The 253,153-nt window shown below is 50.0% G+C and overlaps 9 protein-coding genes and 2 non-coding genes across 22 annotated transcripts; 7 read left to right on the forward strand and 4 right to left on the reverse strand.

The window, feature by feature from the left end:
- Positions 1–19,711: 19,711 nt before the first annotated feature.
- PRPSAP1 (phosphoribosyl pyrophosphate synthetase associated protein 1) lies at positions 19,712–44,037 on the forward strand. Of its 2 annotated transcripts, none has more exons than XM_043905444.1 (10): positions 19,712–20,147; positions 23,159–23,211; positions 26,099–26,165; positions 34,026–34,198; positions 35,743–35,858; positions 36,335–36,390; positions 37,093–37,238; positions 40,872–40,942; positions 41,719–41,865; positions 42,752–44,037. In XM_043905444.1, the coding sequence occupies exons 1-10, from the start codon at positions 19,978–19,980 to the stop codon at positions 42,908–42,910; spliced, it is 1,158 nt and encodes a 385-aa protein (XP_043761379.1). In that variant the 5' UTR covers positions 19,712–19,977; the 3' UTR covers positions 42,911–44,037. The 2 variants fall into 2 exon arrangements, with proteins under 2 accessions (XP_043761379.1, XP_043761380.1); XM_043905445.1 differs by lacking the exon at positions 19,712–20,147 and adding an exon at positions 26,624–26,771 and having other exon boundaries at positions 23,166–23,211.
- A 2,270-nt stretch (positions 44,038–46,307) lies between these two features.
- Positions 46,308–71,240, forward strand: QRICH2 (glutamine rich 2). The gene is made up of 21 exons (XM_043900807.1): positions 46,308–46,817; positions 46,984–47,073; positions 48,634–48,693; positions 49,114–49,224; positions 52,270–53,730; positions 53,908–55,378; positions 56,697–56,782; positions 57,857–57,954; positions 58,460–58,574; positions 63,152–63,412; positions 64,140–64,262; positions 64,340–64,414; positions 64,604–64,768; positions 64,864–64,985; positions 65,629–65,694; positions 65,922–66,023; positions 66,648–66,851; positions 67,985–68,132; positions 68,453–68,540; positions 69,476–69,601; positions 71,038–71,240. Exons 1-21 carry the CDS (start codon positions 46,308–46,310, stop codon positions 71,220–71,222), a joined length of 5,667 nt encoding a protein of 1,888 aa, XP_043756742.1. The 3' UTR covers positions 71,223–71,240.
- Positions 71,241–73,690: 2,450 nt separating this feature from the next.
- On the reverse strand, positions 73,691–79,602 carry UBALD2 (UBA like domain containing 2). Of its 3 annotated transcripts, XM_043905446.1 has the most exons (4): positions 79,168–79,602; positions 78,718–78,780; positions 77,905–78,012; positions 73,691–74,731 (listed from the first exon to the last, which is right to left on the reverse strand). In XM_043905446.1, the coding sequence occupies exons 1-4, from the start codon at positions 79,285–79,287 to the stop codon at positions 74,414–74,416; spliced, it is 609 nt and encodes a 202-aa protein (XP_043761381.1). In that variant the 5' UTR covers positions 79,288–79,602; the 3' UTR covers positions 73,691–74,413. The 3 variants fall into 3 exon arrangements, with proteins under 3 accessions (XP_043761381.1, XP_043761383.1, XP_043761382.1); XM_043905448.1 differs by lacking the exon at positions 77,905–78,012; XM_043905447.1 differs by lacking the exon at positions 77,905–78,012 and having other exon boundaries at positions 73,691–74,734.
- A 16,058-nt stretch (positions 79,603–95,660) lies between these two features.
- Positions 95,661–171,011, forward strand: RNF157 (ring finger protein 157). Of its 5 annotated transcripts, XM_043905450.1 has the most exons (21): positions 95,661–95,941; positions 97,979–98,138; positions 109,991–110,149; positions 115,044–115,162; positions 143,081–143,169; positions 145,496–145,642; positions 146,718–146,958; positions 147,414–147,480; positions 147,766–147,809; positions 148,232–148,279; positions 150,756–150,827; positions 151,705–151,864; positions 151,987–152,099; positions 154,188–154,426; positions 155,387–155,495; positions 156,862–156,973; positions 157,578–157,765; positions 158,049–158,114; positions 158,947–158,995; positions 161,493–161,603; positions 167,992–171,011. In XM_043905450.1, exons 4-21 carry the CDS (start codon positions 115,070–115,072, stop codon positions 168,111–168,113), a joined length of 2,070 nt encoding a protein of 689 aa, XP_043761385.1. In that variant the 5' UTR covers positions 95,661–95,941; positions 97,979–98,138; positions 109,991–110,149; positions 115,044–115,069; the 3' UTR covers positions 168,114–171,011. The 5 variants fall into 5 exon arrangements, with proteins under 5 accessions (XP_043761385.1, XP_043761386.1, XP_043761384.1 ...); XM_043905451.1 differs by lacking the exon at positions 109,991–110,149; XM_043905452.1 differs by lacking the exon at positions 97,979–98,138 and having other exon boundaries at positions 95,830–95,941.
- TRNAE-UUC lies at positions 164,598–164,669 on the forward strand. Its single transcript has one exon. It is a non-coding gene; the product is annotated as a tRNA-Glu (tRNA).
- Positions 171,012–172,139: 1,128 nt separating the features above from the next.
- On the forward strand, positions 172,140–177,008 carry FOXJ1 (forkhead box J1). The gene is made up of 3 exons (XM_043905454.1): positions 172,140–172,346; positions 172,900–173,566; positions 175,237–177,008. The coding sequence occupies exons 2-3, from the start codon at positions 173,069–173,071 to the stop codon at positions 176,002–176,004; spliced, it is 1,266 nt and encodes a 421-aa protein (XP_043761389.1). The 5' UTR covers positions 172,140–172,346; positions 172,900–173,068; the 3' UTR covers positions 176,005–177,008.
- Positions 177,009–190,057: 13,049 nt separating this feature from the next.
- On the forward strand, positions 190,058–210,734 carry EXOC7 (exocyst complex component 7). Of its 5 annotated transcripts, XR_006341396.1 has the most exons (21): positions 190,097–190,233; positions 190,437–190,502; positions 191,646–191,830; positions 192,021–192,126; positions 194,501–194,723; positions 197,235–197,402; positions 200,244–200,336; positions 201,256–201,324; positions 202,305–202,450; positions 202,700–202,852; positions 203,077–203,175; positions 203,562–203,624; positions 203,877–203,943; positions 205,444–205,509; positions 205,804–205,924; positions 206,123–206,218; positions 207,002–207,065; positions 207,285–207,326; positions 207,434–207,567; positions 207,815–207,976; positions 208,824–210,734. XR_006341396.1 is itself a non-coding variant. In XM_043905455.1 (20 exons), exons 1-20 carry the CDS (start codon positions 190,174–190,176, stop codon positions 207,915–207,917), a joined length of 2,124 nt encoding a protein of 707 aa, XP_043761390.1. In that variant the 5' UTR covers positions 190,058–190,173; the 3' UTR covers positions 207,918–207,994. The 5 variants fall into 5 exon arrangements, 4 of the variants coding, with proteins under 4 accessions (XP_043761390.1, XP_043761391.1, XP_043761393.1 ...); XM_043905455.1 differs by lacking the exon at positions 208,824–210,734 and having other exon boundaries at positions 190,058–190,233; positions 207,815–207,994; XM_043905456.1 differs by lacking the exons at positions 201,256–201,324; positions 208,824–210,734 and having other exon boundaries at positions 207,815–207,994.
- LOC122695778 lies at positions 192,756–192,862 on the reverse strand. The gene has a single exon (XR_006341532.1). It is a non-coding gene; the product is annotated as a U6 spliceosomal RNA (small nuclear RNA).
- Positions 207,990–212,398, reverse strand: ZACN (zinc activated ion channel). Its single transcript, XM_043905460.1, has 9 exons — positions 212,305–212,398; positions 212,102–212,226; positions 211,913–211,957; positions 211,663–211,769; positions 211,249–211,418; positions 210,342–210,466; positions 210,022–210,229; positions 209,756–209,920; positions 207,990–209,136 (listed from the first exon to the last, which is right to left on the reverse strand). The coding sequence occupies exons 1-9, from the start codon at positions 212,396–212,398 to the stop codon at positions 208,946–208,948; spliced, it is 1,230 nt and encodes a 409-aa protein (XP_043761395.1). The 3' UTR covers positions 207,990–208,945.
- Positions 212,399–213,610: 1,212 nt separating this feature from the next.
- Positions 213,611–216,277, reverse strand: GALR2 (galanin receptor 2). Its single transcript, XM_043900977.1, is given in 3 exon segments — positions 213,611–213,792; positions 213,795–214,474; positions 215,811–216,277. Coding segments are annotated over 3 exon segments (1,152 nt in total). The 5' UTR covers positions 216,179–216,277; the 3' UTR covers positions 213,611–213,688.
- A 6,081-nt stretch (positions 216,278–222,358) lies between these two features.
- Positions 222,359–246,425, forward strand: SRP68 (signal recognition particle 68). Its single transcript, XM_043905465.1, has 16 exons — positions 222,359–222,563; positions 224,131–224,197; positions 226,402–226,515; positions 229,461–229,656; positions 230,252–230,334; positions 230,580–230,689; positions 231,030–231,112; positions 231,416–231,556; positions 237,993–238,091; positions 239,025–239,089; positions 241,323–241,479; positions 242,356–242,450; positions 242,921–243,050; positions 244,645–244,720; positions 245,158–245,210; positions 245,629–246,425. The coding sequence occupies exons 1-16, from the start codon at positions 222,389–222,391 to the stop codon at positions 245,854–245,856; spliced, it is 1,872 nt and encodes a 623-aa protein (XP_043761400.1). The 5' UTR covers positions 222,359–222,388; the 3' UTR covers positions 245,857–246,425.
- The last annotated feature ends 6,728 nt before the right edge of the window (positions 246,426–253,153 follow it).

Consider the following 253,153-nt stretch of genomic DNA (forward strand, 5'->3'; position numbering starts at 1 on the left):
GTGGCTTTATTTGGAGGGACTTACCTTGTCTCAAAAGTTGTGTCACCTTGTGGAGGCCCTAAGGGCCAATCCTTGGTTTTCACTGGTTCTTTTTTTTTTTTTTCCATTTCTCTGTATTTCCCCACATAGTTATGCAGTATGTGTGGGGTTTTTATTTATTTTAGTTTTTAGGGTTTTTTGGACCCCTGCCATGCAGCATATGAAATTCTTAGTTCCCTGACTAGGGATCAAACTTGTGCCCCCTGCAGTGGAAGCATGGAGTCTTAACTACTGTACCAACGGGGAAACCCCTGGGTTTTTTTCCTAAAGAATGTACATATCTGTATAACTGAATCGCTTGGCTATGTGGGATTTTTATTGAGGTATAAATATGTACAGAAAGCACATATTATAAACTATGAATTTATGAGCCAACACACCTGCATCACATCCTAGAACACATCCTAGAAAAAAGAACACATCCTAGAAACCCCTGGTGCTCCCTCCCAGCTCCTCCCCACCCCCCAACCACGATAACTACTCATGCTGTGTACTTTTATATTGGGGAAAAAAATACTTAAAATTTAAACAAAGCACAAATACATTAGAGATGGAAAAATTTTAAAACCATCACTTAAAAAAAAAAAAAAAACCAGCACTTCTTATTTGTGAGTGAAGTTGCTCAGTGGTGTCTGACTCTTTGTGACCCCATTGACTGTAGCCTACCAGGCTCCTCCGTCCATGGGGCTTTCCAGGCAAGAATAGTGGAGTGGGTTGCTATTTCCATCTTCCCGACCCAGGGATGGAACCTGGGTCTCCCGGATTGTAGGCAGATGCTTTACCGTCTGAGCCACCAGGGAAGTTTATTTGTGAAGGATCTTCCAAATGGCTTAGACATGGTAAGGACTGAGAGCTGTGAGTTTCAGGCTGCTCCCAAGGGAAAGCAGAAGGAGGCAGCTGGTAGTAGCCACGGGATCAACTGACGGCCCCATCGCCTTCCGGGGTCAACTGGGCAGCACTTTGGCACCCCCCACAGGGGGTCTTCAGCACTACAGATGCCCGGGCTCCATCCGCAGAGATGGTTTCACTGGTCTGGACTTCAGAATTTTTCAAAGCTATTTAGTGATTCTAATACGCAGACAAATTTGGGAACCACTGACTTAGCTTACAAGGAGGATCTGAAGCCTGCCTTCCAAGCAGGTGGGCAGACTCAAAAGCCTCCCAGAGATTCTGTAACTACCACAAAAAGCCATCTTCTTCAAGAGCATCATGAATTGTCATGGTCCCCGTGACTATTTCACTTCTGGAAATGAGTCAGCCGTAGTATACAAGTGACACATACTCTTACGGCCTCTCCCCACATCCTCCCCGACGCCGGCGTGGGAATGTGGGAACAGTGACAAAGCTGGCTGCCACCCAGCCTCCAGGAATGTGGGGCGTGGGGGCTGGGGAGGGGGGTCGGCGGTGGGGAGGGGAGGCTCTGCTGTTAATACAGTCACTTCCACTAGGTGGCGTCGGAGCAGATGCTCTTGTGAATATCTTAAAAAAAAAAAACAAACTCAATTAAACCTTATTTCCCTGTGCTCCTTCTTAGTATCGTACTGGTATTTAATTACTGGTGGGATTCTATTTTCCCTGAAAGGAAGATAAAGTTGCCTTACTCTCCCCAACTCCTCCAACCCCCCACCCCCTGAGGACTCTCACTGTGGGGGTTAACCTCTGATGTTTCTGCTCCTCCCACCTAGACACACTGTACCTTCATGATATGGGTGAGATTTCTAAGAATCTGACCGTGTTTCTATAGTGGTTGTTTGGAATAGTGGTTTAAAATTTATGGAAGAATGGGAAAGGCTTGACAGCAGGAAGAAGTGGGCAGGAGGGGGAGAACAAGGGGTGGGGGGCTGGAATGCTTTCAGGTCACCCACCGTATGAGCTGATGCAGTGCCTGAGCCAGAACTTGGGACTGGAAGAGTGTTTGGCGTGTATCTTTCCACCGGCCTGGATATGCCACTTATGCAAACCCTTCCTGGACAGTCACTAGAAAGACAATTAATTTTTCATCCAAGAAAGCACCATATGTTTCTGAGAGTACTTGACTCCCTAGGGAAGTGTTCTAATTACCTGTTTCCGAGTGATAAATCACCCTAAAATGTAGTGGCTTGAAGCAAAAATTTACTGGGCCCTGTGCGGGATGACTGGACTCAGCCAGATGGTTCTCACTTAGGGACTCATGTGGTTGCAATGTCAATGGTCTGAACATCTGAGATGGGTCCCACGGGAGGGACTGCCCCCTTGAGGGGGGCTGTCAGCTAGCTCAGCTGGGGCTGGCAGCCAGAGCTCTTGGGTGGCACCTCCAGGTGACATGGAGCCTGGGTTCCCAGAGCGACGGTTTCTCAGGCATCATTCCAAGACGCCCAGCGGAAGCTGTGCGGCGTCTCATGCCCAGGCTTTGGAAGTCCCAGGCCGTCACTTGCGTCACATTCTGCAGCTCAAGCAAGTCACTAAGGCCAGGGCCGACTCCAGGGAAGGGAGCCAGGGCCCCTCCCCCTTGGTGGGGGAGGAGGGGGCTGTGGAGGCCATATTTAGGGACTCAGTTACTTATCTCAGGAAGTGGGAACTGGGACACATTTAGGGAACTGCTTCATCCTGAAGGAAACTGTTTTTCAGTTTAAGAACAGAGACCTTCAAATGTATTTTCAGGAAACCCCAGTGCCTGGTTGATCAAAGTCCCAGTTTCCTTGGGTGTCCGTGCTTTAACTGGAACCAGCTACCCAGCCAGACAGCATTCATCCTTAAGCCCTCTCTCTCCATTGGAAGCTGCTGATTTTCCACTTCCTTCTTAATACAAGTGCTAACATTCATCACGCTCTTACTTTGTGCCAGACACTGTGCTGAGCAATGCATGCACTTAGCCCGTTGCATTAAGAAGACATGTCTGTTAGGAAAAGGTTGCTTGCTTGCTTGTTTCCAATAACTACCACCAGCTGTGCTCTGTCCAAACCCCCTTGGTCACTTGAGTGTAAGGCTCCCCATTAAGGCACCTCAATCTGATTCCACTTTTCCAGTCATTTTGTTTTTGTTGTTGTTATTAAGGCAGCCCCACTTGGGAGTTTAAGGCTTGTCCGTTTAAAAAGTCAAACTTGGGACTCAGATGTAGAGAACAAACTTATGGATACCAAGAAGGGGGAGAGGGGTGGGATGAACTGGGAGCTTGGGATCGACATGCGTCTACACTAGTTATAAAACAGATAACTACGGAGAACCTACTGCATAGCACAGGGAATGCTACTTAATGCACGATGGTGACCTGAATCGGAAAGAAATCTTAAAAAAGAGGGAATATATGCGTATGTATGAGCTTCCCAGGGCTTCTCAGATGGTGCTAGTGGTAAAGAACCCACCTGCCAATGCAGGAGACATAAGACACGCGGGCTCAATCCCTGGGTAGGGAAGATCCCCTGGAGGAGGATGGCAGCCCACTGCAATATTCTCGCCTGGAGAATCCCATGGACAGAGGAGCCTGGTGAGCTACAGTCCATATGGTCGCAAACAGTCAGACGTGACCGAAGAGACTTGCACACACGGGCTTCCCAGGTGGTTCATTGGTTAAGAATCTGCCCGCCAACGCAGGAGACAAAGGAGATGTGGTTCGACCGCTGGGTCGGGAAGATCCCCTGACGTAGGAAATGGCAACTTACTCCAGTATTCTTGCCTAGAGAATCCCATGGACAGAGGAGCCTGGAAGGGTACAGTCCTCAGAGTTGCAAAGAGTGGGACACGACTAAATGAGCACACACATACATATACTTAGAGCTGATTCATTTTGCTCTACAGCAGAAGCTAACACAACATTGTAAAGCAACCATACTCCAATAAAAATTAACGAACAAAAATAAATAAAAGAGTCAAACTCGGGAATTCCCTGGTGGTCCAGTGGTTTGGACTCTTCACTTTCACTTCCGGGGCCACAGTTTCCATCCCTGGTCAGGGAATTAAGATCCCAAAAGCCATGTGGTATGGCCCTAAAAATAAAACAATAAAGTCAAACTTGTCTCAGATTACCCCTACCCTTGCCGAAGCACAGGCTGAGGTTCCAGCACTGAAGCAGGGGACCAAGCATACCTCTCCCACCACCCCTCCTCCCTGCTTATGAGGCCCTGGGGAGAGAAATGGAAAACAGAGGTGTTTCCTGGGGTCACTGGCTGGGGTCAATGACCTGGCTGTCCTGTGTCCTGGGTCTTTACTGCTGACCCAACTCATTCTCTGGAGCAGGGTTTCTCATCCTCAGCACTATTGATGTTTCGGGCTGGGTTATCCTTTGTTGTGGGGCCCTGGCCTATGCATTGTTTGGCAATATCCCTGGCCTCCCCTACTGGACACCAGTTGTTCAGTCCTAAGTCGTTTAGCACTCCCCAAGTTATGCAACCAAAAATGTGTCAGCCAATACCAATATGCCCTGGTTGAGAACCAGTGCTTCTTAGACTTGGTGTGGACAAGGGGGTGCCCCATGGGCCTACTGACCGAGACTCTCTCCCACGGGGCTCCCCTAGTTACATATTCTTGTGGACCCTTGATCTCATGCCATATTGCTCTGAGGTGTTCCCCTGCCCCCAAACCCCAGAATCCAATTCTAGCCTTCCCTGGTGGTCCAGGGGTAAGGAATCTGACTGCCAATGCAGGGGACGTGGGTTCGATCCCTGGTTTGAGATCCCATATGCCACAGAGCAACTAAGCCTGTGAACCGCAAGTACTGGGCATGTGCTCTGGAGCCCGAGTGCCACAACTACTGAGCCCGCATGCCTGGAGCCCAGGCTCTGCCACAAGAGAAGCCACCGCAAGGGGAAGGCCAAGCCTGAGCGCCAGAGTAAACCGTAGCCCCTGATGACTACAGCCAGAGACAGCCTGCATGCAGCAATGAAGACCCAGTGCCACCAAAAGTAAATTACTAAAAAAGCCTCAAAAAAACACAAAGACTCTGCAACTCCATCCGTACTCTGGATCCAGCTCTGGGGCTGTCGGGGAGGTGGGGTGGGGATGGCCTCAGTCCTTTGCCTCCTGGCTGACTGCCCACCACGCCAGCTGCCCTGGACACTCTCCAAACTTCAAGGAGTCCCAGGGCAGAGCCACCAGCCCACGGCCAAGTGGACAGCCAAGTGGGAGACGAGGTGTTCCTACCTGCTGTCCCACCCACTGCACAGTGACTCCACTGTGTCCCCGACCCCCTCCACTCCCACCTGTTTCCCAGAAAAGCCAGTCAAGTCTTCATGAAGAAGCAGCCTCTCACCCCTCCTCCCTCCCTTTTCCTTTGGAGGCACCAACTACCCAGGCTGGGCCAGACTTCACAGGTTAAGGGCTCCGTGCTCTGAAAGACTGTCTTCCCTCGGACACCAGCCGCCAAGTCTGGGGGGTGTCCAGGCCACACTCATGTTTTATCAGTTTGCTACAAACCTGGGGGTTTCCCCTACTCCCTCAGGTTTAATAATTCGCTAGAGTGACTCACAGGAAAGTGCCGTACTTGCCATTACAGTTTAATGAGAGCGAAAGGATACAAATCTGAACCAGTCTCGAGCCAGGTCTGGTGGGGGGGGGTGGTGGTGGTCCCAAACTTGATGCTTCTGATATCCTCAGGGACATGTTACCCTCTTGGCACATCAGTATGTGACAATATGCCCAGAACTGCCAACCAAGGAAGCTCACCAAGCTTAAGTGTCTAGAATTTCTATTGCTGCTGCTGTTACTGTCATTCAGTCGCTGTCATGTATGACTCTGAAACGCCATGGACTGCAGCACGCCAGGCTCCCCTGTCCTTCACTATCTCCCGGAGTTGGCTCAAATTCATATCCATTGAGTTGGTGATGCTATCCAACCATCTCCTCCTTTAGGCTACTTCCTTCTCCTTTTGCCTTCAATCTTTCCCAGCGTTTTTACTGTGGTTTCATTATATGTCTACACCATTGACTGAATTCAATCTCCAGTTCCCCTCCCTTCCCCAGAGACTGAGCTAATAACACAAGGTTTATCCTAAACCAACAGGTCGAGTTGGAGGAGTCCAGTGTGAATAACTGACACTCCCATCACTTAGAAAATTCCAAGGATTTAGAGGTGGCCTCCCAGGAACCAGACAAAGACCATCCAAATGCCGGGTTACATACAGGATTCATAGAGTCAGTGCTATGTGGCATCCCCCAACCAGCCCCTGGCTGCTAGTTCTCTGAACTTACAAAGTGGGGTGCGTTTTATTCTTGGCAGTAGGCTCTGGCAATTCTTGGAGAGCAGGAAAGACCCTGCAGGGTGCCTGCCTCCACCTTGTCGCATATACGTCATGTCATTTGGTCGAACCGGTCTCCCACCCCCTGCCCCCAGGCAGGTGTTATTGTGATCACCCTTCCACAGATGAAGAAACGCAGGTGTAGGCTAAGAGACTCCTCAGGTGAACCAGTAGAACAGGACCGAGTCCAGGTCTGCCTGACTCCAGAGCTGCCCACTCATGAGGAACGGAGTTCTGGTTGCCCCCAACCCCCCTATCCCCTGCCCCCACTGGTGTAGTCATGCCAGCTCCCCTCACGGCCTCCAACACACCTCCCTTCCTCCTGCAAAGCTGTGTCCTAACCCTCTGCTACGGGGCTCACCCTTCCCCTGTGGTCGCCCACTCCTCCTCTGGAACGTCTCTGGCCTCTGCTCTCAGTCTTCCTGGCTCCGAGTTCTGCGAACGTGTAGAACATTAGGTTCTGGGAGCTGGACGCCTGCCATAATCTCTCTCCGATCTAGAGTGTTTTCCATCCGCGTCCGACCTCAGCCTTGCCTCCCTCGCGGCCGCCCCCGGACCACCAAGCCCTCCTCCAGGGCTGGAGTCCACGTGCCAGGGCGTCCTGCTCTCTCCCTCCGGCGGCCGCGCTGTCATCCAGGCCTGCCTTTAACCCTTGAGCACCTCCTCTCACTCCTCCAGTCCGCCGTCCTGGGGCTGTGGGCAGGGAGAGGAGGGGCAGCGTTTAAAGCAGGGGCCACACGCGGCTCCGTGACGCTGCCGGGACTCTGCGAACCCCTGTTTCTCCTCCGCCACGGTCCCTTCCAGCCTCTGCCGCCAGGGGCGCTAGCGGGGCCCACAGGGCCGGCGGAGCGGGGAGGGCTGTGGCTTCCAGTCGGCTCGCTGGTCGGGCTCCCGAGCATCACCCTGATGTTTGGCTCCAGGCTCCAAGGTCCCTGTGCTCCCAGAACCAGTCTCTGTGCCCCACAGAGATACCGCACCAGCTGGGCAGTGGCCCCTCGTCAGAGATCCGAGTCCAAGCTCCCTGGGACCCCCTCTTCCCGGCTTCTAAGGATCCCATAACCCCGACCTGTCCTCTCGGTTCCCCAGCCAAGGGGGTGGGGTAGCTGCTTCCTGTGGTTCCCCCAGAGTCGGCTTTCTGCCACTTCTGTCTTGCAATACCCATTTAACCAATTCTCTGTTCTAAATTCTTTGTTAAAATAATGAATGTGCTTGTTTTCCTGGTTGCCCGTGACTAACAAATATGTATAAACATTTCCCCTCTCCCTTCCCTGGGGGCTCAGAATCCACCAGTGCAGGAGACCCGGTTTCGATCCCTGGGTTGGGACGATCCCCTGGAGGAGGGCATGGCAGCCCACTCCAGTATTCTTGCCTGGAGAATCCCATGGACAGAGGAGCCTGGTGGGCTGCAGTCCATGGGGTTGCAAAGAGTCAGACACGACTGAGCCACTAACACTTTTCACCTAATTACCTCCAACATGCCAGACCCTGTTCTGCTTGACATGTATGGGCTCACTTAACTCTGACAAAACCCTTCTAAACAGCAATTACTATTATCCGCATTTCAACAGGGGAGAAAACTGAAGGGCAAAGGAAGACAGAATTATTTGCTCAGGGTCACGCGCTGGTGAGAGTTGGCCCGGAGACAGCACACATGTACGCACCCTCTCAGGGTGTCCCTGGGGCATTAAGTGAACACATAGTTTCCCAGTTGATGGATGGACTAGAGCTATTTTTGGATGTTTACATCATGTAGAGCTTTTAGCTATTAGAGATCCTGAATCACCTTGAACCTGACAAATTTAGTTTGCTTGAGCCAGGACTCTTGCAACTTTCTGAATTATTTGGTTCATGATTTGTTACAACCTGCCTCCTTAATGTTTGTTTGTTTTTAATAGGGTTGTTTTTGTTTATTTATTTGGTTGTGCCAGGTCTTAGTCCTGGAACATGGGATCTTCAATCTTCATTGCGACATGTGAGATCTAGTTCCCTGACCAGGAGTTGAACCCAGGTCCCCTGCACTGGGAGCTCTGAGTCTTAGCCATTGACCACCAGGAGAGTCCCCTGTCTCCTTAATGTTTATCTTCTATCTTATCAGCCCCTACTGACCTTTTTCCTCCCTTCATGTCTTTCCCTATGAGCTCCCCCACCCCCTTGCCAGGGCTGCTATCAATCTGGAGATATGGGCAAGGAAACGTCTCCTGTTTGGCAGAACTCTAGAAGGCACTATGGTCTCACCTTGAAGCAAAGTCTTCAGCAAGTATGGGTATTGGTGATACCCTGAAATGTCTCTGACTTCCCAGGTGGAGCTAGTGGTAAAGAACCCACCTACCAATGCAGGAGACATAAGAGACACTTATGTCTTCACAGGTTTGATCCCTGGGTGGGGAAGAGAGCTTGGAGGAGGAAATGGCAGCCCACTCCAGTATCCTTGCCTGGAAAATCCCATGGACAGAGGAGCCTGGTGGGCTACAGTCCACGAGGTCGCAGAGAGTCGGACATGACTGAAGCTACCTAGCATATAGCACCTATCTCCAAAGGCCTTCACCAAGAGTTCCCAAAAACCTCACAACAGAGAGGTTCTGTCCTACTGAGACTCTACGCTGGATTCCATTTCAGACTTCCCCGTGGCCATCAGGGCAGCTGCTCTCTATCACTGCCCTTGCTCGAGTTGGGAAGGGTCACTCCCAGCGCGCTTGGCTCTGTCTACCCAGTATTTTGCCCTCGTCCCCAGCATGGTTTCTGGTGTCCTATGGAGAGAATCAGCTTAGAGATCCAAATCGGTATTATTTTTAGAACTAAAGATCATTTGGTCTCAGCTTGCTTAGTCCTGTTCAGGGAATGAAAACAGGGAAAAGTCTCATATTTTTTCAAAGTTCAAGTCGGAGTAGTGAGACTTGGAGGCAACACTTCTGAATCACCGCCTAAAACGTTTTCCTTTGTTGCAGAGACTGACCTTGTCTTCCAAACGATTCATTCCCCGGGGACAAGGCTGCGTCTTTTGAGACACACCCCTCTTTGTCTTTGACTGCTTTCTCTTGGACAATTCGTGTCAAATCTGAACCTGTGCTTTCTCTTCCAGTTTTTAGAACAGATGAGATTATGTTTCCATAATTTATGCTGAACCTGCAGCCCAGTTAACAACAGGTTGTTTTTTTTTTTAACTTGAAAACTGAAATTGAGTTGAATGTGGAAAATGTCATCTTGCACCAAGCAGAGAGAGCTGTTTTTGTTTTTGGTGTTTTTTTTTGCAGGAAATGTCCTGCAGATCTGGAAGATCAGCCTGTTCTTATAGAGAAACCTTAAAAAAAAAAAAAAGAAGAAGAAGAAGAACTGGGCAAGAAAAGTCTCATTTCAAACTGAAAAAAAAAAAAATCTTTACAAAATGAGCACAGGTATTTTTTCCCTCGGTTCAGACCCTGTATTGGTCAGGGTTCTCCAGAGAAGAAACAGAATTGATATGATTATCTATCTATCTAGAAAGCAAAAAAATTTTTAATATTTATTTGGCTACGCCGAGTCTTAGTTTCGGCATATGGGCTGTACTATAGTTTCCTGATCGGGGATCAAACCCGGGCCCCCTGCATTGGGAGAGCAGAGTCCTAGCCTCTAGACCACCAGGGAAGTCCCTAGAAAGCAAATACTAAAGAACTAAAAGGAAATATAAAAAACTCCACAATCAGAGAACAAGCAGATGAAAAATAATTAAGGTAATAAAGAATTTGAATACAACTAACAAACTTGATCTAACCAACAGATATAGGACATGCACCTCCAAACTGCAGAACACATATTCTTTTCAGGTGTAGGCAGGACATTTACCCACATAGATCATGTGCCGGGCCACCAAGAGTGTCTCAACACATAGCAGAGGACTGAGTTCCTTAGAGTATGTTTTCTTACCAAGTGGAATTAAATTAGAAATCACGTCATAAGTCTCTATAAATTTCTCAGTTTAAAAATCAAGCAACACACTGCTAACAATTCACAAGACAAAGACGAAATCATAGTGAACATTCCAAAGATTCTCAGACATAAAAAACCACGTCATTTTCAGCAAATGGCAAAGAGTTGAGAAAGCCACAGGCCCAGGGCATGGCCTATGGGGTGGGGGGGAGGGGAAAGCAGGAGATGGGGAGGGAGGCTCAGACCATGTCAGGCTAGGGAGTTTGGCCTTGTAGGCAGTGGACAGCCCTGAAGGATTTTTACCAGGAAATCTGCTCTGTGTGTGGAGGGTGGGCTAGAGACATTGGAGGGAAGGAAGGACAGAATGTGAAAGAATGAGGCCAGCTGCGAGACCTCTGCCCAACATCAGAGATCAATAGCTATCTGCTGTTTCACATGTCGGGTCCACAAATACAGGCAGAGCCCTTACTCTGTGCCAGGGACACGAAAGGCACTACTAATACCTTCTCCCAAGTACAGCGTGTGAACCACCTTGGCGCCACGTAGATTATTATACACAGATCACTAACTGGGAACACTTCCAACAGTGTAACCGAAATGTTCATTTTTTATGAAGCGTCACATTAAAACAGAGCATGTAGTTCTTGATGCCAGGCTAAGATTAAATGCCTAGCTTGATGGCACTTCCAAAGACATTCTGTACATAAAGCCCAGCCTCCTCACTCCACGCCTGAGGCAGTCTGGGAGGGCAGCTGCTTCTCATCAGTATCCCCCCACATAGTTATTACAAATTTATCTCTCTTTTTGAAGGCTGTTTTTGGTGTGGACCATTTTTAAAGTCTTTACTGAATTTGTCACAACATTGCTTCTGCTCCATGTCTTGGTTTTTCGGCCATGAGGCATGTAGGACCCCAGCTCCCCAACTAGGGATCAAACCCCAACCCCCTGCACTAGAAGATGAAGTCTTAACTGCTGGACCACCAGGGAAGCCTCCCTAATTCATTTTTTATGGCCTTCCTCCCTATCACTGGAGAAATAAGAGAAGTTTGTAGGAATTTATACATTGAGGCTTTGTCAAGGTGAGGACTTCTGATCTCAAATTTTGTATATTTTTTCATCAGAGACTTCTGAACATGAGATGGGCTGGCTGTCTGGTCCAGAGACACAAGGATGAAAGAACACAGACTCATCCATGCCTTTTGGAGCTAACAGTCTGGTGGAGAGATAAATAATCACCTGAAAATGGGGACCAGTTGGGGACAGGCAAAAAGGCTCTAAGAGAAAGCTCCCAGCATACCATGCTTTAAATCAGATAGACACTGATCTCCTGTCCTCTGTGACCAAGCCAAGGTGGGTGGTCCAGGACTGGCGGGGCAGGTCTGCTTCCTGAGGTCAGCCAGCAACTCAGGTGATAAGCTGACTCTGCTGTCCTCAACACATGGCCTCCAGCTCCAGGTCCACAGGGGTTGCTCCAGTGGTTGTCATTTCCCAGCAGTGAAGTGACAGACTGGGGCCACCAGATGCCTGCACATTGCACACACTGCTTCCTTTCTCATTCTCTTGGCCAAATGTGTTCATGTGGCCACCCTAGCTGCAAGGGAGGCTGGGACCTGACACTAGCTGGGCGGGTTCTAATACTGAAAGGAAGAAGGGAGATTGGGTACAGTCTCATGATTGGTGGTCCTCACAATATACACATTTGCAAGTGTGAGTTCAGTTCAGTTCAGTTCAGTCACTCAGTCATGTCTGACTCTTTGTGACCCCGTGAACCACAGCATGCCAGGCCTCCCTGTCCATCAACTCCTGGAGTGTACCCAAACTCATGTCCATCAAGTCAGTGATGCCATCCAACCATCTCATCCTCTGTCATCCCCTTCTCCTCCCACCATCAATCTTTCCCAGCATCAGGGTCTTTTCAAATGAGTCAGCTCTTCACATCAGGTGGCCAAAGTACTGTAGTTTCAGCTTCAACATCAGTCCTTCCAATGAACACCCAGGACTGATCTCCTTTAGGATAGACTGGTTGGATCTCCGTGCAGTCCAAGGGACTCTCAAGAGTCTTCTCCAACACCACAGTTCAAAAGCATCAATTCCTCGGCACTCAGCTTTCTTTATAGTCCAACTCTCACATCCATACATGACTACAGGAAAAACCATAGCTTTGACTAGACAGACCTTTGTTGACAAAGGAATGTCTCTGCTTTTCAATATGCTGTCTAGTTTGATCATAACTTTCCTTCCAAGGAGTAAGCGTCTTTTAATTTCATGGCTGCAATCACCATCTGCAGTGATTTTGGAGCCCCCCAAAATAAAGTCAGCCACTGTTTCCACTGTTCCCCATCTGTTTGCCATGAAGTGATGGGACTGGATGCCATGATCTTAGTTTTCTGCATGTTGAGCTTTTAAGCCAACTTTTTCACTCTCCTCTTTTACTTTCATCAAGAGGCTCTTTAGTTCTTCTTCACGTTCTGCCATAAGTGTGGTGTTATCTGCATATCTGAGGTTATTGATATTTCTCCCAACAATCTTGATTCCAGCTTGTGCTTCCTCCAGCCCAGCGTTTCTCATGATGTGCTCTGCATATAAGTTAAATACACAGGGTGACAATATACAGCCTTGACATACTCCTTTTCCTATTTGGAACCAGTCTGTTTTTCCATGCCCAGTTCTAACTGTTGCTTCCTTACCTGCATACAGATTTCTCAAGAGGCAGGTCAGGTGGTCTGGTATTCCCATCTCTTTCAGAATTTTCCACAGTTTATTGTGATCCACACAGTCAAAGACTTTGACATAGTCAATAAAGCAGAAAGAATGAAGGGACAGAACCAAAGCAAAAACAACACCCAGTTGTGGGTGTGACTGGTGATAGAAGCAAGGTCCCATGCTGTAAAGAGCAATATTGCATAGGAACCTGGAATGTTAGGTCCATGAATCAAGGCAAATTGGAAGTGGTCAAACAGTGAACGTCGACATTCTAGGAATCAGCGAATAAGATGGACTGGAATGGGTGAATTTAACTCAGATGACCATTATATCTACTACTGTGGGCAGGAATCCCTTAGAAGAAATGGAGTAGCCAACAGAAGAGTCCAAAATGCAGTACTTGGTTGCAATCTCAAAAACGACAGAATGATTGCTGTTCGTTTCCAAGGCAAACCATTCAATATAACGGTAATCCAAGTCTATGTCCCAACCAGCAATGCTGAAGAAGCTGAAGTTGAACGGTTCTATGAAGACCTACAAGACCTTTTAGAACTAACATCCAAAAAAGATGTCCTTTTCATTATAGGGGACTGGAATGCAAAAGTAGGAAGTCAAGAAACACCTGGAGTAACAGGCAAATTTGGCCTTGGAGTACGGAATGAAGCAGGGCAAAGGTTAATAGAGTTTTGCCAAGAGAACGCACTGGTCATAGCAAACACCCTCTTCCAACAACACAAGAGAAGACTCTACACATGGACAACACCAAAATCAGATTGATTATATTTTTTGCAGCCAAAGGTGGAGAAGCTCTATACAGTCAGCAAAAACAAGACCAGGAGCTGACTGTGGCTCAGATCATGAACTCCTTATTGCCAAATTCAGACTTAAATTGAAGAAAGTGGGGAAAACCACTAGACCATTCAGATATGACCAAAATCAAATCCCTTATGATTATATAGTGGAAGTGAGAAATAGATTTAAGGGACTAGATCCAATAGACAGAGTGCCTGATGAACTATGGATGGAGGTTCGTGACACTGTACAAGAGACAGGGATCAAGACCATCCCCAAGAAAAAGAAATGCAAAAAAGCAAAATGGCTGTCTGAGGAGGCCTTACAAATAGCTGTGAAAAGAAGAGAAGTGAAAAGCAAAGGAGAAAAGGAAAGATACACCCATTTGAATGCAGAGTTCCAAAGAACAGAAAGGAGAGATAAGAATGCCTTCCTCAGTGATCAATGCAAAGAAATAGAGTAACACAATAGAATGGGAAAAACTAGAGATCTCTTCAAGAAAATTAGAGATACCACGGGAACATTTCATGCAAAGATGGGCTCAATAAAGGACAGAAATGGTATGGACTTAACAGAAGCAGAAGATATTAAGAAGAGGTGGCAAGAATACACAGAAGAACTGTACAAAAATGATCTTCATGATCCAGATAATCACGATGGTGCTTTCACTCACACTCACCTAGAGCCAGACATCCTGGAATGTGAAGTCAAGTGGGCCTTAGGAAGCATCACTATGAACAAAGCTAGTGGAGGTGATGGAATTCCAGTTGAACTATTTCAAATCCTAAAAGACGATGCTAAGCAAGTGCTGCACTCAATAGGCCAGCAAATTTGGAAAACTCAGCAGTGGCCACAGGACTGGAAAAGGTCAGTTTTCATTCCAATCCCAAAGAAAGGCAATGCCAAAGAATGCTCAAACTACCACACAATTGCACTCATCTCACATGCTAGTAAATTAGTGCTCAAAATTCTCCAAGCCAGGATTCAGCAATATGTGAACCATGAACTTCCAGATGTTCAAGCTGGTTTTAGAAAAAGCAGAGGAACCAGAGATCAAATTGCCAACATTCGCTGGATCATTGAAAAAGCAAGAGAGTTCCAGAGAAACATCTATTTCTGCTTTATTGACTATGCCAAAGCCTTTGACTGTGTGGATCACAATAAACTGTGAGTGTGAAGTGAAGTGTTAGTTGCTCAGTCATGTCTGACTCTTTGTGACCCCAGGAACTGTAACCCGCCAGACTTCTCTGTCCATGGGATTCTCCTGGCAAGAATACTGGAATGGCTCGCCATTCCTTTCTCCAGAAGATCTTCCCGACCCAGGGATTGAACCCGGGTCTCCTGCATTGCAAGCAGATTCTTTACTGTTTGAGCTATGAGAATGTGACCAAGGTATATTGCTGGTAGAGCCAATGGGAGGAGCCTTTGACCTTCTCAGAGAGGTCAGAGAAGACTCTCCAGGGCTGAAAAGGAATGAGAGCTGACTGGGTGATGAGAAGGGGGCAGAGCTTCCCAGTAGAAGGAACAGCACATATAAAAATCCTGTGGCAGCAGGCTACAGGGCCAGAGCAGGGCTGGAAGGAAGCCAATCAGGTTGATGCCAAGGGAAGAATATAAGGCATGAAACTGAAGACATAGGCAGGGATCAGACCTTAAGCTTTGGCTTTATTCTAAAAGTGACAGGGAACCTCTGATACCTTTTGGGAGGAGTCACTATCAGATCTGTATATGTAAATCCCAGGCTGGCTTATGTGGAGAACAGGTGAACATAAAGAAGAGGTCATAATGAATGGAACCCGGTAGAGAGGATCTGGCTACCCTAGTGAGACACCTATCAACAGGGCTAAGAAGGTGGGAGGGCTTCCATAAGTTTTGGTAAGTAGAAAACACAAAAAACTTGGTTGGTACCCAACCCCAGAACCCTCTTCTGTGATAGCAAGGATAACAGTCCTCCAAAGATCATGACATCCAGATCCCCTTGTCAATGAAAATAATCAATAAATAATCTAAGGGACTTCCTTACTGGTCCAGTGTTTAAGACTCTGAACTTCCACAGTGGAGGGCAATGGTTTGATCCCTGGTCAGGGAAGTTCCATATGCCTCGGAACAAAGCAAAACGGAAGACAACAACCAAAAAACTATAATAGGAAAAGAAAATAGTATTATTTGAGCCAAACTATAGGCTGGAAGACAGCCTTCCAGATAACTCTGAGGAACTGCTCCAGAGAAGCATGATTTTCAGCAGTTTTATGTCTTATTAGGACAAAGAACATCAAACAAGTCAGCAAGACACTCTTTCAAAATTAAAAAAAAAAAAACAGCAGATCAGCAGGTACACAGTGACTCATGGCCTTGTGCCTGGGAAGGGAGTCTTATCATTCAAAGAGGAACCAACATCGGCACCCAGAGGGGAGGTGTTCAATCTTTATTTTATTTTATTTTCAATCTTTATTTTTAAATTTTTTTTTTTTTTTTTTTTTTTTTTTTTTTTAGTTCTACCACTTTATTGCTACCAACCCATCTCCCTCCACCCTCGGGCACACATGCTCAGTCATGTAACCCCATGGACTGCAGCCCGCCAGGCTCCTCTGTCCATGGACTTTTCCAGGCAAGAATACTGGAGTGGGTTGCCATTTCCTTCTCCACAATCTTTATTTTTAACATGTACATTCTTTACGGTGCCCCGATAAAGAACCTGCCTGCAATGTGGGAGACTTGGGTTCAATCCCTGGTTTAGGAAGATCCCCTGGAGAAGGAAATGGCAACCCACTCCAGTATTCTTGCCTGGAGAACCCTGTGGACAGAGGAGCCTGGCTGGCTACAGTCTATGGGGTCGAAAAAAGTTGGACATGACTGAGCGACTTTTACTTTCATTCTTTACTTCTGGTCAGTGTGCCCTTTTCCTTAATAATTAAAACAGATGTACACTGTAATTTTCAGAGGCCACTAACAGACTGTTATAGTTAGTATAAAATTCAAGTTAACTCGTGTATAAGCCAGAATGACTTCCCATACCTCAATATGTGAAAATTTCTTTCATAGTACCAAACCAGCGAGTTGATTACTTTACACGGTAAAAGTGACTTCACAGATAAGGTCAGGACCTTGAGATGGGGAGATTTTACTGGATTCTCCAGTTGGATGAAATGTCATCACAAAAGTCCATAAGGGGGAAGGGATGTCAGAGTGGGTAAAGATACATGAATGGAAGCAAAGATGAGAGAGAGAGATTTGAAGATGCCAGGTTGTTGGGTTTTTTTTTTTTTTTTTTTTTTTTTTTGGTTGTTGGTTTTGAAGATGGAGGTTGGGAACCACTAGCCAAGGAGAGAAGTGGTCTCCAGAGAGTGGAAAAGGCAAGGAAATGCATTCTCTTCCAGAACCTTCAGAAGGAAATCAGCCTGCCAACACCTCCATTGTAGGACCTTTGACCTCCAGAGCTGTAAGATGGTATAAGTTTGTGTCATTTTAAGCCACTTCGTGGCTCAGATGGTAAAGAATCCACCTGCAATTCAGGAGACCAGGGTTTGATCCCTGGGTTGAGAAGATCCCCTGGAGAAGGGAATGGCAACCCACTCCAGTATTCTTGCCTGGCAAATCCCATGAACAGAGGAGCCTGGCGGGCTAGAGTCCATGGGATAGCAGAGTCACAACTGAGTGACTGACACCTTACTTTTTTTTTTTTTTTTTTTTTGCCCGTTTTTGTTTTTACTGGAGGCTCAGGTGGCACATGACAGTTCATAAAATGGCTTCAGAGGTAGGGGGAGCAGGGAAACAAAAAATAAACTGGGGTGGGAAAGAAAAACAACCAGGAGGAGGGAAGAGCTGGCTGGTTCCTTCTCAGCCTGATTTAGGGGAGGGAGTTGATGCCTCTGAACAATAAGGATGGATCCCTTCCTTCAACCCTTGGTAAGGGAGAGAGGAAAAAAAAAAGCAAAAGGCTGTTGCTTTGGCCCTCCTGAGTCTCAAGGAATGGGGGGAAAAGCCGGTGTTTTGATGTCATGAATTATGGGAAAGAGGGGAGGGAGGTGCTGGGTAAGATACAGGTCAGTTGGAAAAACTGGCAGATACCAGATGGTGGCTCTGGGTGTCCTTTGAGTTGGAATCACTCCAGTATGGTGGTTGGGGGGTCCCCACTGTTGATGGGGGCTGAGGTCTCTGGGGCTGTGGACTGCCTGGGTCCCGGGGGCTGCTGCCGTCTCCGCTGGAAGTAGGGACGGTTTCGTGGGCGCTGGGGCTCAGGTCGGGAGCCGTCAGTGGGGCCTTGGCTGGGCTTGGTCTCGCCATCCCCACCTTCTGTGGTGGGCTGCTGGGGTGGCCTGGGGCGGAAAGGCCTTCGGTACCTGGGCCGGAATCTGGGTGGGGGTATCCGCTCATCCCCCTTACTTTTTTACTTTTAAGCCCCTTTGTGGTAATTTGTTACCGCTGCAATAGGAAATAAATACAACTTCTAACATACTATATAACTTACTCAGTTATTATGTTTATTTTTCAATCTCTGTCCCCCTAATAGATGTTCCTCTCCAGGGTAGGAATTTTTGTCTTTTTTTTTTTCTCTAAAGTATCCCAAATTACTTAAAATGGTCCTGGCAAACAGCAGATGCTCAGTCACTGTTATTATATGGATAATTGGATAGATATAGAAAGTGAAGAAAAGGAAAGTGCCAAGGCTTCTCTTGCGCTTTATTGACTGGGAACCTCATGTTATGTTTACTCACAGAAGGAACAGAGGAGCCGGACAGTTAGGAGAGAATCAAGAAAATAAAGATGGGTTTAGTTTGAGGTTTGAGAGGTTCTGTAGGAGATATAACTAGATAGACATAACGTGAGGGACTTCCCTTTTGGTCCAGTGGCTAAGACTCCACACTCCCAATACAGGGGGCCTGGGTTCACTCCCTAGGCAAAGAACTAGATCCCACATGCCTCAACTAAGAGTTGGCATGCCGCAACTAAAGATCCCAAGTTCCACAACTGAGACTCAGCGCAGCCAAAGTAAATAAATATTTACAAATATATATTGCTTTAAAAAAAAGAAGAGAAAAATGTGTCAGTAATTCTGCAAAGGCAGCTGGAATATGGGTCAGGCTGCTAACAGGCCCTGGGGCTGTTCAGTTTCCAAATCCTGAAGCCTGAGGCTTGGAAGGCTTCACAACACAAGAGTCAGAATCAAGTGCTCCCTCTGGTTTAATGTCACAACAGGCAGGGTCCTCAGAATAAGAAACAGATCAGCCTCCCTCCCCAATCCTGGGGCAACTGATAAACTCACAAGTTTCCTCGTCCTTTAACTTTCTTCTTGGATCTTAATTGACGGGAATTGATTGTGTGCCTCCGGAACTCCGCCCCAGACACCGGGAAAGACAAAGCACTAAGTGTTACACGATCTTGCCCTAAGAGGACTTACATTCTAGTTGGAAAGTCAGACGTTCACAAAACTAAATTAAAATAGAAGCAACCATACACGGTGCCGTGCATGGTACTGTCCAGCGGGCGAGGGTGGCTTACTATGACTGAAGCATCTAGAAAGACCCAGTGGAGCAGATGTCACGTGAATGGGTCTTCGAGGGGCAGGGGCACAGAGAAAGGCTTTCCTGACCTACAGCAAAGACTGCCAAGAATGCTTTGACTCGTTCAGAGAGCCTTGCCTAACGTGCAGATTCCAGATTGGAGTCTGTTTGGGGAATAAACACTTGGTTTAGGAATACACCACCTTTTAGGCATTTTAGTATCCCAGGCAACCTCCCAGCCCAGCGCATGCGCCTCGCAGGGCTCTCGCGCAGTGTTACCATAGAGGCTCAAGGCTAGATCGTCAACCAGCGCAGAGGCAGACATTTTGGATCCTGGCAGGAAAAAGTTGGACAGGCTGACACCACTAAAAAGTCAGGCTGAACCGCCAAAGAACGTGAGAGCAAAAGAACCCCCGTGGGGGCGACAAGATCAAAGTGGCGAAACGAATCTTTAATGCCTTCCTAGAAAAAAATAAGCTTGGGGAAAGTTGCCCAGCGCCCTGCCCTCATCTAAGATGGCGACCGTGCGGGCGCTCTAGCTGCGCCTTTCGGATTCCCAGAGGGGGCGGTGCCCTCGTAGCTATCTTTGAGGTGATCAACGGCGCAGGTTGCTTTGCTCTCTCGTCGCGCCTGATTCCTCAGCGAGTGGCCTTTGGTACAAAGGAGGTTGGGGGTCTCGAGACTCTCCCCCGCCCCCCCCCCGCCTCCCCCGCCTCCCGTGTCGGTTTTCTCGGCGCCTTCGCTGCGCTGGCCTCGCGGCCGCCTCCGTCAGAACCGCTCCCGGGTGCAGCCCCTCGCGGGCCGGCTGTAACCGCGCCCCCGGGCCGGACGATGCCCAGGAAGCTGCTGCTGCTGCCCCCGCTCTCCGTGTCCTCCGCTTTCCGCGCCCCGCGAGCCTGCCCCGCCGCCCGCCCGGCCATGAACGCCGCCCGCACCGGCTACCGAGTCTTCTCTGCCAACTCCACGGCCGCCTGCACCGAGCTGGCCAAGCGCATCACCGAGTAAGGGGCGGGGGACGGGGATGTCCTAGGGGGCCCTTCCTTTCAGGGAGACCGTCCTTGCTCCTCTTCGCCTCCACATCCCCCGTCCGGGGCGAGGGGTGATGTGGCCCCTTCATCCTGCCGCCCCCACCCCAACTTTGCAGCTGAAAACGCGTTGGGCTGGCCGACTTAACTGGCTTTTCCCCCAGCCCACCCTTCGGGTCCTTGGAGCGCCCGCCCTGCTTTCGGCTCCCCACTCCCACCTCCCAGGCGGTGGAACCCCACCCCCACCCCCAGGTTAGAGCTTTGTGGGAGCAGGGGCGGCTCTGGGTTTGGCTCCTTTTCCCACGGTTGGAGTTGACCTCTGGATCTGATCGCCGCGGTTCCCAAGTCTCCCCGCCCTGGGAGACGGAGGCCGGCACGTAGTTACAATATCTGGTGCAGTAGATGGGGGCGGCAGGGGGCGGCCTTGCAAGTGAAAGACCCCCGAGGCCCAAGATGCACGGACTGAAGCAGACGTGTAGGGGAGGGCTGTGAGAACAAGGCAACCCCAGGGAGCAGATTTATCGCAGCTGATGATTGAAACGACAGGTCTAACCGTAGTCTGTAAGTCAGTTAGGTTCGATCAGTCTTAAGTCTGCTATTTTCACCTAAGGAAGCCTCCAGCCTCGAGTGGCCTTTGGGGTCTTAGGACCTTGCCCGTCTTGCCCCTGGGCAAGAGACTTGTTTTTCCTGAACTTCATTGGTAAAATCGAGACAGTTCCTTCTACTGGACCCAGAACATTGTGAACATGAACCAAATAATGGTTCATGCGTTCAAGCGTCTAGCAGAGCAGAGGTTCATAGTGGCCCTCTGAAAAATACATGCTTACTAAATGGCCTCTTTTCTAGTTGGCTCTTGTAGAGAGTTCCAGAGTCCTATTGTAGAGAAAGAACCTTCTGAGCCCTTTGCAAATAAAGTTGTTAAAAAAATAAATAAGCTTGTTTTTTAACTTTTAAATTCATTCTCACGTTTTAAACAACTTATTAGAGTTCTGTGGGGTTTTCAGAGTTTATAAGTAATGGCATGAATATATTTTAAAATTCTAGATGAAAAATGTAGAAGAAAGGGGAAACTTTAGTGATATTATCTCAGTATTGGCTGTGTTCTTTTCAGTTAGTTTTAAATGAGATTAGAAGAGTGTAAAAAAACACACAGTCCTTTTGCAATCTACTACCTAGTTTCCATTTCTGACCACTGATTATTTGTCTTTCTTTTTGAGGCCAACTAAAACACTTAATTTTAAATATAAAGCTTGTGTTTGTTTATTTTGGGTCAGATTTACCACAGTGACCTTGCTGAGAGAAACCAGAGAGGGGAGGGCAGAATTAAATAGTCAGTGGTTTTGCCTTGGTCTTATATTTGGTTCTTGAAAAAATTGTTCCAGAAAAGTTTTCAGTTTTAACCTTTTTTTTTTTTTTTTTTTTTTTTTTAGTTTTAACCATTTTTAAGTGTGCAATTCACTGGCATTAAGTACATTCACAGTGTTGTGTGATTATTGGCACTGTTCGTTTCTGGATCTTTTCCATCATTTCAAACAGGAACTCTGTGCACTTTTAAGTACTAACTCCCCTTTATCCACCCCTCCCAGTCCCTGGTAACCTCTGTTCTATTTTCTGTGACTGTGAATGTTCCCATTCTAAGGTCCTCCTATACATGGACTCATACAATATTTGTATTTCTGTGTCTGACTTTTTTACTTCGAATCTTTTTTTTTTTTTCAATCAAGGTTTATCAATAATGTGGGCTTCCCTGGTGGCTCAGATGGTAAAGAATCTGCCCACATCCCTGGGTGGGGAAGATCCCCTGGAGGAGGGCATGGCAACCTACTCCAGTATTCTTGCCTGGAGAATCCCTGCGGACAGAGGAGCCTGGCCGGGCTACCGTCCGTGGGGTCGCAGAGTCAGACACAGCACAGCCTCCATGCTGTAGCGTGGACCAGAATCTCACCTCTTGTTAAGACTGAGTAATGTTCTGTTGTGTACTTGGCTGGAGTGTTTTTAAACAGATTGCAGAACGTAAACAACAACCATTATCAACAACCCTTATTTCACTCATAAAAATGGTAATACTGACCAATAAGAACTGAAAACAAACAAAAACCCACCATTAATTCCTTTATGTCTACTCTCTTGTCTAGGCCTAATGTCTAGTTCTTGTGCATATTTCACTGTGTGTGTTAGTCACTCAGTCATGTCTTTGCGGCCCCACAGACAGTAGCCCACCAGGCTCCTCTGTCCATGGAGGCAAGAATACTGGAGTGGGCTGCCATTTCCTTTTCCAGGGGACCTTCCTGACCCAGGGCCTGAACCTGGGTCTCCTGCATTATAGGCAGGTTCTTTACCATCTGAGCCACGAGGGAAGCATGTTTCCTAGGTTGTCTCAAAAACGAGTTTTCCACTTGGTTTGTTCTAATCGGGATCCAAACAAGATTCATACTGCGTTTGGTTAATGACACGGAAGTCTGATGCTTTTGACAGTTGAGGCATTTGCCTTTGGCTTGTGTTTTTTGAACTATTGCTGCTAACCACATGTTTATTTGGCATCAATTTTGCAAGACAATTATTATTCGAGAAATGATGGGAGTAGATGTTAAACTTTGGTTGTGGGCTCTTCCCAGTAAAGCAGTGTGTTACAGAATGGTGAGCGCTGGAAGCTGCTCATGGAATGACAGGATTTTTAGTTCTTAATAATGAGTTAAATTTTCTAAATTTTTTTTTTTTGGTAAGAGAATGCTGGTGTAGTTATTGTAGTCTTTTTGTTAAACACATGCCTGTGAACTGGAGTTTTTCTGAAAAGAGCCTTCCTTCTTCTTTTTCAATTAATTTGTTTATTTTTTGGCTGAGTTATGCAGCATGTGGGATCTTAGTTCCCTGACCGGGAGTTGAACTCCAGTCCCCTTCATTGGAAGCATGACTTCTCTGATGGTCCAATGGTTAAGAGTGGTTAAATGCTCCTAAAAGAGCTTTAATTGCTTTTTTTCTCCCTTTAGGCGTCTTGGTGCTGAATTGGGGAAGTCTGTGGTTTATCAAGAGACCAACGGAGGTAAGTTAAACTTCTTAAACGTTCTTTGTCCTTCAAGCTCCGTTTAATTGACTGGCATGTTTTTAAAAGGCGAGTGTTACTCATATTTAACACAAAAAATCCGTTGCTCTTTAACAGTAGGGGTGGAAAGCTTTCAGTACTTCTAAACCTTGACTTCTTATTTTCTCCTTAAGTCTTCTTTCCTGTTATTCCAAGGTAATGCAAATATCTTGTCATTTTAGAATGAAAAAAGTGATGGAGGAGATTTTTCTTCCTTATTTTGTTGTATTTGATATATACTTTCTATGTTTATCTGTCTTTCTAAGTCATCAAATGGTGTTAGGAGCCATCTGTACTAGATAGGTAATGACTTACTTTAAAAACCTCTTTGAATTAGTTTTATCTCTCATTTTTTCTCTCAAGTCTTGTCAAAGCTTACCCTGGGTTAGTCACCACTTTTTGTTGCCACCTGAGTTTTTTGTTCCGAACCAGGTGGAGGATGTGGGACTCTTCATTCCCAGCCTAGGGATGGAACCCGCACCTCCTGCAGTGGAAGCATGGAGGGCCATTGGACCGCCAGGGAAATCCCCTGCTGGGTTTCCAGGGAGAGCTGGAACATGAAATAATACTGCTTGAAGGCACTTTGTTGATAGCCGTGTTCCAGGAATAAACCCCCAGCTGGGAATTATTTTTGCAAAGTTGAAAGCCTTGGATTCATGTTTCTGTGTTTGCCTAGGAGATAATTAAGATGGAACTTATGTTTGGGGATCTAAAAAAGCAAAGTATCGGACAGTAATGTAAAGCGTACGTTCTGGAGTGTGTGCAAGTTACATCTGTGTTATAATTAACCCCCAGAAACCCTTAATCCAGTTTCCACACTCAACAGCTGCTAACTTGGTGACTTCAGAAGCTCTCCTGCCAGGGCAAGTCAGGAGATGCTTATTTTTGTTGTTGTTGTTAAACACATGCGTGTGAACTGGGGTTTTTCTAAAAAGAGCCTTCATTCTTCTTTTTCAATTAATTTGTTTATTTTTTGGCTGAGTTGCGCGTCATGTGGGAATCTTAGTTCCCCAACTGGGAATTGAACCCCAGTCCCCTTCATTGGAAGTGTGACTTCCAATGAAGGTGAGTGCATATAGGTGAGATAGCCTATTTAACAGTAACAGATTTGGTTCATTGTGATGGCATTTGGGGATCTCATTAATGAAGCATTCGAGGGAAGGAGGGAGGTTTAGGGAGGACCTTTTTCTCCAACTTCCCATCACTGTTCTAGGCCTCCTCTCTCTCTCTTGCTGTCAAAGTAGCTTCTTAACAGGTCGTCTTACTTACATTTTTAGCCTTTAGTTTGTTCTGCTCCCCTCCAATGGGTTATTTCCACAATGCAAACATTTTTTACTTATCTCTGCTTCACATTTTATAGGCCAGAGTTCAGTCTCCTTAGCAATCATGTTGGGGCCCTTTGGGACCTAGGTTCTGCCCATCTCACCTGCTTCATCTTTCATCATGCGCATCAGCATGTCTTGTGTGCTCCGATTCAGGAATCCATTTGAAATCTACCTGCTTCTCTCTCTGCCTCCACTGCTGCTGCTCTGGTCCAGCGCACTGTCTGTCACTTGCCTGGACTCCTTAAAAAACAACCTAGATGGGGAACACATGTTAATCCATGGCTGATTCATGTCAGTGTATGGCAAAAACCACTACAATACTGTAAAGTAATTAGCCTCCAACTAATAAAAATAATTGGGGGAAAAAAAAAAAACCAACCTGGAGTGGCCTTCCCCAAGTAGCCTCTCCTGCTTTGCCACCATTCTCTTTACACTGTAGCCAGTGATCACACGGATCCCCCAGTGGTTCTCCTGTCTACTTTGGAATAAAATCCAGACTCTTGGGACGTCTGGTCTCAGTTGGCTCCCTGCCCTCCTCTCTTATCTCCTTCTCCTCTTTCAGTCTGTTTCCAGATGCACAGTGACACCCCCTCTGCTTGGTACCCCCTGCCCCCGCTGTCCCACACTTTCGTTCCCACTACGTGGTCCAGCCTGCGGTGAGGCCATCGTTCCCAGGCCTGTTTCTCCTTTCTCGTGGCTGGGCTTTGTCCTATACATTGTCCTGGAGTGTTTGCCAGTCTCTGGCATTGCGTTGTTTCTCCTAGGTCAGTCTTCCCCTTGGTCCGTGTCCTCCTCTTTGGGACCCCAGCTCAGGGCCTGACACAGAGGAGACCACGGCTTTGTTAAAAAGAATAATAAGGATATTAACCTTTGGCCTCTTTAATTGCTGAATACTTTTCCCTGAGCATCTTGTGTTTATCTAGTGATGGATTTTCTTTTCTGGACCCTGAGATTTTACATAGACCTGATTATTGCTTTTGCCTTCTAGTCTATTTTTGGCTTATTTTCCCCTGAGCTTGACTTTTTTTTTTAACATCAGTACATGTCATTCCCAGATCTACTAAGAATTTATTTTGGTGCACTAAGTGAAGTGTCAATTTCAGTTCAGTTCAGTCGCTCAGTCGTGCCTGACTCTTTGCGACCCCATGGGCTGCAGCACGCCAGGCTTTCCTGTCCATCACTAACTCCCAGAGCTTGCTCAGTCTCATGTCCACCCAGTTGGTGATGCCATCCAACCATCTCATCCTCTGTCGTCCCCTTCTCCTCCCGCCTTCAGTCTTGCCCAGCATCAGGGTCTTTTCCAAATGAGTTGTTGTTTAAATTCCCCTTTACTCCCTCCAAGTGTTGGTTTAGATTCCCCTTTACTCCCTCCAAGTGTTGGTTTAGATTCCCCTTTACTCCCTCCGATTGCTGCCCAATTCTTACAGCATTCTTTTTTTTTTTTTCTTCTTACAGCATTCTTACACCATTCTTACAGCATGAAGTACTTTTCCTTAAAACTATAGAACATTTTTATTTTTCAGAAACAAGAGTTGAAATAAAAGAATCTGTTCGTGGCCAAGATATTTTCATTATACAGACAATACCCAGGTAAGAGCATGACTTTATCCCTTTTCCTCTAAAAATCTTAGTGATGTAACTTGCTGTCTCTTCATGTGAACTTCAGTATTTTCTAAATTGTAAATGTGTTTGCATGTTAACTGCTTTCTAAAACATGATGTATATGTATGCATTCGCATGTATACAGACACACACGTTTGGTCTTTTGGAATTCTTCCCATGATTGTCACACTGTACTTAACTGCTGTGTGTTTACTTGATCATCTTTTCCAAGCTTGAAAATCCTCAAGGACAAAATATCCTCCCTCCGTTTGCCAGGGTCTGTCTGTTCAGCTCTACTGAAAGCCTTTGTTGTTGTTAAATGCAGTGCATAGCCTCTCTGGTTCGTGTCCGCTGAGGCCGGTTTTTGCACTGCGTTTAATTTTGCACAGTGGCCGGTTCCCCCCACATCGTCTCTATCGCAGATACCATCTACTCCTTCTCTCCAGGCAGGACAGGCCCTGGGAGAATCCTGGCATACCTGAGCGTGAACTTCCCTGTGGGGTCATCTCCTCTCAGCCCCTCACTGGGAATGGGGTTGGTGTCTTTGAAAAATCCAGACCTTCACGTCTCGATCAGATTAGTTCCTGAGACTGTGTGAGTAATAAGCAGGGCGCTGGGTGCCAGCAGCGTGCGGGCGCTTTACATGTGTCCCTTTTAATCCTTGGGTGTCAGTTCCACATGGCCACTCTTGTTTGGCCTCTGTGATTCTGAGATTTATAATAAGAAATATGGATTTGGTCTTCCTGTCCTGGCGCAGAGCTCCTAAAACTATTGGAACTTCCTCCTTGAGAATTAGCAATCAAAGTATCTCCATTATTCAGAACACGCCCCTTTCAGTTACCCCTGAATTATGTTAACGCAGGGAGTTTTGGAAATCCCCTGGATAAACCCAGGGTGGGGGCTGGTTCCTAGGGGTACCAACCTTGTGATGAGAGGGTGGGTGCCTTCAGCCTGGCCCCCGTGACCTCTGTAGAGGAGTTGAATCCATCTCCAGTGGCCAGTGATTTGACAACTTGTGCTGGTATCATGCTGCTGCTGCTGCTGAGTCGCTTCAGTTGTGTCCAACTCTGTGTGACCCCACAGACGGCAGCCCACCAGGCTCCCCAGTCCCTGGGATGCTCCAGGCAAGAATACTGGAGTGGGTTGCCATTTCCTTCTCCAGCTGGTATCATGAAGCCTCCATAAAACCCCCAGAAGGCCTGGGTGTGGAGAGCCTCTGGGTTGGTAAAGATGGGGGTGCTTGGAGGTGGGTGCACGCAGCAAGGGTGGGGACGCTCTGCACCCTTCTCCCATACAGCATGCAGGATCTTCGTTCCCCACCCGACCAGGGATCAAACCCGTGCCCCCCTGCGGTGGAAGCACCAAGGCCTAACCATTGGGCCTCCAGGGAATTCCCTGAGTTCTTTTATTATTATTATTAATTTGCTCTAGCAAACTAATCGGAGCTGAGGAGTGGATCCTAGGAACCTCTCAATTTATAGCAGGTTGGTTAGACAGGTGACAGTCTGGACTTGCCCGTATCTGAAGTGAGGAAGGGCGGTCTCATGGGACTGGGCCCTTAAGCTGTGGGATCTGTTGTTATGTCCAGAGAGAGACAGTCAGAATTGAACTGAATTGTGTGTACTTGTTTTGAGATTATTTTAGAAGCCACCGTTGTCTTCCCTGTGGTTCAGTTTGGTGGTATCAAAGCAAAAACACCTTCCCTGGACAGTTGCTGTATCTTTCAGGATGATGGGGATGGGAGAGGAAATTTGGAGAAAAGACAAAGAGAATGTGTGTGGGTGTGGATCCCATGTAGAGTTATTGGGTTTGTCCCAATAAACAGTATAAAACAACATTCTGTTGCCTGACTTCAGAATATTTGAATGACAACTAAATTTAGTTAATTTAGTGGGGAATTTAGTTTTTTAGTCCTATTTGCCATACATGGTTATATAGATTGCCGATTGGTGCAAAATGCATAGCCTAAAAGTTGCAAGTTAGGTTTCATTTGAGGACCTTACTGAGGACTATAGCCTTGGAGCCTGTCTAACAGGTGGAGCTAAGGAACCACTCGATGAGGTAAGAGAGGAACCAGGATTTGTGTGAGGTGTTTTCCAGGTGGGGGCGGAGTGGGGGAAGTGAAGCATCAGAAGATTATTGCTGATCACCAAGCAGAGACATCCCAGTGATTTTAGTGCTTTTCTGTACTTGGGAAGACAAGGATTTCTGGTCATTGAAATTAGCCCTTAGGTATGCATCTGTTTATCTAGGGCCTGTTACCCAAAGCCTAGAGAGCTGCTAGTTTTTCTCCATCCTGAATTCCCCTCAGGGCTTGACTCCGGTGGAAGTCAAGATGTGTCCTGGGCAAGGTATGCAGGGAGGGGTCCGGAGCTTTCAGCTGCTGTCCCCCCAGCTCTCCAATCCGGAAGTTCTCTGAACCCCCTCCTTTTTGGGTTTTTACAGAGGCTTCATTACAAAGGTATGACCTATTAAATCATTAGCCTTTGGTGGTTGATTGAATCCACGGGGTAGGGCTCAGTCACGGGGTAGGACTGAAAGTTCAACTTCTCTAACAGTCGTGTGTCTCCCAGGCAACCAGTCTCCTCCTTCAGGTGCAGTCCGAAAGTCACCTCATTAACATAACGAAGGACACCTTTACTGTCTCAAAGCTTAGGAAATTCCAAGGGTTTCCAGAAAGCCTGAAATGGCGGCCAAATAGGCGTTCCTTACAGTCAGTCACACTGCCACAGGGGGTCCTCGGGAGCTCCCAGGTGCCCTGAACACCGGAGCCGGTGAACTAGGTGGGGAGCTTTACCAGCTGTTGTTCGTAGGACAGAGTGTTTTATGTCACACCTTCTAGTTTGCTGATGTAACTGTTGGTGTTTAGTCGCTAAGTCATCTTAAGTGATCTCTTAAGTCCATCTCTGTGCAGCCCCATGGACTGTAGCCTGCCAGGCTCCTCTGTCCATGGAGTTTCCCAGGCAAGAATACTGGAATGGGTTGCCATCTCCTTCTCCAGGGGATCTTCCCCACTCAGGGATTGAACCCACGTCTCCTGCATTGGCAGGCAGATTCTCTACCACTGGGCTGCATAAGACGACTCATTAAAAGAACATGACAGCTTACTCGCTGCAAATGATGAATTGTTGGAGGTGGAGGTGGCACGTGTCCTGCTCCCTGACCCTGTTCTCAGAACTTCCATCTGTGGTGCTGGTCTGTCTTTGCAGTTTTAACTGATATGTATAGACTATGTCCTTACCTCACACTCATTTTTTGCCCATTGAAAATGAGAGAGCAGTAAAAGCCAAGGTTAATGTAAGATGTGATAGTCTTAGGGAAGAGAAAAAGAGTTGGTAGACAATTAAGATTGTTCTACTTAGAGATTACAGGCACTAGCCAGAATATCGGAGAAGGCAATGGCAACCCGCTCCAGTGTTCTTGCCTGGAAAATCCCATGGATGGAGGAGCCTGGTGGGCTGCAGTTCATGGGGTCTCTACGAGTCGGACACGACTGAGTGACTTCCCTTTCACTTTTCGCCTTCATGCATTGGAGAAGGAAATGGCAACCTGCTCTAGTATTCTTGCCTGGAGAATCCCAGGGACGGGGGAGCCTGGTGGGCTGCCGTCTGTGGGGTTGCACAGAGTCAGACACGACTGAAGTGACTTAGCAGCAGCAGCCAGAATGTGCTGGGAACAGATAAAGCAGAAACTGCCAGCCAGTTTCTCTTGGCCCTGCTAGCCCACACAGTAACTGCCTGGTATCCAGTTTGTCCGGCGTCCCTCAGAGAATGGGTAAAGCCACTGTGACAAAGGCCCTTTTGTCCCCTTCCTGACCAAAAGGGGGTGGGGCATGGGAGGCTTTCCTTAGCCTTGATCTAAAGAATGTTGAATCCCCTGGTGCATAGGTCATTAGGAAACGGAAAAAGTAAAAACAAAAAATAAAAACCTCATGGGAGAGATTAGTAATTAGTGGAAAGAAAATTACTCTGAAATCAAGGCTTCTCCAAAACTTTTGTTCCTCTTGTTACACTCAATGGCTTACCATCTGGCCCTCCCTTGCGTGGTGTCTAAACCTTGTGGCCTATGGTTATGTATTGTAAATGCTGTCACAAAGACAGCTGAAAACCCATGACCCAGACAGATATCCTTCTAGGGTCTGTTTAATTAACTTCAACTCTCAACGTATTGTTGGCATTGGGATCTGGTATAAGAAACCACCACGTCCAGTGAAGCTTTTTTTAATGCCACACACTGCACCACACCAGTGGAAGATTAAGAAAGCTTATCTAGCGTCAACAAGCAGTCTGTATGTGAAAGAGGCTTTTGATAGAGGGTATATGATGCCTGATGTTTAGAGACGGACTCCTGAGTTACCTACATTCTGTACCGAGTGCCGTGCCGGCTTCATCTCAATCCCCAGAGCCCACAGGCATCCCTTGAGGTGATCTGTTGTGGGCGGGGAGCTCTCCTCTGGGCTGAAGGATCAGAAGGGGAAGGGGACATTCTTAGGTGAGTTAACGTGCTCCTCCTAGGGACAAATGATCCCAAGGGTGATGGTGGGGGAGAGCCAAAGGATCCCCCCCCCAACAAGATGAGGTCAGCCTCATTTACCAAGTTATCTCCCCACCGACACAGTACGTGATGCAAGGTGCTCAGTAAGTATTTGGTAAATGGATGATGCAGGATGAAAATTGTTGAAGAGTGTGGAAAACTGACCAAGTATTATGAATTCCTAAGTGTTAGGTTGATACAAATGTAATTGCGATTTCAGACCATGAATTTTAAATCATTATAACTGGGCTCAAACACATTTCTATTATAAAATAGGAACCATTAAAATCAACACATTTTTGCCAGAGGAATAAGTTGCCAGGAATAAGTTGGTATATTCCAGTAGTGTAAAAATCTGTGCTTCGGGATTCTACAAACTCTTGGAAAGCATTTTCTTCTGCCTTCTGCTGGTTGTGGAAACATTTTCCCTGCAAAAAGTTGTCAAGATGATTGAAGAAGTGGTAGTCGGTTGGTGAGAGGTCAGGTGAATATGGCGGATGAAGCAAAACTTTGTAGCCCAATTCATTCAACTTCTGAAGCTTTGGTTGTACAACGTATGGTTAGGTGTTGTCATAGAGAAGAATTGGGTCCTTTCTGCAGCCCTGGCTGCAGGCGTTGCAGTTTTTGATGCATCTCATCGATCTGCTGAGCATACTTCTCACATGTAATGTTTTGCCAGGATTCAGAAAGCTATAGTGGATCAGACTGGCAGCAGACCACCAAACAGTGACCTTGACATTTTTTTGGTGCAAGTTTGGCTTTGGGAAGTGCTTTGGAGCTTCTTCTCGGTCCAGGCACTGAGCTGGTTGTCGCCGGTTGCCATATAAAACATACTTCTCATTGCATGTCACGATCAATCCAGTCGAGACATGGTTCATTGTTGCTGCAGGGAGTAAGAGAAGACAGCATCTCACAATGACGGCGTTCTGATTTTTTGGTCGCCTCGCGAGGCCTGCGCTCAGAGCACTCTCACCGCTTCAGTTTGCCTCAAAGGCTGTGTGATCTCAGAGTGGCCGTTGTGGAGTTCTTTGGCGACGTCTTGTGTGGTTGTGAGGATCAGCTTCGGTGATGCTCTCGGTGGTTTGTTGTCAGCTTCCGATGGCCAGCCACTGCGCTCCTCGTCCGCGAGGCTCTCGTCTCCTTTGCAGGACTCCTGAACCACCGCCGCCCTGTACGTTGTTAGCCAGTTCCTGGGGCCAGTGCATTGTTGATGCTGCTAGTTGTCCCCGCTGCTTTATAACGCGTTTTGAACTTGAATAAGAAAATCACAGGAACTTGCTTTTTGTCTAACGTCATTTCCCTAGTTTAAAATAAATATAAAATACACAGTAATAAGTTATTAGCAAAAAAACATAAAGTGAGAAACGTGCATTAAAATGATGTATAATATAACCACATTTATTTAAGGAAGTATTCCAAAACAGCGAAGTTCAACAGTGCAAAACTGAAGTTACTTTTGCACCAACCTAATAACCTTGAAAGTGGTTGATAAATGTCGTGTCATGATTATACCAAAAGGTTGTGTGTCTTCTGACCTTTTGATGCCAGACATGGGATGTTGGAAATATGAGGGAGAAGAAGATTCCAGTTTATTTCAGAGGAAGGAAATGATAATTGGAAAATATGTAACCTGTTAGCAGTCCAAAAGGAATATCTTAGTCGACAGTTGCATCTTGAAGTTGAGCCCAGAATCAACTCTGCCTACCCTGTGGAAGGAGTAAACAGAGAAGCTTATGACTGAACCTTGAAATAGTCATGAAGAGTCCAGACTGCAGAGGGGAGGTAGGGAGTCCCCCCAGTGAACATGGGTGCGGAAACGGTGTCAGAGGGAAAGGGCGTCTTTGCATCGCTCCCTCCCAGGTGCATAGATGTGAATAGAAACTGGAAGAGACGAGGGGGAAGCGGCCTGACAGTCCTTCAAGCTAAAAAGCATTTCATGATGAGTATTTCATTCGACCACTTATTCAACAGTCATTTGTTAAGTTTCTGCTGTGTTGATGGCAGGCCTTTCCATTTTGATCAGGTGATTCAAGAACTGAATAAATAATCCAGGGATTTCCCTGGTGGTCCAGTGGTTAAGACTCTGCCTTCCAAATCAGGGGTGCAGGTTCAGTCCCTGGTCAGGTAACTGAGATCCCACATACCACAGGGTATGGCCAAAAATTAACATAAATAAGTAAAACTTTTCCTTTTTTTTTTTTTTTTGTAAAGTATAATCTGAAGAGCCTGTTCCTCACTTGGGTGGGAACTTGGACATGGGAAATGATCTTCTTTATCTTGGGAAGGCAAGGGAAATACACTCCTAATGCCAAAGGGTGTTTGAGGACACTTGGACAATCCCAAGAAGAGTTGGGAGGAGGCTAGAGAGAGAGGATTGAACTTTGGAAGGTCATCCTGAAGGATTTCAAGGCCCTTTAAGAGCAGAGCCCTACCTGCTACTTGATCAGTCTTGGCAAAGGGTGGCACTCAGCATTCATTAAAATTTGGAAATAGCCTTTCCTTTGAATACCTTCCAGATTCACATTTCCTTCTTTGTCTGTCTGGGTTATCTTTGTATCCCAGGTGACTCAGTGGTAAAGAATCCGCCTGCCAATGCAGGATCCACAGGAGATAATTCCTGGGTCAGGAAGATTCCTGTGGAGAAGGAAATGGCAGCTCACTCCAGGATTCTTGCCTGGGGAATCCCATGGACAGAGTAGCCTCGTAGGCTATGTCTATACCCTTTTGCCTGGTAGGCAAAGGGTCTGATACAACTGAGTGACTAAGCACGCACGTGAATCTAGGTATCTCAGGGAAAGAAGGGATGGGGGAGATTTTTGGAAATTAACTTCCAAGACCTTCCTGCCCTGCTTACCCTTCTCTCCACCCAAAAAAAAAAAAAGACCAAATTCTTTCAGCTAAGTGGAAGGGCTTGTGGATTTCCCATGGTGTTCCCAGGAAAAGGAGGTGCCAGCACCCTGGCCTGAGTTCAGATCCTGGGGATGGTACCAGCAGGTGTGGGTTAACTGGTCATCCGCAATCAACATCTGCTTCACCTGCCACTCCCATGACAGTGTCATTGACAAGATCCAGGCAGAGATGAGTGTGGATGATGGTGCTGTGAATGTCAGTAACCTCAGATGCAAACTAGAGTTCACTCAGCTCAAAAGAAAAGTGAACCAGCTTCCTCCTCTATTCAAGAGGTGCCATCCTAAGCTACTGAGAAGATTCACATTAACACCCATCTTGGCAACCAAGGTCAGGTTGCTGGGATTGAGATCCTTGCCAGGGGTTAATAAATGACATTAATCCCAAAGGACAAACCACCTGTTTCAGAGACGTGAACACGGCTGTGATGGAGTTGCTGATCATGGCGTATGCGCTGAAGACCGCCTGTGCCAGGAACATCATTGGCGTCATCCCCTACTTCCCCTACAGCAAGCAGAGCAAGATGCGGAAGAGGGGCTCCATTGTGTGCAAGCTCCTGGCATCCATGCTGGCAAAAGCAGGTGAGTGCGGCCCGCGCCTGGGGCCCCACACCGGCAGTTAGGACCCTCCCCGGGCCAGAGTAGTCCATACCCCACCAGCCATAGGTGGTTGGTGGTTACCTGTTTCTCTGAGCGTTGTTGGGTAGTTTCTTTGTCTTGCTTGTTTTTGCATAATTCTGGTTAGGGATCTGTGAGCTTAGGTGTACATTTTTTTCCTCTTTGTCCCACTTCGGAGTGACCTTGTCTGCTTCAGGATTCTTTTCTCTTAACTTGGACTTTTTCCACATTCTATGTCCTAGTCATCTTATCATCATTGAAATTTTAGCTGACCATCTTGGCATTCGGCTGTGATCTTTTGAGCTTCAGTCTAGATTTGTTTAAACCTTAGCTACCAGGGAGCTCAGTGATAAAGAATTCCCCCCTGCCAATGCAGGAGACACAGGAGACGTGGGTTTGATCTGATCCCTGGGTTGGGAAAGTCCATTAGAGGAGGAAATGGCAACCCACTCCAGTATTCTTGCTGGAATAATCCTGTGGACAGAGGAGCCTAGCGGGCTACAGTCCAAGGGGTCACAAAGAGTCAAACGCAATTGAGCACAAAATTCAGTGTATGTACATAGTAGTAAAACTGGGTTTTTCTTTTACCATTTCTTCAGCTTACATACTCTCTTCTCCCTCCCTGATTGTCCCTCTGTATAGCAGATCATTTCATCATATGTTTTTGTAGTGACATACTTTCTGTTCAGTGTAATAACCTTTCAATTGTTGGGATTTTATTTGCTTCATGTTTATTTAAAAACTCAAATATAGATCTGAGTCCTCAGAAACATTTGAATTCCATTCTTTAAAAATGTGTAATGTTTTTGGAAAGAACAAGTAATTCTGGTTCTTTCCAAAGAACCAGAAATTTTGCTCTGGAAATTTTTCAGTGAGCTTGGCCACTTGCCACGAATGTACATTGTCTTTTGTTTAGCACTGTTGGTTATAAGAGTATGTTTTCACTGTTTTTCTATAGGCGTACTTCCTAACCCGTTCTCTTAGGACATAACACAGATTTTTCCAGACTCTTCAGTGTCTTATCCTTGTGTTTTGTGGTTTCTTTCTTTCTAGTATATATATATTACTTTGCTTTTGCTTTCTTGTTCCTTCTTCATTTATCTACAACCCTTCAACATTTCTTCCTAGATTCTTTAATCAAGGCCTTACTTGTTTTTTACATCTATTTTTGCTCCAGTATTTAATGCCCTATTCATATTTTTGCTTCTGCCTGATTTTTCTTTCTCTAGTTTTCAGGCCCAGGCTAATGGTTAGAGTAGAAGAAAGCGCTGTTTTTTCTAGGTTTAGTTTTCTAATCCGTGTGGAAGTTTATAGGCTTCTTTACATCAGGCTTAGCATTGTCTTTACTAAGTTTTGTTAAGATTGCAAATAAGGTACAGAACCAGCGCACTTGTTCACAGTACCCCCTGCCTTCTGTTAGGAAGCAGGCATTGGGCGGCTAGTTTGTGTCCACTGTAGCCGTCAATTTGTAGGGGTGAACTTTGTAATTTTGTGTTTTAAAATTTCAGGTTTAACTCACATTATCACTATGGATCTTCATCAAAAGGAAATACAAGGCTTTTTCAGCTTTCCCGTGGACAACCTTAGAGCCTCACCTTTCCTGCTTCAGTATATCCAGGAAGAAGTGAGGAGCACCAGCAAATACCCCCTTGTCCTCAAAAGAGACCCCATGTAGTTCTTCTCTGGTACCAGGTTTCCATATTGAAAGGCACAAAGGGTGATCACATGATCTCTTGCTGAAGTCTTAATGCCTGAGGCAGCCAGCCAGGGTCAGCATTGAGGCACAAAGGATCTTTTATTTTTTAAAGACATTAAAAACAGAGTTCCTTCTAAGTATCTTTAGCCATTTGCTTATATTTTTTAAAATGAAGGTTTTAAGAATTGTTTTTTATCTTCTTGATGTAGCCTACTTTGGCCATGATGCTAATTGATAGGGATTAAAAAATGGTAACTGTGTGAATTGAGATTCTAGCATACTTATTTGCTAATATGGATCATTTTTATAAGAGGAAAAAAGATGTAATGCCAGCACCCAAGTATTTTTGTTTATTTATTTTTTGATATCTTTTCAGTATTTTCTTATTTTTCCTCCAAATCTAGATTCCAAATTACAGAAATGCAGTCATTGTAGCTAAATCGCCTGATGCTGCAAAAAGGTAAATAAGCTAGACACACTCATCGCTTTCGGGTGCTTCTGAAGTCAAAATGGGCTGTTAGGATCCGGGGTCTGTCCGTATACAGCCTGTGAAAGCTCACGAGTCCAGCTTTCCCCCAAGTCACTGTCATACTCCAAACCACAGCTTTGCCTCTGGTCTCCAAATAACATGCGTGGTTCTTGGAATTACTCAGTTTTCCCTTGGGAGAAAACGAAGTCCTTCAAGTTCTCAGCAAAAGGAAAACAGGAATGCCACAAGCACCTTTCAGGCAGTGGTTTTTGAGACCTTTTTGAACAGAATTCTGAAGATGAGTGACTTCCCTGGCAGTCCAGTGGTTGAGACACTGAGTTTCTACTGCGGGGGTCTCAGCTTCCCTCCCTGGCTGGAGAACTAATATCCTGGTGTGACAGGCAGCCAAAAAGTAGAGAAAAAAACAAAACCAAAAAGCAACTAAAGGTGAATGTGAGGCTGTTGGGCAAAGAGTAGAACCAAAATGACCAGAGTCAGATGCCAGCCCACTTCCCACCTTGGGGTCCTCTTGAGACATTTGCATTCTGGCCCAAGCCTCATATTGTGACTTGCAGAAACAGTTACTTTGCATGTCCCTAAGAGGTGGAATGGTATTTTCATTCTGTGGTTAATGAAGCCACGCTTGGGTCTTCCTTCCCATGCATCTCACCTCTCCCATTGGCTTCCTCTCAGGGCCCAGTCGTATGCAGAGAGGCTGCGTCTGGGCCTGGCTGTCATCCATGGGGAGGCCCAGTGTGCGGAGATGGACATGGACGATGGCCGCCATTCCCCGCCGATGGTCAAGAACGCGACTGTCCACCCAGGGCTGGAATTGCCGTGTAAGATCAGCCGTGTCTTTATTCTGTTTGTAAATCGAAGACAGTTTTGAATAGTACGAATGGCTAGGAGTTCATTCCTACATGGATGTATTCTGGTATTTTTTTTTTTACAAGTTTGAAATTTTATTTCTTTTTTTAGTATTATTACAGGTTTTAGATTTTATTTCTTTTTTTAATATTAATATGATTTAAAAATTACTTTATATTGGAGTATAGTTGATTTACAGTACCGTGTTAATTTTGAGTGTATAGCAAAGTGGTTTAGTTATTTGTGGTTGTTGCTGTTTAGTTGCTAAGTTGTGTGTCTGACTCTTTTGTGACCCCGTGGACTGTAGCCCACCAGACTCCTCTGTCCATGGGATTTCCCAGGCAAGAATGCTGGAGTGGGTTGCCATTTCCTTCTCCAGGGGATCTTCCTGATCCAGGGATTGAACCTGCATCTCCTGAATTGGCAGGTGGATTCTTAACCACTGAGCTACCAGGGAAGCCTAGTTTAGTTATTATATCTATTACACATATTACACACACACATATCTATTCTTTTTCAGATTCTTTTCCCTTATGCGTTATTACAGAGTATTGAGTAGAGTCCCCTGTGGTATACAGTAGGTCCTTGCTGACTGTTTTACATACACTAGTGTATATATTAACATATCTGTTAGTCCCCAACTCCTAACTAATTTATCTCCCTTCACACCTCTCCCCTTTGGTAACCATAAATCTGTTTCCTAAGTCTGTGAGTTTGTTTTGTAAATAAGTTCATCTGTGTGCTTTTTTAGATTCTGTTTATAAGTGACATGCTATCTTGGTATTTTAAAATAATTGAATGGTATTACAGTGGTTTCGCCTTTCGTGAAATATTTTGTTACACACATTTGTAGGCATCGAGGACAGTAGAGCTAATATGGGTAGCACTTGGTTTTCCAAGACTGTGAAATAATTTTGCCTTTAGTAAAAAGTTGTATGTATAGTGGCATGAATATTTTGGTAAGATGGGTGATGGCGCTTTCCAGGTGGTGCTAGTGGTATAGAACCTGCCTGCCGATGCAGGAGACTTAAGAGAAACGGGTTGGATCCCTGGGTCAGGAAGATTGCCTGGAGGCGGGCATGGCAACCCACTCCAGTATTCTTGCCTGGAGAATCCTGTGGACAGAAGAGCCTCGTGGGCTACAGTCTATAGGGTCACAGAGCGTCAGACATGACTGAAGCGACTTAGTACACTTGCACACAAGATGGATGTTGGCAAGCATTGGTCAAATATCAGGCTTTGGTGATCAGGTAACTAGCATTTATTTTAGTGATGTAGCTCTTTTGACCTGATACCTAACTTTTTTGTTTTTAGTAATTTACTTGTTGATTTATTTTTGGCTGTGCTGGGCCTTTGTTGCTGCATGGGCTTTTCTCTACTTGTGACGAGCAGGGGCTACTCTCTAGTTTGGGTGCTAGAACTTCTCCTTGCGGTGGCTTCTCTTGTTGCAGAGCACGGGCTTAGCTGCTCTGCAGCATGTGGAATCTTCCCAGATCAGGAATCAAACCCATGTCCCCGGCATTGGCAGGCGGATTCTTAACCCACTGTGCCACCAGGGAGGTCCTGTGGAGGCCTATTCTCTGGATGCTGTAATGAAGTCTGTCTCTTTTAATCGCCACCAAATTACGTGTTGAGTTTGTGCTGCTCCCAAAGCCACTTATGAGCAGGGACTGAGCGTACCAGGAGTGAAGCTTTTGTTGTCTTAGTCTTTTTTTTTTTTGGCCTCAACCCTAGCCATGCCTATTTTTCATTTCAAACTGATAGAATTTTGGGAGGGAAAGGGAAGCTTACCAAAGAGTCAACAGGAGCATCAAACTAGAGCTGAGTTTCTGTTGTGGTCTGACAGGAGAGACTAGCTTGCAGTCTTTTTCTTTTTTTACGGAGAAAAATGGTCACGAAAGGGACCACATCTCTTTAAGAATTGGGGAGGCCAGCATAACCACCTACCCACATGGTTTAATTTACAGACAGGATTTGAGGAAGGTTTTTCTGATGTTGGTGGTTTACTTCCTCCTCTTTTAGGTGATGCTTATATGCAGAGCCTTTGTGACTGCCCAAATTCAGGAAATTGCTCTTGTTTCCGGGATGGGTAATCAGGAAATGTCTATTGAAGTTTGCCAGTAATGTAGTGTTGGATTTCAGCCTGGCTGATTTGCTGGTACACGCGGAGGGACACCTGTTCTTCAGGTTTATAGCACCTGTCAAGAGGAGTCAGCTCTGGTGGATGGCCTGCCGATAATCACTAAACTGTAGAATGACCCTGAATTTAGCCTCTTCCCTTTCCCTCACTACTCCTACAGTAGATATTTCAGATTTAAAAGAAGCTTTCCAAGACTTCCCCTGTGGTCCAGTGGTTAAGTCTCCACACTTCCAGTGCAGGGGGGCACAGATCGGGGAAGTAAGATCTTGCATGCCACGCAGAGTGGCTGAAAAAAATTAAAAAGCTTTCCCCAAAAAGCAGGATGTCTGTTCTGAAATACTTCTGCCCCCTCAGTTTACTGGGGCCTCCCTTGTGGCTGAGCAGTGAAGAATCTGCCTGCAGGGCAGGAGCCTCAGGAGACGCGGGTTCATCTCTGGGTTAGGAGAGTCCCCGGGAGCAGGCCACGGCGACCCCTCCGGTATTCTTGCCTGGAGAATGTCCCCGTGAATAGAGGAGCCTGGCGGGCTGTAGTCGATGGGGTCGCGGAGTCAGTCAGGCCGCACGCCCAGTTTACTAACCCCCTTTTCAAAGTGAATTCCTCTGTCCCTTCTGCATCCTGTAGTTTGCTTTGTATTCGGGGTGGGCCTTTTTCACATGTAAATTTTGTAGTAGATAAGAAGCCTCAACTTTAAGGACCAGTTAAATCAGGAAAAGATGATGGACTTGTGATTATTGTCTTCAGCTTCCTAATTTTCAGGAAACTGATTATGTCAGTGGTGTAGCTATTTGATAGTGAGGTTACATTCTTTGTCCCAGGAAGGTCACTGTGGAAGAAAATGAAGTCAAGCCAGCTCTTTGACAGCATTTCCCTGTTTACTTTCTAAGCGGCATTTATTTACATACATACAGAGTGTGTCTGTTCTGAGTGGCATTGTGGTATGGCTGCTTCTCTGTACCAGTGAGCTCTTTCTTGCTCTGCTCCTCCACCCTCCATCTGGAGGCCCCCGTGCACCCAGCGTGGTCTGGGTCTTGGGCGCACAGGGCCCCTGAGCCCTTGAAATGCAGTTGGTCCCAACTGAGAATCACCACATGTGGAGAAGGCATACCAAATAAGAAGACAGTGATGAGAAAAAAAAAAGTCTCTAATAAAGGTGCATATCGATTATGTGTCAAAATCATAATATGTTAGGTATACTGAGTACAGGAAAAATCTGTGAATTTCATCTGTTTCTTTTTGCTTTGTGATGTGGGTATGGAAAGTTTAAACTCGGCTTCCTTGCTGGTGGACGGTGCTCCTCTAGATAACCCACCTCTGAGAGGCCTCAGGTTGACTAAGGGGAATCCACACATTTTTAAATTGTCTGTCCGGGCTCTGCCACCCGTTTCAGGGAATGTGATGTGATGACTTCATTCACCTAGTGACCCTTGGCTGACTGGGATCTTGTGATTTGTTTTGCTTTCCTAGTGATGATGGCCAAGGAGAAGCCGCCCATAACGGTAGTTGGAGATGTGGGAGGACGCATCGCGATCATAGTGGTAGGTCACTGTCTCCCGTCCTGGGCAGACCTTGTAGCAGGTGTCCATCTTGGGATGGGTGTCCGGTGATGATCGTACATTTAAATGGATCCGTCTGGCCTTGAACCCCTTAGGACAAGTAGCAGAAACTTTTAAACCAGATGAACAGGGATCGTTATTACAACTTACACATGTAAAATGAGCACAGTAGTGGCACCTGTAAGTAAATTCAGTTCCACAAATAACCTTGTCTTCAGGGCCCTGGGTTCTATCAAACCAGCTGACCCCGCTCCTCACCTGTAAGTCTATGGGTCGTGAAGTGAGCTCGACGGCCCTTCCACTTTCACCAATGAGAACATGTGTCTCCTTTGTTGCTTTAACACAGTACCTGTGCTCCCAGCTCTAAACTGCCTCTGCTGGGCCACAGGATCAGACCTTTACTATGGCTTACTTCATTGCTCTGTTCCCATCAATTAGCTTTCTCTTGGGCAAACAGTAAATGAGACACTGGCTATGTGGTTTTCATCAGAAGTTTGAAATAGATAGGGGAAGGAATCTTGGGAGATCTCCTGAGCTGAAGCAGAATGTCACGCTGTAAGGCTTTGCCGCGCTCTCCTCTGAAGTTCAGTCCGCGCGGCTCTGTTGCCGCTGCCGAGGGCTGCTCAGTCCTGTCTTTGACCCGGGCGGATGGCTCCGTTCTTCCCTTGGACACCCTCGGAAGCAAAGTGCAGAGAGGCACACGTTTACAGACGGGGGTGGAGGGACCTCCTCGAGCCCGAGCGTGGGTCTGTCCGCAGGATGACATCATCGACGACGTGGAGAGCTTCGTGGCCGCTGCGGAGATTCTGAAGGAGAGAGGCGCTTACAGGATCTACGTCATGGCCACACACGGCATCCTGTCCGCAGAGGCCCCCCGTCTGATCGAGGAGTCCTCCATCGACGAGGTCTGTCTGCTCTTTTTGAGGTTTTAAATCTTTATTTTATACGGAAAGAGCTAACATTATTTCCATGTAAGGTAGACGTCCTGGGTGAGCCATTCAGGGAAGTGCACTTAGCCTAACTTAGAGGTCTGTCTGCTCCTGAGTCATGATTTGCTGCTCTGTCTTCTGTGGATAGTTCAGTGGCTCAGTCAGTATCACTTCCTCCCTCTCCAAAGGACTGAAATCATGCTTTGGGTGGCTAGCCATCTGGGCAGATGTCAGATTTACAGTTAGAAATATGGGCTTCCCTGGTAGCTCGGCGGTAAAGAATACACCTGTGGTGCAGGAGACACAGGTTCGATCCCTAGGTCAGGAAGATCCCCTGGAGCAGGGCATGGCAACCACTCCAGTATTCTTGCCTGGAGACTCTCATGGACAGAGGAGCCTGGTGGGCTGCAGTCTATAGGGTTGCAAAGAGTCGAACATGATTAAAGTGACTTAGCACACATGCGTGCGCAGTTAGGAATATGTCTATTTTCATAAAGACTTGCTCTCTGTACTTCAGTATAATTTGTATTTCAGTATAATTTCATTCTAAAGTAGCATTTCTCTCAAGACCTAAATTCTTCCCTAATAGGAAGGTTTCTTGCAGAGCTAGGTCTCACCCTATCATTTCTGCATACATAGACCAAGACCTCCATAAGCTTCTCTTTTGAATCCTTTCCCTTGAATGTAAACCTTCCCTTGTGTAGTATTGGTTTAGTTTGTAAAAACATACCCTGTGAAGTTAGGTTTTGTAGTTTGAAACTTGGTCTGTGGGTACCAAATGTTAGATACACGTTTCCAAGTGACCACCTCAGGCCACACAACATCAGTGACAGTGTTTATTTTCCATTACTGCGTCAACCAGGTGGTGGTGACGAATACTGTCCCTCACGAGGTGCAGAAGCTGCAGTGTCCCAAGATAAAGACTGTGGACATCAGTCTGATTCTTTCTGAAGCAATCCGGAGAATCCACAACGGGGAGTCCATGGCGTACCTCTTCCGGAACATCACAGTGGACGACTAGCTCTCGCGGTTGCCTGGGCCCTAGAACTCCTAAGGAAAACATGTGAAGAGCAGTGCCATCAATTATGTACACGGTGTTTCCTTTCAAGGGAGGCACATGGTTTCTCTTGCCACGTTCGGTGGGTAGGAGGCATTAAGATAGTCCAGGGGACAACAGGGATCGTGGGGGAGTGGCCTCAGCTGTCTGCTGTCACCATCCTGTCTCTTAAAAAAAGTTAGATGCCTTCCTGAATAGAATCTGAAAATCTTGCTGGTGTTGAAAGGGAGTGAAAGGCAGATGAAACCCTGACCCTCTTAACGTTCATTCAGTTGTTTCCACCGCAGGGCACATCCGTGTTAATGTTGAACCCGGTTAGGGAAGCTGAGGACCGTTCCTGTTCCACTTGTCGTCTCGCCGGTCAGCTTTCTCCAAGTCTTTTCTAGAGAATCCCATTTTTCTTTAAGAACCCGCTTGCCAATAGCCAGTGAACAACGTTGCATTGGTGGTGGTGCTCCTAGCGAGGACTTCACATTAGCGAGTCACGCTTATCTCTGGGTCCCTGCGTTGCTCTTAAATTGCAAATAAAAGAATTTGCTGTGTTAGTGTCTTCACTGCAGAGCTGCCCACTCCTGCCTTCTGTCCAGACGCTGCAGAAGCCAGTGCCTTGAATGCGGGACGGCCCAGGTCCATGGCTGGCCCCAGCCCTGGACAGACGTGCCCCTCTGCACATTCCATCCCCTTCCCCTCATGTTCCCTGAAGTTAAATTCTTGTTGAATAAGTGAATGTTTGAATATTGATATCTGAATATTTGAATGTTCAATATTTGAAACCTAGGTGGTAGTTGTTATTTTAATAGACCTAAACTGTACTTTTCCCCTGTGTGCTAGGTGACATTTAGGTTGGTTGCGTTATTTAGGACTGCACTTCATTTTTCTGCCAACATTTAAAATGACACAATCCTGATTCTGTTATAGTTGACATCTTATTTGTCAGGCAGGCCTTGCTACAAGTGCCACATAGACTTTTTCTAGTCTGATCCAAGTCAGAACTGAATGAAACGGGAGGAAACAGTGTCTGCCCGGAAATGAACTGCAGTTGCTCATTTGTTCTGTTGGTTCCTGAGATTAAATAAACACCGATTCACTTACTTGTACCATTGCATTTCTCTGTGGGGAAGTTTCCTGGACATTCTTCTCCCTTTCCTAACAGCTAGGAAAGTTCCCCAGCCCACCGTGGAGACTTGAGCACATTCCCTTTCTCAAGCACACAAAAAAGTTGCCTTCTGTTAAGAGTCCAAGTAGGAGGATCTTGAGAAAAGAACTTAATTGTGAAATGATTCCCGTGGTTGTAGAGGAAGTGTCGTGGACTGCCGTTACTCAGCAGACTGGTTTTGTCCTGGAGGTTGGGCCAATGACCCTTCCCGGGTCTCTCTCATCAGCTGTCAAAGGGGAGGTTTGGAATCGAAAGCCAAGGTCCTTTTCAACCCAAATTCCATTTATACCTCCAGTGAGTGTTTTCTGTGTCTCCAGGAGATTTTAAAGGTACTTATTCAACAGAAGCATTTAGGTGTACATTTCCTGGGGTTAGAATTGGAGTATGTTAGAATAAGCCCTTTGCATTGGCATTTAGTGAGTCCTAGTGTGTGCCCAGGGGCGGGGGAGCCTGGTGGGCTTCCGTCTATGGGGTCGCACAGAGTCAGACACAACTGCAGCGACTTAGCAGCAGCAGCAGCAGTGTGTGGGCCTAGCACGATAGCAAGTCTCGGGGACGTGAAAATGGAAACATGAGGGCCCAGAGAGTTGATGTTCTGGCCTTAGCTAGTATAGTAGCAGTCATATTCTTCTGGAAGGTCCCTGAACTTAGAATCGATTAAGCCCACACATTTCACCCTCCGATACAGCTGACGCTGAATCCAAAAGCTTCAGGTATGACTCTCTGACCTGCCTTTATGTTTTCTAATGTAGGAGTGTATGTGCACGAAAGACTGCAAAGAATTTTTTTCTCCCTATTTTTTGGCCACTCCTCGCGGCATGTGAGATCTTAGTTCCCCAACCAGGGATGGAACCCCTGCCCTCAGCAGTGGACACGCAGAGTCCTAACCACTAGACCACCAGGGAGGTCTGAATAATTTCTTCTGATCTCAACAACCCCTCTGAAGGCCTGCTGTGTGCCAGGCTCTGGGAATATCATAGTGAACAAAAATCCTTGGGTTGTTAACCCTCATGGAGGTTACAGACTCGTTAACTCCATTTCCAAGAAACACCGCTTTTATTTTGGAGGGGCGTAGGGAGTGAACATAGAGGCTATCAATTTTACCGGTTCAAACTAAAAATTTTACTTTGAAAAGTAGTGAAAATAATATCTAGTATAAGTGCTGGTACAGGTTTTCTTCATCTGGAAGGTAAACACTGAAAGCAGTACCCATTCCCTGGGAGAATCTGGCATGGGAGAACAAGCCTCAGTTGCTGAGAGCATCACTTTCCCCCTGCTCCTATCTCATCAGCCCTGCCTTGTAACCAGGGGAGATGCTGGCACATGACCACGTGAATCTGTTCTGAGATAAGCGAGGCCAGGGCAGCACAGAAAGTTCTGTCAGCTTGCGGCTAACTGGAACCACCTGGGTAGTGTGACTGGTATTTAAGTTACCTTCCCTCTGATTGAGCAAAGATATGGGAACTGTGCCCAAGGGGCCAAGGTCTCACAACTGTGTCTCTTAGATTGCCATTGCCCTGTGAAGGGAACACAAAAAACCCAGTGGCCATGAGGCCTCTTTAATCTTTGCATTATTGTGACCCGCCCCCCACTCCCCGAGTGAACCAGCTGGAATCTAGGTGAGCCTTAGGGGGCCTCCACCCTTCTATCCCCAAATTGATGTGTTCCCTGGGTGGGGGTGGGGGTGGGGGGCGTTTACTGAGAACCAAAATTGGTGGCGCTTTGGGGTGTGCCCAGGGCTTCCCAACCCACTAGAACAGGCTCTCCTTGCATCTGGGGTGGCTTCAAGGACCAGCAGGTCTCCCCTCCGAGGCTAACTCTGCTGGGCGCGTTCTTCCGTGGAATCCTCCGAATGCGCGTGGGGCCCCCCACAACCGGGCAGCGAACGGGGCCACGAACTTCGTTCCAAACGTCCGCCGGCCGCTTGGACACTGCACTTCCGAGTTCGAGCTCGGTGATCGGATGGCGGCGGGCTGACGGCAGAGGCTCTGCGGTCCCGGGACCCGGATTTCCCGGGAGCGAAGAGTGGGAAGCCCGGTGGCCGGGCGCTTCCTCTCCGTCCTCCAGACAGGCTCCAGACCGAGACTGGTGCCCAGCGCGGCTGAACCCAGGGGCAGGGGCGCCCCGGGGCCTCTCAGGGGCCCAGAAAGGCCCCGGAGGCGGGGCAAGCAGTAAGGCAGGCAGGGCCGCCCGAGAAGGCGCACGATGCCGCCCGCGACGGCGACCCCCTCGGTCTCCCTCCGGGAGCTGGCCGACCTCGCCATCGGCACCCCGGAGGTGGGCGCCGTCAACTTCACGGCCCTGCACACGCTCCTTGTGGCCATGCTCAAGAGCCTCAACCTGCAGGATACGCGGATCGACTTCCAGTCTCCGATGCTCGACCAGAGTCGCTCCTTTGAGTCCGCGCGGGTGTCGACCAGCACCCCGCAGCTGCCTGGGCCCAAAGAGAGGCGAAGGAGCAGCGTGGCCAGGGCGCAGACGCTGGAGACCCAGGTGAAGGACCTGGGTGGCCAGGTCCAGGACCTCGGCCGGCAGCTCAAGACCATGGGGAGCCAGGTGCAGGCCATCGTGGCGCACGTGCAGCACTTCCCCACCCAGACTGGCGGGCTGGAAGACCGCGACTGGCTGGAAACGAAGGATTTGGCCTTGCTGACGCAGGAGAAGGGGCAGACAGGGCCAACGAAAGGCAGGAGGGACAGCAAGCCGGTCTTCCAGGTGGGTGTGCGGGCGGTCCGCCCCCTCCAGGCCGCTCTCCAGCGCCCCGCCCCCAGGGAGCTGAGCTTCTGAGACGCGCTCCTGGGAGGAGTCCCGGAGGCCAGAGGGAGGCGTGGGAAGGCCGGGTCCAGGCCGGGAGCCCCGGGGCTCGTTTTCTACCTCTTAGGGCCCCGAGCTGCTCCAGGACCTCATGGAAGACATGAAGATTTTGAAGGAAGCCCATCAAAAGAAGGAGCAGCCTGAGTTGCAGCCCGAGGTGAGGGCGGCTGGGGACCCCACCTTGGGGAGCTGAGTGACCCCCTTCCTGGGCAGCCTTCTTCCTCCCCTCTGCTTACCCGGGGCTCACCCACCACTTGTCAGACACCCATGCGTCCTGAACAGACCCAGAGAGGGTCCAAGAACTTCTCAGAATGTTCTTTAAGTGACTTTCCTTTAAACTAGAATAAAGGAGCAAGGTGGTGGATGTTGAGGGATAAAGTTTGGTCCAAGAGAAGGGAGCTAGAACGAGAGGGTCATGGGTCACCACCCGCAGCCCCCCAGGCAACACCTCTCTCGTTAGGATCTTTGTTTCCTTGGAGGGAGAAGCTGGAAGCCCTGAGTGTAAGCATTTCCCAATGAACAGCAGAGCCCTGGCGCGGGTCAGTTCCAGGAGATACCAGGCCCGGCTCCTGTTTCAGGCCTGTATGAGGCTGAGTCCGGGATTAGAGCTGGAATAAGGAGGAGCAATTAGGATGAAGCCCAGGGAGAGAAGAGAGACTTGAGGGAGAAAAAAAGCTCAAAGGAGGAGGCCACCGAGACCCTAGAGGAGACTCGCCACCAGGCCCACGTGCCCATTTCATCTCAGACCTCCAGCCAGACTCATTTTTGCTCTGGGAAGCTTTTCTTTTTAAAGTTGTGGTGGTTTTAGGTTTGTGGCTTCCCCAGTGGCTCAGCAGTAAAGGTTTGATCCCTGGGTCAGGAAGATCCCCTGGAGGAGGGCATGACAGCCCACTCCAGTATTCTTGCCAGGAAAACCCCAGGGACACAGGAGCCTGGTAGGCTACGGTCCATGGGGTCGCAAAGAGTCAGACACAAGTGACTAAGCACATTTTTAGGTTTGGGGTTTGTCTTTGGTCTTTAGACTAAAGGTTGTTTTACCTTTAGATTCGTAGATTCTGAAGTTTTGCCGAAGTTCTAAGGAACCACATGTTGTTGTTGTTTTCTAAGTTGTGTCCAACATTTTACAATGCCATGGACTGTAGTCCACCAGGCTCCTCTGTCCAAGGAATTTCCCAGCTGAGAATACTGGAGTGGGTTGCCATTTCCTCTTCCAGGGAATCTTCCTGACCCCGGGATTGAACCCGCATCTCCTGCATTGGCAGGCGGATTCTTTACCACTGAGCCACCTGGGAAGCCCTAAGGAGCCACTTAAGTGGTAACGATTTGCTTTGATCCTTCAGAGGCACTTTTCTCTTTAAACAGTGCAGACTTTCAGACACCCAATCATCTTTGTTCTTGAGAGGCGAGGTCAGTCTGATTCCAAAGTCCCACTAGTGGGTTGTATGAAATGCATCCTGGGACCAAAGAAAGGGTCCTATCCCCGCACCATTTTTGTCCGAGGCACGCAGCCCCCAGATACCACCCACCACGCCTCGTGTCCCTTCCTCTTGTTGCCTGGGAAGAGAATGGGGAGCCTGGCTTGGCAAGCTTCTCTGTACCTTGGGCTCCTCTAAGACCCAGGGACCTCCTTTGCTCTTCTGCCTTGTGTGTGTGAGTGTATGTATAGGGGCCACTGGAGGGGCTGTTTTGATCCTCAATCTCTGAACTCTTCTTCCAGAAACTCCTTCAACGAATTGAAGAACTGGAGAGGATAATTAGAGAAAGGGGCGAATTCCTGGTAATATCAGCCAGTTCTGCGGGAAAGGGTGGTGAGAGAGGATGGTTAGGGGTAGGATGGTTGCCCAGAGCCTGGCCCCTCTCCCGGGGCTCACCCAGATTCCCACCCCAGGGGTCTGCATGCCTCCATTCTAGGATGATATATGTCCCCTGCCTCTTGGGGTGCCGTCCCTGGCATGTGGGAACATTCTTTCCCTGCTCATTGGTCCATCTGGGGCCCACACGGGACACAAAACCAGCTGCCCAAGATGCACTGGTTTCTTGAAGGACAGTACTTCTCCTTGGGGCTTCGGAAAGACCCACCCTATCCTGTGCTGTTCTGTTCTGTTCCTAAAGCTTCCTGGGATTAAACTAGGGGTGTGTGTGCTGTGTGTGTTCGGTGTGTCTGTGCTTGTCTGTGTGTGTGGTCTTTCACTGTCAGGAATTATTAAACCGGAAGCTGAGTGGGATGCCGTCTGCAGAAGAGGCCACCATGGTCACCTGGGAAGAGCTGGAGCAGGCGATTACTGATGGCTGGAAGGGCTCACAAACGGTAAATAAGGGTGGGGGGTCCTGGGGGTGGGCAGTGGTCTTGGAAGGGGCCCCTGAACCCCACAGTGTTCTGTTATGTGGATGTTTATAATTTCCTTCATGAGTTTTCTATTAATATTATGGATAGTTTTAATGTTTTTCCCCAAGCTTATAAGGAACCCTGCTCTAATGTGACATTCACACAAGTGAAGGTATTCATAGGGTAAATTCCTAGAAACAGAATACATGTTTATAGTTTGGCTAGCTTTGGCCAAAATTGCCTTTTGTTGTTGTGGTTCCGGTTTGGAATTCCACAAACAACGGAGGAGAGGACTTGTTTCTCAATACTGGATTTTGTTTGTTTTGTTTTTTTGTTTTATTTTTTAAAAATATTTATTTGCTGCATCGGATCCTGGTTGCAGCATGTGAGATATTTTTAGTTGCAGCACGTGGGATCTAGTTCCCTGACCAGGGATCAAATCCAGGCCCCCTGCATTGGGAGCATGAGTTTCAGCCACTGAACCAGCAGGGAAGTCCCCGAAGCATGGTTTTGATTTGCTTTCCTAGCTTTTCAAAGTCCTTTAGAGTCCGTCCTAAAACGCATGAATCCCTTCACTATTAGTGCCCAAAGGTGACCAACCAAGGAAATAAAACCCGTTCAGGGAGCCTTTTGCTGATGGGGACTTGTACACATGGGTGGCATCTGCCTCGAGGCAGTGCATAGGATAACCAAACCAAGCTTTCTTCGTCTGAACAAAGTGGGTATTTTCAAATGACCCTCAAGGACAAAGATCAGGTGCCCTTTTGGTCTTGACATTCCTCTTCCCCTGACTTTGAATATCTGGATTCCTCAGAAAGGGTCACACGGATGGACAGACAAGCAGGGGAAAGAGAGTGAGCCCTTTGGCGCCACCCAGTGGCCGTCTGGGGTGCGCCAAATACCATCTGGGTACAAAAACACCTTGTTTTCTGAGCTCAGGGCCCTCTTGGAGGAAAGCAGCATCAAGAGCCTGCAAACCAAGTGACCAGCCTATAAAAAGGTGGCCTCTGCTTTCACTGTCATTTTTTTTAAGCCAAAGCTTTTTTGCATTTACTCACATATCACTATTCTGTTTTTCAAGTGAGCAGCACATTTTTCAGGGTACCAGCAGAAGACACCTGCAAGACCTAAAAATAAGCCTCGACAGAAGTGCCTCTAGACTTTTTACTTTTCCAGAAGTAAGAAAGTGTCAGGGTTCTGACAGTTGCTCAGAATCACGAACAGCCCCAGAAGCGGATGAGAATAAATATAAATATTAATTTTTGAGAAGCAAGAGTCAGTAATGACCGTAATGAAAGCAGTGGAGAGTTTCACTCTCTCAAGCTGAGGAAATACAACATGCTTGAGCCTAATGTTTTGGCTAATGTTTTTTTCTTTTGCCTCGTTGGCCGTAACTCTAAGGTGATTGTGAGGTACACTGTCCGCCTGCATCATGAGTAGATAGGCAGGATTGAAGCTTGGAAGTGAGTACAGAGGGTGGGGGTGTGTGATGAGTACAGAGGAGTAGATTCCAGGCTTGGAGACACAGACATGAGGAAGGACACTGTCCATGAAGCAACTACAGTTCAAGGAGCTCAGAATTCACATGGAAGATGCTCATCCCAGGACTTGAGTATGAAAAGACACTGACCGCTTGTTCCCAAGGGTGTGTTCTGCTGGCTGACAGGGCACATCTTTGCAGCTTTGTTCACATACCCAGCGGTGCTGGTGGGGCTTCTCTCCCACCTTCTTTTTCTCTCCTTCCTCCTCCTCCTCATGGTACCTCTTCAAGCAATCCTTGTATCAGTACCATCCCTAGAGGAGAAGTGTTGAAGAATCTTCTGTAAAACAGAGTTGACTACCTCCCGCGGTTCATCTTTTTAGAATTTTGTTTATCCTTGACTGCACTGGGTCTCTTGCTGTGTGCAGACTTCCTTTCGTTTCGATGAGTGAGGGCTGTTCTCTAGTTGCGCGGGCTTCTCACTGTGGTGGCTTCTCATGTGGCAGAGCCAGGCTCTAGACTGCGGGCCCAGTAGCTGTGGCACATGAGTGTAGTTGTTCCACGGCATGTGGAATCTTGCTGGACCAGGGATCAAACCAGTGTTCCCTGCATTGGCAGGCAGATTCTTTAGCACTGGACCACCAAGGAGTCCAGAAGCATGGAGTCTTAACCACGAGGCCACCAGAGAGGCCTCTTGGTCCCCTATGGATAACCTGTTTCATAAACAATGCCTCAGACTCTGTCTTTGTACATGTATCTTGGCCTGTTCTTTTGTGAGAGTCAATACAGACAATTCCTATCTATGGAGTTTCTGAGTTTGTTCTTTACGTTTTAAATACATGGTTTACTTTCCCTACTGTGTACGCTTCTACTGCCAGCAATGGGTCAATGGTGGAGTAGACTTTATATTGTAAACTCAATAAATTACTCATGTCCTTTATTTGTAGACTCAATAAAAGCTGGAGTTGATCACGTGATTTAGCAGGTTCCCCACCACCACCTTTTTTTTTTAATTTATTTTTTGGCTGTGCTGAGTCTTCATCGCTACGTGTGGCCTTTCTCTAGTTGCGGCGAGCAGGGAAGATTCTCTGGCTGCAGTGCCTGGATTTCTCATTGTGGTGCCTTCTCTTATCATGGAGCAGGAGCTATCTATGCCCACAGGCTTCAGTAGTAGTGGTGTGCAGGTTTAGCTGCCTCACAACATGTGAATCTTTCCCAGACCGGGGATCAAACCCATGTCCCCTGCACAGGCATATGGATTCTTAACCACTGGACCACCAGGGAGCTCCCCCCTCCTGTCTTTTATGAGGAAAATTACATATAAGGATACCATTTACAAATGTACAGACTCAAAAATCTGGAGAACTGTCTTTCAAGGATGTCAAAGTCAGTCTTTGCATCCAGTTTAGTTTTGTAAGGGTGCTTGTTTTTTCCCCCAAGGGCTCTAAATCATCTTCATCGGATACCCCAGACTTCCTACCCTCTGACTCTTTATCATGAGTACTTTTTCCTTAGAGTCACTGATTTCTTTCTTCCTCTTTCACCAGATCTCAGAGTCATCAACAGGACTTCAGCGGCGCAAAAGACAGGGTTCCATAACATCAAATGACCTCACTGCAAGTGGAGTCTCCACCGCGCATCCAAGTGTTGACCAGGCTATAGACTCTGCTGGTTTTATCACAGACAAGACATTTTCAGGAACCAGCGGCATAGGATACCCCTTTGATGGGCCTCCTGGCAGGGAACGAAGCAGAGTTTCCTCTGCTACTGGGTTTCCGGGTAGAGAACAGCACTCAAGAGCCCGTGATGAAGCTGGCCTGGCCAGACCCCATCCGCCATCTATGTCCCAGTTGAGGGCAGAGTCAGACCGCCGCCGGTCTAGAGAGCAGCACAACTTAGGTCATCTACGCAGAGATGAACGGGATGCACACCTTGGCCCAGTGTTTCAGGATGTGTCCTTGCCCAGAGATCGACACCCTCAGGTGTCCCCAGATCAGCACAGGGGAGTGTTCACTAGCCCAGGCCACCTCTATGCAAGGCCCGATCAATATGGACTTGGATCATTTGACTCGGATCAGTTTGAATTGCTGTATCCCAGCACTTCTGGGCCTGGCATGGTACCCTTCAGTGTGGACCAGGTTGGAGTGATGCTGCCTGGGATGGATGAGCAGGAACTGGTACTTGCTGGCCTGGCTCAGGGTGCTGCGGTGCCACCATTGGCACCTGGCAGAGATCAGCCAGGGTCCGAACAGCCTAGTACAGATCAGCCTGGTATGGTTCCACTTAGCACATATCAGCTTCCTGGAATGGATGAGAGTGGTATGGGACCACTTGGCACATATCAGTCTGGACTGGTACCTCTTGGTGTAGATCAGCATGGATTTGTAATATATCCCATGGATCAGCAAGTTTTTGTACAGCCCAGTTTGGGAACATCTGGCTTCATACAACCTGGCATAGAGCAGCATGAGATGATCCAGCCCGGCGCAGGTCAGGCTGGTGTGGTCCAGCCCGGCGCGGGTCAGCCTGGTGTGGTGCAGCCCGGCGCGGGTCAGCCTGGTGTGGTGCAGCCCGGCGCGGGTCAGCCTGGTGTGGGGCAGCCCGGCGCGGGTCAGCCTGGTGTGGGGCAGCCCGGCGCGGGTCAGCCTGGTGTGGGGCAGCCCGGCGCGGGTCAGCCTGGTGTGGTCCAGCCCGGCGCGGGTCAGCCTGGAGTGGTCCAGCCCGGCGCGGGTCAGCCTGGTGTGGTCCAGCCCGGCGCGGGTCAGCCTGGTGTGGTGCAGCCCGGCGCGGGTCAGCCTGGTGTGGGGCAGCCCGGCGCGGGTCAGCCTGGTGTGGTCCAGCCCGGCGCGGGTCAGCCTGGTGTGGTCCAGCCCGGCGCGGGTCAGCCTGGTGTGGTGCAGCCCGGCGCGGGTCAGCCTGGTGTGGTGCAGCCCGGCGCGGGTCAGGCTGGAGTGGTCCAGCCCGGCGCGGGTCAGGCTGGTGTGGTCCAGCCCGGCGCGGGTCAGCCTGTTGTAATGCAGCCTAGAATGTATCCACGAGGTTTGGTGCAACCTGGGATGTATCCACGAGGTTTGGTGCAACCTGAAATGTATCCACGAGGTTTGGTCCAACCTGGTATAGGTCACCCTGGTTTCATGCAGCCTAGAACGTATCCACGAGGTTTGGTACAACCTGGAATGTATCAGCGAGGTTTAGTGCCACCTAGAATGTATCAGCGAGGTTTGGTGCAGCCTGGTGCGGGTCAGCCTGGTATGGTGCAACCTGATATAGGTCAGCCTGATTTGGTGCAGTCTGGTGCAGGCCAAGCTGGTGTGATCCAAGCTGGTGCAGGCCAAGCTGGTGTGATCGAACCTGGTGCAGGCCAGGCTGGTGTGATCCAGCCCGGTGCAGGCCAGGTTGGTGTGATCCAGCCCGGTGCAGGCCAGGTTGGTGTGATCCAGCCTGATGCAGGTCAGGTTGGTGTGATCCAGCCTGATGCAGGTCAGCCTGGTGTGGTGCAGCCTGGTGCAGGTCAAGCTGGTGTGATCCAAGCCGGTGTAGGCCAAGCTGGTGTGATCCAGCCCGGTGCAGGTCAGGTTGGTGTGATCCAGCCCGGTGCAGGCCAGGCTGGTGTGATCCAGCCCGGTGCAGGCCAGGCTGGTGTGATCCAGCCTGGTGCAGGCCAGGCTGGTGTGGTGCAGCCTGGTGCAGGCCAGCCTGGGTTGGTGCAACCTCAAGTGGATCAGTATGGTTTAGTACAGTCTGATAGAGGTCGACATGGCTTTTTCCAACCTAATATATCTATGCCTGGCTTGGTCCCACCTGGGGTATATCCTCCTGGTCTGGTCCAGACTGGTGCCTATCCACGTGGCTTCGTGCAGCCTGGTGCTGATCAGCAGGGTTTGGTTCAGCCTGTAATAGATCCGCGTTGGGGGAGGCAGCCTGGCACAGGTCGAAGCATAATACCGCCAGGCACAGAGCTTCTCGGGTTTCCAACACACCGTGCCGATTCTCGAAGTTTGACATCACCACGCCCATACCAGCAAGGTGTGGCACCTCCTGGCAGGGATCAGTATGGTCGGGTGTCATCACTCCTAGCCAGTCAAGGTCTGACGCCATCAGGTATAGACCGAGAAGTTTTGTTACGAGAAATGTATCGACAAGGTTTGCTGCAGCGTGGCCCAGCACCATTAAGCACAGCTGTAGGATCTGCACCCCAGGATCAACAGCATTTGGAAACACCTGAACCAGAGCAGCGTGACCAGGCTGTTCCCAACTCTATCGCAGACTCCCAGGGCCTAATGTATGGTGGCCCAGGGTATCAAGGTGTAGATCAGCAAGTCCAGGTAGGTGTGGGTCCAAAAGAACTATATAACTTACGCCAACCCGGAGTTTCTGTTCAGACTTCCCCAAGCCAAGAGGCCCTCTTTCCCAGGAGCACACACTCCCTTGACTATCTGAACCGAGGCTCATCCGAAAGGAGTGATACTCAGAGTGAGAGACATGAATCACTGGATAAATTGACTCCTAGCTTCCCCATAGCAGTGGAAACATTTCGTATGATGGGAGAGATTATCGCCCTCTACACGGAGCTTAAGGAGAACATAAAGGACCTGGATGAGGAACAGGCTGGCCAAACGGACTTGGAGAAGATCCAGTATCTGCTGGCACTGATGGGTGGGTGCTGCATGCACAGAGGAGAGGCCACTGTCCTCCTCCTCAGCTGATTTCATCCTTTTCTCCTCCTGCGCCTCTGCCTGAGACCCCAAAAAGGGCATTTCCATTCTCAGCTATTCTGGGTTCTCCCATAGCCTTCAAGGGTCCAAGTTGTTGGTGTTTAGTTGCTAACTTATGTCTGACTCTTTGCAGTCCCACAGACTGTAGCCCACCAGGTTCCTCTGTCCATGGGGTTTCCCAGGCAAGAATACTGGAGTGGGGACTTCCCTGGTGGTCCAGTGGTTAAGAATCCACCTTCCAGTGCAGGGGGACACGGGTTTGATCCCTGGTCAGGGAACTAGATCCCACATGCTGCAGGGCAACTAAGCCTGCACACCAAAACTAGAGAGAAGCCCTTGAGCCACACGACAAAGACCCTGGGTGCTACAACTAAGACCTGATGCAGCCAAATAAATAAATATTGAAGGAAAGAAAGAAAAAGAATACTGGAGTGGGTTGCCGTTCCAGGGGCTTTTCCAGCCCCTCTTCCAGGGGCTTTTCTGACCGAGGGATCAAACACACATCTCCTGCTTAGCAGGTGGATTCCTTACCATTGAGCCACCTGGGAAGCCCTCAGGGTCCAAGGGATGAGATTAAACCAGTAGGAGTGAAGGGGCCTCAAGAGAGGAGGGAGGCAGTTTCCTGTGCCTCCGCTGGACTCCCTGGAAAGCAACCAGGAAGATGCTGAGCAAGAAGAAAACGACTGTGTTGGGTTGGACGGGGAGAGAGAATGTTGAAAATTTAAACTTAACCTTTGCACATTCACAGCTCTAGCCCCAGAGAATTAAGATTTGAGTGGCAATTTTGAGTTAAGCGGGTAATATCCTTTAGGAAATTAAGCATCAGGTAGACTTTTAAGGCTAAGGATTTTGTTGTCCTTGTTTAGTTGCTAAGATGTGTCCGACTCCTTTGTAATTGTTGTTTAGTTGCTAAGTGATGTCCAATTCTTATGTAATCCCATGGACTGTAGCCCACCAGGCTCCTCTGTCCATGGAATTCTCCAGACAAGAATACTAGAGTGAGTTGCCATTTCCTCCTCCAGGGGATCTTCCTGACCCAGGGATCGAACCCATGTCTCCTGGATTGTAGGTGGATTCTTTACCACTGAGCCACCAGAGGAGCCCTAAAAAGACACTCCTTTCTTCCCATCCCCTCTCCCACCCCCCAGCCCCCAGGAAAAGCCAGATAAATGATCCATGTTGTTCTTCATTGTGAGGCTGGGATTGGGAGCCCCTTAGAAATCTCATTTTTCTGACTCTAAGATCTCTGTTCTCCATAGTCAAGAAGTCCATACCCCCTGACCTGCAGGAACAGCTGAAGACCTTAAAGGCCTTGACCAAAGAAATTCGACAAGAAAAAGCAAAAGTAAGTAAGGGAGGGTCCACCTGCGTTGCCTTCCAGTGCCGCCAATCCCACTTTCCATTTGCATTTTCATGGACTACACAGTCTTTTCACCTCCGTTACTGTCACGTGATCTTTACAGTCCCCTCCGGTGGGAAATACACCCCAGGTTTCAGCGTGTTTCTTTCCTAGATCTAAAACCTGTCATTCAAAGCTATTAGGATTCCACTGAGCCAGCAAGGTGGTTGTTTCCAGGAATACCGACTGTCCCTGGAGCAGCTTTGGAGTTTGTGGGACTGTCCGGGACCAGCAGTCACGGCGAGGGGCTGTTAGGTCTTCAGTCCTTCTCTCTGTCTCTTTTTAAAGTTTTTATTTTGATGGGGACGATATTTAAAGTCATTATTGAATTTGTTACAATATTGCTTCTGTTTTTTTATGTTTTGGTTTTCTGGCCCTGAGGCAAGTGGGAATCTTAGCTCCCCTGCCAGGGACTGAACCCACTTGCATCGGAAGGTGAAGTCTTAATCACTGGACCACCAGGGAAGTCCCCAGTCATTCTCTTAATGCCAGCTCTCTACATCCATGGGCTTCTCTGGTAGCTCAGGTGGTGAAGAATCCAGCTGTGATGCAGGAGACCCTGGTTCAATTCCTGGGTTGGGAAGATCCCCTGGGAGGGCATGGCAACCTACTCCAGTATTCTTGCTTTCATAGACAGAGGAGCCTGGCGGGCTACAGTCCATGGGGTCGCAAAGAGTCGGACACAACTGAGCGACTAAGCAACAGCACCTTCATCCACGGGATAGACGGACTGAATGTCAGGAAGGGACCTCAGACTTTGCTAGAGGATTGGATTAGGATTAGGGGGTGGGGTGACTTGCCTGGAGGTCCAGTGGTTAGGACTCTGTGCTTTTCCTGCCAGCAGCCTAGGTTTGATCCCTGGTTGGGAAACTAAGATCCCACAAGCCTCATGGTATGGAAAAAAAAAAAAAAATAGAATGGATTAGGGAATGGGGGAGGAGCTTGCTGGGCCTGCAGAGGTACATTCAGAAAGCAGAGATCTCAAGCCTGCCTGACACTCCTCTTCCATTGGATTTGTAGATGGAGAAGATGAGCAAGATCCTGGAGGGTCATGGGGAGAAAGAAATAGGAAAGGAGGAGAAAGGTAGCCCGCTGAACCTGCAGCTGGGTATCCTCAGGTAAAATCCCCCAGCCGAGTGCAGCTTGTGTCCTGGCATCACGTGTTCTCAGCCAGGGAGGCGGTAGCAGCCTCTGGTCCCCTCATTCCTGAACTGACTGCTCTCTTTGACCCAGATCATGTCTGCTCCTCAGGTTCAGGTTGCCTGTGGGGGTTTCCCAGGTTCTTAAAACAGTTCAGCACCAGGGCTTGGAAGAGCACTCCTCTCCCTGGACCAAAAGCTCCCAAGATTCTGTCCACAGTTGGAGGCTTCAAAGCATCTGATGGAGCCCCTCAGAGCAGCCTCTGTGCAGGGCCAGACCTCACCCCTTTGAAGCATCTCAGCCGGGCACACTGGGCACCCACCTCCATGGCAGGCAGGGCCTTGGACGCTTTAGCCAGAGCCCGGAGAGGGGATATGAAAGAGGGCCGGTCTGCCTCCTCCATCCCTGATGGCCGGGGCTCGGCCATGGCGGGCCCAGGCCCCTGGGCGGGTAGTGGGGCTGGACCATCTCTTGCGCACACAGAGTCACCATGGCCGACATCGAGAAGGAGCTGGGCGAGCTGAGGGAGAGGCAGGAGAAGGGCAAGGTCAGCATGGAACAGTCAGTCTCCGAAGCCTCCGTTTACCTGCAGGATCAGGTGAGGCCCTTCAGCCACAGGGACGAGCTGGCTCATTCTCAGAGCTGGCTGAGCGCGGTGGGATCTTAAACACTCATCCGATATACGTTTTGCAAGTATTTTCTCCCATTCTGGGGATTGTCTTTTCTTTATTTTTTTTATTTTTTTTTGGGGGGTGGGGATTGTCTTTTCACTCTCCTGGGAGTGTCTGCCTTTACATCGTGAGTGTTGGTCACCCCAGAATGTTCCCAGTGAGGACTGTCTGGACTCAGACCAGCTCTCTGAGTGCCCACAGAAGGATCAGATGGGCAAAGTCACGGGCCCAGGGGGTTCACGACAGGAACCCCTTTATGCTAGAGGCCCCATTTGGGACCCATTCCAAGTTTGCCAGGATGGTGGTGTGCACCATTTCACAACCCAGGACTGACTGTCTTGGATAGGATGGCAGTAGATGGTGTGTTTGAGAGTCACGTGTTATCCCAAGGCTCAGGCCTAAGCTTAGTTAGCCACCTCTGGGGCTCCCTGGGGCCACACCTGGAGGGCACACACCCGCCGCTGGGCAGGCCCAGCTCCCGACTCTTCTGGTGGCAAGAATCATGCTGAGCTCAGGCCAGCAGGAGCCTGGTTGAAAATACATATGTGTTGAGTAAATTGGGAAGGGCAAACTTCCAGGCCAAGGGGCCAGTCTGGCCCAGGCCACTCCCTGTCTGTCCTTGTGTGTCTTTTTTGAAACAGATTGATTTATTTCTTTTTTGGCATGGCTGGGTCGTCTTGGCTGTGTGCGAGGGCTTTCTCTAGTTGCGTCGAGCAGGGGCTACTCTTGAATGCAGTGCGAGGGCTTCTCCCTACGGTGTCTTCTCTTGTCACAGAGCATGGGCTCAAGGTGCGCGGGCTTCGGTAGTCGGCTCTAGAACACCGGCTCAGTCCCGTGGAGCACCAGGTTAGCTGCTCCTCGGCATGTGGGCTCTTGCCGGACCAGGGATGGAACCAGTGTCCCTTGCTTTGCAAGGCAGACTCTCAACCACTGGACCGCCAGGGAGGCCCTCAGCGTCTTTTGTATCTGTCTTTGCCTCCGCGTCCCTTTCTTTATCCATCTTTCTCAAACACCGCCGTATCTCTCTTCCCTTCTCTATTCCGTCGGCTTTTTTTTTTTTCTAATCTTTTTCATTTATTTTATAATTGGAGGATAATTGCTTTACAATGTGGTGTTGACTTCTGCTGTGCAACAACACAAATCAGTCATAATTATGTATATATATATATCCCCTCCCTCTTGAGCCTTGCTCCCCGCTCCCATTCCACACCTCTGGGTCATCCCGGAACGCTAGGCTGGGTTCCCTGTGTCAGTCAGCTTTCTTATCTCTCACACATGGTCCAAAAGGGCTGCCCCAGGCCTTGCAATGTCACCTGCTTCCAAGAAGGGGGGCCCTAGGTTGGCTCAGCCCCTCCCCCCAAGGCAGGCAACACGTCACAGATCTTTGGCCCGTCTGGTGTCTACCCAGGACCAGTCCTTTATGGGGACAAACTGGGACCCTGGGATCCAGAAGAGAGCAGGAGGGCCAGTGGAAGGAGTCTGTTCCCACCCAGGCCGTGAGAGACCCCTGCAGTGGTGGCACTGGTCACATTCTCTCTCTCTTTTTTAACTGAAGTAGAGTTGATCTACAATATTACATCAGTTTCAAATGCACAGCATAGTGATTCAGTATTTTTACAAATTATACTCCACTGAGGGCTTCCCAGGTGGCTCAGTGGTAAAGAATCTGCCTGCCAAGCTGGAGACACGGGTTCGATCCCTGGGACAGGAAGATCTCCTGGATAAGGAAATGGCAATCCTAAATGACTAAACAGCAACATACTCCATTGAAAGTTATTATAAAAGAATGGCTCTCTTTCCCTGTGCTATACAATATAGCTTTGCTGCTTATTTATACATAGTAGTCTGTACCTTTTAATTCCCTCCCCCATCTTGTCCCTCCCCGGGCTCTCCCCCAGCTGTAACCACTAGTTTCTTCTCTAGATCGGTGATTCTGCTTCTGTTTCGTTACATTCACTAGTTTGTTTTATTTTTTAGATTCTACATATAAGTGACAACATACAGCATTTGTCTTTCTGACTAATTTCACTGAGGATAATACTCTAGGTCCATCCATGAAAGTGAAGTGAAAGTGTTAGTTGCTCACTCGTGTCTGACTCTCTGCAACCCCATGGACTCTAGGCCTGCAGGCTCCTCTGTCCATGGAATTCTCCAAACAAGAATACTGGAGTGGTTAGCCATTCTTTTCTCTAGAGGTCCATCCATGTTGTTTGGCAAATGGCAAAATTTCAGTTTTTGTGACTGAGTAGTATTCCACTTTAATATATAAAGCACATCTTCTTAATCTATTGATAGAAACTTAGGTTGCTCCCATATCTTGGCTATTGTAACTAGTGCTGCTCTGGACATTGTGGTGCATGTATCTTTTTGAATTTGTGTTTTCATTTTCTTCAGATACATAACCAGGAGTGGAATTGCTGGATTCTATGCTATTTCTATTTTTAGTGTCTTTAGAAATCTCTGTATTGTTTTCCATGGTGACTGCACCAATTGACGTTCCCAGTAGACTTTTTGATGCTAGCCATCCTGAGAGGTGTGCAGTGATATCTTGTTGTGGTTTTTTTTTTGACTTGCATTTCTCAAATAAGTAGCAATGTTGAGCATCTTTTCATGTCCCTGCTGGCCATCTGTATATCTTCTTTGGAAAAAATGTCTATTTAGGTCTTCTCAGTTCAGTCACTCAGTCATGTCCGACTCTTTGCAACCCCATGGACTGCAGCACACCAGGCTTCCCTGTCCATCACCAACTCCTGGAGCTTGCTCAAACTCATGTCCATTGATGCCACCCAACCATCTCATCCTCTGTCATCCCCTTCTCCTCCTGCCTTCAATCTTTCCCAGCATCAGGGTCTTTTCCAATGAGTCAGCTCTTCACATCAAGTGGCCAAAGTATTGGAGTTTCAGCTTCAGCATCAGTCCTTCCAATGAACGTTCAGGACTGATCTCCTTTAGGATGGACTGGTTGGATCTCCTTGCAGTCCAAGGGACTCTCAAGAGTCTTCTCCAACACCACAGTTCAAAAGCATCAATTCTTCAGTGCTCAGCTTTCTTTATAGTCCAACTCTCACATCCATGCATGACTACTGGAAAAACCATAGCTTTGACTAGATGGACCTTTGTTGGTAAAGTAATGTCTCTGCTTTTTAATGTGCTGTCTAGGTTGGTCATAGCTTTTCTTCCAAGGAGCAAGTGTCTTTTCATTTCATGGTTGCACTCATCACCTGCAGTGATTTTGGAGCCCAAGAAAATAAAGTCTGTCACTGTTTCCATTGTTTCCCCATCTATTTGCCATGAAGTGATGGGACCAGATGCCATGATCTTAGTTTTTTGAGTGTTGAGCTTTAAGCCAGCTTTTTCACTCTCCTCTTTCAATTTCATCAAGAGGTCCTTTAGTTCTTCACTTTCTGTCATAAGGGTAGGATCCATCCATTTTAAAATCGGGTTGTTTTTGAATGTTGAGTTGTATGAGCTGTTTATATATTTTGGATATTAACCCCTTATCAGTCAGATCATTTGGAAATATTTTCTTCCATTCCATAGGTTATCTTTTTGTTGGTGATTTCCTTTGCCATGCAAAAGCTTTTCAGTTTAATTAGGCCTCATTTGTTTATTTTTGCTTTTATTTCCTTTGACTTAGGGGGCAGATAGAAAAATATTGCTACAATTTCTTTTATTTTTTATAATTTATTTATTTATTTTTGGTTGCGCTGGGTCTTCGTTGCTGCTCACGGGCTTTCTCTAATTGCGGTGAGCAGAGGCTATGCTTCGTTGCAGGGCATAGGCTCTAGGCACATGGGCTTCAGAGTTGCCGCCCATGGGCTCAGAAGTTGTGGCAGGCGGGGTAGTTGCTCTACGGCATCTGGGATCTTCCTGGACTAGGGATCGAACCTATGTCCCTTGCACTGGCAGGCAGATTCTTCCAACAGACCACCAGGGAAGTCCTATTGCTACAATGTATGTCAAAAAAATGTCCTGCCTGTTTTCTTCTAGGAGTTTTACGGTCTTGGTTTTACATGTAGGTCTTTAATCCATTTTGAGTTGACTTTTTTTGTAGGTGGCATTAGAAAATCATGTTCTTGTATTGTTATTTACATACTAAATGGGGAGAGAGCACGTGTGAGTCCACCGCTCCTCTGCCCAGGGCCCGAAGCGGGGCCTGTGTGTCGCCAGGGTCCTCAGAGTGTTTGTGGGCTGACTGACGGACATCAGCACTCTGGGATTTAGCTAGAGGAGATACGTTCTCACATTGCAGCAATGGACTGGCTGGAGAAAGGTCCAGAAGCCTCCTTCCTGCAAGGGCTTAATCAGCACCTGCCCTCCCCTCCCTGGGACCACTGTTCAGTTTAGTGGACAGACACCGAGCACTTCCCATGAGCTGCATACCCTGCAAGGCACCGAGGCTCCAGCAACTGCCTGGATCACAGCAGGTCAGGGCAGAAAGGCTGGTGGTGACCGTGTGGTGACTCGCTCACTGCCCTGCACCCGCCCTCTCTCCCACACCCAGTTAGACAAGCTCAGGACGATCATTGAGAACATGCTGGCCTCGTCCTCCACGCTGCTGTCCATGAGCTTGAACATGACCCCGCACAAGACCCTGACCACCCTGGCCCCCAGCCAGATCGACCCCGCGGCCACCTGCCCGGCCTGCAGCCTGGACCTGAGCCACCAGGTCAGCATGCTGGTGCAGCGCTACGAGCAGCTCCAGAACATGGTCAACAACCTGGCTGCCTCCCGGCCCTCCAGGAAGGCCAAACTGCAGAGCCAGGTGACGGGCCTGCCTCCCTCCTGTGTGGCTGCAAACAACCCGCCTGCCAGAAGCTGCCTGGGGAGTCCCCGGGGGAGGGATGTTGGGTCACTTTTGCATGATGGAGCCCTTTAGCAACTGCCCGAAAGTGCCTGGTCTTTCTGTAGGGTCACAGCAAGGGCAGCCATCAAGCTGGCCCTGGGCACAGGGGACTGAGGGGCAGAGCTGGGTCCACAGGTGGGGATGGGGACAGCATAGCTGGTGGACGGGTGGAGCAGAGCCATTCTCGTGCCTCGGGGACGCTGACACAGCTTTAGGGTTTGTTGCCCCCCAACCCCCGCTCCTTCACACTGGTCTTCTGGTCCGTTTCTCTCTTCCCCTGTAAAGGGCAGGCCTGCTAGGGGTGGGGAGGGCAGGGAGGACAAGTCCCTGAGGCCTGTCTCTTGGACTCCAGAATTCACACTTAGCTCAGGGCAGGAGGGGAGACTTGTAGACCACACCCCAACTCTCAGGGGCCCCAGGGCAGCTCACCACCTCTACCGATCACCTGCGCTAGTGGACCGGGTCCCTGGAGGCTAGTCCATGGGGAGGTGGTGGGTTATGATGGCAATCCAGGAGACCTAGAGTGGGGCCTGATATCAGCCTGTCTGCTGGGTGATGTTCTAAGGGCTCCCCTGTTTGGGGGTGGCAGTACCCCAAGTGGGGGTGGGGGAGGCCGCCCCAGGGAGCCTGCCTTTGTCTTGCGCAGGATGAAGAGCTGCTGGGCCACGTCCAGAGCGCCATCCTGCAGGTGCAGGGCGACTGCGAGAAACTCAACATCACTACCAGCAACCTCATCGAAGACCACCGGCAGAAGCAGAAGGACATTGACGTGAGGGCCGGCGGGGGGCGGGGCTGGGGCGCGACCTGGTTCCCTGCTCCTTATTCTCTGCTCCCTCGGCCTCCCAGGTGTTGTACCAGGGTCTGGAGAAGCTGGAGAGGGAGAAGGCCAACAGGGAACACCTGGAGATGGAAATTGACGTGGTAAGGCCAGGCCTGAATAAAAGCCACCCAGAGAGGTCCCATTGCTCCCACTCTTGAAAAGGCAGAAAGAGGAGAGGAGCCCAAGGTGGGATGTGGACTCAGCATCACAGTTGAGCTAGTGGAGCGGGGCCCCGCCGTGACTCTCTCCCATCTTGGTGGGGGCGCATCTTGTCCCCCGTCTCTGGGCAGAAAGCCGACAAGAGTGCCCTGGCAGCCAAAGTGAGCCGCGTCCAGTTTGACGCCACCACGGAGCAGCTGAACCACATGATGCAGGAGCTGGTGGCCAAGATGACGGGGCAGGAGCAGGACTGGCAGAAGATGCTGGACAAGCTCCTGGTGGAGATGGACAACAAGGTGACCGGGGCAGCGCCACCTCCGCCGGGCACTGCAGACCCCCACCTGCTTTCTCAGAGCTCACCTGGTGCCCGCCCCCCGCTCCCTCCCCCAAGCTGGACCGCCTGGAGCTGGACCCGGTGAAGCAGTCACTGGAGGATCGGTGGAAATCCTTGCGACAGCAGCTCAAAGAGCGCTCTCCACTCTACCAGGCGGACGAGGCAGCTGCCATGCGGAGGTGAGGCCCGGCAGGGGCGAGGGTGGGCCGGCTGGAGGGTCCCCACATGTGTTTGGAGGGACTGGCGGATCCTGTCTGGGACTGTCCAGCAGTAGGAAGGGACAGAACTTGAAAAGCTTTTGTAGCTCAGGCTGATTCATATTATAGCAGAGAGAGGGAGGGGAGGGAGGCGTAAGGCTCTCTGGGCACAGGTGGGAGGGGGTCCACAGCCCCCACAGCTCAGCACCCAGGGTGACAGGCCCCAGGCCACCAGAGGCAGAGCCTGGGGGTATGGGGGGGTGAGTCCTCCTGGCCCGGGGTGGGATCGGGGGTGCCTGGCTCATGGCAGCTTGAGTCCCAGCATTCCCATTCCTGGCCACCAGAGGGCACCCAAAGCTTACGCAGGGCACCCACCTCTGGGGGCCCTTGAGAGCCCTGCCGGCTTTGGGTTAGGGGATGTGCTAGATGTGTGTCCAGAAGTGGGCATCTCTAGTAGCTGATGCGTGCAGGGAGCGGGGCCCAGACCTGCCTCCGGTGGCCTGAGGCCCCGTCCCCCTGGGCACTGAGCATCCAGCCTAACAGCCAAACCCTCTTGAGTTCGTCCCTCCCGTTGGGATCCTCTGGGCAGGGTCCTCACCCTCTGCGTGTGTCCCATCCCTCACAGGCAGCTCTTGGCACACTTCCACTGCCTCTCATGTGACCGTCCCCTGGAGACACCTGTGACTGGACAGTGAGTGCCCCCAGTGGGTGGCCGTGACGGGGGGTGCCGTCTGTACTCCCTGCCTGCCTCCAGCTCTCCTCTCTCGGGTCCGCTCTATGCCCTGGGCTGCTCTTACCCCGCGGCCTTCAATCCCCGGGGTGGGAAGGCTCCTCGGGCAGGTGGAGCGTGAGGAGTAGGTGATGGGTTTGGATGCTGGGGTTTCTCACTCCGACCCTCCCTTCCCTGTGCCTGCCCAGAGTCATCCCCGTGACTCCCGTGGGCCCCTGCCTGCCCGGGCACCGCTCCGTCCGCCCCTACACGGTCTTTGAACTGGAGCAGGTTCGGCAGCAGAGCCGCAAGTACGGGCAGTGCCGCGGGGTCCTGTGAGGGCTTTGCAGGGGGTCTGGAGGGCGAGAGTGGGGGCTGGGGTGGGGTGATGCTAGGGCGCTTTTTGAAGCGCCCAGCTCTTCCTGGGGCAGAAGCATCGGCTCCCAGGTGCAGACCTAGTAACCACCTGCCTTTGCACCCCTGCTGGGCGTCCTGGTGGGACGTTGCCTCTGAGACTCCTCCCCACCCCCTGCCTTTTCCCTGCTCACACTGGGCCTGGGAGGAAGGCAGGGGGCAGCTCCATGAGTGTGAGATGAGTGGTGGGGGGTGTGTTTCATGCCCTCCGGGGCTCCTGCCCTCCTCCCCACAGCCTTGCCACCTCCTGAGGCCGGGGGTTCAGTGGAACAGCTGGTTTTCAAAGCTGCCCTTGGAGCCCACGGGGGCCAGGGGTGCGGGGCCAGGGCAAGGGGGCCTGATGGATTGGGCTGCTCTCCCCTCTGGCTCTCCCGCACGCTCTCGGCTCAGGAAACCCTCCCCGGCAAGCCCGGCCCTGGTCCCTGGGGTTTGGTGGAGGGGGCTCGCACCCCACAGGGCCCTGCTTCCTGGGGATGGTGCCGGCGCACGGCTCACCCCTCCGCTGGGCCCGCACCCCACAGCCTGAAGCTGGGCAGCAGCGGCTTCCCGCGGGGGGACCTGGGGCCGGTGGAGCGGAGCGTGGGGCGCCTGCGTACCATGCACTCCAAGATGCTCCTGGACATCGAGAAGGTGCAGATCCACTTCGGGGGCTCCGTCAAGGCCAGCAGCCAGATGATCCACGAGCTGCTGCAGGCCCAGTGCCTCAGCTCCCCCTGCTATAGACGGTGGGCTGCCGGCCGGACCTGAGAGCCTGGCAGAGTGTGTGTGTGTGTGTGTGTGTGTGTGTGTGTGTGTGTAGTGCCGGAGTGTGTGTGTGTGTGTGTGTGTGTGTGGAGTGCCGGACCTGAGAGCCTGGCAGAGTGTGTGTGTGTGTGTGTGTGTGTGTGTGTGTGTGTAGTGCCGGACCTGAGAGCCTGGCAGAGTGTGAGTGTGTATGTGTGTGTGTGGAGTGCGGCCTGGCAGAGTGTGTGTGTGTGTGTGTGTGTGTGTGTGTGTGTGTGGAGTGCCGGACCTGAGAGCCTGGCAGAGTGTGAGTGTGTGTGTGTGTGTGTGTGTGTGTGTGTGTGTGTGTGTGTGTGTGGAGTGCAGCCTGGCAGAGTGTGTGTGTGCCGGGCCTGAGAGCCTGGCAGAGTGTGTGTGTGTGTGTGTATAGTGCGGCCTGGCAGAGAGAGTGTGTGTGTGTGTGTGGAGTGCGGCCTGGCAGAGTGTGTGTGTGTGTGTGTATGTGTGTGTGGAGTGCGGCCTCCATGTAGGAGACAGTATGTGATTGTGTATGTCTGTGAGAATGTAAACATGCGTATAAGTGTGTATGAAAATGTAGGCGTGATTATATTGTGTGAACGTTTATGTGTGTGTTTTTGAAAGAATGCAAGAGAATGTGTATGTGTGAATGTGTGTGAACATATGTACGAATGTGTTTGAGAATCTATGTGAACACATGTATGTGAACGTGTATGTGTGAGTGTGAATGCGTGTGAACAAGTGTGAGAGAGCATTGTTAAATGTATACTATAGGAGCAGATGAATGTGTGTGTATGTGTGACTGTGCGTATGAATGTGGGAACGCGTATGTGTGCGTTCTGAGTGTCTGAGAGTGTGTATGTCTGCAAACGTATGTGTGAACGTGTGTGAGGATCTGTGAATACACGTGTGTGAATGTGTGTATGTGGGAGAGGGAGTGTGTGTGTGTATGTGTCCCTCAGGAGGCCACCCTGCTCGCTCACCCCCCGCCCTGTCCTAGCTCAAGCTGTGGCCCCGGGAGCCCCCTGTCGGCACCACCCCACCTGCAGCCCCCCACCCCCACCGAGGCGTGTCCCGGGACACACCCGCTCCCTGTGACTCGCCATCTCCACCGCAGGCTGCCAGACATGGCTGATTACAGCTACTCCTCGGCGACCCGGCCCTGCGGGGGCAGCCACACCCTCACCTACCCCTACCGGCGAATCCGCCTGCAGCACCTTTCCCAGGGCATGTACCCCACCGAGGAGATCCAGATCGCCATGAAGGTGGGGACATTCCTGGCAGCCTCCAGGGAGGGCCCCCCAGGGGCCCCCAGACTCCCAGGTCCCTCCGGAAAAGCCGCCAGCAGTCCCCTGCCCGGCCCTCGGCCTCGGGGGCAGTTTCTTAATCAGACCCAGTCAAAGCCTCAGGTTCTTTTCCTTTCCTGGGAAGAAGACAGCCATCCCGGCCACCCGGCCACCTGGCCCTGTCCCCTTCACCCTGTCCCTCGGCCCCTTTGAGGGCTCTGAGCACTGTTTGGCTCAGAGAGAGGGCAGGAAGGAAGCTCAGGCAGCAGGTGGCCATGGGTACCCACCTGTCTCCACAGCACGACGAGGTGGACATCTTGGGCCTGGACGGACATATTTACAAGGGCCGGATGGAAACACGGCTGCCAGACCTCCTGAACAAAGACAGTGAGTGTCCAGATGACCCAGACGTCCTCAGGCTCCTTGCTTGGGTCCTGCAGGACCTGTCCAGCTCCTGGAGGCCCCAGCACTTCTTGGGGCCACCAGACCCCAACTGCCTTCCTCCTCCACCTCCCTGACTCCAAACGCCCCCAGGTCAGTGTTTGCAGAAGGGGGACAACTATCTAGTCTTAGCCAATTAGCAGGAATGTCGTAGCCGCATCTTTTCTGGCCAGCCTTCATCCGCAGGCTGTCACCCCAGTTTTCCCACCTAAGCCTCTGTTAGTATCACCAATTCTTCAAAACTCTTCCTGAGCCCTCTACCCCTTGTGAATCTCTCGTGTTCTGGAATGTCCCCTTCCAGTTGGCCATCCTGGATGTGCTTTATCACTCCTCTCTGGGTCTGACAGGCGTGTATGCATCTTTCAAGTCACTTCCCCTCCCAAACTGTAGACCCAGGGTCAGAACTCACCCAGCACCTGGCATGGGGCTGCTGTCTGTGGGTAGATATCAGAGTGAGTGGATAGACAGATGGCCAGACAGACGTACAGGGGGATGAAGTGCTTGCTGTTGCTCAGTCGCTAAGTTATGTCTGACTCTTTGCGACCCCAGGGAGTGAGTGCAGCATGCCAGGCTCCCCTGTCCTCCACTATCTCATGGAGCTGGCTCAGATTCATGTCCACTGAGTTGGTGATGCTATACAACCATCTCATCCTCTGCCACCTTCTTCTCCTTTTGCCTTCAATCCTTCCCAGCATCAGGGTCTTTTCCAATGAATGAAGTGCTTTCTTATAAAGGGCATTTCCACGAATTCAGACTGAGAAGGGCGCCCGCTGAGGCAGGCAGAGACCAGCAGCCCGCCGCCCTCTCCCCATCCCCACGGCCCCCTCAGAGCTCCCAGCCGGGGTCTCAGAGCTGACCCTCCCCACTCCGTCTCCCATCAGATGCGGGGATGAAGAACAAGACCAAGCAGCCCCGGCCCCACGGGCATCGGCAGCAGTCCCTCAGCGACGGCGGCCAGCTGCCCTCGCGGCCTCAGAGTGCCCAGACGCTGGCTGCCAACGACTCAGGTAGCTCCTCCCTGGACGGAGGGTCCTTCTGGGTGGCACTGCCCGCCGACCCTCCTCCTTGCCCCGCCAGGCCCCTCTGCTGCCCGTGGCTGGTATATACCCTTATTCCCCTGGAGAGAAGAGGGGCCCGGGAGCCAAGGGCTAGGATGCAAGGGAGGAGAGAGAAAACCCTTCCCTCCCAGGCGCCTACTTTGTGCCAGGTCTGTGGGCAGATACTGTCACTGCCTCCATATCACAGAAGAGGAAACAGGTGCGGGCTTGTGGCCCGAGCTCTGCCTCCAGGCCCACGTCCTTCCCCGCTGCTCACATGTACCGACTCTCCTGGGCCTGGGAGATCCCCAGAGGGGCCAAATCTGGCCTGAAAGCCAGAGGGCTAAGCCTTCCCCCAGGGTTTGGCTATCCATGGAGGCCAGAGAGGGATGCTGGCCTGGAGCCGGGGGGCTAGACCACTTCCAGGTGACTCTGAGCACGTCTCCCCCTCCTCCTGGCCAGTTTCCTCATCTGTCAATAAAAGGGTGCTGGATTCTGGCTGCTAAGTTAGGAGCTGCCCCCCCGCCCCCCGCCCAGCAGAGTCTAAGAAAGCTGCTGAGTTTCTTCTCATGAAACCTTATGTACCCACAATGCTTTGCAGCTACTTGCTGGAGGCCCAGGGAGCCCCACCGCACCCCCGCCCAGGTCTAGAGCCCCAGCCCAAGGTCCTCTGCACCAAGCCTTCCAGTTCCAGCCCCCAGTGCCTGCAGGAGGCAGAAACCAGTGCAGTGGTGGGATGTGCAGCCTCGCCTCTGCCAAGGGTTCCTCACTGCTGAAGAGCTTTACACGTGTGAATCAATAATTTTAATCCTCACGTGTTAAAAGATAGGGACCACTGCTGGTCCCACCTACAGCTGACAAAGCCAAGGCACAGAGACGTTAAAGTACATGCCCAAGGTCACACAGCTAGAAAGCCGCAGAGCCGGAGCTCAAAGCCAAGCCGTCTGGCCCTGGAGCCAGCACTGGTGACGAAGGCAAATAGCCTGGGGTGGAGGATTCAGCACGGGACAGACAGCTTCGGCCTGTGGCTCTGGCTCCCAGGACTGTTCTTGGGGGAACTTAGCTTCCTTCTCCCTGACACACCAGTGTCCACTCCAAAGGCACATTACAGAAGCCGGGGCGGGGGGATGTCTTAAAGAGAAATTCCTGCCCTGATTTAAGTCAGTGTGGCCCTAACAGTCCCTGTATTAATAGAGGGAATGTTAACAAAGAGGCAGGCTCTTGGCCCCTGACTTATTTTTAACTCAGAGCATAAAGGAGTGTGGCTTAGGGGCTCGTAGGAGAGCGTGACCCTCCAGCATGATGTCCTGGCTCAGGCTGGTTAGTGGGGCTTTGGGCAAGCCAGGGTGGGCCCCGGTGGGCGTGGGAGTCAGCCTGAGCCATCTGGGGCCCCTCCTGTCCCGCAGCTCCTTCCCGTCATCGCAAAGACAGACCTGTCTCCACCGAGGGCCGCCTCTCCCAGCCGAACCCAGCCCACCTGCCCGGCGAGACGGCGAACCTGCCAGGGGGGCTGGACGTGCACAGGGATATGCCCCCTGGGGAGGGGCTCGAGGAGCCCACCCGGGGGCCACGGTCCACCTCCGCTCACTGACCAGGGCTATAAATAAACACTCAGGAGAAAGCTCTTGGCCACGAGGCTCCTCGGTCCCGGTTCAGGTGGGACAGCGGACTTCTTGCAGCCTGACGGACGCGGCTCCCCCAGACAGGGCCAGCTGTTCTCTCTGAGGGCACCAGGGCTTCAAGAGGGCTGAGTATGGCACCCAGGGCGAGGAGGCGGCAGCACAGGCCCGACTCCAGGCCCTGGGGACTCGCAGGCCTGCAGGGGGCCCCTCTCCTGACCGTGGCTGGACCCGGTGCTAAGGCCTTCTCTGGCACAGGCACCGCCTTCCCTCTGGGTAAGTGCCCAGGGCATTCTGGAGGGTTTAGATGCTTCATGTCCATGCTCAGGCTGTACCCTGGGGCGAAGGTTTAAGGGCGGCAGGCTCCTGGCAAGGTTCCTGGTTGCCATCGCCTCCGGCTTGCAAAACGAGGGGCTTACCCAGGCGGTGCTAGTGGTAAAGAATCTGCCTGCCAATGCAGGCGATGCGAGAGATGCGGGTTTGATCCCCGAGTTTGGAAGGTCCCCTGGAGAAGGAAATGGCACCCCACTCCAGTATTCTTGCCTGGAGAATCCCATGGACCGAGGAGCCTAGCGGGCTACGGTCCGTGGGGTCACCCTTGAATGGCTGCCACAGACGCAAGAGGGGCTGCTGGGGCCAGGCCGTGTCCCTGCTCCCCTCACTCCCCAGGGAGATAGAGAACCGTGTCTGATGGCCCTCATCCTGCTCCAGGTCACCCTGAACAGAGGAGGGGGCTCACTGCTGTCCACCCAAGTCAACTGTAAGGGACAAGCCCTTGTCCCCAGAGTCCCAGGACAAGGTAATAATAGTTGCCTCCCACCCAGATAGTCATGGAAGCAGTTCTCTGCCTTCAGATCTATTCTCATCAGCCCCCTCCTCAAAGGTGGGTTTCCCTCCCCCACCCCCAGGCCCCTCTGTCAGTGAGAGGCCTGCTTTAGGCGTGTGAGGGGAGGGGTGACATAGAGAAAGGGCGTGGCAGGAAATAGCCCAGAAAAGGGTTTCTCCCTTGTCCCCCTGTGGGCACCGGAGGGTGGGGCTCGCTGGGGGTGTCATGGGTGGAGCAGGCACTCCCTGTGGGAAGGGGCACCCCCCCCATCTGCTGAGATCTGATTCATCATAGAAGCCCGGAGCCCCAGCAGGCACCCGGCACCCTTTGCTCTGCGAGCGGGAGGCAGGCCCGGCCCAGGCCCTCCTCTGCTGTGTCCTGGCCTGGAATCCAAACTCACCAGCTTGGCGGGGAGGAGGGAGGAGCAGCCAGCCCCCCCGACCCCCGACGCCCCTGAAAGGACGAGGAGGCCCCCCACTCCGCCTCCCCGCACCTGGGCCGCCTGCCCGCCCTCAGCCAGCACTGGCCGCCCACATGCCCACGAGGGGCTTCCCCTTCCAGCCTGGGAAAGCACAGGTGGGCAGAGTGAAGGGTGCAGGTGGGAGGAGTCCCACGGATCCCCGACCAGGAAACAAAACTGAAAGGATAAACCCAGCCTCGAGCACACGGTCACGTGCAGGGCGGGCGGCCGAGGGCAGCTGTGTCCCCGGTCCCGCTCCACACCCACGGGGGGCTGCCCCGCAGCAACCCCATGAAGACACGAGGGCCAGGAGTAGGGTGGGCCAGCCAGCCCGGCGGGGCGCTTCCCAGGTGTCCCTGCACTTTGGGTCTGAACGTCCAGACCTGCAGGCCTGATTGACAGCAAGGCCCAGGCTGCCGAGAGGGAGGGAACGCGCCCGCTCACATGTGCTGGAGGGGTGTGGAGGTTGGGGGGGAGGGGAGGGGCTCAAGCAGGAACCCCAAGCCTGAGGCCTGCCTCCCAACTCCTGCATTCAGGCAGACGGGCTCCGCACCCACCTGGCCACCTGCGTGGGAGAGCCTGAGGAAGGGCCCCACCAGGCCAGCAACTGCCATCACCGCTTCATCCTAGCGCCAGGAGGCCAAGAGGAAGGCGGGAAGGGAAAGCAGCCAGTCCCCTTGGGGGCCCACTCGGGCCTCTGGCTCCGAGAGCTGCGACTGACCTCTGGGACGGGGCCACACGACACGCACGTGGGGACAGGATGCCCCAAAGGAGCTTGGGGGCAGGAAGAGCAGAGACGGCGGAAAGATGCCTTGGGGGGGCGGGGAGGGCCCAGGCTGAATCGTGGGGCCACCATTGGGACCCCCGAGGCAGGCAGGCCGCTCCCCCCGACCCCACCAACTGCAAAGACAGGGGCTCCAGGGCTAAGGCTCAGCCTCTGGTGGCCAAGGGCCAGGAGAGGGTCACCGTGACCTAGCCAGGACCTGTTCTCCTCCCACCCGATCCGACCTATCAGCCCCCTTGTCAGAACACCCGACCCCGCCGCATGGCCATGGGGCTGGTCCCCCGACTGCAGCACAGCCAAGGGCCCGCCACCCCTCTGCCCAAAGAGCGCGCTCTCCGTACCAAGGCAAATAAAGGCACCGCAAACCAGGGAAGTTAGAAAAGTCTCTTTTACGTTTTAAATTAAAATTTCACCCTGGTGAGATGATTTGATTTGGGAACTCCATCCAAAGGCCAGCCCTCCACTCTGCCGTCTGCGGCCGGGCACAGTGGAAGAGGCAGGGCGGCCCCAGGGCTGGGGGCCAGCTCGCAAGTCCTCCACGAGCCCTGCACAGCTGGCCGGGGGCGGGGAGCGGCCCCCACACCTTCAGCCACCCAGCACCACCGGGAGTCCCTCCCACAGGGTGGGAAGGCAGAGGTCCTTCGCCGGATTCCAGAAGGTGTGACCTTTGAAAGGAGGCAGGGAGCAGACACCACGTGACTGCAGAGTCACACCACCTGGCTCCCAAGCACCTGCCCTGGGACAGGGGTGGAGGAAGGGGTGCTGGCCCCCTGGGTGGCTTCTCTGGCCCTTCCCCACTGACCTAACACCCCGTCGGCCAGCCCCGTTCTCACATACATTAGTTATTTTTATATATTCGTATATATATTATAGTTATATATTAAAAAGAGGAAAAACAAAAAAACAAAAAAACTTGCCTGAAGAAACTCCTGAAGGATCCAAGTGGCTCAGAAGTTTACTGTCCCCCCACCCACAAAAATTCTCTCATATAAAATCTTCCAGTGCGATCTTCAGGAAACCCCCGCACGCCCAGCTTCCCCCCCGCCCCTGGACCGCCCCCCAGCTTCAGCCCAGCGCCCGGCGGCATCCAGTCTCATCTCTGGCCGTCCATCGCCGCCATGGCTTTCTGCTGCGTGCTCCCCTGCTGTGCTCCGGGGGGCCACGTGGGCTGTGGGTGGTGGAGGTGGTGGAAGCTGTGGGCCGTGGGGGAGGAGGGTGGGATCCAGGCGGCCTGGTGGCTGGGCGGGGACGAGGCCCAGAAGGGGCTGAAGTTTGCAGGGGGTGAGCAGGCCACGGCGGTCATGGGGCTGTTGCTGCTCTGCAGGCCCTCGGAGGCACGAAGCTTTGAGAACATGGCCAGCGCGTCGGGGAAGTTGGGCGGTGTGGCAGGTGTGTTGCTGGGGGTACACATCTGCTGGGAGAGAACACAGGGGTCTCAAGGGCTGCCCACATGGGCCCCCTCCCTGATCCCCAAGCCACAGTCCGAGGTCCTACAGAGCCTGCCTTCCTGTGGGGCTCAACCAGGCCTGACTCTTTTATTTTCCATTGTTCAGTCCAAAAGAGGTTTCAACAGCACAAAAGCATCCCTTGTACCGAACCAATAAAAACCAAAAACATAGGGACGGGCTCCTGCAATTTTTGTCAAAACCAGAGTGTTTCTTTTTATTTGGCTGTGCTGGGTCTTAGTTGCAGCAGGTGGGATCTAGTTCCTTGACCAGGGATCGAACCTAAGCCCCCTGCATTGGGAACACAGAGTCTTAGCTACTGGACCACCCAGGGAAGTCCCTAGAGAGTGTTTCTTGATGCTTGGGAATGACATCCCAGTGTCAGAAGCAAATGGTTAATTCCAGCCAGGAGCTAGGGTGTCAGATTAAAGCCGGGACAAGGAAGGAAACCCAGGACACCACAGCTGAGTGCCTCAGCCTGGGTGAAAACTCGGCTGGCTCCTCAATAACCTGCCCACAGCTGTCCCGGGGTCGTCAAGTCAAGGGAAGACAGCCAGATCCGGGGTCTCCCTCCAAGGCCAGCTCAGGAGAAGCTGCGCCTGCTCGGCACTCCAGTCCGTTCCCCGGCAGCAGCGCTGGTCGGCGGGCCTCTGCCTCATCACCTCACTTCTCATGGGGGTGACAGGTCTTTCTGATTATTCTCTCTCTGTTAGAGGTGAGGAAACCGAGCCCCAAAGCTCAAATCACTTCACCAAAAACACAGCACTGCAGGGACTTCCCTGGTGGGCCAGTGGTTAAGAATCCGCCTTCCAATACGGGGGACACAGGTTCAATCCCTAGTCGGGGAACTAAGATTGCACAAGCCACAGGGCAACTAAACCCGCCTGCCTCAACTAAGACTCGATGCAGCCAAATACTTAAAGCACACCACTGCAGGGCGCAAGCTGAGAAGCCGGAACCTGGGGGACTCCCAGGTCTGCAGACCCAAGCTCTTAACCTCTACCCAGGCCCTACTCATCTGCAATCAGTGAATCTAGCGCGACTTCACGCCCGGGCTCCCAGAGGACAAAAACCAGGGATGTCGGTTTCCGGCGTCCCCGTGACTTGCTGCCAGCGTCTCGGCGAGTCCACTCAGCCCCTCTCAGCCCTCTTCTCGGGGGTAGCTGCAAACATGCCAACCTCTGCTGTCTTCTGCCACAACCCTGAGCAGGGACTCCAGCCAGGAAGGGCAGGGGCCGGGCTGGTGTGCCGTAACTGCCAGCCTCCTTGCAAACATCAGGGAAGGCAGCCCCCACACCCTGCCCCTGCCATGCGGGGAGCACAGAGGTGCCATCCAGGAGCACCTCGCGGGGGCCCAGGGAGGAGGCAGCAGAGAACACGGCCCGCACAGAGCCTGTTGTGACCCCATGGCCGCTTCTCCCTTTCCCAGGAAGCCATGGGAGCCCTTCTTTGAATTTCTCCTAATTTTAGCAACACCAGCCCCTCCCCCAGACACAGGGCGCAGGGAGCAAGATTTGCGGACTCTTCACCTTGCAGACGGAGCTTACACAGCTCTGCAGTTAAAAACTCCAGTCCCCAAATGGGGACAGGCCCACGGCGGGGTGGGCAACCCTCTCTGATTAACTGGGCTGAGTCCCCCATCAGCAGCTGGGGCTCCAACCCGTGTCCTCTCCAGGGAGGCCACAGGACCCAGGGCAGCAGGCCTGGCCCCACCCAGACCACTTCCCTCCTCCCTTCACTATTCCTCCACCACCACCCCCCTCTTCCAGGGCTGACTTCTCGGCAGCAGGAAACAATGAATGGGGGGTGGGGGCAGAAGCCAATTGCATCACAACATCGTGACCGACTTCCCCAGTTCACCAAGCCAGCTATCTGGAGCAGGCCTGTGCCCGTCTGCCTGTGTGAGCTCAAGCGATTTCCTTAACCTCTCTGGAGTTGCTCTCTGCTTCTATAAAACCAGGGGTTTGGACCAAGTCCTGTGAAAGTTCAGCTCTGCTTCTAATAGCTACCGAGAGCGCTTCCCAGCTCCCAAGCACACCCGGCGTCCACTGCACCCTCTGAATGTCCCACTGTTTCCTAGCCAGTGTTTTTCTCCTCTTCCTGGCCCTTCCCAATCTAACCCGGGAGCCCATCCCCCTCTTATCTGGGAAGATGCCTCCAACTGTTTATGTCCAGTAATCTACAGGACAACTATTTATCAGTTACTCATGGCCTGGGGCACTTCTGGTATTTTTATGTAACATTTTCCTTTGATTTATTATCTCTTAAAAAAATGACCAGCTCTAAGAGGGCAGGGATGGTGTTCTCTCAGGTGCTGGTTAGGTATTCAATACATGGTACACTCGTGGGGGACAACAATCCTACTATCTGTTACAAAACCGGCAACAGCCCTCAAGGGAAGCTTCAAAAGGATTACAAACCCTGGGGATTTGCAGGGAAAGAGCAACAGAATCTAAAAGGATCACCAGTCCCGGCTCTTGCAGGCGAGCCTCTCTGTTGAAGGCAGCACAGAGCCGCTGAGCCGGAAGCCTGGGCCTTTTGAAACGACCAGTTGATGGAACAAACCTCTAGGGCCCCATTAAGAGGACACGGAGGCAGGACATCCCCAGGCTCACACGGCAGCTTCCCCTCAGTCAGCTGCGGGTGGAGGCCCCCCTGGAGATGAACCCCTCTTGGTTTTACCAACAGCTTGGCCTCAACTGCCACAGTCCTGCAGCCAGCGTAATTCTCCTCATATTCCAATGAGGTTTTGTTTTTTGATTTATACACAACACGGGCCATTCCAAGAGAAAAGCTGGTTAAAGGGGTCAAAACAGACCCCCCGCCACCACTGGTCCTTTTTAAGTATATGAAATACACGGCATCAACAAGACACAGCAGAGGAACCCACGGCAGCTTCTCCAGGCAAAGCGGAAAACTCTCCCACTCTGAGAAGGGAGCCGGGGGCCAGGACACTGAGGGTGAGAAATGGCAAAAAATACACTTCAGAAGCCGCAACAGATCTGAAGGAGTGTGTTTTACGATCCCTATCGTGGGGCCCTCCTCCCCCAGCAGGGCAAACCGGTAACTAGAGGGGGACAAGGAGGCATTCAAACCTCTAAAGCGAAGGGATGTCCTGTGCCCAGTGGAGAGAGGATACCTTATGGCCAGGAGGGCAAAGGCCCAGGCCTGGGGCCAGCTTGGACAAGAGAAGAAAGCAAATCCAGGCCTGAACCGCTTCTGTTTCCTGCGCTTTATATGTCTTCACCTACAGAGATTAAACGCATTCTTGGCTTATCTAGCCAAAAACCTGTAAGTCTTCCAGGCGGCTCAGGGTTACGTCTTTTTCCATTAACAGGAAAAGAGTGGACATAACTACCTGGGAAGAGCCCAGCTCCCAGGCCGGGGTGGATTTATCCCTTTCCTGTTCCCCATAGAGCTGGGCTGTTTGGATGGGGCTGAGGCGGGGGGGGGGGGGGGGGGGGGGGGCGGCTGCCACTGAACAGCAATAAGTAGCGCTCCATAAACAGACACCCTCAGGTCCCAGTCCTCTGGGGGGGGCCTTCACTCCCGCCCTCCGTTTCCCCCTCCCCCGATGTCTAGTTATCCTCCGAGCCCCCTCCCCATAACCTGCCTCCTGGCTACTCCTCCGGCCGCCCTCCTAGCCCCTGGCCTAGGAAGATCGCCAGGGCACAAGGCCTCAGGTCGAGCCACAGTGGCCCCGGAGGCCTGACCGCAAAGTTGGGCGAGCCGGCCGGCCCCGGGAGCCGCTCTTTCCTGGAAGACATTTTGGCTCTTTGTTTACAACGCGGCGCGGCGCTCCCCGGCAACATGGCTGTCACCGCCGGCGCCTGACAGCGGCCCCCGGCCCGCGCGCTCTGCCGCCCCGGTGCGCTGCATCCCCGGCCGCCCCGGCTGCGCCGCGGCCGCGGCGAGGCCGGCCCTCCTGCCCGCCGCGCCCGGCCACACTTACCATCTGGTGGTGGTGGTGGCCGTTGGGAATGTTGGTTTCTTGGAAAAACGTGCTCAGGGCGGTCTGCGGACAAACACAGCGGCAGGGTGGCGGTTAACGGGGGCCGAAGGCAGGAAGCCCACCGGCCGGCCCGGCCTCACCGGCCCCACCGGCCGGGACCCTCCGCGGTGTCCGTGGCGCTGCGCTCCCGGGCCTCCGGGTCCGACCCTTCGGCCCGCCAGCACGCGTCGCTAGGAGGGGGCGTCCCCCAGGCCACACGAGGGTCCCAGGCGGTGGGGCCCCGCGTCCCACCCGGGCGCGGATCGCCGGACCGGGCGATATAAATAGAGCTTCCCTGCCCCCTCCCCCTCCGCGGCGCGAGGCTGGGAGCTCCGGCCTGCACCCCGACCCCAGGGCCGGCGGCCAGCGAGCGGGGCCGCCCGGGAGCGCTGGCTCTCGGCCCGCACCCACCTCAAACTGCCAGTGGGCCGCCTGCAGCAGCTGCTTCGCCTGGTCGGCCGCGCAGCCCGCTGCCAGCACGAACTGGTTGATCATGACCTGGTGCCGCAGCTCATCCATGTTCACCGACATGGCTCCGGCCGGCGCGCACTCCCGGGCTCGGCGGCCGCGGGAGGCCGGCTGCCCTCCGCTCGCGCTCGCCGCCGCCGCCCGCGGCCTCCGGACCCTCGGCCGCCGCGCCGCCCGCCTGGCGAGTGTTGTTGTCCGGCTCGCGCTGCCGGCCGACACCACAAACAACAGCGCGGGGCGGGGCCGCGTGTCCCAACGTTCGGGGGCCGAGAGCCGCCGCCGCTGATTGGCCCGCTCCGCTCGGCCGGCGCCCGGTTCCCGTGCGGACGTTCGATTCGAATCCTGCGGCCTGCGGGCCCGCACTGTTTCTCTTTTTGCCTGGCCGCGCCCATTGGCGGACGTCGGCGCTGTGGGGCTCCCGGGCATTGGCCAGACGCTGTGTTTTGGCTCGTCCGGGCTCCTGATTGGCCCCGACCCGGCGTTTGGGGCGGAGCCGCGCCATCTGATTGGTCTCCCGTGAGTCTGTTTGAACTCAACTTGAAAACCTTGAGTGCCAGCTGATTGGCTGAGGCTCCTCTATTTGCTGTTGTAGTTTTGGGGGGTGGTGCGGCCAAGTTCATTCATTACTTCATTGAAACTGAACATGCTCAGCTGGAAAAGCAAGACAGAGTGGCTTTGACTCACTTCCTCTGAAAGATGTGGTCATCTCGAGAAACACAGTGATCAAAATAGGAAACAGAGTCTTTGCAGCTACTCAAGTCTCAAAATTGTTTATTTTTTTTAAACTTTCAAGCCGCTCTGCTTTTTTTTTTTTTTGGCTTTTTATTGAAGTGTAATGTAATCTCTTCACGCCTCCTTCCAGTCCAACCCACCCCAAAAGCCCAACAGCCTTTCCCTACGTTTTTAGGCCAAAAAAATTGGCTTTCTGAAGATGTAAAATAATGTTCAGTTCAGTTCAGTTGCTCAGTCGTGTCCGACTCTTTACGACCCCATGAATCACAGCACGCCAGGCCTCCCTGTCCATCACCAACTCCTGGAGTTTACTCAAACTCATGTCCATCGAGTTGATGATGCCATCCAGCCATCTCATCCTTTGTTATCCCCTTCTCCTCCTGCCCCCAATCCCTCCCAGCATCAGGGCCTTTTCCAATGGGTCAACTCTTGGCATGAGGTGGCCAAAGTATTGGAGTTTCAGCTTCAGCATCAGTCCTTCCAATGTTAATGTACATTAAATATAATCTCAAGGAGAAAATGAGACTTTCTCAGACACTAATATGAAAACTAAAAACAACAAAAAAATGTTCTTCCATAAATTGATTGACCTAACTGAAACTTTAATTTGTTTCTATACAGGTACTGGCTCTCCACTCTAGACATTTAAAAACAAAGTTTATTTATATACACTGAGCTTCCATCTTCTGAATTGGATTTAACCTTCAAGTTTTGTGCTTGGGAATCATCAGGATGGGAAGAGAACTAGGAGTTTAAGCAGACTGAAGACGGGCTAGAGAGTTTAGAAAGGTAAACATTGCTAGGAATTCACTGTGAGAATTTCTGTTTCTGAAAAACTTTGTAAGTTCTGGATCTAAAATACCAATCAAAGAGTACATTATGATTAATGAAGAGTCTTCAGAACAGGAGGCTAAAAGAAAGGAAGCCATGATTCTATTTTGACTTTGCCTGAAGTGGATTTAACTCTCCATCTAAGAAAACCTAACCATATTTTTTTAAAAAAATATATAAATAAGGAAAAAGTTACACCCAGTGTTTATGTACTGATCAAAAACAGCTTCAGGCACTATAATGAGTTTGTCCCATTTAGTTAGTCCCTTTGTTTGTTTGTTTTGAAGGAGTAGGAGTCAGCTTTTTGCCTGCCCAGACCCATTTCTGTTGCCGTAATTGTACTTCGCTACCTCCAGGTTTGCATGGGCTGAGACCTGGAGTGTGGCTGAAGAGTCAAGTACAGCTTGCAGCCCTTCCCTTCCAGTAATTGCAAGGTGAAAACAAAAGTGAGCAGCCAGAAGTTGCCATTTGCCAAGGAGCCTGGGCCACAAGCAGCCTCAGAACAAGGAAGTACTGTCATTGCGGGGCTCCAGTTTTCACAAGTACATACAGGTGTCCAGCATGCCAGGGCCATGAGTAGTAGGATCGAACTGGGCAGAGGCATTTCAGACTGCAGGAACCCTTACGTCTGTTTGTTTGTTTTGACTACGCCTTGCAGCATGTGGAACCTTAGTTCCCCAACCAGGGATCAAACCTGTGCCCCTTGTAGTGGAAACACGGAGTCTTACCCACTGAACCACCAGGGAAGTTCCAGGAGCCCTTTTGTTTTGTTTTGTTTTGTTTAGTAGCTAAGTTGTGTCTGACTCTTTGTGACCCCATGGACTGGAGCCCTGTAGGTTCTTCTGTCCATGGGATTTTCCAGGCTAGAATACTGGAGTGGGTTGCCATTTCCATGAAGAAAAAGGGTCCTGAAAACACCAAAATTGCCAAAGCAATTTTTTTTGGGTATCAGTGTGGTCTGTTCTGAAGCTTTCTTTGATGTTTACCATTTGCAGGGCACAGCTATAGACACCCAGCAGAGGCATGGAAGACCAGGCCCCCAAGCCATTCTGGTTATCTGCTGTGGGCATAAAGTCAACTTGGGCAGAGAAAGCAACAGAATTCTGCCTCGGATTTGTAGCTGTGAGTAGTGGAAATGCTTAATCAATACTTTGACTTTTGAGAATCTGTTTGGCAATGAATAGGAGTAAGGCTTCCCCTTCTCAGGCTGGGAAACAGGAGTGCCCCCCTCCTGGGAGCACAGGGAAAATGAATGAGGTCATATTTGTAGAGGGCTTTGAGCTGTTGGGATGAAAGCAGCTCCCCAAGTGCAAGGTGTTATTAAGTGAAGGTATTATTTTCATCTGAGAGGACAATGTGCAGCAGGCAAAACAGAGCAATAAAAGCATGCCCATTAATAACGAATAAAGCACAGTAGTAGTCTTGGAAGGAACAAAATCCTTGTTACATCAATGGTCTAGGTTACAGAAAGAGCCATGCTACAATAACTGAGAAAAACAGTCTTAGCCAGTATTTCCTCGGGGGCCGTGGAGGTGGGGCAGGGGGTCCAGATAACAAGGATGTTGGGAATGCAAGTCATTGAGTTGGTGGAGAGACAGGCAACAATAAATATCTGGATCATCACAACAGCTGCAATTAACCAAGCATTTCTGGTGAGCCAGGCATCTTTTGAAAAGTTTATTGTTGTTTAAGTCGCTCAGTGGTGTCCGACTCTTTGTGACCCAGTGGACTAGCCCACCATATTCCTCGATCCATGGGATTTCCTAGACAAGAATAGTGGGGTAAGTTGCCATTTCCTTCTCCAGGAGATCTTCCTGACCCAGGGATCAAACCCAAGTCTCCTGAGTTGGCAGGCAGATTCTTTACCGCTGAGCCACCAAGGAAGTCTTTCGAAGAGTTTACTGTCTGTTAACTCATTTCAATCCACGACAATCCAGAATTCCATTTCACAAGCAAGGCAATTAAGGCACAGAAGAGGGGAGGAGCTTACCCAAGGTCACAGTAGTAAGTACTGGAGTGAAGCATTGGCCTGTGTAGTTCCAGAACCTGTGGTTAACCATTACACCACACTGCCTTCCTTATGCTATAGTGTCACCTCAGTGGGGCTCACCAAGAGCCATCAAGGCACTGGGACTGGCACAGGGGTTGCTTGGAAAGGAATGAGCCCCAGATGAGGAAAAGGAGGCATCTGCTCTCTTGGGCAGTCATGGGGGAGGGGTGGAGAACTGACATTCCCAGTCCATCTCTGATGTACATTCCATTCCTGTTTCTTCCTTCTTCCTTTCTACTTCTTGTTCTCTGACCCAAACAGATCCTACAAAACTGAGAGAAGGACTTCCTTGGTGGTCCAATGTTTAAAACTCTACACTTCCAGTGCAGTGGGGTGCGGGTTTGACCCCTGGTCAGAGAACTGAGATCCCACATGCTGTGTGGAACAGCCAAAAAATTAAAAAACAAAACAACCGAGAGGGGGAACTTGAGGACTCTTGGTATGCAAGACCCACCATATGCAGTCTCCTTGCTGAAATTTTGTACAACTCTGAACATCTTCTCTGGTTTGAAACTTCCAATAGGCTTTGAGGCTCAAAGAGGGTGAGGAACTTATTCAAAATCACTGCTTGATTTATGGCAGCACTAGGATTAGATCTCTCCTTTTCTTCCATTCCCTCCATCTTTCCTTCCTTCTCTCCCTCCTCAAATTCTTATTTCTTGTTTCCCTACTGTTGCTTCCAGATACCAAGACAAGAGGACGAGGTGGCTGGGAGAAGCAGAAAGATGTTGAGAGGAGAGGAATCATGGGAGAGGACGTAGTGTCAGGTAAGGAGGTCGAATGCAGATAAAGTTCAAGGGGCAGCTGGGTTAGGCTGGAGGTTAGGCATGCCTCTCCTTTTATGGATTTCTAATGCAATTGCCAACTCTTGCTTGTTTAATACAACCTATTTTTTTTTTTTCTGTTGTGGTGGGTTTCAGTTGCAGTGTTCGGGCTTCTCTCTAGCTGCAGCCCGTGGGCTCTGGGACACTCAGTAGTTGGAACACAGGGGCTCAGTAGCCCTGTGGCATGTGGGGTCTTATTTCTCTGACCAGGGATCGAACCTGAGTCCCCTGCATTGCAAGGCTATTTCTACTATATGATGGTTAAGGTAAACTTGGCCACTTTTTTCCCTAGTCTTTTTCCTTAAAGAAAGGGCTTCCCTAATGGCTCAGACGGCAAAGAATCTGCCTGCAATGCAGGAGACCCAGGTTTGATCCCTGGGTCAGGAAGAGCTCCTGGAGAAGGAAATGGCAACCCACTCCAGTATTCTTGCCTGGAGAATTCCATGGACAGAGGAGTCCATGGAGTCGCAAAGAGTTGGACACAACTGAGCGACTAACTTTCCTTAAAGGAGATGCGGGCTTGGTGCAGTAGCGCGTCTACTCCAGGCAAATCCCAGTCCTCCTCTGTGATCATTGAGATTTATGTCTGTCGAGAATGTTCTCTGAACTCAGCTCTGTGCTATTCTTTATTTGGATTACCTTTTTTAATACAACAACCCGGTGAGGTGAGGACTGTGCTTATCCCCAGTTAACAAAGAAGAAAAGCGGGGTCAGAGAGGTAATAAGTGACCAAGTCACCAGTTAGCTCAGGGTGGAGCTGAGGTCTGAACCCAGGTCCACGTGTTTGCTCCCAGAGCTCATGCTCTTCAATATCACAGGCTCCTTTCTAGCTCTGTCCACCCGCTGGAATCCACCTTCAGTGACACAAAAACTGCTCTGTATTGTTGGAAGCAGTGGGAAGGTCAAAGCCAGACCTCAGGGATGAGTTCATACTGGTTTATACCAGATTACGTTTTCACTAGATGTCACCTGTCCACAAGGGACAAAGGTCGTACCACTCCCAGCAGAGTTAATGGCATTTCCCAAAAGCAGCCCTGGTGGCCTGTAATCTGTGTCCTGTACCTGCCAGCCCCGTGATAAGCCGGCCCCACCTCTCGTTGCCAGGTGTGTCTTATGGTAGGTAGGTCTCTGGCAACCCTTTCGAAGGGACAACAACAGAGGTGGGCCTTGGCCAGAGGGCAGGAGACAGCCTTCTTAGGAAGGTCTTCCTTCTCTAGGGTCCTCAATTGTCCTCTTGGATTCAGGCGCCAGCCTCTTTCTATGGGACAGAAATTGATGAGCCTGGCACTGGGCCTCTCTAGCCCCACCCATGCTTCCAAAACACAGGAGGAGGCTGGTTGTTATGACCGACACTGACCTTAAGATTTGAGACAGCCTTCCAACCTGGCACACCTTTTTTTTTTTTTTTTTGAGAACTATATCATGCACTAAGTTTGTGTATAACCTATGCACAGTTTGAAGCATAATGAACAATAACCCAAGTACCCAGCGCAGAACTCAAGACTACTACCTCTGAAAGCCATTACTCTCCTCAAATGCATATTCCTTTCCTCCCCAGACACATAATCCTCAAATTTGCATTAAGCATTCCCTTGTTTGCTTATTTTTTGTCATTTAATCCTATGTGTATGTATTTCCAGACAAAGGTGATTATGAGTCTAAGAGATTGATTCCGGTGCACCGATGACTCACCTTTCCCCAAGCCCAGTCCCTCTCTCCCCTAACCCTGTTGGGTGAGCTCAGCGGAGCCCCCGAGCAATATGAATCCCTGGCTGATCCAAACTAGCAATCATAGGAAACAGTCCAAGAAAGTTCCTTGGAGGAGGGAAATCTAAGATGGGAAGGATTTGGGTAGATAGAAAGGAGAATGAAGGGAATTTTTTTTTTGGCTGCACTGGGTCTTGGTTGCTGTGCGAGGGCTTTCTCTAGTTGCGGTGAATAGCGGGGCTACTCCCTAGTTGCAGGACTGTAGGCATGAGGGTTTCAGTAGTTGTAGCCCACCGGCCCAGTTGCCCCTTGGCATGTGAAATCTTCCCAGACCAGGGATCGAACCCCATGTCCACCACACCAGCAGTGGATTCTTAACCACTGGACCACCAGGGAAGTCCAGAAAGGGACTTGAAGAGTTACCCTGAAAGCAAGTTCATAGCAAGACCCATTGGAGCTTCTGTTGGGAAGCCCCAGCTTCTGCTGGGAAGTGGAGGGGGGAATGTTAAGCTTGGAGAGGCAAGGGTTGGAGTGGACCTGTGCTGGGCAGCGGGGGAGAAGGGCGCTAAAGTATCACTTCCTTTATTCATGAAAAATGGTACATCCTTCCTCAAGTTGCTGCCAAGACTCTTCAAATTAGGTTAGGCTAAGCTATGCTGGGGTAACTACAATCCTTACTTGTTACCCATGTGAAGTTCGCTGTGGTTTGGTGACTTTCAAGAAAAACTGACCTCTGGGCAGTGATGTAACGATCCAGCCTATGGGAGCTTCCACTGTCTTATAAACTACAGCCCTCAGGCTGCCTCCTGTTTTTGTAAATAAAGTTTTATTGGGACACAGCTACACTTATTTGCTTGTGATTCATCTATGAGTACTTTTGAACTATAGCAGTTGCCGTATGAACAACAAAGCCTACAACATTTCCTGTCTGGCCCTGTGCGCCAGCCAGAACTTGGCCATGAGAGCGCTGGAGGGTTGAGCACTGGCAAGTAAGCACTTTAGCACAGAAGTAATACACCTCTGCTCATGGTTCATTGTCTGGAAAAATCACATGGCTACTCCTAACTTCCAGGGAGCAGCAAAGTCGACCCACCACACACCCAGAAGTAGAGAAGGAAGGACTGGTGAACATCAACAGTATCTAAATGACCTCTGTGAGGCCCTTCCACAGGTCAGGCAGTGAGGATGGACTTATTCTCCCTTGCTTATCTGTGAATCTCAGAGTCATAGAGGGAATATAAATGGACCAGGGCTCAGCAAAATGGAGAGAAATATTGGAGAGATCTGGAGCTTCCAGTGAGATGCTACTTGAGGTTGCAGAAATTTTCAGAAACACAGGAAGCCAGGGTACATTGAGGGAGGAGAAAAAAAAGGGAAAGCAAGTCCTGGAGGGGAAGTGTTTGTTTAAAATAAAGTCCTTGGTTGGTTTTGTTTTGTTTTTTCTCAAGTTTGGTGGTAACAGGTACCTTCCTCCTTTGGGAACACAGGGCACCTTGGGCAGATGATGGACATTCGCTATTTCCTGACCCCAAGAGCCCACGCCACATAGATCACTCTCTGGACCAAGCAGGGTGCTGTTAATGAACACAGGGCAGCTTTCCACATAAAGAGGAAGGAAGTTTCTACTGAGAACGAGAACTCTGGGTTGTACACAACAGAGTTGGGAAACTACCAGAACTCGCCTTTGTCACCAGCAATACCCATGTCCATCAAGCCCTGGACCTTGAGAGCAGCCAGAGGAAATCCTATGACCTGTCCTTGGGGAGCTGCCAGACCAGAGCCGTCCTACTGACCAGGCTGTGCTCAGAGCCCAGTCATCAAACAGGATTGTGCAAGGAGTCAGGATTTCTGTCCAGACCTGAACGCCCTTAAAGAGCACAGGCTTCACCAAAGTGTCTATAGGAGAGAAGTTTAGGCCAAGAAAGACCTTCCATAGGAGGGGTATCAAAGGGCTTGCTGAAAATGGTCCTAATTCAGATAAGGAGAAGAGGTAGAAGGAAGTGGGATGAGGAAGGCAGGTTAAACTTAGAGGGACTTCCCTGGTGGTCCAGTGGCTAAGCCTCTGTGCTCCCAATGCAGGCGGAACTGGTTCAGTCCCTGGTCAGGGAACTAGATCCGACATGCTGTGACTAAAGATCCCACATGCCGCACCTATGACCCGGCACAGCCAAATCAATCAATAAATCTTAAAAAAAAACCTTGGAGAGGCAAAGTGAAGGTGAGGTGGAGAGCAGTTCCCATGTGTTGCCCCTTTTCACTGGTGGCCCTACAGAGAGAACGACTCTGCTGGCTCAGGGACCAGCAGGCCTGGCAAAGGGACAGGTTTGCCTCGTGGCGGCTGGCAGGACCAGTAATCTGCGGGGAAGACCTGGGGCTTTAGGCTCAGGTGAACCTCAGACAGGTTCCTGCTCCCTACACCTGGTTGAGTGAGTTTCAGGTTCCTCATCTGGGAAATGGGAACAATAACCATACTTACCGCTTCAGGGTTGTTTTGAAGATTAAATGAGATAATGCACTCAAAAGTGCTCAGATGGAGTCATTGTGCAAAATCGATTATTCCTTGTAAGTATTTAGCAAGTCATTTATTGAATGATTCACATACAGGAAACGGGCTTCCCAGGTGGCTTAGTAGTATAAAATCTGCCTGCCAATGTAGGAGAAGCAAGAGATTCAGGTTCAATCCTTGAGTCTGGAAGATACCTTTGAGTAGGAAATGGCAACCCACTCCAGTATTCTTGCCTAGAAAATTCCACGGATAGAGGAGCCTGGCGGGCTACAGTTCATGGGGTTGCAGAGTCAGACACAACTGAGCATGGACGCACATATGGGAAACAATGCGCCCGGTCCTTCTGAGGGAGTCAAAGAAATCTAAGACTGGGGGTGTGCTGGCAAACTGGCCCTGGGGTGTGGGGGAAGCCCTGGTTTGCAGTTTTTGGTGGTTTCTGTGGTTTAAATAGTTCCATCATGGCCAATTTCAAGCTACTGACAGTTTAGCAACTGGCTGGCAAAATTCCAAATAATCTGCTCTAGAGAGCAGGCTCCCAACCCAATGGGCTTTCTCTGTAGTTAGCAGATGACACACCAGTGAAAAGTTAACAGTAGTGGCTGACAGATACACAGCCCAGTCCATAGATGGCCAATCTAGAAGGCCTTTGAGGGCCCTGTTTTCAGGGTACAAGCAGGGTTTACTGAGATGCAGAGGGAGAAAAGGGCTCAGGGGTAAAATATCCATCTTGTGTAAGGTAATAGGGAGCCACTGAAGGTACACGGGCAAGAGTATATGCTGATGATGGCTGCATATCAGTAAAGTTAAGCTGGGAGTGATTTTTTGAATGGATGAGAAGAGAGAGGATTGAGAGGCAGGAAAACCAGAGGGGAAGCTAATGAAATCGCTAGATCTCTTTTCATGCACAGATTGCATCTTGGACTAGGAAAGATAACAGTACACAACGAAGCAAATATAATAAACATACACTTCGTGGAGCATAATAGCGATCTGAGGCTTCCAGCAGTTTACCCTGAGAACCACAGTGGTGAGTAGCATCTCTGTTTATTGCTCTGTCAGGCTCAACACACAATCTTTGAAGAACCCCTGATGAAATAGTAGGTGTCGCTTAAATGAATAAGCTATTAGCTCAGGAGTAAATGTGTCTTGTAAATGAAGTCATGCTTCCCAGGTGGCTCGGTGGTAAAGAAGCCACCTGCCAATGAAGGAGATGTGAGTTCAATCCTAAGTTGAGAAGATCCCCTGGAGAAGGAAATGGCAACCCACTCCAGTGTTCTTACCTGGGAAACTCCATGGACAGAAGAGCCTGGTGGGCTACAATTCAGGGCGCTGCAAAGAGTCAGACACGACTGAGCATACACACACACACAAAGTCACGGAACTGGTTGGTGATCAAACTTTAGCGAAGAGCTGACTCATTGGAAAAGACCCTGATGCTGGGAAAGATTGAGGGCCCAAGGAGAAGGGGGTGACAGAGGATGAGATGGTTGGATGGTATCACCGATTCAATGGACATGAGTTTGAGCAAACTCCAGGAGATAGTGAAGAACAGGGAAGCCTGGTGTGCTGCAGTTCAGGAGGTCGCAAGGAGTCAGACATGACTTAGCAACTGAATAGGAGCAACAGATTTTAGCAGGGAAGCACCTTGAATGTGTAAGTGACACTTTTAACCTATTTGCTTAGAATGTGATCTAGCCCTCAGGGGTGATCCTCAACCCTCTTTTCTCATCTGCCCTTTGGTTTCCATGCCTGGGAGGAGATGAATGACCCATCTGACCTCAGCTCCAATTTCAGGAGGATAGAGGCAGGGTGTAGGACGACTATAGCTCCCTGCTTGAGCTTGAGCTCAGTACTGGGTAACTTCTGTGGGAGGGTGGTATACCGTGTGTTAGGACTGGCATCCCAACAGGTGAACATGTATTCACACTGATTTGTCCTCTTCTACTGGCACTAGAAGTCAACCTACCCTGTAAATAAAGACACCAAACCAGCAATTCGGGTTTCCCACAGTGAGGCCTGGAGCACAGAGCCTGGGATCCCTGGGTTCTGAGCCAGGCAGCCACTGGTCTGACCTTGGGCAAGTCCCTCAGCTTCCCCAGGCTAGAGCTACGTCCAACCTGTCAGGTGAGGGGCCCTGGATTACATATTCTTCCGGCTTCTTCTAGACCTGATGCTCCAGCCAGCACTCGGTATTGTCAAGAAACCCCAGGAGAAGGAAGAGAATTTGTTCTCAGTTTCTCCCTTTGATTTTTTAAGTAACCACAGTTGAGCATAGAGGTGTGGAGGCTGTCAGCACGCTGCCTCTTCCACATTCTGGTTTCTCTGGCTAGCAGGAGACAGATGCTGGGCTTTTTGCCTGCCTGGAGTGTTTCCCCCAGAGAAGGCAGAGCGGGCAGAGGATCCAAAGTGGGCTGAAACATTAGTGGCACCTCCTTTAGCACAGATTTCATCACGTAGCATGTGCAGCCCCAGATGGGGCTGAGCTCAAAACCAAAAGAAGGACAGGGAAGTGAAGGCAGAAGCGAATATACCGAAACGAGATTAAGGGCTCTGGTGTTTGACAGAAACAATCTGGGACTAAACTAAAGCAAAATAGAAGGAACTCTCCTGATTTCTTTAACTGAGTGCTTGAATGGGATTAATGTCCCAGGTCTCTCCTTTTTCCAAATGCCAGAGGCCCCGGGGAAGCAGGGCTGGAGGCAGGGTGAGGCGCCTTGCAGGACACTGAGTGCCAACTTCAAGGTCACACCCCAGGCACCTCACTCTCCCCACCCAAGCCACACCGGGCAAGTGTAAACATTGTCTTTCATTTCAATCTTAACTTGAAAAGTAGATTAAGAAGCTACAAACCCAACTGGAGTCTAAACAGTTGCCCTTTGTTAGAGGCACGCAGCTGAGCAGGAAATTAACAATGAGGAATTCACACTTGGCAAGACGCAAGAATATGAAAGGCCGATGGCTGATTTCCTAGTGGGAAAGGTTATTTTCCTCAACAGAGAGCTTTCGGTTGTCGGAGGAACAGTTTGCTGGGTCCCAAAACATTTAGGATCAGGCCCCTGTGTCCGCATCAGCCTGGCGTGCCCACCTGGAGCAGGATGTGAAATTCTCTGCTTGTGGTTTTAGCTTGAATTCACTGAAGCCAAGGGCCAAGGACTGAGAGAGAGAGATGAGGGGTTATGCGTTGTGATTGGGCCCCTTGTTTGTTGGTTTGGTTTTGAATCTGGCTGCTCTAGAACTTCGTTTCAGCACACAGGATCTTCGATCTTCATTGTGGCACAGGTTGGGAGGGGTGGTCTTTGCTTTAGTTGTTGCATGAGAACTCTTTAGTTGTGGCATGTGAAGTCTTAGCTCCCTGACCATGGAACCCGAGCCCCCTGCATTGGGAGCATGGACTCTTAGCCACTGGACCACCAGGGAAGTCCCTGGGGCCCATGTTTTGGATACTCAGGATAGCCAGAGTTCTAACTTTGCTGTCGCGCAGCCCAGGCAGAAGGGTAAGGCAAACAGGCAAGAAGGAGCCTGTCGTATCTCCTTCAGGTCCCTGAGGCATGCCCCCCACCACCCCAGCTCTGTTGCCTTGGGAACTCTGTGCTACCATTAGGATAGCATCTATCAGCTCTTCACCTGCAAGTTCTCTCTCTCCCTCCTGATACGGGCATCTGTGTGAATCTTTGAAATGAGTAGATGTGTCACAAAAGGTGGAAAATGCACGACGGAGCTGAAACCAGGACAGCCAAAATGAACAAAATTAAAGGCTCAAGGGGACTAGCTGACCTAGAAATTACTCATCCCTCTGTTCCCCTCGCCGCAGGCTTCTCCTTTGTCCCTTAGACCCGAGGTGGAGAAGGGCTAGGACCTGATAAAAATACATGGGCTTAAAAAAAAAAATGCATGGGCTTGTTACCTCCCTGCCTTCCTTGGATGATTAGAGGAAACCCCTGAGACCCTTAAGCGCTGGCTTCTCTCCTAGGGTTCTCCCAAGGGCGGCATCCACCTTGGCTTGGAAATGGTTAGAATGCCTTGAGGCTATTTACACAAAGGATGTGTGGTATTTGCATGTAATTTCCCTATGCGATCTGCACCATCTCTCCCCAGACCATTTGTTCAAGTTAAAAGTATTTTTATGACTCTCTTGATGGCTCTCACTTCTGGATTTTTCCTCTTGTCTGTGCCATCTTTTCCCTCAGGGCCTCTCCTTGGCCCACATCTCTGGCAAGGGGAGTCTGGAGGCACCAAGGAAGGACCTGGGAGGAATGCGGTGACGGCTCTTTCAAGGGTTTGCTTATCTCGTCTGCACCCCTGAGCACCGGGGGAGGTTCTTTTTTCCAAAACGGTAACACTGTGTGATTGCATTGTAGACCGTGGGACTCTAACCCAATTCACAGAAAATCTCTTTGATCTGGAATTTTTTCTGAACTACCTGCATCCCTTTCTCTTCTGCCTCCTGACCCTAGTCAGCCTGTTACCATTATCACTTCTTCTTTTTTTTTTTTTTTTAAGTCTTAACTCTTATTTTTTTTTTTCCGGTTCTGTTGGGTCTTGGTTGCTTCAAGCGCGCTTTCTCTGATTGTGGTGAGCAGGGGCTACTCTCTAGTTGAGATGCTTGGGTTTCTCATTGCAGTGGCTTCTCTTATTGTGGAACACAGGTTCTAGGTGTACAGGTTTCAGTAGCTGTGGCATATAGGCTCAGTAGTTGTGGCATGGGGGTGGACTTAGTTGCTCTGGGATCTGCCCAGACTAGGGATCAAACCCACGTCCCCTGCATTGGCAGGTGGATTCTTATTCACTGTACCACCAGGGAAGTCCCGATCACTTCTTTTTTTAAATTGAGTCTTGATTCACTAATGGCTTCTTTGTAATAGCCAGTAAGGATTGGAGGAAGAACAAAGTTATAGGCTTGGGGAGTGTTATCCAAGATAGGGAACAGGGCTTTCCTGGTGGCTCAGTGGTTAAAAAAAAAAAAAAAAAAATCTGCCTGCCAATGCAGGAGACACGGTTTCCATCCCTGATCCAGGAAGATCCCACATGCCTCAGCATCTAAGCCCATGTACCAATTATTCAGCCTGTGCTCTAGAGCCGGGGATCTGCAACTCCTGAGCCCACGCGCTCTAATGAAGTCCACGTGCCCTAAAGCCTGTGCTCCACCGCAAGAGAAGCCTCTGCACCCTGAGAGCCCATGCACTGCAACGAGAGAGTAGCCCCTGCTTGCCGCAACTGGAAAAAAGCCCTATGCAGCAACGAAGACCCAGCACAGCCAAAAATAAATATATTAAATAAAATTATATTTATATATAAAAAGATAGGGAACAAACCCACTTCCCAAGATCAGAGGTTGAGATGGGAGAAGAACAGATCGTTGCAAAGAACAGGAACAGAGCTGCCTGATTGAGCTACATCCTGCCTGATTCTGGTGGCAGATGAGGGTAAATCCGCTCAGGGATGGTGCCCCCTTTACCAATGGCCAAGGGCAGGAAGGACAAAGGTTTCTTTGATAATAAGATTATAAAGCATTTTACTCTGTGATGTGCTAAAGGCCTTCTGCTTTGAGGTCATTCTGATTCTTCGTGACTTGTATTTTATCTTCACCCAGTAATTACAAGGTAGGCCCTGTATGTGAAAAGGGTAGCTGGTAGTCATTGGTTCCCTTCCAAAGATATGTCTAAAAGCCTTCCAGTGGTGAGGGTCAAGGATTGGAGGGAGGGCTCTGAACTCTGCCACGGAGCCCTGGTGCTTGGGAGAAGCTTCCATCTGCTGGCCTGGGCCAGGGGCTTGCCTGCTCCTCAGCATCAGTCAAAAAAAAAAAAAAGACAAGTATGTGTTCCTGTCATCCTAGGGACCTTGAAGACAACCAAGGCAACTGGGTGACGGTATCTTTGTCACCAGGTCTGCAGCTGAGAAGAGGACAATTAAAAGTACAAAAGAGGAAACTTCCTGGCAGTTCAGTGGTTGGGAATCCGCCTTCCAGTGTTGGGGGACGCCGGGTTCGATCCCTCATCAGAGAACTAGGATCCCACGTGCCCACCAGTCAATTAAGCCCCCTCTAGGCAACTGCTGAGCTCATGCACAGCACAGACTCCAGGCAGCCAAGTAAATAAATAAGTGAGTAAAAAACTAGTACAAAAGGTAATCAGGAAAGAGACTTTATGAAACGGCTTTTACAGATCTAATCAAGGGAACCCAAGGGCCCAAACAGTATACTGAACGTTGTTGAAACATTGCTGACATCATGTTCTAGCTGTTGAAGTTTTTGCTAATCAGTCTACCCTCTCACCAAAACCACAGGAAAAAGAAAAGGTCTAAAACACACATGTCTGTAATTAAGCTCTGGAGTGGCATCTTCTGTCTGTCCCAGTGACCCACTGTAGGTGTGTGTTCTCATTCAGAGAAGCCCTTCTCCACCTGTCATCCCGCTTTGACTCTCCTTGCTCGCAGGTCTCTCCAAAGTTTCCAAAAGGCATGATCCGAGCTCGACTGTCTCGACCTACTCTGAGTTGAGGGTCTCCTAACTTCAGGGCTACATGAGCTGCAGAAGGGACTGATAAACAGAGAATGTGTATAGAATCCTGCTCTTTGAAAGGAACTAAATGAGAGGGTTAGAAGTGGAAGCGGTGTCAGATTTTGTTTTCTTGGGCTCCAAAATCACTGCAGATGGTGACTGCAGCCATGAAATTAAAAGATGCTTGCTCCTTGGAAGGAAAGCTATGACTAACCCAGACAGTGTCTTAAAAAGCAGAGACATCACTTGGCAGACAAAGGTCTGTCTAGACAAAGCTATGGTTTTTCCAGTAGTCAGGTATGGATGTGATAGTTGGGCCATAAAGAAGGCTGAGTGCAGAAGAATTGATACTTTTGCACTGTGATGTTGGAGAAGACATTTGAGAGTCCCTTGGACTGCCAGGAGATCAAACCAGTCAATCCCAAAGGATATCAACCCTGAATATTCATCGGAAGGACTGTTGCTAAAGCTGAAGCTCCAATACTTTGGCCATCTGATGCAAAGAGCCTATTCATCAGAAAAGACCCTGGTCCTGAGAAAGATTGAAGGCAAAAGGAAGTGAGGGCGATAGAGAATGGGATGGTTGGATGGCATCACCAACTCAATGGACATGAGTCTGAGCAAACTCTAGGAGATAGTGGAGCTGGGAGATATAGGAGCCGGACGTGCTGCAGTCCATGAGGTCGGACACGACTTAGAGTGAGACAGATGTCGGTGGCGACGTCTTCCGAGCGGGTCACCAGCACTGATCAATCACCCTGACCCCGGGGAGTCCCTTTGAGGCTAAGGCGCTGGGGGTGGGGGAACCCACCCGAAGTTCCTCGGCTGGGGGGCGGGGGCTAGGGGCGCCCCTCTGCAGGGTTTCTGACCATTGGCTTTGGGATGTTGAGGGGTGGGGCTGGAGAAGGCATCCTCCCGGCCGGGAAGCCGCGTCCGCTCTTCGGATGCTGGGGACAATGGTGAGAGAACTCTTGGGCCTCGACCAGGCGCGCGGCGAGAAGGCGGCTCCCGCGCGGTCACCTGAGCGGGGTCAGCTGGCTCCGCTGGAGCGACGGGTCCCCGGCCCCTCCAGCCCGCGCTGGGCCGCGAGCGCCGGGCCGCGAGCCCCGAGCCCCGAGCCGGCCGGGCGCGCCGGGCCGCGGCTCCGCCGAGTGCCGCCGCCCATTGGCTGGCACGGCGCGGCCCGCTCCCGCCCCGTCCCGCCATTGGCCGCGGCCGCCGCGGGCCCCGCGCGCTAGCCGCCGCTGACATCACGAGGCCTGAGGCGGCGGCGGCGCCCCCGGCCCAGCCCGCAGCCCCCCTCGGCACAGGCGCCGCCGCGGGGCCCGGCGGAGGATGGTGCGCGGCGCGCCCGGGGCTCCCCGCCGCCGAAGCCGCAGCGCCAAGGCAGGAGCGGGCCGCGGCGCGCAGCCGACCCCCGCACCGGACGAGGGGCGAGCGGCCGCCGCGGTGAGGCGCCCAGGGCGGCGCGGGCGCAGCGGCCATGGGGGCCCTGACCAGCCGGCAGCACGCGGGCGTGGAGGAGGTGGACATCCCGTCCAATTCCGTGTACCGCTACCCGCCCAAGTCCGGTGAGCGCGAGCCGGGGCTGCAAGGAGGTCGCGATGCCCCCGCGCGGGGGGTCCCCCGGGGGTCCGAGGGACCCAGAGGCCGAGGGCGCTGCAGAGCCATCTCGCAGGGTGGGAGGTGTTGGATCAGGTCTGGAGGGGCTGCTTTAGGGCCCTTGGCGGGGGTCGCCGGGATGGGCAGCCCCTCCGCCGGGGGCTGGGAGCGGCCTGCGCGCCATCGGGTCCTGTGACGGAGACGTGCGCTCGGGGGACTGCGGCTCGGAGGGGCGGGGTGGCCACGGCGCAGGCCGGGTCCCTTCCTTCCCGCCGGGTGCTCGGGCCCCCTCGGGAGCTGAGGGTGAGGTGAAACGGGCTGGCATCGGAAGCAGGCACCTGTGCTAGGTGCTGGCCCTGGTGGCCTCCGGAGAGGGAGGCACAGGTTTGAATTAGGTTCTCCGGGTGGGGCGGGGGGGTGAGGGGGAGCTGCTCGAGGATGGCGGCCGAAAATGCGTTCGCTGTTGCGGGTGCTTTTTCAAGACGCTGTCAGAAGAAGGAGTTTAACAGAAATGTATCAGAGTCATTCGGGTTGTCGCTTTGCCAGAGTAGTGGCAAGCCTGGCATTTGGAATGAGAATAGCCCTGGGATAGGGCACAGGTATTGACAATGCCTGGAAGTATTATGTTTGTTTTCAGAATCATTAAAACGATAAATGTCTCCAGCCTCTGGCTTGTAGCATAAATATTGGAAGTGGAGGAGAATTTTGACAGCACAGGGAGGCTTACAAGTGGATTGAGCACCAGCCAATTCGAAACTGCTGGCCGGGGACCTAACTCCTGGCTCTTTGTTTTTCAATACTTTGCTCAAGACTTCTGGGGACCCATGGCTACCATCTTCCCTTCGGCTTTAGACCTGAAGAGGATTTTCATGATCTTGGAGAGATGTCAGAATTACAGCAGTAGAATAAAGACATGCTAATGAGATGAGCTGGTTTCTCAGCAGTCAGTCCAGTTTGTGCCAGGTGAAAGCTGGGACCAGACAATGAACCTGCACCCTGCAGTGTGTCTGCCAGGGCCATGTTGCACACTGCTTTTGTGCCAAAGAATGAATCGTTGCAGACATGAATATGCTTTTGAGCTGCTTTAGTACAGTCTGAGATCAAGGGAGGCATCATTAGTGTTTTAATAAGGCTCTGACTAATTACGACTGTATGAACCCAGTGCTAAAGGAGGCATGCATTTTGCTTTTTAGTCGACAAAAATATACACAATTATTTGTGGACTTTTCTGAAATCACTTAACTTTTATTGATTAGCATATGGAGCGTGTTTTGCTGAACTTGGAGTTTGCAGTGGCGTTCACTGCCTCAGAAGAGTATTCATCCATCCTTCACTTATGGGAATAAGCATAGGTCGATCAGAGTCCCCAAAGGATATTGATGTGGATCTTGGATGATGATAATAGAAGGGTAATGGACCAAACCAAAACTTTCCCTAACCATCACCCTCCATACTTATAGTCTTAAATCATCATCTCTGCTCTACCAATCTTTTTTTAAAAGTTTCACCTATTGGTAACTCATTTTTTAATCAGAGCTTTTGCACGAGAGAAGTCTTTGTAGCAAGTGGACCAAATTTTGTATGTTGAAGGTAAAACACAGAAAATAGGAATCAGAACGTTCATGTCCCAGTCGGCAGACCTCTGTGTACTTGAAAATTTGTGTACTTGGCGTACACATGCTGGTCTAGAGGCATCTGCTATCTTTCACGTGATCTTTATCATTATTATTGTTTTATTTATTTGACTGTGTTGTCTCTTTTCGGCACACGGGGATCTTTCTCTGCAGAGAACGGACTCTCTCTAGGACTCTGTCTAGTTGTGGCTCGAGGGTTCAGTAGTTACAGCATAGAGGCTCAGTTATTCCATGGTATGTGGGATCTTGGTTCCCTGACCAGGGATCGCATCTGCGTCTCCTGCACTGCAAGGCAAATGCAAGTTCCTCGTGTGATCTTTAAATTTACCTGACTATTGGATTATAATATTTTTTGTTTTTTTGGCCGGGCAGTGCAGCATACAGAATCCCTACCAGAAATCGGACTGATGCCCCCTGCATTGGAAGCTTGGCGTCTTAACTGCTGGACCATCAGGGCAGTCCCTGGATTATAGTATTTGAGCCCCAAAGGAACCTTGCAGAGAATCTGGCCCCTGATCCATTCATTTGGCGGGTAAGAAAATGGAGACTCAGAGAAGTGAGTTGGTAAAGGCCAAGGTTACCCAGCAAGTTAGTGCTTTTCTTACTAAACCATCAGCCTCTGCTTTTCTTAAGGAATTGGGTTTTGAACTCATCCTTGATGATTTGTGGAATGGAGGCTATTCTGCATCAATATTGGTACCAAACTCAGAGGCCTGTCTCCCTGTTGAAGGATTAGACTGGGTTGATCTTGAGGTCTCCCTGTCTTTGGTACTGAACAAAGCAGACAGCAGAATTAGCTTTCTCCAGGTGACCGACCTGGCCGAGCTGGGACCGCCCTCTGGCTCCCTAGGAGGTCTCCAAACTCCACAGCAGGCACAAGGTCATCTGTCCCTGTAATGATGGTCACAGTGCCCAGCAGAAATTGGTTTTTCTGCTTTTTGTATTTTTAAAGGAACCCCTTAATTTTGTACACACCACCTGGAAACATTTAAAAGATATTGAGAACAGCTGATTTCATGTTGGAACTTGGGTTTATAGCTTTTTTTTTTTTTCTTTACTAGAGATAGGCGAAAATAAAATAGCCTAAAATTGTTTAGAATTATTATTTTTTTAATTAGTCACATAGTCACATAGTTCTAAGTTGAAAAGAATGAAAAGGCATACAGTGAGAGTCATTCTCACGGTGCCTGTTCATCCACCCGGTTACTCCCTGTATGCCGCCCATACCTACGGAACCACTTTCTGGAATTCTTCCAGAGTTTCTTGTGTAAATACAAGTGTAACATGCTACTTGGACTGCTCTGCACTGTTGTGTTTTGTTTTGTTTACTTTCAAAGATATTGGAGATCTTTTTCTGTTACCTCCATATTAGGGTTTTTTGTTGTTGCTGTTATTGTTGTTCTTTTAAAAAATAAAACAACTATATCCCATTCCTTGGTGTGTACATGCTATCCGTTTTTCACACAGTCTCCTACTGGTGAACATGTGGACGTGTCTTTCCCCCAACCTTTTACTATTGCCAACAATGCAGCAATGATTAATGTTATACATATGTTCTCAGGCAATTTTTAGCTTTGTTAATAAATACACAAATATTAATCATTTAAATAACAGAAGGTATGATGGAGTTTGTTGCTGTAGAGTATTTCTACATTAGCATAGAAAGCTGTTTTTAGCACTGTTCTGCACAGTGCTAAAAGGCACAGGGTTGTGCCTTTGTAATTTTTGAGTTAGAAGCCATTCTGTGCTTTTAAATCCTCCTCTGAGACCTTTGTTTCTTTCAAAGCCCACCATCATTTGTTCAGCAAAGGTATGGTTTTGCTGAGGTGTTGTTTTTACGCGTGCAGGCCCAACTTTTGAAAGGTGTCCCCAATACTGATAAGAGTCATTGGTTCTGTTTTTCTCTGTCCAGGAAGAAATAGCATACCATAAACACATTCATTTTAATTCAGTACCTGATAAATCTAGTTCATTTCCCTCTTACATATTTGAGCAAATTGGAAAATAGGAATAATTCGTTTTGCTCAGGTGTTAAGAGGGAAACCTATCATAAAAATTTAGAATGGGGAAGGGATAGTTGGGGGTTGGGATGGACATGTATGCAGGCTGTATTTAAAATGGATAACCAACAGGGACCTACTCTGTAGCACATGGAATTCTGCTCGATGTTACTTGGCAGAGTGAATGGAAGGGGAGTTTGGGGGAGAATGGTTACATGTATATGTATGGCTGAGTCCCTTCATTGTTCACCTGAAACTATTCACAACATTGCTAATTGGCTATACTTCAGTACAAAATAAAAAGTTAAAAACATAAAAGAAAAAAATTTCAAAATGGTGAGACTTCCCTAGTGGTCTAGTGGTTAAGAATATGCCTTGCAATGCAGGGGATTAGATCCCTGGTCGGGAAACTAAGATCCCACTTGCCCCAGGGCAACTAAGCCCGCACCCTCACACCCCAACTACTGAGCGCCACAGCTAGAGATCCCACATGAGGGGACAAAGATCCCGCGTGCTGCGGGATCTAAGATCTAAGGCTTGATGCAGCCAAATAAATAATTTTTTAAAAAGCAAATAAAATTCAGAATGGTAATCAGAGTCCTGGATAGCTAACATCATCATTCTTCAAATTTTTTGTTGTATTGGAGTACATATATGCTTGTCAAGAGGGTCTGTCCTAGGGCAAGAGCAGTTTCTAAAGCTCGGGTACTAAGTCTTTGCTGGTTGTACAGTTGTAAAAGTTTCTCTCAGCTTTGTTGTTGTTTAGTTGAGAAGTCATGTCTGACTCTTTTGCAACCCCGTGGACTATAGCTGGCCAGACTCCTCTGTCCATGGGATCTCCAAGGCAAGAATACTGGAGTGGGTTGCCATTTCCTTCCCCAGGGGTCTTCCCAACCCAGGGATCGAACCCTCGTCTCCTGCATTGGCAGGTGAATTCTTTACCACTGAGCCACCAGGGAAACTTACTGCAGAATAAAGAATTATTTGGTTTTGGCAAATTTTGATTGATGCATTAACTAAAATTAAGTAGGTCTCTTGGGACTTCCCTGAAAGTCCAAAGTTTAAGACTTAGCCTTCTAATGCAGGGGGTGCAGGTTCAATCCATGGTCAGGGAGCTGGGATCCCACGTGCCTTGAGGTCAAAATAACCAAAACATAAAACAGAAACAATGTTGTAACAAATTCAATAAATACTTTAAAAATAGTCCACACATTAAAAAATATTTTAAAAAAATAAAAATAAATGAAGTAGGTTTCTAAAATTTTTATTAATTGCATTTAATACCATAATAAGGCTAATGATTGTTCTATTTAATGACGGAGTCATAAAGATCAAGAGTTCAAATGCTGGTATTATTTTTGAACACTTAAAAGGTGGTAATTCTACTTTCGAAACCTCCAGTATTTTTGCTTTATTTGTACCTTACTTCATTGAGAGCAGACTGATTTCTTTCACTTCTCGATTTTGTCTTATGATTGAGGGCCTTTGATTTCCTTATATGATAGTGGTTGTGTTCTTTTGTTCCTTAGCAACTCTTTTCTCATTCTTTTATTACTGTCGGTGCACGTTATCGGGCACTGATGTATTGTGCTGTGTGCTAGTGTATAGATTCTGATCCTGGGATTTTGATGCCTATGGCAAGCATCCGGATAGAAGCCCTCAAATCAACTTTGTAGTTCATGATGTGGGTCACAGAAGGGAGGATCGACAATACAGGCTCTATGGTATCACCAGGGTTCTCCAGAGAAAGAGAACCAATAGGAGATGTCCACATAAAATTGGCCTCCGTTATTGTGAGGCTGGCAAGTCTGAAAGTTGTAGGGCTGGCCAGCAAGCTGGATTCTCAGGAACTGATGTTGTATTCGTCAGTCTGAAATCTGTAGGACAGGCTGCCAGATGAGAAACTCAGGCAGGATTTCTGTGTTAGTTTTTTTTTCCCCGAAACTTTGAACTTTTTATCTTGCATTGGGGTATAACCAGTTAACAATGTTGTGGTAGTTTCAGGTGAACGGCAAAGGGTCTCAGCCATACATGTGTATGTAAGTCTTACAGCAGAATTCCTTTTCCTCTGGGAAACCTCAGTTTTGGCTTTTAAAGCCTTCAACTGATTGGATGAAGCCCACCCACATTATCCAGGTTAATCTCTTTTATTTAAAGTCAACTAGTTATAAAGGTTAATTACATCTACAAAATACCTTCACAGCAACATCTAGATTAGTGTTTAGACGAACAACTGACCACCATAGCCCTAGCCAAGTTGATATAAAAATTAACAATCATAGTGATACTTTTTTTTTGGCTGTGCTGCAGGACTTTTGAGGATCTTAATTCCCCAACCATGGATCAAACCTGTGGTAGTGAAAGTACGGCGTCCCAACCACTGGATCACCAGGAAATTCCCAGTAGCTTCTTATTTTATCAAATTATTTGTGCTAGATAGGCACAAAACTTTGGCTCATGTTTTTAGTTTCTGAAAGAGTGCCTGTGCTGGGAAATCATATTTTTAAATGTCTAAAAATTACAGTCTTTAAAAATCATTATTTAAGAATTACACTTCTTCCAAAATTTCAGTGCTTATCATCTAGTATCAAATGTAGAATGCAGTCATAAAGAGATAAATAAGAATATAAAATATACCATGATCAGGTGGAATTTATGCCAGGAATGCAAAGTTGCTTTGATATCTGAAAAATCAATCGATGTTAATATACCATATTGGTAGAATAAAGAATAAAAACTACATGATCATTTCAATAGATGATCCAGTACCTTGGACCAATACTGCTTAACATATCCAATACCTTTTCAAGATAAAAAACATTCACAAACTTGGAACAGAAAGGTGCTTCTTCAATCTGAGGGACTTCCCTGGTGGCTCAGAGGGTAAAGCGTCTGCCTTCAATGCAGGAGACCTGGGTTCGATCCCTGGGTCGGGAAGATCCCCTGGAGAAGGAAATGGCAACCTACTCCAGTATTCTTGCCTGGGAAACCCCATGGACTGAGGAGCCTGGTGGGCTACAGTCCATGGAGTCACAAAGAGTCGGACACGACTGAGTGACTTCACTTCACTTTCTTCAATCTGATGCAGGGTATCTATGAGATATTCATAGCTACCAGTATAATTAATGGTGAGATACAGATTTCTTTCTTGCTAAGATCAGGATCAAGACAAGAATGTCTGTTTTTGCCATTCAGTATTGACTGAAGATTCTAACTGGAGATTCTAACCGGATTGGAGATTCGAACAATAAGGTCAAACAAAGAAACACATTAAAAAGAAATTTTAAGGCAGCCAGATTGTAAAGAAAAAAGTGAAACTGTATTCACAGACATGATCCTATGTATAGAAAATACCCAGGATTCCACAAAAAAAGCCTACTAGAAGTAATAAATGAGTCAGGTTGTAGATAAAAGATCATATAAACACGAAAAAATCAATTGTGCTTCTATATACAAGTAATTATCTGAAGGGCTTCCCCGGTGGCTCAGTGGTAAAGAGTCCGCCTGCAGTGCAGAGGATTTAGAGACATGGGTTCAATCCCTGGGTCAGGAAGATCCCCTGGAGGAGGGAATGGCAACCCATTCCAGTAATCTTGCCTGGAAAATCCCATGGACAGAGGAGCCTGGTGGGCTACAGTCCATAGGGTCGCAAAAGAGTTGGACACTACTGAGTGACTAAACAACAAGTAATCTGAAAATGAAATTAAGAAAACAGTCCCATTCCCAATAGCATCAAAAAGAATATAGTGATTCTCAGGGATAAATTTAATGTAAGTGTGTGATTTGTACACTGAAAATTCTAAAATGTTATCAAGATTAATGCTCTAACTAGAGATTAAAGAGGTCTATATGAATAGACATTTCATGTATATGAATTGGAAAACTCAATATTGTTGAGATGCCAGTGATCTCCCCATTGATCTGAAAATTGACTACATTCTCTGTCACAATCCCAACAGACTTTTTTTTAAGAAACTGGCCAGCCAGTTCTAAAATACATGTGGACATGCAAAGGATCTAGAATATTCTTAACAATTTTGAGAAGGAAGAACAAACTTGGAAGGTTTTCATTACCCAATTTCAAAAATTACATCAAGACACGGTGTGGTGTTGGTACAACTAGAAGGATATAGATCAGTAGAATTGCAAGACAGAAATAAATCCTTATATTTATGGTCGGTTGTTTTTAACAGAAGTGCCAAGACAATTAATTCAACAGGGAGAGGATATGCTTTTCAACAGAAGGTGCTAGGACAATTGGATATTGACAAGCAGAAAAATGATCTTAGACCGTTTATTCACATCACCAAAAATTAACTCACAGTGGAGCATAGAATGAAAATATTGACCATGGAATGGAAGAAAATGTTGGCAAATCCTCTATATGGTAAGGGATTTGTACCTAGATTATATAAAGAATTGTGTGCAATTCAAAAACAAAAGGACAACCTGAAAAGGAGCAAAGTTCTTCAGCAGACATTTCTCCAACAAAGATAAACAAGTGAACAATTAGCATGTCAGTAATGAAAAGATGCTTAATATTGTTGGCCTTCAGGGGAATGCAGATCAAAACTACAGTTAGATTACCACTTCACAGCCACTAGGATGGCAGTAATTTTTAAAAACAAATAGTAAGTGTTGGTGAGAATGTGGAGAAACTGAAATCCTGGTCCACCACTGAAGGGAATGTAAAAAGGTACAGCTGCTATGGAAAACAGTTTGACAGCTCCTCAAATGCTTTGTTACTTTATAACTCAGCAATTACAGTCCTGGGGGGTGTGTGTGTGTGTGTGTGTATGCCCAAGAAAAATGAAAAAAAAAAATTCAACACCAAAACATGTACATGAACGTTCATAGCAGCATTAGTCATAGTAGCTAAGATGTGGGAATAACCCAAATGTTCAACAACTGGTGACTGGAACAACTGATAAAATGTGGTAAATCTGAGCAGTGGAGTGTTATTCGTCAATAAAGAGGAATGATGTATTGATATGTGCTACAGCTTAGCTGAAACCTGAAAGACACTAACATGAAGTGAAAGAAGCCGGAGGCAAAAGGCCATATATTGTATAATCCCGTTTATATGACATGTCCAGAAGAGGCAAATCCAAAGAGACAGAAAGGAGATTAGTGACTGCCAGTGGCTGGGGGAGGGGGAGATGAGAAGTGATTGCTAACAGGGTTTCTTTCTGGGATTATGAAAATGTTCTAAAATTAGATAATGATGAATAGTTGCATAACTCGGTGAATATACTAAAAAACCATTGAATTGTATGTTTTAAATAGATGAATTGTATGGTATGTGAATTATCTCTCAATAAAGCTGTTTTTGAAAGGGACCTAGGGCTTCCCCAGGGCTTCCTTGGTGGCTCAGATGTAAAGAATCTGCCTGCCAGTGCAGGAGACTCAGGTTCTATCCTTGGGTCAGGAAGATCCCCTGGAGAAGGAAACGCAACCCTTTCCTGTGTTCTCATCTGGGAAATTCTATGGACAGAGAAGCCTGGTGAGCTACAGTCCATGGGGTCACAAAAAAAGTCGGACACGTCTCAGTGACTAAAATGACAACAAAGAGGACTTCTCTGGTGGTCCAGTGGTTAAGACTCTACCTTCCAATGCAGGGGGCAAGAGTTCAAACCCTGGTTGGTTCAAACCCAACGCTCCGCGATGGGGCCAAAAATTAAAAAAAAAAAAAAATGGACTTAGATTTAAGAGTTAGAACTATAAAACCCCTATAAGAAGATATAGAAGAAGCTATGTATTTGTTTCAGATTGGGCAGAGTTCTTTGATACAAAGCCAAAAGCAAAATCCATAAGGGAAAAAACTGATAAATTGGATTTCTTCCAAATTAAAAATGTTTCTACTTCAAACAACATTAAGGAGATGAAAAGACAAGCCACCTTCTGAATGAAAATATTTGCAAAACACATAGAGGATTTACATCCAGAATATTTTGACAACTCTTACAACTCAATATTAAGATGACAACTCAATTTAAAAATGGACAAAAGAGTTGAATAGACATTTCACCGAAGAAGATACAGGAGTAGCCAATAAACACACTGAAAGATGCTCAGCATCAGTAGTTATTAGGGAAATACAATTAAAACCACAATGAGATAGCATTTCAAAACTGCTAGGAAAGCAACAGTAAAAGAGACAACATCAGGTGTTGGTGAGAATGCAGAGAAATTGGGATCCTCGTATGTTATGGATAGGAATGCAAAATGGTAATGGCCAATTTGGAAAAGAGTTTGAGAGTGTCTTAAAAAGTTAAATTTACCTTATGATGTAGCAGTTGCACTCCTATTGTTGTTCAGTCGCTCAGTCGTGTCCAACTCTTTGCGACCCCATGAACTGCACACACCAGGGCTTCCCTGTCCTTCACCATCTCCTGGAGCTTGCTCAAACTCATGTCCATTGAGATGATAATGGCGTCCAACCATCTCGTCCTCTGTCATCCCCTTCTCCTCCTGCCTTCATTCTTTCCCAGCATCAAGGTCTTTTCCAACAAGTAAATCTATTCAAAAGAAATGAAGACATAGATACACACAAAGACATGTGTTCGATTGTTCATAACAGCATTGCTCATAATGATAAAAAACTGAAAGTAATCCAAATGTCCATCAACTGGTGAATGGATTAACAAAATAAGATATATTCATACATTATAATACTATTCAGCAAATTTAAAGAAAACAGCTTTTGGTATATGCTGCACAATGCAGATTAACCCCAAAAACATTGTGGTAAGTGAAAGTAGCCAGATACAAGATGATGTATTATTGTATGTGTCCATTTGTATGGACTAGAAACAGCAAATACAAAGAAATAGAAAGCAGAGCAGGGTTTGCTTAAGGCTGGGGATGGGAGTGGGAATTAGTTGTAAATGGACATGAGTGAGCATTTGCGATGGTGATATTTTCAACTGGATTGTGGTGATAGTTGCCAAAATCATTGAATTGTAGCGTGGATGAATTTTATGCTGTGTATATTATACCTCAATAAAGACTGTTTTTAAAAATAACAGTAAAGAGACTTCCCTGGTGGTCCAGTGGTTAAGACTCTGAGCTCTCAACGCAGGGGGCTTGGGTTTGATCCCTGGTCAGGGAACTAGATCCTACACAGCAGCAAAGATGGAAGATCCCGAATGCTGCATCTAATTCCCGGCACAGCCAAATACATAAATAAATATTAAAAAAGGCAATACCCAGTATTTTATGCCAGTTGAATAAAATAAAGAGGAGAGCTTGAGGATTTCCCTAGTGGTCCAGTGATTAAGAATCCATTGGCTAGTGTGGGGGGCATGAGTTTGATCCCTGGTCGGGAGGATTCCACATGCCTCAGGGCAACTAAGCCCACACACCACAACTACTGAGCTTGTGCTTTAGAACCAGCAAGCTGCGACCACTGAGCCCAAGCGCTGAGGCTTCTGAAGCCCTTAAGCTCTAGAGCCCGTGCACCACAGATAGGGAGTCCAGCACGGGGAAAAGCCCATTCACCACGAGAAGGTAGCTCCTGCTCACCACAACTAAGGCCCAGAGCAGTCAAATAAAGAAAGAAGTACTAAAAAAGAAAGAAGTTAGCATTGAAGCATTCATAAGGTGAATGAAGTGTGAGAAAAGACAGTTGGCCTGGTTGGTGTTCCGGAGAAGAGTTTCAGTGCAGTGGTAGACACTGCTGTAAAGATTTGGAGGAGTTGTGGCATGTGGGGGTGGGAGCAGACAGAGGATGGAGGAATGGATGGATGGATGGGTTGGTGAGTGGATGAGTGGGTGGGTAGATGGGCTGGTGGGTGGATGAGTGGGTGGATGGATGGATGGGTAAGTGGTTGGGTCTTAAGGAATTTGTTTTTGTATTTGTTTTTTAAGTCAGGGAGAGAATATGTTTGTAGAGGCCAACAAAAAGCCAGTGGAGAACGAGGAATAGAAATCTTGAGTAAGAAAGATGGTTGCTGATGAGGTCTGGAGGAGGTAGAGTTAGTTGGGAATGAGAACCTAGGTGAAAAAATTAAGCTTGCGATGGGGAAAATAGGAGTATCTTCTTGAGACGGGAAGAAAGTATGAATAAAATATAGGGAGGTTGAAGGTACTGAAACTTTGGTAACTGAAAAGGGTTTTTAAGGAGCGCCACAAAGTAGAAGGAAAACAGGTAGAGGGATCAGGTTGGGGACTTGAGAACGTGGGAAAGGTTTGGGTCCATTGACGTGTGCCTTGCTGTAATACTCTGAAGCTACAGTTGTTAAAACCTGTTGTGGGACTTCCCTGGTGGTCTAGTGGCTAAGACAACCACACTTCCAATGCAGGGGCTCCGGGTTTGATCCCAGGTCAGGGAGCTAGATCCCACATGCTGCAACTAAGGGTTCGTACGGCACAGCTGAAAGATCCTGCACCCCACAGCTGAGACCCCGGGGCATGCCCCCGCCCCCAAAAAAACCCCACTATGTTGTACTTGTTCAGAATAGAATAGGATCCAGATCTAGATATATATAGCATGATAAAAATCAAATTTCAGTTAGTGCAGGAGGCCATGGGCTGCAACGTTTGAGCCTGTGCTCCAGAGCTCAGGATCCACAGTTACTGAAGCCCAGACATCCTGGAGCCGAACTGAGCAGCAAGAGAAGCCACTGCAATGAGAGGCCCAGGCACCGCAAGTAGAGAGGAAGCCCCACTTGCCGCAACTGGAGAAAGCCCAGCAGCAATGAAGACCCAGCACAACCATAAATAAATAAATAAGAAAGTAAAATAATTAGTGGGGGAAATGGAATAGTCAAGAAATTATGTTAGCGATGTTTCCTATTTGGAAAAAAAAAAAATTAAACCCTTATCTCACACAGTTCACAAGGACGATTCCAGATGTAAAAACAATAAAATTTAAAAAAAACCAGACAAGCAACATAAACTAGAAAGAGTAGGGAGTGTTTATCAGGAGGGAAACAGTTAATTCAATCTGGACACTCAATGGGATTACAGTATAATGGTTAAGAGCACACACAGGCTTTGGAATAAAAATAGCTGGATTTGGGGCATGGCACTGCCTCTTCTTAACTGTGTGACCTTGGACAAAGTCCTTAACCTCTCTGGGCATTCAATTCCTCTTTGGTAAAATAATAATAAAAAAAAGTTAACACCCACCTTACAGGGTCATAAGGAATAACCTATGTAATATTTGTTAGTATAACACTGGTATATAGAGTAAGCCTTCAAAAAGAGGTTGTTATTATATAGTCATTAAGAACAATGAGGTTGGGAATTCCCTGGTGGTTCAGTGGTTAGGACCTGGCCAGGTCTGGGTTCAATACCCTAGTCAAGGAACTAAGATTTTGTAAGCCAATTGAAGTGGGGGCCAGAAAAAAAAAAAAAACAAAAAAACAATGAAGTCAATCCATAAGTCCATAAGTCCAGACATGGAAAGTTGCCAATATTACATTAGAGAAAAAAAAGCTACGTGCAGATCAATATGAGTAATATTTTAATTAGGTTAAAAAACAAAGCAAAACCGAAAACTTGAATGTGCTTATACATGTATAGGAAAACCTAGAAGGCTGCGAACTGTTTTTTGTTGTTTGTTTGGGGGGAGAATCATTATCTTTTTTAAGTTAATTAATTTTGTTTTTGGCTGCGCTGGGTCTTCACTGCTGTGCACTAGCTTCCTCTAGTTGCTGCCAGCAGGGGCTACTCTTGGTGAGGGGGCACAGGCTTCTCACTGCAGTGACTTGTTACAGAGCTCCGGTTCCAGGCACGTGGACTCAGTAGTTGCCACGAGGTGTGTGGAGTCTTCCCAGACCAGGGATTGAACCTGTGTCCCCTGCATGGGCAGGCAGATCTTAACCACTGGACTGCCAGGGAAGTCCCCCCAAATTAAGAGTTTTTGTTTGTTAACATTTGGGGTATCCATTAAATACAGAGTTGAAGAAAAGTGAGAAGTGTCAACTGCCCTTTATTGTGTGATGTAATAGTTCATAGTGGTTTGGTGGCAAATGTTAGAATATCTCATTGGGGCAGACATAAATTCTAGAATCCACTGAGCAACATTTACTTTCATTATGATGTTAGGAATATACCCCAGTAGTGTAGTTCACTGGGTAAACTATTTAAGATGGTTAATTCCAAGATATTTCTTTTTCACAAGCTGAGTAACAAATAGCTGTATTCTTCTTAACAGATAGTTGAAAAAAGAATGTGACTGGCACCTTAAAATATTTTTATATTGATTACATGTTGAAGTAGTATTTTAGATTTATTGGGTTATTAGAATATCCAACGTTGGGTTAAATAAAATATATTCAAATTAATTTTGATTGTTTTTACTTCAAAAATATGGCTCTTAGATAATTTTAAATTACATATGTGGCTTGCTTTTTCTTTTTTTTGGTCATGCCTCAAGACGTGTGAGATCTTAGTTCCCTGACCAGGGATCAAACTCTTGACTCTACACTGGAAAACAAGAGTCAACCACTGCACCTCCAGGGAAGTCCTGTCCTGGTATATTATTACTGAACAGTGCTAATCTGGAAGAAGAGTACTAGTGTAATTTTCTTCCCTTGTAAGTAATTTTTTTAAATCTGGATGCCTTTTTTTCTCTAATACTTAAAAAAAATACTGAATTGTACTAGTACTGATCATTCTGGGCCATACCTTATGGGGTTTTCCCCCTTGATATTTTATTTTTATTGTGGTTAAAAATGCATAACATTAAACTTACCGCCTTAACCATTTTCAGGTGTTAACAGTTCATTAGTGTGAAGATCTCTAGAACTTCTTCTTGCGAAGCTGAAACTATACCCATTAATCACGAATTCCCCCTTTTCCCTCCCACACACATCTTGTTTTAAATACAATTTAGGGGGTGAGTGATAAATTAGGAGTTTAGGATTAAAATGTCTATACTACTATATGTGAAATAGATACCAACAAGGACCTACTATATAGCACAAGCAGCTATACTCTATTTACTCAGTATCTTGTAATAACTTGTAATGGAAAAGTATTTCTATAACCGAATCACTTTGCTATACTCCTGAAACTAACACACCATTGTAAGTCAACTACATTTCAATAAAAATTTTTCTTAAAAGTATATAATTTTTGAGTATGATGTGGCTTCTTTTTTCCAGTTCTATTGAGATATAATTGACAAATAACATTCTGTAAGTTTAAGGGGTACAACATGATAATTTGATCTATGTGTATCTTGCAAAATGATTACAAGATATGTCTGTTTTAAAATAAGGTTTAGATTTTTTTTTTTTCTTTAGGTTTAGATTTTTTTAATTGAATTTATTTTTGGCTGCACTGGGTCTTCATTGCTTTGCGAGGGCTTTTCTCTAGTTGTGGTACACTGATTTCTCTTGTTGCGAAACACGGGCTCTGGGCACTTGAGCTCAGTAGTTGTGGCTCTTGGGCTTAGTTGTTCCTTGGCTTGTGGAATCTTCCCTGACCAGCAATTAAACCAACATCCTCTACACTGGCAGGTGGATTCTTAACCCTTGAACCAGGGATGTCCCAAAATGTATTTTCTTAAAGCCTACAAAGAATTCCAATTATGATTTGGTTAATAAATTAGAGCCAACTATGGGACTTCCCTGGAGGTCCAGTGATTAGGATTCCATACTTTCTATGTGAGGACTGCAGGTTTGATCCCTGGTCGGGGAACTAAGATCCCACATGCTACATAGGGGGCCTACAAAGTAAAATAAAAACCATAGCTAATTAATAATGAAAAGCTTGCAGGTAATCTACTAGTCATGTATGTTGTTTCCTATCCACAAATAGGCAAAGAAATGTTTTAGTGTAGTTCTTTTTTCCATACCATTTCTGATCTTAGTGCACAGTTCTCACGAAGAAGCAAAAATGTGCACAAAGTGTCCACAAGGCCTTTTTTTTTTCAGAGCATGTTGGTGCATTTGGTGTTCCCATCTGGTGATGTGGCCGCACCATCCAGGTCACTGCGCCCTGATCCCCACCTCTGGGCAGCCTGGGCAAACAACGCCTTACCCAGGCTGCAGGTGGCAAGTTCGCTCTCTCCGCAGTCTAGTTTCAAAGAGAGGAAAAAAGCAAAATGTGGGTTGTCTTAAGTTTAGTTTTTCTTTTATCTCATGAGGCGTTCATATTTTAAGTGTGCCAAGGGAGATCAGTGTGGCCTTGGCACTTCTCTCGAAATGAAAAAAATCTCCTTTTCAAGGTGGATTATTGACCTTACTTTTAGGTCTTTGTATATGTGTGCTCTTGATTTTTAATGCCAAGCGAGGCTGGATTTCCCTGGGACTCTAGTGGTTATGACTCTGAGTTTCCAATGCAGAGGATGTGGGTTCAATCCCTGGTTGGGGAACTGAGATCCCACATGCTGTGCAGTGCAGCCAAAAATATTTTTTTTTTCTTTTAAATAGTCATAAGAGAAAATAGAGACTTCCCTGGTGGTCCAGTGGCCTAGACAGCAAGCTTCTATTCCAGGGGGCCCAAGTATGATCCCTGACCAGGAAACTAGATCCCATATTCGACAACTAAGAGTTCACATGCCTCAACCAAGACCCTGTGCAGCCGAATAGATTTATTTAAAAATAAAAAATTAAGTTAAAAGTTAAAAAATAAAATAAAATGCGAGACAAGGTTACAGTTAGCTCTACACACTGCTTTCTGGGTAATTTCGTTTATTATCGTGGCTGTCCCCAAAAGGGCGTTTCCAGTAGAACCCTGCCATCTTTAATGCTTTAACCCCGAAGCCTTTAACCCTGAAGCCATTAGTGCTGTTTTCTTGCTAGGATCAATCTCTACCATGTGTAAGCTGATTATCCGTTGATTTCATTGTCCCCGCGTCCCTCACCTGATGGCTCCCAGGTCCTGGAAACTCAGCGTGTCCCAGATTGAACTTAGCCTGTACCACTCCAGACACCGAACCTGCTTCTCCCCATTCTTTATTCATGATCTGGGCAAGCCACCCATTAATGTAAACATCTTTCCTAATTTCACCTAATGTATAGTAAATGTATATTGTCTAATGTGTAGAAAATATATTTTCCTAATGTCTGACAGTAAATGACAAATTCTTTGAGATGGCTGCTTCTGTTTGTGACAGCTAGGCACCTCCTTCTGTATAAATTATGCACGTGGAAAATAGGGCTAGCAAGTGCTAGACATAAATAATTTATAACTAAGCTCCTAAATGATGAATTGCGCTGTGTATCTCTGTGGATGGCTGCCCCTGTGTGTTTTCATGTTGATGGGTAACTTTCAAGGGTTCCTCCTAGATTGCTTTGGTTTTGGCTGCTTTTACCCTCCAGGGGCTTTCCAGGTGGCTCAGTGGTAAAAGAATCCACCTGCTAATGCAGAAGACACGGGTTCAATCCCTGGGTCAGGAAGATTCCCTGGAGAAGGAAATAGCAACCCACTCCAGTATTCTTGCCTGAAAAATCCAATGGACAGAGAAGCCTGGCAGGCTACGGTCCCCGGGGTCCCAAAGAGTCAGACACGACTTAGGAATTAAAATAACAGCAACGACTCTCAAATAATGTTTTCCTGCTTGCTGGTTAATTAAAGAATTGCCTCACTTTGTGGCAAGGGATTTTATCCATGTTGTTTTGTTTAATGTGTTTCTAGACCAAAGCAACTCCATGTGTAGAAAATCCAAAAAAATGAATGTTTGATTCCATTTTCCTGTTAGAACTTTCTGCCTTTGTTGCTGTGGCTTCTTCACAGGCTAAAAGTGCTGAATCTCATTTTTTTAGAGTTTTCTGTAAACCTAAAAAATTGAAACATTTATCCTAGCCATATAACACATGAAGAAGACTTGCTGATTCGTAAGTTCTTTGTATTAATCCAAGAACTGGGGTATATGAGAGCATTGATAGAATATGTTATGGCTGAGTCACTCACTTTTGAACAGTTTACCTTTATGGGAGAATTAGGTTATAGAAATGTGGGCTAAGAAGCATTTGGGGTTTGTTGTTGTTACTATTTTGTTTTTATTGACATATAGTTGATTTACACTGTGTTAATTTCTGCTGTCCAGCTAAATGGTTCTGTTTGTATATGTACATTCTTTCTGTACTCATTTCCATTGTGGTTTATCACAGAATATTGAGCACAGTTCCCTGTGCTATGCAGTAGGACCTGTTGTTGATCAGTCTGTGAGAAGCATGAGTTTAATCAGATCTGGAAAGTGTTCCCAGATGGAATGGGCCGTGTTACCTAAGCCTCGGTTACTTATTGCCATCGTGTCCTGGCTTGGTTCCTCCAGCTGTCTGGATAAGGCAGTTGGAGATCCTGACCCTGGCTGCAGACTGCCTCTGGTTAGTGTAGAGTTGAAAATATTCCTGCTTCCTGGCTGGTCAAGGTGGGCCCTGACTGATGTCCCTGTAATCTTGGCCATGAAGACTGCTAATGAATTTGGGACTAGGGTGTATATGCGTGTCTGTGTCTTTCAAAATCACTAAACTTGTCCAGTTAAGCAATATAATCTGTGTGGTATGTGAGTGCCCAGTTGCTTAGTTGTGTCTGACTCTTTGAGACCCAGTGGACTGCAGCCCGCCAGGCTCCTCTGTCCATGGAATTTTCCAGGCAAGAATCTGTGTAGTAGTTGATTGGTAAAGCCTGGGGCAGTATTACTTAATTTGTATTTTCCTATTAAACCATCATTTTAAAGCAAATATGGAACATAAGGAGCCTTCATTGTGGAGGGTGTTGGAGGTATACATGGAATTGGCAGGGAAATCCTGAGACTACTGTGTTTGGGTATGAGCTGGTGTAAGAAAAATCTAGGCAAAGGAACATATGTGTGTGTGTGCATGCTGATACCTGCAGTTAAGATTCATGAGTACATGCAGAGTAAGGAATAACCACTTCAAGTGTGAGGGAAAAAATTCAGGAACAAAATACATATATATATATATATATATATATATATATATATATATATATATTCATTAATGTGCATTGTGGGGCCTTCTGGTCTTTTGCTTCTTGGTATGATAGGCAGATCATGGTAAAGATTCAATTAAGAATGTCAAAAGGGACTTCCCCGGTGATCCGGTGGTTAAGAAGCCGACTGCCAATGCGGGGGACGGGGGGATTTGATCCCTGGTCTGGGCAGATCCCACATGCCACAGGGCAACTAAGCCCGTGTGCTGCGACCTCTGAGCCAGCACGCCACCACAAGAGAAGTCCTCAGTCGCTGCAACTAGAGACACCCCACATGAAGTATAGCCAAAAAAATAGAATGTCAAAAGGAACACAGTGATCTATTTTATATTTGATATCTTGGGTTCTCACTGCTAGGATTTTGCGTATTTTGTGCCTTTATCCCCAATCAAGAGAAGAAAATTTTCCTAGGGTTAGAAATGGCTCTAATTGTTTGTTGAAGGGTTAACATTTTTTTTTTTTTCCCCCTGAATCGGCTTGTTCACTTGGCTTAGTTTGACTGGTTTCTGTCTCTCGCCCTCTAGGAAGCTATTTTGCCAGCCACTTCATTATGGGAGGAGAGAAGTTTGATTCAACTCACCCTGAAGGCTACTTGTTCGGAGAAAACAGTGATCTGAACTTTCTGGGGAACAGACCAGTGGCGGTATGGTTATTATCTGTTTACTTTCACTCGGGGCTAAGTGGCCGAGTCAAATGGTCTTGTCAAAATAAGTTTGTAATTGCTGGTTCAGCAGTGTCTGCGGCTTGGTCTGAGTTGAGAGGAGCCAGACTGCAGCCTCTTTGGTGGAGCAGGGTCTCCTGGCACCAGAGGCTGCCCCGTGGAAAAGTACCCGGTCTGCCTGAGGGTGAGGACAGCTCACAAAACGCAGCTCTCCTTGGATCTGCCCCTCTGAAGCTCTGCCTAAACGCCACCTCTGCAGACTTCCCTTGCCCGGTCCCTAGCTTGTCCGCACCTTGCTTTTCATTCCTCTTCATAGCAACTAATACCACGTTGTTGTTTTTCAGTCAATAAATCATGTCTAACTCTTTGCAACCCCATGGACTGCAGCATGCCAGGCTTCCCTGTCCTTCACTATCTTCTAGAGTTTGCTCAGATTTCATGTTTATTGAGTCAGTGATGCTATCTAACCATCTCATCCTCTGCTACCCCCTTCTCCTCCTGCCTTCTTTCTTTCCCAGCATCAGGGGTCTTTTTCAATGAGTCAGCTCTTTGCATCAGGTGGCCAAAATATTGGAGCTTCAGCATCAGTCCTTCCAATGAATATTTAGGGTTGATTTCCTTTAGGATTGACTGGTTTGATCTCCTTACAGTCCAAGGGACTCTCAAGAGTCTTCTCCAGCACCACAATTCGAAAACACCAATTCTCCCTAATACCACATAAGCTTCTGTTGCCTTGTCACCTCTATTATCTGCCTTTTGCATCAGAATGTACATTTCCCAGGGCAAGGGGGCTGTGCCACTGTCGAAACCCAGCACCCAGAACAAAGCCTGGGACATTGTGATAAGCCTTTCATAAAGATCTGTTGAATGAATGACTGACAAATTTCCCCTCAATATCTGAGTTGATATCAGACTGTCTCTCTCTCCATTCATTCAACTCATTCCATAAACGTTTATGGGGCATTTTCTCTGCACCCAGCATGAAGCTTTGCAAAAATAGCTGCCATGTGGCTACTGAGTGGCCATTTTGTGCTAAGGAAGGCCCTAGAGACTTTTCAGACATTATTTCTTATCTTCATCAAGACCCACTTTAGGACTTCCCTGGTGATCCAGTGGTTAAGATTCCACACTTCCAATGCAGGGGCCAGGGTTCAATCCCTAATCCGGGTACTAAGATCCCACATGACATGTAGCAAGGCCAAAAAATAAATAAATAAAAACAAAACTATATTTTAAAAAACCCTACCTGTCAGAGAATTTATTATCAATATTATTTTGTAAGCAAGAGAACTTGAGGTTCCAAGAGCTGAACAGTGGTAATAGCCTTTGTTGTTGTTTAGTCGCTAAGTCGTGTCCAACTCTTTTGTGACCCCATGGACTGTTGCCCGCCAGGTGCCTCTGTCCATGGGATTTTCCAGGCCAGAATACTAGAGTGGGTTTCCATTTCCTTGTCCAGAGGATCTTGCTAACCCAGGGATTGAACCCATATCTCCTGTAGTGCAGGCGAATTCTTTACCGCTGAACCACCAGGGAAGCCCAGTAGCCTTTGTGAAGTGCACACTGTGTTCCAGGCCCTGTTCAAAATGCTTTCAGAAAATTTTCCCCAAAGCCACATAACTAGATCTGCCTAGCCACCGATCAATAACCTTTCCACTGCTTCTCTTTGCTCCAAAATATCCTGCTGTTCTCTAGAAACTCCTATTTTAGTGGGGCAGGCCAAACACAGGAACAAGAGATATTTCAATAGCAATCAAGGTCTGAAAGGGCTGGGATTCTGTAGGTATAGAGAGTGGGGGAGGGGACTCGCAAGGGCCGATGCTTTGGTGCCGGTTTTGAGAAGGAGGCCTTGGAGGATGGCTGGGTTTTCGTGAGGTGGGTGGGCGTGGGGCTTCCCAAGGGGGAGGCACAGAGCCCAGGCGTGAAAGCATTCACGTTTCTGTCGAATCAGCAACCATTTACTGAGAAACTACTGTGTGCCAAGTACTGTGGTCGGCGCTGGGGATACAAAGCTGAAATGAGCATGGTTTGTCCCTCCCCTGGAACAAATAAGGAAGCCAGTCTGGCATGAGTGGACCTTTCCTGGTGGAGAAGCAAGATTGGAAAAGTAGGTGGGGGCTCCGTTCCCTCAAGACGTGTTCCACTCTCTCCCATAGGCTCTGGGGAAATACGTTTTTTAGGCTGATGAGCACCCCAGAGAAATCATTTATTTTTTGGTCTTTAGGAAGGTTAATCTGATGACGATTTTCCATCTGGAGCTTTAATTAAAAAGCATTTTGGTTGTTGATGGTTTTTATTGTTTTCTTCCTTTCTATCTGGGCTTTGCTGATGGCTCAGAAGATAAAGAATCTGTCTGCGATGCAGGAGACCCAAGTTCGATCTCCTGGAGACGGGAATGGCAACCCAGTCCAGTATCCTTGCCTGGAAAATTCCATGGACAGAAAAGCCTGGGGGGTCTATAGTACATGGAGTCACAAAGAGTCAGAAACAACTGAGCGACTAACAACACCTTTCTTTCTGGAGTGACAATACCCCCACCACACCCCGGTGCTGTGTGCTCAGTCGTGTCCAACTCTTTGAGATTCCATGAACTGTAGCCACCCCTCACCCCCCCAGGAATTTTCTAGGCAAGAATGCTGGGAGTGGGAAGCCATTTCCTTCTCCAGGGGATCTTCCCCACTCAGGGATCAAACCTGCATCTCCTGCATTAGTAGATGGATTCTTCACTGTGCCACCTCAGAAACCAATTCTTAGTTGAACAGTACTTTCAAAATACCAAGTACTTTCTGCTTCACAGTTAATTATGACAACTCATACTTATCAAATGTCTACTGTCTGATTTTTCTACTGTTACCTTAGCCTTTAGAGTGGAATGATCTTTTTTTCTGCTTGAGTCAGATAAGAACTCCCTTACTTCCTGGGAGTGGGCTCATGCTTGAAAAATACCCTTTTTTTTCACAGGGACTTGGACATTTGCATCCACTTCTTCCTCCCTTTTTTCTTTCCTCTGGTGTCAGAATAGTTTATATACTTTTTTTTTTTTAATATACTTTATTAAAGTGTAGGTTTAAAAAAAATCTTTTTCAGGCCATAAAGGTGAGTTTAAAACAAGGGAACACTTCTTTAGGCTCATTTTGAGGTTGATGCTGGCCGACAAACCTCCCCAAAGTATAACCGTCTTGTTTACACTTCTGTGAGCCCGTGAATGACCGAGCTCTTCCAGGAGCCCCGGAGAGCAGCATTGACCTTCACTTGCAGGCTTTCTCCCAAGGAAGCATCAACATTGGCCTTTTTGTTGTTGTTTTTGTGGACCAGTCATTAAACATGCTTCATGTTGCACAGAGCAAATGTTTTCAGAGGACATCATCGTTTCACGTTAAGAAAGCAAATCGGAGTAACTTCAAAGAGGGAGGTGGAAGTAGAGAATGCAACACGTTTCCCTTTGCTTTTTCCCTTTCTTGGTTAATAATAGCTAACATTTAGTGAACCCTTACCATTTGCCAGGCCCGGTTGTTCCAAGTTCTCTGTATGTGTTAACTCTTTGTGTCCTTGTTAATGCAAGTTCAAAGGTGATGCACAGTGGGGCCAAACTGAAACGTCAGAGTTTGGAGCAGAGAAAGGTTTATAGCAGGACCATGCAAGGAGATGGGTGGCTCATGCTGTGAAAAGCTTCAACTCTCCAAAGAGTTTCGGCACAGCGCTTTGGAATGGCCGGGGAGGCAGGGGTGGGCGGTGTTGTGAGGTATGTGATCGCCTTGTGCAGTTCTCTGACTGGCTGATAAGGAGGGAGCAGGGGTTGTCACAGGGGTTCCCTTTAACAGTCCTCAGGCTCCAGGAGGCCTGGGGCTGTGTGCTTCTGATCATCAAGTAGTTCTTCCATTTGGTGGGAGTTTTTTCAGATCTGCAAAACAACTCAGGAAATTTGCATCAAATACTATTATCAAGGTGCTTCAGAGAGGAGCTGAAGCAGAGGATATGGGGGAAGGCCTGTCCAGGGAAGGCCCCATAGGGTCCTGCTCGGTTACAGCCTCACACCCTAACGAGGAAGGTCCTGATTGGAAAGCCTGGAAGTGACTGACGCAGGATTTGAACCCAGCAGTCCAGCTCCAGAGCCTGGGGTCCCCTGCCCTTTGCTGCTGGTCAGGCTGGGAGTACTCAGCACCCTGCCCACATCCTGTCTGTGAGTCTGAGTAGATCCTTGAGGGCAGTTTGTGAAACGTGGGGAGAGTAGCCAGCGTGGCCGTGACACGTTTTCACAAGTATCTCTTGAGAGAGTTTGTATTTGGTGTGTAATTCCACCGGCTGGCCTGACCTTGGCCGCCTGCTGTTACCGCACGTCAGCTTGTTTAGGGGAAGGCCCAGCGACTGAAGGCTGACTGGTCACTTGAGTTCTCCAGAGCTGACCTCTACTCTCTACTAACATATCCCAGTGTCGGTAGATGGGCATCGGGTTGCAGAGGAAAGAGAACAGCCTTATAAAGCCATCCAGGAGACCGGGGCAGGAACGGCTCCTCTTTCCAAAGAGATGGGGACATAATATGTTGAAATACATGGTTAGATTAGATTATAAAGGCCATAGACTTCCTGGCTTCTGGGACTTGTTGTATTTCCTGTCATCTTCTGAATGATCAGACGTAGATGAGTACCATTCAGCAGTGGCTCGGCCTGTAGTTTTTACTGAAGCTCATCTCCCGCTTAGGATAATCCATTCGTCAAAGTCAGATGTATTATCAAGTCTTCAGGTCAGATTTAAAGAACCAGAGTGTGTGTGTATATGGAAGGACAGTTGGAGAGAGGTCAGACTCAAGATTGCAAATTTTACATACATCTTACTGTTGCAACCCTGGCAATGAAGATTGCAACCCAGACTCTGCATCCCTGGCAAGGGTCCATCACTCAGGCTCTCAAATTACCCACTTGTAATGGGGAGGCTGTTCTGACTTTGTAGGAATGTCATGCTTGAAAAATGCGTTGGAATTGCTGGAGGAAGAGATGTATGCGACAATGTTAGCTATACTCGCTAGCCTTTCAGGTTGGTTCTTTCTGCACTTACAGTTCTGGGTGGAACACATACTCACTTTTTTTTTTTAAGTTAATTTTGAGTTAATTTTTCTCATTTTATGTCATTTTTTTATTTTCTTGGCCAAGCCACGTGGCAGGTGGGATCTTAGTTCCCAAACTAGGGATTGAACTCATGCCCCTTCCAGAGTCTTAACCACTGGACCACCAGACAAATCCCCTCACCGGTTGTTAAGTAACTATCTCAAGCAGTGAACAGGGCTTCTACAGGTCCTTCTGCTCTGGTCTCTGTATAGAGGAGATGAGATGGTGGTGTTTGTACATCACAGTTGAGGCCACCTTCCCCTTCCCTAGATGGCAGAAGAGCTGATGCTAGGTTTTTGGTCCTTTATTGCATTAGATCTTTTTTTTCTTTAAGAGTTTTTTCCTTTTCTTTTTTTATGGCTGCACTGGATCCTCGTTTGCTTTGCTCGGGCTTTCTCTAATTTCGACAAGCAGGGGGCTGCTCTTCCTTGCGGTGCATGGGTTTCGCATTGTGGAGGCTTCTCTTAGGGTGGAGATCCAGGCACACAAGCTCTGTAATTGTGGCTCCCAAGGCTTTAGAGCTCGGGCTTCAATAGTTGTGGCACACAGGCTTAGTATGCTCCATGGCATGTGGAATCCTTCTTGACTAGGGATTGAACCCATGTCCACTGCATTGGCAGGCGGATTCCTATCCACTGCAGCACCAGGGAAGTCCTAGATCTTATTTTATTGAGGTAAATTACTGCTAAAACTCTAAATCATTGGGAGGTTTAGTGACCTTAGGATTGTCAGTTTTCGAGAGATATCTTGACTCCAGAGGCATTTAAAAAAATATCCACGTTTCTGGAATATTTTAAGAATTCGAACAGTGACAACTATAGTGCTTTGATTTCCATTTTAGAAAGTTAATTCTTTAAATAAGCTCAGAGTATAGAGTGAATCAGAAAGAGAGGAAGAGACCAGTTAGGAGGTCGTAGTTCATCTTACTTTTTAGATAAAAAGTGCATTTATCTAGAGAGAAACACACTCCATAGACAAAGTATGGGCCATCTCAGAAGGCGAAAATGGCCCAGAAGTCATAGTTTATGTTAGTTAAGAATGAAAAGTACCTGAACTAGGATATTGGCATTAAAAAAAAAAAAAGGATCCAAGAGTTCTGGGCAGTTGGAGTTGAGGAAAAGGGAGAAGTCAGGCAGAGGACATGGAGGAGCAGAGCCCCTGGGGGCAGCTGCCACGTAAGCAGGGCGCTTTGTGGGTGTTTTGTCTGAAGGTTGGTTTGTGCCCAGGCCCAGCGTAACCAGGCAGGTTGGTCACAGGTGCAGTGATATCTACAGCCTTAGAGCCTCTGTTCGTCTGCGCAGGCTGCTGTAACAAAATACCATAGGCTGGGTGGCTTAAACAACAGATACTCATTTTTCATGGTTCTGGAGGCTGAGAAGTCCAGGATCAAGGTGCCAGTTGGAAGTGAAGGCCCTCTTCCTTACTGGCGATGACTGCCTTCTACTGTGTCTACACACGGCAGAGAGAGCCTGGGAGTTCCCTAGTGGTTAGGATTCTGAGCTTTCACTGCCAAGGGTCGGGTTTCCGTCCCCGGTTGGGGAATTGAGATTCTGCAAGCCTGTCTCAGTGCAGCCACAAAGGAAAAAGAGAGAGAATGTTCGCTCGCTTTCTGTTCCCATCTTGAGGGGCCCACCCTTGTGACTTTATCTAACTGTATGTTGTTGTTTAGTCACTAAGTTGTGTCCAACTTTTTGCAACCCCATGGACCGTAGCCCCCCAGGCTCCTCTGTCCATGGGATTTCCCAGGCAAGAATACTGGAGTGGGTTGCCATTTCCTCCTCCAGGGAATCTTCCCAATCCAGGGATCGAACCCGAGTCTCCCGCATTGGCAGGCGGATTCTTTACTGCTGAGCCACCAAGGAAGCCCTGCTGCTGCTGCTAAGTCACTTCAGTCTTGTCCGACTCTGTGCGACCCCATAGACGGCAGCCCACCAGGCTCCCCCGTCCCTGGGATCCTCTAGGCATGAACACTGGAGTGGGTTGCCATTTCCTTCTCCAATGCATGAAAGTGCAAAGTGAAAGTGAAGTCGCTCAGTTGTGTCCGACTCTTAGCCACCCCATGTACTGCAGCCCACCAGGCTCCTCCGCCCATGGGATTTTCCAGGCAAGAGTACTGGAGTGGGTTGCCATTGCCTTCTCCAAAGTACCTAATCTAATTACCTTTCAAAAGCCCCATCTCCAAATATAGTCACTTTGGAAGTTGGGCTTCAATGTATGAATGGGGGAGGGGGTATAATTGAGTCCATTGTTGTTGTTCAGTCGCTAAGTCCTGTCTGACTCTTTGTGACCCCATGAATTGAGCATGTCAAGCCTCCCTGTTCTTCACTGTCTCCTGGAGTTTGCTCAAACTCATGTCCACTGAGTCAGTGATGCCATGAGTTCATGGCACAATGTAAAGTCCATGGAGGGAGTGTGTGGGTGTGTTTGTGTGAAATTGGATTTTTTGCCTTTTGTCTATCTTCTTTCCCTCTTCCTTTATAATGGTACTATAGCTGTTTTTCATTTTTTTGGATGTTCAGTTTGCAATACGTATTTAATTTTCATCTATGGCCCAGCTATTTCTCGTCTCCAAATGTCCATGGAGAGGACGAACATGCTTCTGTGTGTCTCCTCTGCTCTCAGTATTCTCCTGCAGTGCTGATTCACTCTGACACCAGATACGTGTGGGTTTTCCACACATTAGGCAGGAATCATCAGATAAATTATAGCGTGTCTATACTATGAACTAGTAGTCAGCCAAAAATAAGGTGGCGCTGCATTTACTGAGATGAAAATATATCCATGACCACGTCATTTACCAAGAAAAGCAAGTTGCTATCCATAATGTAGAGTCTGGTTTCACTTCTGATAAAAGTATTAGTAACAGTGTATAAAATATTTGTGCATACGTCTATGTTGATATTGACAGGTGCATAAAAATACATGAGCACACAGCATTTGAACCTGTGACGGGGTAGCTCTTGGGGCTCCATCAGTGACGGGAGGGCCCTCTTTCGTATCCTTCTGTGCTGTTTGAATTTTCCCCAGTGGACATGTTTTTATTTTTTAATTGAAAGCATTTACATTTCCTTTAAAAATAGAAAAAGGATTACCGCTGCGCACAGGAAGGAAATAGGCCTAGGAGAATATATAAAAGTAGGAAAATGAAGGAAGTTCATAGAATAAAAGTTTTTTTTTAGTGAACTGCAGGAAGGGTGTGGTCTGCTGAGTGGGGTTGCATGCTGAATCAATCAGTTGTGTCTGACTTTTTGTGACCCCGTGGACTGTAGTCCACCAGGCTCCTCTGTCTATGGGATTTCCCCGGCAAGAATACTAGAGTGGGTTGCCATATTCTCCTCCAGGGGATTTTCCCAACCCAGGGCTCAAACCTGCATCTCCCAGGTCTCCTGCTCGAACCACCAGGTCGGGATGTACTAATAAGTGGTTGTGGGCTTGCGGAGAAAGACACAGACATCAGAATCAGCATGGGGAGGAGAGGAGCTGGGAGCTTCAGCCTCTGGGTGTCAAGGTGCAATGATTCACCTTTAAAATGTCAGATTCAGTGTGACTGGGTCCTGTTTTTAACAACCTGAGAGTCCAAGAAAATCCAGACCATAAAAAAGCTAAACTATGAATATTTATACTTTTAGAATGCGAATAGGGCTTTACAGACCTTTATGTAAGGGTTTTTTAAAAACAGCACTTTTATAATACCTGTCTCCCTACTCCTGGACTCTCCCCAGAGGTGACTACCATACTCAGTTCAATATGTTATCTTCTCAATCTTACTTTCATTTTTTAAAACTGTGACAAAATATGCATAACATAAAAGGTATCATCTTAGCAATTTTAAGTATACCAATGTCAGTACATTCACATTGCTTTATACCCAAGCTCCAGAACTCTTTTCATCTTGCAGAACTGAAACTCTGTCCCCATTAAATACTAACTCACCCTTATCCTCTGCTTTCAGCCCCTGGCAACCATTCTAAGAATTTGACTTCTCAGGATCTGTATCATGGAGTCTTACAGTATTTGTCTTTTTGTGACTTGTTTCTTTCATTGAGCATAATGTTTTCAAGGTTCATCCGTGTTGTAGCCTATATCAGAATTTCCTTCTTTTTAAAAAAAAAAAAAAAGTGTTCAATGGCTGTGTCAGATGTTAGTTGTGGCATTAAGGAGGTTTTAGTTGAGACATATGGGAGTCTTGTCTTGCAAACTCTTAGTTGCAGCATGTGAGATCTAGTTCCCTGACTAGGGATCGAACCCAGGCCCCATTCTTTGGGAGGTTGGAGTCTTAGCCACCGGGCTACCAGAATTCTGGCAGTCCCAGAATCTCCTTCCTTTTTAAGGCTGAGCAACATTCCAGTATATAGATAGACCATGTTCTGTTTTTCCTTTCATCTGTCAATGGACACTTGGGTTGCTTCCTCCTCTTGGCCGTTGTGAATAATACTGCTAAGAACATGAGTGTTACATTCCATTTTCAAGGCACACATGCTAGTATTGGCCTAGGGAAGAAGTGACCATTTACTTTTAGAAATTATGTAAATAAAATTATTGTACATCTTCAGTTTTGAAATTTAACTTGTTTTTCGTCATTACCCCTTGACTTTGGGTTAAGATGTATGTTAGCTGCTCAGTCGTGGACTCTTTGCAATGCCATGAACTGTATAGCCTGCCAGTCTCTGTCCACGGGATTTCCCAGGCAAGAATACTGGAGTGGGTAGCCATTCCTTTCTCCAGGGGATTTTCCCAACCTAGGGATTGAACCCAGGTCTCCTGCATTGCAGGCAGAGTCTTTACCATCTGAGCGACCTATTCTATTTACGTTACCTTGTAATTCTTAATAAAGATGAAGAAATCATTTCAAATGCATTCTTCTAGGGAAAGTTGCTTCCTGACACTTAGTGAATAAATATTGAATATGTAAACATATCTCCAGTGTGCAGATACTATCCTATCATATTTCCAAATACTGAAGGACTATAACCAAATTGTAGATTTTATTCAAGCGTTAGCTTCAACTGTCTCTTGATTCCAGAGATAACATTAAAAGCTGGTTACTTTTATTTAAAAATTTTTAAAATCTGTATTTATTTATTTGATGGTGTTGGGTCTCAGTTGGGACACGCAGGATCTTATTTATGTCCTTCGGGATCTTTCATTGCTGTGCATAGACTCTAGTTGTGACACTCAGGCTCAGTAGCTGTGTCCTGTGGGCTTAGTTGCTCCACTGCATGTGGGGTCTTAGTTCCCCACTCAGTGATCAAACCTGTGCCCCCTGCTTTGGAAGGTGAATTCTTAACCCCTGGACCCCCAGGGAAGTCCCAAGCTGGTTACTTTTACATGCAGTGTAGGTTAGATTATGTTTTAGGTAAATAAAAGCCTAAAGTAAAGAGACTTAACAGTACGTGTAATGTTAGCTCCACCTTTAGAAAATAAATTATAACATAAAAAAGACAGCTTTGAAAGCAAGTTGGTTGAGTCCAAGCATTTGATACAGCACTTGGCACTAAGAAGGGATTTTTAATGTGACTTCTGTCCTGGTTTTCCACCCTGAGACCTCTGTTTTATGGAGATGAGTTTCTGTAGGTGACAGATCATGGGATGGAAAAGGGTTCCACTGGTGTGACGGGGCAGGAGAGTGACGGAGGACCCTGAGCCACACCGTCAGGTTCACTCTGAGGTCCCAGCGATGAGGAGGGGTGTCCCAAAGATGTCAGGTCAGCTGATAATGACTTTTCCTGCCACCTGCTCCTTTTTTTTTTTTTTTAAGCTTTCATTTCTGGAAACAAAAACCATCTGCTTTTAATTTACTTTCTATCTTTTTTTCTTTTAACTTTTGTATTGGGAGTTGTGAAATATTTATATGGAAGTAGATAAACCACACATCTACAGTTAAAGAAGCTACAAACAAACACCCCTGGACTAGCCACCCAGATCAAGAAATGAAGCATTGCCAGCACCTTTGCAGTCCGCCCTGTGCCGGACCCTGGTCACAGCTTTATCGAGATATAACTTGCCATGGATTTCTCCACAGGAGCATTACTGTCTTTCCCATGGTAGTTAATAAGTATCTCGGGGAAGCTAGTTGGAAACTGCTGCCTAGATGTCTTCTTTTTTTAATGCAAAAACCATTCACTAAGTTTACTCCTTTCTTCACATAAAAGTGCTGCCCCGGCCGAGGTTAGTGAAATAGGACATTGCATATATTAGATCTACCGCATTGCTGAGAGATTCAAGACAGAGACCATGATTCTATCTCTCTGGTGTGTCTGGTTCAAGGTATAGTCTTATGGAATTAAAGCTGTAGAAAGGAGTGGCAAGGTAACCTGAAATTATGAAAGAAAGGGAAAAAAAAATTCCCTAGAGAAGAAACTTTGCTGGAGATGAACAAGGAATAGGAACAGTGTTTAGGGACTTCCCTGATGGGCCAGTGGCTAAGACTCCGCACTCCCAGTGCAGAGGGCCTGAGCTGGATCCCTGATCAGGGAACTAGATCCCACATGCCACAACTAAGAGTTAGCACGCTGCAACTAAGACCTGGTGCAGCCAAATAAATAAGTAAATATTTAAAAAAAAAAGAAGAAGAAGAAGGGGCTTTCCTGGTGGCTTAGTGTAAGGAATCTGCCTGCCAATGCAGGAGACACAGGTTTGATCCCTGATCTGGGAAGATCCCACATGCCGTGAAGCAACTCAGCCCCTGCACCCCAACTATTGAGCTTGTGGTCTGGAGCCCGAGAGCCACAACTACTGAGCCCTCATGTGGCAGTTACTAAAGCCCTTGCACCCTAGAGCCCGCGCTCCACTACAAGAGAAGCTACTGCAATGAGAGGTCCATGCACCACAACTAGAGAGTGGCCCCCTCGCCGCAACTAGAGAAAAAGCCCAAGCTGCAGTGAAGACCCAGAATGGCCAAAACTAAAATAAATCTTTTAAAAAAAAAGAAGAAGAAGAGGGCCTGATCTGTGAGGCAGAATCAGTGTAGTGTCTAGGCTTTGGTACTCAGACTATGTGTCCCCGGCCCTCCCAAAGGACACAGCCAGCTCATGGCTTTCCCTGCTGTATGTGGCAGACCCTTTCTAGTGTGCCAGCTCTTCTGAGTCCCATGCTGGTTACTTTTACATGCAGTGTAGGTTAGATTATGTTTTAGGTAAATAAAAGCCTAAAATAAAGAGACTTAACAGTACATGTAATGTTAGCTCCACCTTTGGAAAATAAATTATAACATAAAAAAGACAGCTTTGAAAGCTAGTTGGTTGAGTCCAAGCATTTGATACAGTACTTGGCACTAAGAAGGGATTTTTAGTGTGACTTCTGTCCTGGTTTTCCACCCTGAGACCTCTGTTTTATGGAGATGAGCTTCTGTAGGTGACGGATCATGGGATGGAAAAGGGTTCCGCTGGTGTGACGGGGCAGGAGAGTGACGGAGGACCCTGAGTCACACCGTCAGGTTCACTCTGAGGTCCCAGTGACCTCAGGGACTTTTTTCCCAAAGATTGCTGTTCCAGTTCTGGACTCATTTAGTGTGGTCCATTGTTCTTCCGGGCTTCCCTAGTCACTCAGAGAGTAAAGAACCTGCCTGCAACGCAGGATACCTGGGTTTGATTCCTGGGCTGGAAAGATCCCCTGGAGAAGGGAAAGGCTACCCACTTCAGTATCTTGGCCTGGAGAATTCCATGGACAGGGGAGCCTGGCGGGCTACAGTCCATGGGATTGCAAAGAGTCGGCCACGACTGAGTGACCAAGCACACACATCCCCGTCTCAAGCCTTAGAGTTCATGCCTTTCCATCAGGGCCTTGACTTTGACATGATAGACTTGCCTGGACTGAGTTCACCCTCCTTCTTAGTTTTTTTTTTTTTTTGGCTGTGCTGGGTCTACGTTGCTGTGCAGGCTTTCTCTAGTTGCAGGGAGTGGGGGCTACTCTCTAGTTGCAGGGAGCGGGGGCTACTCTCTAGTTGCAGGGAGCGGGGGCTACTCTCTGCTTGCAGGGCACTGGGGCTACTCTCTAGTTGCGGTGCTTGGCCTTCTCCCTGCAGCGGCTTCTCTTGTGGAGCTTAGGCTCAGTAGTTGTGGAGCACTGGCTAATGCTCCAGGGCAACTTCCTGGACCAGGGATTGAACCCGTGTCCCCTGCATTGGCAGGCAGACTCTTACTCACTGGACCACCAGGGAAGTCCTTCTTCTTAGTTCTGCCACTCCTTAATTTCAGGTTCTGTGCCTGCAGGGGGTGAGTGCTTTTAGGCCGAATGTCATACTTGGCTTCACATCATCATAGCTGAGATTGTCTTTTTCCATTTTCATTGGACGGACGATTTTTAATAACAGCCACCCAGTCCCACGGTCCTTCTTGTGGCCGTTTCTTCTGCACTTCCTGTACCAGAGACGTGAAACGGGTCAGTGTGCACCCCCACTCCGCCACAGGGCATAACACCCCAGGGACCTTCACCCCACTGATGGGTCCACGTTGCCAAATGGCTGGTGAACGACCCACCACCCCCAGAATTCCACCTGCCGAGTCCACTTCCGTAGGCAACTTCTGCTGCCACCTGTTCTAAGGCAGACTCTCTGGAAGCAAACCTGCTTGGAGATCTTTATGAAAACTGTTTATTGAAGGAATGCTCTTTGGAGAAGAGGTAAAACGGAAGCCAGGTGGTGCAGGGGAGCAAAATTAGCAACAGTGTGGTCTTGGCAGAGACTTGCTCCAGCCTGGTCCCTCGGAAAAGCTCTGGAGTGCAGCTTGCACCATAGAACCCCCCCATCTTGAGGACAGGGAGCTGGCCTTTTGTAACCCCTGCCCTGCTGCTGTGAACCTTCTATTGTATGAATTTGGTTCAGCGTGAAAGTGAAACTGTTAGTTGCTCAGTCGTGTCGACTCTTTGCTACCCCATGAACTGTAGCCCACCAGGCTCCTCTGTCCCTGGGATTCTCCAGGCAAGAATACTAGAGTAGGTGGCCATTCCCTTCTCCAGGTGATCTTCCCAACCTAGGGATTGAACTCAGGTCTCCTGCACTGCAGGCAGATTCTTTACCATCTGAGTCCCCAGGGAAGCCTTTGTTCAGCATATGTATTCATATTTGTTAGATGTATGCTCATGGTTGGCATTGCTGGGGCACCCAGCATGCTGTAGAAGATTCTGCCGGACAGTTTTCCAAAGCAACTCTGCCAGTTTTACTCCTCCCAGGAGTGTTTGGGGTCCCTGGCACCTAGTTATTTTCCATCTTTTTCATCTTAGCTATTCTGGTGGGAATGCACAATTAATTTCCATTTTCTGGATGACACAAGAGGTTGAGTACCTTTTTTTTTCCTTAGATTTTTTTTTTGAAGTGGACCATTTTTAAAGTCATTTCTTGAATTTTTTACAATATTGCTTTATTTTTATTTTTTTTGGCCATGAAGCATGTGGGACCTTAGACGCCCGACCAGGGATCCAGCCCACAGCCCCAGCATTGGGAGGCGAAGTCTTAACCGGTGAACCGCCAGGGAAGTCCCAGTGAGGCTGAGCACCTTTACATATGTTTAGTGGCCATTTGGGTCCATCCTTGGAAAAGTGTCAGTTCGAATCTTTTCTCTTAGCTCAACTGCTTTTTCTTTCTTAGTAAGGAGATAATAGGGCGGCATGAGTCTTTGCTCAGATAAATACATTGCAAATGTCTTTTCCTAGTCTCTGCTTGCTTTTCACTCTCTCTTTTAAAAAATTATTTATGAGAATTTCCTGGTAGCCCAGTGGTTAGGATTTGGTGCTTTCACTGCTGTGACCCAGATTCAATCTCAGGGAACCGAGATCTCACAAGCCATGCTGCCAAAAATAAAATAAACAAATATACTTTATTGAGACATAATTGACAGGTAATTATTGTGTTAGTGTGAGGTGTACAACCTGTTGACTTGACACATTTATATATTACAATATGATTACCACCAAACGTAGTTGCTAATACCTACCTCAGGGCATGCCGTTATTATTTCTTTTTTGTGGTGAGAAAACGTTTAAGACTTAGTCTCTTAGCAGCTTTGAAGTTCAATGCCTTTTTCATTCTTTTCATGGTATCTTTAGTTGAACAGAAGTTCTAAATGTTAATATAGTCCAGTTTATCTATTTTTTTTTCTTATATGGTGGCACTTTTTTTTGTATCCTATTTAAGAAATGTTTCAAATACCAAAATCATGAAGATATTTCGGTTTTCTTCTAACAACTTTGTTTTACCTTTCACATTTAGGCTTGTCATCCACCTGGAATTGACCTGGGGGTGTGCTGTGAAGTCGGGGCCAGGGTTCTTTTTTTGTTTTTTTCATACTTATTTATTTGGCAACTCTGGTCTTAGTTGTGGCAAGCGGGATCTTAGTTGCAGCATACTTACCTGACCGGGGATCAAACCCGGGCCCCCTGCACTGGGAGCTTGGGAGCTCAGCGTCAGCCACTGGACCACCAGGGAAGTCCCAGGGCCAAGCTTCTTTTCCTTTTCTTTTTGTTTTTTTGTTTAAATTGACCCAACTAGGAGCTAGGATCCTCTGGTGGAAAAGGCTATCCATCCCTGTCTCGTGGCACTGCAAATCAGGTGACCATATCCAGTTTCTGCAATAAAGAATCCACTCACGTCCAGCCTGAGGGCCGCAGCGGTGGAGAGGGGATCAAGCCTGGTGGCCGGTTTCTGGGGAAGGGGCTGAATGGTCTCAGCAAGCTTCCTTTCGGAGACTTTTGATTTAGCTGTCAGTTTTCAAAGAGCTCCCTCGCTTCAGCCACACCCCATGTCCCTGGGTCCCTGGGACTGTCAGATTCTCTGATGTATTCTCTGAGAAATCTGACTTTAAGAAAAAACAGGAATGTCTTAAAAAGGAGGAGTTGACAGACGTACCAGTGCTGTCTGCAGCCTGGCCTCCACATGGTCCAGGGAGCCCGTGTTTGTGGACGTGTAACAAGGAGAGGTGGTCAGCGTGTCCCCCAGACACGTGCTGGTGGGAGCGGGGACAGGTCAGCTCTGCTGCTCCATCAGCAGCCCTCAGCCAGGGGGTCGGTCCCAGCTCCCCGCCAGCGGGTGCCCAGGTATCCCTGCAGAACAGAAGCGGGTCGTCTCAGACCTGAGCGTTGTTTCTTCACTGGTTCGTGGTTGCTTTGAATCTAGTGCAGAGGTCACGCTTGTGCGCTGGACCACCAGGGTCTCAGCAGACAGGAGGCAAGCTTGCTCAGCTCTCGCTTTACCTTAGACGGCGCCTCCCATGTCCTTCTAATCACAAACTGAGGATCTCAGAGAGCCTTCCAGTCACTGTGATAAGAATTTTTATGCCTCCGCAGGGAGGGTGGGTGCTGTTCCCAGGAGGTTCAATTCCAATAGAATATGTGGCAGATTTGCAGTCATTCTCCCAGGTAAAAGTGAGATGTGTCCTAAATTGTATTTACTCCAAGTGTTTTGGGATTCATGGATAAGAGATACTTATCTAACTGCTGATAATTTGTGCGTTCTTTTTCCCAAGAATTCAAAATGGCATTACAGATAGAATTTTTTTTTAAAAGAAAATAATATTGTCACAAATAATCATCACTAATGATCACTATTGATAACCTATATTTTCATAGCATGGTGTGATTTTTAGAACATTTTCTATTTGGTCTTAATCCAGTGTTCTGGCCTGGAGAATTCCATGGACTGTATAGTCCATGGGGTCGCAAATAGTCGGGCACCACTGATTGACTTTCATTATCCTCTTACTACTTACCCTACCTGATAGACAAAGCTGTAAATCCCACTTTACAGATAAGGAAACTGATGCCACAGATGTTAAATTACTCACCCGAGAAGAGCAGCAAGAACTTGGATGTTCCCTCCTGGTGTCTCATCAAATCGTTTCACTTGTATTCTTTCATTTCATGCTTGCACACAGCTCACTGGCAGGACCAGAGGATCCTAGCTCCTAGTTGAACTTAAAAAATATTGTTCCATAAAGCCTATATTAAAAAGCACACGGCAGGAACTTCCCTGGCAATCTAATGGTTAAGATTCTATACTTTCGATGCAGGGGACCTGGGTTTGATCCTTGGTTGGGAAACTAAGATTCCACATGCCACGTGGTGCAGGCAAAACAAAAAAGCAGAAAACACATGGCAAGGAGTTCCCTCATTGCCTGGTGGTTAGGACTGGGCGCTTTTATTGCTCTGCCCTGGGTTCAGTCCCTGCTTCAGGAACGGAGATCCTTCAAGCCAAGCAGTGCTGCCAGAAAGAAAAAAAGAAAAGAAAAGAGTAATAAAAAAAAAAAAAAAGGATGTGGTGGGAGGGGGGTTCAGGATGGGGAACACATGTACACCCATGGCTGATTCATGTGAATGTATGGCAAAAACCACCACAATATTGTAAAGTAATTAGTTTCCAATTAAAAAAAAAAAAAGAATGTGTATATGGGTAAAACTGAATCACTTTGCTATACATCAGAGACTGGCTTAACATTGTAAATCAACTATACTTCAATTAAGAGTCAATAAAATAAAAAACACATGGCAGTCTGTTTTTTAGGTATTCTGTGAGTATTAATTGTGCCAACCTGCTTTTAGGGCAAATATTCAAAATCCAGGTGGTCACCATGGCCACGCACTGTGCTCCTCTGAAGAATTTATTCATATCTTCATTCTACAGATTCCCATTTTAGTCATTTCTGTGTGCTGGTCTAATCACTCTGGGTGATACAAAAATGTCTCTAGCATAGACTTTGCCCTCAAGTGTATCATCTCGCAGGAAGCTCAGACACATACACACAAAAGGGGAAGTAGTGCTAAGTGTAGGCTGAGCTTCCAGAAGCTCTGAGAAACTTTACTTTGTGACATAAGTTTTGCTGACTTGGAAAGTGCTGCTAAATGTGTGAACTTTTGGTTTGTTGTTGAAGGCTGTGTCTCTTAACAAACCAGGGCACAGAGAACTGCTGCGGTTTTCAACAGTGAAACTAAAGCATCTGTGTTGTAGGAATTTCCTCGAAATTTCTTTGAAACATACTGAAACTAAGTGCACACTCTCACCTCTTGTTTCCTGTTGTCAGGGTCCACCCCAGCTTACGGGAAACTATACATATCTGTGCTGCATTTCAAAGAAAAATTTGGTTAATTTTTTTACGCTTTTAAAGAGATGCAGAATGACCTTACATTGTAAGAAAAGTGGGTTTTTTTGTTTTTTTTTGTTTTTAACAAAAGTCTATAAAAGTCGAAGACTTCTGGGTCAAATAATGTGGTTATATGTAGATAGCATCCCTGAATGGCACACGTATTTCACTCAACTAAAATAGTAGCTCTGATTATTACAGAAATGAATCAGACGTGTGCTTTATCTTTAGAAGACAGCTCTGACAAAGCGGGCTTTGCGGTAAAGGTTGCTATAATTATAGAATAGAATGTAGTCCCATAGTTTCCATTTATTAAAAATGTAAATGCTTTTAATACCAAAGGTGCATGTCCTCTGTTAACCCAGACTGTTAGATGATTTCTTAAAGAAAGAGAGGGAGATGACTTCCCTGTCGGTCCAGTGGTTAAGACTCTGAGCTTCTACCGCAGGGAGCAGGGGGTTCCTCCCCTGATCAGGAACTGAGATCCCACAGGCCACGTGATACAGCCAAAAAAAAAGAGTTAGCCCAGGCACTTAACAGAAGTGATGATAATAGTGAGTACCAGTGGGTGCCATTTACAGTCTACACAGATGTTTCACAGTTAACAGCTCAGCTGTTTTCTCCCTGCCCCGAACCACCCTCCACGGTGGGCAGGGGTAATATTGGGGCACTCTTCTGCCAGGTTTCTCCACTTGCAGGCTCTGCCAAGAGAGGATGCTAGAGTCTGCAGGCCTGGAGGAGGAGGAAGGGTGGTACCCAGAGGTGCCATCTTCTGGGAGCCTCTAAGATCCGATAGCCCCCACCTCTCCCCCTGGTCCCCTCTGCACTGGGGACGGTGGCGGCTTCCCCAAGGTGACTGCGTCAGCTCAGTGTCCCTTTTTTGTATTTGGGTTCTCCAGTGCCTGTTTAACCAGTTCCTTCTATTAAATTCTCTGTTAAAATACCTGGTGTGGTTTGTTTTCCTGACTGGACTTTGATTAATATAACCTTTACTCTCTCAAATTATAAGGCAAATATCATCAGGCATATTTTACTGGTGAGGAAGTGGAGACTTAGGATATAAAGGTTTGTGTAAAATTGCACAGCCGCTAGTACAAGAGTCAAGACAGGTCCATCTTCCATTTTGAGATCCTCCGTTTTCCATTCCTTCTTGTCCTTTCTCTTGCTTAACTTCCTCCCTTCCTTTTTTTTTTTTTTTAAAATAATTTTATACCAAAAGAAAAAGGACTTCTCTGGCAGTCCAGTGGTTAAGACTTTGCACTTCCACTGTAGACGATACAGGTTCAATCCCTGGTCGGGGGACTAAGATCCCCCGTGCCCCTTGGCACAGCCCAAATAGTAATAATAATAATTTTATCCTTAACAGAAGAACTGCAAACGTAGTAGGAAATTCCAGTATACCCTTCACCCAGCTTTCTCTAATGTTTTCTTTCTCTAATCTTATACAACCATGAAGCATTTACCCAAACTAAAAATTAGCATAGGAACATTACTATTTTTCAAAGCTACAGATTTTATTAGGACTACACTAGTGTTTCCATTAATGTCTTTTCTTTAGTCCCAGATCACCTTTGGTTGTTATGTCTTCTTTATCTCGTCCATTCTTTAACAGTTTCTGTTTTTCCTTGTTTTTCATGACCGTGACCATTCTGAGATGTACTAGTTAGACATTTTGTAGATCTCCCATCAGTTTAGGTTTTCTGATGTTTTCTTGTGATTAGATTAGAATTATGGTTTTGGAGGAAGAACACCACAGAGGTAAGTGCCCTTCTTACTGCATCAGATCAGAGGCACGTAATAGTTCATGCTACTCCCAGTGATGGCAACCTTGATCACTTAGTCAGGGTGATTGTCTGTCAGCTTTACCCACTGTAAATCTTTCCTTTTCCATAATTTATTTGTTTAGAAGCTAGTTACTAAATCCTCTTGCTGAACTTTTGACTTCCCACTTAGTCCTTGGCTTCTGCTTTCTTGGCAGATTATTAACTAGTGCTTAAAGAATCTTTGTATTAATTGACTGGGCTGAGAATTATAAACCTAGGAGCCAGACTAACCATGCTAAGATTTATGGCTCTGTATTGCTTCTTGGAAAATTATTAGCTGTTGCACCATTTTTGCCTTGCACTATGTTTAAACATGGAACTTGGCTATTTTTAGTCTCAGAAAGCTTATGGTTAATGCTAGGACACCTTCTTTTACTTGATGAACTGGAATCACCTCTGACAAGCCCAGAAAGATGATCAGAAGCCCAGGGTCTTACTAGCATGCAGGAAATCAGTAAAAAGCGTAAGAGACAGAGAAAAGTGGTTGCTGATAAAATTGGAAGGAAAATTGGAGGGGCTGAAGGATGCGGCTGAAGGAGTGGAAATTTACAAGGATGAATGAGAGGTGACAGGTAACAGATGGAGGGACACAGAGATCTCAGGTAGGAGGTCAAAGAAAGGTTAAGGATGGAACACAGGATGAGAGAGAAGCCTGTGACAACCTTGGGGCTGGACTCTGGACTTGATGTATTATAAATATTTGTAGTTTGTCCTGAGATTCACCATCTAGGATATAAGATTTATACTTCTAGCTCTAGATTTCATTATGGACAGACTTTAAGTGACCTTAGGCCTCAATATAATATATTTAATACATAAACCAGAGCAAGTAGTTCAGTTGGTTTATATAGCCTTGGCTAATCACTATTATTAAGGAGTGACTGAAGAATGATCAGAGCTCTCAAACTTTTGGAGGCTTAGCAAGACAAAATGAAGCAGATGGTGCCTTGTTAAATTAGCTACAAATTACAGATCTTAATATTAACAATTTAGAAATGAAAACTGTCAGACATGAGTTATAGGCTTTTATTTTATGCTATTTTGTTCTAATTATATGGGATTTCCATATCTCGTGATTGACTAAACAAAATAAAATCTCATTAGAGTTTTGGAGTCACTAATGGCCTTCTTCTTAAGCCTGAGGCTGTATCTGCAAATATGTAGCTTAGCCAAGATAACAGACCTCACCTGGGCTTAGAATTCTGTATTTGATTGGCTTGGTGGTGATTTAGTCACTAAGTCGCGTCTGCCTCTTGAGACCTCATGGACTGTAGCCTGCCAGGCTCCTCTCTCCATGGGATTCTCCAGGCAAGAATACTGGAATGGGTTGTCATTTCCTTCTCCAGAGGATCTTCCTGACCCAGGGATCAAACCCAGACTCCTGCATTGCAGGCAGAATCTTTACCGACTGAGCTACCAGGGCTTAGAAATCTGTATAAACGTTAACTGTTTCTATATTTCATACTATTATTCTTTTTCTGAAGCCAAGATTCTTATTTTTTTTCTCAAGATTTTTTAAAATGTGGACCATTCTTTTTAAAGTCTTTTGAATTGATTGCAATATTGCTTCTGTTTCATGTTTTGGTTTTTTGGCCAGGAGGCATGTGGGATCTTAGCTTCCTGACCAGGGATCAAACCCCCACCTCCTGCATTGGAAGGCCAAGTCTTAACCGCTGGACCACCAGGGAAGTCCCTGAAAAGCTGAGATTTCTAACACAGCAGACTTCAGATGTGATCAGGTGCATTCAGGGTGGTATGGCTGTACACAATAGCAGACCTCAGAGCATATTTCCCTTCTAGCAATTTGAGAGATGGAGACTTGAAATTCTTGTAATTGATCTTGAATCTTACATAGGTAGCTTACAGTCAGTATACTTCAGGAGGGCCACAGGTAGGCAGCTTGGGGTTTTTCAACTTGAAAATCAACTTAGTTTTTAGTTTAGCTCTTTTAATATTTATTTGTTTGTCTGCACCAGGTCTTAGTTGCAGCACATGGGATCTTCTATCTTCATTGCAGCGAGTGGGATGTAGTTCCCTGACCAGGGATTGAACCCAGGCCCCCTGCATTGGGAGTGCAGAGTCTTAGCCATCGGACCACCAGGGAAGTCCCAGTTTTTAGTTTTTGAAATAAGACTGGGGAAGACTTTAGTCCACTTGGCCTTCTTAATAGTTGGCCTGTTGAAAATGCCGCTGTGTTTAAAAAAAAAAAAGACTGGAAAACTAACACTTGGTGGCATTAGAACATTCATATGCTTCTTTGGGAAAAAAATATGTTGTGTATTTTTAAATGCCTATTTTGGCTGATGCGGCTGCTTAGCCTTCTGGGCACATTCTTTACATACAGGACTAGGCATCTCGAAATCTCTTACTTAAAAGTGAATTCTTATTTGTGGGTTAGGTTACCAGTCTCCTGACCAGATGAAATCTGGAAGTCAGACATCTAGAATAGAGTGCTTGTCTGAAGCGAGTCATTTCTCTGACGATTAGTCATTATTTACCAACTTAACTGGAGGGAAAAGATGACGGTGTCTGCTTTCCTAAAAGCCCCTTTTTTCCCTTTTAATGCTCCTTAAAATTAGCTGGTGTTAGGCAGAACCCTCTGTATCTAAAAGCAGCTCATGTGCAGGAAGGAACTTTTATTGTAGAAGCACAGGATAAACTGGGTAGTGTTTTATCCCTGTGGGAGGGGCTTTCAGTCAGGAACCGGAAGTCAAGTAGGTTTCACTTGTGATCAAAGCCACACATTTGATGCATTTGATGTCAGAGTGTATGGAACCCATTGCCTGGTCTGAGTACTCCTGAGCAATGTGAGTCAAGACCCACATCATAATAGAGGAAGAAAATGGGTCTATGATGGTTGTTAACAGAGACCCGGGCGATTTTGTGATGGGTGTTTTTCTCCGCAGTGGATCCCTCATGCTCTGTCATCACCTGTTAAGAGAGAACTGGGTTATTGGGCATACCCATAGTAGGGCTTAAGTATTTTGGAAAGGTCAACCTTAGAGGCGATATCAGGTAGCCAGGACATTGGTCCTGTGTGCCCCTTGCCAGGGGGCCTGGCGGAGGAGTTAACAGATTATAAATAGACTGCCATCTTGGATGGATTCCTTTGGTAACCAGACCTGAACACAGAGCATCTTTGAGTAAAGGTCATCTTGTGACCCCCTCTTGGTGTCTCCCTCACATCTTCAATTTGAGTGGAAAGGATGTCTTTTCACATCTTGTCAGCTTTGTGGTTACCAGTCTTTCTACACAAGTGATTGATTCCCCACGAGGATTGGATGGAAAATTAATGTAAAGGGGTTTTACTGCTATAAATATAGCTCATTGACGTTTTGGTGGACAGCAGGCACAATACAGCCTGTCCCAGGGCTACAGCTGGTTAAATAGGGAAATTTGTATTCATTTCACAGCTTTCAACCAGAGTAAACTGTTCTCCCCAACACGGATCTTAAGAAAATGTTCTGAAGTATCACTAGTCTAAAAATATCCACTGGTAAAGTTTTGGATACACTGTGTAACTGAGAAGAGGGGAAGTAGAGAAGGCTGAGAAAATAACCAAGCATCAAATAAAAAGGAACTGAAATTTAAATAGAAAAGCCCTAAAATCTATAAAAGCAAGCGCTTATGTAAAAGAGTGCTGTAAATGAGCTATTCATATGACCCCAGATGTTGATTTCCATATTAACTATTATTTGTTTCTCTGACACAAGTGTTACTATCTGCTATGTATTAAATCAGTACTTTTCTATTTTCATCATAGTTTGTCTAAAAATAATTTCCTTTCTCTTCAGAAGCAGATTTTTGGCATTCGGGGCTTTTTGCTTTGTAAATAAAAAAACTGCGTTAGGTTGTAGTCATTTGTTTTTCTTTTATGTCCCTCTCCCTTTTTTCCTATTAAGTCTCCATTCAGGGAATGTGTATTGTGTGAGTGTTTGTAAGAGTGAAAACTGGAGATAGAGTAGGTGTTCCATCAATAAAAGATTAGTGAATACATGATGGTCTGAGATAGACTTCTCTAGAAAGGAACCAGGGCTCCTTGGAGACATGATGGGTTCGAGGAAGGGGACAGAAAAACAGAAGGTGAACCTGGAGTATCTTTCTGTACCAGAAAGTAAGCAAGTGCTTCAACAAGTGATTGGGATGGGGGGGTACCCCCCCTGGTGGTCCTGTGGTTAAGAATCCGCTTGCCAATGGAGGGGATTCAGGTTCGATCCCTGGTCTGGGAACTAAGATCCCACATGCCACAGGGCAACTAAGCCCATGCACCAAAACTCCTAGGGGCTGCAACGAAGACCCAGTGCAGCCAAAAATAAATTAATAGGCAGTTTTTAAAAAGTGATGGGGACAAGTCTAAAGGACCCAGGAGCCATTGAGTGAGCTCTGACAGGCCATATCCAGGCTGCTCTGTGGGTATGTGGTCAGGCCCGAATTTAATAGCAAATGTTAGCAAATTATGTACCTTTAAAAAACCTTTTTATTGAAATTAATTATTCATTTTTATGACTGGATTATAGTCCCTTTTACAGACTACTACTGGGAATCGCCCAATAATTTACAACTGAAGTAAGATGTTCTGTAATCTCGTATGCACTGGGACCATATTTTTTACAACAAAAATGTGCAAAAGTAGGGGGTAGTTTAACAAAATATTTGAAATTAGGATGGCTAGAAAATCTAGGATACATGGTTGATATACACATACACATGTGTGTATAAATATATACATATGTGTTTTGTTGTTCAGTTGCTTAGTCATGTCTGAGTCTCTGTGACCCCATGAACTGCAGCACACCAGGCTTCCGTGTCCTTCACTATCTCCCCGAGGTTGTCAAACTCATGTCTATTGAGTCAGTGATGCCATCCAACCATCTCATCCCCTGTCACCCCCCTTCTCCTCCTGCCCTGTCTTTCCCAGCATCAGGATCTTTTCCAAAGAGTCAGCTCTTCGCATCAGGTGGCCACAGTGTTGGAGTCTCAGCTTCAGCATCAGTCCTTCCAATGAATATCCAGGTGTACACATATTCATATCCATATCAGGTCTCTGTAAACTGGCAATTCCACATTCGGTCACCAGGTGGCGCCTGGCTGGTGTAAGAAAAATGTACAAGGAAACTGATGAACACCAGGATAAGAGGCCAATGAGGAACTTGCTTTGTATTCACACAAAGCCTTGATCAGCAACCCCTGGGAACGCATTGAAAGAGTTCCTCTGGCTGAGTGCTATACCACCTCCTGCATGAGGCCTTCCAGATTACCTCAGCCAGAAACAATCACTTCCTTATAGTTGCCCTTTTGTTTGGCTTTTCTCTGCTTAATATTACAGTTATTTGTGTAGCAATATCATCTTCCTTATAATGCTGCTTCCTGAAAGAGCAGGACGTCGTCTTTTCCTCTTGAAGTCTCTTTACACGCAGCACTGAGGGTTGTAGATAAGACTCTGGGTTAATGAAAGGCTGCTAAGGCAGAAGCTTTGGTAGGTAGGAGCCTGCAAACCGGGTTAGTTTCTCTTAAAGAGATTTTCAATGGTTTTCTTTTGTGGTGGGGGAGAGAGGCAAAGAGCTAAAATGTAAGCATGGATTTATTATACTATAAAGGCTGTATGCGTGTGCGCTTAGTCACTCAGTCATGTCCAACTCCTTGCGACCCCATGGACTGTAGCCTGACAGGCTCCTCTGTCCATGGGATTCTTCAGGCAAGAATGTTGGAGTGGATAGCCATTCCCTTCTCTAGGGAATCTTCCCGACTCAGGGATTGAACCTGAGTCTCCTGCCTCGGCAAGCAGGTTCTTTACCACTGAGCTACCAGGGAATCCCACTACAAAGGATAGTTTGTATATATAAACGATTGATCCCAGGGATGTCTTTCCTTGAGCGCTGAATAATTTGTGTTCCATTGCCAGTTATCATCAGATGTAATATTCTAAGTGGGAGATGAGGAACACTAGCTTTCCCCCGACCCTTTTCTTTTGTTTTTCTTCTTTGGGGGGAGGATGTGGAGAAGGGGCAAAGGGTGAAGGGAGAACCTCTAATTTTTTGTTTTTTGGTTTTTTTTTTGAACTCAGGTAGGAGTTATGGATAACTCTCAAGTACCCGTGCAAATAAATATGATTAACTTCGCTACTCCAGAAAAAAATTTTAATCCCAAAGTCATTTATTTTGGCTTTAGAATAGACAAGCATTTGTGTCGGGATTTCCTGCCTAATTACTTTTTGCTTAAGCTTATTTAAAAATTGTTTTAAATTCCTTTAGTGTGACAGCCCAGCAGAATGGTCGGGGGTGGGGTGGAGAAACAGGCCACAGATGGGGTCTGAACCAGGATTTCAGCTTTCCTATATAAAAGCCTCCTGATACGCTGCATGCAGGAGAGCAAGGTTGAAATTAGCTTTCTGGAGAACAATTTGGCAACATAGTTTTAAGAGTCTTAAAAATATGCTTACTCTTTGATCCAGTAATTCCACTTCTAGGAATTTGTCCTAAGGAAATAATCAAGCAGGCACGCAGAAATGTAGGGACAAGGCATTCACCATGACATTTATATCAGGGAAAAAAAAAAGTAAAACCCCAACTGAAAACACTGAATAACATGGAATTGATTAAAGTTGGCCCCGTCTTCATTGTGGCATGCTGGATCTTTAGTTGCGGCTTGTGGGATCTAGTTCCCTGATCAGGGATCGAACCCGGAACCCCTGCGTTGGGAGCATGGAGTCTTAGCCACTAGACCACCAGAAAGTGTTAGTTGCTCAGTCATGTCCAACTCTTTGCAACCCCATGGACTGGGGCCCGCCAGGCTCCTCTGTCCATGGGATTCTTCAGGCAAGAATACTGGAGTGGGTAGCAATTCCCTTCTCCAGGAGATCTTCCTGACCCAGGGATCGAACCAGGGTCTCCTGGATAGTAGGCAGATTCTTTCCGTCTGAGCCACCAGGGAAGTCCCTCAATGTATTCTCTTAAGGGTCACATTCATACACGTGAAGTATCAGCGATCACACTGAATACACAGAATCAGATGTATAATACCATAGGTTCAATTATACTTCCCAAGTAAAACAGTTATGGTCAGCAAAAGTCCATGAAAGCACAGGGTTTCGTGTGGATGTTCTGTTTTCTAAAAGCAGCACAAGGGAGCAGACTCTTCAGAGCTAGGAGGACCACGTTTTTACAAAGCTTCAAACACTAGTAGGTTTTCAGGGAACCGTATGTAAAAAATGTTTACTGCCCAAGTGACATTATAAGAATACCGGGAGCATTGTAGATCACCCTGATTAATCTTCTCCAAGCAATTCCCCATTAAATATTTTACTGTGTCCCCCTTTCTTTATATCCTCATTGTCATCACCTCACAACCCAAACCCAGATGTCTAAACGGGGAGAGAGAGTGAGAGTGTAAGGTAAACGATGGACAATCGAAAACCTTTGATGACCCTAGAAGAGCTCTTGGCTCATGGTTTTTTTGTTTGTTTGTTTTCTAAAAACCCTCTGCTTTATATGATCAGCTGCAGAGGAAATTTGTTTTTCACTGTTTGCGGGCATTCACTGTACACACGTTGGGGTTCTCTTGTGTTTGCAGTTCCTAAATTCTTCAGACACCATGCAGCTTCGCCGAAGGAAAATCCTTGCAGGTCCGGCTCCCCGTGGTGTAAGGTCAGGCGGAAAAGCCTTTTGTGATTAACTCGGCCACCGTGTGTCGCATGGTATTTGGAACTGCAGTGGGAGCTTTTATTAGTTGTCCACATTTTGAATGCTGACTCACATAAGCTTCATCTAATGGGAAAGGCAGATAACTGTAGCATTTTGGATGCTGAGCGCTCCCACCCTGCCCTCCCAGCAGCTGTGACCTTGAGCAGGTTCACTTACTATGGTGATGGGTCTTTCTAAACACACTGTCTTCTCCCACTTTGTTTCCGACAGTTTCCTTATGCAGCGCCCCCTCCCCAAGAACCAGTGAAGACTCTGAGAAGCCTGATCAACATCCGAAAGGACACCCTGAGACTCGTCAAGTAAGTTCAGGTTCCCAGCTGGGGGGCAGCCGACTCCCCAGGGGACCCACAGAACTGTTTCTGCCAGACCCAGAGCCTGGCCTCCAGGCCTCCCCAGGCCGTGGGCTGCTTGCATGAGATGTCTCCTCACCTGGATTGTTCAGAACTTTCTGAGACAGTCAGTGTTGGTGAGGAACCTTCTCTTTTCTGAAAGCCATCGTGGTTATCCCAACCTGATGAAATGTCCAAAACAAAGAATTGTTGAGGGAGAAAGTGAATTTTGCAGATACCTGGACAAACCTATGTGAAAATGGGATATTTGAACTTGGCACAGGAAGTGCTTACTTTCCTGCTTAGATTTACTTTTTAGTTTATTCTTAATCTCATGTGCCTTTCCTCTGGCACCCTGAGTTTGCTATTTAATCACCATCATCAGTATTCGTTATCATCAGCATCTGACTTCTTTGTGCTATCTCTGAGATAGTGTGTGTGTATGTGTGTGTGTGTGTGTGTGTCTGCACTGTGTGGCTTGTGGGATCTTAGTTCCCCAACCAGGGATTGAACTTACACCCCCTGCAGTGGAAGCTCAGAGTCTTAACTGCTGTACCACCAGGGAAGTCCTGGAGATAGGATGATTTTTAAACCGATGCTGCCCTCCAGATAGCAAATCTGTCTACCAAGAGTTTGGGTTCGAATTAGTTGTTAATGCATAGAGAACTAAGCAGCTGGGGGAGGAAAAAAAAAGAGCACAAACTCTGATAAAAGCTTGTGCAGGAAAAGGAAAATGATTAGAGATTACTCTGTGGTTGAGCTGTAATGTTGATAGACTCATTTGGATAGAGGAAGATGTACTGAGCTAACAAAATCATGGTGTATTACACGCAGGAGGGAACACCCCTGTGTGGAGCAGAGGGAAGGAAGGGAAAGAACGTTGTGGGACTTCCCTGGTGGCTCAGGGTTAAGAATCTGCCTGCCAACACAGGGGACACAGGTTCAGTCCCTGGTCCGGGAAGATCCCACTGGCCACAGGGCAGTGTGCCACAGCTCCCAAGTCCACGCTCCAGAGCCTGGGCTCTGCGACCAGAGAGGTCACCACACCTGGAAAAGCCCGCACGCAGCACCGACATAAATAAATAATAATTAAAAAAAAAAAAAAACTTTAAAAAAGAAAGCCTTGTTCCCATAGTAGAAAGTCAGTAAGTGAAAGTGAAGTTGCTCAGTCTTATCCACTCTTTGCCAGACTCCTCAGTCCATGGGATTTTCCAGGCAAGAATACTGGAGTGGGTTGCCATTTCCTTCTCCAGAGGATCTTCCTGACCCAGGGATCGAACCCGGGTCTCCCGAATTATAGGCAGACGCTTTACCGTCTGAGCCACCAGGGCATCCTAGAATACTGGTGAGTGAGTGAATGAGTGAAAGTCACTCAGTCGTGTCTGACTCTTTGCGACCCCATGGGCTACACAGTCCATGGAATTCTCCAGACCAGAATACTGGAGTGGGTAGCCTTTCCCTTCTCCAGGGGGTCTTCCCAACCCAGGGACTGAACCCAGGTCTCCCACATTGCAGGTGCATTCTTTACTAGCTGAGCCACAAGAGAGGCCAAGTCAATAGACAACGCCTAAAGCTGAAAAAGTAACCTGAACCTGTTATTTCAAAGCATGCAGGTAAATGCCAGAAACAGTCAGCTGCAGAGGGAAAGTCGGTTTTCTCTGAAGAAGTGGAAAGCAGGCAGAAAGTGACCCGCTGCGTTTTTGTCACAAGCCTTGTGGAAACTATTTAAAGGATGGCATGAGTAACTTTGATTAAAGTAAAAGCTATTTTTAAAAAAAAAAAGTCTGGCAAACGCACAAGGATGTGAACTGCGGCACCATGAAGTATCAGAAATTGCCTAAATTCCCCCCATAGTAGTAACAGGGTGCTCTGCCGTCATTCAGAATGAGGGTGGAGGCCTAAGTGTGTGATCACTGAGGGAAGCCCACATTCTGTTCAGTTAAAAAAGAAGAGAAGTGACTTCCCTGGTGTTCCTGTGCATAAGACTCAGGCATCCAACGCAGGGGGCCGGAGTTCGATCCCCAGTCAGGGAACTAGATCCCACATGCCAGTCTGCATGCTGCAACTAAGATCCAACACAGCCATTAAATAATTAATTAATTTTTATAAAATAGAAAAAGAAGGGAATTCCCTGGCGGTTCAGTGGTTAGGACTCCTTGCTTCCACTGCAGGGGCCGTGGATTCAATCTCTGATCAGGAAGCCAGGATCCCACCAAAAGAAAAAGAGAAGAAAAAAGATCACTTTAAACATGTTAATTGGCTACCCCCCCAATGCCGAGTCTTTGTGGTTTTCTAGATGTGCCGAGGAAGTGAAGACCCCTGGGGAAGAGGCGGGCAGAGCAAAGGTCCACTACAACGTGGAGTTCACCTTTGACACGGATGCTCGGGTGGCCATCACCATCTATTACCAGGCCACCGAAGAGTTCCAGAATGGCATCGCCAGGTAAGAACAAGCGGCCAAGGGAGCCGCGTCCTTCCCACACAGGCCAGGGTCCATGCCTGACGCGCTCCCCTGCGGAGGAAAACATTCTTTTTCTACACTCAAGTGAGAACTGTTCCGGAATTTGGATTTTCTTACTTACACAGTCTTTTTCACTTTTTCCCTTCAAACTATGCCATCTTGATACAGTGACAGGTAGCAGCATATAGTCCTTCAGGTCATCACAATGCTGTTAGGAATCAATTAAGCTGGGACGACTTCCTGGTCCAGTGGCTAAGACTCCACGTTCCCAATGCAGGGGGTCCGGGGTTCAATCCTTGGGCAGGGAACCTAGATTTTGCATGCCCCAACTAAGACTTAGCACAGCCAAATAAATAAATATTTTTAAAATGTTTCAAACTACATTTCTGTGGATATGTAGGTTGAATAGATACCTTTTTAAAAATACATATTTACTTATTTATTTTTGGCTGTGTTAGGTCTTAGCTGTAGCAGGATCTTCAACGCAGCATACGGGATCTTTTCATTGCAGCAGGAGACTTAGTTGTCCGAAAGCAGGTGGGATCTTCATTCCCTGACCAGGGATCAAACCTTCGTCCCCTGCATTGGAAGGTGGATTCTTAATCACTGAACCACCAACGCTCACTCAGTCGTGTCCGACTCTTTGCGGCCCCATGGACTGTAGCCCGCCAGGCTCCTCTGTCCACGGGATTCTCCAAGCAAGAATGCTGGAGTGGGTTGCCATTTCCTCCTCCAGGGGATCTTCCCGACCTGGAGATCAAACCCTGGGATCAAACCCAAGTCTCTTGCGTCTCCTGCATTGGCAGGCAGATTCTTTACCACTAGTGCCACCTGGGAAGCCCTCATAGGGAAGTCCCTAAATAGATAACTTCAATAGCATCACCAAGCAAGGGCAAAGAAAAGAGATTATAAGGAGGTCTTTTTTCTTTTTTTTTTTTCTGTTCCACTCTATACTGAGAGCCTGTTGATAATTGACAACAGACACGGAACAGAGGAAACCATCAGATCCTCTGGGCGAGACGGTAACTTGTGCTTTGCTTCCCACTTTGACCGACAGCTACATCCCCAAAGACAACAGCCTGCAGTCGGAGACGGTGCACTACAAGCGCGGGGTCTGCCAGCAGTTCTGCCTGCCCTCACACACCGTGGACCCCTCCGAGTGGGCGGAAGAGGAGGTGAGCAGCCGGCCGGCGGAGCGGACCAGCCGCCGGGAGAAAGCGCAGGGCAGGTTCCACGCACAGACCCGCAGGGTGTGGGAGCTCCTCGGGACCCCGGCCGGCAGCACAGAACCAGCCCAGGTGCTCAAAGGCGTGCTCCCCTTCAGCCTTCTAATGCCTTCATGCCCTGGGAAGGACACATCTAATTTTCTATCCCAGAGCAGCCCCTTAATTAACCTAGGATATTGTAAGAAAGCCGTGCCCGAAAGAAAGACCTACAGATTAGAAGCCTTTACATCTGTGAGGTTTCTTACAGAGAGACTGGTGGCCTTCAACTCAATGGATGTAGGTAGTTAGAAACGGCAACCCACTCCAGGATGCTTGCCTGGAAAATCCCAGGGACAGAGGAGCTGGTGGGCTAAAGTCCGTGCTGTTGCAAGAGTCAGGCATGACTTAGAGACTAAACCACCGGGTAGTTACCAGGTTGATGGGTGAGGAGCTGAGATGAAGTTAAGGCCTCCCTTTCTGATGGATAACTGTGTCCTCTGAATGTAAATCCCCCTCCTCCCTCCCTTTTTTCTTTTCTTTCCCTTCAGCTTGGCTTCGACCTAGACAGGGAGGTTTACCCGTTGGTGGTCCACGCCGTGGTGGATGAAGGCGATGGTACGGGTGCTTCCTGTCTTCTGGGCTGCACGCAGGCCCATTTGTGGCAGGCAGGCTGGCAGCGACTGCGGCCTCAGATCCACAAGGCTCCTCCGTGGGCATCAGTTTCCACATCCCGGCGCCCTCCTGCTCCCAGCCTTCTCGGGCACCGACAGTCCTACTGGGTGACTTAACCTCCCCCTCCCTGTGAAGCCAGAGGGTCGCAGGGGCTCGGGGAAGGTGGGTGGGGTCAAGCTGTATCATTAGCTTTCTTCTTCCCCATCTGTGTGCCTTTCTTTCTTTCAGAGTATTTTGGCCATTGCCACGTCCTGCTGGGCACTTTTGAAAAGGTCAGTGGCTGACGTGATGGGCCTTGCTTTGGTACGCACTGCTCTGTCTCTCCTCCGAGGACGCGTGGTGGCCCCTTCTCTGGCTGCCTGGGCTCGGCAGAGCGGGTCTGGCTGGGAGGCTGCGGGAAGCGGAGGGGAGCACCCCCTGCACGCCCCGGGCCACACAGGGCCGAGTTCCAGCTCGGCCAGAAGCTTGCTGATGCCCTGAGACTCCTTAGGCCTCGTTTTGTCTTCTTAAATCAGAAGGGCTAGACTACATGCTTGAGGACCCTTCCCGAATGAGGAGTCTGTCACTCCACTCTCTGGGGCGTGGGTGGGGGATCCAAGAACGTGCCTAACTGAGGGAAGTAACGGGAAAACAGCTGGTCCTCATCTCCTTTCTTCTTCGTCGTAACTGTCGTCTTTTCGTGTTTTCGCTCCAGCACTCAGATGGCACTTTCTGTGTCAAGCCCCTCAAACAGAAACAAGTGGTAAGTATTCAAGGGCCAGGGACTGTTGGTGTTTCCCCCTTCACTCTCTCTCTCTCCCCACTGTTTAGCTAAGCACTCTTCTTCCCCCTTCCCTGCCTTTTTTTTTTTTTAATCAAAGAAGAAAAGCAAAAAGGGATGCTTTTCTGTGTTAGAAACGACTTGGGTGGCCTGAAAGGAATACCGATTTGGGGTGTCTGTTGTTCCAGAATTGTTGGTGGTGAGGCGGCCAGTAGCTGAGCAAAGGACTTCAGAAAATGAAAGGACTGAGATTTGTCTCCTGACATTAGGTTTAGGGAGAACTCTTTTTATTGAAAATGCCAGGCTGAGAAACTAACATTTCCAGCTACAAGAATAAACTATCAGGGTCTGATTCAGGGCCAATTAGAGCTCTTGGCTTAAAGTATCCCAACATTGCTTTTCTCAAATTCAAAATCTGCTGGCCATCTGCCCCCTTCCAGGATGGTGGGCAAGTTATGCAAGTATCTGCTGGAAGTCCTGACCCCTGAGGCCGGGGCAGAGCCGCGGAGGACGGGAGGGGAGAGTGGAGTCGGTGGCATTGCCCAGCGAGGGTTGCTCATCACGTGGAGGGTGAGGGGTGGTCAAGTGTGGGGCATGGTAGGCCTTGGTTGAGATGTGAAGAAAGCCTTGCTCTGCCACGATGGCCGGCAAATATCTGAAATTCTTTTTTTTTTTTAATTTCATTTTTTAAAAAATGTTTTTAACTGGAGGAAAATCGCTTTACAATATTGTGTTGGTTTCTGCCATACAACAATGCAGATCAGCCATAATTATACATGTATCCCCTCCCTTTAGAGCCTCCCTCCCCTGCCCCATCCCACCCTTCTTGGTCATCACAGATCACCAGACTGGGCTCCCTATGTTAGACAGCAGCTTGTCACCAGCTCTCTGTTTGACACATGATAGTGTATATATGTTGATGTTACTTTCTCCATTAATGCACTCTTCCCTTCCCCTCCTGGGTCCACAAGTCCATTCTATCTGCATTTCCATTCCTTTCCTACAAATAGGTTCATCAGTGTCATTTTTCTAGATTCCATATATATGAGTTAATATATTTGTTTTCTCTTTCTGCCTTACTTCTAAGGAGAGCTACTAAGCGCTCTCCACCCTTAATGAGGTCAACAGTAGTCAGTCATACTTTAGTATGAATTTGTTAATAATGTCCTTTCCAGTATCATCACTACATTAAAGCAAGTTTTAAGAGAGGCAGAGGAGATGACAGGGCCTGAGCCCGGGGGATGCTGCCTGGAAAGGCCGGGCCTCAGTGAGTTGCCTCATGGGGAGGCCTTTCTCCAGGACGCCTGCATGGGGTGGGAAGGCTCGGGTACCGCAAGGGAGTTGGTTTATCTCTTCTTCTGTTGCTAGATTGGCATCAGCAACAGGCCTTGTCTAACTGGAGACCAGAATGTGCAATCGATAATGGACTGGGCCTCGGGGGAGGGGATCTCTGGGGGTAGGGGGAGTGAGGAATGAGCTGGCATGAGGAAACAGGGAGCGGCCGGCTTTGGCAGACGTGGCTCAGGCTGTGGGGGTTGAACTGGGCCTTGAAGTTGGGGTTTTAATTTTTGGCCACACAGCATTCAAGATCTTAGTTCCCTGACCAGGGATTGAACCTGGGCCCCAGAAGTGAGAGCGCTGAGTCCTAACTACTGGACTACCAGGAAAGCCCTGAAGTTGGGGGTTTTTAAGAGGCAGGACTTGTTCAATTGCTAAGTTCGTGTCTGACTCCTTGCGACCCCATGGACTGCAGCACACCAGGCTTCCCTATCTTTCACCGCCTCCCGGAGTTTGCTCAAACTCATGTCCATTGAGTCAGTGATGTCATTCAACCATCTCATCCTCTGTCATGCCCTTTTACTCCTACCCTCAATCTTTCCCAGCATCAGGGTCTTTTCCAATGAGTCAGCTCTTCAAAGGACTAACGGGTAATTTTGCCCACCTGTCGGCGATGTGGGTGGTTCAGTAGTGGGGGAGGGGTGCAATCGGCCCCTCCTTCCAGAGCCTGCTCTCTCTCAGCTTCTGCATTTTCCCTTCCCCCCTTTCCCTTGTCCATTTCTTCTCTTTCTTTCTTATTTCCATTCCTTCATTTGTGTAAGGTTTCATTCCATAGCTAGCTAATGCGTCTATTTTGACCTGTGGTCTTCCACCCTTTTCCTAGTCTCTAGGCTCTGTCATAGTGACCTACAGTACAAGGATTACTGTTGTATTTATGAATGTGCATGTTCCCTGTTGGACAAAAGAGTGGGTGAATTAAGCATCAGATTTTCTTTTCCCTCCCAGAGAGAACGTGTAAGTAAATAAGGGCACCCTGTACTTGTCTAGGCCTTCGATTGTTTCCATTGTGAATCTGTAGTCCTTGGTTACCAAAGGAGGTTCATGGTGGAGATGTGTAAGTTCCCACTTTTATCTTTCATTAGAACCAGCCTGCCCTTGCACTTTTCCATTTGTTCTTCAGGTGGATGGGGTCAGCTACCTCCTTCAGGAGATCTACGGGATTGAAAACAAGTACAACACGCAAGAATCTAAGGCAAGTTCCATTCATGGTTCGTTTTTTTTTTTTTTTGGCCTTTCCCTGCAGGATATGGGCTCTTAGTTCCCCTACCAGGGATCAAACCCTGACCCGCTGCAATGGAAGCACAGGCTTAACTCCTGGACCACCAGGGAAGTCCCCCATCCACAGATCTGAATGTCCTCTTCCCAGAAGGCAGGGTGAGACCGTCTCTGATCCAGCCAGGATCTAGGAATTTAGCACAGCAAACTCTGAAATTTGTCTGGTCCTAGAAGGGTATTTCTTCTTCCTCATTTCAGATGATTATAATTATATTTGAATTTGGAAATGAAACAATGGGCTGGTTTGGATGGGTTCTTCTACGGGGCTCTGCTTACCCAGTTCCTTGGTCCCTCAGTTCATCTCTCCCCTCCTTCCCCGCGTGGCCTCCTGGGCTCCTTCAGCTCTGACTGACGGCCAGGACGGGATCTCAGCCCCAGAGGAGGAGCTTGGCACGAACAGCTGCCAGAGGTGAAACTGGGTGTGAACATGCACTTGATAAACTATCAAGTTCAATGTAGGTGCAAGATTCTGTTCATATTGTCTCCTCTCTGCAGGCAAGTTGCCTTCTAAAGAAAGTATGGGGGATTTCCCTGGTGGGGGGCGTCCAGCGGTTGAGACTTCGCCTTCCAACACAGGGGTTGCAGGTTCAATCCCTGGTCAGGGGGCTGAGATCCCACATGCCTTGCAGTGAAAAAACCAAAACATAAAAAAAGAATAAATAAAACAGGAACTATTGTAACAAGTTCAATGAAGACTTTAAAACTGATCCACATAAAATGAACGGATGAATGCTAAAATAAAGCCTGGGTGATGAGGGTCTCTGTGACACTGGCTAACTCTCCCCCCCGGCCAGGTGGCTGAGGACGAGGTGAGCGACAACAGCGCTGAGTGCGTGGTGTGCCTCTCCGACGTGCGGGACACCCTGATCCTGCCCTGTCGCCACCTCTGCTTGTGTAACAGCTGTGCCGACACCCTGCGCTACCAGGCCAACAACTGCCCCATCTGCCGACTGCGTAAGCCCCCCGAGGCCCCGCCGGGTCCCCCAGGTCACCCACCCCGCCGGGGCGGCTTCCGTGGAGGCTCTAGTCCCTCCTGACCCCCCCCAAGTCCTGATGACCTGTTTCCTTCTTCGCAGCCTTCCGGGCACTGCTCCAAATCCGAGCCATGAGGAAAAAACTGGGCCCCCTGTCCCCAACCAGCTTCAACCCTATCCTCTCATCCCAGACCTCCGACTCAGAAGAGCATTCCGTAAGCTGGGCATTTTTGTTTTTCACCTTCTGTCCTTCTTCACGTGGCTTGGCAGCAAGTAATTGAATCTTGGCATTCTGAAGTATTGAGTAAGCTGGCCGAGATTGCGTTGTGTTAGAACCCCCCGATAGGACAGTGGGAAATGAGGTTCTGATCGTTAAAACCTCCCCTTTCCGCCTGGGGAACTCAGTATCTAGTTAATATTTACCATCTCTAGAGCCAGCGGCTTGCTGTTTCACTGCAGAGGTGGGGTCAGTTCTGGAACGCCCCCAGGCAGAAACAAGAGGATGATTGTTTGAGGTTTAGATTCAACTTACTGTTTTTATCTGAATCCTCAGAGAAGGTGACTATTTTTCTTTATCCGGTTTCATGGCTTCAGATACTAGGAGCCAAGTAGATGAAATAATTCACCTTGGTCTCGTAGTGTAAGTGATGGTGCAAAGCTTCCGAGCTTTGTAGTTACAGACTAGAAGGTCTTGTCTTTAGGTTAACATGTGAGTGGAAGAGATTAATTATTAATTATTCAGTAAGTGGTACTGGAATGATTAGGTAGCTATTTAGGGAAGAAAAATCAGTTAGTTTAGCACTTCACTCCTTATCAGATAATGAATTCCAGGTGGAGTAACTAGTTAACTACCCTAAAGACAAAGCAAACCAAACCTTAAAAACCTAGAATACTTTACAGATGATTCTTCAGTTGACTATGGATGGGGGTTCTCTAAGTGGGTTCTCTAAGCTTGAAAACAACCCAAAACAAGAACATGTAGATTTTATCACATAAAAAACTTTAAACTTTAGATATGTAAAAGATGGCCCAAATTAAAAGGCAATCAATAAATTCTATAAAGAAAAAAATGTAGACACAACAAAATGTAGTCAGAGGAAAGGCTAGGATCTCTGGAATAACTCCCCTGAATGAAATAATAGATAAATGGGCAAAGATATATATAAAAAGTTTCTCAAAACAGGAAACATAGCTGGTTAATGATCAAACACATTAAAATTTTAAAAGTCAACCACATTAAAAATCAACAACATGCAAGTTAAAATGAGAGACCATTTTTCACCTTTCAAATTTAGAAACTTCCTTTTTTAAAGATAACCCATGCTGTCCAGAAAGCAACTAAAATAGGTATTCTGTTCTGCTTATAGGAGTATACCTAGGAAGTTCACTGTAAAAAACAAACAGCTGTATATATCAAGAGCCTTAAAAAACATTTGTACTTGGGGATTTCCTGGTGGTGCAGTTGTTAGGACTCCGTACTTCCAGTGCAGGGGCCACTGGTTTGATCCCTGGTTGTGGAACTAAGACCTGCATGCTATGCGACAAGTCAAAAAATAATAATAATAATAATAAAATGAAACTTTAAAATGGCTTTATAAAAGGAAAAAAAAGAGGTGTACGATAGGGTGAAGATTTAATAAAATTAATAATTGAAAAAAAAAAGAACCTATGGACTTGGTAATCTAAGGTCTTAGAATTTAATACCCAGAAAATGATCTGAAAAAAAGAGATGGTGCATAATAAATGAACAGATGTTCCTCAAAGTGCTGCTTACAGCAGGAAATGGATGCAGTTAACTAGCCAGCACTAGTGGAAGAATTAGGAAAGGTATGGTATCTATGAAAAGGGACACATGTGAAGGAAAATATTATGTTCTGTGAAATAAGCTTGGTATAAAATTATTATTTACAGATTGATCACAACTGTGTAAACAATACAGAGGGAAAAAATTGGAAGAAAATACACTAGAATGCTAGCGAAAGTTATCAATTTTGGTGACTCAGTTGATTTTTTTCTTTCTTTCCATTTTTTGGTGTTTTCCAAATTTCCTGTAAAGAACACATATTTCTATTATAATCAAAAAATAAACATTATTAAGAAGCTCATGTATAAGTAGAGTCTCAGCACATGTGGTTCTCTGATATTTTCTCTTTCTTCTGCCTCTAATACAGAAGTTTTTTTGGCAGAACCCCCAGACTAGATATAAAAGGATGCATTTTTCCACCACAGAGGAAGAAACACACTCATACCATAAAATGAAAAGTTATCTAATTAGTTTTTCAACCTGTCTCTGATCCCCCCAGTCCTCAGAGAACATCCCGCCAGGTTATGAGGTGGTGTCTCTCCTGGAGGCCCTCAACGGGCCCCTCACCCCGTCCCCAGCGGTCCCCCCGCTCCACGTGCTTGGAGACCGACACCTCCCAGGAATGCTGCCTTCCTACGGCAGCGATGGCCACCTGCCTCCCGTCCGCACCTTCTCCCCCCTCGACCGCCTCTCCGACTGTGGCAGCCAAGGACTCAAGCTCAAAAAGAGTCTCTCCAAGTGAGTAGGTGGCGAGCGACAGCGTTGGCCCTGGGGTCCCTGACGCGATGATTTCGGTCCATCCTTCCACTCCTCCGTGCTCACTCCAGACCTGGGTCCCGGGGGCCGCATAGACCCTCTGGGCTGTTGCCAGAGCTGCTCATTTCACTGGAGACCTGGGCTAACGACGCCTGAGGGGGAGTTATCCCATCCCTTAGGAGAGGAAAATAAGATGGTACATGGGTCCTTAGGAGGATCCAGACGGATAAAACTTTAACATGTTCTGTTTTGGGAGGAGGGTATAAGGGACAGGGAAGATGACATCATTACGGTCATCTAGGGGAGCATCCCTGGGGAGCGTCCCTTAGTTTGAGGACTGAAGGAAGCTTGTGATCTGTATTTCTTAAGTATTTACATCCACCTTGGCACAAGTCATGGAGCTTCCCGGGTGGCATGGTGGTAAAGAATAGGCCTGCAATGCAGGAGACGTGGGTTCAATCCCTGAGTGGAGAAGATCGCCTGGAGGAGGAAATGGCAACCCACTCCAATATTCTTGCCTGGAAAATTCCAGGGACAGAGGAGCCCAGCGGGCTACAGCCCACGGAGTGGCAAAGAGTCAGGCACAACGGAGCATGCATGCACAGGCACAAATCATCATATCAGTTTCCCTGGCAGAAGAAAGGAGGGTATTTTACAGATGAAAATACTGAAAGCCTAAAAATGTCAGTGGTCTTCCCGAAGTTCAGACACAACTATCTGAAGGAGCAAAAGGGAAAACTCAGATTTTTCTGACACCCAGAAGAGGTCTCAGACCCCTCGGTACCCTTTCCCATGTCTCTACTCCTTCCTAAGAGGTGAGTTCCCTGTAGTTCCCCCCACGGTTCTCTGCTGCCTCTGACATCTAGTTGAAGGGAGTGCGGGCGAGTTCCAGTCTTTAAATGGGCATTGGCTGCAACTGTTTCTCCCTATGGCCTCATGCAGGTCCATCTCTCAGAATTCTTCTGTGCTGCCCGAAGAGGACGATGAGCGTTCCTGCAGTGAATCTGAGACACAGCTGTCTCAGAGACCGTCAGGCCAGCGTCTCGGAGAGGTAATATACGCTCCATCCTTGCTGGGTTTTGGACTCTGGGTCCTTTCCTTCCTGCCTGCCGGCCTCTTCCGGTCCATCTGCTCCCATTCACTCATCACATCTTCTGAACACTCTCTGAGTCATGGCAAAGGTGTCACTAGACTCATTCTTTCAACAAAGAATGAAGCCTGTGTATCTGACCAGGCGTGATCCTCTGTGCTAAGAATAGCAACAATGGGGAGACACTAAAGTCCTGCCCTCGTGGTGCTTATTATAGGCTTGGCAGTTGGGGTGGGGTGGACACGCAGGACAGTCAAAGACAGTCAAAGTGTATGTGGCAGGTGGTACCGTGGATCAGTGGATCAGGTAAGGGAGGGTCGAGGCTAGGAGTGGGGATGCTCACTTTAAAAAGTGGTCCATGGCGGGACCTCCCTGGCGGTCCAGTGGTTACAACTTCGCCTTCCAATGCAGGGCGCAGGTTCGATCCCTGGTCAGGGAGCTAAACATAACATAAAACAGAAACAATATTGTAACAAATTCAATAAAGACTTTTAAAATGGGTCACACAAAAAAAGTGATCCATGGAGAATTCCCAGGCTGTCAAGTGGTTAGGACCCTGTGCCTCTACTGCAGGGGGCAAAACTTCGCAGACATTGAAGAGGAAGGCGAGAGAAACATTCCTGGTCCTAGGGACAGTACATGTGAAGCACAGAGCAGAAGTGGGGGCCCTGAGCAGGCCAGTGGTACAGCGGGAACTTGGCTTGACCAGGGACCCCCTGGCAGAGGTGTGCAGACAGGATCAGGCAGGAGACAGACAGAGCTAGGCAGGGGGGAACGCCTGAACTACAGTTTTAAGGAAAGAACGCCTGGAGGAGAGAGAATGGGGTATGAGAGAGAACCAGCAGACCTTTGCAATTGTCCGGGGTGGACTGAGGTTACGAGCCCAGGTGACGGATGGCGGGGTGGGGGTGGGGGACCGGTGCAGGCTGGGGAGGGAGATGGTGTTTATGTTAGATCCATTGAGCTGGAACCAACCCCCCCATCCCAGAGGAGAAGCCCAGGGGGGCTCCGGGGCCTTGACTGGTTTTGTGTTCTTCCTCTTCAGAAGGAGAGCTGTTTGTAATCCTGGGGAAGCCTGGGATGCCCCGTGTCACAGCTGCTAGCTGACCTGGGTCATCTGAGCTGCCGCCTTTGTGTGGCTCCAGCAGATGCTGGGCCTCGGGCAGGAGGCGCTCGCACCTCCCCGGGGAGACAGCCAGCCACCCCGGGTCAGGGCTGCAGAGAAGTGATGACAGAGAAGCCGGCCCTGCCTTGCACGTCAGCCCCCGCCATCCCTGGCCCAGGCCCCCTGCCCTGACCCCTTCCCTCCGACTCTGCCTCTCCCCAGGAATGCGGTGTCACCCCAGAAAGTGAGAACCTGACCCTGTCATCGTCAGGAGCTATTGACCAGTCGTCCTGCACGGGAACCCCGCTCTCCTCCACGATTTCCTCCCCAGAAGGTACCTGAGGAGGGCGGGAGTCTGTGACACTTCTAGTATTTCCTCTGGGATGGATTGGGGAAGCAGCCAAGTGATACCTCAGCGGCCGAGCCAAGTAGGGCCCGACTTGAGAGGGAAGTGGGACTCGGTGTCTTGCAACGAGAGGGTGGTCTTGCCACCCAGCTAGGGGGAAGGCAGGTATCTTGCTCCCAGTCCTACTGTTGTAAGATTTCTTTTAACATCGTAACAGGCAAAAGCAAATCCCTTACCCCTGAGGTTGCGTTCAGAGCTCTAAAACGTAAAGGAGAGGGATTTCCCTGGGGTCCAGTGATTCAGACTCCGAGCTTCCAGTGCCAGGGGCTCAGGTTTGATCCCTAGTCGGGGACCCAGGATCCTGCATGGCCCACAGCATGGCCAAAAAGAAAAAAATTTAAACTTAAATAAAATAAAGCGTAAAGGAGCCAAACCTTGGCAAACCTTAAATCTAAACCCTGTTTGGTGAGGGCAAGGCCAGGCTGCCATGGTCCTCACGGCCCCCGGGTGCGGGGAGTGAACCCTGCTCCCAGGGAACTCACAGCAGCCATGCCTGATCTCCATCTCCTTCCCCCAACTCCTGTCTCCAAAGACCCTGCCAGCAGCAGCCTGGCCCAGTCGGTCATGTCCATGGTGTCGTCCCAGAGCCAGCACTCCCAGATCAGCACCGACACCGTCTCCTCCATGTCCGGCTCCTACATCGCCCCTGGCACGGAAGAGGAGGGGGAGGCCCTCCCCTCCCCCCGGGCTGCCAGCAGGACCCCCTCAGATGAAGAAGAGGTAAGTGGGGGTTAAGGGATGGCTCTCGCCGCTCTGGTTCTGCAGGCTCATCCCAAGCAGCTCAATCCAGGGTCTGCCAGGGAGATCACAAAGCCCCACCCAGTGCTCGGGAAGGGAGCCTCAGAAAACAGGGTACCGCGTCCTTAAGTCAAAGATGCCCTCGTATCTGATCTTTGGTTTGGCACTACTTCTGTCCTGAGGACTTGGTTTGGGTTTGCTGCCAGGCAAGCTGGGGAGGTGAGCTGGTGGTGTCTGCACCTTGATTTTTGCCGCTCTTCTGCAGGTGACGCCCGCGGCATCTCCAGACTGCAACTTCATGGGCCTCGCCGCCGAGGAGCAGGACGCAGAGGTAACAGCCAGGCGGAGGACGGTGGTGCCCCCTCCCCAGTCTAGGGGCCTTCAGTGCTGGCAGAGGGTGTGAATGGGATGGGAGCTGTTCTGGAAGAAGCCTGTTAAGAGGCGGGTGCAGAGCCCAAGGACTGCCCCGATTAGCGAGGGCGCTGGTCTCAGTGTAATAGGCGTGGAGAAAGTTCTAGAGAGAAGTCTTCTAGGCCAGACCCTCGAGAGGGTGTTTGTCCTCCGTTCGCTTAGTATTCACCCGGGACAGCCGGCTCACGAGTGCTTCCTGGCAGTGGGGGGACACTGACCAAGTGACGTGGCTTTAGCCTGCCCCCCACCCACTCCACCCATCCAGGAGCTCATCCGGTGGAGGAGTCAGGATTGTAATTCAGTATGAGAAGTGCTCGGACCCAGCTGTGGGGCCGTAGAGGAGCACTCGGCTCACAGTGGGGACGACAGAACTCTTTTTTGAGCCACAAGTTCTCAAAGGCATATCTGGACAGGGTTTGGGATCCTAAGGAATTTCTGAAAGTGTTTTGATCTCACAGTTTGCTTTTTCAATTCACAACTTTGACATCCACCTTAGAGAGACTAAGTGTGAGCTAAACCATTACCAAGACTATTCTTGAGAGTCCTAGGATCCGTCTGTAATGTGCCTCAGACCTGGTCCCTGCCGGCCGATCCTGCCTCGCCAAGCAAAATCTACCTCTGCTCAGCCTCTGAGCCATCTTATGTGGATGGGAAACGCATAGAGACCAGGAGGCTGGTTAGCGCTGTTTTCGGCCACTCAGTACACTCATGTCACTGCTTTCTGGACTCATAGCACCTTCCTTCTGTCCTAGGGGAACGATGTTCTAGAAGAAGAGGACGCATCGCCCACACAAGAAGATGGTAAAAGACCTGGTCTTTGGCTCCCTGTTATCATATTTCTTTCCTGGGTATTCGCTAAACGGTACAGAAAGGGGCACCGGTGTGACTGGGTGGCACTGCTCAAGGGTGCGGCTTTGGAGAAATGTTGTCTTCTTGATGAAATATCAAAAAGCCAGCAGGGTATCCGAGGACCTCAGTGGCCTTCCCAGCTTTTTCCGGGCCCCCAAGCCAAGGTTGCAGAAGATATCATTCAGGTGGTTCTCCATCTACGTGGAGTAGATTCTGAAGCTCCTTTGGCAACTCCCATCACCTTCCTTCCTGCTTCAGCTTCTCAACAGAGTCTCCTGGAGCTGGTCAGGCAGCCCTGGAGCTGAGCTGCAGCAGGAGCAGAGGGCAGTTTCCATCGCTGGGTGGGAAGGACTGCAGGCAGTAGGTCTGGTTTTGCTTTAGTGAAGAAAAGGGCTGCTCTTACAATAGCAGAGGGGCCTGAGCAGCAGGAGGCACGGTGAAGGCCGGGGGAGACTTCGGCAGCTCAGGGCAGGCCAGCGTTCTGTGAGCTATTGGGGCGATTCTCTTTACTGTCATTTAGGCCTCAGTTATATCTGGGTTTTTCTCCTAAGTTGGAGTAGTTGGTTTACAATGTTGTGTTAGTTTCTGCTATATGGCAAAATGAATCCATTATATATATATAATATATATATATACAATATATAATATATGTACAAGATATATATACACAACATATATGTACAATATATTATATATATACAATATATAATATATGTACAAGGTAAAATAAGTATGTATAATATTTTATTGTATACATACATATAGGTACACAATATATATATGTACAATATATTATATATACACAATATATAATATATGTACAAGGTATAATAAGTATCATGTATAACATTTTATTACATACATACATATGGGTACAACCACTCTTATTTAGAGTCTTTCCCACATAGATCACTACCCAGTACTGAGTGGAGTGCCCTGTCCTATGCAGTAGGCCCCTACTAGTTAGCTATTTTACACATAGCAGTGCCTATATGTCAATCCCAGTCTCGCAGTTTAGCCCTCCTCCTCTTCCCCCTCCCAACCATAAGTTTGCTTTCTACATCTTCGACTCTTTCTGTTTGGTAAATAAGGTCAATCACATCTTCAGGGGGAAGATTTTTGTTTCTAGTAAGCCTAGAGGGGGCCTCCAGGCAGAGCAGGGAGCAGGATCGGGCGGGGGTGGGACTCCCACCTGGGAGGGGAGGACCCGGCGGCCCAGGAACCGGTGTCTCTTCCCTCCGCTGCTCCGAGGCGCCTCCGCGGAAGGGCGACCTCCAAAGCAGACCCGGATCCCAGCCTGGACGCAGGTGTCACGCCCGCCGCTTCTGCTTTGGCGCTGGCCGTTGCGGGGGGGGGGGGGGGGGGGGGGGCGGGGGCGCACGCACAGGGGACGGGAGCCGGGGAGGCGGGACGTGGCGGCCCAGACTGCGCCTCCGCCCCAGCCCAGCGGGGTTTGGGCGCTGCAGTTGATGTCTTGAGGACTGGAGTTCCCCATTGTGATTGTCGCCCCCGCAGAATATTAGCCTCTGGAAAGTGCAGGGCGGCAAGTGGTTTCCGCCTGACATTCCAGAGCCCGGCACGGTAGCTCTATGTTTCTTTCTCTCCCTCCCACCAAGAAAAAAAAAGGGGGAGAGTCTTGAAAAAAATAACGTCTAAAACTGTCCCTATCTTACATGACTCTAGGTTTCCGGTCAGTCCCTTAGAACAGGGCTCCCCAACTTCCAGCATCTAATGCCTGATGATCTGAGGTGCAGCTGATGTAATAATAATAGAAATAAAGTACACGATAAATGTAATGAGCTTGAATCATCCTGAAACCATCTCCCCCCCACCCCCCCCCCACCCCCCCCCCCCCGTATGTGGAAAAACTGTCTTCCAGGAAACTAGTCCCTTAAAAGGTTGGGGACTGCTGCCTTAAAACATACTCAGAATAACAAACTAAGCCTCATCAGAAAATAAATTGTAATTTTGTGAACTAAGCGATTCTTTGATTTGATGGGCAAAATTATGGAACCGAAGAGCTTTAATTGCTGTTTTATGTATTAGTCATTTCGCAGAGCCTTGTGGTCATAAACATACCCCATACAAACCCACAGTCATGGGCCAGAGGTGGAGTCGCTTCCCCGGTTGCTCCCCCAGCTCTTCCCAGCCTGACTTAGTCCTGCTCTGGGCCTGGGCCCACATCCTGCAGCCCTCCCCAGGCTCTGACTTCCCAGGAACAAGGGCTGGAAAGGGGCCTGTTAAAGAAACAGCAGGACAGCAGGAGAACACAAACAGTTTGATCCTTTTTTGTCCACTCTTTACCCACTTAATTACTGTCTTTTTTTTTTAACATATGATATGATTTTTTTTTTTTTTTGTCTCCATCCTTAAGATTTTTATTTTAAGGACAGCAAAGCAGAGAAAAAACACAGCCAGCCCCTCTCTAACTGCCTTAACTCCGTTACAGGCCAGAGGACATGCGCATTTCTAGGTATGGAGTGTGACAATAACAATGACTTTGACATCGCCAGCGAGAAAGCACTGGACAATAAGCTGTGCTCTGAGGTCTGCTTACCTGGTGAGTGGCAGTCTGCTGAACATGAACTTGGTGGGAGTCGCTCCCTCCCCTGCTCACATCCCTGCTCTCACCCTGGGACACCCACCTCCCGCCTCGGAGTTCCTGCAAGAAGGCATGGGCTTTGTTAAGATGCTGGAAGCCGGTTGCTGAAAGGAGAGTCCTTGAGCAAAGAGAGACCCCTGCTCTGAGCGAGACTGTTAGGGCAGGAAGAAAAGGGGCAAACATCCCTCCCAGTCCTTCCGATTTGGCCTGACCGGGGCGCCTCCATCACAATCTTACAGATCCCGTGGCAGGGGGCCACATTTTGCTTCCATCAGCAGCACTGGAGGCAGACACCACCTCTTCGAGAAAGTCTTAGAGAGCCCTGAGCCCTTGAAAAGGAAACTTGCAACTCCCCAGAGGAGCATGGATCATTAGGATCAGAGAGGAATTTGAGAGTCAGCGTTTTATAGATGAGCGAGTGGCTCTGTGACCCAGGGAGGCCTGGGTGACCACCAGTTGCCTTGTGCTCACTGGATGTGGATCCCAGAGGAGAGATCAGGGGTCAAGGGTGCCTCCTCTCCCTGGAGCCTTAACTCTAAATTCGATCAGGGCCATCAGGGTGCCCCTGACGTGTTCCCACAATGCTTAACTGAATCTGGGATACATTCTCCCGGAGAAGCTCACCTGTCGGTCACACTCCAGGCACTGAGGTGCCTCTGCTCCTTGCTCACTAAGGGCTCCACCAACAGGCCTCTAAAGCCACATCTTGCCCAGTGATCTAGGTCGACGTTGCCTCTCCTGGGTTCACAGCAGAGATTGCCTTCACGTGGTGTGGTTCTGTAATCTTTTAAAGTGCCCTGAAATGAAGACTTCCTTCGCTTCAGGACACCCACGTCTTTGTTGTGGGTCCAGTGCTTTAATTGCTTGGTGACGTGCCTATGGGGCTGGAGGGACAGCCTCCTGTGGTTGCCACTCTCCATCAGCCTGCGAAAGACCCAGGTCCTCACCCCTCTGGCCCCGCGCAGGCTTGCAGCAGGGGAAGCCGTAATTCTCAGAGACGCCTTCCCAAGGGCCCTCCGGTCCCTCCCCACTTAGCGCTGACCCTGCCAAGTCTGTGCCGGGAGCGGCTGGGGCCCAGGGTCCACTTCATTCCTGCCTTCCCGCTCCTTACCTGGCTTCTGTCTGTCCATGTGTTTCTCATGTCTTTTTGCCAAATGTGTAAGTCTGTCTGTCCGGTTTGTTTATTTTGAAACTCATTTATGTTATCCAGACTCTGTGAAAGTTCACGTTCACTCGTGCCTGACCCCGAGCTTGCTGGGCGTGCGCACACCGGAGGGGCTCTTGCCGAGGCTTCCGTTCCTAACTGGCAAGGGCCTGTATTCCACATGCTGGGATTTTTTCAAGAAAAAAAATTTTTTTTTGTGAGAATAGATGAATCCCTGTTCCTCAAAAATGGATGCATCCAGGGCAAAGTTACAGGAAGAATTTGTTTTGGTCAGTAGTTGGGGAAGATGACCAGGGATTCCCTGGTGGCTCAGATGGTAAAGAATCTGCCCGCAATGCAGGAGACCCAGCTTCGATTCCTGGGTCGGGAAGATCCCCCGGAGAAGGGCATGGCTTACCCACTCCAGTATTGTTGCCTGGAGAATCCCATGGATGGAGGAACCTGGCAAGTCCATGGTGTCACAAACAGTCAGACACAACTGAGTGATTTAATGCTTTCACTTTGGGGAAGATGACATCTCTGCCCTCACTCTGCCCTGTGTCTGTAGCAGCTGTGCCCACTGGGCTTTAAGAGAGAAGTCTAGGTTCCTGCCTCCCCTGGGGGACTCCCCCCCCCGCCCCCCACCGCTTTCCACCCTTGTTTTTTGGCAGAGGTAGCTGCTGGGAATTGTTTCAGCAGCCGTGCCGGTGGAAACTGATCCCATTCTGTTTGCTTCTTCCTCTCCCCAACTCCCTCTGGCCAACCTGCTGGTGGATCTTTATTCCACTCTGGGCTTGCAGGAGGGGAGTGAGACCCAGGATTCCTTATGGTGATCTCGGGAGCCAGCCATTCTCAGATTAAACCGAGCGCACCGTCCGGGCCGTGTGAAAGCACATGGCTGGGGTGGCTGCTCTGGGCCCAGGCCTAAGTGCTCGAGGGGGTCCCTACGTAGCCTCACGCAGAGGTCTCAAAGGCTCTTATGGGAGAGGGCAAGTGCATCTGCTCCCTTGGTACATGTTTCTCCAGTTCCACTGTTAGCATCACACTGGGAGCAAAGTGCTGGGGAACTCTCTGGAAGGATCTGTCGGGTTAATGACAGAAGTACCCACTTTGGTAGGTCCCATGGAATAGACAGACTTCGTCACACTCAGCTGGAAGTTCTGAGTTCCACCCCATGACTGAGGTACTGCAGGCTGGCTTGGCCGCCAGGACAGCTTCTCGGACTCTTCGAGGGTCTCCCTCTCTACAAGGATATCAGTCCCCTCACGGAGGGCCCAGAGGAGCAGAGCCTGGGGAATATCCCATGGTTCACCGCCCCCAGCCACACACGTGCTCTGCCTGGATCCCCAGCTGGTGGCGAGGACTGCTCGCGTCCCCATCCTCCCCACTCTCATCACCCATGTGGGACTGACACTGAGAGAGCACCTGTGTCAATCCAGCCCCCTTTTCTCTAAGAAGCTTCTGGATCTTCTTGGACCCGAAAACTAAGGGTGGGAGTGAGAATATGGTATATTCTGAGGTTGTTCTGAAAGATTCTCAAAGGGAGGAAATCTGAGTTGAGAGGGGTAGATGCCGAGCAGATTAGAATTGCATGCTAGGTAGATGTGGTTGCAAGGAATATGATGGCGTATCACACAAGTGGCAGGATAGTAGTCAGGGGACCAGTGACAGTTCTGTGAAAAGGCTCTGGGGAGTGATGGGGAAAAGCAAAGATAATATAGTTTAGTGGAAATACAAATGTTTTTAAATGACTGCATTGTACAGGAGTGGGCATCGCCAAAGAAATGTAAAATACTTATGGAGGGAATTCCCTGGTGGTCCAGTAGTTAGGACTTGGCGCTTTCACTGCCATGGCCCAGGTTCGATCCCTGGTTAGGGAACTAAGATCCCCCAAACCGCGCATCATGGCCAGAAAAGAAGAAAACAAAAAAGTACTTATGAAGACCTGAAATAACCCAAGACTAAGACACTACTAGGAAGGGTTACACTTCCCAAATACTAAGGAAAAATTGAAATGAACATCCTCTTTTCCTGGAGAGACCCTGCAGGATGGTCGGAACTGTTACAGCCCTTATATTTAATTAGTGGCTGGGCAGAGACAGGAAGATGGCTCAGACAGTAGGGAATCTGCCTACAATGCAGGAGACTGGAGTTGGATCCCTGGGTTGGGAAGATCCCCTGGAGAAGGGAATGGCTACCCACTTCAGTATACTTGCCCGGAGAATTCCATGGACAGAGGAGCCTGGTGGGCTACAGTCCATGGGATTGAAAAGAGTCGGACGTGACTGAGTGACTAACACTTTCAGAGACCGGAAGGGGTGTGCAGAAGCACCCTGGATGTGCTTCCCAAATCTGCCTCTAGAGGTCTCTCCACTCTCCCATTTCTGAGTCCCCAGGATGGAATTGAGCGAGAAGCACCTTTCTCTATCCTTGCTGAAAGATCCTGAATCTCCAGGCTCCCTTTTCTGGCTGAGGGCTGGACAGAATGGCTTACCTACTGCACCCAGGCTCGCCCTCTGAGCAGGAGGAGCCGAGCAGCAGCAAGGTTTGGCCAAGGGTCCAGCAGGCGCCCTTTTTAGAAGAAAGGGTACTGTCACGAAGCCCACGAGCACAGAGGCTTCAGGTCTGAGTCTTGCGGTGGTTTCAGGAGCCGTACGTGCGCCCTGGCTCAGGAACTGGACTGGTGGCGTTGGTAGCAAGGACTCAGGCATTCAGAGCTGGCGGCCGGTGGTGGTAGCCGTGTGGCGACGGCGTTTTGACTTTGTACGTGCGTGTGTGTCTGTGTGTCTTCTCTCTCGTTTACCATTTGCTTTTGGTCTTTCCCACCGAACAGCCGCCGTTCCGGAGTCCTGCCCCCTAAACATTGAGGAATAGGTATGAGTTCTACCAAATTATATACTTGAACGAACAACTCACTCTCTCTGGGGGTTCTTAACTTACAAGGGAGATCTGGCCTACTCGTCATTCCATCGTCACACTTAGAGGGCCATCCTTAGAGGGCGCCAGACTGCGGTGCCCCCAGGGAACAGGGACCCCCACATTCTGTCTGGCTGTGAGAGATACCTGACAGTTTCCTGTCCCACGGACTCCTCTGGCCGGGGGTCCACCTCTGCAGGCTAGTATCAGAGGTTTAGGATGGATGATCGCACCAGGACTTTATGGGAAATACTCAGTTTCTACCCACTTAATCCTAGTGTTTTTGCCATTAAAGGGTTTTGTGTCTTGGGCTGGCCTAACCGAAGGCAGACCCCAGACCCTCATGAGTGGCCTCTGTCACAGAATATACTGAGCCTCAGGCCCCCAGCCCAGGGTCACGGGCTCCGTCCTCGGAATGAGCCCCCTGCTGGGCCAGGTGTGGCTCTTGGCTCCGCCCAGGAGAAGGTCACAGTGCAATGGAGGAATTCAGGGATTCAGCAATTTTCACGGCATGAGGAGGGGGGCAGTGGTGCAGGCCGTGGGGGAGCAAGTCGGCACACGCTGGACCCTCTTTGGCCAGGGGGCCGTGTGGGACAGGCTGGGAGAGGCAGCTCAGAGGTTCTCAGGCCAGAGGTTGGATGGCTTTCCCTAACCCCAGGAGGTTAGGGCTTCCTCCTCTCCCCTGGAAGGAGTTTCTCGCTGCACTGGAGGGAATGAATGGGTGGAGCCAGTCTGTGGGCTGGAGGACTGCTGGGAGGAGATGAACCTGAAAAAGGCTGGGGGCAGGCCTGGTTGTCAAGCCAAGCACATTCTAAGAGTCAGGCACCCTGCTCAGCACTCTGCCGTGTCGCCTCACTTAGCTCTCCCAGCAACTCTGGGGGCTAAGTACTCATTTCCATCTGATGGATGGGAAAACCGGGACTCCAAGTACAATGACCTGTCCCAGGGTCACACAGTCAGTATGTTACAAGTTGGGGGTCTACCTGGTTTTCTGACTTACAGATTTAGACATGACTAGAGGGTGAACCGGAGAAGGCAATGGCAACCCACTCCAGTACTCTTGCCTGGAAAATCCCATGGGCAAGAGGAGCCTGGTGGGCGGCAGTCCATGGGGTCGCGAAGAGTCGCACATGACTGAGAGACTTCACTTTCACTTTTCACTTTCATGCATTGGAGAAGGAAATGGTAGCCCACTCCAGTGTTCTTGCCTGGAGAATCCCAGGGACGGCGGAGCCTGGTGGGCTGTCGTCTCTGGGGTCGCACAGAGTCAGACACGACTGAAGCGACTTAGCAGCAGCAGCAGCAGAGAGTGAACAGCACTTGCTTGGTGGCTCAGTGGTATAGAATCCTTCCTGCCAAGCAGGAGACCTGGGTTCAATGATCCCTGGGTCAGAGAGATCCCCTGGAGAAGGAAATGGCAACCCACCCCAGTATTCTTGTCTGAGAATTCCATGGACAGAGGAGCCTGGAGGGCTACAGTCCATGGGGTTGCAACGACTCGGACATGATATAGCAACTACTATAGCAGCAGCAGAGGGTGAACAAGCCAGAGGTCATGATTGGATACACAGCACAAAGGAGAGAAAAGCCCGAATCCAGGGCTGTGGGCGTTTCCAGCGTGGGCAGCCGGTGCTTCCAGTGCAGGAGCCGCGGCCTGGGGACAGGATGATGAGTTTAGGGGATGGTTCCCGTGGGACCCCACGGCTCTGGGGCTAACATCTCCTGGGGTTGATGGCACCAGCTGATAGCAAACCTCAGCGGGCTGTTTGGGTGCAGAAAGAGAAGAATGGCCATTGCATTGTCCTCCCCCATGCCATTCGGCCCCTGGCACCCTCTGGACAGCCAAGCACTTCCTGCTCCACCCTGGCCCCCACAGCAAACATTCACTCTGGGCCCAAATTAACCTATTGTTCTCCCTCCCATCCACTTCCTCCTGCCTCACGAAAATCTCAGCTAGACCCAGTTTCTTTTCCTTGTCTGTGGTAACACTGAAGCAAACATTAAGACCAAATAAAGACACAAATGTGGGTCCTAGGGCAAGGTCCCAGAAAGCAGGGGCCATCCCGTGTGTCCCGCCATTGTGGGCCCCAGTGTCCGCGACTGTCCCTGGCCCAGTGGGCACCACTGCTCCTGATTCCTCACGTGCTGTGGTTGGCACACCGTGGGAGCTCCAAGTAAAGGGCAGCCTGCCAGCTTTCGTGCCGAACTCCCAGGCTGCCCTGCTGGGGACACCATCTGGACCGATCCGGAGGTCCAGCTCGAGTAACCTTGCTTTTCCCTTCTCAGGTGCCTGGCAGGCCGATGACAACGTGGTGAGTCGTCGGAACACGCAGCGCCGGCGCTTGTCCTCCGGAAGCCTGGAGGACCCCGAGGACAGGCCCTGTGTGTGGGGGCCTCTGGCCGTCTGAGAACCCCCGCCTGTGTACCAGGGCCCTCCTCCTGTCCTCGCATCCCTTCCTGGCCTCACTGCACTGCTGACCTGCTGGGCATCCTCAGCAAGATACGTGGAGACTCTTTAGACCCACATGCAAGCTGGATGCTTGAGGGCACCTGCTCCTTCTCCCAGCCTTCTTCCACAGTCGTGATCCTTCCCCTCTCAGAAGGGACCAGAAGCCTCCTTGCTCCTTGAGGGCTAAAGCCACGGGATGAACTGCAGCTTCTGAGACCCTCTGCAGAGACTTTTTGAAAATGTTTCCACCGAATCTTGGCCTTCAGGTGGAGCTGAGGCCCATGGACCGGCTGTTTCTTGTGCATCTTTTTTCTCCTTAGGCGGGTAGACCAAGAGGACTCGGCGTTTGCGTGACTTCATTACAAACACCTAGCATTTTCTGGTCTCTGGGACATCATGAACCAATCTGAAACCTCCAGTTCGGGGTGGGGGTTTGGGGGATGACTCCTGTGAAAAGGGAAAGCCATATTGCACTATAAGTGGAGTTCCCCCTCAAAAAGTGTTAGGAGCTCCTTTCTCAAGGACAGGAAACAGTGGCAACCACTGGAAGGTTGGTTGGGAAAACAGTTCTTGCTTCTTTCTGGTGGCAGAGGCAGTGCCTCATGTGTCTGTCTGCTTAGGAAGGAGGCTAAATCTTGCTTGAATCTGAGAATCCCTTAGTTACATGGCTCCCTTCCGGAGGGTTATTTATGATCAGGTGCACTCAAGAAGGCCTGGGACTCCCTCCTACGGTGACACTGCAAAAACCATTTGACCCCTTCTATGTGCCAGGCACATGTTAGGGGCATATGTTAGGGCACATGTTAGGAGTGGTATCACGTTTCATCACTACCGCCCTGTCAAGTGGCCTTCTTATCCCCACTGTAGCCATCTCCACCCCCTTTTCTTAAATAGTTGAAGAAACAGGTTGAGAGAGGGGGTGGACCGGTGATTCTCAATTGGTGCCCAGGAGCCCCAAAGGAAGTTGGGGAAAGGGCTGAGCTGGGGCCAGGGGTTGTCCAGGGGGCTCCCCTCCCCACCCGTTGTCCTCCCCTGCCTCTGCCCCCAGATCTGCTGAGCCTGATGGGGGAGGGGGAGGTACTACCTTCCATAGGCTCATTAGAGATGTAGAGGTATTGTTCAAATCATGTGTCCACCCCACCCCACCCCAGTCCTGTGTAGGACATATATAACTGACACCCTGAAACAGCAAGGCCAGACCGTAAGCTGTTGACCGTTCGTGTCTCAACACTGGTGTTATCACTGGATTCCTCCCGGCTCCCAGATAGGTGTGTTGTCTGCCGGCTTTTGGAAGAGGTCGTTGTTTAGTGGAGTCTGAGACTGGGAAGCAAAGCTGGTTCCAACAGTTTGCAAGGCAGATACGTGATTGACAGAGCCCTAGGATACGTCCACCACAATGACCTGAATTAATAGTTGGTATTGTGACCCTTGAAGAGCTTTTCAGGTCCTTCCCAAGGCCTCGAAGCAAGCCCAGTGCCCAGGGGACCTTTCGAACCTTCCGTGTAGTTTCTTTGCGCTGCCAGGCAGGTGGTGACCCGCACACTGCTTGGTGGCTGTGGTTTACATCTTGCTCTGGGGGTGGGGAGGCCTGTAGTCCCAACAGACACTACACAAGCCAAGCCTGAATCTCTGCCTCTGTCTTGAGTTTCCTGCATCCACCTTCTCTGAAATCCTGCAGCGGACTCTGCCGTTTCAGGCCCCACTTCATGTCTTTTCTCTCCCCGAAACATTCGTATGGCCCCTATCATATTTAAGATTTGAGCAATAACCCCATTTCCTGATTTCCCTGAGGTTTGAGCCCCAGAAACGTTAGGGAATGGGGACCTCCCTGAGCCTGGGGTGGCGGCATTCAGACCCACCTGCTCTCCCGGCAGGTAGTATTCACAGTGTGCTGTTACTTGAGATGAAGGCGCGGCAAGTAAACAGGAGCCACAGCGGCCAGGAACCCTAAGAGGAAGCCATTGTCTTCACCCCTTCTGGAGGGTCTGCCTTCTCCTGGAAGAGGCTCAGAGAGATTCCTCAAGGCCTTGGCTCCATAACCAAGACTGACCTGGGTGAGAAATGGCTCTTCATGCCTGTTTCTCAAGACAGTTCCTGCTCTCTCCCCAAGCCCCTCACCTCTCTGCTCTCATTTAGCTCTTTGGCAAGTAGAACTTTCAATAGTGGCCCAGTGGTTAAGACTCTGCACTTCCACTGCAGGGGGTGCAGGTTTGATCCTTGGTCTGGGAACTAAGACCCTGCATGTCACATGGTCTGACCAAAGAGGGGGGCAAAAAAAATTTCCTAGAAATAGCCCATCCAGAGAGGCTGGTCTTCAGCCTGGTCAGGGAACAGGGCAGATGCCCCAGCCATCATCTGGAGACCATCATGTTGTAAGCAGGTGACCCAGAGAACCTGTGACAGGGCCTGGCTTCTCCCACGAAGGCACAGACTCCCGAGTTTGGGGCTCCTTCCTGCCATGCTCAGGTCTGAACTCACCTGTGAGCTCACTTCTGAGTGGTGCCATGACCCTGGCCTCCTAGAGCCCTTTTTCCTTCTCCTACCCAGGCCCACCCCACCCCCCCAGAGGTCATGCCCACGCTGGGGCATCGCCTGGGCACAGATCCACACACTGTAAGCCATCTCACCTGGGAAGAGTTCGTGTCCTGTCCACCTGATCTCGGCATGCTGGTTGCTCACTTTGCTTTAGGGTCTGCACACCTAGTACTCGGGAGTCTGTGTGTCCTGTCCTGCCATCTGTGTACCCCTCACTCCCCGGAGTACACTTGTGGGCACACTACAGTGGGGACGTCAAGGATGCAACATTTATGGATTGCTGCATGATTCTTAAAAATGAATAAAACTGTTGACAAGGGAAGGAGAGCCGTTCACTGCGCAGCTGGCTTATTTGTGAAAGTTTCTGCCTCACTTTCTCCAACACTTTATTATTTTTCCTCAAGACAAGCTGGATATGAAGGAGTGAACTAGGACAAGGGATCGGGAAAGACATGTTTCTGGACGGGAGTTGACTGTCGGCTGGCCTGGGCACAGCTCCTGTGCAAAGGCGTGATAACGAGCCCTCCCCCCAACCCCTACCCCCAGCCCTTAAACCGGAGAACTTCCAACTGCAGCTGCTCAATAATTGAAGAGCAGGAAAGCTGGTGACTGGAGGGAGGCTGGGAGAAGGGAGGAGGACGGACTATAGTCCGCTGTTTGTTCCCATCACTTAAAGGTTGGTGAAATTAACGGAGCAAATGATCCTGGTAGGGGAATTTGGCAAGGGCATGGCTTTTCTGGGTACCACCCACTGGCTCAGCTTCCTTGGCTATCTGGAAGGGAGGGAGAGGCACTTCCGAAGTAGCTTCTGGGATGTCCACTTCTGGGAACCTTGCTGAGGATGGGGCTGTGAGGGAGCGCTTACCAGGAAGCATGGATTACCCTTCCCGCCATGGGGGTGTCTGCGGACCTAAGCGGCAGGTGGCATCGGAGAGTTAGACCTGCCTGTGGGCACCACTCGACAATCAGGGTCGGGAGACCGGGATAGGCCGCAGAAACGTGCGGAAGTGCCACTCACAACCCAGAGAGGAAAGGAAAACCCCAAGCACGCGGTCCCCGAGTCTAAGCCGCTCGCAGCCTTGGCCTCCGCGCCGCAGGCTGCGTCCCAGGAGCCGTCTACAACTCGGAGCAGCCCAGACGGGAAGGTGTGGCGGTGGAGGGGGTAGGGCGGGAGTGAGGTTCCCGCGGGGGACGGCTCACCCGGCGCCCCCGGGGCCTCTGCTGGAGCGCCGAGCCGCGCGCCTCTCCGAACCCTGCGCGGGGCCCTTGCGCGGGAATGTTTGGAGCCGGGACTCGGTGGCGGGTAGGGGGCTGCGTGGCGCGGGAGAAGGCGGCAGGAGGAGGGAGTTCGAAGAGAGTTACCGCCAGAGAGAGTGTTAAGAACCCGCGGTCCCCTTGGAGACACACTGACCAATGGCAGGAGCGGAAGCTGTTTATAGGGGCGGAGCGTCGCCATGGCAGCAGGAGAAGCCTTCGGAGCTGCTACTTAATGCCGGTCCCCCAGCCTCTGGCGTTCAGAGAGGCGCCGTCGGGCGTGGGGGTGACAAGGACTGCTGGCTGGACCCTCGAGCTGGGGGTGGGGGGGTCAGAGAGCCGCAGGGGGTGGGAGGAACTTCTTCCAGAACATTCCTTTGGCCCGTGCTGCGCTCTGAGCCAGGTAAGGGACGGGGTGGTCTGCCGACCGCGGAAAGGGAGGGCGTCGGTAGCTGCCTGCTCTCCCATCCTTCCCCGACGGAAGTGGCGGGCCCGGGAGACTGATATCAGAGAAGTTTGGGGGACACTCACTTCCCGCGCCCCTTTAACTCTCTATCCTGTTTCCCTCCTTCCTTCCCCTTGCTCCCTCATCCTAATAGCCCTTTTAAAAGATACTGCCCTCCTGGGCTCCTCGCCCCGTTTCCATTTGTTATGGAGGGAAGGGAGAGCGGTTGATTTCCCACTCTAGGGGGGAAGAGAATGTCCTCGGATGTCCCTTACACTCTTCCCTCGTTTGGCTAATTAAGTCTCCTCTAAAACATCAAAGAGGAAAAGAGCCAGGCGGACCCTGCGGAGGTTGGACCCCCCGGGCACAGCTTCTGTTTCCCAGACCGAGGCAGTAAAAGATCCTCCCCAGCTGCGGGAACGATTTTAGAGGAGCTCCTCCCCACTCCTTGCGCACACTCTCTCGTCGGGGGTGGGGGAAGAGGGCTCAGTTCCCCCTGTGGTCCCCGCAGGCACCTCATTCAATTCGGAGGAAGCGACCCCCCGGGTCGCGGGATGGAAGCGCTCTTCCGGGAGGCTGTGTAACTCGAGCCGCGGGCGTCAGCGGGCCAGAGAGCTCGGTCGGCCACCCTCGGCTCGGCTCGTGGATGTTGACCGCCCCCTCGGAGAGTCCCCGCAGATATGGCGGAGAGCTGGCTACGCCTCTCGGGGGCAGGGGCGGCGGAGGAGCCCGGGCCGGAGGGCGGCCTGGAGGAGCCCGACGCTCTGGATGACAGCCTGACCAGCCTGCAGTGGCTGCAGGAATTCTCTATTCTCAACGCCAAGGCTCCCGCCCTGCCCTCGGGGGGCACCGACCCCCACGGCTACCACCAGGTGCCAGGCTCGGCTGCGCCGGGGTCTCCCCTGGCGGCTGACCCCGCCTGCCTGGGTCAGCCGCAGACGCCGGGCAAGCCCACATCGTCGTGCACGTCGCGGAGCGCGCCCCCGGGGCTGCAGGCCCCGCCTCCCGACGATGTGGACTACGCCACCAATCCGCACGTGAAGCCGCCCTACTCGTACGCCACGCTCATCTGCATGGCCATGCAGGCCAGCAAGGCCACCAAGATTACCCTGTCGGCCATCTACAAGTGGATCACGGACAACTTCTGCTACTTCCGCCACGCTGATCCCACCTGGCAGGTAGGGGAGGCCCTCCAGCCCGGCCCACGCTCTCGCGTGCTGGATCCGCAGGCGCCGTCAAGCCAGGGCCTGAGGGAGGAAGGCCGTCGAGGAAGGACCTCTAGGGAGCCCAGTGCTTGGAACTGCCCCCACTCTGACTTCAGAGAGGAAGGAGGGCTGATGTTTAGAGGGCTTTAGGGGTGTTGAATTTGAGGTTCAAGTGGAAAGAACTTGTCTCTCATCCAGCAGGCCCAGTCCAAAGACCAGGGCTGAACTATGCGTGGACGCTGGCCCCCTAGAGGGAGGTTGATGGACTGAGGGACACATTTTTGTCTCAAGTCCTAGAATTCCTAGACACGACTCTGCTCCAGGCCAGTTTGTCAGGGCCCGACTGGAATCGGAAACAGGCTCTACATCCTGCCTGGTTTCAGTTGGCTGGAGGAGGATGGGGAGGGGAGAGGGGCTGTGCTCTGGGGTTTGAAAGCCAGCTGTGTCCCTGTGGAAGGGCTGTGGGGCCTTCCTAAAGCCGTTGTCCCTGCCCCCACCCCAAACCCTCCCCAGTTTCCTGCCACCACTCCTCACCCCCACCCTTTTCATCAGCCTCCCTGGGGGGACAATTACCTGAGCCAGGTGCTTTCCACAGGGGCTGTGCCTCCCGCACTGGCTTCATGTTCCAAGTCTCCAGAACCTGGCGCAGAGCAGCCAAGGGGCCCAGGCCACCGTGTAAACACCCCAGTCTTGCCAGGGGACACTACCCACCTGCCGGCCCCACCGTCCAAGCCCCAGACCCTTGTTCCCCAGCGTGGTTGGGACTGTGCACCCAGGCATGAACAAAGCAGGGTAGTGATTGGAGGCTGGGCACACCTTGCCCTGAGCATCTTTGACCATCAGCATCTTCGATCATCTGCCTCGTGGAGACAGAGACCCAGGATGCGCGGATCACTCCCTGTGGCGCAGGCCACAGGATCGCAGTTCCAAGCTGTTCCACATTTGCTTAGGCTCTGACCCGGGGGGCAGTACCATTTGTAACCTTGGTGAGAAAGCAGAGACCCCCTGCCACCCTACCCCAAGCCTGAGAGGCCCCAGGAATGAGCGCTATGCTCTTGGCCCTCTTGGCCGGGTAATAATCAACCGAGGCCTCAGAGCCTGCAGTGGGAGGAGGGGGGTGTTGGGGGTGGGGGGGTGGTGAGGGCCCAGGCCAGCGGCCGGCTCTACAAACAAGGAAAATCATCAGATTCCAGCCCCCCCCACACACACACACATATACACACACTCACACCCACTCACTCACTTCACAAACAGAGAAGGCCAGCCAGGCCCAGGCAGAGAGAGATGGCCGTCCAGGCCCTGGGGGAGCCGAGGCCTTTGGCCAGAGGCCGCAAGCGGCAGGGGAGGGGAGGGAGGGCAGGACAGGGTGGCACTGAGAGCCATCTTGCGGCTCAGGGCTCGGATGACTGAGCAGGCAGATATCCTGGCAACAGGGAACAAAAGCCCCCGACAGCACTCCCCGGCTCCCCGTGCCCCGTGGCTGGTGTCCCAGAGCCTCCCGGTCGGAGCAGCGCCTCTGCCGCCCTCCATCCCTCCCAGCGGCCCCCATCGGAGAGAAACTGGTGGGGGGACTGGCACTGGATGCCCCCCTTCCACGACCCTGCCCACTCACCCGCCCTCCTCTCCTCTCTCCCTGTGTCCAGAATTCCATCCGCCACAACTTGTCCCTGAACAAGTGCTTCATCAAGGTGCCTCGGGAGAAGGACGAGCCCGGCAAGGGGGGCTTCTGGCGCATCGACCCCCAGTACGCGGAGCGGCTGCTGAGCGGGGCCTTCAAGAAGCGGCGGCTGCCCCCGGTCCACATCCACCCAGCCTTCGCCCGCCAGGCCGCGCAGGAGCCCAGCGCCGCCCCGTGGGCCGGGCCGCTGACCGTGAACACCGAGGCCCAACAGCTGCTTCGGGAGTTCGAGGAGGCCACCGGGGAGGCGGGCTGGGGCGCGGGCGAGGGCAGGCTCGGGCATAAGCGCAAACAGCCGCTGCCCAAGCGGGTGGCCAAGGTCCCTCGGCCCCCCAGCACCCTGCTGCTCACCCAGGAGGAGCAGGGCGAGCTGGAACCCCTCAAGGGCAACTTTGACTGGGAGGCCATCTTCGACACCGGCACTCTGGGCGGGGAGCTGGGCTCGCTGGAGGCCCTGGAGCTGAGCCCGCCGCTGAGCCCCGCATCACACGGGGACGTGGACCTCACCGTCCACGGCCGCCACATCGACTGCCCAGCCACCTGGGGGGCTTCAGTGGAGCAGGCTGCCGACAGCCTGGACTTCGACGAGACCTTCCTGGCCACGTCCTTCCTGCAACACCCTTGGGACGAGAGTGGCAGTAGCTGCCTCCCCCCGGAGCCCCTCTTTGAGGCCGGAGATGCCACCCTGGCCACCGACCTGCACGACTGGGCCAGCGTGGGTGCCTTCTTGTAAGAAACCAGGCCCTGCCCCGCCCCCTCCGGACAGCGCCCACGTCTGGGCCCAGACTGCCCCTCAGTGCAGGCCTATGGACACCCTACTGCCCAGTCAGGGGCTGGGCCAGGTCTCCCAAGGCTGACCCCACGAGGACACAGGGTCCCCAGCCTGGGCCATCCTCAGATTCCAGCCCAGGAGGCTGAGAACTGGGACCTAGGACCAGAATTGCTGCCTCCCCTCCCTAACCCCCCATACACACAGTGTTTCATTGATCCACTTCTTCCCGGCCCCAGGGACACACTCGGACCCCTGCACTTTGAGAGCTGCAGCTTGGAGGGTCCCTGTCCAAGCTGGAAACCACAGTACAGGGTCCGTCCCAGAGCATCTTAGCTTCAGGACTTCTCCCTCTCCGGCTCTCCTCCCCAGGTCTCTATCCAGAGAAAGTTCCCAGGTACAACAAATGCTAATTAGATGACTGCAAATTAACCCCCTAGAGGCCTCTCCCGGCAGAGCTTCCCTGGGGCCGGGGCTGGCAGTATGTGGGGCGGAGCTGGGGAAGGGGGGCAGAGAGAGGAGACTGAACCGAGGTCGGGGTGCCGGGTGGAGCCAGGAGATTTTCTAAGGCCTCTGGGGCCTTCTGGCCCCATCTCTAGAGGTATAAATCCCTAATCTTTGAGCCCAACTTGAGGCTGCGAGCAGCGGGGAGTTGGGTTTCTGCGGGGTTGGGGACAGGAGCAGCCAAGCTGCAGAGGGAAGGGGGGACAGAAAGACTAATGTAGTGAGTGTAGCTATAGCTGAGGCTTAACCGGGAGGGACGCGGTGCTTGCTAGAACCACTGGGACCAGGAAGCGGGGGGATCGCCCCGCGCCCCCTGCCTGTGTGTGTGCAGGGGAGTGCCTTGCTCCACCTGAGCCCCTTGGGCTGTGTCCCACACCCACCCCCCTGCCCCGAGGGGCAACTTAACTTTTTCATGAAAAGTTATTTACAGTAAAACATTTTTAAAAATAAAGCTTTTAAAAATTTTATAATGGACCTGCTTGCAAATTTGTTTGGAGGAGAATGGAGAATGAAGTTTTTTGGGGGGGATTTCACTGCCAAGGGGGAATGGCTGGGAGGAAGACGGTGGGGGGGGGGGCTGCCAAAGGCCTGCAGAGTACCAACTGATGCCCTCCCCATGACCTCTGTGTCCCCAGAGACAAGGACTGAGAGGCAGCCCTGGGTGGGGGGGGTCCCCTGCAGCCAGCCGTAGCACCTCTATCTGTGCAGTGGGGAGACAGCACCTATAGTCCCCAGGGGGCAGGCAGCAAAGGAGGCGCAGCCCCCTCCCTGGCCCTGAGGACTCACAAAGGACCAGCTTGCCCAGGGCTCGGTTCACGTCCCCCAACTCCCCCACCACGAGGGCCTGCCCGGGCTGGCCTGCGGTCCTCGCCTGGGCCTGTCTCCAGCTCCTCCCTTCCTCGGTCCCTTTCTGGAGGGACAGGGTGTGAGGTCAGAGGGCCCCAGCCCAAGGGCCCCTACTTCCCACCCTGGGGTGCAATCACCCCACCCGGCACCTTCCCTCCAACGCAGACGGAGGGTGAGGAAGGCCACCAGGGAAGAGGAAGGACAGGGGGCCTAGACCCGACTCTCCCACCGCCAGGTTCCAGCCCATGGGGAACCAACCTACCAGAGCTCTGATGGGGAAACTGAGGCACAGGAAGTGGGTGACACTCAGGCACCTCTCAACCCCCTCGCCCCAGCTTTGCCTGGAACCCATCACTCCCCATCCCCGACCCCCACCTAGCCCTGCCAGCACTCCCCCATGGTGCACGGCCCCTTCCCCCAGCACCCGTGAGTGCGCGCGCACACACACACACACACACACACACGCACAGGCGCAAACAGAGGCACTGTCCTGCACAGTCCTGCCCAGCCTCTGCGGACCCCTTTCTCCCGAAGCCCCTTTCTTTCCCTGCACTCAAGGCTGGCTCCTTTCCAACCTGGCATTCCCCGGTTAACTTGCTGCTTTCACTTGCTAATTATTCCAAATATTTCAGAAGGGCGCGCACACTACAAGGCCAGCGGGCTGGGGCCTTACTGAGCTCAGAAACCAGCCTACTTTCTTCCCACAGCTCGCTGAGGAGGCTGCCCCAGCCTGAGACAACCCGCCCCCCGCCCCAGCAGTGGCTCCCTCCCTCTCCCCACCGCCCACCAGCCTTCCTCCCCGTGTTCCCCAGCACTGGGGGGGACACGGTGGGCTCCAGGCTCTCCACTGGTTCCCAGGATCAGCCTCCAGCCCCCGCCAAAGGGGTACACCCTGGATTGACAGAGGGGGCCTGTCACTGTCCCCCCTCCTCACCCTCTGCCTGGGCCCATCCTGGGGGAAGTGGGGCAAGGTCAGGGTGCACGTGAGAAAAGGCTGAAGGAGCCTCTGGCTGCCAGGAAGAACTACCGGGAAGAACCACCAGGAGTTGAAAATCCCCGTACCTGGGACTAGTGTCTCTGGCGGGGGTGGGGGCAGGGTGCAGGGTGGGGCGCCAGGCATCAGTACTTCTAAGGGTCCAAAGACACTTTCTAGGAGCAGCCAAAGCTGAGAGGGGGGCTGTGAAGTCGGGCAAACACTTCCTTGCAGTGATGAGGGGAGGAGGGAGTGAAGGGTGGGAAGCATGAGTATCAGATCCTGTCCCTCCTTTTCATTCCTGCTCTGACCCTCAGCTGGGTGGCTTTGTAAAAAAGATGTTCAGAGACCTCCCTGGTGGTCCAATGGCTACGACTCCGTGCTCCCAAAGCAGGGAGCCTAGGTTAGATCCCTGGTCAGGGAAGTAGATCCCACATGCCACAGATAGACCAGGTGCAGTCAAATAAATAAAAATATTTTTAAAATTAAAAACATAAAAATGACGTTCATTTACTTCGGATTTATTTGTAGGTTCAATGTAATCCCAATCAAAATATATTTTGCACCATTGACTAAGTTGAAGACAGGATGCTCCATTAGTACTAAATACTTTAGTGTGTATTTCCTTAGAACAAACACATGCTTTCATGATAACCCTAGTACCATCGTCACAATCAGGAAACTGACACTGACTTAGTAATCACATCTTGCTGGCCCGGTAATGCTCCTCTCCATTCCAGCATCTAAATCCAGGACCCCACGTCCCACTGAGTTGTCCTTTCTCTTCTGAGCTGTGTGGCTTTGAGCCCATGACCCATGTCTCTGAGCAGATTTCTCATTTCCTTTGATGTCTACTTCTTTTTTGGCTGCGCTGGGTCTTGGTTGTTGCGTGGGCTTTCTCCGGTTGTGGCGAGCAGGGACTACTCTCTAGCTGTGGTGCACGGGCTTCTCCTTACAGTGGCTTCTCTTGTTGTGGACCACGGGCTCTAGGCACACGGGCTTCAGTGGTTGCAGCTCCTGGGCTCTAGAGCACAGGCTCGGTTGTCGTGGCTCACGGCTTTAACTGCTCTTTGGCAGGCGGATTCCTCCTGAATCAGGCGTCGAACCCATGTCTCCTGCCTTGGCAGGCAGATTCTGTACCACTGAGCCACCAGAGAAGCCCTGATCCCCACTTTTGAGGTAAGAATGCCCCAGGTCACTTCATTCTCAGGTGTTAGGAACAGTCCCTTCTCAAAGCAAGAGGCCACCCTTCTGTCTCCCAACTTGCCACCTTTTCCCTATCCTCTCTTCCCCATGGATCCCCGAGCCAGGAAAGTGATGAAGGGGGAAAGGGCAGGAGCTCAGGCTTTGGGGGTCATCCCCCATCTGTCCAGAGCACATCCCATTCCACAGGACCGGCCACTCCTGGCTCCCGTGACTCTCAGGATGTCTGGAGGGGTCCCCCCAGGATGGGGTCCCATGCTGCCCTGGAGCAAATGGGTCAGGCCTCCTGCAGAGCTGGGCCCAGCTCCTGCCCATCACGCCCCACCCACCCAGGTGCTCTGGGCACCCAGACCTGCAGAAGGAAGAGTGAGAGGAGGGTGGGAAGGGAGGCCTGGGAGGACCGGTGGGGGCCGGTGGGGGCCGGTGGTCAAGAGTCAGGCGAGCTTCCGTCCCCATCCCTGGCTGAGGCCCAAAGGTAAACAGGTGTATTTGGACTCCCGGCAGGGGACAGGGGGCTGGCCCCGCGGGGCAGGCCTGGGCCTGCCAGAGGTGGGGATGTGGAGAGAAGCCTGCTTTAACAATGGGTGGCAGAGTGGCCCCGGGTCCTGCTGACACATTCTTGTGTGCTGAAGAGGAAAACACAGGTCACAGGGAGGGAAGGCATTGGCACCGGGGAGGGGGCTTTGGGAGGCCACCCAGGCGGGGCCTGCATAGGCCAGTGTCAGCCAAGGAGGTGCCTGGAAGCCCCGGGGGGTCACCTTCCTCCTCGGGCCCCAGTGTCCAGCCCACTCCGAGGCTCCTGGGTGGGGACAGGCCGGAGGCATCGTGACTGGCTTGCTGGGGCCTGAACTTTCCCTCTGTCACGGGCGGGCAGGGACCAGCTGGAGGGTACTGTCCCCCAGAAGCCAACCGGACGGTACAGCAGGGCAGGGAGCGGCAGGGTACACGTTCACCAAGCCAGGAGGCTGGGCTGCAGGTCTGGCTGTCCCCCACTCCAGCCCCCAGATGCCACTCTGAGGACAGGACGGCGGGGTCTGAAACCCAGACCCTCTTTTCCCTGGAAGGAAGCAGCTTGCTGAGTTCCCAGGAATGCAAGCGCTCCAGGAAGTGGGGAAGCCTGGCGCCTTGCCCGCGGCCCACACCACCCACGGTCCCTGAGGCCCTTTGAAGCCGCAGTGGATTGCCAGCAGTGCTCCCAGTGCTGCTGTTTGCCCAGGGAATTAAGTTGAGGCTGAGAGGATGCCAATCTTTCTCCACCCCTCACCCAGCTGCCCACCAGCTCTGTCAGTGGCTCGTCCCTGCCCCCATGCTGCGCACCAAGCCCTGTCCCCAACCCTAGGGGCACCCGATTCCCTCCAACTTGCCTAAAGTGAACCATGGACAGGGGGTCGAGGGCTGCGGCAGGGTGGCATACAGACCCCACCTCTGAGAGTTTTCATTCTCAGGAGCCCATGGGCCTGTAGACCCCTGCGGGCTGATAACCTGAAGCTTTCCTATATCTGCAGCATCAAGGACAGGCCCCAGTTTCTGAAGCACTGAAGGAATGAATGCACAAATGAATGAACGAATGAAGGAGCCAGCTGAGCAGATAGACAAAAGGTAGAAAAACAGCCAAGTCGCTTAGACAAAATGTGACCGAAGACAGTAAACACTAGCGGGGTCATGGTCACTGGGCCCAGGGTGCTTCCTGATGCCCTCAGGGGTGCAGAGCATTCTGTCCTGGAGGGGCCTTTGAGGAAAGCCCCATGCTGCCCTTTGCTGATCCTGTGGGTCTGGGTGGGGTAATAAAAGAGGGAGGGGGGCCCTGATGCCCACTGAAGCTGAGTGGGATGTGTGGCAGGTGTGAGCCAGGTGAGGGGGGAGGGGGAGGGGATACCGGATGAGCGACTGGAGGGGAGGGATGGAGAGAGGTGGGAGAGGCCTGGCCTTTCTCATTCTTATCTGCTCCTCCAGTCCCCAGCTCCCCTGGGGCTGAGACCCTGGGAATAAGGACCACAGAGGCCCAAGAGGCAGGGCTGGTACAGTGGAACGGGCGTTCAAGCCCCCTCTCTCCCATCTTTTCTTACCCCACCCAAATCCACAGGGTCAGCAAATGGCCTTTGACCTGCCTGCACCTGGCTACAAGGTCACCAGGTCAGAGGGGTGCCCAGCTCATCTGTCCCTGCGGGCCCCACCCCGAGGGGCACCAGGATGGGCCACTGAGCTTGACGGCCTTGGAGCCCAGCTACCCAGAGTCTAAGCTCAGGCTGGGAGCTCAGTGAGGGGCCTGAGAGTCCCCCGTGCCTGCTGTGTGGCTAAAGATTAAGCCTGGCCTGGCAGAGACTGCCTGGGAGGCTGGGCCTGCGCTGAAACTGTGCCACAGGGCCGGGCGCGCTTGGGCCCGCCAGTTCAAGGGCAGTTTTGGAGAGAGGCGTGGGGCGGGAGGACCTCACAGAGGGCCAGGACTCAACCCCCAACCACATTCCCCCGGCCTCCCTAGGCTCCCTACTCCACCTGTGGGTTCTGTTGGGAGGGGGACACTGAAGGTCTCCCAAGCAAAGAGGAGGAAAATCACCAACTAGGCCCACAGGAGGTGGCGACCCCCACCCTGGCCCCCCACCTGAATGGTCAGCTCATAAGCTCTGCTGTCCTGGGGCTCAGAAAGCTCTTCTCTGAAGGACAAGTCACCTGCCAGACTCCTCCACGTAGATGGCCCACGGTGACCTCCAAAGGGACTCGGGAAGAGACAGGTATGAGTGACAATCAAAGATGTGGCTACACAATGAAATGACCCCCCACCCTGGGGAAAATGGAGGGTGGTTTGAAGGAGTGGAGAGCGACAGACACCTGTGGAATTCCCAGGGCGTGGGTAACCATGTGAATTAGGAAATGAAGGAGAGCCGCCTGGGAGAGGGGAGAGGTGACCCTGGCATTAGCCCTGTCCTGGGGAGGTCACCCCAAGTCCTTCAGTGGAGAGAGCGGAGTCTGTCGGTTAACCAGTATGGTGCTCCAAACCGGAAGGAGACAGAGCCAAGACTAAGACGCAGTCCCCCGGGAGCTCACGAAGGTAAAAGCTGTCGCCCAGGTACATGGACTCTTCCAGAAGTAGGATCGAAGAGGAGAGCAGAGGGTGAGGACAGAGCCTGGAGAAGGGCCACCCTTGGGGCAGGAGGGAGCCTCTTACCTCACCCCCGCCCTCCCGGCCCCCTAGACACACCTACACAGACACTCCTGTTCCTGGAGGCGGGCCGCCCCACGGAGCCCGCAGTGAGAGTCAACAGGTCAGGGTGGGCTCGGAAGGAAGCCAGCGTTTGCCCCGGAGGGCTCCCGGCCTCCCATGGGGCATCTCATTAGCACCATGGGGGTAGAGCCCAGAGTCTAAGAGCAGGTGGCAAACTCCAGAGCTCAGAACAGGGCAGAAGGGAGGAGAGGGTCAGCTGTGGTGAACACAGGCCCAAGGGAAGCTGTTTTAAGATGAGGTGACTTGCGTGTGCCTGCAAGAGAGACGGGGCTAGCCCGGGGAGAGGGTGGATCGCAGATGCTGGGAGAGCAAAGGAAGGGCCCCTCTGGTGGGAACAGGAGGAGGTAGGAAGGGTGAGCCCTGCCCCAGCCCAGCGGAGCAGTCACTCTGCAGCGCCTCTTGCTTCGAGAGGGAAGATGGTGATGGTGGGGAGTGGGGTGGGGAGTCAGGGGCGGGGGAAGGGGACTATGCTGGGGTGCTGAGAGGACTGTGGGGACCTCTGATTCCAGCTCCAGCTAGTGTAGAGTGCAATGGGTGTAAGGAGGAAGGAGCAATCTGGAGTGACGTGGTAGGGCACTCAGGAACCCGGAGACAGAAAAAAAGGAAACAGGAGGGACTTCCCTGGTGGTCCAGAGGGTAAGACTCCAGGCTCCCAATGCAGGGGTCCGGGTTCTATCCCTGGTCAGGGAACTAGATCCCACATCCATCCCGGCGACTAAGAGTTCACATGCCACACGCAACAAAGATCCCGGCAACTAAGACCCAGTGCCGCCAAAATAACTAAGTAAATAAACAGAAAGGAGCAAGTACACGGGGTAGCCAGCCATGGCCTCCTTGAGACTGCAACCAACGTATCAGGTCCACAAGATCTCCTGCCTCCAGCTGGCAGGACTCCAGGGGATTTCCCACCTGCAGGGAGGACGCCCCGGTCCCAGGTGCTAGAAACCCCGGTCAGACATCACCTGGTTGCCTGGTCAATGTTTCCTTACACCTGTGGACCAGAGTCTGCATGGGCACAAATATGGGCAAGACCTGGTCTTAGAGAGATTTCCTGACCCCCGGAGTTGGGCAGCGAGGTGGTCTTGCCAGGATAACTCTCCAGTTTCACTCCCAGGATCGGGCAGAGTGGTCTTCTCAGGCCTGGGAGGCCACAGGGAGAGGCCACTCACTGTCCTCTGAGACCGGTGGGCGGTGGTTGTCACTGTTGGCTGAGTGGGGAATGCAGCATGAAAGGGAAGGGAAGGGGGAGTCAGGCTGGGGGTACAGAGAGTTTGAGGCACACAGTTGAGGGACGGCTGGGAGGCTTCTGGGTATCGACTGATGATTCTAGGAGACTTAGCTTTGGAAAGGCACCCCAGTGTGTGAGCAGACCCCAGGCAACCCCTCCTGCCCCTGCCCCCACTTCCCAAGCAACAACCACTCGTTTGACTTCTACCACCACAAGTCAGTTTTTCCTATTCTAGAATTTCGTATAAATGGCATCAAACACTTTGTACTCTGTGTTTGGCTTCCTTCACTCAACATATCAATTTTGAAATTTAACTACCTTGTCACATGCAGCAGCAGTTTGTTCCTTTTCACGGCTGGGTAGTATTCTACCAGTCAACTACAGCAGTTTGTTTATCCATTCTCTACTTGATAGATATTTGGGCTGCTTCCAGTTTGGGGCTATTGTGACTAAAGCTTCTGTGAACATTCTTGTACAAAGCATTTTGGATTTTTTTGGTTTTTTGGTTTTTTTTTTTTGGTCTGAACCATGCAGCATGAGGGATCTTAGTTCCCCAACCAAGGCTCGACCCCAAGCTCCCTGCAGTGGAAGCCTAGAGTCTTAACCACTGGACCACTAGGTGAGTCCTAGGGTGTTTTTCGTTTTTTTAAATCCTTTTCAGGACTTCCCTGTTGTTCTGAAATTAAGAATCCAGTCTGCCAGTGCAGGGGACATGGGTTCTGTCCTCTTCCCATCTGATGCTCATGCCCTTCCCCTGCTGCCAGCACAGACTGCCCACCTCGGGGCTCCTGACTGCTGCCCGGAGTTCACGTTAGTTGGGGAAGGTCGTGAGCTGAGACCTGAGCTCCAGGAACCGTGGTGGGTTGGCTGGGCCCCTGGCAGATCCCAGGATCTGCAAGCCTAGGCTCTGGGGCAATGCTGGTCTGTTTGCCCCCTTTGCAGGAGGCAGGGGGCACGTGGAATGGTTCTCAGTCATAGAGGCATAGATGTTTAGTCTGCAGGAAATGTTGAGAACCTTCCAGTGTCACCTGCAGAAGAGGAAACTGAGGCACAGAGAGAGGACAGGGCTCTGAGGGTGTCAGCACAGATGGGTTGGCTTCTCCTGGGCACTACTGCCTGGGGGACCCACCTGGACCTCTGCCACCTCTCCACTCACTGCCATCCTCCAGTGCCCTTGATTTCACCATGTTGGCATTGCGGGCCTCACCTGCCGGATGGGGAGCTCCAGGAAGGCAGAGGCAGTGCCTGGTTCTCCATGGCACCTGCCAGGAGCTGGGAGTGGCACATGGTGTGAGCTCAACAGAGCACTGCGGAACGGATGGAGGGGGTGGGAGCGCAAGCCCCATTTCTCAGTGACTTAGAGCCAGAAGCCAGCGCTCTGAGCTGGGCAGACTGGAGAGCCAGGGGAAAGACGGCTCGGTCTGCCCTCCCTGCCCTCAGGGACCCCAGGCCTTGCCTCCCAGCTCACCCCTCCTCCTTGGCCTTATTAAAAAAGCCCCTGTTGAAGATGTGATTGTGTGTGTTGCCCCGCAGGTGGTATACATGGAGAACTGCATATGCTGATCACTGGTCTCTCTGCTCATTCATTCATTCAATGAATACCTGAGGGATGGGAGGACCTTTCCATGGGAGTGGTGGGCACACACACAACAGAAGACCAAAATCACAGAGCAAGTGGGTCCCAAGAGTGCACTTGGGGAATTTCCTGGTGGACCAGTGGTTAGGACTCCACACTGCGGGGGGGGGGGGGGCACAGGTTTGATCCCTCGAGCAGTGTGTTCAAAATAAGAAAAGAGAAGAAAAAGACACTTGAATGAGCTCACTTACATTTGGCATTCAGAAAAACCACCAAACTCATAGAAAAAGAGATCATATTTGTAATTACCAGAAGCAGGGGTGGGCCAAGGGGGAAGTGGAGAAAGGTGGTTAAAATGGTACAAACTTCCAGTTATCAGATGAACAAGAAAGAGAGATGTAATTTACAACACAACGACTCCAGTTAACACTGCTTTGTGATAGAAAAGTTGTTAACCCAGTAGATCCTGAGTTCTCCTCACAAGGAGAACTATTTTTTTCTTTACTTTGGATTCTATCTGAGATGACAGATGACAACTAAACCTATTGTGGTAATCATTTCACAATACAGTTGACCTTTGAACAGCAGGGGTTAGAGGCACTGATCCTAGGGCAGTGGAAAATTCCCATATAACTTTACAGTTGGCCCTTTCAATCCACTGTTCTATTGCGTACTATCCTAGTGTATATTCACTGGAAAAAGTCCAGGTGGACTCCCATAGTTCAAACCCATACTTGCTGTTCGAGGATTAGCTGTATATATAACTCAGCCACCATGCTGTACACCTTATGCACTGATGTATGTCAATTACTTTTCAGTAAAACTGGAGACAATAAATTAATTTTAAAAAGCCAGCAGAAGGGGTCCAGGGCACCCTGCTCAGGCTGTGAGCCCCTTAAAGAAGGCTCCCCTCCCTTTCTCTCTCCTTGCCTACAGGAACCCTGAGGCTAATGAACAAACGATTTAACCTGCCCCCTCCCCACAAAGATCCACCTGCCTCGCAGGAGGGCCTGGGTGGGGGTGCTTTCAGGCCCCTGCCCGAAGGCAGAGGGAGGCCGTAGGTCTATCCATCCGGCTGGGGTCTCCACTCCCCCAGGGGTCTCCACTCCCCCAAGTCCAAGGCCGGCCGAGCTGGGGGCGCTCGGAGGCTCAGAGAAAGCGCTGAGTCACGTTCAGGGCACACGGCCCCCAGAGAGCCGCGCCTTTGGGGCGCGGGGCTGCGGGAGCGCGCGGGCGCGCCCGAGGCTGCAGAGCGCGGGGGCGCGGAGGCGGGGCTGCGGGGGCGCGCGGGCATCCCCCTTTGCCAACCGCCCGGCCGCTGGCGTCCTCGGTTGCTAGGAGTTTCGGGCCGAAGTGCAGTGGGTGCCAGCGCCTGACGTCACCGCTGCCCGCCGGTTCGGGGGATAGGGGGAGGGGGCACCCGCAGAAAGGCCCGGAACGCCCCCAGCCCCCGGTTTGTGCCCGTCTTCCTGCACGTTCTCTCCTCCGTGCCCTCTCGAGTTTTCCTCATTTATTTGCTGCCCGCGTTCCTCTCCTTTTCAGGGCCCCATTTGCCGCCCCCCCCCCCCCCTCCTCCTTTTCTGTTTCTACCCATCCATCCACCTGTCTTCGGCCTTTCTCCTCTTTTTCTTGCACCCGCTGGACATTCTCGGAGGTTCCAGGGGGCGCGGTGGAAAGGTACCGATGGGCATCGGGCGCCCCCTCGTGTCCCACTTGGCCCAGCCTGGCCTCGGGCCTGGGAGAGGGCGGACATTCGCCGCAGCACCTTGATTCAAACCAGTTTACTCAGAGGACATTCAGCTTACAGTGTGAAAATAATGTTAAAGCTCACCTGAAAAAAAATAAACAACGCATCTTTTCATTCTTTTCCTATCTACTCTTTACTAGATATGGCTGCTATAAATATAATAATGGATTCACATTTCACAATGGATTTTCTTGAAAGTCAGACTGACAGCTTTGCATAACAGCATGCAGAACTCCCAAGCTACCCAGCCTGGGGAGGCAGAAGGCAGCAGTCTCCTGGCCGGCTGTGTTGACTCAGCGCAGCTGTGACCTCTCTGGGCCCGACCTTCCTCCTCTGCAGAAGGGAGATGAACAGCTGTGCCTGACTTGTAAGTTTATTGTGAAGATCAGACAAGCTAATGCAAGGTGGTGCCTGTAACAGAGCTCGGCAAACAGAAGGCTCTCAAATCATGGGAGTTGGCTACCAAACTGCACTTTGTTGTTCAGTCGCTAAGTCGTGTCCGACTCCTTCTGACCCCGTGGACTGCATCACACCAGGCTGCCCGACTTTCACTATCACCCAGAGTTTGCTCAGATTCATGTCCATTCAGTCAGTGATGCCATCTAACCGTCTCATCCTCCGCTGTCCCCTTATTTCGCCTTCAGTCCTTCCCAGTGTCAGATCTTTTCCAATGAGTCAGCTCTTCACATCAGGTAGCCAAAGTATTGGAGCTTCAGCATCAGTTCTGCCGATGAATAATCAAGATTGATTTCCTTTGGGATTGACTGGTTTGATCTTGCTGTCCGAGGGACTCTCAAGAATCTTCTCCAGCAACACAGTTTGGAAGCATCAATTCTTCCATGCTCCGCCTCCTTTATGGTCCAAATCTCATATCTTTACATGACCACTGGAAAAATCACATGTCTGACTATACGGACCTTTGTCTACAAAGTGCTATGTCTGCTTTTTAATACATTGTCTAGGTTTGTCATAGCTTTCCTCACAAGGAGCAAGCAAATTGCCCTTAGAGAAGGATATTTGAGAAAATACAAAACACACATGTATATAGTTTACAAAATTGCAATGAGAAATAAAAAGCTCAAAGTATTTGTTCACAGCCATAAAGGATTTCTTCTTGAGATGAAGTTATTCATATTTTCTGGAGCTTCTACTGTGGGCTGGGTGCTGTTCAGAGGGGTTAAGTGTTGAATGAAGCTGTCAGGGCTGGTCCACCTGAGCCCAAAGTCCTTTCCACCAAAGCTGTCTAGTCCACTTTTCTTTTCACTGGCTGATAACAATTTAAACTTTTCCTTTCACTTAGTTCTCATGACTTCACAAGGACCACCTCAATGGAGTCATCCTAGGTGTCCTTACACAAGGATTCTGCGTTTTTATCTCCCTCATCTGCAACAGGGGTGCGCCTCCCAGATATTTCCTTCATCCGTACTTTCACGGCCATCAACCAGATCTGAAACTGTCCTCCCGCCCCAACAGAAAGCTGCCCAATCCCCCTCCAGGTGCTCAATCCCACCTCCTTTTTGTGGAACTGGGCCCTGGGAGAGCCTTGGGAACCCTATAACTTGGCGCCCCCCAAACCGTCTCACCCACAAGCATATGCTTCATTGTCTGTCTTCCTGTACCTGGATGCCTCAACAAAGCTGCGCAGCCACTCACCACCCCAGGGTGGGACCAGAGGCAGGGTGAGCCTCTGCAATGGAGGAGGGAGTAACACTAGGTTTTGCAGCAGCTGTGTCTGTGGTGAATCCAGAACATTCATCCCCGCAGGAACCCTGATCCAGCGTCACCTCCCTACCCCTGGCTGGCCTGGAACTAATTAGAGGAGACTCTGGGCAAAGGAGCTGAGACATTCTGGCACCTTGCAGGAGGGTCCCTACCAGCCCTCCAAGCCTTTCTGATTTCCCCGGAGGCCCTGTGAGAAACGCTCCCATGTGTCTGAGTACCCGCAGACAGGCCTCAACGTCTCCATCACTGAGAACACCACCTGGGTCCCAACCCCTCGGACAGGTCTGGGCTTTTTCAGCCTTCCCTTTGCACTGTTTCCAGACCTGGGAAAACACACCGCTGAAGCCACTCTCTACCCCCAGCCCCGTCCTTGCCCCCAGCAAATAAAACCATACATCTCTCTCCAAAACAGACACCTTAGTGTGGAGCTTGGAGCTTCTCTGTGGCCCCATCCCAGTGCCCGGGAAGAGTGCCCCTAGAACCCCTCCTACCCCAGGAATCTGGCCGAGCCCCTCACAAGTCGGGATTGTAGTTGTGGATGCCGCTGGGGCCATGGGCCACCATTCCTTGCCCGGGCCAGGACTTGCACACAGGGCCCATTCCATGAGAGCATTTAGGGCCGAAGAGGGACAGGCCCCTTGGTCATTAAATGAACACACATTAGGCGCCTGCTGTGTGACAAGTTCTGTGCTGTGCTTTGCGGGGGGGACGCGACATCTGTGCCTGCATCCGGACTTCGATCTAGAGAAACGAATTCGTTATTGATCTTTGTGAAAAGAGTCGGCCTTCCCACGAAGACGGCAAGTGAGCTGTAACTGTTGTGCCAGCTGCGGGACAAAACACCGCTAGAGAACCTTCTCTGATGAGGGTGGCAACACGCATCAAGATGAAACCCAGCCGCAAATCCCCGACACACCCAAGATGGCCACCTGTCGGGTCCCCCGTCCCTGAGTTCCACGAGGGCGCACTTCCGCCTGCCACTCCCAACATGGCGGCAAGCGCGACCCGGGGAGGGGCCACGGGCGGAAGTGGGTGTGACAGGGACGGGAGCCGAGAGGGCCATCTGAAGGGAGACACTGGGCTGTGGGAGCCACACGCAGGGAGGGTCGAAGTCATGATCCCCCCGCAGGAGGCGTCCGCTCGGCGGCGGGAGATCGAGGACAAGCTGAAACAGGTCGGGCTGGGGAGGTGGGGGAGGAGGTGAGGGAAGGGGCCGAGATCCGGGCCGGGCGTCTACTCAGGGAGGTAGCAGGAGTGGAAGGGGGCCGGGTACCAGGAAATCGGGTCGGGGCGAGGCTGTGGAGCCGGGATGCGGTGGTCTCTAGCTTCTGGTGATGTCCTCCCCTCCCCCCCCCCCCCCCCCCCCCCCCCCCGCAGGAGGAGGAGACGCTGTCCTTCATCCGAGACAGCCTGGAGAAGAGCGACCAGCTCACCAAGAACATGGTGAGTAACCCCTCAGCTGGGAGGGCCTCCAGACGCTGGAGCGAGAACACTGCGACTCAGTGGTTTTGGTACCTAAAGCCTGAGGGTTCTAGTCTGGGTGGTGATGGGTGGTAACGTCTGGGTTTCTCTAGCAACAGTGTTACACTTCTCTTACACTCTTCCCCTCGCCCGCCCCTTCTCTGAGGATGCTGCAGCCCTCCACTGGCCTGGACTTTCTGCTTTCTGCCTAAGTTCTCCATTCTAATCTCTCTCCTTCCGCAAACATTTAGTGAGACTTACTTAAGTGGGCTGGGTACTGTCCATGCGTCACCCTCAATTCAAGTGTGGGTATCACCGGTGGGGTTACCACTTCTGAGATTACTGAGGGCAGGAGACTCAGCTGTCACTCTGGGGAGCTGGAGGGGTAAAATGAGCCAGAAATCAAACAGATGTGGAATCTAGTCCTTGCCCCTCCACTTATTTGTGTGTGGCTCCTGACAGGTAACTCTGAGCCTCAGTTACCTCCTCTGCTAAAATAGACGATGCCAATCTCCAATGTAGCTGTGAAGGTCATGGAAGCTAATGCATGGAAATGCCTCTTGCACAGTATCTGGTATACAATAGGTACTCAATAAATATGAACTTCCTTTCTTATTCCTAAAAGAGACTGGAAAACCCAAACTGAGTAGCAGATAGAAATGTGGGTATGTATTCAGTAACACAGTCCTCAAGTGCTAGTCCGTCCTTAATGAGATTTAGCCTTAGAGAGAGGGGGTTTGAAGGTACCAGGAATGCATTTGAGGCTACTCTGTATGAAACGAGTTCCTGTGTAGTCTAGGAAAGCATCAGAGAGAACAGAAATTGAAATCTGGCTTTAAGGGGTGGAAGGGAAGCTATCCTGAGGTGATTTTCTAAGGAGTTAATGTAATGCTTGCCTTACCTTCAAATCAAACTTCAGCCAATTTATTTGGGCCACCTCTGATGTATCAAGATGTGGTAGGTCCTGGGGATACAGTGGGGAATAGGTATACCTTGTCCCTCTCCTCTTGGAGCCTACTGTCTAGAAAACCAGAGAAAAGGTAGCAAATGCTGAAGACCTGGCAGGTGGCAGAAGCAGTGCTGGGACAACCCTGAGGCCTGAGAGCAGGGGGCTTCCCCCCGCAGGTGTCTATCCTGTCATCCTTTGAGAGTCGCCTTATGAAGCTGGAGAACTCCATCATCCCTGTGCACAAGCAGACGGAGAACCTGCAGCGGCTGCAGGAGAATGTCGAGAAGACCCTGTCCTGCCTGGACCACGTCATCAGCTACTATCACGTGGCCAGTGACACTGAGAAGATCATCAGGGAGGGGTGAGCTTGGGCCAGAGGGTCACATTCCTAACGCCTCTTGGACCAGTGGGCTTTGGAAGAGGGGGTAGAATATATATGAGCCTGGAGTCCCCTGTGTTAATTCTGTTCTCCCATTTCCAAATACCATTCCCTTAGTCCTTCCTCTTCATCTTCCATCTGCCCAGGCTAATATGGCTCTTCTCCTTTCCAGGCCCACAGGTAGGCTAGAGGAGTACCTGGGAAGCATGGCCAAGATTCAGAAGGCTGTGGAGTATTTCCAGGACAATAGTCCAGACAGCCCAGAGCTCAACAAAGTGGTAAGGGGCCAGCAGAGTGACGTGTGAGGTTGGGAGACACCAATCCCTGCCCGGGTCTCGTGAGTGACACCTGAAGCAGCTGAAAGATAATATAGTAGAATAAACAGAAGTATATAGTACTATGCACATACTACAGACATTAAAATCTCTGTTTCAGGAATTACAGGTATACATTTTGATTGCATTTTAATAATGTAACTAAATTATAAGTTGTTGTTTAGTTGCTGAGTTGTGTCTGACTCTTTTGCAACCCCATGGACTGTAGCCTGCCAGGCTCCTCTGTCCATGGGATTTCCCACGCAAGAATACTGGAGTGGGTTGCCATTTCCTTCTCCAGAGGATCTTCTCAAACCCAGAGATCTCCTGCATAGGCAGGCAGGTTCTTTTTTTTTTTTTTTTTTAACCTTTTAATTAATTTTTTTCATTTGTTTTTATTAGTTGGAGGCTAATTACTTTACAATATTGTAGTGGTTTTTGCGATACATTGACATGAATCAGCCATGGATTTACATGTATTCCCCATCCTGATCCCCCCTCCCACCTCCCTCCCCACCCCATCCCTCTGGGTCTTCCCAGTGCACCAGCCCTGAGCACTTGTCTCATGCATCCAACCTGGGCTGGTGATCTGTAAAAATATGGAACTCTTCACGAATTTGCATGTCATCCTTGTGCAGGGGCCATGCTAATCTTCTCGGTATCGTTGCAATTTTAGTACATGTGCTGCCGAAGCGAGCACCGGGCAGGTTCTTTAACACTGAGCCACCAGAGAACACACATTACAAGTTACCTATGAAATATACATTTAACATTTGATTTTTTATAAATGCATGGGTTTTTTTTTTATTGTAGTGAAAAATGCATAATATAAAACATACCATTTTTAACCACCTTTAAGGGAACAGTTCAGTGACATTCATGTTGTTGTATAACCATTGCCACCTGGCTACACAGAAGACTGACAGGATCAGTACATTGTCATGCCAGTAACCCAGAGGGGACACACCAGTATAACCAGTATACTGCAACCCATCAGTGGGCAGCCTGGACTCAGAGATTGGAATGTCAGGGGTTGGAGAACTTTGTTCTTGAGGGTCTCTACCAAGTTCAGATCACAGAGTGATGAGCTCTGTGCTAGAACTTGGGCATGGGAGTGGGCTAGAGAAGGAGAAGACAAAAAATCTATAACTCCGGGTTTACCCTAGAGGACTTACTTTTCAAGTAAGCAGAAACACTCCAACTCCTCTATTTTAAAGCATCTTTATTGAGATATAGTTCACATACCAACAAAATTTTACCCATTTAAAGTATAAAACTTAGTAGTTTTAGTAATCAGTAATTTAGTAATTTTAATAATCACTGAGTCATGCAACATCCCTGGAATAAATTTCATAACATATTCATCCCCTGTAAAAAGAAACATATTGGCAGTCACTCTTCTTCCCTCACCTCCGCCATTCACCCTGCCACTAGTACTCACTCATCTGTTTTCTTTGTACATTTGTGTATTCTGGACTTCTGTAAATGGAATCACACAGTATGTGACCTTTTGAATCTAGCTTCTCTCAAATAGTCTGTTTACAAGGTTCATCTGTGTGGTAACATGTGTCAGCACTTTGTTCCACTGTGGGGCAGAATAGTATTGCATTCTTTGGATCTACCACAGTTTGTTTGTCCATCCATCACTTGATGATCACTCCACTTTTTGGTGGTTATGAACAGAGTTGCTATGAACGCTTGTGTACATACTTTTGTGTGGGCATGTTTTTGATTCTCTTATCTGCTCTGAATACCTGTCACTTATCAGATACATGATTTGCAAATATTTCCTCTCATTCTATGGATTGTCTTTTCACTTTTTTTTTTGGGGGGGGGGCAGTGCTCACAACATGGCATGCAGGATCTCAATTCCTTGGCCAGGGATTGAACCCTCACCTCCCTCAGTGGAAGTATGGAGTCTTAAGCCTTGGACAGTCTGGGAAGACCCCTCTTTTCGCTTTTTTGATGGCATCATTTTCAGCACAAAAGTTTTTGACATACAATTTAACTATGTATTTTTTCTTTTGCAAACGCTTTTCTAACAACATAAATTAATGGTGGAATGAGAAAATAATCAGCTGATGTCTGTAAGCACCTACTTCTTGTAAAACTCTGGGTTTCACCTGCAAGCATACATTTTAAGAGAACACAAGGGAAAGAAATAATCAGGGAAGGCTCCCGAGCGTTTCTTCTCTGGGAAAAAGGAAGTGAAGGCGGAGGAGGCGCGAGCCCCAGAAGCAGGAAGGGAAAGGAAGGGTATGGGGAGGCGAGGGCTGGCTGAGTGCTGGAGCGGCTGAGGACCCTCATCTTTCCCTCCTTGCCTCCCTTCGCCCCACAGAAGCTGCTATTTGAGCGGGGGAAGGAGTCACTGGAGTCCGAGTTCCGCAGCCTGATGACCCGGCACAGCAAGGTGGTGTCCCCAGTGCTCATCCTGGATCTGATCGGTGGTGAGGAGGACCTGGAGCTCCAGGAGGAGGTGCCCCTGGAGCACCTGCCCGAGAGCGTGCTGCATGACGTGGTCCGCATCTCCCGATGGCTGGTGGAGTACGGCCGCAACCAAGGTGAGGCGGTCCGGGCGCTGGCGGCAGGCCAGAGGGAGTGGGCCTCCCCTTGGTTTAATCCACTTGCATGTCTTTGATAAGGAGTTTAGTAGGAAGCAGTGTGAGCCGTAAATCCCTAGCGTATGTGTCAAATTGTGAATCTAGCAAATCCAAGCGTTTCTTTATATACCTTCCTTTCCTGTTTCTTTCCTTTTTTTTTTTTTCAATTAATTATACAAATTTCAAATGGCACAGAAAGGTTTAGGTGAAAAACAGAAGTTCACCTGCCCACTTCCCTGATGCCTACAGCATAACCCAAAGATGAGTACTGTTAAGGTTATTTACACCCTTCCAAAAAAAACCTTTGTTTGTATGTGAGAGAGAGAGTAAATATGTGGCTGTCTCCCCCTCATTCCCAGGCGGAAGGAAGCACGCTAAACACTCTCCAAAAATTGTTTTCTGGTTTTTGTTTTTAACTTAGTGACATGCCTTGAGAGCATTCCATATCAGTACATGTATATCTGCTTCATTCTTTTTGACAGCTGCGTAATATTCTGTGGTGTGTTGGTCCCATCATTTCTTTGACCTGTTCCAGGAATTTTTTTAAAAACTCCTGAGTTAAGCAAAAATTTAGAAAAACTGATGAATATTCAGTTTTAAGCTACTTAGTCCTCCACATTCTTCTTCCCTTTGGTAATGCATACACGTACCAAGCTGTCAGTGTGCCTTATCACTGTCCCCCTCCTTCTCGAGGACTGGGTCTCAGGGCTGCCTGTACCAACCACACAGGCTTGTCTGTGGCTCACGAACTGCACTCTGGGAGCCGAGGGGTTGGCAGGAGCGATCCAGGGTCTCCCTTGGGATAAGGGAGGCCAGTGGATGCCTCCAGACCCCTCTGCCTCCTTCAGCCAGAGCCTCTGTACTTTGGTCCATTTTTAATGCTGGTGACACATTGGTTCAGAGCTACCATGGCATCTGTATCTTTTTTCCTCACTCATTTGAACTTTTTTTATTTTCTAATTTTCCAGTGTTGATAAAGTGCCAGAGTGAACATGCTTGTCCTGCTTGCTCTTCTTATTTAGGAAGTACTTTGGGTTATTTTCTCAAAGGTACAGTTATCAGGTAGAGCTGTCTGAACAGATCTGTAACCTTGCCATCTTATGTTCCTCTCCGGGCAGATGGGGCCAGTGGACTGACCGGTGGACAATCCTCCAGCTTTTTGTTCTTCCTTAACTTCATTTATCTTAGCTATTTGACTGGGCTATCATGATCCTCTAGTTTTTTAAAATTTTCACTTCATTCACAGCTAAAGAATGATCTGTTTTTTTCATTTACTGACATTTATTGTCTCTTTACTGCCTATACATTGCTCACATCCTTTGCATGCTCAGTCACTGAAGTCATGTACAACTCTTTGCAACCCCATGGACTTTACCTCACCAGGCCCCTCTGTCCATGGGATTATCTAGGCAGGAATACTGGAGTAGGCTGCCATTTCCATCTCCAGGGAGGACTTCCTGATTCAGGGATCAAACCCCGGTCTCCCACATTACAGGAAGATCCTTTACTGACTGAGCCACCAGGGAAGCCCAAGAATACTGGAGTAGCCTATCCCTTCTCCAGGGGATCTTCCTGACCCAGAAATCACATCCTTTGACCTCTTACGAAGTTGAAGCTGGGTGTTAAGTTTGTATTTTTTTTAATCTAAAAAAAATTTCCCTGGAGAAGGAAATGGCAACCCACTCCAGTATTCTTGCCTAGAGAACCCCATGGACAAAAGGGCCTGGGGGTCTATGACCCATGGGGTCACAATTTAGTGACTACACCACAACAACCATAACAACAAACACACAATCAGGCAGATTATGATTCAGGGAAATACCTTTTCATGAAAACGTGGCATAAAATGGAGAATGAAGAGACCTAGCAATGTGGAATGTAGAGTTTTGTAAGAAATTAAAATGTGAGTATAGAATAATAGTTGTTAATATTCAAACAATAAAGTCCATGGCTAAAGGGGAAAAAAAAAAAATTTAACCAGGAATTCCCTAGCAGTCCGGTGTGTTAGGACTCTGCTTTCACTTCTGGGGGCCTGGGTTCAATCCCTGGTCTGGGAACTAAGATCCCACAAGCCTCGAGGTGTCGCCAAAAATGAACAAATAAAATAAAAAATAAAAAAACCTTACTTTCAAAGGGAGCTCTCTGGCGGTCCAGTGGTTAGGACCCTGCTTCCACTGTAGGGAGCACGAATTCCATCCTTGGTCAGGGAACCAAGAACCACATGCTGGGTGGCACAGCAGAAAAAAAAAAAACAACAACAGAAAACAAAACTCACAGCTAACTAACTGTTGGTTCTGTTGGGGGATAGTTTCCCTCATAAGACTTTGCCTGATTTGGGACGAGGACGCATTGGGGGCTGCTAGGAAGAGGTTCACAGGTAGCAATAGCAGGTACCCACTGCTGCCCTGAGGAGCTGTGTCCGGAGGGGAGAGGGAGGGTCAGGGACCTCATCTGTCTCCCGTCTCCCCTCAGATTTCATGAACGTCTACTACCAGATCCGCTCTAGCCAGCTGGACCGCTCCATCAAAGGCCTGAAGGAGCATTTCCGGAAGAGCAGTTCTTCCTCCGGGGTCCCCTACTCCCCCGCCATCCCCAACAAGAGGAAAGACACACCCACCAAGAAGCCAGTCAAGCGGCCAGGTGAGCCCCCACCCGGCCCACCTCAGAACCATCCAGAGGGCCACATGGGACCTGGGTTGCCCAGGCCCCCCCTGGGGTGAGCAGCGTCGGCCCCTCTAGAGCTTGTCCTCACAGTACCCCTGACTGTAGGTACACGGGACAGAAGCAGGTGTCTGCCCACCCAGCAAGGCCTGGTCCAGGGAGCTCCTTTCTCGCGAGTCTGGGGGCTGCCTAAGTGTCCTTGGAGCGGAGGGTCTCAGGCCTGGAGAGGTGGGCTGATGGGCGTGCGGGGGCAGCCACTCACTGGGCGCCCTGGGCCTCCCTCCGTCATCTTGTGGAAAGGCCAGGCCTGCCGCCACCACCAAAACCGTGGAATGGGCCACGGGCAGGCACGGCGGCCTTTACCTTCCAGGAAGCCCAGACCGCTTGACGTGCGTGACACGTAGTTAAAAAGTGGAGAGGGGAGAGTGTACTCTTTCATCCATCCAGAAAAAAAAAAAAAACCCAGGCCATCCTCGCTGAAGGACACAATCGGGCTTTTGGGTTCTGCTCGAAGCTCATTTCCAGCCGTGGGGAGTCGGGGGAGGGTCGCTGAGGTGCGAGAGGCCTGGGCTGCGGGTGTCCTGGGCGAACAGCTCACTGTCTGGCCTTCTTCCCGGCATCGTGTGCCCCGTAGTCTGTGCTCTAGGTAAACAGTGTCCCCGTGTGTCATCTTCCGCCTGGCAAGCCTGGCTGTGTCTAGCTGCTGAGAGGTGTTGCCCCTGAGAGCCTGGGGTCTTCCGGGGTGAGGGACCGCTGCAGACCCCAGGGAGAGAGAGAGCATGAGCGAGGCCGGGGTCTGCTCCCGCCTCGGCCCACCCAGTCCAGCTGCTGTTGCCGGCACATGCCCCGAGGCACGGTGGGACCGTCCTTCGTGACAGCGCTTTCCTTCCTTGCCCCTCAGAGAGCAGGGTTGCCTGTTCACGGTAGCCCTGAAAACCCACTCCTCCTCAGGCCTTTGTTCAGGGTTTGGAGATGCGGCAGAGAAGAGGCTGCCCGCAGGCAGGGTACCAGTGGGCAGGGCATGAGGGAAGCCGGGGGCCCTTCCCCTCCAGCGTGGATGTCCTGACCGCCCCCCGGGAGAACCGACTGCAAACTCTGCTAAGGCTGCCTGCGTGGCCGCAGCTGCCCGCCACACGGGCCTGTCTGTCTCTCTGCCTCGGCTTAGTGAAGCTGTGGGGCTCCTCGGGCCTCGGCAGGCCTGCGCTCTCCTCCCCTCTCTTTCTTCTCCGACGGGCACCCCAGGACCCGGACTGCATCCAGGAGCACTGCTGGCCCTGTAGGGGAACTCCCGCTGGACCTAAAGCAGCCTTGGCTTCGAGCCTCCCGAGAGGACGACCGTAGCTGTGAGGGTCCCTCTGGTTTCCGTGGGGTTTCAAGAGTTGTCAGGAGCTGGGGGTGGGGGGGCTCAGAACTGATGTCGGAAACTAGGGAGGCAGCCCCCTGGGACGTGATTCCCAGCTCTTGAGGAGCGAAGCTGGGAGGCGCAGTGGGTAATGAGACACCGACCTCGGCATTGTCCGAGGTTACTTGGGCACCTGATGGGCTTGGCGGCTGCCAGATCAATGTCCCCAGCCCACATCCACACAGACATGCTGGCGAGGCTCCTGAAGGCCGCGCAGGCCCATCTGTTCCCGCTCGGCTGTGGGGTCAGGAAACCGATTGGTTCATTAGTGGGGCCGCTTACTGCAGACGGAGAACGCGGCGAGACAGATGCTGAACCGGAGCCTCAGACTCGTGTGTTAGTAGCTAATTGTGGTTGGTGCGCATAGAGAGAAATGTCCCACCTCCCCCAGCCTTTTGGGGAGCTGCCAGGACCCAAGCAGCCTCACTGTGTTCAGAGATGCCGGGGTGGGGGAGCATCCAGGAGTCCCCAGGGGAGAGGGACCCGAGTTACCCTCACGGGTGCCTCCCCTGCCCCCAGCTTTGTTAACGAGGCAGTTGCACAGATCTGTTTTGAATGCTGTTTTATTTCCCCCCACGTGTTCTGCCCTGAGCTGTCTCGCTCCCGTAGAGGCAGCTGACCCGAGAGGCTGTGGGCACCGCAGCGTTGTTTTCATTGTTCTCACGTGTGATACTAACTGTTGGTTTTTTCCCCCCATGCCAAGAGCATGCCCCCTTTCCTGCGGCCCTCCCCCTCCAGCTCTCTGTGTGGTGGCCTCTGTTAACTTCTCCTTGGCTTTTGAGTCATTCCCAAGAGCTCTGATGGTTCGGGTCCCTCCCCTGGTGTATGGGCCACTCTGCCTCTGGATCTCCAAGCCTCCCACTGCTGTCCCTGGAAGCCCAGTCCCATTTCACCACCTCCTGGGCTTCCTGCTTCCGGTGGGCTACTGTTTGGCCGCTTCTGGCACTGAGCATGCCCGGAGAACTCGGCCTGCCCTTTGGAGAGGAACCGAGGGCCTCGAGGTGCCCCAGGATCTCCCTTTCTGGGTTCGAGAGCTCCATGACTTGCTCCTCTGTCCCAGGGCCTATAATCTAAGTGCCACTCAGTACTGTTGTTTTTTTTTAAATTTTTGGCTTCTCCTGGTGGGTCTTTGCCCATCTCATCTCCTTCACCCGCTGCACTTCCTCAAATGAATGCAGACCCAGAACCATGAGGGTCACTGGGAGAACCAGGAGCTCCCCTGGGGGAACAAAACATCTCCTCCGGCAGGGCCTCTAGCGGTCCCGGGAGGGGCCCACTGGGAGCGATGGCCACCGGGTGTGCTCACTGCTGGGGGTGGGCGCGGGCCTGGGGGAAGGGGCCGGTGGAGGGCTGCTGCTGTTTTCTCTTGCTCATTTCCTAGGTCTTCTTGTCTCCTCTCTGTGTGGCTCTGGTGACAGGGACGATCCGTAAGGCTCAGAACCTTCTGAAACAATATTCCCAGCATGGTCTAGATGGGAAAAAGGGGGGCTCTAACCTCATTCCTCTGGAAGGTAATCACCCCGTGTTCCTCTCTAGTTCCCTCCTCCTTACCGTGTGTCCACTCCCGTGGCAGGGCAGAGCCTCCACCCGCCCCCCGAGGGCCTCTGGCGCAAGCCTGAGAGGGGCGGGGGGCAGGGGGGTAACTGAGGTCCCTAGGGCCGCCGACCCCGCTGGCTGGCTGGCTCGGGAGCTGCCTTTGTGGTCTCGGCCCAGTCCTGTCTGGCTGACAAGGCTCTGCCCCACCCCCGGAGGCTTCCCGCCCCCTCCCCATCCTGTCTCTGTCTTTCTTGTCTCCTGTATGAACTCTGAGACAGAAAGTTCTCTGTCATGGGCAGCCCTTTCACGCTCAGACCAGCAGTGGCAAGACCAAGCCGGCTGCCCTCTGCCACCCCCCGCCTTCAGAAAGGGGACCATGTGCTGTGGGAGATGGGCAGCCTGTGTCCCCCCTGTCTCCCATCAGAGGGGGACAGCCCTGCCCCGGTGGACCAGGTCCGCCTTCAAAAGAATGACCCTGGGGGACAAAAGGAGCCTGTCCCCATTCATTGGGCAGTGACATTTCTCTAACTGGACCTCTCCTCAAATACGGTGAGACACAGCTCCTGGGGCTGAGCATCAGACTTTCTGCGGCTGCCGGAAACTCTTCAGAAACCCTCTGTGGTCCTCACAGCTTTCTCAGCCTCCGGGTTTGGGGAAACCGGCTCCCAAGGGTGGTCCAGGCACTGCAAGTCAGGCTTGAAACGGCTGTTCCCGAGTTGGTCTGAGGCAGAGGAGGAGCTCAGAGCCCTCTCCAGTACCCCCCACTACACCCCATCTCATATCCCCCCATGGAGATTGAGGGCTTCTTCTCAGCAACCCCCCCCCGCAACCCGAGAGGCAGCCGCCCCACCCCTGGATAAACGCTGCTTGTGTTTGCGGCCGACGTCTCGCTAGGTCACGAGCATGATTTCCGAGTTAAGCACCTGTCCGAGGCCCTGAACGACAAGGCCGGGCCGTTGGCCGGTGAGTACCGCAGCCCAGCCCGCGGGCCGCCGCCGCCGCACTCCCGGCCACCCCCTGGAGGGCCCGCTCCCGCTGCCCAGCTGGCCTCCGCTCCGAGGACGAGCCAGGCCTACTCGCCTCTCTCTGTCTCCCCGGTCTCTCCCTTTCTCGGGCACTAAATCTCCCTGCCTCTCTCCAGACGGGAGTGCAGGCTGGGCTCTCGGGTCCTGGGCCGAGGGCAGAAGCTGCAGGCGGCCCCCTTGGAGGGTAGCGAGCACCCGCACCTGACTCCAGCAGCAGCTCCAAGGCTCTGACCCCCTCAGAGCCCGTCCCTTGGCACGTAGCATCCGGTCACCCGCAGACACCACTGCCCCAGCCTCCAGTACCGTGGAGAGACCCCCCGCTCCTCCAGGGGCAGCTGACAACCAAGCAACCCTCCCTCTGGGGCTCACGTGGCCTGCTCTCCAACTTTGATTCCATGTCAGCTAGCCTCAGAGACCAGGGCCCACCGCCTTTTCATACATTCCAGAAGGCCTGGCCAGGCCGGTGTCTGCCTTCAGAGGCCCAGCATCTTCTGAGATGGCGCCCGCCTCCTTGGGGTGGACATTACCACTTGCCCATCCCTGGGTATCATCTCCCCAGTACAGTTCAGAATCCCCCGTTCTGGGGTCAGACGTGTCTTCTCATAGGAAGTCAACTGAAGGGTCTTCTTGTCCTTGAATCCATCTCCCCAACACCTCCTGTACCTGACACTCTGGGACGGTAATACTGCCCACAGCAGAGCAGAAAATGAAGCTCAGACAAAGGCTGGACTCAGCCCCTGTTTTTCCCCCTCCAACCCTGGCGGCTCTGCTGGAGTCCTCTCAGCTTTCTGCCAGCAGTCTCCCCATCTGCTGCCAGTCTGGCTGCAGCCAAGGAGCTGGAGAGATTCGCGGCCCGCATCCCAGCAGGGAGAGGGGCTACCCCAAACCAGTAGCTCAGGGGCCCTACTGTCCCCCCAGGGAGAGACGACATGCTGGACGTGGAAACCGATGCCTACATTCACTGCGTCAGTGCCTTTGTCAAGCTGGCCCAGAGCGAGTACCAGCTGCTGACGGACGTCATCCCTGAGCACCATCAGAAAAAGACCTTCGACTCTTTGATACAGGTCTGGCCCCGCCCCGCCCCGACCAGACGCCCCGAGTGAGAGCTATCCCTGCAGAAGCTTGCGTCTGGGCCAGGTTCATAGCCCTTAACTCCAACCACTGCCTCCACCCCGATCCTGGGGCCTCTGAACTGGGTGGTGTGTCCTGATTGGAGGTACACTGCCCCCATCACCCTTCCAGGTGCCCTCACCGGCTGTGGGAGCCGGCTGGCTGCCCCTCCCCTGAGCCCTGCCCCTGCCCCCCTCTCTCAGGACGCTCTGGACGGGCTCATGCTCGAAGGCGAGAACATTGTGGTGGCTGCCCGCAAGGCCATCATCCGACACGACTTCTCGGCTGTGCTCACCGTCTTCCCCATTCTGCGGCACCTCAAGCAGACCAAGCCTGAGTTTGACCAGGTGCTCCAGGTACGTGGGGGCAGGGGAACCCTTGGGGACGCTGCCTAGCAGGGCCTCCCAGAAGAACCGCATTCTTGGCCTCAGCCTTTGCTCAGAGGGGGAGCAGCGGCAGCTTCCCCGGAGCCCTGGGTGGGAGGTGCTCTCGGGGGAGTGAGAAGAGACAGTCCCCAGGGCGGGGGCTGGGAAGGCACAGGGCTCTGGAATCCTGTGTAGCCACGTGGCTACATCCGCAGGGCACGGCCGCCAGCACCAAGAACAAGCTGCCCAGCCTCATCACCTCCATGGAGACCGTGGGAGCCAAAGCGCTGGAGGACTTCGCCGACAACATCAAGGTGCCCCTCCTCTGTCCACGCCACCCAGGCCGGCTGGCGGGGCTGTGGGCAGGGCCACTGGGGACCGGGCTCAGGAACTGCTTCTGAGAGCAGGCCTCCAAGCGGGGCGGGCCTGCCCTGCAGGGAAGCCGGCCGGCCATGCTGCCAGTCGCCTGTCAGTACCCACGGGCCTCCCTTTCTTTCCCAGGGGGCCCACGGGCCTCCGTTTCTTTCCCAGGGGCTCCAGAGGCCCCACCGGAGGCATCAAGCTCCTGTAGGTCCGTCTTGTTCGCTTTTGTGCCCGTTGGGGTGTCCTGACACCTGTCTGCCAGGAGGTGGCGCTGTGGGCCCACAGGCTGGGGCCTGCTTAGGCGCTGTTTCAGGGACTCAGGCTGTCTCTCCCACAGAACGACCCAGACAAGGAATACAACATGCCCAAGGACGGCACCGTGCACGAGCTCACGAGCAACGTAGGTGCTGCCGGGGGCTCCTGGGGTGCGGATGGCAGGTGGGCTGGGAGGTGCTGCGTGCCCCTGCAGACAGGGCGTTTCCCCAGAGGCCAGACCCACAGGGTGAAGCAGGAAGCTTGCTGACACCCGTTTCACCAGGCAGCCGCCTGCCCTCACCTGTCCTGGAACGGTCAGAGGGGATGCACCGTGGGGGCTGATCCAGCCTTTGGGTCCTGCCCTTGACCTACTTGGCCCCGCTTTCTCCCCACGCAGGCCATCCTCTTCCTGCAGCAGCTCCTGGACTTCCAGGAGACAGCGGGTGCCATGCTGGCCTCCCAAGGTACTTGACATCTCCCAGCGGGGACCCCCCCACCCCATTCCTCCCTCCGGGCTGGAGACTTGGGGTTAGCCCCCCAGGGGGCAGTGGCCCTCTCTGGAAGAGGAGATTCCCCTCGCCCTGGGGGTTGGAAAGGAGATGTGACCTGTGGCGGGACCCCGCCTCCCAAGCCTCTTGGGCCATCAGACCCAGCATCAGGAGAGCGGGGGTCTGACCACCTGCCCTGGCCTCCGTCCCCTCCCGGCTCCCTCTGCTGTCCTCGCCCTGGAGCGCAGAGCCCACTTGTCTGAAAGTGTCTTTCCTGCCCTGCTGCCCCCTCCTTCTGCATTTCCCCACCTCCTCTTGTGTTGCCTGTCCTCCTACCTGGTCTCACATGGCTGAGCCTTTGAGCGGGCTTGGCTGGCATCTCAGGGCCAGCCTGGTATCTTCCGTGATGGGGTTGGGAAGTCAGCACGTGGGGAGGCGCGCGCTGAGACCAGCCCTGGGCCTTCCCGTACCCCGCATCCGGGGGGCAGCCTCTGGCCTGTCATTCTCCCGATGTCCACTTTCCAGTGTGTCCCTAACCTGCAGGGGTCCAGCCTGGGCTGTCCTGCTGTCTCTGTCCCGGCGTTGAGGGGCGTGGGCTGCTTGGCTCGGGTGTGGTGGCCGTCTCTAACCTGTTTTGCACTTTGCATCTTTCTCCCTCCTTTGTCTCCCCCCTTCCCCTCTGTGCGCACTGCCTCTCACTGCGTAGTTCTTGGGGACACATACAATATTCCTTTAGACCCCCGAGGTAAGCAGCAGGGCTTGGCAGCCCCATCCTCCCCCTCTGAAGCCCCGTGGGTGAGGTTCCCTGGGGACAGAAGCCCCTGGACAGGCTCAGGGCCCCAGTCGGAGCGGGGTCAGAGGGGCACGGTTCCTTCAGGGTGCTCCTGACCCTCTCAGCTCCCTGACCACCAGTTTCTGTCTCTGGGCTTCTGCAGACAGCATCCTGCTGTGCCCAGCACCCTGACTACACCCTTTGGGCTGGTCCAGCACCTCCCTGTCCCCTTCTTCCACTCCCCACCTCCTTGGCTGCCTGCTCTCTGTGGGTAGGACACCTCTGGTCTAGTAGAGGAGGTTATGGGCAGTAGGGGAGAAGGTGGAGAGGCAATCAGGAGCCTATTCTAAAACTCTGCTGCTAACAAATTGGATACGTGGGCCTTGTAGGTACCATCCAGCATGGGTCAGGGACAGGGGCTGTCCCACGCCCATCCTGCCCATCTTTCTGCTGGTCCTTGGGGGTCAGCTCATTAACCCCACCACCCAAGACCATGGAAGGGCCTCCCTGGATTCCAGGAAGAGTCCTGGGAAGCTCTCCCCTCGGTTGGAAGGGAGCCCCGTAGCACAGGATATACATAGCTCTGTCCGAGGAAGCCTCGGGCCCCTCCCAGGGTTTCCCCAGCTGCTCCCCGGGCCGAAGGGAGGCCAGAGAGGGTCTTGGCCGCTGCCACCGCTGCGGTAACAGGACTTCTCCTCTCACAGAGACCAGTTCCTCCGCCACCAGCTACAGCTCTGAGTTCAGCAAGCGTCTGCTGAGCACCTACATCTGTGAGTGCTCCCCACCGGCCAGTAGCCCCGGCGCCCGCCCTCCCTGCCTTTTCCCTCCCTTCTCCTCTGTGTGTGCTCCTGCTAGTCCTGGTCCTACTCCTGAGGGCCCCCCCACCCCACCCCGACCTTTAGAATTGCAACCTAGCCTCTGGTTGGGGGGCTGTGGGTGCTGGGCCAAGGGCTCCCAAGTCTGGCAGAGTCTTGGGTCCGGGAGGGACAAGGCTCGACAAGTGAGAGTTGGCTTGCGGATCAGACTGCCATGGTTGGTAGGTGACCACATCCTTCCCTGTGCAGGTAAAGTCCTGGGCAACCTGCAGTTGAACCTGCTGAGCAAGTCCAAGGTGTATGAGGACCCGGCTCTGAGCGCCATCTTCCTGCACAACAACTACAACTACATCCTCAAGGCCCTGGAGAAGTACGTGGCCACGGGGGCTGCTCTGCGGCTCTCACCTGCCTCTGCCCGGCCTCCTGGGGATGGCCGTGCCCCCTGGTGTCCCGGTGGGGAGGGCACCCCTTTACTCTTGGTGGGCCCAAGGCCCAGGGAGGTGGGAGGCAGGCCCCGCCGGCAGCCTGTTGGACCTCCTCTCTCCTCTCCCCGCTGCTCCCACCCCAGGTCCGAGCTGATCCAGCTGGTGGCTGTGACCCAGAAGACTGCTGAGCGCTCCTACCGGGAGCACATAGAGCAACAGATCCAGACCTACCAGCGCAGGTGGGGAACCCCCCCCCACCCCGACCCCCGACCTGTGTATCCACCACTCACGTTCCTTCCCAGAGCCTGGGGACGCCGGCCCGGTCAGAGTGGCATCAATGTTAGGGAACTGCTGCCCCATGGACCCCAATCCTCTGCTTTTTAATCACATTTGTGGGGGGGTGGGAAGCCCCCTCCCACTCCCTACTCCTTGGTGGGGAGGGGCGCTTTGCCAGCCTGTTGAAGGGTCGTCTGCCAAGGGTGATGGCTCAGAATGGTTGACTGTCAGAGATGTGGGTAACATCTTGGCCAAGCAAAGAGCAAGGTCGCAAGGGCCCTTGGACTTGGCTGAGCCTCGCTCTCCGGGGCTGTCTCTGGTCCTCTCCTCCTGTTTCCTAGTTTGTGTGTCTCTTTCCCTTTGGGTGTTTCTTCCCTGTGACTGTATCTCCTTCTTCCTTCCTGTTTATCTGTTCTCTGCGCCTCCTTTGTCATCTGCTTCTCCATCTTAATTGGCCGTGATACCGACGTGAAGTGCAGTTGGTAGTGCTTGATCAATTTATTGAGTGCTCTGTTTCCTGTCCTTAATTTTAAAAGCGAGCAGCTTGAACATTTTTATTCCCAAGGTGGGGAAAAAAAATCTCAGCTGTGTTCTGCTTAGTTTTGGCCCGGACTGATCCTTGCCCTCACCACCTATCCCAGTAGATCAAGAGATTTTTTAAAAACAAAACCATCCAGCCCCAGGAAAGGGAGCAGGCGCCTGAGGCTGTCCATTTTCTGCCCTGTGCTTCCCTCCCTGCCTGGCAGTTGGTTAAAGGTGACTGACTACATTGCCGAGAAGAATCTACCTGTGGTCCAACCTGGAGTCAAGGTGGGCTGAAGGCCTGGGCTGGGATGGGGAGGGATGGCTAGTGCTTTGTGTTGTCTCTCTGGGAAAAAAAATAAACAGCCAGGATGAGAAAGCAAGGATGCCTGTGGCCCCGAGGGCAGAAGGGAAGGAGGCTGGGTGTGGGTGTCGGGGGAAGGAGCCAGGGGCAGGGCGCCTCTGCTCTGAGCTCCACTTTGTCTGCCATCTCCCCTCACCCCCCAGCTTCGGGACAAGGAGCGGCAGATGATCAAGGAGCGTTTTAAGGTAAGTCAGGATCTTCTCCCCTCTGTCAATTGATGCCGCTCCTGTAGCAACACAGACCCAAACATTTGTCTCTGGGTCACTGCTATTTCCCCCTGTTTGGTGGCCAGGGTTTCAACGATGGCCTTGAGGAGTTGTGCAAGATCCAGAAGGCCTGGGCGATTCCCGACACGGAGCAGAGGGACAAGATCCGCCAAGCCCAGAAGAGCATCGTTAAGGAGGCCTACGGGGCCTTTCTAAGCAGGTGAGCTCTCCACCTCTGCCTTCCCAGCCCCACGCGCCCCCTCTGCCCCAGCCAGACCTCTGGGCTCTTTTCCTTGAGAAAACATGGAGAAAGGGTGGTGGGTTCGGGTGGCAGACCCAGTGCCCATGGCTTTGGTGTGGGGCCAGACCAAAACATGACTGAGGGGCACCCCGTTAGGAGGGCCTTAGGCTGAGGCAGAGCTGGGGAGGGGCTCGGACTGCCCCCGCTGACCTCAGCGCCTGGGCAGGTATGGCAGCGTGCCCTTCACCAAGAACCCGGAGAAGTACATCAAGTACCGCGTGGAGCAGGTGGGGGACATGATCGATCGCCTCTTTGACACCTCGGCCTGAGCGGCCGCTGCCCCTGCCTGGCTCTGCCAGAGCAGCTGTGTCACTGGACAGATAAACAGGTGTGGACTTGCCTCTGGGCCGGGTGAGTGTGGCGTCCTTTGCGACAGGGGCCTTTCTCTGCCACCCGGCCAGGGGCCCCGCCCCCAAGTCCTGGTCTGCCCTTCCTCTCGCAGCCCCCATTCCCTACCCAGGCAGCGCTCTCCCAGGACTTTGGGGTTCCTCCACACCTTGGGGTTCATGACCCTGACCACAGCCTGCAGCAGCCATGGGATGGCTTCAAGAAGAGAAGGACAGAGAAGGGAGACGGAGGTCTGTGCCCACAGCTGCCTCATGGGACGGGAGGAGGAGGGCTGCTGAGTAGCCCTGCCTCGGGCCAGCTCGGGACTGGGGTGGAGAACGCCCTTCAGCCCAGGCCTGAGGGTCGGGCTCAGAGGAGCAGGCCACACCACAGCCCCAGGCCCTGCAGAAAAGCAAGGGGGTTGACCTGCTCTCAGACTCAGCGCAGAAAATGCCTGCCCCATCCCCACAGTCCTGCCGCCTGGGGGGTTCTGCCCCCGAGGTGAGTCCCGGTGTCTGGAGTAGAAGTGCTCTCCCTGCCCTCTGAGCACTTGGCCAGAATTCACAGAAGGGGTCCTGACCGTCCCGGGCCTGTCTCTGGGGCTCCAGTGCTCCTGGCCCGGGGCCAAGCAGCAGCGGTTGCAGGAGCAGTTAGGTGGTGTGTGGGGACGGGGTGACCAGCAGACAGTGGTGAGACGGTCTGGAGCAGAGCAGGGCTCGGGGACGTGAGATGGGGCCCCACCTACTCCAACAAGAGTGAACAGCTGAGTGCAATGAAGCCAGACTCCAGAGGCGCCCTTGCCCTGGGCTGATGTGTTTATTCCACACTCCTTGCTTATGTGCTAACAGGAAGGAGAGGTCGGGGTGGCCTGGGGTCCTCCAGGCTGAGGGGAGAGAGTCCACTTCCCTCCCCCTCCAGAGGCCCCGTCACAGCCCTCGCCCCCCACGTCTGCAGCCCCGGGCCCTGCCTGTTACAGCCTGGGCTGCCCGCCATGGGGTGCAGCCGCTCCAGGGGCTGGGTCGGACTTGCACGTCGCCCACATCCAGAGCACAATGAAGATGAACTGGCTACACGCCACCCCCACCACATACACCTGGAAGAAGATGTGGTCAGCAGCCTCAGCCCAGCTCCTCCTGGACCCCTTCCCTGCTCCGGGGGCTTCTGTGTGGACAGGAAGAGTAAAAGAAGACATACTGCACGCTCTGCATGTGCACAAGGGTGAACCCCAGAGAGTGCTAGTCTGTGTCCCCCTGCATCAGAGTCACAGCTAATGAACATTCGGGTCTGGCCCCTTCTAGATCATTGTGAGTTGAAGAAATGCCCTCTGAGACAGGCTGTACAAGGCACAGGGTTATCCTGTGCTAAGTCACTTCAGTCGTGTCTGACTCTGTGTGACCCCACGGACTGTATCCCACCAGGCTCCTCTGTCCATGGGATTCTCCAGGCAGGAATACTGGAGTGGGTTGCCATGCCCTCCTTCCCGACCCAGGGATGGAACTCACGTCTCATGTTTCCTGCATTGGCAGGCGGGCTCTATACCCCTAGTGCCACCTGGGAAGCCCAGGGAGTCTGAAGTCACTGGGCCTTAGGGAGGCTGATTCTGCTCCCTGGTCCACACCTGCTGCTTCCAAGCGCAGCCACGGTGGAGTCCGGTCAGCGGAGCCGGCAGAGATGGGTGCAGGAACCTCTAAAGAGCCCGGTGACCTGCAGCCCCAGTCTGCCAGCTCTGCCCCTAGGCCTGCTCCTCCACCCACCAGGAAGGGGCCCCAGCCCTGCCCACCTTCAGGGTTAGGCCCTGGCTTCCCATGGTCTTGCTGCTCCCCATTCAGCACTGGATTGCAGCTGTCCTCTGCCCTGAGGTTGCCCCGGGCTAGGAGCCCGGCCAATAGCACAGTCTCGGTGGTGCTGACAAAGAGCAGCAGCAGCAGGACGGTGAAGTAGTAAACTGGAGAGGGGGTGGAGAAGAGAGGTCAGGAGCCAGGCCTGGCCTCGCGGGCCCCGGGACCTGAGCAGAGGCCCCGGGCCGAGCGAGGGCAGGGGCCTTACCTAGCAGCGGGTTGCAGGAGGAGGAGCTGGGCAGGGCCTGCATCATGGAGGAGTGGAAGACAAGGTAGCTCAGAAGCAGGGTCACCTTGTAGGCGATGCGCTCAGTCTGGAGGGGCAGCAGCCCCCCACACAGGTCAGCCAACAGCAGCGCCTCCCCGGGGACCAGGAGCGTTAAGATGGCCTTTAGCGCTGTGTTCTGCAGGCGCAACTGGAAGGAAGACAGGGCGTTCCCGGGGTGGGGATAGAACAGTGAGCTCATGGCCTCTGGCTGTGCATCCCCAACACCCTCCTCGGCCCTCGGTAGCCACCTCCCAACTCACCGTCACCTGGAAGCAGGGTACCAGCTGCTGGGATGGGATTTGGATTTTCAGATCCTGAACCATGAACTCCCTCTTGACACTCACAATCTCGTTCACCGCGTGGACTTGGAACTCCAGCTCCGTCACTGAAGCGGGAGGGGTGAGAATGGTGAACTCAGAAAGAAATACCCTGTGCCTCCATGTCTCTTGGGAGTAGGGGCAGGGATGGACTGGAGCCCGGGGATGATGGAGCCCTCAGATGGTTGCTGGGGGCAGACTTGGAAGCTGGTCTGTCCAAGGGCTTTCCAAACTGATTTTGCAATACCCCAAGTTTTCTCCACTTAGAGGAAGGGCCATCTCAGAGTCCTAAAATGAATTTTCATTGTAAAAATAAACGCACTTTGCACCACTTCACAGAGGGGCAGGGGACATGGTCACATACTCACTCACCGGTATATCATCTCACACCTGAAATACTCGGATTCATGGGGTGGCAGCTGTGGTATTTCCCAGAGGGGAGGGATGGAAGGGAAGGTGGGACTACGCTGCCGAGATGAACATCACCTGCTGAGTTTGTGGGATATTCAGTGGGTGGCTCCACCTTCAGGATGTTTCCAGGAGCGAGGCTGCAGCAGCCTGCGGCTCTGGGCTGGACACAAATGTGCAGTTTGGCCCTGGCTGCTGGGAGCTGTTGCTTTGGGGGTGAGGGAAGAAGATGAGGGGCCCACAACCTACAGCAGGGGAGGACCGGGAGATGCGGCCGCTATTCCAGTGGGAAGTATGGAGTGAAAGAAGCGTGCCCAGGCCCCCTAAGCCGGGGGGTGGATGGGTGTGAACACAGGCCCGGTCCCCCAGGTCAGGCGTTAGCTGGGGGCCAGAGGCTTCCCCTCCCCTCTCCCCTCATCCCCCAGCTCCGTCCTGTCAGCACCAGTGCTGCTGAAAGCGAAGAAGCTGAGGTGGCAGTCGCTCTGGTCCCTGGGGAAGTGGAAGAGCTCAAAGTCGCAGTTGGTCTCCGTGGTGAGGGCCAGGTGGATCTCGATGCGGCCGTCCCTGTCTACTCGGGCCTGCGGGTTCTTGTCCTGCCAGTTCACCCAGAGGCTGCAGAGGGACGGGCACCCCCTCAGAAGGGGGAGGAGGGGGGACCCCAGCATGTTCCCAGCTGCCATCCACTGCCCTTGGGGTTCTAGAAGGTAGGGCCCCACAGGGCCCGGGAGTCGTGCCAGTGGTCCGGCGGGGCCACCAGGAGGGGGCTGTTCAGTAAGAGGACCTCCCAGCTCCAAAGGAGTAATAGCGAAGACTGCGCCTGGCCCGTGCTGGGGAAAACACCCCCCGCCTCACTTACGCCTCCCGAACAGTGAGTCTCGGCATCCAGAGCACGTCCCAGGGCAGCGTGACTGTGTTCTGCTGGTGCCCAGTTGAGTTCAAGGCCAGGCGTGTGTCCAGCCAGGACTGGGGACACAAGGATGCTACTAAGGCTCCCTCTCTCCGTGTATATGTGCCCCTGGGCTTAGCAGGTTGACAAAGGCCAGTACTTCCGTGCTGGACGCACAGGGGTCTCTCCCTTCCTCAGCCCCCCCACCATGGATGCTCACCAGCCGAAGCAGCAACGTGGAGGACACTGTGTACCGGAGGATGTCCTGGGGGGGAGGGGGGAGCAGTGTGTCACCTCGGGGGTGGGCGCCATGTGGCAAGAAGGCAGGAGACCCGGGCGTTCACTAGGCTGAGTCCTGTTCCATCTCCAGCTCAGTACTTGGGGGCCCCCGGGTCCTCAGGACACTCACCACGTTAAACACGTTGGACACGAACACATGCACATCCACCACCAGGGGCTTGCTTCCGTTGCTCGGAATCTGGATGGGATCCGGAACCTCCTGGGGCGAGTTGAGGTTGGAGAAGGATGGCCAGTCTGAAGGATGGAGGTCGAGGTCACCCTGTGCCTTGGGACCCAAATCCCAAAGCTCAAGGCCTTATGCTATCTACCTACCAAACGCTGGTGCGCTAAAGCCCTGCTGATGAGCCAAAGGCTGAGTGGTTCCCAGCCCGAGGAAGGCGAGATGGAGCAGGAGCCGCAGGGCCATCATGAGAGGCTACGCGGAGGGGCTGGATGGAGCAGCAGCGCCTAGGCTACAAGCTCTATTTCAGTCACTTCTCTGGGGGACTGGGCAGTCGGTTGGAGGCAGTTGTTCTGTGCAACGACCCTGGAGCCTCGGACTCGGCACACCTGCACCCCAGGTTCCGCAAACACCCAAAGACAAAGCTCGGGACCCAGCCCTGCCCAGCTTGCATCTGCCCAGGCTTCCAGGTCCCTGCTCCATTTCCACCACCTGGAACCACTGTTCACATTCAAGACGCCAAGCAGATGAGGCAAGCATGGGGCCCCTGCCTAAACACACACACACCTTTCCCTGACAAGGTCCTGCCAATCTGGGCAGGTGCAGCCTGGGTTTCCACAGCAGGCACCTGCCTGGCTAAGTACCCAAACCCTTACCACAGTGCTCTGTGTCCAACCATGTGAAGGTGGCACACCCTTGAGGGTTTCCCTGCCTCTCCTCAAACAACTCATTTCATGTAAAAGGCCTTGGCTCAAGGACTCCAGAAGTGGGGCAAACCTGGGGACAGGTAGAGGCTAGCTTCTGACCAAAGCCCCTGGGGTATTTCTGTTTCCCGCGGGATTCTCAGGCTGCCCCAGGCCAGCAGTGCCTTAGAAACGCCACTGTGCACCCTGGAGCAGGACCAATCGCTGTGGGGGTGACTTTCCTAACCTAAGGATAAACCTGCCTCAGAGACCAGGTCCCAGACAGCTGCAAGGAGGGAAGGAAACTCAAGGGCTGAAGGTGGTTAGGTTGGCGTGACTCCATAGGGCCTCAGAGAGCTGGCAACAGGCGAGGACCCGCCACACGCCTGTACACAAACGCTAATGAGAACACATAGTGTCCAAGTCTGCCAAGCCTGTCATCAGCTGACTTGTCCAGCGCGCTCCAACAGTCAGCTTGCTTTTGTGCGGCTCACTGGCAGCTGGTGTTTCCTCGGTCTATATACACCTGGCGCGTCCAGATGACCACGTGCAAAGAGCCTCAGGTCATCTTAGGTCGTCCCACGCTCCCCAGCATCCATTAGGGATTTCTACGCGGATTTTAACTCTGCTGCCTTAGGTGCAGGCCCCTCTCTTGCACTCATCCATCCAGAGCTCCCCTGGGAAGTCCCAGAGGCTTCTCACCGGGGAGCCTGGGGCCCCTGAGACAGGCAGAGACAGCGTGCCGCAGCATGTGGAATGGTTCACGCGTTTTATTAACAAATGAAATTCCCTCCACAATCCCCCAACCTCTGACTCCAATCTTTCAACACCCAAGCGTACCCCCTAAGTGCCCTCAGGTCAAATTAACTGTCAAGATGCCTCTGGGTCCCTCCAGGACAGGTCGGGGACGGGGCTGGATGACTGGCCGCGGGGAGGCGCCGGCACAGGGGCAGAGGGCCCAGCGGCCTCGCTCACGTGCGTCAGGTCAGTGGACTCGCGCTCCAGCACGCTGCCGCCGTGGGGGCCCCGGGGCGCGACGCACACGCGGCCCGAGGCTCTGCGTGGGGCGCGGCGCAGTAGGCCCGCGCAGATCTCTCGGAAACCCCTGCGGAAGTGCTTGGAGACGAGAGCGTAGACGATGGGGTTGACGCAGGAGTTGGCGTAGGAGACCAGGTGCGAGAGGATACGCAGCGCGTAAGTGGCGCGCGTAAGAGGGAAGCGGCCGAACCACACGCAGAGGATCAGCGCGTGGTGAGGCATCCAGCAGAGGCAGAAGAGTGCGGCCACGATGATGATCATACGTGTCACTTTACGCTTGGCGCGCCGGGCCCCCGAGCCGGCAGCCACCGGGTCGACGGCGCGCCAGAGGTAGCGCAAGGTGCGCGCGTAGGTCAGGCCGAGCACCAGGACCGGCAGCAGATAGCTGAAGACAAAGGTGCAGAGGTCCATGGCGCGGCGGCGCGGCGCGCTCCACGCCGGGTGGCACACGGTCAGGTTGGCTAACCGGGACTGGCGGTAGTAACTCAGGTACGGCCCGGAGAAGAGCAGTGAGAGCCCCCAGATGAGACCGATGGCCGCCATCGCGTTGCGAGGCGTGCGCAACTCGCGGGAGTGCAGTGGATAGCGGATGGCCAGATACCTGCGGGTCAGGCCAGAAAGCGAGACGTCGGGTGAGCCGGCGGGATTCGCGGGAGCAGGGCCGGACGCCTCCACCTCGAGTCCCACACTCACCATCCGGGAAGTTCTCTAGCGCAGCGTAACGCCGCACAGGCCCAGAGGGCGCCACAGCATCCCATCCCGGACACCCTCAGCCGTGCCCAAACGTGGGGCCGGACTCGGCAGCAGGAAAGGCTACTCATTTGTTCTTTCTGAGACTACGATCACTGTCAGACTCCACCCGGGCGGGCACCCGCAAGATTAAACCTACTTCGGGGCTCTGGCAGGCTGTGATGACTCACCAGTGATGTTGCCCGCAGAGGTAGGACCCAGGCGCACTGACGCTCTAAGAGACAGCCTGGAGACGCCTCAGGCAAGGTACAGAGGGGATTTCTTGGAGAACCCGATGCTCTGTAGATCCCACTAGCGCTATGGGGACTGACACACTTGGCCCTCAGTGGAACTGGGGGGCGGGGGGAGGGTGTCCGTGCATGGGAAATGTGGCTTCACCTCGCTGCCTGTCCAGTGAAGGAATGTGAGGACGGAGGGGGTCAGGGAGATAGCAGAGTCAGACCAGGATTCATCCCGGTGTCCTTCCAAGCTTCAGCATTCAGGGGGACCCTTGGGCCCACTCCTCTCCTGCCCTTGACTCCAGGCCTGTTGGTAGGGCGCAGAGGTGGGGTGGGGTAGGGTGGGACCAACCTAGGGTCCCTCGGGTGGGCTTGCTTGGAGTTTGGCGTGGGCCCTCACCAAGGGCCCAGATTCTGCAGTCGGGGCCAGAGTAGTCTGTGCCGAGCAAACTGTGGTTTGGAGGCCAGAGACTGTGGTTTGGCGGCCAGAGAGATGGAGGTACCTGAGCTTGACGAGAGGAGTCAGACTGCTGGCTTCAGGCACGGGGTTACAGGACAGGCCACTCTGAGCAAATCACTTCTAAGCCCAGTTTGGTCTCTGAACTGGGTACAGCAATCCCTCCTGTCCCAGCCTCCCAGGGGCCTTGACCCTCAAAAGAAACTCAGCATGGGAAAACGCTTCATACCCGGAAATGCTATGCTTTTTCAGACAATGATGGGCTGAAAAGCTGAGGTGCTGAGTTCCTGAGGAGCCTGGAGTCCCTGAGGAGGCACCTAACAGACACCAAGGTCCCCCATTCTCCTTCCTCATTTTCCTCCAACACACCTGCTTGTCTTTCACTCCCTCCTGGTGCCCCTCCCTTCCTAGCCTTCTTTCTCTCCTCTCTGCACATCTCTCCTTGACCCTCAAGTCCAGCCCCCTTCCTCAGCCCCAGCCTGCGTGCCCGACCCCCTGGGATGCCAGCTCACCGGTCCAGGGAGACGGCGGCCAGCGTGAAGCTGCTGGCGTGCATGGTGAGGAAGATGAGGAAGTGCACCGCTTTGCAAAGCAGCGACCCAAACACCCAGTCGTCCAGGGTGTAGATGGTGGCCTGGAAGGGCACGCAGCATAGGATGAAACAGAGGTCGGCCACGCCCAGATTGAGGATGAACAGGTTGGTGGTGCTGACCGCCTGGCCACCGCGAAGCAGCACGGCCAGCACCAGTGCGTTGCCTACGGTGCCCACGAGGAAGATGAGCGCAAAGAGCGTGGGCACGATGACCGCCTCAGGCTGCCCGCTGCCCCCGCCTCCCGCCTCGCTCGTGTCCTCGGTGTCCAGGCCACCCGAGCCATTCATGGTGCCGCCGGCCCCGGGGCTGCCTGGGCTCTGGCAGCCGTCTGGGTCCTGGCGAGCGCGCCGCTCCGGGGGCTCCAGCCGCCGCAGCGCCCGGCGCGACTCGGCGGAGCTGCGGGCGGAGTGAGCCTCGCAGCGGCTGGGGCAGGAGAAGGGGGTGCGCTGGGATCAAGGGGAGGAGCGAGCCGCCGAAGTGGGGGATGATCCCGCTGGCGGCCGACCGCGCCGGGGGAAGGGCTGCCCAGGGGCCCCGGTGCGCCCTGGCCAAGGCACAGGCAGCCCACCCCGGGGTCGAGGGCCGAGCGCGTTTCTGCTCCCCGGCCCTCCGGCGTCGTCGGCGCGCTCCAGCCTCCGGCTGCGGGCTGTACCGAGCTGAGCAGCGAAACGATCTCCCGGGCAGACGCCGGAGGGACCGACCGCAGGGACCTGCGGGTGCGCCTGCCGTCTACACAGCGCGCTTCTGTGCTTCCCTGCAGCCTGGCGGGCGCGCCGGACCTCCCGGGGCAGGCTGGGGGGCGTCCTCCAGAGAGTTCCAGGTGCCCCCTAAAGTGTGGAGGTGGGGGTGACGAAGAGTGGGGGCGGATTGGGCGGGGGGGCTGCAGTTTTCCCGACCTGGCGAGTGGGATGCCATTGGCGCGTGCTCCACGCCTCTTCCCGCTTTTAATTCCCAGGAGCATCGCGCCTCACAGGAACCCCAGGGAACAGAGGAAGGAAAGGTGGAAGGATTTCGTTCCCTTCTCCCCCCTCCTGAGCGTTTCCCACTTCAGGTCAGTCCAGTAAAAGTTTACTGAGCATCTTCTGTCTGTCAGGCTCCGTTCCTGGCGCCCTGCCTCCGTTTCCTCAATATTACAATATGGGCTAATAACACCTTCTAGAGGGCTCTGATGAGACTGGGAGGAGATGTATGTGTGAAACCTGAGGCCAGTTGGTAGAATCTGAACGAATCAAACTCTTCTCTTTTTCCTTACTCTGTTCAGATATCCAACAAGGTGAAATAAAAAGGAAACACAAACCAGCAGAACTGAGACTTCCCCAGTGGTCCAATAGTTAAGACTCCACACTGCCAGTGCAGGCGGCCAGGGTCATGGAACTCAGACCCCGCAGGCCACATCTAAGACAGGCACAGCCACATTAAACAAACAAACTGCAGCAGAGCTATTGATATGCATCAGCAGCATTTTCTGAGATAGCCAGGAGGGTGTTTAGGTTGCAAAAACACTTAAATATTTATTTATGATGTTGATATGTTGGTGGTTTAGTCGCTCAGTCGTGTCCAACTCTTTGTGACCCCGTGGACTGTAGCCTGGCCAGGCTCCTCTGTCCATGGGATTCTCCAGGCAAGAATACTGGAGTGGGTTGCCATTTCCTTCTCCAGTCCTGTTCCTGGGTTCCTAGTCAAAAACTTCCTTTTTCCACTCCCCCTAACCCAGAACCTCAGCCTCAGGAGCCCAGCTGCTTGCTCCTCTCAGTAAGGAAAGCTTATTCACACCTCTACCCTGCCTGCTTATTCCTGGATTAGGAAGATAATAACCATTCATTTTTCTGAGATGCTTGCCATTCATTTATTCAATACACATTTATAGAGCACCTACTCATTTCCAGGCACTGTTCTGGGTCCTTGGGACTTACCAGTGAGCTCTACAAAGATCAAGGCCCTTTGTGAGCTTCCTTTCTAGCAGGGGAGAGAGACAATAAATGTAACTCAAGTTATTAATCAGTTGATAAGTACTTGCAGGAAAAGTAAATTATAGAGTGAGGGAACTAGGAGTACTGGAGTGGTGGTGATGGTGCAATTGAAAATGTGGTGGTCAAGCAGACCTCATTAAGAAGGTAACATTTGAGCAAAGACTTGAATGAGGAGAGGGAGCTAGCCTAGCTGATATCTAAGGGACTTGAATTCCAGATAGAAGAGCCAGTGCACAGGCCCTAAAGCAGGAGTGTGTTTGTGTCCCTAAGCAAGGAGGAGGTATGGCTTGAGTTGAATGAACAAGGAGATTGGTAGGAGAGACCGTGAGAGGCACAGCATGCAGGATTTTTTCCATTGTGAGGAAGGCTTCTAGTCGGAGTAAAAAGAGAAGCCATGGCAGAGTTTTGACTAGAGGACTAAACATGATCTTACTTTAAAAAAAAAAAAAAGGCTTTATTGCAATATAATTCACACACCATGCAGTTTACTCATATACAGTGTTTATTTGCTTTTTAGTATAGTCACTAAGTTGTGCAAACATCACCACAATCAATCTTAAGACATTTTTGTTCCTGCCAAAAGAAATCACCTTTTAACCGGAGTCCACCACTCTTTCTGTCTCTATGTATACAATCTCTTTTCCAGCCACCCACAGGATTTTCCAGGCCATTTTCTCTTCCAGGGGCTCTTGCCTACCCAGGGATCGAACCCAAGTCTCTTGGGTCTCCAGCTTTGCAGGCAGACTGTTTACCACTTGAGCCTTTAGGGAAGCTCTAAAAGGTTCTTGCTGTCAGTTAATTACAGGTTGGAGTTTCCAGAAGGGCATTTTCTTTTCTTGATAAGCACTCCTACACTAGCCCCGAACTTTCCCCGGGCTCCTCTTCCCCACTTGAATCTATAGCTTTGCCTGCTCCAGACATTTTATATGAATGGAATCACACAAGTGACCTTTTGTGTATAACTTCTTTCACTTAGCCTATAGTTTTCAAGATTCATCTGCAATGTTATCAGTAAGTACTTCATTCCTTTTTATGGCCAAATAATGTTCCATTGTGTAATAATTACATTTTGTTTATCCAATTCATTTGTTGATAGACATTTAGGAGACTTTTTTTTTCCCCCTTCTCCCCACCACCCCCCCTTGCCATCACCCCGGGCCATGTAGGATCTCAGTTCCCTAACCAGACAAGATTGAACCAGTGCCCCCTGCTGGTTCAGAGCAGGAAGTTTGGAGTCTTAATCACAACTACCGGGGAAGTCCCATACTTACTTTTTTTTTTTTTTCCATACTTACTTTTTTAAAAAAACTATTATTTTTTTTACTTTGCCAACAAAGGTCAGTCTAGTCAAAGCTATGGTTTTTTCAGTAGTCATGTATGGATGTGAAAGTTGGACTATAAAGAAAGCTGAGTGCCGAAGAATTGATGCTTTTGAACTGTGGTGTTGGAGAAGACTCGTGAAGAGTCCCTTGGACTGCAAGGAGATCAAACCAGTCCATCCTAAAGGAAATCAATCCTGAATACTCATTGGAAGGACTGATGCTGAAGCTGAAACTCCAATACTTTGGCCACTTGATTCGAAGAACTGACTCACTGGAAAAGACCCTGATGCTGGGAAAGACTGAAGGCGAGAGAAGGGAAGAACAGAGGATGAGATGGTTGGATGGCATCACCAACTCGATGGACATGAATTTGAGCAAGCTCCGGGAGTTGGTGATGGACAGGGAAACCTGGCGTGCTTCAGTCCATGGGGTCGCAGAGTCGGACATGACTGAGCAACTGAACTGATAATTTTTTAATTTTTTAAAAAAAACTTTGGCCATATTGTATGGCTTGTGGGATCTTTAGTTCTCCAACCAAGGACTGAACCCGCGCTCTTGGCAGTGAAAGTGTAGAGTCCTAACCACTGGACTACTAGGGAATTCCCTAGAAATTATTTTTAGTCATGGTAAAATATAAAAAGTTTGCCACCTTAAACATTTTGTGTGCAGTTCAGTAGTGTTAAGAATATTCACATTGGTGTGCAACCAATCTCCAGAACTTTTTGATCTTGTAAAACTGAGACTCTATACACATTAAACACTATCTCGCCATTGCCCCTTCCTCCAGCCCCTGGCAACCACCATTCTACTTTCTATGAATTTCACTATACTACATACCTCATATAAGTGGAATCCTACCATGTCTGTCTTTGGATGACTGGCTTACTTAGCACAATATTTTCAAACTTCAATCATGTTGTAGCAGTGTCAGAATTTCCTTCCTTTTTAAGGCTGAATAATATTCCATTGTAGGGATTAGACCATATTTTGCTTATTCCTTGAGGGCCACTGAGTTGCTTCCATCTGCTGGCTATTGTTAATGCTGGTATAAACGTTGGTGTACAAATATCTCAAGACCCTGCCTTTAGTTCTTTTGCACATACACCCAGAAGTGGAATGGCTGGAGCATATCGTAATTCTTTTAATTTCCTGAAGAGCTGCCACACTGTCTTCCACTGTGGATGTACCACTTTATATTTCCACCAAACGTGCTGCAGTTATAATTTCTCCATATCCTCACCAATACATGTTATTTTCTAGTACTGTTATTTTAACAATAGTAGCCCTTCTAATGGATGTGAAGTGATGGCTCATGGTGGTTTTGATTTGCATTTCCCTAATGATTCATTCAGAAAACTAAGATCATGGCATCTGGTCCCATCACTTCATGTCAAATAGGTGGGGAAACAGTGCAAACAGTGTCAGACTTTATTTTTTTGGGCTCCAAAATCACTGCAGATGGTGATTGCAGCCATGAAATTAAAAGACGCTTACTCCTTGGAAGGAAAGTTATGACCAACCTAGATAGCATCTTAAAAAGCAGAGACATTACTTTGCCAACAAAAGTCCGTCTAGTCAAGGCTATGGTTTTTCCAGTGGTCATGTACGGATGTGAGAGTTGGGCTGTGAAGAAAGCTGAGCACCAAAGGATTGATGCTTTTCAACTGTGGTGTTGGAGAAGACTCTTGAGGGCCCCTTGCACTGCAAGGAGATCCAACTAGTCCATCCTAAGGCACATCAGTCCTGGGTGTTCATTGAAAGGACTGATGCTGAAGCTGAAACTCCAATACTTTGGCCACCTCATGCGAAGAGTTGACTCATTGGAAAAGACCCTGATGCTGGGGGGGACTGGGGGCAGGAGGAGAAGGGGACGACAGAGGATGAGACAGCTGGATGGCATCACTGACTCGATGGACATGTGTTTGAGTAAACTCCAGGGAGTTTGTGATGGACAGAGAGGCCTGGCGTGCTGTGATTCATGGGGTCACAAAGAGTCGGACACGACTGAGCCACTGAACTGAACTGAATGATTAGTGCCTATCACCTGGTGGCTCAGATGGTTAAGAATCTGCCTGCAGTGCAGGAGACCCAGGTTCAATCCCTGGGTCGGGAACATCCCCTGGAGAAAGGAATGGCAACCCACTCCAGTATTCTTGCCTGGGAAATCCCATGGGCAGAGGAACCTGGCGGGCTACAGTCCATGGGGTCACAAAGAGTTGGACATGACTGACTGACTAACACTCTCCTTTCTAATGATTACTGCAGACTTACTTCAAAAATGCACCATTTCATTTAGTCTTCATGACAGTCCTAATTGGAGCTTCTCTGGTAGCTCAGTCGGTAAAGAATCTGATGGCAATGCGGGATCTGTGTTCCATCCCCGGGTCAGGCAGATGCCCTGGAGAAGGGAACAGCTACCCACTCCACTCCCACATTCTGGCCTGGAGAATTCTATGGACAGAGGAGCTTGGCGGGCTACAGTCCATAGGGTCACCAAGAGTCAGACACGACTGTGCCACTTTCACACATTCACAGATGCGGGAAGAAAGGTTTAGAGAGAGATTCGGCTATTTGCCCAACATCTCCCAGTCGTGACGACAGAGCCAGAATTAGAGCTCGCAGTGCCATATTGCAGAGCAAAGGTTCATAGTCTTCCAAAATTCAACACTTTTTGCTCGGACTGCTCAAGCGCGCCCCAAAGTCCAAAGAAGGGCACAGATCCCCATGCAGCTGAGAGTTCCTGCATTACGGCCGGCTCCAGAGGACGGCGCAGACAGAAGCTGTCCCCTCCCAGGCGGGGTGTTTCCTTCCTTAGGGTGGGAATCCCATCTCCCAGGTTCCCAGGGAGGAAGACACTCCGGGAAGCAAAGGTCTTATCCAACGGGGTCTCCCGTGCAGGGATGCAGGAGGTGGGGGCGGGGGAGCGTCTCAGGGCCCTCCATCCAAGGAAGGCTGCCTCCAGGAGACCTTAACAGCTACAGCGTCCTCGCGCCTAGAGGGCCCCCAGCCCTAATCCCGCCACCGCTGCTGACCCAGAATCGCCGTCCACGCGCAGGCGCGCTACCGCAAGTGGCCCTTGCCTGCGGGCAGGGCCGTCGGCGGCGGAGTCCGCCGCTATCCCGTCAGCCAGTCCGAGCCGGCCGGGCTCTCCACCCGCGTCGTCTCGCCTCCTCTATCCCGTCCTGCTCTGCGGCGCAGGGGCAAGATGGCTGCTGAGAAGCAGGTTCCCGGAGGCGGCGGCGGAGGCGGCAGTAGCGGCGGGGGCAGCGGCGGTAGTGGTGGTGGACGTACCGCCGGAGGAGAGGAAAATAAGGAAAACGAGCGGCCTTCGGCTGGCTCGAAGGCACACAAAGAATTCGGGGATAGCCTGAGTTTGGAGAGTATCCTACAGTTGTCGGGCCTAACTCGGCAATGACTACGTGTCGATCTGGCGGGCGGGAGAGGCGGCGGGTCCGGCGCATCCTGGGCAGGAGAGGCCGAGGACTGCACTTCTTCTCGCCCCTACTTTTGGGCACTTAACAGTTCCAGGGTCTGCTCTTCGACTGGCTTTTCTTCGCATCTCCTCTGCCCTCCGCGCTGGGGAACGTTCTCTTTCAGGCGGCACCAGAAAATGGGGCAGTTTTCGGCAGTTTCCCCGCAGTTGCCCAGTTTGGGGGGTCTGGTGGTGGGGCTGACACTGACCACTGTGATGAACTTGGCACCTGGGGCCGCTGAAGTGGGGAGAAGGAAACTGCAGTCTCGACGTTTTGGCTTGATAGTTCTGTCTGACAGCCGTCGGAGAGTGCAGGGTAAAAAGTACAGTTTGATGCCCTGCAAGTGGAGGCGAAGGTTGACTGTTCCAAGGAAAAAGCTTATTGCCCATTTTGAATATAAATCATAGAAGATTGTTAAGGTTACTTGTGTAGTTCTCTTAATATATCTCGTAGGCATTTTGTCTTGTCGAGAGTCATTCAGATGAGCTGTTGAGGAATCGGTTTCTAGTTTGCATCAGAGTGTATCACAGTTGAGTGTTTCTGATATTAGTTTGTGGCTTTTTGAAATGAAAACGTAAGCAAATTTCTGAAATAGTACGTTTAGCTTGACTTTTTAACATGCTAAAGTTTTTCAGCAGATTGAAGTTTTACTTTTTGAACTGGTGATATCCTTCCAAATGGATGTTAGAATGCTCTGATTTTACTATAGATCTTGTACATGCTGGTCTCTTTTTAGTTGTTGAAATAGCCTTTTCATTGTTCAGTGTTTTAAAATATACCTATAAAGAAGCATTGAGGAAACTTTAAAAGAAAACTAAAATGGTAGGCAAAGGTCATTGGACTTCCCAAAGTTTGGGACAGAATCTTAAAATATTTTAAAATTCTTAGAGAGGAGAATTTGGTCAATGCTTTTTCTTTGAAGAGAAAAACTGGTATTTTAATACCAACTGTGGCCTGCTGTGGTTGGCATGTGCTCACCTTAGGCGCAGACAGCGTCACAGCTGTTAAGCAAAGTCAGGTTTGGCAGGTGTAGAAGGTTATGCAAATAGAGTAGTAGTACACGTCATTTATAACCTGAATCTGCTTAAATGAGTAAAAACACTAGGCCCAGGTGTAAATCACTGGGAACCACCCCAAATGTAGTCAGCATTTATCAGTAGAATCCAGCAGCTTTATATTTAAACTGTTGGGTCTCATTAATCCTCAATGACTAAGGATGCCCTCCTTTTTTAGTTTGAAGTAGTAAATGAAAGTTCAGGCTATCAGGTTTTTTACATGCTTAGCCCTGTCCTCTGACAAGGCAGCTATTGAAAATGGTCACTAGAGATTTCACTAGTTAATGTACTAAGCATTTTAGAAATGTTTAATGAGCTGTGATTTGATACAAATATAGATTACTGGTACTAATACGGGTGAATGTTTTGGATTATTTGGATTCTTGGCACTGTAAGCTTTTCCTTAATCTGGACTCTAGTTCTTCAGATTATAAAGGAATCTCAGCAGCAGCATGGTTTACGGCATGGAGACTTTCAGAGGTACAGGTTAGTATCACTTGCAAGGTGTATAGACATCTCTGGCTTTTTCAAATTTGGTTTGCCTTTGTTACTACCCTCCCTACTGTGCCTTACCAGAAAGTATACCTGGAAAGTCTAATTCTTAACTTATATTAAATCCTCAAAAAGATACTTGATTTTCAAATTTAAAAAGAGCTAATCTTTTTATCCATTTTGCCTTAAGATGTTGCAGATACATGGAAGCTTCGGGCAAAAATAAGGAATTATGGTGATCTTTTTTTTTTTTTTTTTTAAATATAACCATGTTACAGAATCTGGGTTATATCCCAGCTCTTGGCATTTGCTATTCTGATTCCTGTCTTTGTAGTTTTTTTGCTTTTTCCGGAACATGATCTTTCGTGTCCAGATTCTCTCACCTAACATATTACTCAGTGGTATTCCATTGCAGGGGTGAACCATAGTCTGCTTTTATCCCCCAGTTGAATGGCTGTTGGGACTCCAATTTTGGATTTTCTTTTTTCCTAGTTATTATTAATCTTTTTAATGTTGGGTTTTCAATTAGATTTTTTGGTAGTAAAATATAACATAAAAATGACTTTGTGTACATTTTAGTCTGTATTTCTGTCTTTCAGTACATAAATATATTTGTGTATGTGTGCCTACCAAATAATATTTTTGTTCTTCTAGTCTCTTCCTACGCGTTTTTCCCATAAATTTGCTCACATTGTGTACACATCTTTGTATCCTACTCTTTTTTTTTTTTTTTAAATTTATTTATTTGGCTGTGTAGGGTCTTGCTTGCAGCACATGGGCTCTTTTGTTGCTCCTCATAGTACATGGACTTCCTTGCTCTGGGGCATGTAGGATCTTACTTCCCCAACCAGGGATTGAACCCACATCCTCTGCATTGCAAGGCAGATTCTTAACCACTGGGCCACCAGGGAAGTCCTGTATCCTACTCTTTTGCCAAACATCATGTATTAAGTATTTCTCCATGCTTGTAAAAATGTTCTGTACATGTGATTTTTATTAGTTGTGTTATAACCTGATATATATCTATATCAACTACATAGACATACCATAGTTTATTTACCTGTTCCCCTGAGTTGGTTATTTATATGGTAGCCAGTTTTGTAGGCTTAAAAATTCTGTTCCCTTGAATCTCTGATCATTCCTCTTTGTATTTCTGATTATTTCTTTAGTGTAAAAGTAGACTGTCAGTTCAGGAAGAATGAACATTTTTAAGGATCTTGATAAATGGATTGCCAGAAAATTTTTACCAGTTTACATTTCTAGCCATAATGTGTGTGTTCCATTTGATTTTTATGTAAAAGGGTAAGTGATAATTAAAGCATGATTATGAATTGAGGAAAAAGACCTATAGTTCATAGATTCAGTCATACTTTTTTTTTTAGTAACCTGTTCCTTGGTAGCTTTAAGACTGAGATGTTGAAGTTACCGTTTAAATATCATTTTATATTGTAAATTTTATGCTGTTTTGAGTAAGAGTGGTAAAATTTTGCATGTATTTTTACGCTAGCTTAGTCAAGATACTTTTATTGCGCATATATATGTTAGACACTATGCCAAGACACTGGGAGAGATTTGAAAATAGAATCATCTTTGTACTCAAGGAGTTTATATTAGTGAGAGATCTAAGAACATGATTATATTCTCAGACTATAGTAGAAGTAAGAATTAAAAACTGCATGAGTACAGAGAGGCTTGGCATAAGAGGTGATGTTTATCGTATTTCTTGGTGATATCCTCGTTCACCTCATTTTTCTTCAGATACTCTTGTAGTTCCTTTTTCCATGTCTTCCTTGTCATCACAGTCGCCGTCAGGATGCCGCTTCTTCCCTTTCACATCCATCAGAATCCTACTCATTCTTTCAAAGCCCACCATAAGTCCACACCAGGGAAGGGGGTTAACAAGAAGGGAAAGGTTACTCGGGTCACTTTCAGTTTGCCATTTTCTCTTCATGATTCTCTCCAACTTGAGTGTGGTTCTTTGAGAATGGGTACCGTGTCCTCTGTCTCTTCATGTTTTCTGTAACACCAGTCACACTGCCTTGCATGTTTCCATTCAGTAAACATTTGCAAGAGGGTGGTGGTATCTATAGCAACCATAAATAGAATATCCCAAACTTTTGACCTTGCCTTATTATAGAACTTACTGTTGAAAGTACTGTCAGCTTAGCTGAATGGTTTTTGGTTGTGGTTTTTTACAGGGGCTACTGTTCACGTAGACAAAGACGTCTTCGGAAAACACTCAACTTTAAGATGGGGAACAGGCACAAATTCACAGGGAAAAAAGTAACTGAAGATCTTCTGACTGATAACAGGTATTGACTGCTCAGTGCTGAGTACATCTTGTTAATGCATTTATTGAACAATTACAGTGTGACAGATGTCGTGCCACACACGAGTTATTTCATGTGGTTTTTGTACCAGCTCTGTGGAATAGGCATCTTTACTACTCCTCCATTATGAGGAAACTGGGACTTCCCTGGCAGTCCAGTGGTTAAGACCCTGCACTCCCAATGCAGGGGATACAGGTTCAATCCCTGGTCAGGAAATTGGGATCCCACATGCTGCACGGCATGGCCCAAAAAACAAAACAAACAGAAAGCAGGCTCAGAGAGACTCCGCAACATGTTCAGAAATAACTGTGGTGGGATGGTAAATGTGGAAGTCAGTGATTAGACTAATAACCTAATTGGTTATTAGGTAAGGGTTCCAGAATGCAAATTTCAGTGTCTGTTCAGTTCAGTTCAGACGCTCAGTCGTGTCTGACTCTCTGCAACTCCTTGGACTGCAGCACGCCAGGCCTCCCTGTTCATCACAAACTCCCGGAGTTTACTCGAACACATGTGCATCGAGTCGGCGATGCCATCCAGCCATCTCATCCTCTGTCGTCCCCTTCTCCTCCTGCCCCCAGTCCCCCCCAGCATCAGGGTCTTTTCCAATGAGTCAACTCTTCGCATGAGATGGCCAAAGTATTGGAGTTTCAGCTTCAGCATCAGTCCTTTCAATGAACACCCAGGACTGATGTGCCTTAGGATGGACTGGTTGGATCTCCTTGCAGTGCAAGGGGCCCTCAAGAGTCTTCTCCAACACCACAGTTCAAAAGCATCAATCCTTCAGTGCTCAGCTTTCTTCACAGCCCAACTCTCACATCCGTACATGACCACTGGAAAAACCATAGCCTTGACTAGATGGACTTTTGTTGGCGAAGTAATGTCTCTGCTTTTTAAGATGCTATCTAGGTTGGTCATAACTTTCCTTCTAAGGAGTAAGCGTCTTTTAATTTCATGGCTGCAATCACCATCTGCAGTGATTTTGGAGCCCAAAAAAATAAAGTCTGACACTGTTTGCACTGTTTCCCCATCTATTTGACATGAAGTGATGGGACCAGATGCCATGATCTTAGTTTTCTGAATGTTGAGCTTTAAGCCAACTTTTTCACTCTCCTCTTTCACTTTCATCAAGAGGCTCTTTAGTTCTTCACTTTCTGCCATAAGGGTGGTGTCGTCTGCATATCTGAGGTTATTGATGTTTCTCCCGGCAATCTTGATTCCAACTTGTGCTTCCTCCAGCCCAGCATTTCTCATGATGTACTCTGCATATAAGTTAAATAAGCAGGGTAACAATGTACAACCTTGACGTACTCCTTTCCCGATTTGGAACCAGTCTGTTGTTCCATGTCCAGTTCTAACTGTTGCTTCCTGACCTGCATACAGATTTCTCAGGAGGCAGGTCAGGTGGTCTGGTATTCCCATCTCTTTCAGAATTTTCCACAGTTTATTGTGATCCACACAGTCAAAGGCTTTGGCAAAGTCAATAAAGCAGAAATAGATGTTTTTCTGGAACTCTCTTGCTTTTTCGATGATCCAGCAGATGTTGGCAGTTTGATCTCTGGTCCTCTGCCTTTTCTAAAACCAGCTTGAACATCTGGAAGTTCACGGTTCACATACTGTTGAAGCCTGACTTGGAGAATTTTGAGCACTACTTTACTAGCGTGTGAGATGATGAGTGCAATTGTCCAGTAGTTTGAGCATTCTTTGGCATTGCCTTTGGGATTGGAATGAAAACTGACCTTTTCCAGTCCTGTGGCTTTAAATCTGTATATCTCAAGTGAAATCTGGCCATGTGTAAATTACTGCATAAGAGTTTTGTGTTTCATTGCTGAATGTATACATGGTTGTTAGCATGACAGGATTACCCTATCAAGCAATATGTATGAATAGTCTGTGGGTCAGTTTCTCAGACTTACTTATTTGGCTGCACCAGGTATTAGTTGCGGCATGCACGATCTGCTTCCCTGATAAGGATGGAACCTGGGCCCCCTGCATTGGGAGCGTGAAGTCTTAGCCATTGTACCACCAGGGACGTCCCTCTGTCTGTATTTAAACCAAGAGCTCAAAAACAAGAGATGCCAACTTCACCTCTTAAAAGCAAGATCATTTACATATATGTAACTCAGCCATAAAGAGGAGTGAAATCTTGCCATTTGCCACAACATGGATGAACTTGGAGAGTATCATGTTAAGTGAAGTTAGAATACCGTGCATTCTCAAGTCTATGTGGAATCTAAAAAACAACTGAACAAATAAAACAGACTCATAGAGAACAAGTTGGTGGTTGCCAGAGGCAATGGAAGTAGGAAGGAGTCGGTAAAATAGGGGAAGGGGATTAAGAGGTAAAAACTTCCAGTCATGAAATAAATGATTCATCGGGATGTAATGCACAACATAGGGAATATAGTCAGTAATACCTCATACCCTGCACCTGAAACTAATGCAGAATTTTAAGTCAGTTATACTTCAGTAAGGGCTTTCCAGGTGGCACGGTGGTAAAGAATCTGCCTGCAATGCAGGAGATGTAGGTTCGATCCTTATGTCAGGAAGATCCCCTGGGGAAGGGAACGGCTACCCACTCCAGTATTCTCATGGAAAATCTCATGGACAGAGGAACCTGGTGGGCTACAGTCGATGGGGTCACAAAGAGTCAAACACAGCTGAGCAACTAACAACAGCAAGTCTGGGTTTGCCAAGTTTGAGGTGGTAGCAGGTTTTTCCATGAGATGTGTCTGGTAGGTGGTTAGAGACCTCCTGGAGATGCTGATTTTGGAACCATGGTTGATACTGTGAGAAGAGCAACTCCGAGGAGGAAAGCAAAGGAGGGCCTAGGGAAAAGTTGAGAGACCGAAGATTGTTCCTCAGACGATATCTGAGTCTGGTGCTCCTGGCCTTTGCTGTTCAGTCGGCCTGTTCTGTCTTTGATTTAGATACTTGCTTCTGGTTCTGATGGATGCTGAGAGAGCCTGGAGCTATGCCATGCAGCTCAAGCAGGAAGCCAACACCGAGCCCCGAAAACGGTTCCACTTGTTGTCTCGCCTACGCAAAGCTGTGAAGCATGCCGAGGAGTTGGAACGCCTGTGTGAGAGCAATCGTGTGGATGCCAAGACCAAGCTGGAGGCTCAGGTTAGTGTCATAACATCAGCTTTGCTTTATTGTGGAGATTAGAGATGTGACTTTAAAAATAATACAGTTAAACAGAACAGAGTCTATTCCATTGTATGTTGGTAATCAGGAGAGGAAAAAACCTAATCTTGCTTTTAAACGGTGAAGTTGGCTCTTGTTTTTGTTTTTGAGCTCCTGGATTTTAAGAATTGGCTCTAACTTTTAAGAAAGCCCTTGCTTCTTTTGACGTGTATGTGAAAGACTTGTATCTGGGAAGTTCACAAAGTAAGAATTTTGTTCTTAATGAGTATTTGAAAAGGAATGGAAGAGATTTCAAGTTTACATTCAATTTATGATGCTAATGGTATAGCCCAGAAGTGGGTTGTTAAGTAAAATAAAGAGAGCAAATTTTCTTTATTTTGAAGTTCTCTCCTGGGAAGTAAATGAATCATAAATTACCCATGGGTCACATTTTATTAGTGAGACACATTTTTTTATTTTTTTAGAATCAACCTGAATATCTATTCTTGATATCAGAGTTTGAAGCAAGTAGAGGTTGGGCTGTACCCTGGTTCCTGGGCATTGAAGCAGTGTCTCTTTTCCCGTCACCTCACAGGCTTACACAGCTTACCTCTCAGGAATGCTGCGGTTCGAACATCAAGAGTGGAAAGCCGCCATTGAGGCTTTTAATAAATGCAAGTAAGTTCTGGCCCAAAGGCTGTGGCCAGTTTTGATAATAGTCACATGCAAGCTGCAAATCAGCCAACGATTGCTTCTGTGAAAGTAATTGCAGTTTCTTTCTTTTTGCCTTCTCTTGAGAAATGTGGATTGTTCTCTTTCAGCCTCAGAATTTGCCAGTAGTTCTGGTAGTTGATCTGTGTTCCTTTTGAGTTTATTTTCTTAAAGCGAGGCCGCTGTGACCTGTGATGTTCCTTGCCTGGCAGGACTATCTACGAGAAGCTGGCCAGCGCCTTCACAGAAGAGCAGGCTGTGCTGTACAACCAGCGGGTGGAGGAGATCTCGCCCAACATCCGCTACTGCGCCTACAACATCGGTGAGCGGGGCTGTGCGGGGCGGCGACAGGCGGCCTGCGGAACCTGGAGGACGGTTTTAACTGTCCTCCCTTTCCCCCGCGTCCATCTTTGGTGTGGGTTTGTCTTGATGAAAAGAGCACAGTTATTGGAGTCAGCTCTGCTCGACATCCAGAAGGCAGTTCCCTAGCTTCAGTTTTGGTCCCGCCGTATCTGTGCTCACCCAGAGCCTTGTGAAAGGACTTAGGATTCATTGAAACGTGCTGGTGATGGGGAGAAGCTTGGAGTTGAATCTGAGAGTTCTTGAGGAAACAACCAAGACCCTTGAGGATTTTCCACTCAGTCTCTCTCTCTTTTTCTCAGGGGACCAGTCGGCTATCAATGAACTCATGCAGATGAGATTGAGGTCTGGGGGTACTGAGGGTCTCCTGGCTGAAAAATTGGAGGTAATCTAGTGTGCACATTCTGTGAAAGGTCTTCAGTTTGAAAAAAGTCCAGTAAAAGAAGTAACACACAATCCCCTCATCCAGAGATAATTGCCATTAATATATGCATATTTATATCTGTATTTTTAATGAAAACTTTTTGTCACTTTTTTTTTTGCCGTGTCTTGTGGGATCTTAGTTCCCCTGCCCAGGGATATGTAATATGTTAGTTACAGGGAGAGACAAACAATAGTTCCCAGTGAACTTCACCTTGATCACTCACATCCACAGTTGAAGCTTTAACATTTTATAACTGCTTTCTAGGCATTGATCACTCAGACTCGAGCCAAGCAGGCAGCCACCATGAGTGAAGTGGAATGGAGGGGCAGGACGGTTCCCGTGAAGATTGACAAAGTGAGGATCTTTTTACTGGGTTTGGCTGACAACGAGGCCGCCATCGTCCAGGTACGGAGCCGGGCCCTGTTCTGTTCTCTCCGTGTGTCTCCAGGTTGTCCTTGTGTGTTAAGATGTGATACTTTGTTGCTGTTTAGGATTTGGGTGACTATCTCAAGATGCATGCTCTTGAATAGAATTCTTTTGAAAGCTGAGTTTATTGAGGAGTTTTTCTGTGTAGAGGCCAAAGAAATTGAGAGTGACACTCTCAGTGAAAATGGGGGCAGCGAAGGGCTGCTTCGAGTCAGGGGTGGCATTTGGCCCAGCAGGTGGAGCAGCAGCGTGGTATTGTGTCTGGTGTCTCTCTGACCTCTCATCCTCTCCTTCCAGCCCTGAAGGGTCACCTCTTGTCCCTGAGACTGCCTAGCTAAACCCGATCAGCTTGTTTTACGTGTGGTGTTTATGCAGTATTCATGCCGAGCCGTACGGCCCGATGCTCCTGCTGACATAATTATTACCTGATTGTGGGTGTGAACAACCAGATGAGTTCCAGAAGAGAAGAGGTTTTGGTGATCCTGGCTTGTATGGAGTAGGCAGTGATGGAGGCGTTTTTAGAGCTCCTTCTCTGTATCAGGCGAAGAACATCTGAAAAAGAGACCACACCTCCCTGTGTCTCCAGCCTCAACAGGGGCCAGCGGCATTTCATTGGACTTCACAGCAGGCTGCTGTCCCCAGAGGGATATGTGTGTGAGGCGCTTTGCTAGTTGTACTGGTTGGTTGTGTTGAGTATCCAGGCCTTTCAGTGACTTGTTCCAAAGTGGCTCGTTTGGTTGGGGGCAGCTTTCAACAACTGAAGGATTTCTTTGTGCCTTTTGTCTGTATTGCATATGGCCCCTCACCTCCCCCTTTATTTGCTTACAGGACAGAAGATTAGAACAGTACCGGAAAGTTGAGTTTTCTTTCATCTAAAAGACTAAACTTTTTCTGAGAGCATTTCATTGGCACTTAACAGTAGAGGTCTCTCTTCTTGACTAGGGCTGATAACAACCATTTAGATTATGCAACTGGGTTTTCCCTTTAAAGTGATACATATTGGAAGGAGGAAACTGCCACAGTTCTGTGCCGGGCACTAGTGACAATGGGGTAGGAATTCTGGATAGAATGGGGTGGGGGGTCAATGGGGGCAAATAAAATAGAGACACCTTAGGAACAGGGCCACAGACATAGATTAGGTAAAGGACAGGACAAGTTAACATTTACTAAGTAACTTTAAAAGTTATTCATGTTTACCATTTATACAATACAAGTGTTTATTAGATCAACATACAGTCTGAATTCACATATTACCTGGTAGTCACTTGGACAGAGACACCACAGAGAAAAGCAGGGAGTGTAGTGATCCTCCTCTATGTCCTGGATACACTACTTAATGGTCTCATGTATTTCTCTCTCCCACCCTGTGAGGTGGGTGATACTCATTTTACAGATGGGAAAACTCACCTGTCCATAACCATATGTCTGATAGAAGGGAGTGCCTGCATTTAAAACCGTGCCCTTTTGATTCCAAAGCTCATGTTCCTTGAAGTTTTCCACATAGTCTTAGATTCATCAGGAAGGTTAGTAACAGGATCGTTTTACTTGGCTTTGGTGAAGAGCTAAATTTAATTTCACTTAATAGAAAAGCAGAGTCCTGGGCCCCTGACTGAAAAAGCTGAATCTTAATAGAAAAAAGTAGTCCTTCACAGGAGAATCCTCTTTAGAAGGTTACTGGGGGGAGGGGTTTCCCACGTGGGAGGAGAAGATACAGTCATGTTTTATCTGAATTTGTCTTTCCTTTGCTTTTTTTACAAATAGAGAATAATAATCTAAATGGGGGAGGTATTTTTGCTTTATTCATAAAGCAATTCAGTTTGGGATAAATTAGACTAGGTGAAAAACATTTCATAATTGCACATGAAGCTGTTGCCTTTAAAATTGAAGATCACCTCAATCGCATGGTGACTAGTTGAGCTTTGTGCACATACTAAAACGATTACTCTCAAACTCGGGTTTTAGTGTAGGTGAAGGGCTGACTTCCGGACCTCCAGGTCATAGTCCCCCTTACAAAGCAGTTCAAAGAAATCCCCTAGTGGTACAGTGCTCGGGAGTCTGCCTTGCAATGCAGGGGATACCAGTTCAGTCTTTGGTCGGGGAACTGGGATCCCACACACCGCAGAGCAACTGAGCTCGCACACCTAGAGACTGGTGTGCCAAAATGAGAGATCCCGCATGCCCCAACTAAAACCTGATGCAGCCAAATAAATAAATAAATACTAAAAAAAAGTTCAAGATTGGCTAACATTTTCATAATATTGGCAAGAAAAAGCAGTGACATCATTCCAGCCTTGAATAGATGAAGATACTCATGGTCAGTCATCTCATCGCAACTGCTGTTAGTTCTGTGTTCCCACCTCTCCTTCAGTATGCGTGTTTATGTTGTTAAATATATTCTTTTTAAGTCCTTCTTTATACAGATAATGGCAGATGTCTTTTTTAGGGTGGGTGTCAGGGTCACACATACCTTGTAAAACAAGTTTGGAGATGTTCCCTCCTGTTTTCTGAAAGAGTATGTAACTTTTTGTTTTCTCCTTAAATGTTTGTTATAATTCACTAGTGATACTATTGGGCCTGGAGTTTTCTTGGTGGGAAGATTTTTATAATTTGTTTTTGCTTGTTTTAAAAAAAATATAATTCCTTTACGAGTTGGAGGGCTATTCAGATTTTCTGTTTCATCTTGTGTCAGTGTGGATTTTATTTTTTAAAGTAATGTATTGATTTCATGTAAATTGTTGGTTTTATTGACAGTTTATAATATTTTATCATTTTAGTGTTCGTAGAATCTGTAGTGTTATCTTCTATTCAGTGCCTGGTTAATGTGCTGGTTGAGGTGAATACAATTAATTGTTGTCTTTAAGGATCTTACGGTGAATAAGGATCACTTGAATATGCGAGACCTTTAAATAATTTGGTTGAGCAAAAAAAAATAATAATAATTTGGTTGAGCAAACAAAATGTGTATTAATCCCAGGAATCCCATTAAGGTTTTAACCTTAAAAACAGTTACATGCCTAATATGCTGTATCACACATATACCAGGTCAAGCCAGTAAGAAAATTAAGTACAGCATCCAATGAAGTTTGGTTAAACCCTTAGGTTTCAGGTGTAGCTCTGTGGCTGATTATCTGTGAATTGAATTGAAATGAATGCTGGGTTATTACGCATGGAAAAGGCCCTTTGGCTATTCGGGGCTAATCTCCAGAAGAACTGCTTGCTCATTGGTGCACTTGGCAGGTGATTTGCCAGTTCTCCATGTTGTATCGAGTTTTTTGCCCAGGAGACGGGGCTTTTCGTTGCAGTGTTTCCCACCCTCTGGGAACTCTGTTGGAGGAATCTGGTAGACCTCCACTTCTTGGTTGCTTGTAGAGGTTTTTGTGACCTTTAAATACTAAAACAACAGTTTACTGAAAAGCAAGAAGAAAGAAAGAATTCAAGGAGATAATACTAAACTGCAAAGACTGGAGCTGAGGCTTAATCAGCTGCCAAAATCCAGCTGCCACAGCCTCCTTTTCTTTATCCAAGTTTTAGGTCTGCATGTCTCTAATGTTGTCTTACTTTCTCATTTGTTTTTATTTTGCTTTGTTAATACTTGATCACACCTGAATTGTCTTGGTAGTGATTTGAGGATATCAGGTGGCTGGGGGCGGGGGCAGGTTAAAAATGTATAGGTTTGATGATTCTTATCCTCAGGTTATGACTAACACTTTAATATTTGACTGGAAGGAGATCATATCTTCTTTTTGTTAAAAAAAAAAAAAATCTATTTTCACCTGAGGTTTGTGTCCTTTACTCAATTTCTGTTTTTTCCTAGACCTCACTGCCGAGTGAGGCTGGGCTGCCATCCCCTTGGTTCTCCTACCGGTGTGGCGGAGAATGTGTTGGACTCGCCTCTCAGTCACACCAAGTAGAGAAGTGAAAACAGCCTGGGAGCTCTGTCTTTAAGAGCCAGGGGTCTCACCTCAGGACACGTACAGCTGGTTTTCCTCAGCCTAGAGATGTGCCTTGGGGCTGTGGAAAAGCACTTCTGAGAGTGTTTGAAGTTTTATAAAGATTGATCTCAAGCTTGTTTATTAGGACTGAGTCACGCGTTACTTCGGGGCTGCGGGATTCTCCCTGTCACGGGTACACCCGGGAAGGTCCAGGCCGCCCACACGTCCTGCAGGGGGTTTGCCCGTGTGTGCAGGAGCCGGTTCTCGCTGGTTCGCCGGCAGACCTGAGCCATTTGCACGTGGGTTCTGAGGGAGCCCCCCTCTGCATAGACGTGGAGAGGTGTTTCTTGTTCCACTGTCCCTTCAGAATTATCTTTGCCTCCGAGACAGGTTTACAGAGTAAGAGTGTAAGTAGCAAAATGTGTTTCAGGCTCCCTGTGTGGGCGTTTTGCCCAGCCCAGGGAGAACCGTGAGAGCTTCTGCTCCAGAGATGAGTGGTCTCCGTCCCTGTGCAGCGTGGCTGCATACGAACAACACGGCCGACTGACAGCCCCTGATCCGGGTCGGCCTCTCCCTTCATTGTGCTTTAAGACCTTTGTAAGATTCCCAGGGGAAGCGGAGGGGAGACTTGCTGCTCCTCAGTACCTTGATGCAGAGGTTTCCTTGTTCAGAGGGAGCGAAGGCAAAGGCAGTAAAGACGTACAGCGTTTCTGCGTCGTATTAATTTTTTTTACTTGAGCCATTCCTTCCCTAGGAAAGGAGGCAGGTCCCACGTAGCTGGTAAAACCAGTTGGCTCTTTTCTTGTACTTAAACACTCACTGCCCCAACTGCTGAACCCCTCCAGTGTTCAAAGGGTGTTGGTGGCATGCTTGCTGGATTGCACGGTACCAGGCTGGTGCTGGAGTTCATCTTGCCTGCTCACGGCGCGGCTCTGGTTTGTGTGTGGCTGGTCCAGGTCTGTTTTCATGTCTTATTCCAGTTGTCAACTCTGCAGCTGCCCCGTTCCACAGGATTTGTACTTTGAAAAATTTGGCTAGTTTGATTAAATGAGTACGAAGAGTCTTACTGACTTGAGATCCTAACGGTGTTTCATGTAAAGTGTGTTTCTCCAGATCCAGGCTTTCTGGTACGGTAGCCACCTGAACACATACGGCTGTTTAAATTGATTAAACTTCCAGGTGCTCAGCAGCCACCTGTATCTAATGACGCTACACTGGACCTTGCAGGGACATCACCGTCACAGAAAGTTCTAGTGGACAGCCCCGCTGTAGCCTGCAGTGTGTTAATGGAGTCTGGGTTTGCCTTTATAAATTTATAGAATAGCCATGCCCATGATTTGTTCCTAAGTTACTGAACAACAAGAAAGTCAAGTAACTAATAAAAGTGTGTTTGATTTATATTGGGTAATTTACAAGGAAGTTTTGTTGTTTTTTTTTCTTCCCCACACTGGAAACTAGGAAAAACATGAGAGTTCTTAAGAGAAGAAAAGGTTTTTCTGAAGGCCCCTCCCAACCATATCTTAAAGGAGTGGGCAGTACTGGGTTTTCTTTTGAGCTTTTCTGGAGGTCAGTTGAATGTCAAGAGATCAGATTGGATGTTAGTTTCTGTGGAAAGTCAAATATAATCATGGGAATGTTGAAGTTCTAATGTCAGAGTGGGTCTGCCAGTAACACAAGTTCATCTCCTTTCTGCTTTTTGTCCATTCCCACCTGCTTAGTCAGATTCTTTAGAATGATAATGTGGTTTGGCAGGTATTCAGTTAGTGAATCACTTTTTGCCTTATCCCGGTTGCCTAGCAGAGGGGCAACACCCTGTGCTTTGCAGAGACTGTTATTAAATGCTTGTCAACTTCATCTGCCCTGAGATGTTCTCAGCGTAGCCGTATGGAATACCTCCTATATGCAGGAAAACCTCATATGGCATTTAGGAGAGAGAGATATCTTTGGTTGGTTATTGACTAGTAATGTCACTCATCTAGTTGGGGCTTAGAAGAAATCCGGTATCTACAACCCTGTTGGGTTACGTTTGCAAGGGAAAGGAACTTGCGCTGTGCTTCAGTGTGAGGGGGCAGTGCCCCAAATCCAGTCCATAAGGCTCCCCTGAGATGCCAGGTACTGGTCCTGAGCACAGGTGGAGCATCGAAGGAAAACAGTGGGAGGTTCTATGGTAGGGGAGAGATGAAAGCCTCTGTTGGTTGACAGTTTAGATCAGTTGTATCAATGCTTTTTCGGTATGTTCACTTTACATCTATATATACTCGCATCTCATTTCTGTACAAATTAATGAATAAAACCATAAGAGAAATTGTATATGATGAAGAATATTAACAGTTGAAATGATCTCTGATCCAGGCTGTTTTTTGGTTGGATGTGTGTATTCGTGTCTAATGGGAGGAATCAAAGCGCTATCATGCCCTCCTCCCATCAGAATACCATGACTTACTCAAAAAGAAACTCTTTCACCACCTTCTGCCTTTGTTTAGGCTGAGAGTGAAGAAACCAAGGAGCGTCTGTTTGAATCCATGCTCAGTGAGTGTCGGGACGCCATCCAGGCCGTGCGGGAAGAGCTCAAGTCAGATCAGGTAGGACTCTCAGCTGAGCCCCCAGCTCTTGCTCTGAGCTGAGGTCCTCTTTAGTCTGTGTGTCGTCTTCCCAGAGCAGGGACTCTCAGCTGCCATTGTATTTAGATGTGACGATTGGCTGACCAACAACAGAAGCCTCTGGGCTCCACCAGGTTGAGAAACTCTTTTCCCTCTGTCCTGCTTCTAATGGCTTCATGTTTTACCTGTTGAGCCTTTGGTCTCAAATCCATATCTCCAGGTGGATTTCTCCAGTGCTCCCTTTTTCTAATAATATCACTGTGATTCATTCAGGCATCTAGGCTGAAAACTTCAGAACAATTTTTGTCTTTCTTCCCTGTTGCCAAAAACTTTGTTTATTCTCCCTTTGTAATTTCCCTCTCCCTTTGTCCATTCCGCCTGTCTCTAATGAGCTTTCTTCTATTATGTCTGGACTCTTAGAGAAGTCTCCTGATTTTTCTATCCAGGCTAATCAAGAGATCCTTAACTTCACCACATCTGTAAGGTCTCCTACCGTGTAAGGTCACATCTTCACAGGTTCCTCCCTTTAGGGGCCATTATTCAGTCAACCACAAAGGCAAGAGCTGACAGCACAAGGCATAGAACTTGGGTCTAAGACACGGGTCCTAAAATGGAGCCATGGACTGTGGACTGTCTGCTTTAATGCTTTGAGTGTAAACACTGGACACAGTGGACTAGAGGCCTTACTGGCCATTACTCTGAATTCTCGTTCAAGTCTGGTTTTTCTTTGTCAGTGGAAACTGCGTGACCTTGTCGTTGTAGAAAAGCCCAGGAGTTCTCTGATATTTGAGGACCTCAACTTACTAGAGTCTGTGCCTGTGTCCCAGCGCACTTTGAGGTCCACACCATTGAATGAGGTGGTCAGAGCCAAGGACGTAATCAGCCATTTTATCTCTACCTTTTCACTTTCTGCAGAAACAGAGAGATTATACCCTAGATGTGGAGTCGGGGAAGGTATCTAATCTTCAGTACCTGCACAGGTAAGAGATGTGACATTTTTACTTTTTAACCTTACATGATATATCATTGGAACAAAAGAGTATGCACAGTGTTTATGTACATTGTAATTTATTGATGCATATTAAAATGTGAATGCATCTGCACATTTTTGCATATGTGATTTGCACATGTATATTATTCTAATATCCATATAATTTCCCGTTTTTGTACAACAGAAGAGCTAGAATGTAACCAATAACCTTGAAGCTCCCTGTGCTCCCCTTGTTGAGTCCTCCCCCTCTTCTAGAGCTCACTGCTCTCCTTCTAGGAGCTCCAGGCTCCTAGAGTGACTCTTCCCTCTGTGTTCTGAATGTTTTACGTTGTCCACATTTAAGTTCAAGTTCAACTGAACTTTAATTCCTTTTTTTTTTTTTTTTTGATTTTTTATTTATTTATTTATTTATTTTTTGAACTTTAATTCCATCTAGAGTTTATTTTTGAGCGCGGTAAGGATCCGTGTCACCTTTTTCCACGAGGGTGACGGATTGTTCCAGTGTGTGATTTATGACCAGTCTGTCCTTCCCCGCTGGTGTGTGGGCGGACATTCCACCCTCCTTGCATGCTCGCTTTCTGGACTTTCTTCTGCTCTGCTGATTTGTTTGTCTGTACTGACACCAGCGTAGTGATTTACTGTAACTTTATCATGGGTCTTGGTGTCTGGTCCACCCCCACCAGGTTTCTCAGGCACATCTTGACTGTGTTTCTCCCTTTGCTCTTTCATATGCATTTTCAAATCGCCTTGTCAAGTTTAAGTTTTTTAAGATAGATCATTTTGTTTCACAGAAGAAAAGAGGAAGGAAGAGTGACATTTTTGAAACTTACTGGGAGAAATAAAATTCCACTTCTCCTCAGGTGCTCTTTCCATGTGACCTTGAAATTCTTAATGTCTTAGTCACTGCTTACAACTTTTTAGTGAACCTGGCAATATTTTCAGTCATTCCCAACCGTCTCCCCGCCCCCCCGCCCATTTTAATAAAAACAAAACCAAAAAAAACTCCTCTCCCTGCCTTAATTTCCGTTCTTAGAGAATTTGGTATTATGTCACAATGACTGCCTTATGGTTCAGATGCACAGAGTATTAGCAGGAACAGCCCTTATCTCCCTTTTGTTTCAACAAGCCCATGAGAAAAACAAGACTTTAGGAGGTTAGGGGACGTATTGGTAGTTAACAGCCACAAAGAGGTAAAGGCAGTTGTCAGCCTCCAGCCTTGAAAAACCGAGAGAGCTTCAGCAGGGCTCAGGACACTTACAAATTGTGAAGCCCCATTGCCCTGGGATCTATCTTCCCGCCTCCACATGTAGCTGGTATAGGGATGGTGATCAGTTAGGACCAGAGGCCAGCTTTGGGGTAGATTAAAGTCAGGAATCCAGTAGCTCTTGTATTTTAATAAAGCCCTGGTATCTTAATAAAGACGTATCTAGATTCCTGTTCCACTCAGTGAATAACAGTTATGTGTTTTGAGAGTCTGATTTTTTGCAGAGCTCTAGGAAAGCCCATCTCATGACTTTCCCTCGTACTTCTCAGATGCAGCCACTTTTGGGGATTCCCTGGTTGCCCAGTGGTTAGGACTCTGCACTCTCAATGAAGGGGGCACAGGTTCAGTCCATGGTCAGGAACTAAGTTCCCACAAGCCTCTCGGTGCAGCAGCAAGAAGAAGGGGCCAGTTTTAATTCTTTAACAAACTCTTTGGTATTTACCTCCATGTCTCTAAATGGCATGTGTATGCTGCTACTTCTTGATTTTTGGCTTTTAGCATTTATTACTGCTTTCTTCTAGAGCCCTCTCACCAGTTCTACTTCCGCTCTTCACCCTGACCCCTCTGGCCTTCCACCTGACTCCTACTCAAGTGCTCTCATTTCCAATGCTATTTTATTTATTTAGTCCTTATTTCAGTAACTAGCTTGCTGTCCATCTCTCGTCTTAAGGACCAGCAATGTCCTCTGAAATTAGTAACTCTCAAAAGATACAAAAGATATAATTCAAGTTAAAATCAAATTTTGTCATAAGGTCTCATACGGGTCCCCTGCAAGTTCGCCACGGAACAGCAGCCAGAGTCGAAGGCCCTTGGAGGTTGAGGCCCAGGCCTTGCAGCCCTGCCGTGGTCACCCCTCACCCCCGCAGCTCCCCAGGGCAGCCCAGCTTGTGGTCCAGTGCTCTTCCCAGCACATCCGCTTCCCTGAGCATCACCTGAGCTGACATGTGGTCCATTCCAGCTACCTGACTTACATCAAGCTGTCAACAGCGATTAAGCGGAACGAGAACATGGCTAAAGGGCTGCAGAAGGCCCTGCTGCAGCAGCAGCCGGACGATGACAGCAAGCGTGCCCCTCGGCCCCAGGACCTGATCCGGCTCTATGACATCATTCTGCAGGTGACCCCGGAGGACTGGGAAAGCCTGTCCTGTGTGTGGGTTGGATACAAAATGACATGGTAAAAGGGTTGTGAGAGCCAGGAGCTGTTGGTGACTCAGTGAAAGACAGAAGTTCTTGTTTTCATACCAGTTCAGCTGTCCATGAGCCTGATATCCAGACATATTGATGTGTTTTGTTGTTGTTTAGACTCTTAGTCATGTCCGACTCTTTTGTGACCCCGTGGATTATAGCTCACCAGGCTCCTCTGTCCATGGGATTTCCCATGGACAGAATACTGGAGTGGGTTGCCATTCCCGTCTCCAGGGGATCTTCCCAGCCCAAGGATCGAACCCATGTGTCCTGCATTGGCAGTTGCGCTCTTTACCACTGAGCCACCAGGGAAGCCCGTGTGGATGTGTAGACATTCGTAAACCCCTGGTATTCCTTCACGGAGCACTTCCCTCTGCAAGCTGGTCGCCCACATGCCTTGAGTGTCCTGGGGCCTGAGGCCATGCTGCCTCGGCTCCCTGGGAGCTCATCGGTGAGGGAGTTTGAGACCCCTGCCCACAGTCAAGGTGTCTGTATAGGTGCCACACAAGTGGGCTATCCGACATGAGAGTTCAGAACCAGAGGGATCCCCTCCAGCCAAGAGAGTCCAGGGAGTCTCTGAAGAAGGTGAATCGTGACAGAGAGAAAGAGGCCACGTGGGCTTTCAGTGTCAGGAGGGCAGAGGTGACGCCAGATGTGGCTGCAGCCGAGTCACTCATCACAGACGTCCCCGTTATCTGAAGCCCAGGCTCGCTCTGTCTGCCCACGTCTGTTCTTCCAAACCTTCTGTCAAACACTCAGTGTGGGTCCCCCTCTTCATGAGTTTTCCTGTTACATCTGTTGTGCAGAATCTGGTGGAATTGCTCCAGCTTCCTGGCTTAGAGGAGGACAGAGCCTTCCAGAAAGAAATAGGCCTCAAAACTCTGGTCTTCAAGGCTTACAGGTAACTTTCCCTGGGGTGGGCAGGGTTCCCCTCAACCATTGGAAGGTTCTAGAAGCCTTGGGAGCATGTCCCTGGAAGGTTGGGTTTTGGTTTTTGAAAGACATGAGCAGAGATGAACGGTTATGACCTAGATGTGTGGGCAGTGTAGGTAGCATTTGCAACGTCCCTCCTTCCTACCTGTCTTCAGCTTCTTCCCTGTGCCTTTTGGGAATCGCAGCTTTTTTGCAGAGTTAGCAGTAAGTAAAAGACAGTGGGTCAGCTTTGGACCTACACTGTCAGTTCCAATTTCAGGGAGGAGTCTGTGGGTTAGCCTGGCAAACTGGAACAGTGAGAATGGTGAAATCTCCCACCCCAAGGAGTGAGCCTGACGTTAAGAGACTTGACAGTTTATTTAGCCTAAACAGCAAGGAAAGCCTTGATCTTGGGTGATTGTTGCTTAAGAATACTGTGGCTCTTTCCTTCCCCATCAGGTGTTTCTTCATTGCTCAGTCCTACGTGCTGGTGAAGAAGTGGAGTGAAGCCCTTGTCCTATATGACAGGGTCCTGAAATACGCAGATGAAGTGAATTCCGACGCCGGGGCCTTCAAGAACAGCCTCAAGGTAAGCCAGTGGCCTCTTCTGTTTCTAAGCCCTGAGCAGTTGGCCGTGAGGCCGTGGTGCCTTCTCAGGCGGGTCCTGCTTGGTCAGCCATGGGATGTGGTGAGCCCTAGTGCCGGGGAGCTGTGGGTGTAGCTCATGGCAGCGTTCCAGGCCTGAAGAGGACCCGGGTACCAAGACAGCCTCCGCCCGGTGCACTGCCCCAAAGCACTGTTCTCAGGCTCGGCTCCCTGCTGGAACTGCTTCCAAGGTGGATGTCTGGCTCTACTTGATGTGGGATGAGAATTGGGGTTTTTATTATATTTATTTACTTTTTTGCACTGGGGCTTTTTTAAGCCCATCAGTGATTCTACTCTGCAGCCAAGTGGAGAACCACTTGGCTCTCCACACGAGTGCGTGGGGACCGCCAGCAGCAGCATTTGGGAGTTTGCTAGAAATGCAGATTCTCGGGCCAGGGTCCAGGTCTACCAAGTCTAAAAGTGTATTTTACTTTAGCAAGACTGCCAGGTGATGGAGTATATGTCAAAGCTTACGTGCCGATCTGGTTTATTTTACTGATTTTTGAATGACAACTAGAGTTTTAAGCTTATGGACTGCTGTGAGGTCACAAGAGAATCTTAAAGCACTGGCCCAGGGGACACATGTGTATTTTACAAGTAGAAACTATTCAGAAAAGTGGGGCTAAGGTTACTGTTACCAGCGTTACAGCCAGTGTGGGAGTGTCTGCCTGGAGCGGCCCTGGGCTCAGCAGTAGAGAAAACTCTGGTTTCTGCCTTCAGAGAGCTTGTGGTTTTGCTGCAGCCACAAGACTTGCCTAGGGCCCACCTCCGAATAGAAAAGAAGGAAGCGAAATAGGAGTGGGTGGGAGGCGGGCGTGGGCAGTGGGAGGGGTGACCAGTGTGGCGGCAGCATCGGGTGGGGTGTTGTTGGAATGTGATGACAAACCAGTGTGGACGGTCTATCTCCAGAGAGAAGTAAGAGGGGTTTCACGAAAGCCCATCTGCCCTAACATGCCGGGGTTTAGGTTAGGGGGGAACTAACAGGAAACAGGCGTGAGGGGTGCGGCAGTATCCAGACCTGACCGATCATTCCAGATTCTGCCGAGTGAGAGGCTGAGGCAAGAGAATGGCCGTGGTTAGGGGCTGAGGTCCTCGAGCTGGGCGGCCGAGCTCTGGGTCCTGCCCCGCGGCCATCGGGGATGTGACTGGACACGTTCTTTGGCTTCTCTGTGCTTTGTCTTCTCACCTGTAAAATGCAGGTACAGACTGTCTCGGGATTATCATGAAGATGAAATTGACAGTTGTGTGGACTGCTTAGGGCAGTGCCTGGCACATAATGCATTTACTGTATGATAAATGTGTTAACGTTGTCTTTGTCATTATTATTATTTCCAGGCAGTATTACTTAAGACATGGCATAGATTTCTCTCCTTGAAACAGGCTAGTTTCTATGTATTGGTTTTTTTTTTAATAGGGAAAATGTTCAAATTACCTGAAATCCCTGAAAACACCAGTGGGGTTACTTAGCTCAGGTTAGTTTGGTGCACCCCTCTGGCCCGGCCTCGGCTCATGGGTCCACGTTTTCCTCGTTGTTACAGGACCTGCCGGACGTGCAGGAGCTCATCACACAAGTGAGGTCGGAGAAGTGCTCCCTGCAGGCAGCCGCGATCCTGGGTGAGCCGTGCGCCTCTTCCCGCGGCCTGTGTCCCCAGACTCCCCTTCTCTGCTGCTCCTCTTCTCTCCCACTCCCTCCACCACTGGCGTGAGACTGAAAGGGGTTGTTTCTGTTCATCTGTGAGATTTTAGTTTTTTCCTGCCATTTCCTCTGCCCCAGTGAGGCATCGGGTTATGTGGAAGAATCTAGAGGAGCCCTGGCGTGCGGTCCCCCTGCCTGTCCCAGGGAGCCGTGCCCGCTGCGCTGGGCTGAGCACGTTGGTTCTGGGTGTGTGGTCTGTTATCGGCACAACTTGTCTGCTTCGGGTTGAATAGGGCTGACTCCCTGCAGACGGGCTGCCTTTACCCCCAGGGTTTAGAATCCAGGTGGGTGACAGGTATCATTCCAGCCTGTTGCATTAAGCCCATGTTCTCACTGAATCCTGTGAAACTTTCAGATGCAAATGATGCCCACCAAACAGAAACCTCTTCCCAAGTCAAGGACAATAAGGTAAGTCTGGGCTGTGGGTTTTGAAGAATAAAGAGGGTTTCGTGACTCCCTAGGATTGTGTACTCATCTATAGAGCAGAGGACCCTTCATTTCTCAGGGAACACCCTCCCTTCCCCGCTTCTTTTACTAAGGACCTGAAAGCTGCCTGTGTGAGGTGTGTTCGGTGTCATGTAAATGGTCCCAAATTAAGTTAGGAACCTGCTTTGCGCTCTGGCTAGGAGCTCTGGCTCTGACTCAGACATTGGACAGGCTTGTAACCCACTCCAGCCCACCACTGTCAGCCTCTCTAGATTTCAGTGACTCTCAGCTGTAAAGAAAGTGAGGACATAACCACCCCTCACAGGAGGTTTGTGGGGATTGAATGTTCCGCCGATGGGCTGCGATTCACTCTGGGTTCCTGCTTTGGTTTGACTTCCAGCCCCTGGTTGAACGGTTTGAGACCTTCTGCCTGGACCCTTCCCTTGTCACCAAGCAAGCCAGCCTGGTGCACTTCCCGCCGGGATTCCAGCCCATCCCCTGCAAACCTTTGTTCTTTGACCTGGCCCTCAACCATGTGGCTTTCCCACCCCTTGAGGACAAGTTGGAGCAGAAGACCAAGAGTGGCCTCACCGGATACATCAAGGGCATCTTTGGATTCAGGAGCTAACCAGGCTCTTCCCTGGGGCAGGGGGCGAGTCTGGCTCTCAGTCTGTGTTGTGAGAAACCCCGGCAGGTCCAGGCCCGCGTTGGCCCAGGGCAGGAGTACACCATCCTCACCTGCCTTCCCGTGTCTCGTGTGTTTGTACACTTCGCTCCCACCCCGTGTGCTAGGAGGACGCCCTGCCGTCCTCTGGTGGACGTGTGCAGGGTCCTGTGTCCTCCTCCCCAGGGGAGGGGCCCCTGCCTCCTGGTCTCGTCTGAGCCACGGTCAGGAGTGGTCTCCTGGGGTCCACAGCCGGCACGGATGGGGGCTCGCATGCTTAGTCGTGTTTCTTCACTACCATGGATTTGAATGAACTCACCCTTGCTGTGAGCACCCAGGAGCCCTTCAAGAGCTGGTCTGAGACGAGGAGACATTGGCAGCGTCACCCCAGGGTTACAGTCAGCCTTATTCCCCTCCACCTCCGAGCGAAAGTTAAGAAGTTTCAGAACAAGCAAAGAGCTCTATTTTTAGAAGAAATATGTTATCCTCAGAAATGATGAAAACAAATCTTCTATTAAAAGGCAAAGATGCTGGCTGCTCTGCCCGTTCTTTACACTCCCTCTTTCCCGTCTGGCCCCGGCTCTCTCCTTGGGAGCCTTGTTGCAAAATCCTGTCCTGTCACGTGCTTCCTGACTTCCTGGCAGCATGGGTCTGTCTGATGCCTGATAAGAGTGTAGAGGCCCTACAGGATTTTCCCACCTGTAATTTTTATATGCCATCATATTTTAGTCAGTTTCCTTCCGTACGCTTGTTTTTCCTTAGTCACTTTTTTATCTCTATTACAGCATCAACAATAGAATTCCCGAAAGCAAGGTCAGACAGCAAGGAATAAAAGTGACTTAAACATGAGATGCATGAAGCTCTGTGGGCTCAGTGGTGCTGCTGCCTTCCCGGTGGACTGCGGAGGGGCTTGCCGGAAGTGGTGGGAGGGGGAGCAGCTGTGTCGTCAGACCTGAGCGTTGGCTTTGCAGGTGCTTGGGGAGACACGCTCCTCCCTCTGGGGTTTGCTTTGGGTCAGTCAGCCTGAAGAAGCAGATTTTTTTCTTCTAATTGGAAGTTTCATCGTCTGTGCTGTACACGTTAGGGATATCCTTTCCTCTGTCTCTGCCTCCTGAAGGTACAGCGCAGATGATCTTAGGTCAAGGTCCTGGATCTGGGTCCCGAAGACCCAGCCAGTGTTCCTGACGGGCAGTGGGCAGAGCGCCGGGGACCGTCCTCTCTCAGCCCCATCCTGCTCCCCAGCGCCCTTGGCAGTCCCAGGCCTGGGGTCTAAGGTTCTGCACCTCCCTCGCCTCTTCTCAGCGCTGACCTGGGCCGCAGCCACAGCTGGGGTGTCCTGCAGCCTTGGGAACGCAGTTCGGGGCCCGCTCTGTGGGCAGCCCTCCAGCCAACTTGGGCCAGTGTCTGTGGCGCTGTTTGTGTGGGGGGGTATCCTATGATAAGGATAGAAAATCTTGTTCTCATCTGGGAAGGTGTCCGTTTGTCTTGCTCAGAGTGGGTCCTTCCAGGTTTTCCTACTCGAGTGCTGGCAGTGAGGGGGAGCCAGAACCCTGGGTTGGTCATTTAGACTGAGCCTTTTCTAAGCTTTCTCATGAAAAAGAAACACACCGTGAACTCTCCACATAGTGTCCCTGCCAGCTGCTCTTCAGCTTCTGAGGCCGTGACCAGACGTGTTTAGCATTAAAAGCACATATTTACCTGAGAAGACAGACCTGGCAGGGCCGAGGTCACACTTAGCTCTCACGTCCCTTCACCTGGAATAGCCGGACGTTGAACAGGCTGTGTAACTGGGGGGCAGAATCCCATCCTGTCTCAGGCCCGGGAGCGGCTGACACGTCTCACGGGAACAGGTTCAGAGTCGGGAACGGGTTCAGAATCAGGCCCGGGGAGTAGCCGTCTTCGCTGGGTGGGTTCACAGGATGAATCCGCAGAGGCCACCCGCTCCTGCCTTCCCGGGGAGTGGAGGTGGGAGGTTGCGGGTGTGAGGGAGGGAAGTGGACACACTGCCTTGGGCGGGTCTGTCCTGCTGCTTCGGCTCCCGTCCCTCCCGCAGGATGGGCAGCGGTCCGGTCAGCAGGATGTGGTCATGGAAGAGTTGTCTGTCTCCCCAGATCCGAGAGGGCGAGGGGAGGCTCCGCTGAGCCTAAACTTTGAGAATGTGCCTGAGGGCCGCTGTGTTCCTGCTTTTTATTTTCTTACCTGTGAGGTGGTGACGGTCTCAATCTGCAGAAACATTAGAGGTCAAAGCTCACATGCAACCAAGAGGAATAAATGCTGAACCTTGGATAGGAAAGACATGATTTGGCCAAGTTTGTCATCCTTAACTGTGTTGGCTTTGTTGGGGTAAAAAGGTAGTTGGGGATGGACAGGCCCTCCGCTGCTCAGTCTCCTGGCTCTTTCCGTTTCGCATGCACTGTTTTGCTGTACTGTCCAGTTTTCCATTAAACTAGGTGAGAATTCTTGGAGTCCCTGTTTGAAATGAAACACTGACAGACTTGGTTCCACCTCTTTCCTCCGGTTGCAGCCTGAGCCTTTCATCATGGCCAAGAAGTGACGGCCTGCGGGGCAGTGCACCCATCCACCCTCAGTGGCCCGGACCCTCACTGGTCTTTCTTCCCGCAGCTGAGGCAATGGCTCCTCCGAGCCCCCCGGAGCGGATGCTGGCTCCAGGGCAGGAACTGTTCACTGTCGTCGCTGTGGTGATGCTGGTCTTTCCCACACTCGGCATCAATTATACACAAAAGCTAGTTGATCACATGATTCTGAACAGCACGCGGCTGTCTACAGCTTTGAGAAACTTGGAACCTTCAGAGGTCTTAGGAAAATGTCCAAAGATAGCAAAAATATGTGTGAGTTCTAATTTTTTTTTTCTTTAATGTTTTGGAAGACACTTGTTGCTACATAGGAGATGGAAACCAGATTTAGCTATAAAATTTATTGATGTTCCAAAGCAAAGAGATAAATTGGAAACTGTCTCCATCCTGACGACACCAACTGGAAGAGTTCCGGCCTGTGGTTCTGTGAGATGCTGGGGACCCTCTGCGTGGGCGCGAGATCACAAATGACCGGCATGGCCTCTTGCTGCCCAGGGGGCTCCCCTCCCCGTAAGCACCGTAAAGGCTCTGCGGACATTCTCCAGCAGTACTGTTAGCTGGTACAAGTTAAAATATAACCTCAGCTGATGAATACTGATGGAGCGCTGTGGGAAACGTTTATCTGACCTTTTGAAGCCGCTAAGGGACTGTGATCAGAGTCACGGTTTGGTTTTGTTCTTTCTGTTTTCAGGGCAGGATCCTGGCGACTGTTCGGAGGCCCTGTGGCCCTGGGTCCGAGCCCTGCAGAGCTTCAAGGCGGTGGCTCTGCTTTCCTTCCTCTGCCACGGCCACTGTCGTCATCTTCATTGTGTTGGAAATGGGAGCCTTGCTTCTCTGTGGTCCCCATTTTCAGCAGATGGTTTTGTTCACCTCCATTAGCTGTATCCTTCAACCATGTATCCTCACGCTCAGTCTGGAGTTAATCGACCCCTTTTGAAAAGAACCACATCCTTTCTGTTAGGCTGGGCTTTTCCCAGGGACCTTCTGGCAGGAGTAAGTGCAGTTACAACGGGCAGGTAACTGTTCCCTGAAAGCTAGTGATGTTTGGAAGCTCTCACCTTGGAATGGAAGAGGGGTGGGGGTCGTCCCCTGGAAGCCGGGGGCATCTAATTCTCTGACATGCAGAGGCCTTAGTACCTAGTAGGCAGGCCTTGACAAATAAAGTTCCTTCCCTTTGCTCCCCCATGGATGGACCTGGCATTAGAACACCATGCGTGGGGACTTCCCTGGTGGTCCAGTGGCTAAGACTCCTTTCTCCCAGTGTAGGGGGCCCAGGTTCAATCCCTGGTTAGGGAACTAGATCCCACATGCCACAACTAAAGACCCCGCGTGCTGCAGCAAAGATCGAAGATCTCTCATCCCACAACTAAGACCCAGCACAGCCAAGTCAGTATTTATATATTAAAAACCAACACCATGCTTCTCCCTCCACTGCTGTCCATAGGCGCCCTTCACACCTGAGCCCTGTCCTGGCCCTGACCTGGGCCTCGCGTGAGGAGCCCCTGCCTAGCTGGGACTCAGTCTAGAACAGTCTTTTCTCACTGTAGCCATACCGTCTAAGCCCAGGGTCCAGGCTCCTGTGCACAGAGTTGGTGGGGCCCGCACAGGTGAGAGGTGAGGGACACTCGTGTTCACAGCCGCCTTCTCTGCTCTCGGCAGGGACCGCCTTCTTCCTCTTCCCTCTCCGGGGCTGAGTCTTGCAAGGTCTCAGCAACATCATTAGGACAACAGATGAGTCTAATGAGCCGCCCTGTGTGCTTTTCCATTTCCTGACAATAAGGACTGATTAGGAAGGCTTACCCCTCAGCTCTGAAGACTTAATAGTTCTTCCTTTTTTTTTTTTTTTTTTTGTTTGTTTTATAAATCTTTCTTCCTGAGACCACTGAGATGGGGCTTGGTGCATCTGAACCCCTGCTGCTTTAGTTCAGACAGTATAACTATCCCCAGCTGCTGGACTGGGCTATTGACCTTTCTAGAGAGAGAGTGTGTGTGTGTGTGCGTGCCCATGTGTGCACACTGTTGACCTTGCAAGTGTGTGTGTATTTGCCACCCAGTCGTGTCCGACTCTGTGACCTCATGGACTCTAGCCCACCAGGCTCCTCTGTCCGTGGAATAATTCTCCATTCCGGAGAATACTGGAGTGGGTTGATATTCCCTTCTCCAGGGGATCTTCCTGACCTAGGGATCAAACCCGGGTCTCCCACACCGCAGGCAGATTCTGAGCCATCAAGGAACTTGTGAGGGACATGGCTAAGCCGCCTCCATTAAACCTGAACTTCACGATAGGGCTGCATTTCCCCAGACCAGGCTGTTAAGGCTCCTCACTGTCTTCAGGGTGACGGGCCCAGAGCCCCTCGGCAGCTTGGGGAGACCTAGAGGCCCCGCGGTGAGTGTGGGCAGGCTGTAGACTTCCAGAAGGCGGGCACGGCGTGTGCAGCAGGCTGCTGTGTGGCCGGAAAGTGTGGGCTGTACCAGCACGGGTCCCACGGGGGAACTGGGGCCTCTGTGACCCGAGGCTGGGGAAAGGGAACCGTTCCCAGGGAGGGGCAGACAGCCAAGGCCTCCTTGGCCTTGCCCTCCCAGCCAACTCGGGACCTGAGGACTCCCGAAGTCCTTTCTGTGTTCTCTGTCTCGCCACCCAGTATGGGGAACCTTGTTCTCTTGACATGGGCAGGACTGGGTTTGTTGGAGTTGCTTCCTCTAGACTCTCCCTATGAGAGGCCCAGAAGGAATAGCCAGCTCCTTTTTCTGCCCTCCCTGTTCTAGTTGGGCAAGCCATGGTCACTTGCTTCTCTCTAGGCCAGTCTTCGGCATTTCTTTTTATCAGACTTGCTGGGCAGACTTGCAGCCAAGAGAGCCTCCTCCAAATGGCCTGGTGGATTCCTGGGGCCGCAGCCTCTACCTCCCCCGCCTCCTGCGGACAGAAGGAGGCCCAGGACTGCGCCCCACCCCCCAGCCCTCGTCCCCTCTGCCCAGTCGGTGAAGGCGCCTCGGCTCCTCGGCTGGCCAAGGAAGTGTTACCAGCCAGCTCGGCTCCAAGGGTCTGCTAGCAGAGCTTTGTACAAACACAGAGGGCCATTTCCTGAGATGGCCAAGCTTGTCCTGATCCGGGAGATATGGGAGCCTGACAGGTTATGGCTCCCAGGGCAAAGTCGGCAAGTTGCTTCCGCAAGGAGCAGCAGGGAGCAGACTGCCCCTCCCTGCAGGACCCCTAGAGCGGGAGGAGAGAGTGGGCAGCCTAAGCCAGCCACCCTGGCACAGTATCCAGGCTGCCACCCTGTTGCCTAGCTGCGTGCACACGTGGCAGATTCCCAGCTGGGAGCCACAGCGCTTTCAGCTCTGATCACCCTGCGGCTTCGGCCTTGGGCCCCACGAGCTGTGAGTGGCCCACATGGCTTGCCCGGAAGCACCAGGCTGGGGCGTGTGAGTAAGCTGCCCCTCAGAGTCACAGCGCTGAAGGGCCTTCCCTGGTGGTCCGCTGGCTGAGACTCCGCACTCCCAATGCTGACTTTGATCCCTGGTTGGGGAACTAGATCCCACACTGCGCAACTAAAGATCCCCCCATGCCCCAGTGGAGACCAAAGATCCTGCTTGCCTCAACTAAGACCTGCCTAACCAAATAAATCAATAAACTTCAGGGGGGAAGAAAAAGTCACAGGGCTGGAGGGAGGTTGGGGACCCTCAAACACCTGAGGGTGTTTGGGGATCTTAAACATCTCAGTCCGCAGAGGGAGAAGATCGTGCCGGGTGAGGGGAAGGGCCTCAGGGGCAGGACGGGAAGCCAGGTCCTGGGTCTCCTTCCTGGTTCCAAAGAAGATGCGGTAGAAGTGAGGCCCGGGAAGGCTGAAACAGGGCACCAGTCCGGCTTCTGGGTCAGAGCTGTCTGATACAATTATAATGTCAGCCACAAATGCAAGTCTTATCTGTAATTTTCCATTTTCTAGTAGCCATGTTAAATAAAAATAGCAACACCCCTTCCCCCAAGTGAGGAAAGCATGAGAATCCGTGACCCTGAAGAGCGCCCTCAGTGACCACACCGGCGCTCCAGACCTCAGACGTCCCACCTGCAGAGCTGGAAGCAGTAAACTTCAGCTGTTTGTAAACCAAGAAATAAAAACAATAGGTAAAATCAGTTTTTTAAAATAATGTTTCATTTAACACAATATATCCAAAAGATCACTTTGGCATGTAATCAATATGAAACTCTGCTTTCCTGGGGGCTCAGGCAGTAAAGAATCTGCCTGCAATGCAGGAGACGCAGGTTCGATCCCTGGGTCGGGAAGATCCTCTGGAGGAGGGCATGGCAACTCACTCCAGTACTCTTGCCTGGAGAATTCCACGGACAGAGGAGCCTGGTGGGCTACAGTCCATGGGGTCACAAAGAGTCGGACACTAACACTTTCACAACCTAAAACAGTATTGAGATATTTTACATCCTCTTTTCATACTAAGTCTTTGAAGTCTGGGGTGAATTTTGCACTTACAGCATCTCTCAGTTCAGACTGGGCACATTTCAAGGGCTGAAGAGTGACAAGGGCTGGGACGGTGCAGATGGCCACCGAGGCTGTCAGTCCCCTCCCAGCCTTCTAATTTTTTTTCTCAGATATTGAAGAGCTTACATCTTTCTTCGCCCCCATCCTTTCTCCTATGCCCTAGTCTTGGGGGCC

Source organism: Cervus elaphus, chromosome 5, assembly GCF_910594005.1.
Source record: "Cervus elaphus chromosome 5, mCerEla1.1, whole genome shotgun sequence".
NCBI classification, from domain to species: domain Eukaryota; kingdom Metazoa; phylum Chordata; class Mammalia; order Artiodactyla; family Cervidae; genus Cervus; species Cervus elaphus.

Coding starts and splice junctions, on each gene's coding strand:
- ZACN (XM_043905460.1), bottom strand. CDS start 212,398: ATGGCCCTGCGGCTCCTGCTCCATCTCGCCTTCCTCGGGCTGGGAACC. Junction 212,227..212,304: donor CTTTAGCGCACCAGCGTTTG/GTAGGTAGATAG, acceptor TCCATCCTTCAG/ACTGGCCATCCTTCTCCAAC. Junction 211,419..211,662: donor AGACTCACTGTTCGGGAGGC/GTAAGTGAGGCG, acceptor GTCCCTCTGCAG/CCTCTGGGTGAACTGGCAGG.
- SRP68 (XM_043905465.1), top strand. CDS start 222,389: ATGGCTGCTGAGAAGCAGGTTCCCGGAGGCGGCGGCGGAGGCGGCAGT. Junction 239,090..241,322: donor AATCTTCAGTACCTGCACAG/GTAAGAGATGTG, acceptor GGTCCATTCCAG/CTACCTGACTTACATCAAGC. Junction 244,721..245,157: donor GCAGGCAGCCGCGATCCTGG/GTGAGCCGTGCG, acceptor TGAAACTTTCAG/ATGCAAATGATGCCCACCAA.
- FOXJ1 (XM_043905454.1), top strand. CDS start 173,069: ATGGCGGAGAGCTGGCTACGCCTCTCGGGGGCAGGGGCGGCGGAGGAG. Junction 173,567..175,236: donor ACGCTGATCCCACCTGGCAG/GTAGGGGAGGCC, acceptor CCCTGTGTCCAG/AATTCCATCCGCCACAACTT.
- EXOC7 (XM_043905455.1), top strand. CDS start 190,174: ATGATCCCCCCGCAGGAGGCGTCCGCTCGGCGGCGGGAGATCGAGGAC. Junction 194,724..197,234: donor GGAGTACGGCCGCAACCAAG/GTGAGGCGGTCC, acceptor GTCTCCCCTCAG/ATTTCATGAACGTCTACTAC. Junction 203,944..205,443: donor TGCCATGCTGGCCTCCCAAG/GTACTTGACATC, acceptor CTCCTCTCACAG/AGACCAGTTCCTCCGCCACC.
- RNF157 (XM_043905449.1), top strand. CDS start 95,854: ATGGGGGCCCTGACCAGCCGGCAGCACGCGGGCGTGGAGGAGGTGGAC. Junction 146,959..147,413: donor GCAGCACAGAACCAGCCCAG/GTGCTCAAAGGC, acceptor CTTTCCCTTCAG/CTTGGCTTCGACCTAGACAG. Junction 155,496..156,861: donor CAGGCCAGCGTCTCGGAGAG/GTAATATACGCT, acceptor GCCTCTCCCCAG/GAATGCGGTGTCACCCCAGA.
- QRICH2 (XM_043900807.1), top strand. CDS start 46,308: ATGCCGCCCGCGACGGCGACCCCCTCGGTCTCCCTCCGGGAGCTGGCC. Junction 66,024..66,647: donor GTTCGGCAGCAGAGCCGCAA/GTACGGGCAGTG, acceptor CGCACCCCACAG/CCTGAAGCTGGGCAGCAGCG. Junction 68,541..69,475: donor AGACCTCCTGAACAAAGACA/GTGAGTGTCCAG, acceptor GTCTCCCATCAG/ATGCGGGGATGAAGAACAAG.
- PRPSAP1 (XM_043905444.1), top strand. CDS start 19,978: ATGCCCAGGAAGCTGCTGCTGCTGCCCCCGCTCTCCGTGTCCTCCGCT. Junction 35,859..36,334: donor TTCAGTATATCCAGGAAGAA/GTGAGGAGCACC, acceptor CTCCAAATCTAG/ATTCCAAATTACAGAAATGC. Junction 36,391..37,092: donor TCGCCTGATGCTGCAAAAAG/GTAAATAAGCTA, acceptor GCTTCCTCTCAG/GGCCCAGTCGTATGCAGAGA.
- UBALD2 (XM_043905446.1), bottom strand. CDS start 79,287: ATGTCGGTGAACATGGATGAGCTGCGGCACCAGGTCATGATCAACCAG. Junction 78,781..79,167: donor CGGCCCACTGGCAGTTTGAG/GTGGGTGCGGGC, acceptor GTTTGTCCGCAG/ACCGCCCTGAGCACGTTTTT. Junction 74,732..77,904: donor TTTGCCCTCCTGGCCATAAG/GTATCCTCTCTC, acceptor CTCTCCCAGCAG/ATGTGTACCCCCAGCAACAC.